Source organism: Anabrus simplex, chromosome 5, assembly GCF_040414725.1.
Source record: "Anabrus simplex isolate iqAnaSimp1 chromosome 5, ASM4041472v1, whole genome shotgun sequence".
NCBI classification, from domain to species: domain Eukaryota; kingdom Metazoa; phylum Arthropoda; class Insecta; order Orthoptera; family Tettigoniidae; genus Anabrus; species Anabrus simplex.
Window position 1 is genome coordinate 301,603,102 of NC_090269.1, and position 253,077 is coordinate 301,856,178.

Genomic DNA, 253,077 nt, shown 5'->3' on the forward strand with positions numbered 1-253,077 from the left:
TCCGTTTAACACCTCATGATTCCTGAGCAGCCAGATACTGTTGAATCACTCCAGCGGTGTCTTAGAGTTCCCCAGGATTTCCGTCTTGGTCGGTCCATGATGACAACTGGCTCTCGTAGATTTTGCTGATACTAAAATTTGATTTTAGAATTGGATCCTCACTCGTTGTATTCCAATAGTTTGCCTTACAATACTTAACTGGCGCAATGATGTACAATGTGGTTCAAACTCATTAAAGCTTCAAATCTCGACCCTATTATCATTTTAAAGTACTTCATTGAGTCGTCATAATTTCGAATACTCCAATACAATAATTTCAAAACAATCTTCCTCCGCCAGGTTCACTTCCGAAGCTTCCAGTTTGATGATTAATTTGCCTCGTGGTGCCTACCAGAACATTCCATAAGTTACTGCTTTCGGCGTAACGTCTTGCTGTAACAGTCCGTGGTTCGTAATGTTTCACCCAGTCGAATGTAATGCGATGAGATATTGTACTTGGCTGACCCGTTTATACGAAAATTAATACTAGCATACTCGAGCACTATAATGCCATGCAGTACTATCACATAGTCAATTAAATTCTCCAATACCATTCGGATTCCTCCGTCGCTCAGTTTCACACTAAAGACATTCTGTTATTCTTCCATCCAGAAGATTTCCGTCTGTGGAACGGCTCCATTCGTTTCATTGGTCGACAGCTATTCTGCGTCGTGATTCGTTGTTCCATATTTGGTGTAGATCTTTCTGGAATCCTCCTCTCCATCGTCATCCGGCACTCGCTCTATGGCGTAAGCCGTGTAACGTATCGATGTCCTTGACCACCTGACACAGTTTAGCTTGCCCGCAACGGAACGGCCTGGTAACCAGCTGATGCCTGTTCGTGCATATACCCGTGTTACATTACGAGAATTGAACCACCTCTCTAAATCCAATAAAATACCATTTAGACGGGTACAGAACATAGACAAATTACTTGTTGATTTTTCCATGAGTGACTGTAATTTAAGGGCGCCCATGTACGGGGATAAGGGGGGATGCGGCATCCCACTACCTCTCAGGGATAGGAAAAATCCAATATAGTCAGGTGTTCTTCTTTCAAGAAAATGATTAAAAAGTCGGTATTACGTAGAAGTGGTAGGGGATACCGTGGGTAGTTTTCTACCGTGGAATACCAGTCACCATTCATCTTCCAAAATATTAAAAATACTACATATCCCTAGGTCTAGCCCCCCTTACAAACTAAACTATGATCGCCCTTGCTGTAAAGCGAGTAAGACTATTTTACCAAGCGGGTGTACAGCAGCTGAAAACAAAGAGCAGGTATTTTATTGTTCCATCTATCGCAGTGAAGTAGGAAGTTTGCTATATTTGTCAAGTAATAATAGACCTTACATTGCGTTTGATATAAGTAAAGTTTGCCAAAATTGTCAAAAACCTACGATTAGAGATTGGAAAGAGGCGAAGCACGAATTGAGATATCTATGAGGTACTTTAAAAATTGTGAAGAGTCCGTACAAGTATTCTGTGATGTGAATTGGGGAGGAGATACTGAGTCAAGAAGATCAGTGAGTGGGTATGTAACCACAGTGGCAGGGGGAGCAGTGTCTTGGTACAGTATAGTAAGAAACAGAGTTGTATTACTAGATCTACTTTGGATGCTGAATACATGGCAATGGCAGAGGTATCTCGAGAAGTAACTTGGATGAAAGATTTGTTATCAGAGCTAGGACTGGAAAGGTTTACGGATACACCTTATAAAGTTTTTGCTGACAATTGCGCAGCAATTAAATTAAGCAAAAACGATAATCTGGGTAAAAGATAAAAACATATTGACATCATGTAGAGAACTAGTTGAAAAAGGGTTCATTGAGTTTGTATATATAACATCAGTGAGAAATGCTGCAGACATGTTCACAAAGAATTTATCAAGCAACAAGCTTAAGAATTTCTGTAGGCTTATAAGGATTGCAATGAATGGATAATTGATTGAAGAGTAGTCCTTTTTTTAGAAAAGGTGGGAGTGTTGGAATGCTGTGATTTTCTCATAAAAATAATATACATATATATCTTGTGTTAGTTGTAAGAAATTTACATTAAGGTTATGTGTTGGGAACACAGGTGTATTATTCATTGAAGAAATTAAGTCGATTTGCCAACCTAGTTTTATATTCTTGAACTGCTAGCTGCGTGTGATTTGTAGTTGTGGACAACAGTTCGCAATAAGAGATGTGTGTGATGAAGGTGGTGTTTTGTCGTAAAATTTGTTTATCTGAATTGGTGTTATGAGCTGAAAATGAAGAGATATAAACACGTTATTAATGTTTGACAGTACAGTGGAGTGTAACCCACTATTTCACATCGTAAGGTGTTTCCTGGTATTGGCTATAATTTTTTAATGTACCGTTATTTCTATTCTATTTCTATTTTTCGCTTTAATTTCTTGTCTCCACCTTGCCTCTTTAGGCTTAAGTAATATCACCATAAGTCATCTTCTTATCTGTTTACCTAAGAATCTGTGCTCCTAAATTTCTCCTCTGTTACTGCCTTCTTATGTCCGTAACTTATAACATCATAATTTATTGATAGAATCCGCTTGGTATTTTTATATATTGCACCTGTCCCCTGCCAGGCGATATATCTACAAGGTCGAAAACTGAGTTTTAAATATATTGGGCATAATAAATACATATAACTTAGCGGTATAAATCGTAGGATAAAATACGGGTGTCATCTAACTGAAAACGAATGAGAAATAGATTCAAAATTTGCAAATAAGATGGGTTTATTAGACTCCTGATGATGATGATGATGATGATGACGATGATGAGAAGATGGGTAAATAAGCAATGGAGAATAGGAATGAATAATTACAATGTTAAATAATTATTTCGTTGAGAATTGTTCGGAATTATTGAAGACATAACTGAGTATAACCTTAATTGTCTTTTTTTTTTGCTAGGGGCTTTACGTCGCACCGACACAGATAGGTCTTATGGCGACGATGGGATAGGAAAGGCCTAGGAGTTGGAAGGAAGCGGCCGTGTCCTTAATTAAGGTACAGCCCCAGCATTTGCCTGGTGTGAAAATGGGAAACCACGGAAAACCATTTCCAGGGCTGTCGATAGTGGGATTCGAACCTACTATCTCCCGGATGCAAGCTCACAGCCGCGCGCCTCTACGTGCACGGCCAACTCGTCCGGTTTAATTGTCTTTAGCATGTCCTCGCGTGTATGGGAAAATAAAGTATAATCTCACTCAAACTATTCTAAAATGTCTGTGAGAAGTTACACACAACTACAAACAAATCTGAGTGAATTGTAACTTAGATATAACCTATTAATCAATGGAATTAACTGCACTGTTCTAAATAAACCAACAAAGTCATAAATTCAATAGGTCCGGATTGAACCAACGACCATAAATATGCGACAACGATTGTACCGTTGGGCCAAAATCAAACATCAACCCTGAATGCGTTACAAATAACATGTAAAAGAAAAACACCTACACATACACACAAACAGCAGGTTCCAGTGGAAAACCCTGCCACATATGGGTCTTAGAGAGATCCGAACTCAGACACTTAGACGTTTACAGACGGGAGGAAATCCCTACTGGACATATTCAAGTAAATTAAACACAAATCAAGAGGAAGGAAACGGTCGTTATCTTCTGTCTTTAATTAGGTCAAGTGAGGGGACAATGAATCGCTTAATATTCCACAATGGAACAATTCTAAAAACCTGTTACTTGTCTCTAGTGTAAGTCAATTCTTTCGTCGTGTGGGTTACGAGAGCAAAAATATATATTTTTAAAATAACATAGGTCTTCCCCTAGGAAAGTCCGTTCACCCATACCCCCAGTACCGCAAATATGCGTGGCGAATACATATAACTTTTCACTGTCAAGGTGAGATCATCTAATCTCTTCAACTCTCAATTTCCAAGCGCTCAAATCAGTCGACACTGGACTTTCATTCACATCACACAATCAACACACTCATTTAAATGAGGTGACCCATATTTCATTTCTTATTTCTCAACTCAATACAGCTCTCGCATACCTCAACCCACGACAAGGCTTTCAACTTTCGCAGCAGGAGTCCTGACTTCAATCACTTCCATACGATATGGCAGCTCCTAAACCCAAAGAAACAAAAATCTGTATAGAAAATAACAAAATTATTATTGTTTACTATTATTATTATTATTATTATTATTATTATTATTATTATTATTATTATTATTATTATTATTATTATAGACTAAGCCTAACAACTAGGTCAATAACATACATAACGGTACACTCTCATCCTTTCTTTACAATTAATTCGTGATAACAATGTTCCCAATGTTATTTACCTGGACTAAAACAAAATGTGGTCACACAAAAATACAGATGAAAATGTGAACTTAGCTAAATTAAATGAGGGCGTTTTTCTGCACTACTCGTTCCATCAAACTGGCTATTCTACAATGAACTTACCAGGCATGCATAATACTATCTTTTGAGTACCAAAATCCTCTTACGTTATCATTCCTTTGAAAACAAATGGAACTGTCCATTTTACAGAAAAAACAAATTATACCAACGAAGCGTCAAATAAAATAATAATTTGAAATACAAACTTCCCACAAATACATACAATTCCCCATATGTACAAAAACTCCCCATATGTCCAAAATCAAAATGTCACTCAGACTTGTTATGGTACAATTCACTAGCACATTTACATTTAAAATTAAATGAAACCTATTGATTACTATTTACATTATTACTGTACTTTTAATGAATTTCCGGTACACTACGTGTAATAGTTAACAACAATACAACTATTCGGCATTCATTTCCTCGTGACGCATCCGTCAGCAACCTGGAAGCAAGGAAGAGGGAAGCACCGGGCACAAGACGTCAGCAGCGGAGACAAAGGAGTGAGCAGCATCAGCAGTCAGCTGTTGGTGAATGGAGGATCTTTGGTAAGTCAAAGTAGTACAGAAGAAATGAAACGAGAAAACATACACAAGCGGTACAGAGAGAGGGGATAATAGGGGTTGAAGTGGATGTGAGAGCCATAATTAGTCAGGGAAGTAATCCCGTGTCCCTTATGAAGGGGAATACAGAAAGGAGTACGGGGAGAACAGGGGATGAGTTAGGGAAGATCGCTAAGTCAGAAAGATTTATTGGGTGGGCTCGGAGAATGGGAAGGTGGGAGGGGACAAGAAGGACAAGGGAGATTATAGGGATGAGGAGGGCTCACAAGGGAGAATTACGAGAAGCAAGGCAGGCAGTGAAGAAACAAATCCTTACCTGAGAACAAAAGGGCTTTGTCCTACTTTAATGGATTGGACATAAGCGCTTTTGCTTCTCAGGTAGGGAAATAAGCATAGAGAGGGGGAGTAGAAGAGAAATAACTATATATGTCAATAGGGGATGATCATTGAGGGGTTAGTGGGAAAGTTGGGGAATAGAGAAATTGTGGAATTCGTTAAAAATTACGAGATAATTGCCTTAGAGGAGTCGTGGTGGGGGCATGTGGTAGAGATAGAATGGTATGGATACAGAATTGTAAATGTGATAAAAAATAGGGAAGATGGGAAGAAACCCAGGGAGAATACCAGTATTAATAAGAAACGATTGAGCCGAGAGTGTAGAAAGAATCCAGAGTGATGTTGACGGGGTTGTATTGTTGAAAATATAAATAGGGAGGGGGATTCTGAGGCAATTTGCTTGGCCCTCCTTTACAATTATCGTAAGGACTCAGTACATGCGAATAAATATTTTTGAGGAATTGCTTGAGGAAATAAATAAGATAATAGTGTTGTATGTATAAGATGGGATGCTTTTAATGGATGATTTTAATGCAAGAGTTAGCACGGAGAGCCGGACTATGAGAGAGTGGTCATGGAAGTTAGGGGTTGCCGAAGGAGGAGTAAGGATAAATGTTTAAATAGTCATGGGGAGAGGCTGTTGAAGTTGTGTACACTAGAAAATGTATATAATTTAAATGGGTAGATGGAAGTGGATTGTAACGGGGAATTGACATACATTACAACGAATGGGGAGAGTGTAGTTCATAAAGCAATCAGCTCGAAGATATCCTTAAGGTGACGTATACATTTTGAAGTGTTAGGGTGTGGGGTGACAGAGCATAAATTGAGAAGAGAGGTAGAGGAAAAGAATGGAGGAGGGAGAAAAGGGGGTGGGGTGTGGGATAAGGCTGAGGGGTGGAAATATGATTGGAATGAGATAACGAGAGAGAAATTGGGGCTGGAGCTTATGGAGAGGAAAGAAATATTAGGAGTGGGAATTGAAGGGGCGTTGGAACAAAAGGACACAGATGGAGCGTTAGAGATAATAGACCTTCAAGTGAGGAGCGTGGGGAGGAAAGGTAAGAGAAGTGGAGGTGTAAAAAGAAGAGAGTGACAGGGTGGTTTTACGAGGAGTGTAGCAGGAAAAGGGAGGCCGTATTGAGAACTTTAGCGAAGTTTAGGATGATAGGGAAATAGGGTAAGAGAGATGAATATTGTAAATTAGGAAGATAATAATAGGGTGTATTGTGTGGGAAAAGTGAGGGTAGGAGGAGGCAGGGGCAGAAATAATAAATGGATACTGTAGGAAAAATAGAATAGAGAAATCTAGGAGTCAATACGTAAGATAAAGACAGCAAGACTAATGGGGGAAAAAGTAAGAGCATAAGGGAGGAAGATATGGTGGAGTATTTTAGAAGGCTTTTAGGAGGGGAAGAAAACTGGTATAGAGAATTAGAAGTTGCAAATTCGATATTAGATGAGGAGATAACACGGCATGAAGTAATTAGGGTATTAAAAATGCAAGACGTAATGAAGCGCGTGGTGTGAATGGCATTACTAATAGTGTTTGGAGGGAAGTAGGAACCATGAAGCTATGTTGAATGGCATGGTAACATTTATTCCTTAACGCGATGTTAGATACAGCTAAATATCCGTGGAAATGGAGAAAGGGTGTATTAGCGCAATTTACACAATTGAAGAGTTAGAATCGATCCGAATAATAGATGCACTGTCTAAGGTGTATACAGGGATCTTGGCCTATAGGATAAATACATGGGCGGAGCAGTATGGGAGGATATCGGATTTCTATAACGGATTTAGGAGAGGGAGAAATACGGTCGATAATGTGTGGATACTAGACACGTCGGTTACAAAATATGTGAAGATTGCAGGGGCCAAATTATATGTTGCGGCGGTGGATTTGGAAAAAAGCTTTTGATACACTGAGCAGGAGGGCGTAATTTACGATATTAAGAGAGATAGGGTTATCGAAGAATATGAGGGGGCAATTTAAATAATTTACAAGAAGGTATGTGTGATGATCAAATTACAGAATGGAGTGTTGAGTAACTTTATTCAGTCGAAGATAGGTGTGAAAAAACGATGTAAACAATCCCCGATATTATTTATACTACTTATAAATACTATATTAGAGAACCATAGACGAGATAGATGGCAATGTCCATGGATAGGAAAGAAAGAAATGTCGGGTTTGCTATTCGCAAACGATTTATTGATCCTAGCACTGATGGGAAGGGGTTTGCAAAGAGGGTTAGATGAGATGGTAGATCATACCAGGAGATGCTATCTTAGAGTAAACGTGAGAAAGACACAGATAATGGTATCTAGGAAAAGGAGACATACTAAGGAATGGAAAGTGTGGAAAGGAAATCAAGAGCAAATTATACCAGTAGCAAAAATAGAGTATTTGGTAGTAACAATAAGTAAAAAGGGGTCGTGGAAAGAACAGTGTACGAGGGCTAAATTAAAAGGAACAGGGGCGCTTTCAGCAGTAAGAGTATTAGAAAATAAATTCCTAGATATAAAATACAAAATCCAGAAAATGGTGTTCAATCACTGGCCAAGAATAAAATGTTATTTGGGGTGGAGGTATGGAGATTGGAAGCGGAAAGGGTGGAATTAAGCTAAGTAGTGGCGAAGATCAGCAAGATTATGATGGGACTACCAAACTGCACGCTGAATACAGGGGCTAGATCAGTTTGCAAAGAGACTATGAAGGTAGAAATGTTAAAGAGGGTGATAAAGTATAGGATAAGACTGGAGGAAGGGAAAGGAGGTGAATTAATGCAGGTAGCTTATATTTTTCAGAAAAGAGTGGAGAATTAAGAATATTGGGTGAATAAATGTAAGAAAAGAATGCAAAATGGGGGAGTATGGGAGTGCTACGTGGGGGGAAAGGAAAGAATGGTTATGGAAAACCATAAAGGAGGAATATTAGATATAGAGAGGCAGAGTTTAATAATGGAATGTGGGAATAGACTATCTATATCAGTCTTAAACAAATTAATAGGAGTAACTAGTCCGAAAACAGATTTTGAGGAGAGAAGAGCAAAGAGAGGCTTGTATTGGTGGTTGTTAGGCCTACCGAAAATAGGGGGTGGGGTGGGATGGAAAATAATTATAATAATTATAATTATAATTAATAAAATGGAAGTGGATAAATTAGCTTAAGTTTATAAGATGACCTCATGGTTGTGTAGAGAGTGAGCGAAGGGACCGAATATTTCAAAAAAATAAACGTTGTGAGAGAAAAAATTATAAAAGAACTGAGTGAATAAAACAAGGATATAGGGGGGATGAAATTGTGAAAATATGGACATAAATAGTTTAGTTATCAACAATTAGAGAACTGATGTGTAATGTAAGGATATACGTGTGTAAGAAGTAGTAATAAGATAAAGATAATATGTGAAGAAGAAGAAGAAGAGAGAGAGAGAGACAGTGTGGAAATAACTATGAAAAGAACGAGTGAACGAAGTACGAGATATGAAGGATGGACTGTTTTCATGTGTGTAATGTAAAGTATTTGTATAATATATTGCTGAGAGGAAGGGTAGTGTACTAGTTAGGTAAAAGGTAAGGATTAGGTAAGTAGGAAGAAGGAAGGAGTATTAAGGAGAGGTGGATGGACGTAATTTGGATGGTATGTGCATACAGGATGGATAGAATGTTTAAGTATGTAATATATGTCGATGTTTTATATATATTGTTTCGTCTATGTTACGTATAAATTTAATTTTTTAATGTTAAAAGATATGTATTGGGGCGGTTGAGAGGGGCTAAGTATAAGAAGTGTCTGGAAATGTGCCTGAAATGTAAGTGAGAAAGGAACTGTTGACCGAGTAATTAGGAAGAAAGGAAGGAGCAAGATGGTGGAGTTGTATGACGTAGATCTGAAAGAGGGAGAGATAGGCCTGACCTATCTCAAGCTAAAGTGATGAATCAGAACGACTGCACATGTAGAGTAAAGTAGAGAGTAGTATTAGGTTAGAGGGAGTTAGTTGTCTATGAGACAGAGAAAGAAGAGCCGAATTATGGCATCCGTCTCGGCAGGAGAATGGAGGTGTGGCAGGCACATGTAGACCTGACAATCTGCTCACATGTGGGTTGTTACATAAAGGAATGGTGAGGAAGTTAGTTTAGCATTGACAGCTTAAGGGGTCTATGAGGACTCGATTTCCGGCCTCATGAGACATGGCTGGCCGTGGCATCCTCGGGAAGGGTGGTAGCAGTTCCTCATCAGGGTGTGATGTCACGACCTGACAGATTTCGTACAGAATTAGTACAGATTTAGTGTAGTTAAGTAGTTAGCTTAGTTAGGTGCTAAGAAAATGTAGAGGTAGCGTGTTGCATGAGGAGCTGGCTCTCCACCCACGTGTGAGCTGCTGTATAGTGGATTTAGTATGTAGAGGTAGCGTGTTGTATGTGGAGCTGGCTATCTGCCCAAGTGTGAGCTGCAACATGGTGGATTTGGTATGAAATTAGCTATATATAATGTACCGCGAGGTACAGTGGCCCCATTCATTCAAATGAAGCGCCTTGAAGAATGCCGTCTTCAATATAAAACTTGAAACAACTTGCGCAAGGAATTTGAACTTTTGTCAAGAGATGTCTTTGCTACAACTTATGTTATGCCCTCTAGTGTGGAGGGGGATTAGTAAAATCCCAGAGTAATTTTTTATGTTAAGGTTTACTACATTGAGTTGATTATTCCTTGTTTTTAGTATGTTGAAATTTACAACGCTTTGTCTCTTTCCGCCAACTTCAAATATTGACCAATAGGAAATTTTGTACATATCTTTTTCTACCAATAATGTTCATCTTGTACCTATTTAATTATCCAATGGAAATTGAGAGAATGTCGGGCCTTAGACTAGAGCTCTCTAGAACCTTCTTCTCGGGTATAAAAGCTGGCACATTTTTCGACCGGTTATCTTATTGATCGTCCAGTCTAATGAGTGTGTGTTAATAGAGAAGGCGGGGGCGTCTCGTCCATCACCGAGTATTCCATCAGATTAAGGTAATGGCAGCCATTTTATAACTATGTGACAGCCCGTAACAAGTGGTAGCAGAGCGTGGTTTAATGGGTCTGGATAAAGCCCCTTTTGACGGCTAAATATACTAAATAACGCTCCAAACTCTAAACATTTTTCTTGGTTTCTGGAAATCTCCAAAATCCATTAGATTTCCTATCAGGATATCGGGTTCTCGTGAAGTCCTTGCACCAGGGTACTTGCGCAAGGAGGAATTGATTTATGAACTAACTAGGAAAGTCCAATCTAGAAGCACAGTTGTGGCAGATATTTTCAACTTTAAGAATCTTTAGAATTTCCTATTTGTATCCCGGTATTTGGGGAGAAAGAAATTGATGAGGCTCTATCCACTATCACAGATAATACTACCGAGCTAGCTTCTGTAGTTAGTTTTTTTAAGTAAGCGATCCTGCTACTAATCAACTTAAAGGAGTTCAAGCTAGACTGTTTCATTTCTATAATAGGGCTAGGGACCTATTGTCTCTAAAATTGAAAGATAATCATGTTAAGGAAGCAAATATTCTATTGGAAATCCTGTCTGACATGTCGAATAAAGTTAGTCAATTGTTATCGGGGGCCGTTAGTGCTAAAATTGACCCTGTTCAAACAGTAAACTTAGCTGAGGAAGAGGACTCCAAAAGGCTATTTGGAGTAGGAAATCTGTGGATACTCAACAAACATCTGCTCCATCGGAAACAAGGTTTGATCATCTAAGACAACTTGTCATGTGTAACGCAGTGTTTGAACCTTCTTAACCGTCAATGTCGTCCCCCATTATGTCATCAGGTTTCATCAGCTGCCCCACCCCTTGGCCATGTTGCTCAAGGGCTTCTCCAAATTCGCCATTAATTCGACTAATGAGGTAATATCATTTCTATGATTTTTAGTCAAATTCCAAGACCATGCCTTAGTATTTGCTCTCTCTTACTCTCAAATACTTCAAATAATTTACCCCTATTTTGTAGGCGTCCTCTCGGACAAAATAGTAACAGAAATATCGGATAGATCTTCACTAGTACACTTCCATACCCATCTTCTGGCAATTTCAGTGTACAAAGGTTGGACGAAAACCTTGCCGGATTTATTCAAGATATAATTTTGTATACGAGGGTTTTCGCTCTTCATTTTCCTGGAGATCAAGTTGTCGAAATTACAGTAGAAGGAATCTCTCCGCCCTAGATGTCGTACCTATGTTTTGCATCTCGGGCCCAAACCTTCACGGAATTAAAGGCAATGGCAGTGTGAGCCGAAGGAGTAAGGTACGCTGACACCTTACGAAACGCCGAGGAGCCCCCCTCCGTCATCTAACACTTACCGGTCACCACCTCTCCGAACATTTCCTACACGCGTATATTTGTCCAACAGTTTGACTTGACAATATAGCATTTTGCTGGTGAAGACAACATCATTACGGATACGTCGAGTCGAAATCCCGAACCTAGCAAGACCGCTATACGTCAAATCCAACTTGAGGATGACGACCGTGGAACTTTGGAAAAATTAAAGACCCTTGGAGAAGAACAGGAAAGGTACAAGGAGACAGGCAAATTGACAAGATTTTTCAAACGGGATTCGTACCGGGTACAGCCGAATATGCTGAATTAAAGAAAGCGGAAAAGCATAACAATTTTATGGGATTTTGCATAAATTTGTTGATGACATCATACATGATACAGAATCGTAGTACCTCCCATCTTGCTTCAAGATTTGATATGGCTGGCCTACCGAACCATTGGCCACGCGAGAATAGAAAAGGTAGTGGCCACGTTGAAAGAAACATTCACTTGGCCCAACCTGAGAAAGACAATCCGCCGAGTCTAAATTACATGCGACGCGTGCCAGAGGGTATAGCACAATTCTTTCCTGCTGAAGCAAATGCCACGAACTTTGTTGCCAAAGAAGCCGAGAGAGTTATTCGCTTTAGATGTCTACGGTCCGTTGCCCCGTGCAAGACGTGGAATGCAACACATTCTAGTATGGGTCGATGTATTTTCGAAATACATTAAGGTCTCTCCCGTTCAGAAGGCAAATACCAGGGCAGTCATTAACCAAATTAAGACGGAAATCATTCTGAAGATGGGAAAACCGGAATGCGTCCTGAAAGACCATGTTTTACAATTAATTTCGGGGGCATTCAAATGTGACATCGAACTTTTATGGTTGAGGCACTGTCTGAGTTCGATCCGTCATCATGGACCATGAGAGAGATAGAGAAATTCTGTCGGATTTACTACTCCCGGCAACATTGGCGATGGGTGGATGTTCTTCCGATTATCAAAGAATGAGTCGATGGAACAGTCCATGAATCGATCGGCATGATTGCGAGTATGATCTATTTGGATATTTGGATGAAGTACCAAAGATTCCTTGGAACGATGCAATTCAATGCCCGCAAGACCCTCGCAAGTCCGCTGAACTCTGTATCCAGATGACTGTCGAATACCTGAAGGAGCAGGCAGAGAAAAGTCTGCGTAGACTCCGTGGGAAAAGATACCACTGTCCTTTGAGAGCTCGTTCTCGTAAATCGGCCAGCACCTCAGATCCCGCCAGCAATGTATAGCACAAGTTTGCGGAGTTATATATCGGGCGTTATAGAGTTGTTGAAAATCTAGAGAACAACTCGTATAAATTCCAGAGTATGGATGGAGTCACTGAAACAGTGTATACATCCAAAAAATAAAAGTTGTATCATCCACCAGGAAGTAGCAGGGTAGATATGGAACAACCAGACGGGAATGCCGAGGGAAGTATAGGATGACGAGGACGGAGACGATAATGACAACCAACAGGACGAGGAAGATGAAACTCCTGGGGATGCACAGGTCCAGGTGATTACGTCCGAAGAGCAAGGAGATCAGAGCGAACAGTGGTGCAAATAATGTCAGGAACTGTACCAGCGACGTGAAGCTTTAGGACAAATTTGTTTCCTTCTCGAACGAGAAAATTATATGTTGAAAATGGAATGTCAGAACCCAAGGACAGTTGAAATAGATAATTCCTAAATTAAATTATGGATCAAGAAATTCGGAACCCGTTCCAAATTTCTTGAAACCAACGTAGGGGAAGATGTGACCGTATCGGTACTACGAATATTTATTATGAAAGTAATACATGGGAAGAATACATCCGTCGAGCTTCCTTGTCCGTATGGGAGCTATGTTGCATCATATTGCGCAACATCCCCGACTGGCTGGCGCGGAACTCAAGCGTTTCGTAGCTGAAGGAACCCCAAAAGAGAGGAGCGCACGACGAGGAACGACAAGGAAGAAAAATATATCTATGTAACTCCGCCCCTAACACAAATGCCGGATCACAGTAGAGCCTACGTGGTGAGAAGGTGATTTTGGAAGCATATTGGGCAAACATCGCTTAAATTATACATAAAACACATGTCAAAGTAAAGTCGAGAATATTTCGTCCTTGACAAAATTATAAGGCAGATTAATCTAACATAATTTATGAAATTACGCCACCAATCAGTTGTGTAATCGACTGGAGCGTACCCACGCTAGCCGTGAACACTGTAGAAATATAGTCATAGGTGTACGTTACATTGGGCATTTTGTATCGTAAATGAGATTTGTAAAGACGAACTTACGAGTTCATGCTCTATAAACTTATTTTACTAACACATACAGTATACGAATATTCAAAATATTAGTGTTTTAATAGTTCTGTAACGTTTGTAATGGAAGCTATAAATCCGTATGTGACAATGACATGTTTTTCAATTGCGTTGGTGCAGAATGTGTTCAAAATGTGTACTGTTACGCGTCGCACATTGTTCATAACGCTTCAGAAGTTTCTTGAACATATTGATAAACAAAGGTTGCTGTAACGACTCTCCAGCGTTATGGCTTAGTTTAATCCTAATGCATCCATTTTAGTTGGAGGGGTAAGTTTCTGGTGCGATAAAAACGGACTAAATTCCGCATGTATGGGTTAATAACGCGATCTCTGGTCTACCGGGTCCAAAGTTTGTCGATCCTGTGCAGCATCCTCGACGAGATACGGGCCCAATATTCCATAACCTCATACAATGCACCAAATCGTAACTCGTGCACCGTGTAGTAGTTTCTGTTTAACATCAGGCCGTTTAAAATTTTTTAAACGTATTGTTTGCCGGGTTTTATTTTCTTACAATTTGTTTTACATCTCTCCGACACAGATAAGTCTTACGGAGATTTTGGGAGAGGAAAGGATCATAACTTCTGAACCATTCATATAAATGTCCTGACAAGGTTAATGTATTACTTATAAAATAGTGGAGGAGGTCAAACTATTTATTTCCATGACTTCGAGGATAATGTCAAAATATTTAATTTTAAGGAGTTTATTTACCGCGGACTATAATATAAAATCGCTTCTAGAGGACAAGGTTAGAAATAGGTATATATACCATCCCGGACTATTTTGTAGAGGTTTCTACGCTCTACAGTTCGTACGCTTCACTTGGGGCTATCGTTGACGGTTCAGGCAGCGTAAGCCAAGAAAGCAAGTGACTGAACGACATTTTGACTCTTTCTCCGTATTTACTGTATATCGGATGAGGGATACTGTATTATTTCATGAGCTTCGAAATATATGCAGAAATATAAGTTACCGGTATTCGAACATAATAATAATAATAATAAATAATAATAATAATAATAATAATAATAATAATAATAATAATAATAATAATAATAATAATAATATTTGTTTTACGTCCCACTAACTGCGTATTTGCGCACCTTCACCACCGGAGTGTTTTCCAACCAGTGTTCCATTACAGCTGTTTTATGACATTGTGGTTTCAACACTTTATCTTATTGAAGTCAAGATGAAAAAGATTAGCATAAAGAAGTTCAGCTTAGAAGAAGTATTTTATGTGGTGTTCTAGTCTTTTCCATACAACACAGCAAAACACTTACCTGTTTTAAGTAGAATATTTGTGATTAATGCTTATTTTTAAAATTGTAAATATTTTTAAACTTTTAAGGGATAATCGCACATGCTTCACAATAAAATCAGGATCCTGATTGTAATTTAGAGAAGATATAATTGGCTGATGATGCTTGTAATAAAAGCAAAACATGTCCCATTAAGAACCAATGTAAAAAAATTATATCCCAATAAGGATTTTATTGTATTGAATACGTGGCTATTTAATAAACAATTGTAATTTGAATAAGTATATTGAATTTCAATATGGACAAATATTATATTAATTACTTGTAATTCAGGAGCCAACCAGGCTAATGTAAAAACGTACAGATGTCTTAACCTCAAGTTTAGAATCAGTAAAGTTTCAAGAGACATTGGTTTCTTAATGGAATGCCTGAAGTATGGATTAATCCCAAAATTTTCAAAACACATATACAGGAAAAATATTCCATCCTCCAACTTAGAAGAAAAAGAAAGGTTAACGAAATGTGGTCCAAAAACGAAATTAAATTACACTATGGAAGGAAATCATCCTTAAATTTGCAGTTATATAGAGCGCACTTAGAAATCTCTCAAAATATCTCCCCATTAGAAAGGAAATCTTACACAAGATATGTTAATAATAAATTAACGGATGTTCTGAACAAGATACAAAAACACTGGATACTAACCTTGATTATTTGAAACAAAAAAATCACAAAACTAAAATAGGAATTTTAATAGACACACGCCTCAGTTAAGCAATATCCCCACTATAGTAAATTTATCAGTTACTAATTTCTCTGATGATGAACTGAACCTTTTCTATAGAGGATTGAAGTTCAATTGGCTTAACTCAAAATAAGTAGAAGATTTAATTACTACAGTTGCAGAAGTCGAATCTAATGTTGATAACCTTCTCTTAGAAAATCAGAATGATTCCAAATACGATAGAAAAAAGAAACTCCCTATTCTTGTTAATGGATTAAAAACCATTTCAGATTCTACCCGTTTAAAACAAATCTAGGAATTAAACACGAAAATAAATAATAACACCATTGTTACGAAGGCTGATAAGGGGGGAACGATTATTCTAAAAGGCAAGAACGACTGTGTTAAAACTGAGGATTTATTCACTGATAATTCTTACGTAATAGTAAATAAAAACCCCACAATAAAAATACAACGAAATATAAAGAACTTATTACGAAATTCAACATTTTTCTTACAAGAACAAGAGTGCCAAAAACTCGTTAATACGAATCCTACATTGCCGACAGCCAAGGCGCTGCCCAAATTTCACAATATGGAGATACCAATACGTCTAATATATAAATAGCAGAAATAGCCCTACTTTTAAATTTTCGAAATTCTTACATAGTTTCCTTAGTAAACATTTTAAGTTCATTAACGGAACTTATATAGAAAATTCTATTGAATTCCGTGGTAAATTGAATAAATTCAATCTACAACTTAATCATATAATATGTTCATATGCCATTACAAATATGCATTCTAATATTCCAGTATGTGAGATAATCAACATTATAATCTTCCTAAATATAGTAATCTAAGTTTGAAGTAGAGGGCCTCTCCAAGCTTTTACATTTCGTACTTACCTTACTTTCAACAAAAATGTACGATCAAATGGGTTTGGCAAGGGTAGATCCCATTTCTGGGATTCTAGCGAATATTTATATGGATAGTTTGGAATCTAACAAGATAGTGAATAAAGTTAATGGGCTTTGCGTATTGCTCCGGTATTTCGATGATACGTTCGCTATAGACATGAACAAAACAGTAGTGAGAACATTTTAGAATTTCTAAATAATCTAGATATTAATATCAAGTTTACAAAAGAAGACGAAATCGATAACAATTTAAATTTCCTGGATGTAAATATAACACGTGCCAATGGCAAGTTCGATTTTCAGATTTATTGGAAACCGACGTTTGCTCCACTGATGATAAACATGAGTCCCTACATCCACATTCACATAAACAGGTGAACTGCTATAGTTTTGGTCTACAGAGCATTAAAAATCCCGCTCTCGGTAAGTAATCGGAAAAAAGGACTTGATTACATAACGGAGTTAGCAAAGTTCAACAGTTATATGTTTGAAATGATCTATAAAATCATTAGTAAAGTTAAGTTAAAAATAGCAACACACCTACCCCGGTGAAACCTAAAAAACGAAGTTTTCTACTATCACTTACACAAATCCAGTTATCCATCAAATTATCAACCCAATTCGAAAACACGACGTCAACATTGCTTATAAGACACGCAATAGTAACCAGAACATATTATTTAATCATAACATTGTAAATTCAACTAATAACTGATATTGGGGCTCCGGTATCTGTAGACTCACTTGTTCGCAATGTAAGTTTTCGCACGTGGGACAAACTGGTCGTAGTTTCCAAACCAGGTATTTAGAACATTTCAATGCACAAGACATAATAAATACTCCACTATGAACTCCCACATGAAGGAGACTGGTCATAAATTTACTACAATAAAACAAGATTTAATGATCATGAAATGGATAGACAGGGCAAGCTAATGACAGAAATTTTATAGATCAATATTTCAACAATAATCAAAATTTGAATGATGTAAAGGAGATAAAAATTCCATTATATGAACAGATTCGAAAGTTACTTTCAACATTTAAGATTAAGGATAGGAACTTCACGAAAATATTTAATTCTAAACCTAAAAACACTGTTGCTATAACAGTGATAGCAACATGTCCCCCCAGTTTATGCCAACTCTCCTCCGCACAATAACAGCGGTCCTAAAGCCCCGCCCATCCCGCCTTTCCCGACCCCCCACAACAGTCACATTTTTAAAGTTTTAAGGGATAATCTCATATGCTTATCAACAGAATCAGGATGCTGATTCTAATTTAGAGATGATATAATTGGCTGATGTTGCTTGTAATACAAGCGAAACATTTCCCATTAAAAACTTATAAAGTTCATATACTAATAAGAATTTTATTCTATTGAATAGGTGGCTATTCAATAAACATTTATAATTTTAATAAGTATATTTAATTTCAATATGGACAAAAAATTATATTAATTACTTGTAAATATGTGGAAAGTTTTGAGGTGTCAGTGGAAGGATGCCTCGGAAAGACATTAGCAGACAAAAAGCTTCAGTGGAGTTTCTAAATGTAGGTTAGATCATAAAATTGAGATAAATTTGGAATTCACAAGGACCAATTGGGGCAAATACTCATTTATAGGAAAGAAATTAGAGATTGGAATAATTTATCAAAGGCCAATGTTGATAAATTCCAACTACTTTGAAATAGTTTGTGAAAAGACTAGGTAAACAACTGATAGGGAAACTGCCCCCTGGCAACAACCCTAAAAAAAGATCAAGGGTGATTGACTGAAATTATACTCTTAAAATATGTCTTTCTTTCCTTTGTCAATTAACCCATACATTTCCCCTTTTTGTCAAGATAAGTCTCTTTTGCTCTGCTTTGTTCCTTACATTTAATTGTTTTAAAGTAATTACGTTTTACCTGTTTATTGCCTCTTGACTAAGGGCGACTTTATTCGTTGATTTGCTTTATCTTTTGGTTGGCTTACAGATGCTAAGAGTCTCTACATATTAAATTACAAAGATTGATGCTTTTTAGAGCAGCAATAGCTGTCACTATAGTTTTTATTAATACACAGGAATGTATCAACTTTACAGCATTTTTCGGGACTGAAATTTGTGTTTATGAACTTCATCTCTGGTAAACAGCATTTTATTAAACAACGAGCCCTTTACTTTGTGTCTAAACTTTCATCGTGGATAACAGTACATCATATCTTCACCACTTTGTGGCTTTTGATACACTGCAATCACTGGTTTAGAGCCGCGACCCTTCTCGGTGACGGGATATAGGAAGATCACTAACTTTTCATGTAAGTTCAGCGTAGGTATCAAAGCCTTGTTACGAGAAGCACTCCTGACACAGAGCTTCAGGACACCATTCACATAAATCTGGAAATATTTAAAAGATACATTTAAAAATTGTACAGGTAACTTAAAAGAATAATGCTGTCATAATGCTTATGATATTTTCCAGCCATACTGCTACAAGTATAGAGAAGAGATTCACCAAATCTCTTGCACCTCATTTATACCTCTACTATCCCTACAATGGAAGGATGCTGAGGTAAACCTCCCTTCTAAAGAATTTTGCAATATGAATTTGCCTGATTTCAGCATAAATTTCTTTGTCTTGGTTCCTTGTTTTCTGAAGAATCTGAGGTGATGTTCCTACATTCTTGATTAAAAATGATCGATTATATTCAAAGCCTGTTCAAAAATAACCAAACTTTGCAAATAGTATAATTAGCTTTGCCTCTATTAATGCAAGGCTCTCGATGCTATTTCCCCTTATAGAGGCATTCCTAGTAGCAATTTGTGGGATTGCATGCAGTTCTGCCTGCAATTTCAGTGTGATCTCTTCGATTGAATGAAATTAGAATCTTTTTAGAGAGAATTTCAGCTTGGTTAGGTGAGTAGGGTGGATAAGGAAGCGCAGTTGTCTTTATGATCATCATAAAATTCACAAATCAACAGCGATGTGTGAGCTGATGAATCATCGTTACGGAGGCTCCATGAGCTGTTTCTCTGCAAATCTGGTCTTTTCTCCCTGACATTTTCTCTGAAACCCCTCAAGACTTCAAGATAATACCAGTGATTCACCGTTTGATCCTCATGTAGGAATTCATCACGCTCAACACTGTTGATGTCAAGAAATGACTGCCAACAATATTTTCACATTTGACCTGACCTACCATACTATTCTGTCATATCAAATCGCCATAACTTGCCTTACCATTCGGTACGTCCCTATAAACATTCTTTCCGGCTTTAAACAGAAGTTAATGTTGATATGCTACTTATCATATTCAAACATCTTAACAATCGCAACATGTACTGAACACAGTCGCAAACTACTACTTGTTGAACAGCAACTAATTGTTTCAGAAATGTATGGCAAATAGTTCAATCAATCAATCAATCAATCAATCAATCAATCAATCAATCAATCAATCAATCAATCAATCAATCAATCAATCAATCAATCAATCAATCAATCAATCAATCAATCAATCAATCAATCAATCAATCAATCAATCAATCAATCACTACTGATCTGCATTTAGGGAGGTTGCCCAGTTGGCAGATTCCATACCTCTTGATTTCCTAGCTTTTCTTAAATGATGGCAAAAAAATTGCAAATTTATTGAACATCTCCCTAACTCCACTTCCTAAAAACGAATATTTCCCCCAGTTTGTGCTCTTGAATTCGAACTTTATTCTTCATATTGTGATATTTATTTACTTAGGAAGGAAACAATACCACTTACCAGAAACCAGTAAGCTTCATTTTTCCATAGTATTTTCAAAGTTTGGTTATTTTTGAACAGGTCGCTGGCATAATATAAGGTCGCCTATTAGTCAGTTGACACTAGAATCCATTCATCATTCGTTTGGTTTAATGTAATAGCTACTTGACTAGAGCGGTAGCTATTTGAGGCTACGTTGTTGTTATTGAGCGGTTGCTATGAAAAGAACCATTACAAACTATCCACTTCATTGCCGTATCGATAATGTAATCTAATCAATATGAAAATATTTCCACCTAATCGATAATTTTCTATTTTTTGCCTTTGGCAATATATGAAGTCATTGAGAATAACAGGGCATGTTTCGATCACTTCGCGATCGTCATTAGCTGCGTACACAAAAGCTTAGATAAAACAGCATAAAGCCATCACATAGTTAAATCTTTGTTGACTTTAAAAACTAATGTTAGTAAAGGACGTATGGGTTGGAGGGGGGTGGTAGTGGGCGACGGGAAACATTCTTCTTTGTGAGAAGAGGTTTACCTACAACAATCCTAACTTTTACGTAATTAGAAATTTATTTAAGAAATACGACATCAAGGTAGCATTTTCAACAAACAATAACACTAGGCATATGTTTTTCAACCACAACACGGTTAATAAGAACAAAGAAGAATGTTTCCAGGATTCAGGAATTTATAAGTTGATTTGCAATCAGTGCAAGGCTACATATGTAGGGCAATATGGACGGAACTTTGCAATAAGGTACCAAGAACACGTCCATGCGGAAAAGTATAGTTGGTTTTCCGCAATGGGAATACATATGAAAGAGACGGGTCATAAATTTACAGATATCTAACAAGATCTTGTAATTATTAATGTAATAAATAAAGGTAGACTAATGAATAGTTAAAATATATTCACATTTTTCTGGATAAGTTAATTAATAAGGATAAGAACTTAAATGAGATGAATGAACAAAGAAATACCTTATACGAACATATATTGAGATACATGGATTCATTAGGCAGTAATCAAACACGCCCAGCAATATTGTAACAAGCAAGCACGAGGGCCCTACGTCACAGACAGAAGCCACCCCCTCGCGAGAAACAACAAATGACGATACGTCCTCGCTTCCCCTCACCACTTCCGAATCAAGCTAGCATACAAACCACATCACACCGCTATTAGTTAATGTCGCGAACAGTAGAATCAGACCCAAACCCTTAATTACGGGAAGTAAAGGAAGTGAATTGGACAGAGTTAACTTCAAAATCTCTCAATCAATTTCCATTATTCTAAATAATTTCCTTAGACAACATTTCTCCAGGCGATTTCAATTAATAGACGCATATTTCTTTTTTCCGGTTACAGATCGTACAACAAGTTATCCAACCTGATATGTTTATGAATATAGTTCTTAACCAACAGCGAATACATCCTTTCTACTTAGAAAAGGATAAACAAGAGGATCAGCCTTTTTAGTACAGTACAAAGTGACGAGGAAGAAACTAGAAGTCAAGTAAAGAAGAAGCATATTTCAGCAAAAAACATTTCTTCAGGATCACAACACCAATTTTTTAGATTTTTAAAAGAGTGATTTTTTAAGCCTTCGGGACCTAAAGTGATACCAAAGACATTTTTAACTCATAGATAGTAATTTAATTCATTTTAAAGCTTAACGTCCTTAACAACCGTCCCCCCCGCCGCACACTACCTCGCCCCCACCTCCAACCCATACGTCCTTTACTAACATTAGTTTTTAAAGTCAACAAATATTTAACTATGTGATTGCTTTATGCTGTTTTATCTAAGCTTTTGTGTACGCAGCTGATGATGACTGCAAAGCGATCGAAACATGTCCTGTTATTCTTAATGATTTTATAAATTGCCAATGGCAAAATAAAAGAAAGGTATCGATTAAGTGGAAATATTTTCTTATATTCATTATATTAAAAGAACTATCGTAGAGAGTTGTTCGCACTATTGATTAGTGAAGTGTACAATGAATAGGAAATTTTCATTTATTTTCATGTATTTGTACTGCAAACATAGTGGAAACATGATCATTATGACTGCGATATTAGAGAGTTAAATATGGAATGTTTTCCAAACACCATCTCAACAAGGTATTTACAAGCTGATTGCAGGTTTGAACAGATAGGCTCATTAGCAGATATTTGTCATTCAAGAAGACCTAAATCTCTGACTATAAGAGAAAATATGAAAGGTTTTGTGCAGTGTTCAATATACAATCTCCAGGAAGGCATAATGTGAGTACAGCATATCAAAAAACAAGCCTAAAGAGAATGCAGGAAAAGTTGAAATGAAGGCCATATGGGCCTACTTTAAGTTGAAGCTTAAATGAAGAGGACCCTGATAGGAGGATGCAATTCTGTGAGTTGTACGTAATACAACAAATTTGTTAACAAGTTTTACAAAAAAAACCATTCTATAACCTGATGAAGCTACTTTTCATTTAAATGGAATATTGAACAGGCAATATCTGTGTTTACTGGATTTCTGTGAATTATAATAAAATAAGTATACTTTAAATGGAATAGTACACCTATATTTTCCACCTCTCAGTACTGTACTTAACAAGATATAATTACATATAATAGTACATGTTTCTTCAATAAAACTAAAAATTTAAATCTCCAGCCCAACTATTCTATTCATTCTCACATCACAAATATGAATTCTACCATTCATATTAAAGAAACTGTTCATTTACTCAACACTAACCTAAATAAATAAAGTGAACTAGAAATAAATCATTTTTAAATTTACTTAATTTTGTCTAGAAAACAGTTCCATTTACAAACAAATTTGTTTATCAATGGGTTCACATGCTTCAAGTATTTTGACAGGCATTTTTTGGACAGTTTAGGAAACACCAAATCACTTAATAAACATAAAGATATAATTTGGACAAGATATGTTGACGACATTTTTGCTATAATAGATAACAAAGTCGCTAATGGTGACACTTTACTTCAATATTTAAATTCACTTTAGAATCTGAGACCAAGAGATCCCTCAGTTATCATGATCCCACAATTTCTAGGAACAATAATAATTTCATTTATGACATCTTCAGAAAACCAACTTCAACTTCAAATACATAAGACTGGACTCAAAACATCTAAGTATCCACAAAAATGTCTGTTTTTATACTCTGATGCATAGAGCTTTAAATATATCTTTATCAACTAAAAATTTTAAAAAGTACCGTAACGTTTGTAACATTTATAACAATAGCTACAATAAAAATTTTGTAAACAAAATATTAAAGTAAAACGGAAACCACCCCATAAATTAATTAGAGGTACAAAAGAAAAATTCTTACATTTACTTATGACAATAAAAATATTTTTCAAGTAACTAAGTTAATATCTTTAAAAAACTTAATTTCAAAATTGCTTTCTAAACTAATAAAACTCATTCTAAATTATTTTTCAATACCTACACCATCAATAATAATGATAAGTATTCTGATCTGGCTTTGACAAACTCAAATGAACGCATTGTAACTCTAGCTATAAAGATCAAACAGGAAGGAACATTCATATACATTACCATAAATGCAAAAACATGGAATATGTTTTCGGCCATGCACGAACATATGACAAGTTTCACTCACAGATTTACTTCTATCAATCAAGATTTTACAATCCCACATAAAATGCAAAACGGTACTTTAATGAACATTATATAAACATTCAGATTCTGTTGCATTAAAGAAATAATTCTAGCAGTAATCTAAATGAAATGAAAATCCTTTTTGAAGAACTATGCATTTAAGATATTTGAAACACGAAAAATAATTACCAGTGACTATATTACTTCATAAAATATGATCCCTCCTTCTCCTCCCCGCACTACTTAATAGCCTTAATCCAACAACACACAACACATACTGGTACTTGTTTAGCAGTCCTGCAGTTTGTATTAACATTCAACATTAAACAAGGCCATATGAAAGGCTTCTACTCTTTCTAAAGAGTACCAAATTAACATCTCTTTGGTATCTTTAATTTTATTATTTAATTATTAATCGTTATTCAAAGAATATTTAAATTCATTAGGTACGGTAATGATAAAGTACAGTTTTCTCAGAATCTTTATGTTTCCGTAACAACACTATAATTTATTACATTTACAGTTGAAGAAGGTCAAACAGACCGAAACATGTACTATTATACCAGTATGTGACTGTTTAGATGGTAATTGAAGAAAATGGAGTCACCAGATCGTATTTCATTTAATGGTACCTACAGTTAACTCTAAAGAATGCTAGAAAGTGATGGTGGAACAGGGAAACAGTCCAGTCTTTGGAAACCTGCAACCAATTTTGTAAAAGTTATTGTGGCAACAAGTCGAGGCACCACCTTACTACGGATTGGTTGTGAGAAACTTTTTGAACAACACTTTTGATGAACAGACTGGCAGACATGGTACCATTGAATAGTTACCTCATTTGCCCAGTCTTACCACTGCTTTAATATCATGTTTATTTTGTGAGAATTCACATTGTGGAAGATTTAATGGAACATACTGAAATGGAATTCCACAACCTAGTGTCCTTGAACATCTTGGATGAGATAGAATTCTGTATTAAAAAGATGTAATCTTTGTATAAAGAATGGAGGAAAGTATTTCAAAATGCCTTTAGGTTAACATCTGGATGTAATGAATAATAAATGCTTTGATTCGTACAGCTGCAGCTTTTTTAATGCATTTTGTCAACCAACTTTTGGGTCTCCTCGTACATTTCTTCAGCTAAAATTATTTGGCGAAAGACCAGTAAGAGTTGAGTTAAACTCATGCATCATTTCCAAAACAAGGTTCTTTATGTATAAAGAGATCTAATTTACAAAATAATATACTGGTACTATACCTATAATGTATAACATACAGTACCATATTCATTAATGTTTATACAACAAAAGAGAAATTTGTCCATTGTACTTTGTGGCTGTTTGTCCTTAATGAATTTCCCATTCTCTCAGTTTCAGTTTAATTCAAAGTCAGCAGAACTGAAATACTGAATATTGTATTTACAGCAAGATAAAGTGATCAATTACGTAATTTAAATCCAAAGTTCCTGCTGAAACAATCCCGTAAAAAAATTAAAATCCTCAAAAATTAGAATTGAGAATATATTTTTGAGCTATTGTTAGATGAAGAACAGTACAGATTCTGGAATTAATGATCAACAAATAACCTGGTGTATGCCATCTACATGATGTTGCAAAAATATTGGTAGACAAAAGAGGACACAGAGAAAGCTTATGCTAATGTTTGTTGAGGAAAGTTCTGAGAGTACCTTTCTAAGAGGAACATTGCTTCTAGTCAGCAAGGTCAAAATGTATTATGAGAACTGTTAGAGTCATGTAAAAATCAGAGATGGATACTTGGACTGATCTACAATAATGAAAGGGGCACAGCAAGGCAGCACACAATCCTTCATGCCAAAAATGTATAAAATAATGAAGCAGCCATGGTTCAAGTCCTGGCCAATGCATGTTGGTGTTTTGAAAGGAGAAGTCATGCCCTTTTGGATACGATTCCAAGTGAAACTTGAGGTTCCATGGTTGTGATCGTTATATCAACAATTGCATAAAAATGCAAGCTTGCCTTTTTAATTATCTTTTCGGTTTCATTCCATACCCTGAAGGGATATGGCAGCCCACTTAAAGTGTGACACCCTCTCTCTGGCCAGGAGATGTGTGACAGTGATTTGAGATGCAGTGAAGGGTGAGAAGGGACCAGCTCTGACCTATAAAAGGAACTGTCCTGGCATTTGCCTGAAAGTGAGAATGGACAGCTACAGAAAACCATTCTCAAGACCGAGCTCGATAGCTGAAGTCGCTTAAGTGCGGCCAGTATCCAGTAATCGGGAGATAGTGGGTTCGAGCCCCACTGTCGGCAGCCCTGAAGATGGTTTTCCGTGGTTTCCCATTTTCACACCAGGCAAATGCCGGGGCTATACCTTAATTAAGGCCACGGCCGCTTTCTTCCAATTCCTAGGCCTTTCCTATCCCATGGTCGCCATAAGACATATCTGTGTCGGTGCGACGTAAAGCAAATAGTCTTTATCAAGACAGCACGCGGTGAGGCCAGCCCACTCACCATCCAAATGCAGAGCTCGGCTTTCTCCCAAGCTGTACTGCTCAGTGAGTTTGCTTTTGAAGTAACAAAATTTTATGTCTTTGCAGATGGTTTAGTATTATGGGGAACACAGTAGTAGTAGTACTGAGCGAGTTGGCTGTGTGGTTAGAGGTGCGTGGCTGAGAGCTTGCATCCGGGAGATAGTGCGTTCGAATCCCACTGTCGGCAGCCCCGAAGATGGTTTTCCGTGGTCTTCCATTTTCACACCAGGCGAATGCTGGAGCTGTACCTTAATCAAGGCCACGGCCACTTCCTTCCAACTACTAGGCCTTTCCTATCCCATTGTTGCCATAAGACCTATCTGTGTCGGTGTGACATAAAACCACTAGTAGTAGTGGTAGTGGTGGTGGTGGTGGTGGTGATGGTGGTGGTGGTAGTAGTAGTAGTAGTAGTAGTAGTAGTAGTGTCCGACTCGTTGGCCTAATGATCAGCATACTGGCCTTCGGTTCAGAGGGTCCTGGGTGTGATTCCTGACGGGATTGGGGGTTTTAACCTTCATTGGTTAATTCCAATGGCCCGGGGGCTGGGTGTTTGTGCTGTCCCCAACATCCCTGCAACTCACACACCACACATAACACTATTCTCCACCACAACAACATGCAGTTACCTACACATGGCAGATGCCACCCACCCTCATCGGAGGGTTTGCCTTCCAAGGGCTGCATTCAGCTAGAAATAGCCATGCAAAATTATAGTAGTAGTAGTACTGGTAGTAGTGGTAGCAGTATTAGTAACTGTTGTTTCATTATCAAATGCATGAAATGAATACAATGAACATCTAAAATTCCAAAGAAAGTTAGTCATTTTTTGAATGTGTTGATTCTGCGATCAATTATATCTGTATTTAAATGGGCAAGAATGGGGACCTTATCATAATTACCGTACTTCAAAAGATCCAGGGTTGTCATTGCCAATTGAGTTTGATGTATTGGAGTGGTTTTGGACATTAGCAGAAATGACTGTAATTGCTACTGTAAACAAAAGCTGAATACTCAGGCATGGTTGTTGATATGTACATATTTTTATATACCGGTACAGTATTAAATTATTGTTGGTGGTCCTGTTGTTGTAATGTTAGACTCATAAGTTATGTATAGCAGCTTTTAGGAATGTATATAAAACATAGATTTCATACAAGCAGAATCTCTGGGAACTCCTAGTGGAATCACAAGGATTCAGAAAAATACACTTCATTCAAACCCATTCAGTGGCTTGTCTGAGAAAATTCTGAACAGTTTTAACAATATCACGTTTAAACCTTCTGTATGCAGTTAGTATGTTTGAAAATTTGCTATAACCACTTACAGGGTGGCATTTGACTGTATCTCTCTGCAGAAATCAGTTGTGATTGGTAGAAGCTAAACGTTCTTCTTGAGTTTCAAAAATGTTATGTACATACATACATATACAAACATACATATTCATTATAGACTGTTACACCTTTCAACATTCAGTCTGCAAGCATCTGTGAATGTACTAAATGCCTTCACAATCCTCTATTTGTAACTAGCTCTGTGGCCTTGTTTGGTTCCATACCTCTTGTCCTTAAATCACTAGAAACCAAGTCTAACTATCATCGTCTTGGTCTCCCTCTACTTCTCTTACCCACCATGACTGAGTCCATTATTCTTCTAGGCAGCCTATCCTCCTGCATTTGCCTCACATGACCTGACTAATGAAGCCAATTTACACATACAAACTCCTTCAGTAGAGTTTGTTCCTAACTTAGCATTCATCTCCTCATTCCTGGTACCCATGTGCCATTGTTCCTACCTGTCTGTACCAGCAATCATTCTCACTAATTTTAATTTCTACTTCTAACTTATGAATAAGATATCTTGAGTCCATCAACTTTCACCCCTGTAAAGCAAATTAGTCTGTAAATGTAAATACTCTGTAATCTGTTCTTGTACCTCTGCAACTCTGTGTTATGTATATATACTGTAAATACACTGTAATCAATTCCTGTACGTCTGCAACTTTTGTGTTATGTAATTGTAAATAATCTGAAATCTATTCTTGTACTTCAGCAACTGTTATGTAAATGAAAATACTCCATAATCCATTCTTGTACCTTTGCAACTTTCATGTTACGTAAATGTAAATACAGTCAGAAATAATTCTCTGTAAGCCTCATATTGATGATGTGCATATTTTATATGTTGTATGTGTTTATATGTTCAACCATTTACTAATTATCATATATACATAAACTATATTTTGATGTGTAAGTGCCCGCCAGTATGTAATGTCCTGTACAATTCCTATGTATGAGCCTGCAGGCTCGTTGGAATTAATTGAAATAAATGAATGAATGAATGTAAAGATAGTTTTGTCCAGGAGCTGACTTCTTTCTTACAGAATACTGCTCATTGCAACTGTAAGCTTACTGCATTAGTTTTTCAGCACCTTAATTCAATCTCACTTACCATACTACCATCCTGACATTCAGTTCTCTTAGGTTTCTTGACTACTGACATCACTTTGATCTTAGAAAGGATAATTTTCAAGTTCCAAGGTATTTGATTAAAGGCTTTCAGTACAGCCTGCCATTAAGACCAAGTCATCGGCATAGAATAAACTGCTTACCACATTTCTGCTTAACTGAATCCCTCCCTGCCACTGTATACCAGTAGATGATCCATGTAAACTATGAACAACAAAGGTGAATAATTACAGCCTTGTCTAATGCCTTGTTGGTAGTTACCAACTGATGAGCCCAAATTGGCACACTGGAGTGAAATGCTGGCAACAGGAATGAGTTAGCTGGAAAATTTATAATATTATTCCCTATGGGAATTGATTTTTGTAGCATCTGATGGCCTAGCAACCATCAGTTTTTGAAAAGGAGGCAAAGCCTCTCATAGTGCATTGGCACTGCCTACGCATTGGCCTCCATGGTATGCACTAGCCATGTTTCTTGGTAGTTACCAACTGGGGTGAAATGCTGGCAACAGGATTGAGCTAGCTGGAAAATTTATAATGTCCAAAAACGGACCAATTATAACCACTTAGTTGAGCATCTCGTATCTTTACTACCAAGTCTTCCCAGCCTAGAATTTGCAACTTTTTTGTAAGATTACTGTCCAGAAAGTTTTCTGTGCTGCTTGACCTAGCCTTTGCAGGTTATTACCAACATTTTCCAATAACTTCTTGGATTCAGCAATAATTTGTTTCACTTAGCTTCTCATCTGGTAGTATAACCAAGAAAGAGCAGCAACAGTTGCAAGTCTTTGATAATAAAGTTTATAGAAAAATATTTGGCCCATGGTTCCATCCTATCTCTCAAAGCTGGCAGAAAAGATCTAATTATGAGATTTACACACTCTCTCAACAACACATTATAATGGGTGTGATAGAATCCAACAGACTGTGCTGGGCTGGAGATGTACTGAGGATGCATGATAACAGAGCACCAGTAGATCTATACAAGGGATCTCTTAATGGGAAAAGACCTTCAGGAAGACCCTGAAGCCCCAGGAAGAAAGAGCTTACAGTCAGAACATACAAGCTGAAGATTGTGGTACATTAATGTAGAGTGAACACGTGATAGCATCAGCTGTTTGGTAGGCAATATGAACATGGAGAAAGGTTCCAATTTTGAACAAGGTATTGTTGACTGGTAGACGCTAGGAGATATGTCAGGAAGTGCGTCACTAGCGGTCAACTTTTGGTAACGCTATCACCACATGGAGAGAGACTTCATAAACTTGTGCGAGCATGCAACAGGGTTCATTCTTTAGGACACTCTACATGGCATTCATCGCTCATTGAGTGTTAATTGATTCTACAGGATTTATTCTTAGATTGTGAAGCTGTGTCGATATTTTCACCTAGTATGGCAATGTGACTTTATTTTTACCTTGTACAGTAACAGTACTTGGTAATTTCATTCCGCCGTGATGGTGTTGTTTTATTTATGTACAAATGAGGTTGAAAGTGGGACAGTGATCTAATATGTACAAAATTATCAATCTAAGGCTTGGCTGTCAGAAACTGTGTACATACTGTACATCTGTGAAATTGGGTGGTGATTCCTGTATAATATCTTGGAGTGATGCATGGATAGCAGACCAATCTTTTAAAATAGTTATTCGAAGCTGGGAGGATCCAGAACATCAGTTTGAAGAGGAAGTGTTTGTGTGTTAAGGGTTAGAGATGACATTAGTAAATAACGGTATCGAAGTATAAGGCAGGTTGTCGCACCTTGTCCTTACCAGGTAGTACCGGTAAGTGGAATATAAGTGAAATCATACAGCGTCTATTGAAATATTACCCAATGAGGTATGTAATGGAAATGTATAAATGTGTATAATAACTGATTGTACTTAATTTGTTGGTGAACTGAATAATACATTGTTTGTTAAATTTGGAGACATGAGTTGGGTTATGAAGCAGAACTGTTTGGTATCATTAGATGATGATAGTTGTTTTCTTTTTTTAAAAAATAAAGTCACATAGTTAACCTAATAGAAAATTTTTATTGGTGCAGTGAGAACCTAGCATGCTACCCATTTTCATTTTCAAGGATTAAATAGTGTCAGGAAGCAAATTTGGATCCTTGTCAGCAAACAAACATTTCCCTACGAGAAAGGGTTCTTTCATGTTCAACGTAGTTATTTATTTCTGTAAGTATTTTGCAGATGGCACCCAGTATCACCAATTTATTTTTTCATTTCTGTTATGATGATCACCTTTAAAGTTATAGATATTGCCCATTTTAGTGGCGAGTATTTTATGAGCCATTTAAGTGAATTAGTAACATATATATGTATATTACAAAATACACTGCTAAAATCGAGGAGCATGAGTACTGTCTAGGGTGCCCAAACATCCTCTTTTATCTGGACATGTCCTCCTTTTTAGAAAACTATCTGGGGTCCAGTTGGATTATTTAAAAAAACCAAAATGTCCTCCTTTTTTTAGTGAATCTGCTGATTTTAGTTTGTTTTCAAAAGTATTCTTTATTATGCGATGGCATCATCGTTATCGCATCGATATACAGAAATGTGATTATGGATATACAGTACATGCGATTATTCTATGCATGCCTTGTATTGAGGTAATAGATGCTATTTACCACTCAGTACACCGCAAGATTTTCTCTCAGCAATATCCTGTAAGAACACTGCTATGTTAATGTGTGCCAGCTGACAACATGACAAGCAACAGGAGATAACCAGGATTTGAAGGAAGTCTGCTTTAAATAGATAGAGCTGAAAAGTGATACTGATTACTGTGATGTTGAAAAATGTATTCTGTATTTCCAAGCTAGGTCTAAATTCTTTCAGGTTGATAATGTGAAATATTTTGATCAGTTCTGCAATTTTGATTGATGATTAATGCTTGTTGTTTAAAGGGGCCTAACATCTAGGTTATCGGCCCCTAATGGAAGAAAATGAGACGAAATGAAATGACAAATTAAAAACCCAAAATCCTCCACTGACCACAATTCAAAATGTGAGGATGAAGAATGAATGGATATGAATTTAAAACGATCAGTGGAACCGACCCACAGTGCCTGACATGCACAGAAGCTGGCATAAAACGATAGTATTACTGAACAAGGGACTGCTTCTATAGCACGATGATTGATTGATTGATTGATTGATTGATTGATTGATTGATTGATTGATTGATTGATTGATTGATTGATTGATTGATGCTTGTAGTCGAAAGGAGTCCAAAATCCAAGTCATCGGCCCCTCATAATGGTACTTACCACTAGAAAAGGAGAACCATGGTATTGGTCAGGTTACGGTACTAATAAAGAGTAGCATAGACTCGCGGTATTCCACACATTATGGTACTACTCACAGGTTATGAAATTCGCACATGTATTACAGACCTAGCGTGTTTTGCACATTGTGGCACCATTGACAGGCAACGCAAACCTATGGTGTTTATTACCTAAGTGTACTAACCACAGGGACTCATACTATCCTGTGGTGTTCCTCATATAGTGGGTACTAATCATACGCAAGCCAGAAGCATGGGTTCCGTCATCCCATGGTGTCGCTCATATAGTGCTACTAATCACAGGTACTGTAAAAGCCGTCACACACTCATTTGCTACTAATCACAAACCTATTTGGTACCTAACATAGTGGTACTACGCGCAAGGAAAAGTGACCCATGGTGTTCCCCACATGGTGGTACTAATCACAAGGAGTCTCATGGTTCTAACATAATCATCGTTTGGTTGCCCCTTTTAGTCACCTCTTACGACAGGCAGGGGATACCATGGGTGTATTCTTCGTCTGCGTCCCCCACCCACAGGGAGTATTCTGAAATTAAAAAAAAAAATTCCTGAGTGAGAGTATTAATGACCCTGAATTTAACAAGTTACCTTGTAGTCTGAAATGGGCTAAGTATTTCTATTCACATACATCAGTTGATTGTAATTCAGAGTTATTCAAGCTTGCAGAATATTTTTTTCTATAAGAGGGCACAATGCAAATGTAGAAATACTGATAATAGGGAGCGTAGTAGAATTTGTGAAAATCCTCTTTAATGGTTCAATATAATCTAAAGGAATTTTATGTGTACTGGTATCTTTTACATATGTTAGGCATACCAAAACTCCTGAAGACAACTGAATCATCAGAAAAGTACCAGCAAGGAGTGAAAATCAGTTTAATTGTTTACTGTATATGTAAATAGATAAATTTTGTTTTATATATGTGAAAATTAGAATTATGTCTAAATTCAGACTCTCAATGGAGGATTTTTGTGTCCTCTTTTTCCCAGCATTGTCCTCTTTAAATAGTTTTGTGCTATTTTTTATCTATTTGCATCCGGTCACCCTAGCATTGTCACCTGTCGTTTATCCACAGCAAACCTAATATCATCTTTTACCTGAAGTAACGCTATCGTCATGCTGTGGCTCTTTCTGAAGCCAGAGTGCAAAGGGTCTAAGAGTAAATGAATTATGAGATATCCAGCTATCTGCCTACAGAACAGGAGCATGCTTGTCATAGAGTCCTCACAAAAACCAATGTACTTTAAAGTTCACATTGTGCAATTGTTGTATAACATAAGTTATTAATTTCATCTCTGTGTTGATGATTTACAATTACAAAGAAGAATTGGAAAGATTGGTCCTCCCGATCAACACAAATCTATTTACAAATTATATGCATCATATTGTAGTTGAGGTAAGTCTACATTTTTCACGTCTCTGTAGCTTATATACTTAGCTTTACACTTTAACACTCACAGTGAGTAGCACAGATAAATGAGATTGTGCATAGAGATACCAGGAACAGAAATTTGTTCATGCTTGACAGCCTTATGAGTATTACTTGTCACTAAGTAGTCAATTAGAGTGTGAATTGAACTGTTGCATGTGTGTACGTGATTAGTTCCGTCATGTCCATTGAAGTGAACAGTCTACGGATTTGATCCAAGTCAATAGTCTGGGTCAGGGGCTTTATGTTAAAATCACCAAGGATTATGATGTGTTTGTAACCTGGTGTAAGTTTCGGAAGGGGTGGAGGAGCTACTGGTGATAGTGAAAGAGGGTTGTCATTGTCTTGAACCAAGCTCGGATAAATGGCATACAGGAATTCTCATCTGCTACAAGTACAGGCTCATTAGTCTTAGCCATTATCATGCATTACTGAATAAACACTTCAAGTGTGTCTGTATTTCTTACTTTAGGTAGTTTATAAACTACTACCATTAACACTTTTTGATGGTTGACAATTACCTCGAGAAACATATATTCAGTATGTGGGGGTGTCAGCAGGAGATTTATGGATTATTTTGCTCTTAATGTCATTTCTACAGTAAAATGACACACTGCCACCTTATTTACCCCCGTGGCCATTCCTGTGTAAAGTATATCCATCTATTTTTACAAGCGCAGAACTGATACTGTTAGTCAACCAGCTTTCGCTCAGACCAATTAAATGCATATTCGTATTAGCAATTATGGAATGGACTTTGTCAAAGTGCCTTAAAAGTGATGGATGGTTAATGTAGTAATAGTGCAGTGTTCTAGGAAATTGTGACAAAGTATACTTCAGTAGGATTCCTGTGGGCTCAGTCTGGGGTAGAGGAGCTACTGGTGATAGTAAAAGAGGGTTGTCATTGTCTTGGACCAAGCCCGGGTAAATGGCATACAGGAATTCATCATCCGCTATAAGTACAAGCTCATTAGTCTTAGCCATTATCATGCATTACTGAACAAACACTTACCAAGAGTTTTCCAGGAAGATTTGTTGGCTCAAGAGAGAGAGAGAGACACACACACACACACACACACACACACACACACACACACACACACACACACACACACACACACACACACACACACACACACACACACACACACACACACACACACACACACACACACACACACACACACACACACACACACACACACACACACACACACACACACACACACACACACACACACACACACACACACACACACACACACACACACACACACACACACACACACACACACACACACACACACACACATGGAAACTACTGAATATTATGAAACTTAAAACCTTAATTAACTATTACACCTGCTGAGATTAGAGCTGTTTAATTAACCTACTGTACTAATATATTGTTTTTTTCAATTATTTAGTGGCACTACTAGACATCCTTTGACTATCTATACTCACTTATGCCCTAGGATAGCTCTGTTTAGGATCTGGTTCCTGACACTGGTTAGTGATTCAGTTATTAGTAGGTTAGAGCCTTTCATAATTTTTTTCACTCTCCAAACCCCCTTATGATCTTGAAACCTAAGAAATTTGATGATGGTCGGTCATCTTCCCATCACTATGGCTTCAGCTGTTGTTCATTTCTCATCAAGCCTGTGGCAGTCATTGTCTCCTAATGAGATGTCCAGTTTAGCTTCTCTTTGACAAAATCCATAACATTTTTATATACAACTTCAATGGGTTCCTCGACAATGCCATGCAGTAGGAGACAGTTAAGATAGTTGTAGGCTACTGAGCCAAGTCACCAATCATTTCTTCATAACAGGTTGGAGTCTTGTCCATTGCCGATATCTTCATCCTTAGTTTGGTAATTTCAGTGGCATCTTGGACCTTGTAGGTTTCGAAGTCGGAAGCCAGTCTCAGTATTTCTTGACGTGGGTTGGCAGTGGTGGTGCCAGCACTGGTGGTCACTGCAGCTAGGAGAGCTTGAAAGTCACTCATTTGACTTTCAAATAGAGTTATTCTTTGATTCACTTCTTTAAGTGTCATGTTTTAACGATATTTTTTTTCAACTATAACAATACACAGATGGTTTCAGTAACAAAGTTCGTACACAGATGCGGTTGTTCTTGCCATTTTCACAGAATAAAACAGAGAGCACTTTACACTCACAATACACCAGCTGCCAATTTCCAACTAATGGACTGGTAGAATTTTGATGCAGCTTATATCCTCTAGCCTATTTCTTGGTTTATGGTATTGTCAGAAGAAACAAAGTTCCCTATGTAATTGAAGTTTAATATCCACTCCTTCATATTGCACTTGCTGGTGGACTGGTTCAGGATTTTGACTTATCACCAAACCAACTGTTTTATTTTGGTTGATTATCAGTCCCAGTCTTTCAAATTTTTCTTGCTAAAGATCTAGTTTAATTTGTACTTCTTTTCTTCTTTCTGTCACACTCTATACAGGAACATCATCAGCAAATACAAGCTCATTTGTTGTCTGATCCTTCCTTTTCATGCTTTTATAATCTCATCCGTGATAAAAATGAAGAGAACTTCCTTGTTGGAACCCCACCCTTAGTTTTAAAACAACATGACATGCCTCCTTCAATTTGCACACAGCTCTTTGTTTCTCAATTTGTTTAACTCCAGCTATAATCTCATCTGGCACTTCTTTATGCCTCAGACATTCCCATATGTGCTTATATAGTACATGATCATATGCCTTCTCAGTATCCAAGAGTACAATTATAACTGTTCTGTTCTTATTCCAATATTTTTCAAAGAGCATTCTTGTCAAAACAAAAAGAGGTGTAGGGTTTATCCTTCCAGTCTACATCCATGTTTTTCTTCCTCAAGTTTAGGTTCACTAAATGTTCTTATTTTTGTTTTCAGGATGGACTCCTGTATATTTATCCCATGAGATAGAAGGGTTATACCTCTGTAGTTATTACACTACTTTCAATCACCTTTCTTAAACAGATGCATGATTACACCTTGCCTCCATTCACTGGGGATTTCATTTTCTTCCCAAATTTTACTTTGTATACTGTACAACCATTGTATTCAATGTTCTCCAAGTGTTATGAACATGTCCACACTGAGCTCATCCAGTCCAGCAGACTTGTTTTTCATTTTACACATTGCGGTCTCCACTTCCAGCAAGGTCAAGCATTCTGCATTACCGGTACCGTATTGTTTATAGAGTTTGAAGAGTCATCTTATGGGTCATCATATGTATAACAGTTCCGTAAGTGATTGAAATATATATTGAACTCTTGTAATATTTCATTTTCAGTCCAAGTTACCTCTCCATTTGGAAGCTCTATTGTGTTGATAGCATTATTATTTCTTATGTTTTTAAAATTGCTATAAAGGATCTTCTTGTGTTTGTCTTGCCCTATTCTTGCAATATATTCTTTGCATTTTCATTTCTCAGTGTCAACAATTGTAAACAGACTAAATGAAGTTGTGCATGTGAATTGGTTTAGACAGTAGAGCCATGTGCTGCATATGGATAACATTAGGTGATCTACGAACCTACAATTCAAACAAGAGGAAGATTGCAGTAAGTAGAGTTACGTATAGGGTTGCTAATTGTAGGAAGTCAGGCTCCTTGGCGGAATGGCCAGTACAGTGACCTTTGGTTCAGAGAGGCCTGGGTTTAATTCTTGGCTAGGTCAGGGATATTTAATTTTAAATGGTTAATTCCCTTGGCTTGGAGACTGGGTGTTTGTGCTGTTCCCAACATCCCTGTAACTCATCCACCACACAGTCCGGTTCCATGGCTAAATGGTTAGCATCCTGGCCTTTGGTCCAGAGGGTCCCGGGTTCGATTCCTGGCCGGGTCAGAGATTTTAATCTTAGATGATTAATTCTCTTGGCTCGGGAACTGGGTGTTTGTGCTGTCCCCAACATCCCTGGAACTCACACATCACACATAACACTATCCTCCACCACAATAACATGCAGTTACCTACACATGGCAGATGCCACCCACCCTCATCAGAGTGTCTGCCTTACAAGGGCTGCACCCAGCTAGAAATAGCACACAAAATTATTATTATTATTATTATTATTATTATTATTATTATTATTATTATCCACCACACACAACATCCTCCTCCTCCACAATAACACACAGTTTCCCATATATGGCAGATGCTGCTCACCCTGTTTTACAAGGGTTGCACCAGGCTAGCAATAGCCACACAAAATTATTTAATTAATTCATGTTATTTGCTTTACGTCCCACTAACTACTTTTTAAGGTCTTTGGAGACGCCGAGGTGCCGGAATTTAGTCCTGCAGGAGTTCTTTTACGTGTCAGTAAATCTACCAACACGGGGCTGTCGTATTTGAGCACCTTCAAATACCACCGGACTGAGCCAGGATCGAACCTGCCAAGTAGGGGTTAGAAGGCCAGTGCCTTAACCATCTAAGCCACTCAGCCTGGCACATACACAAAATTATTAACCATCTGAAAATTTTAATTCTGATAGGTATGGCAATAATTCTAGTAACTGATTTGAAATGAGCTTGTTTATTACTGACTATTTCTTCATTAAATATATGAAGAGCACAAGCTACAAATTCTGATACTCCATTTGCCATTATAGCATAAATTATTCCAAGTGTTTAAAAGGTTCCCCTTTTTACACTTTCTTGTCTAATAATATATGATACTAATCCAAATCCTGGTAAAATTAAAAATATAAACCACTGACTGACCAAGAAATCAGAAAAGTTGTTGATATACAACTGGATTAACACCACCTGCTAGATCAAAGAAAATGTTTTAAGTTTTGGACTGTTAATAGTACCAGTATAGTAACAGGTCCAGCTAATACTGGCAGAGATATTAACAGAAATAAAGCTATAATAGCTACTGCTCAAACAAATATAGGAGTTTGATCAAGAGATTTTCCAGGGGCTCATATATAAATAATTGCAGCAATGAAATTTACAGCACCTAAAATGGAAGTATAAATGTAAACATAAAATTGCTAAGTTTACAAAAGCTCTAGGTGCATAATTCCTAAAGATAAGGAAGGATAAATTGTTCAACCAGTACCTCCTTGTGTTTCCACTAGACTACTTCTTGAACTTGATTTTGGAGAGTAATATATGTAGACAGAGTCTATATTAATATCACTAGATTTGCTGTTAATTTTCAAGAGAGCAGAAGATTCCATAGCTAGCTCCAAATATGGGCACATGAAGGTGCTTGGTTTGTTCACAGATGCTTGCAGTTAGACTTCTGAAAGTCTTTAACTCATTATTAGGAGGATACATATGCATACTCCCTATGGTACTGTCAACTAAAAATCATTTAATTACTAGGATTTTTATGATTAATGAACACATGATATTGTAACTTGAAAGGTCATAATATTTTGTATTCTAATATGTTCCTCTAAGGTTGGCAAACCTAATTGTTACCCTTCTCTTCTTCTTGTCATCAACTGAAGGTTTTTCTTGTTTTTAGTCATCTTACCAAATATTAACCTGGTAAAAAATTGGTGATGTCTCTTTATTATACTTTAAGCAAATCTAATCCTTTCAATTTATCTGCCCTTCAGTCAAACATATACCATATCTTAAATCAAGGGTCTTCAACCTTCTCTTACTCATGGGGCCACATTTGAACTGTAGAAATATTTTACATTTTATCTGCTTATTTATTTTCTCATTATTCCTGGTTAGAAAAACATCAGTACCTAGAGTAATACATGTTTAATTAATATATATTTGAAGACCTTTGTCTGGAGCATGGAAATATACAGAAGTGAAACATGGACAGTAACTGGCTCAAAAGGAAGAGAATAGAAGCTTTTGAAATGTGGTGTTACAGAAGAATTCTGAAGATGAAATGGGTAGATTGAATCATGAATGGAGGGATACTGAATCAGATTGGTGAGATGAGAATGATTTGGCTAAATTTGACCAGAAGGAAAGTTATAATGATAGGGCACATCTTAAGACACCCAGAACTTGTTCAGTTAGTTTTTTTAGGGAAGTAGGCAGTAAGAATGGTAGAGGTAGACCAAGATATGAATATGATAAATAGATTAGAGTACATGTAGGATGTAGTAGCTATGTAGAAATGAAAAAGGTTAGCACAAGAAAGGGTGGCATGGAGAGGTGCATCAAACTAGTCTATGAATTGATATCCCAGACAACATATCTCCTAATCTGAAAGACTTATTAATTTCTAACTGCATCAGTGTCCAGCTCACAACAACTTATTTCAACCAGTTAATCTAAAAATATAGATTTTCCACATTATTTCTTCAGGCGGGCTAAGATTAAGCAGTTCAAATTTTATATTTTGCTATATCATCCCTGAAAGATATATAGGTGCTTCCAAAGAGGGAAACCAATTGTGATTTGGCTAGAATTACTGTTGATAATACTATATTATAGTAAGGGTATATGTTCATTCTGTAGACTTTAGTCACATGAGAAGAAAAATTGGGCCAATGACCTAGATGTTAGGCCCCTTTAAACAACAAGCATCATCACATCATCAAGAAGAATAATTAGATATGACATTGATCATTAAGCCTACAAATGGTGTGTTATTTAATATATTTAAAACCACAATAAATGATCAATTTGGAGGCTCTATATGCAGCTGAAAGTTTGAACCTGATAAAAACAGGATTGGTCAAGAAGTTGGAACTAGTGGAGAGAAAGATTCTGAGGAAGATACTAGGACCCCAAAGAAGAGAGAATGGATGATACAGAAAGAAAGCAAACCAAGAATTATATCTCAAGATGAAAATATTTCAGATACCATCTGGAAGAGGAGAACCATGTTTTCAGACACATCTACAGAATGAACCCGGGAAGACTGACCAATCAGATAATAAGATATTTTGAAAACAAGTAAACTACAGTGCGCTGGTACCAAGAGGTGAAGAAGGACCTGGAAGAAATGGGAACACAACGAACAAAAATCAGCAATAGGGAAGCTTACATGTCGAGGATCAAGGCCACAAAGAGGTTTCAAGAAAAAGTTAGATCCTGAACCCAAGTGCCATGGACAGAGGAAGGAAGAGATTGCAGAGTGAAAGGATGAAGGAGTACTTGACGAGGATTAAAGCCCAGAAACAGATGAAGCTGAATCCGAATTAATGTGGTCCACAGTGGACCAAAACGAAAGAAAAAGAAGAAGAATAAATTATCTCAGCATTACTGCTCACTATTAAGCTGTCTTTCCAGAATCACATCACAGGTAAGTAAAGAAAAGGTCAAAAAGAATCCCTTCTGGCTTAATAATCAATAATGTTAAGTTTCACCAATTTCTTGAACTCGAGTGCTAGACAGGATAGCTGGTCAGTCAGGAACGTGCTTTGAATGGCCATTACTTCCAGAAGAAATCTATCAATGGTATAAATCAAGCTGGTAGTCATTGGACAGCTAGTAGAGTTCACCTATCTACAGGCTGATTCAAAATATTGTGCAGGAACTGTAGTTTAATCATGCATTCTGCCTTGTGTGGATATTACACAGACATAATGTTGTAGTGTACACTAACGATACAGTACTACACTGCAAACAAACCACTGGTTGCTGGTGCACAAATGACTGTCAGATGTACTTAGCCCATGTATCACACATCTTGGCATCTGGTATGAAAACACTCTCTCCATTTTCATCCAACCCAGTGTCCCATTACATTATATGATTACCTCTGCTAGAGTTTACTATGCTGATGTTATGCCTGTATTGAATGGGTGGGTGAGAGTTCAAATAGATTTTGTAAATAACATCCAGTGTTGAACTTCACAGTGTGCACCAATGACTGTCACTTCTGAATTGTTTAGGATTGTAGAGCATTTTGGATGCTTACAAGTCAAGGATCAAGCCCATAAAGAGGTTTCAAGAAAAAGTTAGATCCTGTACCCAAGCGCCATGGACAGAAGTAAGAAGGAGATTGCAGAGTGAAAGGATGAAGGAGTACTTGACGAGGATAAAAGGCTAGAAACAGATGAATCTGAATCCAAATTAATGTGGTCCACAGTCGACCAAAATGAAAGAAAACAAGAAGAAGAATAAATTATCTCAGCATTACTGCTCACTATGTCGTTCCTGGCATCCCCAGGCTTCTCCGGATGCAGGGTTCCTTCCTAGACGGTATGTTTCTGTTCTTAAGACGAACTTCGATACCTCCATGGGCTACATCAGTTTCTTTCTTTTTTTTTTTTTTGCTAGGGGCTTTACGTCGCACCGACACAGATAGGTCTTATGGCGACGATGGGATAGGAAAGGCCTAGGAGTTGGAAGGAAGCGGCCGTGGCCTTAATTAAGGTACAGCCCCAGCATTTGCCTGGTGTGAAAATGGGAAACCACGGAAAACCATCTTCAGGGCTGCCGATAGTGGGATTCGAACCTACTATCTCCCGGATGCAAGCTCACAGCCGCGCGCCTCTACGCGCACGGCCAACTCGCCCGGTACACCAGTTTCTGAGGAATCTTTTGATTCACTACATACATATCCTTGAAAATAGCAGAGGTAGTGATTATAGTTTTTAGAGAAAAGTTATGCAGTAAAACCCTCTCCTTGAAAATCAAACAGTAACCAAATTAAAATTCTTTTAAGTTAATACTGTATGTGCCAAAATTACAATTTCAGTTTTATATATCAATTATAATGAAGTACTTTCAATGTTCCAACATAGCCTGTCTGGTGACCATGATCGTTAAAGCATCAATTCTATATGGTCTGACACTGAGGTCAGCCAGTTCGAGTTGAGTTGGTCGAACAATTTTCACCATCGAAATGTTGGCTGGCAGGGTAGGAGAGCTGGTGGTATACAATTTTTAATCACCAGATTGTGTGGCAAAGGCCTGGATTCAATTCTAAACCTCTCTGCAGTGTTCATATGGAGTGAGAGCATATGATACTGCTGATGGGGGATTTGTCCATTAGATGGGGATGTTAAGCCTTGGGCAGACCCTTCAGTGCTATTCGACAGGAGAGTTTATGTACTGGCACGAGGCTTCATCCTCTCCCTTCCTACTATCATATATTATGACATCATTCATTTCATTTCATTAACTCCTCTGGTGAGGCTGACCTCAGGATAGGCATCCAGTTGTAAAAACTTGTTATGAAGATTCATTGTTGATAAACTTAACCATAATAGCTATTTTATTTGATCCTGTATTGACTTGTTTGAATCAATTAAAGAAACTATTATAGTTTTATTTTGAGTCCACCTTGTCAATACACCTTATTTATTATTATTAACTTTATTGGCCACATTGGACCACTTGAGTCTTCCATGCACACTTTTTCTTTGAAAGTTGTACTGTTTGATTCTTCTTATCTGTCCAGTACTTCTTCATTTGTTCTGATCGCAGTCTGAAATTCGTCTGAAATCTCTACAGGCCTTCTGTGCATCATTTCAGTTGAAAATTTGTGATTCTTAAGAAGGGTGGTAATTTTATTCTTGTTCTCTACATCTGTAATTTTGAGTCCAACTGTTTGGAGATCCTCTTGAATTTCTTTGACCCATTACCCTCCTGTCTTCTTTCCCAGATTTCTCATCACTAGTTGTCATAAAATACTGTTTTCTGGTAATCGTAAGATGTGAAAGAAATGAGAGATTATTTTTTTCTTCATCGTGCTGGTAACTGGGTCAATCTCTCGATAGACAGTTTCATTGGGGAGGATTCTCCAGACTCCTTCAACCTGGTACTTTTTATTTATGCAAGTTATGATAATTCTTCTTTCAGTTTTGAGGACCTGAGCAGTTCTTCTTTTGTTTTTAATTTGGAACAAGGTTTCGCAAGCATAAGTGGCTTCGGGCAAAGTTACAGTTTTGTAGTGTTGGATCTTAGTGTCTATTGACAAACATTTTTTGTTATAAGTTGACCAGGTAAGAAATTGTGCTTTTTTCATTTTGTTGGTTCTATTTATCCATGTTGCTTTCTCACTTAAGTTGTGCATAATGATTTCTCTAAAGTATTTATATTGTAGGACTATGTTAATTTTTTGATCATTTATGATGACTTTGTTTATCGTCAAGGGGTTTCATTGGCATGATCTCAGTTTTCTCGAAGGATATTTGTAATCCTATTTTTAATGCAATTTTCTGGAGACTGGTGATCTGAGCATGGACTTCTTCCATGTCAAGGACTAAAAGAGCTAAATCATCTGCAAACCCTATGCAGTTTGTCCTTATTGAAGATTTTGCTCCAATTTTGATTTTAGGTGGGTTTTCTTTTTGCCAAATTTTCATGATGTAACCTAGAGCCACACAGAAGAGCAATGGGGATAATCCATCACCTTGTCTGAGGCCTGTATTTATTGTAAAAGTATTTGACATTTCTCCCCTGAACTTTACCTTTGAAATTGTGTTGGTTAAAGTTAGTTCAATAATTTTTGTTAATTGGGGATTTTTAAAAGAGTAGGTCTGTGTATACTGGTACTATCATAAGCCTTTTTGAAATCTACGAATGAAATAAACAGCTGTTTATTTCTGTATTTGTAATATTCCAATATTAGTTTCAGGCTGAGAATTTGGTCTGGGCAACTTTTGTATGGGCAAAATCCTCCTTGGTATTCTCCAAGTTGTGGTTCCAGAATGCTTTTTATCCTATTGTAAGTTATGTGGGAGAAAATTTTGTAAGTGCAGTCCAAAAGGCTTATTCCTCTGTAATTGTCTGGATTAGTTTTTTTTCCTTTTCTGAATAATGGATGGATTACACCTGAGGTCCAGTGTTCTGGGATTTTCTCTGTAATCCATATTTTGACTAGATGCTGATGTAAATTTATGATTGCTGGTTTTCCTGAATTTTTCCGGATTTCTGCAAAGACTAGGTCTTCACCTTATAATGATAGAAAACTATTAATTTAACATACCGGTACATGGTTAGGGAAAATCATCCATTCCCTTCATCAGTGATGTCAGTTCACGGAATAAAACATATAACACTATCTTTTGTTTTTTCTTACAATTTAAAGAAGTATTGTATCCTAATTTCACCATATCAAGGAATAAAGCAACTAATGAAATATTATGAAAATTATTATTACATAAAATTTAATATTTTGTTGGATTGAATGAGAATACCTAAATAAATTTTTAAGATCTTCAAGTTTTTCTTCTTTTTCTCTTTTTTCTCTTCCTTAAATGATCAAACGCTAGTTTGTACAATGGGTTCTCTTTTGTACTTCTTTCATTTAAACTTGATTCAAGGTCATTTTTTTGTGCAAGATAAATTTCTAAACTTAGCAAAACAAGTGATATTGGATAAGAAGTTCCAAAATTTACTTGATAACAAAGTAAAACACTTTAAAGGTAATAAGAAGAAGATAAATAATCTGGTTGATAATGAACACAAGTTCTTTGAACCTGTTAGAAATCTAACTCAAGTTAAATTTGATGTTAATGAAATGATCATTTTAAGTTTGTTTGTCCACCCTTTGAATATTGCAATATTGACACAAAATCGGGAGGTTGTGCGTTCATATCCCAATGGTGTCCAGTTGGCCATTTTTGTTCTGTACTTAACATCTCTTCAACATGTACTCAATGTACGTAACATGACCTAATAGGTTGAAAGTCGGTTTTGATTATAATGTGGTTGTGAAAATTCAATATCGGTATTCATTGACTTGGTCCTCAACGGGTGACGCAGTATTGCCAGACCTGTAGCTTAGATCCTTTCCAACAAAACTAAGATGGCCTAGCCCACCATAGCTCAACTGATAGAGCAACCAACGCAAAATCGGGAGGTTGTGGGTTTGGATCCCACTGGTGTCCGGCTGGCCATTTTTGTTCTGTACTTAACATCTCTTCAACACACACCAAATGTATGTAACACGACCTAGGTTGAAAGTCGATTCCGATGAGAATTATAATAATGGAAAAGATTTGGTCAAGTTAATAGCTGAAACTGAAGTGGCCATAGCTAACCTACTAGTTGATGAACAAGATACTCTTAGATATGAAGTTAGTAGAACATTATTCAATATGATAGAACATACTGTAGAGAACCATAAGGAGTTGAATAAGAATATTAAATTATTGAAGAAGAAGAAAGATAATAATATTGTTGCGATGAAACTGATAAAGGTAATACTATTGTGCTGATAGAAAGACAAGATTATATTGAAAAGACTAAGAATTTTCTAACGAGCAATAATTTTGAATTGATATAAAAGATCCCATGTCATCTATACAGAAAAAACTTAAACAAATTCTCAATAACATCACTTTTTTTATTAGACTCCAAAGATACTAACTGTCTAGTGAACATGAGCCCTGAAATACCTACTTTAACACGTTGGGTGCCATGTGCCGCCATATGGCGTCACGGTTGTCTTCAAATTTGAGATGGTGCGACGCCATATGGCGGCACACTGTTCTTGAAATCAGAGTTGGCGTGACGCCATACGGCAGCACAGTTGAGTTTCAGGCGATGCACCATAGATAATCAGCTGTAACATCTATGTGCGTAAAATTGGTACTACATGAAGGGCGAACTTCAGGGTCTATTCCAGCTATGTATTTTTACTCTATGCCACCATGTGGCGCCACAGTATTCTTCCGAAGCCACTAACTGGCCAGTGATCATTGTCACAGGTGAAAGCGCGCCAGGCATTATTTATTCCTCGTTTACGTACGTATTATCACTCAGTTTATATAGTTGTGCAAAAATATAAAAAATGGCAGATATTGGTAATAATCTCACGAGGGAACACATACATGTGTTACACTCGGATTCGGTTGAAATTTGGTAGGAATATTCGTGGGAGGCAGTAGAATGCTAAGGTGAAAACTGCATGTACCCAGCGCAAGTTTAAACGCCAAAATTGAACAAATAAATTGTCATAAAATTAGAAGTGCCGCAGGAGTATCGGGGTGTGGCGGAGAGGTAGGGAGGAGCGAAGCAGCGGACCTGAACCAACCAGGCGGCGTCGAGCTGCGCTAGCAGCCAGGTAGCATATAGTTAGCGCGTTCCCCTTAACTTCCCGATCAGATGTGCAAAACGTAAATATGAAAATAGCACATGAAACAAGTGTACAAAGGACGATGTTTGAACAATGATGCCAATAAGGTTTGAAAAATTACAACGAGTAACAAGAACTTGGGCGTGCCAAGACGCATATTTTCATTGTTTAGAGTTATCAGAAAACTGTTCACAACAATATGTAATGTAATATAAGTACTTGTTTTGCATTTTACTAGGTTTTCATAAATATTGCGTTAATTTGAATTAGCAAATAAATATCCCGTATTTGAAATTCGTATTGCACATTCCATGACAAAAAATTCTGTGACTCCATATGGCGTCACGCTATATTTTATCTTTCCTAAAAATTGATGTGACACCATATAGCGTCACATATGACCATGGTATGGTGAGATAAAATTTACTTAGTACATCATATAAATACATCCCAAGATTATATAAACAGACTACAACGCGTACAATTGTGTTGGCACCAGCTGAATGCAATTCAAAAACATGCCTGGCACCAGTGGAATAGTGTGCTACAATCGGCTCGGCACTCAACGTGTTAAAGGCACTACCAAAAATTCATAAACAAGAAATTCCTATTAGACCAACAGTTTATTTTAGGAATAGTCCGGTATATAAGACGGCCAAATTTATACAAAGATTTTTAAAAGAACACGGTAAGTTTAATAGCCAGATGCACCTAATTAATACTACTGACTTTTGTAACAGAATCAAAATCATTGAGCTAACAGACTACTACATGATACATAGTTTGGATATCAAAGATATGTACTCCAACATTCCTATCGTAGATACTATAAAAATAATAAGAAAGAATTGAATGCAACACAGCAAATTAAGTAAGGTGGAAACTGAAGAATTTTTAACAATTTACTTTGGAAAATAACTACTGTATTTGTTTATGACAAAAAAAAATTTACAAACAGTCTAAAGGCCTAGCAATAGCTTCACTGGCTTAGGTATTTTAGCAAACATATTCATGGATTACATGGAATAAAATTGTGGATAAAATAGATGGATTTATTACATGGTTAAGATATGTCAATAATATATTTCTTATTATCGATGAACAAAAGTTTCAACTTGATGGTATATTAGAGTATTTAAATACTTTGGATAAACAAGTGCATTTTACGATGGAATCTGAAAATGATAGAACTTTAAATTATTTAGATTTAACAATTATTACTAGAAATTCTGGTCATTTTGATTTTCAAAATTTCAGAAAAGCTACTCAAACAGATACTATTATCAAAAACGACTCCAATCATGTAGGTCAACACAAAAAGGCAACGTTTTACAGTTTAATTAACAGAGCTATGAACATACCTATGTCTAGGAAGAATTATAATAGAGATAAATATAATCCACCAAATTGCTTGTAGCAACAGATACTCCAGAAAATTTATTAATAGAATGATAAAATGAAAATAACCAAAAACAACTTTCATTAAAGAGCGAAAGGAGAGAAAGAAATTAGCAGTTCTAACTTTTTGAAATAAGCACTCTTATCAACTGGCTAAAATTTTCAGGAAAAGGAACATCAATGTCGCATACAAAACTGATAATAATACTAATAAGATTATTTTTAAGTCAAATAAAATAGAGAATAAATGTATATTTAATAAATCAGGTATTTACAAATTGACATGCCAAACATATAGACAACGATACATAGGACAGTCAGGAAGAAGTTTGGCTATAAGGTACAAAGAACATGTTAATTCAGTCAAACATAAAAGATATTTGGCAATGGGAGAGTATATGGTTGAAAAAGATCATAAATTTACAGACATTTCTAATGACATGGAGTTAATACATTCGGCCAAAAAGGGATAATTCAAGGATGTTTTGAAAAGTTTAGAAATTTATTGTGCACACAAAAAAAATGACCTTGGATCAAGTTTAAATGAAAGAAGTACAGAAGAGACCCAATGTACAAACTAGCGTTTGATCATTTAAGGAAGTAAAATAAGAAAAAAGAAAAAAAAAAAGAAAAAAACTTGAAGATCATAAACATTTATTGAAGAATTCTCATTCAATTCAACAAAATATTAAATTTTATGTAATGATCATTTTTATAATATTTCATTAATTTCTTTATTCATTGATATGGTGAAATTAGGATACAATACTTCTTTAAATTGCAAGAAAAAACAAAAGATAGTGTTATATGTTTTATTCCTTGAACTGACATCACCGATGAAGGGAATGGATGATTTTACCGAAACATGTATGTTAAATTAATAATTTTCTATCATTATAAGGTGTACTGACAAGGTGGATTCAAAATAAAACTATAATAGTTTCTTTAATAGATGAAGATTCATCTCACTTCATACCGACCCCGTCAAGATATGGGACCAGGGTTAGACATTCATACCGGTATATAATTTCAATGTTCCTACTCTAAAATTCTTAACACTGATGTTTTTACGGCCTGTACTTGTAGACATGATACAGGGTTTTGGGCTTATGCCGTGTCAAGATGTTGGATGGCCTAGTCTGAAAGAGCCCTATGGCTCCTTAGGAAGTACCATCTATTGTTAGCCTAATCACACAAATCGCTACCTTCATGCAGATTCTCACTACCATCCAGCACAAAAACAGGGCATTCTCACAACACTCGCCATGAGAGCGACACAAATTTGTGAGCCATCAAATATCCAGGAGAAGATGGACACACTCAAATTCACATTCAAGAATAATGATTACAACAATGTACAGCCTTTCATCCCAGAGGGACAACTAATCAACTAATCAAACTAATCAAAGCTCACAGAAAGAAGAAGTGAAGGGACTGCCTACCTGCCTTATATTCACAACACCACAGACAGAATTGCTAAGGTCTTTTGCAAATATAATATAAAAACCGTGTTTAGCACTGTCACAAATATTGCTCATATTTTAGTTACAAGCAAGGACAAATTGTCCCCACTATTACACCCTGGGGTATACTAGGGTACTTGCAGCAAGGTATACATTGGCCAAACATGCCGGTCCATTGGGACTCGCATCAAGGAACACCAAAGAAATATCCGTCTCAATCAGCCAGACAAGTCAGCAATAGCTGAGCACGCCCTATTATTAAAGTCATGATGTCGTATTGCAAAATGTTCGAGCTCTTACCCACAATAAACATTACAGGTCAAGGATTATACAAGAAGCTGTGGTAATACATAAAAATCCTAACAATTTCAACAGGGACACTGGCTATCAATTAAGTGATATGTGGTTGTCAGCCATTTTGGATTTACATAGGTAGTTTTCTTCCCTGTCCTTTGTAGATAGTCATTTCGTTTCGGTGTTTTCCAAATTCATAGGTTCTCATCACCAGTTGGTTCATTCCAAGCTATGTGTTATGTGTTAATGTCATACTTTCATATGTGTGTAACATCTCATTTGGAGCTAATTTTGTCGTCAACTCTCGCTTGGAGCGCTGTTCCAGGATATAGCGAGCCACCTGGTGATAAACAAGTGTACCACTACAATTCTCCAATGGTAAAATATTCTTAAATTCAAACCCTCATTATTGTCGAAGACTTCCTTGTGGATAGTCAAGACTTTCTTCTGAAGATGCTGAGCTAAGTTCTCTGTGAAATGTAAATAGTTTCACCTTGTTTTCTTGACACGGCATAAGCCAAAAAGCCCATATCATGTCTCTAAAATTCATATACTGCATTCTGCTTTCACCAGTATTTGAGTACTGTTCTAAAAACTGATGTTCTCATGGATGGTATGACATTTGGTATTATATACAAAGAGCTCTGTGCTCATTCAAGACTCTGATCCCAAAACAAAGGAATATTGCTAGAAAATGCAAGAGTTCTCTTTTTGATTTTAAATTTCCATTAGGTAGTGACAAACAGCTCTTCTGAAGAGACTATTATCACACCACAACCTGTGGGTGTTGGTGGCAGAATAACACTCATGGTAACCCCTGCCTATCGAAGGGGCAACTAAAAGGGGTGCCAGGGGCTCTTAACTGCTGCGTATGTGAGGGACCGTATCTGAGTTAAGGCATTTAAGGTGGCACGCTGTAAATGTCATTTTGAATTTAGCACTAAATTTGTACGAATTCGTAGTTCGTTTCAAAAACCACAGATGGCATATAAATGAACAGACTATTATCACACCACAACCTGTAGGTGGTGGTGGTAGAATAACACTCATGGTAACCCCTGCCTACCGAAGAGGCAACTAAAAGGGGTCCCAGGAGCTCTTAACTTGGGAGCATGGGCTGGTGACCACAGGCTTCTTAGCTGCATCCTGGTATTGCTTCCACTTACTTATGCAAAGCTCCTCACTTTCATCTATCCTAGGGCCTCTCAAATGCCCAAAATCTCACACATGCAAATTGAGGCGCAGAGTTCTTGTGCACAGTGCATCGGTCCCATTCGGCTCAGCTCGGACCAATGCTTCGTCTCTGGGCTACTCGGCTCAACTCGGCTCGGATTTGGAGCACTACGGAGCAAGTGAGGAAGAGGGAGACAGGCAGAGCAAGCGAGACAGGCATGGGGAAAGAGAGGGACAGCGCTATTGCTCCAAATCAAGGAGTAGAGGTCTGCACTCTGGTCAACCAAGCGAAGTCGTCTTTTGCACCATGCACAGTGCAGTCTGAGAGGTCCTGATCTATCCTATCCAGTCTCAGTTGGTCAACTCTTGTTCTTTTATAACCCCGATGGTATTAGGTTTGCGAATCCAAGGAAATCTTTCATTTCCATGCCCTTCATGGCCCTTGTCTTTCTTTGGTCGATACCTTCATTTTTTGAAGTGTTTCCATTTTTTCCCCTCTCATTAGTGTTAACAACACATTCAGTCCTGGGGATACTTAAGGAGTTTAAAAGCTGTCTATGTGGGGGACCGTATCTGAGTTAAGGTATTTAAGGTGACATGATGTAAATGTCATTTTGAATTTAGTACTAAATGGGTATGAAGTCGTAGTTCGTTTTGAAAACCACAGATGGCATATAAATGAACAGTCCCACTCCCTGACTACCTGAACAGAGGGTACATTACAATGCCTCCTTCCTTTTTTTCCTTCGAGTAAACACAGACCTAAGCCAGTCGTGATGTTCTTGTGAGATATGTAGTGAAGTCAGTTATTGTTTTGCAATAAAATGATGAGTTACAAAGGCAGTAGTCGAAGTGAGGAAATTGAAGACATATATGGAACGGTGATTCTGGTGATGAACTCATCCCTGATTTCAGTGATAGCGATAGCAACTCTGATGGTGATACACCGGACTCTGGACAAAATGAAACTCAGCACATTCAAATAACCGATACGAATCTGTCTTATTGCCGGCCTGCAATCAATTTCACTGGCCGGGTAGGATTAAATGTTGAAATCAAAAATAGCAATGAAATGATGTCTTTTGTCAATTTATTTGTAAAAGGCGATTTCCTTGATATGCCATCAGACAAATCTTTACGCGGAACAAGTTATTAGTGCAGCACCACGTCTCTTCTATTTTTCAGACATGGAAATCGGTCGATGTAAATGAGATGAAAAAGTTTTAGGACTAATGTTTGTAATGGGAATAATTCAAAAGCCAGATTTGAAAATGTACTGGATAGAGGACATTATTTTTGGGTTGCAGATTTTTTCACAAACCATAGCATGAACCCATTTCAAAAATATTTTATTGTTCTTGTACTTTAGTGACATCAGTCATTATGAGGGGAACCCTGATGGGTTATACAAAATCAGGCAGATCCTCAAAAGGCTCAGCAACCAATTTTCAGTTTGATACACTCATCATCATCATCATCATTTCCCCTTATCCAGCTCCTGCTGGGTCGGGGCATTTATGTCACTTTTCCATCTTCCTCTTTCCCTCCACCATTTCTCTTCCACGATCTTGTCCCGGTCTAAATTTCATCTTCTTATGCTGCTCTTCACCGATTCAATCCACCTTGCTCTAGGTCATCCGCTTGCTCTCTTGCCCTCGCAGTTTGCCTCCATGTATCTGTCCTGGAATTCTATTCTCCTCCATCCTCTTTCCATGTCCAAACCACCTTAGTTTATTCTTTTCAATTATCTCATTTTGCTTTCCTATTCCAACTTTCTTCCTAACATGTTCACTTCTCACTCTGTCTTTCCTTGTCTTTCCTATCATACTTCTTAGGAATTTCATCTGACTGGCTTGAATTCTACTCTCTTGCCTGCTAGTCAAAGTCCAAGTCTCAGCTGCGTAAGTCAGTATGGGTACATAGTACATTTTGTACATTATCTCTTTGCTTTCCCTTGGTACTTCTTTGCTCCAAACAAGTTTTCTTATGCTTGGTAGAATGCATTACCCTACTGTACCCTCCTGCTAATCTCCATGTCCACCCTAGTATTTTGCATTAATTCACTTCCTAGGTATTTAAAACTGTCCACAATATCCAGACTCTGACTTCCAATTTTCACAGTGCCCTTTCCTTGCCTTTCCCCTCTAGACATCACCATAGTCTTGCTTTTCTCTGTGCTGATTTTCATGCCATACTTCTCAATTTTTTCATTCAGTACATCTAGTTGTTGTTGCACTTCTTTGCTGTTCTTTCCCCAGATCCACAATATCATCTGCAAATAGCAGTATCTTCATCTCTTCATCTCCATAGGCTTCCTTTGTTTCCTTTACAATTTCATCCATAACCATAATAAACAAAAGAGGTGACAGCACACTCCCCTGTCTTATTCTTAAACCATTCTGTCTTTCCAAACTGGGTCAGTACCCTGCTAACACAGTTATTGCACATCACTCACACCATTTCTAACATTTCTCTTCCAAGTCTCTTTTTAAACATGGTTTCCCAAACCTTCTCTCTGGGGACACTATCATATGCCTTTTCTATATCTATGGAAGTCATGACCAGATCCTTTCCATATTCCCAGTTCTTTCCCATCAGCTGTCTCATGTTAAATATTGGGTCCACTGTAGATCTTCTGATCCTGCAGCCATATTGTTCCTCTTGTAACTCTCTTCAATCTTTCTTCTCATTCTCCCTTCTAATATCCTTTCCAGCATTTTAACTACATGTAATATAAGTATGATTCCTTTATAGTTACCACAAACTTTCTTCTCCCCTTTCTTAAACACTGGTATTATTATCCCTTTTTTCCAGTCTTCTGGTACACATTTGTGTTTCCACATATACTTTAGTAGTCGGTACAACCATTGCATACCAACATATCCTCCAGCAGCCTTTATCATTTACATATTGATTTCATCCATCCCTGTTGCTTTTCCAATCTTCATCTTTTGTACTGCTAACTCCACCTCCAGCATTGTTATATCATCCTCTATTGTTGAGTCCTCACACTGTATTGTTTCTATCTTCCCTGTACAGTTGAAGGGTCAGGGGAAAAAAGCAGGAGAGTCAGTACTTATACAACTTGAGAAAAAGCAACTTTTGTGCTTGACTTCCCTATTTCTATCCCCTAACAGCAAAACGTTGAGTGCTAATTTCTCCTGACTTGCCTGCTTTTCTTCCATTTCCGAACTCTCAATAGATGCGCATGATCACTCTGAAGCAAACTGTAACAATATCTCAATTTTGATGAAAAAGTGACTTACTTGTTTTTTTCCCCCGACCCTTCAGTTGTTCACGTTCAATAGCTTATCAAAATACTTCTTCCATCTTCTCTTTATCTCTTCTGAGTGTGTTAACAATCATCTTCCTTTTTCACTAGATTTGTGATAACTCTTTCTGTCCTCTTACTTTTTGTAAGTCCATACAGCATCCTTTTATTGCCACTTACATTCACTTCCATTTTTTGGGTAAATTCTTCCCAGCTCTTCTTCTTTTCATCTCCTACTACCTTCTTACATCTTCGTTTGCTGTTGAGATACTTCCTTTTGCTTTCTTCTGTTTGAGCTTGATTCCATTCTTACCAGGCTGTCTTTTTCTTTCACCACTTTCCTCACTTCCTCATTCCACCATGGTGTCTCCTTTTCTTTCACTCTTGTAGATGTCCTGCCACAAGCACTCTCTGCTGCACTAACAAATGCCTTTCTAAAATTGGCCCATTCTGGATCAAAAAATTGTCCTTGATGAAGGAATGCTAGCTTGGAGGGGCCGCTTGCATTGGAGGGGCCACTTGCATTTCTGAGTTTACAATCCAGGAAAAATAACCAAGTAATAGATTTTGGTAAGGATGGTGTGTAAATCCCCTGCAGGGTACACATGTAAGTTGAAGATCTATGATGCAAGTGGCATGAACATCCGAGACACTATATTCGACTTATTAGATCCCTACCTTGGTCAGGGGTATACAGTGTACACAGACAACTTTTACAATAGTGTAGGCTTAGCCAAGAAACAGCATGAACAAGAAACAGCTGTATGTGGGACAATAAGGTAGAATAGGGGACTTTCTAAGGAATTCAGTGAAAGGAAGAACTTGAAAACAGGGGAAATGACTTTCAATAGGGACAAAGAAATACTGCTATGTTCATGGAAGGACAACAAAGTAATTAGCAAGGTTTCAATAGTACATTCTGCAGAAATGGCTGAAGTTCCGAGCATGTTTGGGAAAATAAAAATGAAACCTGTAAGCATGATTGATTATAATCAGTTTATGCACAGAGTGGATACAGCTTACTAGTATTTGACAATGTATCAATTCATGCAAAAAACAGTGAAGTGATTAAGAACACGATGAAACAGTGAAGTGGCCGGAAAAAAATATTTTTCTAGATTTTTCTGTGTAAATTTTTTATGCATTCAGGCTTTTCCAAAAATTCAATCCAAACTCAAAAATAACTTTTCTGACATTCATGCAGACAATGTGTAAAAACTTCTTACAAGACAGTGAATAAGAAGAACTATCATAAGCTGAAAATATTTCTATGTCATTCGTCCCATCTCAGTGTTCAGTAGGCTCATCAGCATGTACGTGTAGCCCACCAGTGCAGCCCCCTAAGCGAACTCCGGCTAATGATCCACCATTTTAACTTGAAGAGAAAAATAAAAGAGCATGTAATTCTTAAATTCCTATGCATGAAATCAGACAGTTTTCCAATAGACAGTGCAGAGTGTGCACAAAAAAGCAACATCCAGCATGAAACCAGGTCGTGGAAAGTGTAGTATGCCTCTCCATCCAGGAAAATGTCAAATCTGGTACCATAGCCTCAAGCACTACTAGTAATCATCCTCAAGGTACATTCGAAATTTCAATATTGTACCTATGATTGTTTTCTTACAGTAATATTTAATGTAAAATAGTGCACTATAGAGCTGAAGGGACTTAAAAAATGCTGGTCTGGAGGTTTAAAGCACCTGCTGAGAAGCTGGTAGTGAATATATTAATAGAGGGTGGTTGTCCAGTTTTACTTCCCCTTAAAACAATAATCACCACCACCACTATTATCTCACCAGTTATGAGAACAATATCGTGCCTATACTTAACTTTTCTGAGTATTAGCAGAAAAAATTGTTTATTAACCTGTACTGAGGTTAGCTCTTTTATTGTGTGAAGTATTTACATCTGCAAAAATCAAATGTGAAAAATTATTATTAGTAAAACAGAAGGCAGAACACTTTAACAATCTTAAAATGCATCAGACCAACAGTTTAATGTATAAATAAAAAAATATCTGGGATGTGACTCCCCATTACAAAATATTGCATGCATAGACCAAAATGTCAACCATCTCGAGAGAAATTAGCAACAGTCATTGACTTCTTATGCTCGATAATGTACTTCAGCTTGATAGAATAACTTGGCTCTGCAGTGTGGGCCATATTGCTTTAAACTTGTATTCGATTGATCATGGTTTTCCATTTTCACAGCATGTAAATCCCAAAGGCAGAATCTAAACTAAGGCCACAGAGCTTCCTTCCCAGTCCTAGCCTTTTCCATCCCACTATTACAAAAGAACCTGTATGTGTTAATGTGATGTTAAGTAGCTACCAAATAGAGGGGAATTAAGTTTGTTTGTAAATTTCTTATAGTATACTGAAACATATGTATAATGAAACCTTAGATCATAAATTTGATTAAATCATTTCTAAGGTCATCATGAATGTAGGAGTAAAAACTTCATTCGCAGGCTACAAAATGCAATTTTGCAGAACGCGGGTTGAAGACCCCTGTCGTAAATGAATTATTTATTTTCTTAAGTCAAAGCTTATTGAAGAGGCTTTTCTTATACCTCAAAACCAGTTATATTGTCGTTAGGGGGGGTCTGCCAGCTGATTAGAAGACTATCATGTCCCACACGACGTAAAATCTTGAAATCTGACGGACAAGCACATCTGCCGTCTTGTGGCGTGGAGGGTTGACCGGATTGTCGAGGACATGGTTGAGGTGAAGAAGACCCCTGATTACACTGACAGAAAACCTTCATTTTGGGTGTTAAGTCGTTTATACCACAGTAACTTTGCTGAGGCCCGCACCTGTTACATGGCTGAACATCACGGCCACGTCCAGAAGAGCTTGGTCCAGATGAACCTGGATCTCCAGGTAGTTGCTAGACAAAAATAAACATACCATTAAATACTATCTTTAATAACACTTCATTAAACTGGCTAACACTGTTTAAAGTAAACCTGAATACCCTCACTGAGGATGTTAAAATTTGAATATTGATTCTATCAGTTATTTTAATGAATATCACTCTTATTTAGTAATTTTTCTTAACAATTCATTTGAAATATTCTTATAAGTTGAATTAAATTTTATTTATATAATCTTAACACTCAAGCACTGAAATTATTATAATATACACCATTACTTGCATATACAACAGATGTAGCTAAACATCAATTTGACCTGAATGATTCATACTAGTATGTTTTTAAACAATGTACACTATTGGACATGAAAAATGTTACACACTCTTTCCTTACTTGAAATTTTACAAAACCATCACAAGCTGATACATCATATTACAAAATGGCAGAGAATTTTCCTTCATGCATAGAATATAACTTGTTTAGAATCTGTAAAGTACTCTTCAATGAGATAGAGCCTGCTTTCACAGATATACAGGTAGCAATGTAAGAGGCATTCCATCATACAGCTTCCAGATAGTGTCCTAGGCACATTGAATCATTCTTCCTGCAACTACATACTTAGATCATCCAATGTTTGTGCAGGTGATCGATGAAGGTAGAGACATCACCCCATTACATTCTAAATGTGTTTAATTGATAACAAATATGGTGATTGTGCAGGCCAAAGAATGATGTCCACACTACGAAGAGCCTATTGGATGATGCAAGCTGTATGGGCATGAGCATTATCTTACTGCATAATGTTTATTTTTTATTTTTATAGTGCACAAAATGAGTGCTCAGAACCTTACCAGTATTTCACTATGCTGGCTCTATGCCTTCAATATATATGAGAGGTGATCAGAACTCATAACTGATGTTACTCCAAACCATAACATTTGGTGTTTGGGATGTACGGTGTTGAAAATTAAGTCCAGGATTGTCATGTTATCTTCAGTGGCACCTAAGCCTAATACGACTATTCTTAAGACTGAAACAGGATTTGTCAGAGAAAGCAATATGTTGCCATTCCTGCATCCAGTTGATGATGAATAAGGCTCGGATAATTATGTGCTTAAATATTTTTTATTGAACAAACTAAGTTTTATTTATTTACATACTTGTTGCCAGTTTTAAAAATTAAATATGCACATACAGTATTCTGGTGTGTGTATTCATAAATACAGTACATATTTCCTATATTCAACAGTGTGTTCTACTTCTCACATCTCTCTTGTCTACATTTTCAATCCTTGGCAATTCTAGCAATTGGCCTCTCTTTTCCGTCAGTGCTCCCTTATCTCTGCATTGTATTTCAAGATAGGAATTTCCTGCTCATATAAGGACAGCAGGGAGCTGGAACTGTCAGAGTCTCATTAAGCCTCCTTTGCCCCTCCACTAGTCTGAACCTTAACTGCAAATTTTACCTAAAATTTTGGTGGTCTGGCAAATTTGTAAGACATAGACTGACAGTGTGGTGTTTTGTTTAAACAAATGAAGATGCATCCCAAAAGTATGAACAGTATTAGCCTACTTTGAAAGGTTCTGTGGGTGAATTTGAAGAACTTTTTAAAACTGACGGAACTGTATTATTTTGCAACATTTGTGAGAAATCCATAGCTGCCATCATGCATTCACAAGTTAGGCAATGTATTGTGACAGCAAAACATGAAATAGCACTGTTTTCAATAAGTTTGCTTTCCAAAGTGCAAGATGTGGGGCCTGGACTAGCAAACTGCCTGTTCTCACAAGATATTTATCAAGCATTTCTTGTGGCTAATGTAACAGTTAACAAACTGCAGCATCCAGTGCAAAATGAAATGTTAAAGAAGTATGTAATACTACTTCTCCCTGATGAGTCAACACTGTGTAAGTATTATTTACCAAAATTTAACTCTGAGACAGTACACAGAAGTCATGGTAAATTGGTGATTAAGCAGTATGGGTTACAATGGAAGAAACAATTACTGGCTGTTATGTAGCCAATGTCATAGTTGGTGCATTAAAATTCAATTCATCACCATAATTTTTACTGACAACATTTCATTTTGAGAAACCTAAGTCGTGCACTAGCTAAAGCTTTTAATGATGCTGTAGTGCTTCTGTGATCTGATGGCATCCGATATGATGAAGTATATCTATTAATTCCAGACGCTGCACCATACATGGTTAAAGCATGCCAAGGGTTAAAAGTTCTGCACAGCAAGATGTTTAGTGCCTGGTATGCATCATATTGCTGGAACAATAAGGAATATTTTTCCAAATGTGAACAGATAAATAGCATCAGTGAAGAAAATGTTCATTAAAGCATCCAGTCATGTGAATGTATTCAAGCAGTGTGCTGCCGATTTGCTGCTACCTGTGCAACCAATGTGCATCAGGTGGATTTGGTGTATTATTTTACGGCCAATTTTGAGCTTATAAGATCAATCTTCACAAAGCTAAACAAAGATTATGCTGTGTGCATTAGTGAGTCTTTAGAAGCTATGTGTGCACAAAGAGTTCAAGGAGACTCTAACTTTGTTTTCTTAAGTTTCATGATCACGAAACTTGAAAAGAAAGATGTACCACTTTTGTCAGCTTTGCAGACATTCTTGTAGTCTTAGAGAAGCTTAAGAATTCTCCTGGGGAATCCAGGAAAAAATTTTGGTTGAAATTAAAGAACACCTTATCAATGCATCTGGGGTACCATAGACTTCTGCAAATAAGTAGTGTCCTTAGTGGCAACAGAGATCTAGAGCCCAATGAAGAATTTTCACCATCAGACATCTGTATTTAAAATATGAACTGGTAACCTCATCCAATGTGTTGAGAAGCTTTCCTTGATACAAATCTATCTACTTTAATTGCTGCCTGTTGTGTATTGTAATGCTTAAAGCATAGAAAGAAACTTCGACCTGTGTAATGTATTTTTCTTTTGCATTTGGAATGACAAGGAGGGTATGCTTTCTTATGTTAAGCCATTCTTGAAATCAAAGAAGCGTGCATGTATATGTTAGACACAAGCAAAATGCTCCAGAATAAGCAGTTTCATGTAGTGGCATAAATAGTGTGTTTTTATTTTGCATTATTTTGTTATAGACATTGACAGTCAGCCGAGGGAATACTGGTACTTTTCCAAGTGTTAATGTTACCACTTGGAAATAGTGAAATCCTGTGCATTTTTGTGTGTACATGCTCTACGTGGTTTGTTCATGAAAATACTGTTGTAGTATTTTTTCTGTATAAATGTAAGTTGCTGATGAAAACCTAAGTAGAGAATGTTAGTGCATCTTAGCACTATTCATGGATAAAGGTATTGCTGTGTTTAATTTCCTAACAGTGCATTGTTTGTGTAGGCATGCCGAGGGCAAAATTTAGTTTACTTTTTATGCCATTCAAGCATACTGAGGTGGTATAGTAGAAGTATAAGACAAAACAATCAGTGTTATGATAGGTTCTGAAATGACTTTGTCTTCCACTATTTAGAATAAAACATGACAACAGCCCATAAATGCTTTTGTATTGTGTATCAACAGTAAGTACTGTAGAATTTGGAAATTGCAGCAAGTGCCGGCCTGTTATGCGGGAAGTATGTCTAGCAGAACATTTGTACTGTGGATTGGTTTATTCAAGCAGCTGGACATTTCAATTATATTTTAGAGTAACTGGGGAGTATAATTGCAGTACAAATCTAAAAACATATTTTGGAAACTTAATCACATATTTTCCACTTTTTAAGCACATAAGTAAATATTTTTAAAAAGTTAAGCACATAATTATCCGAGCCCTAATGATGAACCACATGAGCACCAGTGTCAAAAGCAAACCTTATAAAGGACACCATGCTTGTACTCCAGACTCATTCAAATAGCTACGGTACTTGTCGAGATCAGCAAATGCAGTGGAGATCAAACCAACTGCAGGATCTCTCTGGATGACATGTCACTGCTGCTGCTCTATGTACGCACTCTGTAGTGTATCTGTTGGGACCAATACCTGGTCTATGTGACAAATGACCTGTTCACATCCATGTCCGCACACACAACATCTCACATGGTAACTGTGTAGCCATTATGACAAACTTTGATGAGCTAATATCCGACTTCTTAAATTCTGACAATACAACCCCATTCAAATGGATCAAACTGGTGATATTGGACCAAGTATTATATTTTGCTATACTTACTTGAGATATAACATGTACAGTTCTGATTTTCCAGGCTTTTTTTGGGTCCTTATATGCAATGGATAATGATAACTACTGTCCTCTATACCATGGTGCAGTGATGCCTCTGTGGCTTCTTCTTTATTACATTTTACCACTGGTACTCTTATGTTCCAAATGAATGACTCCTTCTACAGGTAGAGCAATTTCCATATCTATCAGGATAGGTTAAGGTAGGGCCTGGACAAGACCAGTGATATGGGTACAAGCAAAGGAGGTCTGGAGGTGTAACTCCTCAGGTTAGAGCCACAAAGTGGCCTTAGGCCTCTAGTTTCCTGTGCAAACACCATTGGTCTGGACTGGTTAGGGTAGGGCACGGATAACAAGACCGATGGTCTGGACTGGTTTGGATAAGGTTAGGGTGATAAGAGTACATTCTCTATGGGCTAGTGGTGGAAAGCTGGATTACAACTGTTTACTCTGCCCGGGCTGGTAACAGATCATGGTATCATGATTGATGGGAATAACGTTGCATACCACTTTACGTTGGCCAATAGAAATGCAAGTACAGTAGCTACTTTAGCAATGGACAATGGTGAGTGCTGCTCTTCATTACCTTATAAAAGTAAATATACTTCTGGGCGTGGGTTATCCAATTCTTGGACATCAGAATGAACACATCTATCCTCTAAAAGAAATTCCAAATAAGATTTGCATAAATTCTGTATCCTAATAATGCTACAAGCATTAGCTTACATGGTGTATATTTTTACCTCTACCACTTCTAAAAATGACAAGAGAATATGAATCAGTGTGGAAAATATGAGAGAACAAATAAAAAAACCTTTTCCGCTGGGGCTTATAAGATAACAACAGTACACGTAAAAGTGTGAAAAACACTGAACAACAAGTATGAAAACATTTGGATGGGGGCCCACAAAAATATCAAAGTATTATTGCAGATCACACTGTTTCTAAAACAAATGTTAGTACAAGCCTTTTATTTTGGACCAGTGCGTTACGAAACATTATTTTCAAGTCACCCTCTTAGACAATGAATTGGAGGTTGCACTTTACTATGTATGACTGCAAGAGAATGAGTTTGGCTGCCATTTTGTATCCAACAAAACTTCAACCGACCAAGACTTGGACCAACCAAGACCAACTCCAGTGATTGAGTCGAAACTCCAAGGTGCGAGTTTCAACGTCTTTCTCTGTTGATTTCTCTTGAATGGGGAATCTGTGAAAACCTACACCTTTTTCCTGTGATGTTTTTGTAGTGTTTGCATTATTTCAACCATACGCAACACAGTAAATCATGCTTTCAGTTAGGTATCGTTTACAGTAGTTAAATATGCCGAACCAACAGTTGCGCTTAAAGACATGGATGCCAGTCCACTTTCTGACATATTTTAATTTTGTCTTCACTAGTAAGGAATTTCACAACCTTTTCCATATCTGTAACTAGGCTATCACAAAACATGGTCAACTTCACACAATTATGTTCCTAATTCAAGTGTAGGTTATCACATGACAAATATTCGCTACCCTCCACTCAACACACAGTAAATTTCTAACTTCTAATGGAATGCTAAATACAAGCATAAACAGGTTCACTTTGTTATTCAGCAATCTCACTGATAACTGGCAAGCAAACCTGAATATTCCTGAGGCTAATGGCTTGCTCCCCAAAGGTGCAACTTATCCTGTGAAGTTCAGGAATTCAAGGCCTTTTCCTGTGATCATGAAACTGTGGTGAAGGCTCTTACCTGAGCTGGAAATTACAGTACATTCCTCCTGCAAGGGATGACAAATAAGTCTTTCAAGGCTAGGAAAAATATGACCATGCTAAGCAGTAATAGCGAAAATTCATGATGCTTTAAGTGATGTAATTTTACATTGATTTAATATGATGAGATTCAGGACTTTGAATTTACAATGCGCTAAGCGTGAAATATGTTAATGAGGGATACACTAACAAGGTTTCACTGTATTTCAAATTACTTCATAATATAATGTATTTAGATGCACGCTTTGCAACTGAATCAGATTTCATTCCCCTCATATTTAGTGCGGGCACAGAACCTTTTCTTAACACAAATTTTCTATTCTGTCTCAGGAGTTCAGCTTTATATTTAATCGATAGTTCATAGTCCTGCTCTCTGAAATGTGTAGAGCATACAAAACTATGTTGAGTTGTGAGAAAGTGGCACAACTATTTTTTAATCTCTCTCAGTTGATTTCTCTTGATTGGGGAATGTGTAAAATCTTACAACATTTTCCTTTGATGTTTTCGAAGTGCTTGCATGGTTGCAACCATACACAACACAGCAAACCATGTTTTCAGATAGGCATTGTTTACAGCAATTAAATATGCCGAACCAACAGTTGCACTTGTCTGATTCTGCTACACTTACTAACAGTGCGCAGGAGGCGGCTCGCCAACAGTGAATGTCACTCTCTAAAACGCTGTGACCGTTTTGCGCTTATATCACCTGAACAATATATAATTAATACAATAGGGTATTCAGCATGCTGATTAAAGTTTAAACTTACATTCAAAGAGTTAATTTTTTTTTTTTGCTAGTTGCTTTACGTCGCACCGACACAGATAGGTCTTATGGCGACGATGGGACAGGAAAGGGCTAGGAGTGGGAAGGAAGCATCCGTGGCCTTAATTAAGGTACAGCCCCAGCATTTGCCTGGTGTGAAAATGGGAAACCACTGAAAACCATTTTCAGGGCTGCCAACAGTGGGGTTCGAACCTGCTATCTCCCAAATAATGGATACTGGCTGCACTTAAGCGACTACAGCTATCGAGCTCGGTGGATGTACATCACAGGGAATAATAATAATAATAATAATAATAATAATAATAATAATAATAATAATAATAATAATAATAATAATAATAATAATAATAATAATAATAATAATAATAATAATAATAGGGTCCTGGGAATCAACCCAGGAGGAGTCATTATGACTCTGGCAAATGGGAGTGAAATGCGTTGTTGCCAATCATCTGCAACATGAAGATATTGGATTCAGCAAGAGAATCCAACTAGCCTCTTTCACTCCTACTCCAGCACATAACCTGCGAGAGGTGCCCCTGCTAAGCCGACCAACCCAGTGGAAGGTTGGGTACCAATCCCAGCGGGAAGTTGGGTCGGCGAACAGATCAGTGCTGGGGGCTTCAAGGCTTACAACCTTGACAGTTAACAAATTGTTACCTGCGGGTAACCATCCTAAACTTTTTTCTTAACTCTCGTAACATGGAGAAAATGACCAACGGAAAAACTACCCCAGGTGGTGTAAAATCCACCCCCAGTTTTGATGGGGCAAGCAAGCCTTTGGATTCTGGGGAGCTTGCACCTTCATGTGAGACAAAGAAACGTTTTAAGTTCTTGGCGACCATCAACATCAACTCCCTCCTAGAGACAGGAAAACTAAAACATACACTAGATGTTTTAACTGAACACAACATCCTAATAACAGCTGTGCAAGAGACCAGATTCCTTGATCAAGAAGTGATAGAATCACAAGGTTATCGGATCTACAAAGGGCAACCCGGTGAAAGAGTGATGAAGAACATGCCTCACTTGGGGACAGGCTTCATAGTCAGCAGCAAAATGATCAACTCCATCATCTCCTTTTCATCTCCAAATGGAAGAACGTCCACTATAGCTTTTAAAACTCTCAACAAAGCATACACAGTTGTTAACTTCCATGCACCTACTAATGACACCAACAGGAAAGATATTGAAAATGTGGAAACCTTTTGGAGGGTACTTGAAGAGACAAGGGACCGGATCCCAAAGCACCACATAACTATTTTAATGCTAGACTTTAACGCCCAGATTGGCAAAGAGAGAAAATTCAAGAACATAGTCGGAGATTACCCAGCCCACAAGAGGACCAACAGGAATGGAGAAAGGCTGATTGACCTGTGCAGAAATTACAACTTAGTCCTCAAATCTACAGCTTTCAAACGCCTTCCTAGGAAAGCCATAACTTGGAGATGCCCTAACCTAATGCTTGGGGAATTCCAGCTGGACCATGTAGCCATCAGTAGAAGCAACAGCAAAGAAGTGCTGAATGTCAAAGTATTGAGAAGTGCAAACATTGATTCAGACCACTATCTTTCTTTGATCAAAACCAATTTCATCCCTCTTAAAAGAAGCAGAGAAAACCACTGCATCAAGTCGCGAATTCCAAGGTTCAATCCAGCCAAGCTGAAAGATAACAATAACTTCACCAAGACCCTGGCTAAAAACAAAGACAAAAAAGATTGGCCCCAACTACAGAAGGCACTAATAGATGCAGCGACAACCACCACCATCCCGGCGGTCAGAAGGAACAAACATCCATGGTGGACAACTACTTGTGACAAAGCAATAGAAGAGAGAAAGCAAGCATGGCTAAAATGGAACTGTAACAAAAGTCTGGATAACCATAAAAACTTCTTAGAAGTTAGGAAAACTGCTACTAAAATTATCAGGAACACCAAGAGGCAGTACAATAAAAATATCACTGAACAACCAGAGAGGGATTTTCAAAGAAACAACACTAGAGACTTCTACCAAACTTTTAAATCTCAAATAACACCCTACTCAGCCCCTACACTTCACCTTCGGGGAGCTGACGGAAAGCTGAAAATGAACAATGAAGAGTGCACCACAGTTCTAGCAGAGTATTTCAACAACCTTCTAAATTCAAGGGAACCCAAGGAGAAACTGCATTTCGAACCTCAGAATGCTACTAAGTCAGACTCTCTCCCACCAACAAAGGGGGAGATCCAGAAAGCCATTTCAGAATTGAAATGTAACAAAGCAGCGGGCGAGGATGGAATCATAGCAGAGCTCTGGAAATACGCTGATGAGGAGTCAATCCAAAGTATCCATGAAATCATATCAAACATCTGGGTGACAAAACTTTCAGAAGGCCTACGACTCAGTAGATAGAGAATCACTCTTCCAGGCACTTGCTGAACTGGGACTAGATAAGAAAACCTTGAATCTAGTGAAAGCAACTCTTACCAACACTACAGCCAGAATCAAATTCAGAGGGGAACTGTCCCAGAGCTTTGAGATCAAAACAGGTGTTAGACAAGGGGATGGCCTATCTCCAATCCTCTTTAACTGCCTACTTGAAAAAGTCATTCGTGAGTGGACAAAAATGCTAAAGGATGACTCTGGATTGAGAATAGGCTACAAGAAAGACAAGTTAACAGTCAACTGTTTAGCCTTCGCAGACGACCTTACACTCCTGGCATCCAGTGTGGAGGGAGCTATCCATCAACTATCCTCTCTCGACCACATAGCAGCTAAAGTAGGGCTGAAGATCGCCATCAACAAAACACAGTTTATCACCAACATCAAAGATGCACCCAAATCAATCCCACTGGGGGACAAAACAGTACAAAGGACTAACTCCTTCAAATACCTAGGAGAATGGATAACTCCAAACATGAATGAAGATCAGGCCATGAATAGCAGATGAATCAAATTGGAAAATGCCTACCACCTATGTAAGAGCATGTACAAATCCAAATCCCTCTCCCTTAACCTCAAAATCAGGCATTACACTACAGTAGTGAGACCGTCAGTACTATACGCCTCAGAATGCCTAAACATGGTAAGAAAAGGGCAACTTAGAAAACTGGAGCTGAAGGAAAGGAAGATCCTGAGAAAAATCATGGGCCCTATTAAAGAAGAAGGCAAGTACAGAATCAGGCACAACAACGAATTGTACCAACAATTGGAGAGCATTACAACATCTATGAGGAAGAGGAGATTGAACATCTACGGTCATGTCATGAGAATGGACAATCAGAGGCTCACCTCCAGAATCTTCCATACCACCTCTAGCGGGAATGCGACTAATGCCAAGTGGGCAAGACTCATCAGAAAAGACCTTCAAGAATTGGACATTGCTCCCAGTGAAATTTATGACAGGAATAAGTACAGAACATTGATCAGAACATCAAACTCTCTCCAGTCACTAACAGAAAAAACAGTACATCCGGGAGGAGGTGTGAAATGGACTCAGGAGCGAAAAGACATTCACAGTGCAAGGATGAAGGAGTACTGGTCAAAGAAGAAAGCTGCTAGAGATAAGAACCACGTGGTCCATAGCAGGCCCAAACGGAACTAAAAAAAATAAATAATAATAATAATTGTTACCGTGTTTTTGCGGCAGTTAGAGGTGTAAGAAGGTGCGGGTGTGAACGGGTCTCAAGCTACGAAATCAGAGTTCATGTAAAATTAACAAGGTTATATTTTCTTTTCAAAATAAAGAAATAACAAGCATGGCAGGTACAGAGTAGCAAGTCAACAAAAGGTGCAATTACAGTATTTTCAGTATTTGGGCTTCGAGCCCCGAATTCACACTTCTAGGGCAATTAGCCCAACTTTACTCCAAAATAAGTTTTACCAGAGGGGCAGAAAACCCCATTCATATTCAGGAGCACTTGCTCCAAATTACACAGAAAAAGCCTCCTCGAGGCATACAACACTCAATTTTCAAGAAAGAGCCACATGCTCTCAAACTTTAAGCCTCTCAAAGGCCACACCAAACTCCACCTTCAAGTTGTCCTCTCAGGACATAGACACAGGGGTAACATACCCAACCTACTGAGGTCTATTAAATGAAAAAGTGTAATTACATGACCTCTAAAATAACAATTTGAGAGGAGGCGATTTGCACTCCTAATGTATTTGTTTCAAAACCTAATTTGGCTCTAGGCCACTGATGCAAGGGCTAATCCCATACTACGGAGGTGACTTTAGAAAAGAACAATTTACAATACATTAAGGAAGAATCGGTTGTGAGAAATAAGTTCACCTCAAAGCAATATGAGTGGGAGCTCGAGAGGGTTAAGCACTCTCTATCCCAATATGTAGCTTTAAAAGAGAATAGACGCTAAGAGTATTTACATTTTAGGAAAGGTTACATGGTGGAAACTCTTCGGACCCGCCCCGAGAGTTAAACTGCTGAGCTAGCAAGAAAAGAAGATATTAAAAGGCCATTACCTTGTAGTTGACCGCTGCCGAAGAAAGAGGCGCTTCCCGCCCCCTGCTATGTACTTTACACACTAAAAGATGGAACAGAAGTGGCGCAGAGACCCAAAAATCAGCAGTTTATATACTCTCGCGGAAAGTTCGAGGCGTTTTAGGGAAGAAAACACCCGCCCACAATCACTTTATTGGTTAGGGATAAGCAGCGTATTCAAGCTGGGGGAAGATACATCAGATTGGTCAGAAATTAATTAAAGAAATTCGGGATTGGCTAAATACAAAACAAGGGGAAAGAGAGGGGTATACAGCCAACTTAAAAAATAACAGAAAGAAATTTAACAAGAAACAAACTTTTGAAATAAAAATTTCTCCAAAAAACAGTTCTTTCACATCGCACTAGGGTGCACCATTGTAGTTTTTCAGTAGTGTCCTCTAGAAGAGAAAGTTCACACTTCTTACTACCGGTAAAACAAAAATACATCAAAAGTGGCACAGTTCAAAAACTCCAAACTTTCCAAGTAGTGACATCTTCTGAGAAACTTGAAAATTAATACCCTCGATAAAGTTCAGACTTCCTCCAGCAGAGGAGTTTCAACTGGCGCACATTTTAAATTAGCGGCGTGGAGGTGTACCGCCCGGTACAGACCTCCCCCCCCAAAAGTTCCTCCAAGGGGTAACACAGAAGAACATAAACTTTTGTTTGAAAATAAGGTCCAAGTTTTGATGTTGATATGGAGATTAATTGCAGAAGTATTTATAAGATTTTCTTAATTTGGTTTGATTCAGTTTCAAAATTTTTGTTGTAACTGGTGAAGTAAAGTATGTTTGTAGAAGTTGAATTCAGAAGGAAAACTTTAGTTTTTAAAGTTGAGGAAAATTTTCAAAGTCCACCAAATATTGCTGTTGAATTCCCAAGAAAAGGTAGTAAAGTTGAACTGGAATGTCCATATAGCTGGATATGTACTTCAAATATTGATGATTTTAACGGCCAGACCAGCCACCACTGCTTGCGTTCAGAGGAGGCCGCCCGGGCCCCTCAAGTACCCTGAGATACCGCTCGCCCGCACTATGAGGGGAGCAGAGGTGTAGAAGCACGCCGCGCCCGCGGTGAACATATACAGGCTGCGGGCCCGTAGCAGGTCGTGCGCCGCACATCAGCCTTGGCCGGGAGGAGAGCTCCGGCTCGCCGTGCACATGTCGTCCTCACTGGGGTCGAGATGGCCCTTCCTCTATCCCAGTCGCTGCACGGCGCCGCGCGGCTGCGGGGGCACTGAAACATTAAAGCTAGGCGGCAGAATAGTTGGACCATCATCCTTTTTTTTTTTTAGGGCACAGGCTTGTGGAGAGGTTGAGGGGCCAGCGGCGTGCAGATATCCATGGCATTAAATAAGCCACTGTGTAGAGTGGAGCAGGAGACGGGAGCGTGGTAATGGCCGTGGCAAGGACAGGATGGCAGTTTAACGGTTCGGGGCAGATTTTACAAAAATGCATACATATAAAACAAAATATTATAGAAGGGGCAGAAAGCCTTAAAGTGAAACTCAAAAAAATATATAAGCTTCATATTCCTTTCAAGATAATATGAGGCAAGTTAGCACAGAAATTATACAGGTTTCACCTGCGACAGGTGAACCCTAAATATCCTCTCGGTGGCTGGATTACTTAATAACAACGTAACCGGCGTAAGGAAATCGAGAATGATACACGGCCCATGAAATCTGGGGGCAAGCTTGCCCGCGGGAACAAAATTCTTGACCATAACTTGGTCGCCTACCTTCAAACTGGTGGGTCTCCGTCCACGATCATACCTTTCCCTAACCTTTTCATGAGACACTTTAAGATTGGCTTTAGCCTTCTTCCAAAGATCTTTAATGTTGTCCGGATCTATTGTCTCAGGTAGGATGTCACTCAGAGACCAGAGGTTAGAGAGCGGCGTGTTGGGAACAAACTTGAACATCAAAGAAGCTGGAGTAAATTTATGTGATTCATGAACCGCCGAATTCAAAGCAAAAGCTAACCAATGCAGGGACGTGTCCCACCTGGAATGATCTTCATGATGATAGGCAATAAGCGCCGACCTGAGATTACGATTAATCCGTTCAGCCAGAGATGGTTGAGGGTAATAAGCCGAAGTCGTCACATGAGAGATGGACAAGTCAAAACAGAATTTACGAAAAAGGTTTGATGTAAACGCCTTAGCATTATCAGACACAATGAATTGGCACGGACCAAAAGAAGCAAAAATAGAATTTAAGCAAGTAATGGTGGACTGAGCGGTAGCCAGCTTAGTCAGAAATAACCAGGAAAATCTTGTAAAGCCATCTACGCATACAAAGATGAACTTGTTAGCATTTCCCTTCGACTGGGGGAAGGGTCCTACATAATCAATATACAGGCGTTCCATGGGGCGCGATGCATGATGAGAAGACAAAAGGCCTACCTTGGTGGACATGGTTGGTTTACTGAGCAAACAAGATTTACAAGCTTTTACTAGTTCACGGATTTCACCGTCCATACCTTTCCAGATGAACCTTTCCCGAATCTTTTCACAAGTTTTAAAGATTCCAAGATGCCCCCCTAATGGGGTCTCATGATAGTACTTGAAGATCATAGGCACAAGAACAGCTGGAACGACAACCTTCATCATCTTATCATGCCTCGAAGGGCAACATAGAACACCATTCCTCAGAACATAAGGGACAACATGTTCCCCAGAAGAAAGGGTTTCCATTATCGGAGCCAGCGTCGGATCTTCACGTTGGTATTTCTCGATATCCCTAAAGAGCATGGGAGCATCTGTTAAGATGGCATTAACATCAGATAGTATTGACTCGGGAGGTGATGAACTGTCGACCGGTTCATGGGTCTCGACGTCGTTGGAAAACATACGGCTGAGTCCATCAGCAACAACATTTTCGGTACCTCTGATATGCCTGACATCGAATTGGAAGGCAGAAATTCGGATGGCCCAACGGGCTATACGACCAGTACGTCGCGGCCTACCTAAGACCCAGCTTAAGGCTTGATTATCTGTCTCCAGTTCGAATTTGACATGTTCCAGATAGAGACGGAACTTTTCTAAGGCGAATAAGACTGCCAAACCTTCGAGCTCATAGATAGAATACTTGGCTTCTTGAGCCGATAGAGTTCTAGATGCATAGGCGATGGGTCGCCTCCCTAGTTCAGTCTCTTGAAGAAGGACTGCAGCTACTGTTGACGACGACGCGTCGGTTTGGACGATGAATTTCTTCGAGAAATCAGGCATAGCAAGTACAGGGGCATTACAGAGAGCTAATTTAAGATCTTCAAAAGCGGCTTGTTGAGAAGGTCCCCACTCAAATTTGATGCCTTTCCTACGAAGAAGGTTCAAGGGCGCCGCTCTATTAGCGAAGTTAGGAATGAACTTCCTGAAGAAATTCACCATGCCAATGAACCTGGCGATACCTTTGATGTCCTTGGGAGGTTTAAAATCACGGATGGCCTGTGTTCTAGAATGATCGACTGCAACACCATCAGGTGACACAATATGCCCTAGGAATGACATAGAGGGCTTAGCAAAGGCAACCTTGGACAACTTGACAGTTAACCCAGCCTTACGAAGGCGATTGAGAACTTCTTGCAGATGATCTAGATGTTCTTCAAAGGTCTCCAAAAATACGACGACATCATCCAAATAGTGATACAAGTACTCAAATTTGATGTCAGAGAAGACCCTATCTAGCAGCCTAGTGAGTATAGCTGCTCCCGTGGGGAACCCGAAAGGCACGCGGTTGTATTCGTATAAATTCCAGTCCGTGGCAAACGCTGTAAGATGTTTAGACTCTTCCGCAAGGGGAATTTGATTGTAGGCCTGATTCAGGTCCAAGATAGTAAAGAACTTGGCCTTACGAAACCATGAAAAACAAGAATGAAGGTCAGGAAGGGGCACAGATTGTAACACCACCTTCCGATTGAGAGCCCTATAATCAATGACAGGCCTGAAGCCCCCTTGGGGTTTCAGGACTAGAAAAATAGGTGATGAATACGCCGACTTAGAGGGCCTAATAATACCATCCTTCAACATCTGATCGATGATTTCTTTCAGAGCCTTCATTTTAGGCGGAGATAGCCTATAAGGTGGAAAACGGACAGGAATTGAATCCGTGACCTCAATTTTGTATTCAATAAGGTCAGTAACACCAAGAGTATCAGAGAACACCTCTGGAAATGACTGACACAACTTACAAATACTATCAGCCTGCTCCTCAGGTAGATGTCTAAGGTCTAACAACATCTCATCCTGGGTAGGCGAAATAGATGAACATGATACAGAATTACACTTTAACAAGGGAATTTTACAATTGGACGCAAATTTGAATGTGCACGACTTACTCTGAAGATCGAGCACAAGACCAGTGTGAGAAATGAAGTCCGCTCCCAGTATGATGGGGCAAGACAAGTGCTTAGCCACAAACAGTTTGGTTTTCCATGTAAATTTAAAAATACGAATTTTGACCTGTACAGAACCTAGAATTTCTAATGGAGATGAATTAGCCGAAACATATTGAACAGTAGATGAGCCATAGTCAGGTAATTTACAAACAGACTTCAATTTTGAATACCATTGGTCCGAAATAATTGAACAAACACTGCCTGAATCTAATAGAGCGGTTATAGGCTCGTTATTTAACTCAAGAAAAGGAACAGGTGCGGGGGTATCCGCCGCAATCCTAAGACACTCTTTGGGGCATTCAAAAGATGGATTTGCAAATTGAACGTTCCCTGAATTTATGACCTTTTTGCCAGGGGCTGAGCCTTGGGAAGCAGAATTAGTCGACTCAGCCGAAGCCGCTAGTCACATTTTATTATTGGCATTGGTGGGATTTGCAAAAGAAGTTGAGCAGGAGGGGGTGCTATTTGAGTTTGGGCAATTCTTGGCAATATGTGAGAAAGCCCCACATTTAAAACAGCCTTGTGATGAACCAGCTCCATTATTTGCCCTACTAGACTTGATCAGTGGACACTTATTGCGAAGATGGTCAGGCGACCCGCAAGCATAACATTTACGAGGTGTGACTGATCGGCGAGGTGGAGGCCGAGTATTACTAAAAGAAGGCGGGGGTTCTTTCGCGACACGCAAGGAATCGGCGTATCTCACTCCTTCCGCTGAGACGGCCAACGCTTCAAGTTCAGAGAAAGTTTGCGGGCACGCCGCGAAACACAAATATGACCTATAGGGTGGTGAAATTCCTTCTACAATAGCCTGTACAATCTGATCTTCAGGAAAATGAAGAGCAAACACCCTAGTATAGAATTTAATATCTTGGATGAAGTCTGCTAAGTTTTCATCCAAACGCTGTACACGATAATAGTACTTCTGAATAAGGGAGGACCTGGCCCTAGCCGGGATGAAGTTAGCTAGCAAGTGGGCGTGGAAATCCTCAATAGATGATTGCTCGGCAATGGCTCTTACTATTTTGTCAGAGAGAATACCAATTGCATAAGGATAGATGATTTGCAAAATTTGACACGGAGAAAGAGAAAAAACAAGGGCATGATCCTGAAATTCAACTAAAAACCTTAAGAAGGAAATAACTTCACTGGTGGTGTTGACAGAAAACTTCGAGATACCTCTGAGCAACATTGCCAATGGATGAGGCAAACTGCTGAACCCAGGTGACATAGTTGGTAAAGGTTTAAGTGGCAAAGAAGTTAATTCAGAACGTACATTATTCAATGAGTTACGGCGTTCAGACTCGTTGTCCAATGGGGCAGAGATAGTTTGAGCAGCAACGGTTATCCTATTGACTTCTCCCTTAGGAGGCTCTTCCTCGCTACCTGCATTCATCGGGGTGGGTTGATCAATTTTGGGAGGAACTTCCCCAGTCAACAATTGAGTGACCTTGCTAGATAATTCAGAAATACTTTCAAGCAACGTACTAGCTTCCTTCCTCTGAACGTGATTCAATTTCAGAGACAACAGATCGTTAACTCTATTTGAAAAATGATATAGCCTGGCTTGCACACGCTTAATTTGATTAGGAGAAGGATCATTTTCGTCAAAAAAACTAACTACCGATGCTAGCCCAGTAGTATTCTCGGTGATCGTGGAAAGAGAGTCGTCAATTTCTTTCTCTCCCAAATTGGGGATGGAAATGGGCAAATCAAGGGACTCTCTAAGCTTGTTTGTGTCTACCGCAACCGTGCCTCCAGATTGCACATTTCTGATAGTTAATTCATAGATTAACTCCTCCTTTCGCAAATAGTTAAGATGGAGAACATCGCAAGGGCCGGGCATGATGCCAGAACAATTTTGAAAAAATCAGAAAATTCCAGCAACTGAGAAAATTGTTAGAGTTCGGAACACAACAATGTTTAGCCGTCAAAAGGGGCTAAATTGAGACCCATTCAACCGCGCTCTGCTACCACTTGTTACCGTGTTTTTGCGGTAGTTAGAGGTGTAAGAAGGTGCGGGTGTGAACGGGTCTCAAGCTACGAAATCAGAGTTCATGTAAAATTAACAAGGTTATATTTTCTTTTCAAAATAAAGAAATAACAAGCATGGCAGTTACAGAGTAGCAAGTCAACAAAAGGTGCAATTACAGTATTTTCAGTATTTGGGTTTCGAGGCCTGAATTCACACTTCTAGGGCAATTAGCCCAACTTTACTCCAAAATAAGTTTTACCAGAGGGGCAGAAAACCCCATTCATATTCAGGAGCACTTGCTCCAAATTACACAGAAAAAGCCTCCTCGAGGCATACAACACTCAATTTTCAAGAAAGAGCCACATGCTCTCAAACTTTAAGCCTCTCAAAGGCCACACCAAACTCCACCTTCAAGTTGTCCTCTCAGGACATAGACACAGGGGTAACATACCCAACCTACTGAGGTCTATTAAATGAAAAAGTGTAATTACATGACCTCTAAAATAACAATTTGAGAGGAGGCGATCTGCACTCCTAATGTATTTGTTTCAAAACCTAATTTGGCTCTAGGCCACTGATGCAAGGGCTAATCCCATACTACGGAGGTGACTTTAGAAAAGAACAATTTACAATACATTAAGGAAGAATCGGTTGTGAGAAATAAGTTCACCTCAAAGCAATATGAGTGGGAGCTTGAGAGGGTTAAGCACTCTCTATCCCAATATGTAGCTTTAAAAGAGAATAGACGCTAAGAGTATTTACATTTTAGGAAAGGTTACATGGTGGAAACTCTTCGGACCCGCCCCGAGAGTTAAACTGCTGAGCTAGCAAGAAAAGAAGATATTAAAAGGCCATTACCTTGTAGTTGACCGCTGCCGAAGAAAGAGGCGCTTCCCGCCCCCTGCTATGTACTTTACACACTAAAAGATGGAACAGAAGTGGCGCAGAGACCCAAAAATCAGCAGTTTATATACTCTCGCGGAAAGTTCGAGGCGTTTTAGGGAAGAAAACACCCGCCCACAATCACTTTATTGGTTAGGGATAAGCAGCGTATTCAAGCTGGGGGAAGATACATCAGATTGGTCAGAAATTAATTAAAGAAATTCGGGATTGGCTAAATACAAAACAAGGGGAAAGAGAGGGGTATACAGCCAACTTAAACAATAACAGAAAGAAATTTAACAAGAAACAAACTTTTGAAATAAAAATTTCTCCAAAAAACAGTTCTTTCACATCGCACTAGGGTGCACCATTGTAGTTTTTCAGTAGTGTCCTCTAGAAGAGAAAGTTCACACTTCTTACTACCGGTAAAACAAAAATACATCAAAAGTGGCACAGTTCAAAAACTCCAAACTTTCCAAGTAGTGACATCTTCTGAGAAACTTGAAAATTAATACCCTCGATAAAGTTCAGACTTCCTCCAGCAGAGGAGTTTCAACTGGCGCACATTTTAAATTAGCGGCGTGGAGGTGTACCGCCCGGTACAATAATAATAATAATAATAATAATAATTCAAGCTACCGTGTGGGGATTTACCGGTTACCTCCATTGGGCGCGTCCCATTGGAATTGGGGAAGCTCGCTGGCTCTGCTGCCAGCAGAGTCAGAGGGTAGTAGGGAAATAAAATACCACCATGAAAAAAAAACTGGTCCCTTGCCAGGGTTACGGCAAAGACTGGTAAATGACCAGAAGCCAGAAAACATCTTGAGGCAACCTCTAGGGCTAACAACCCTAATTGTAAAAGGATGGGTACCCGTCCAAAGCAAAGTCAAGTCAAAAAGCATGATGGCACAACATTTCAAGAAACATACCCCAGGGGTAAATCTTCGGATAAATCCCTCGTCGTGAACACCATGGCGCATGAGTCTCGTTCGGATTCTGGGGGAGACTCGACATCATGCAAGAGACGAGTCGGAGCGTCTCGGTGTACCCCAAAGAGTCAAAAACTCAGGCCAAAATCTAAAACCTTTCTAGCAACTTTCAACATAAATTCACTTACACAAACAGGCAAGCTGAAAACCCTGACCAAAGCTCTTCACAAAAATCAGATATCCATAATGGCCCTACAGGAAACAAGGTACCCAGATGAAGAGATTTTTGAATCTGAAGGCTACCGATTTTTCAAGAGCAAAGCGCAAAGAGAAATCCTCAATGGAGCTATGATGCTTGGAACCACGTTTGCTGTTAGAAACAAGATCCTTAATTCGGTTGCAAATTTCGAACCTGTGAATGACAGATTGTCTATACTCACAATTAAATGCGCGAACAAAACCTACGCCCTAGTTAATGCACATGCTCCTACAAACGATAAGAACAAGTCTGATCCAGACGAAGTTGATAATTTCTGGGACCTACTGGATGAAAAATTAAACAAAATCCCCAAACACCATGTCAAGCTTCTTTTGGGCGACTTCAATGCCCAACTAGGTCGTGAACAGAAGTACAAGAGAGTTATAGGAAATTACCCTGCTCACAAAAGAACCAATCCCAACGGCAAAAGACTGGTGTCCATTTGCGAAAATCACAACCTGCAGGTCATGTCAACCCACTTTCGCCATCTACCCACAAAGCAAATGACTTGGCGTTCTCCCGTCCAAGCTCTCGGAGAGTTCCAAATTGATCATGTTGCAATCTCCAGGAGAAACAGCCCTGAGATTATGAATGTCAAGGTAAAGAAAGGCATCAATGTGGTCTCAGATCATTATATGTCTCTTATCAAATTCAAACCAATTCCCGCAAACACAAGGAAGACAACCAAACAGATCACACGCTTCGACAATGATAAACTTCGGCAAAGGGTCGAGGAGTTCCAGGAGAAGGCTAGACCAAATGACACTGACTTTAACAACGCCAAAAGTCTCCTTGTTGAGGCCGCCAAAGACGTTGCAGAAATCAAGAGAGGCAAAAAGCATGCCTGGTGGAATGGTACCTGCGAATCAGTCCTCCAAGAAAGACTCAATGCGTGGAAACAGTACTACTCTACAAAATCAGAAAATGATTGGGAAACCTACAAAACCCAACGTGCCCAAGCAGCTAGGGTGTTCAGAACTGAGAAACGTAAATACGAAAAATCTCTCATTGAAAAGATAGAACAAAACTTTAGGAAGAATGAAAGCAGAGAGTACTACAGAGCCTTCAAACACAAACTCACTGGCTATAAACCACCATCTCTATGCTTTGAGCGAAAAGACGGCACACTGGCGACATCAAATGAAGAAAATTGCAGCACTCTGGCAGATTACTTCAAGAATTTACTTAATTGCTCTAAACCGCAAAGCGCCATTGAGACCAAGGAACCCTTACTCAGGTACCCAGATTCCAGACCACCCGACAGAGATGAAATCAAGCGCCACATTGCCCGTCTCAAAAATAACAAAGCGCCGAGGGAAGACTCAGTAGTAGCAGAACTATGGAAATATGCCCCAGAGGAATCACTTGATATCTTGCAAAAGCAAATATAAGAAATTTGGAACAAGGAGACCCTACCCGAAGATTGGAAAATAGCTTTGATCCATCCATTACACAAAAAAGGCAGCATGAAGAACATCAACAACTACAGAGAAATATCTTTGCTACCCATGACTTACAAAATTCTGTCACTTGCCATCCTGGAGCGTTTGGAAGCACAAGTCGAACATGAAATAGGTGAATACCAAGGAGGGTTCAGAAAAGGTCGCTCAACAGCTGAACAGATCCAAAATCTCTAAACGATCATCAGATATTGTACACTAAGGTCCAAGCAGTATGTGTCTGTCTTTGTGGACTTTAAGAAAGCGTGCGACTCCATTGACCGGGAAGTCCTGCTAAACATCTTAAATGAATTTGGAGTTGATTTGAAACTGCTGGCATTAATTAGAGCCACCCTGACCGATACAAAATCCAAGGTGAAGTTCCACGGATGTCTCTCGCATTCCTTTGACATCAGAACAGGAGTCCGACAAGGTGATGGGCTATCCCCGATACTCTTCAACTGTGTTCTTGAAAAGATCATCAGAACCTGGCGGGTGAGATTACAGGAAACCAACTACAGTCCATTGAGAATAGGAACCAAATCCAAGGGGATCACAACAGACTGCTTAGCATTTGCCGATGATATTGCTGTTCTCTCAAACGACATAGAGACCGCTAGAACTCAAGTTGAAATTTTAAAGGAAATTGCCGAACAAACTGGTTTGCAGATATCGTTTGAGAAAACAGAAGTAATGACTAACATCAAAGAGGCTCCACCAAAACTCCATACAAACTACGGGGATAATACCCGAGTAGACAAATTCAAATACCTGGGTGAGATCATCATGAAAAATGGACTGGACAAAGAAGCACTTCAGGAGCGAGTACGCAAACTGAAAATAGCCTATCAAACATCCCGCACAATCTACAACAAAAAATGCCTTTCCCAAAACACCAAGATACGTCACTATGAAACAGTTCTGAAGCCAGTAGTTCTATATGCAGCCGAAACCCTGTCTCTAAATGCCAACAAAGGACTCCTTGAAGAACTGGAGAAAAGAGAACGCAAAATTGTGAGAGGAATCTTGGGATCAAAGTACAGAAATGGAATCCATCAAAAGAGATCCAACAAGGAAGTCTACAGCAAAATAGAGAAAATTACCGACACAATCAGAGAAAGACGGGCGTGATTTTACGGTCATCTGAAAAGAATGGACGGAAGAAAGTTAACTAAAGAAATCTTTCACTTTTTTGATTCAAACCCCCAAAAGCACAATTCCCTGGTTTAGAAATACCAAAGAAGACCTGCAAATGCTACATATCTCAGCTGAAGACGCCCTTAACAGAGATCTCTTCCACAAGAAAATATTGACGAACGGGCTAAACCGAGACGAGCAGCCGAAGAGAAGACATGGTGCCCCTTGGACAGAGGAGCGTAAGCAGGCCCACTCACAAAGAATGAGGGAAATTTGGGCTCTAAAGAAGGCCAAGTTCAGTGTCAAATACAACAAGACTTAACGAGGTCCTTGATGGCCCCAGCGAATTATATATATATATAATTCAAGCTTGATACTTGCATTATTTACCCATGGGTGAGAGAATATTGTTCTCAAGTCATATCAGTTTATCACACATGAGTCAACTATCACATATCTCCCCACCCGCTTGCCATGTGAGCTACTGCAACACTTGACGTACACTTCTCAGCCCATACAGTACCATGCAGATTAACACAGGTCCATTTACCCTCACATTCACAGTAGCACCTTCCCTTGCTAACTCACAGTGATCCTCAGTCCACAGAAATACACTGACACACAGTACTCTCAGGTAGTACAAAGTCTTCCGTTCTGCATGTCTTCAGTCCAGCTACACACTGAGCACTCTGGCACAACAACAGCTGCTCGTTCAGACCTCAGTGGGACACTAGCAACAGCCAACACCTCTATGAGAAATAAACTGACAGGAGGGTCCACATTTTCAATACAATATATCAAGTAAATAATACTACATCAGTCTTGGGACTAGTTTTAGCCACTTAGTGGCCACCTTCAGCCAAAATAAAGTTAAACAGATTATGTGATAACTAGAACATATGTATACAAGGCCATGCTGTAGGAATAATTATAACATTAAAATACATACAACAACATAAAACATACAACAATCATAATTTTTGTTTTATATGTATTTTAATGTTATAATTATTCTTGTTACATTGTCTTTGTCTTGTTTACATATGTTTTAGTTATCACATGATCTGTTTGATTTTATTTTTGCTGAAGATGGCCACTAAATGACTGAGAGCTGATTGTCTTGATCACTTATCTTCTCAGCTGTTTTTCAGTATGATGCCCATTGGTTTAGATGTTCCACTTTCATCTTGCATCTTGGCCACTGTCGTACTCAGTATCTGATGTAATTTAGTCCCTTCAGGACATGGTAAGTGTCTTTCCACGTCCTCTGGATCTTGAGAGATAAGCCTTTCTTCCTTATGGGGTTATGTAGGCATCCTAGGTTGTTCTCATGATTTCCAATGGTGTTAACTCGTTGGCCGTACCATGCCATCACGCGGTCGCTCTCTGTACTCGCACTCTTCCAGATGGTGGCACGTACATCCTTTGGTCTCCTTATCAGATCCAGGCAATACCTGTCAGTCGGGACAGTATGGTCCTCAGGTCACCTGAACCCTAAATCTACAAGAGGGCACAGCTCTTTTTCACCAGGCATTACGGCTCCAGTTTCCTTTGAACCCCACGGTGGTCACTCAGCAGGCAACTTTGTACTCGGCCTCCCTTCTGAAACATAACTTGCAGTCTTCTGGATAAGGTCTTCGGGACAGAGCGTCATCCTGCTAAACATGCTTTATATCGTAGAGAACCTCATCAACATTTCTCTGTCCATCTCCCATCTTCTTCTGGCCGTCCTCCATCTTCTTCTGATCATGTTCCGTCTTCTCCTGGTGGTCTTCTGACTTCTTCTGATCATCCTGCATCTTATTCTGGTTGTCTTCAGTCTTCTTTCAGCTGTCTTCCAGTGTCTTCTGGCTGTCTTCCATCTTCTGTCTCCTCCTGGTGGTCTTCTGACCTCACATCGCCATTCTCCATCTTATTTTGGTCATCTTCAGTCTTCTTTTGGCCGTCTTCCATCATCTTATGGCCATCTTCTGTCTCCATCTGGCTGCCTTCCATCTTCTTCTGGTCATCCTCCGTGTTGTCCTGGCCGTCTTCAGTTTTCTTCTGGTCATCTTCCGTCTTTTTCTGGCCATCCTCCATCTCCTTCTGACCATCTTTCATGTCTTTTATCCACCTCTCCTGGCTTTCAACTATCTACTTCCAGCTTTCTTCCGCCTTCATACAGCCTTCTTCCAACTTCCCCTCCATAATCATCTGGCCCTCATCCATTTTCTTCTGCATTATCTTCTGGTCTTATTTCATCTCCTTTCGATTTTCTTCTATCTTCTCCTCCATCTTCTTCATCATATCAAAGAGCACACTTAGCTGAGCCTCCATTTTCACGTGGCCTCTGGTCTCAACTGGCAAAGACTTAATAACAATTCCCCATTTCCCTCTCATTTCACTACCCCATTCAACCATCCACATTGTTTTTAATTTATTTTAAAAATTTTACGAAGTATTTAAGAAAAACAAAGTACCTGTTTAAGATGTTCTTAAAAAGATAAATAATTAGTTAATTCATCTAAGCAATGTAAAACAGCTGAAGATATTCTAAAAAGGAATAAAACATGTACTATTTATGATTAATTAATTTGCTTAAATGCATATATAAGTATCAAAAAGGTGGAAGATTTTTATTGTTATTAAGTCTTTGTAAATAGGATTTGATACGGGAAATGAAGCTGATTTCTTGGAATCTCAACTGGCAAGCCGTAATTAATGTAAGATGAAAATATAAAGATCGATATGTGAGTGTATTCACTATACACCGATGTTCTGGAATGTTCCCAGCGCCAGCTGAAACCTGCAGTATCTGGTCCACGATTCACCCTGATTAGAATGATTTATCACACCTGGGGTCTATTTCTAACTTCTATCACCAGTTTGTTACAAATAAAACTCCGACTGTTTTATTATTGTCAACACAGGTTACTTGGACCCAATTTTCAAGTTCTTTTCCACTTTTTTGTTTTATCAGTCAAATATTTAAAATGGGCTTCATAACTTTTATTTTATATAACTGTAGGTGTTATTTCAAAGCTCAAGAGTAATTTTAATTGTATGTATTGAACACAAGAAACAGGAATGTTTTTTGAAAACTGGTTCCAAATAGCACTCATGTTTGGGCTACTTGAACCCAATTCCTGTCTATCAACTCATACAGCAGTTGTGTGTAGATCATTGGATTTGAACATAGGGCTACAGGCTATGTAACACACAATGACTATTCCTGGGTTTCAATATCAATCAATACTGATCTGCATTTAGGGCAGTCGCCCAGGTGGCAGATTACCTATCTGTTGCTTTCCTAGCCTTTTCCAAAATGATTTCAAAGAAATTGGAAATTTATTGAACATCTCCCTTGGTAAGTTGTTCCAATCCCTAACTCCCCTTCCTATAAATGAATATTTGCCCCAGTTTGTCCTCTTGAACTCCAACTTTATCTTCATATCGTGATCTTTCCTACTTTTATAAACGCCATTCAAACCTATTCGTCTACTAATGTCATTCCACGCCATCTCTCCGCTGACAGCTCGGAACATACCACTTAGTCGAGCAGCTCTTCTTCTTTCTCTCAATTCTTCCCAACCCAAACATTGCAAAATTTTTGTAACGCTACTCTTTTGTCGGAAATCACCCAGAACAAATCGAGCTGCTTTTCTTTGGATTTTTTCCAGTTCTTGAATCAGGTAATCCTGGTGAGGGTCCCATACACTGGAACCGTACTCTAGTTAGGGTCTTACCAGAGACTTATATGCACTCTCCTTTACATCCTTACTACAACCCCTAAACACCCTCATAACCATGTGTAGAGATCGGTACCCTTTATTTACAATCCCATTTATGTGATTACCCCAGTGAAGATCTTTCCTTATATTAACACCTAGATACTTACAATGATCCCCAAAAGGAACTTTCACCCCATCAACGCAGTAATTAAAACTGAGAGGACTTTTCCTATTTGTGAAACTCACAACCTGACTTTTAGCCCCGTTTATCAACATACCATTGCCTGCTGTCCATCTCACAACATTTGATCCAGAGACAGTCCAGTAATTCACACAGTCACATGCAGTGAACACTAAACAGCAACAGTTCAACAGTATTCGACAGCAGGACGATAGTTTGGGCTCTTTGAAGCCATGTCATGTTTTCTCATCATAAAATCACTGAAAGTTGCACTGGGTCCAAGGAGGACTTAGGTTCTCTAATAATACCATTTGCATACACTAAAAACATACAACAAACATTTTAATAACCACCAGATAATAGGCACTAGACAACTTATTTTCGATTTGAACAATATATTTTTATAAAAAATTTGAATATCTCTGTGCTGTAGCTTCTGTTCTAATGTCACTAATTTATTTCAATAAACTCAAGAGCTTAATTTTTATTTGAATACTACACAGGTTGCAAAGTCTTACGACAGGAGTGAAAATACGGTTTGTTTTATGTCGCACCGACACAGATAGGTCTTATAACGACGATGGGATAGGAAAGGCCTAGGAGTGGGAAGGAAGTGTCTGCGGCCTTAATTAGGTACAGCCCCAGCATTTGCCTGGTGTGAAAATGGGAAACCACGGAAAACCATCTTCAGGGCTACCGACAGTGGGGCTCGAACCCACTATCTCCCAGATGCAAGCTCACAGCTGCACGCCCCTTATCGCATGGCCAACTTGCCTGGTAGAGTGAAAATAAACTTCTTCTAATTAACTGAGGGAGATTAATTTTCAACTTAATGTCACGCCATTTGTAAAGACTTCTCTTTCGGCCATCTCCAGGCTATTTTGGTAGGCTCCATACAATCTACAAAGGCACCATCATTACTTGTACTCAGTACATTGAACAAGAACAAAATCTCCTTATCCCACATTCTTCGATGAAAGTTTCTTTACCATTTTCTTTGCTGGAAAAAAACAGCAATGTTTTGTTTCAAACGACTTACAAATTCATCACCGCTAGTAGAAATGCTTAGGTCATTGTGTCCAGAAGATTGAAGGCTGAAACTATCATCATGCTTTCCCTTCTTTATCCTCTTGTCTTTTTAAGTGGATGAACTGATTTAGGAGTTGAAGCTTCTTGTGTCTGAAGGTTGCTTTCACAAATACTCTTTTCAGGGGGCATTTGCAATTTCTTGCAAGGAGTACTGGTAACAAATTTATTCCTCTTTTCCTCAAGCTGTGCCAGGAATGCTTCTCCAATCAAATTCAAGTTTGCAATTCTATCCTTGATTAGGTAATTGAATAATAATTTCCTGTTAATTGATTGGAAATATTCCCAACTTCCTGAACCCAGACTTTAAATTGTCGGATAAGTTTTGGGATAATTCCTGTAGCACTCTTTTCAGCAGTATTGGGAACTGATCTTTTGGCAATGTTGAAATCCTTTTCCCACCATCTGATTGTTTCCATTTGGTGAGAATATCCCTCCATTTCATTTTAAGAAGCCTGAAGTAGGCAATATCCAGGGACTGAGTTAAATGGGAGGAATTTGGTGGCAAACAGAGAAAGTTAATATTATTTTCCTCACACAATCTGACAACATTCACACTGAAATGAGAAGTCAAATTATCTCCAATGAGGACCTTCTTCCCCTCTTGCTTCTTAAGGATTCACAGGACATGAGAAATGAGCCCCTCTTCAAAATTTGCCAGATAAATCCAACCATGTTTACTCCTATTGTAACGAGCTCCAGTGGGTCCGTTTTCAGTCCATGTTGTCCAAAGATTCTTGGGCTTATAAATGACATAAGGAGGAAGTGAAGTTCCTGCTGCATTACCACAGAACATAACACTGGTGCTGGACTTCGTAGAGTTCAATATCCTTTCTGGATATTTACATACTCTGTGGCAAATAACCTTCTTTTTCCCAGGATCGCCACTCACATTGGTCTCGTCATAATTGTAAATGTTTCTTGGGGAATACCATCAAGTAAATCACTCACTTCATCAATGTATTCACTGATAACATTTTCATCCACCGCTGCACGAGCCCGTTTTATATTAGCAGCAAATCTTATCGTTAACTGGGGGTGCCTGTTCAAAATAATTTCACCCAATCACGCACTGGAAGACCGTCTTTGAGAGCTATTACAGTTCTACCATGCATAGCTAAGTAAGACTTCACAATAAATTTGAAATCAAGTTGAACAATGTAAAATCTGAAATCACACACTTTGTCAAGGTGGTTAGCAAAGGCTAGCTTGTCTTGTTCAGTAAACACTCAGGGATGACCTAGTTTCTGACTGAATTTGTTTTTCAAAATTCTCTTGATGGTTGATTGACTTATTTTAAAGACTTTTTCATCCTGCCTTTGCGACATTTGCCTTGATTGAATCACTGCTCAACATTTGCGTATTTTTGACTTTTTGGCAGTCTTTTATATTTGTACACCATAATGCTCAGACCTGTGAAGAAAAGAGAACAAAGTTGCATTTTAAAGTGAGTAAAACATAGAAACAGGCCAGTTATCACATTCTATAAGATAAATCGAATGTTGCAGGTTACTTGGACCCATGTCTAGATGTTCTCACGGTTATGTGTACTCACTCTATAAATCACTTCTACAAAAACCTTGCTACTTCTGAGAAAGATTCATACAGCATGCCATTACGCTATATGTAATTACTTAAGTGTTTACTTACCAATGTTCTGGCTTCCATGAAAATACAGTAGGCAGATAAAAGTTTGCAGTGGAAAAAATGGTGTCACATTAGTAAAAACACTGTATAAACAGTTTACTGTGTTGCTGCTTAGTGGATTACTGCAAAACTAGTTTGAACATGCACAATCCTGCATTGTGATGCCACCTAACAGAAAGAACAGCGAACTACTGGGATATTAGATTGTATAAGGGGCTTCAGAAGATGAATACATATTTTTCATGTGGATCCAGGGGTCCAAATACAGTAGAGTCTCGATTATCCAACCAAAATGGGACCTAGAGTACGTCAGATCACCAAAAATGTCAGATAATACAGAATAACTTTGAAAATGAACTGAAACAAATAAGAAGGCTACACTCTAGTACTAAAACAATGACATGTATATTAACACAGGTCCACTTATCCTCACATTCAAGACAGCAGCTTCCCTCGCTGACTTACAGAGATCATGAGGAAAGATGACTCCAGTCCTGTACTACAGATTAAGAACACTTGACTCCTGGAAAGATTCTCCTGTCCCACCCAGCTAGGAGCCGTTGTGTACAAGTGAGGAAAGAAAAACAACCTAGGACTATAGCATATCAAGTCTATTTATTGAATTATCATTTCACTTGTACAGTACATGCAGTATTGAACGAAAACATTCCAAATGTCTTACAAAAAGAAACTTGCCAACAATGCCTGCTTGCCTGCTGATCCATGTTTGCTTGCTGTGAGATCCCACCATCGAAAAAAAATCAAGACCTCCGTTGCGCTTCCTTCTGGCTGTTGCTCAACGTAAGTTAATGAAGTTTCAAATGCACTTAATCCTTTTCTCCGTTTGTTCTGCAATGCCTCATTCTTCTTCTTCATCATCCTCATTTTCATTAGCATTTACAAAATCAATAATATCAGGGTCAATTAGTTCAAACGGCTGATCTTGTGCACACCACTTACATCTTCATTCGTAGCATCCTCACAGCCAGGAATGCAATTCAGTAAGGGCACAATACTTTCCATGTCTTCTTGTACCACCTCCTCTCAATGTTCAACCTCACTCAACAATATGTTCCAAGACTTTGCTAATGTCGTTGTTTCAACTTCTTCCCAAGACTATGCTATCCAGTATGCCACATCTTTCCTGTTGATTCGTTTTAACTTTTCTATAATGTCGTTGCCATTGTCCATTTCTTCTATCACGGATGAAAGGAGTTTCTGCTGATATTTCCTCTTCAATGTTTCCAGCACACCTTGGTCCATTGGCTGGCATAATGACATCACGTTAGCAGGGAGGAACATGACTTTGATATCATCACTTCTAAGTTGCTCCTCATTTGGGTGTGATGGAGCATTGTCTAGTAGAAGAAGAGCATTTCTAGGGAGATTGTTCAAAGCTAGAAATTTTTCTACAAATGGAAATAAATGTGTAAAAAAATCAGTCTTTAAAGATGTCAGCAGACATCCAGGCAGCCTTCTGATTTATGTAATGGACTGGAAGAGCATTAACAGAAATGTTTTTAAATGCCCTAGGCTTCTTTGCTTTTACCAATCATTAGCAATTTTGCTTTTAAGTTCCCAGTAACATTACTACAGGCAAGAACAGTAACTCTTTCCTTAATACAATTGTAGCCAGGTGCAGACGTCTTGGCTTGGGCTGCAAGAGTTTTTTATGGCAGCATCTTTAAATTTAGCCCAGTCTCATCACAATTAAAAATCTGATCACCGGTTAATCCTTCAGCAAGAATTATTTCCTAAAATTCCTTTTTAAATTCCACAACCTCATTGGATTTAGCTGACAGTTTTTCTCCACAAATATTAAGCTGCCTAATGCCATACCATTTTTTCCACCGATCAAGCCCCCCAGCACTGGCAGTAAAATCAGGGTCCCCTTCATTAAACTCCTTCTGGAAATACATCACCATTTCTTGCAGAATGGGGCCAGGTATTGGCAGGCCCTTTTGCTGGTATTGAGTGAACCGAGAAAATAGTGCTTCACTTACTTTTTCATACTCACATTTTTTCACTGTTTTTCTAATTTTCAGTGCATCACTTGTTGCTCGGGTAGAACACCACTTTTCAATTTCTTCCCTGTTTCTTTTTCAGTCTCCCACTGTAACACGTCCAACACCATTATCTGAAGCCACTTTTTGAAGAGTTTCCCCTTTGTCCAGTTTCTTTAATGCACTCAACTTGCCTTTCATAGAAACAATCACTTTTTTCTGTTTACTCGCCAAACTCACAGAGGATGTGAAAACTATAACATCCGCACCCAACCAATACTACAATGAACAATGAATGAAGACTCGCTGCACCTGTCCTTGAGAAAAAATCTGGTTCTACCACCAGCGGTCAGGCCAATGCTTGTCCCACGGTCGCACCCTGAATTTAGTCTCCACCAAAAGTTCAAATTAAGTCTACCAGTGTCAGATAACACAGAAGGTCGGATAAGCAAAGGTCGGATGAGCAAGACTCTACTGTAACACCTTAATAGTCCAAGTAGCCCATCATTATGGTACTCTAATTTATTTCAGAATGACCCAATAAATGCACACACACACACATACACACACAATTCTAATCAAACATGAATGGCCGCACATGGGAGAAAAATGCTGTTTATTTACATGTCTCTCTTCCTTATGGCACAGCAGACAGTGTGGCCTGTTGCTATTACCTGAGGATGGATAATCCTTCCTTTCACTTTCACAAGTCCAGTCAACTCATACAGCAGCTGTCTGTAGAGTGCTGAATTTGAACACAAAGCTACAGGCTATACAACACACGAAGACTATTCCTTGGTTTGACTCCAGAGATGGTTCAGTAATTCACACAGTCACATGCAGAGAACACTAAACAGCAACATTCAACAGTATTCAACCAATACTCACAACAGCGAATATTAACACAGGTCCACTTATCCTCACATTCAAGACAGCAGCTTCCCTCACTGACTTACAGAGATCCTCAGTCCACAGAAATACACAAACACACATTACTCTCAGGTAGTGCACAGTCTTCCGTTCCACACATCTTCAGTCCAGCTACTCACTGAACACTCTGGCACAACAACAGCCCATCGTTCAGATCTTGGTAGGATACTAGCGAGAGCCAACACCTCTGTTGCCGTCAGCCCAGCCACCGAACCCAAACGCACCGAGTCCCACACTGACCCCAAGTCCAGCACCAACACTAACTCCACCACGGAGCCAACACTGGTGGACTGTTTGCAGCTAGCCTCCCTTTTTATAGTTCAGATGATGTAAACCAGAATATTTACAATGTGGCCAGAAACGAAATATTCTCATTGTACCCCCAAGAAACTCACAGGTAAGCCAGCTGATGAGAACAACACATGAAAATGCCCTCCAGGCCATCTGGGTGCTTCTCGGTCAGCTGACTCACTTCTAAGAAGTACCGAAAGGGGCTACCACAGGGCTGGCACACAACCTTTTTGGACTTCAGATATCTTTTGAGAAGACTAAATTCATGACCAATATTAGAGATTCACCCACAGTGATCAAATCTGTGTATGGGAAATTCAACAACGTTAATAAATTGAAATACGTAGGTGAAATAATTCATGTTAATGGACTTGATAAAGATGTGGTTTTGCAGTACTCCTAAGGAACAGGCATTTCAGAAACCAGATACCATCATCCAACATTGGCATTGTAGCCAATAAAATGCAAGAAATCTTGATTGGTAGAGTCAAGTGGTTAGAATTTCATTCAGCTCAGTGCAACAAATTACTGAAGGAAAACAATGAACTATTGAAATCTGATGCATTAACGAAAGAAGTGCAAACTGCAAAATTGGCTAGTGAGAAACTGTAAGAGAAAAATACTGCCTTGATTGAAAAAGTAAATGATTTAGAACAGAATTCCAAAAACTATAAAGTGGAAATAAAAGGTATACTGGTGAGCAGTGACGAAAACATATATGCCATCATAGTAAATGAATATAAATATGAATATAAATGAACGTTTAATAAAATACAAGCAGAATCTCTTTTGGCTAGCCTGTAATACAAAGAATATGCTAAAATATGAATATGCGTGGACAAGGAATGGCAAAATATTCATGAGGAAAGATGACTCCAGTCCTGTACTACAGATTAAGAACACTTGACTCCTGGAAAGATTCTCCTGTCCCACCCAGCTAGGAGCCGTTGTGTACAAGTGAGGAAAGAAAAACAACCTAGGACTATAGCATATCAAGGACTTGTAATTTCACCATGGACTGGACACAGAAAATAGACCCTCTTTCTCTAGAATGTATAACAGACCTAAATAACCAAGCTAATAATACAGGTGTGAATATTTTACATATGGACATAGGTGGAATCAGATCTAACTTTAATAAAGTACTCTATCTCCTGGATCAACTCACATTTCCTTTACAAGGTACAATATTAAAGTTAAAGATTAATTATATTCTATTGTTTCCACCTTTTCAATACAAAATGTTCTGTAATGCGCGTTACATTACAAGTTGTTTAAACAACTCGCATTACAGAACATTTTGTATTGAAGAGATGGAACCCATAGAATATAATTAATTTTAACGTAATTTCAGTTCAATACGGACCAATCAATATGAAATTTATATCCCATAAAGTTATAGTATTATCAGAAACTCAGTTAATCATTGATATACCATTTAATCCCTTGATGCCGACATCTATACATCATATAGACCTTCTTGTCTTCACATGCTGCCGACCTCCATGCATGGTATAGACCTCTGTAGGCCTAACTTCATTTTGCTCTAGCTTGTAAAGTTTTAAAGTAGTCAAGATGGAAATGGTATATCTTTGAATTTGAAGATTTTTTCTAACTTCTTACCATTTGAGAGCATGTAAGCTTAAATTTCTGCTGCATTCTAGCAGATGTATATTTCATTACAAAATGTTTCCTTATGTAGAATGATAGTATAAATCGCCATCCCTTCACTGATGTGAATATAGTGAATGTAAACTACATTCTTTTGAGTCTCTACTGTAAAGATTTGAAAATAATCTGAGCAAAACTGTTGTAACAGTGAATTTTTAAAGAGATCACTGCATTCTCATAGTGTTCACATCTGTATCACCTCCGTCCACTGGGTAAAGCAGCACTCAAATGTTCCCCGTCACTGAGCAGTTAATATAATACCAAATTGTTGTGAATATTTTTCCCCTTAGCCCGCCTGGTGGCCATGATTGTTAAGGAAGTTTAAATGGTCTGACACTAAGGTTAGCCGGTTCGAGTCCCATTGCTGAAAAAAATTTCACCAACAGAATGTTGGCTGGCAGGGTATTGGAGGTGGTGGTATACAATTTCTAATCACAAGATTGCATGCCAAAAGTCTGGATTAAATTCCAAAACCTCTCCACAGTGCTCATGTGGAGTGAGGGTACATGCTGCTGTTGACAGTGATTCATCCATCGGATGGGGATGTTAAGCTATAAGCAGACCTCTTGGTGCTATTCGACAGGAGTAAGCTATGTGCCAGTACCGGGTACCCTCTCCCTTCAAACGATCAGATATTTCATCATTCACTTCATGTCATCAACTCCTCTGATGAGGCTGACGTCAGAAAAGGCATCCGGTCATAAAAAACAGCCAAAACAGATTCATTTCACCTCATACCTGACCCTATAGAGGAACAGGACAAGGGTTGGACAAACATTGTGAATATTTAGCCCCTCCCATTAACTCTAACCATGATGGCCTAAAAATGTATGCCCATGCAGATGTTTCTTATGATATATCTACAATTCTCACATTTTTATCAGCAAATGCCAGAATGGTAACTGTTAAGAATAATAATGAAATGTATTCAATCCTATCAATTTTCAGATCTCCGTCCAGAGACACAAAAACTTTCTTGACCCATTTGAAAAATAAATAAATAAATAAATAAATAAATAAATAAATAAATAAATAAATAAATAAATAAATAAATAAATAAATAAATAAATAAATAAATAAATAAATAAATAAATAAACAATTGAAAACATCCCCCTACTAAACATACAATGATAATAGGTGACATCAATATAGATATCACATCTGAATATTAAAAATACCAGAGATTATAGAAATGTAATGAATAAGGAAAGATCCTATTCTTACGTAAACATTCCAACAAGGGTCATCTATCATTTGAAAACATGTATAGACCATATATTTATCAAATTCCCAAAACCACCATTCTCTTCAATGGTACTCAGAACTTGTATCAGTGTTCATGATCCAACATTTCTTTTAGGTAGTTTGACAAAGGATGAAAATCTTAACCTAAAATATACTCCTGTAACAATTGCCCAGAATGATAAACTGGCAAACAGCATACAAAAGGAAAACTGGGATGCAGTCATACAGAAATCAGATGTGAACATAGCCACAAACCAGTTTATACAAACTTTAACTCATTATATCCATGAAGCACAGTTATTAAACGAATCAAAACTCAACCAAAATTTAAGAAACTCACACCATGGATAACAAGGCAAATCCTCACATCCATACAAATAAGAGATAAGTTACATCAGTACCTCACAAAACAATGAACTGTCCACAATCAAACTCCTGATACAGACCTTATTAATAGATACAAGCATTACAAAAATTGGATTAACAAGTTAATTACAACAGCAAAAGTAATATATTATTCCAAAGTATTTGAAACTGTTAGCTTATACTTAAGTGACACATGGAAAGCTGTTAATGACATACCTAATAATAATAAAACAAAACTCCAAAGGAACTGTGAAAAATATAAAGATAGGAAACTCCTTCATAAGTGATTCAATCAGTATAGCAGATTCATTTGTAGATTATTTTATTAAAACTGGGGCAAAGTTAGCCAGTTCCTTAGAAATTATGGGTAACACACACCTTAACATTAATTAATTTCCCTCTAACATCAAATCTTGATTCCTGCAACCAGTATCAGAAAGTGAGATAAGTAAACTTATTTCAGATTTAAACAGTGGATCTGTATGTGGAGATGCTATCAGCTAGAACAATACAAGAAGTAAAGCCATTTATAATGAAACGTTTACTACATATTTTCAATCTGTCACTTATGAATGGAGTATTTCCAGACTGTTTTAAAATCACAACAGTAACTCCTATTCATAAATCAGAAAACAAGGATGATGTGCAAAATTACTGGCCAGTATATGTAACTTCTCACTTTTCAAAATTATTAAAGAAATGCATAAAAGCTAGACTATTAAATTTTTTAAAAGAAGATAATACCCTGTCACCAATTCAGTTCAGATTTAGGCCAGGAACAGGCATCGAAGATAAAATTTATGCTCTAACAGATGACTTGTACAAACCATTAGATGAAGGAAAGTGAACAATGACTATGTTTATGCACCTAATAAAAGTGTTTGATATGCTAGCTCATAATATACTATTAAAAACTAGAAAAAGTAGATATTCATGGAATAACACAGAGGGTCATAGCCAGATTCCTTACAAGTAGAATCCAGAGAGTTAAAATTGATGATAAACTAAGTAAACAGAAAATAATTCCAACAGGAGTACCACAAGCAACAGTCCTTGGACCAGTACTATTTCTGTTATACATTAGTGATCTGTGCAACTGGATGGACAAATACTTGCTTATGCTGATGAAACAGTCATCACAATCAGTGGTCCCTCATGGGATAAAACTTACAATAAAGGCAGCAGAGCAATAAACACAGTAAATGAATGGATGAAACAAAAATTTTTGACTATAAATCAAAATAAAACATGTTATGTTAAAAAACCAAACAAAACAAAACCTCATGGATCAACAGCCCCGAAGGGTCTTGGCTCACCAAGTGACCATTGCTCAGCCCGAAGGCCTACAGATTAAGTCGTGTGGTCAGCATGATGAATCCTCACGGCCGTTATTCTTAGCTTGCTAGACTGGGGCCACCATCTCACCGTCAGATAGCTCCTCAATGGTAATCATGTAGGCTGAGTGGACCTCAAACCAGCCCTCAGATCCAGGTAAAAATCCCTGACCTGGCCGGGAATCGATCCCGGGACCTCCGGCTAAGAGGTAGGCATGCTACCTCTACACTGCAGGGCCGGCCATGTTATGTTACATTCTCATATAACAGAACACTTCAACCTCCAGAACATTTACAAATCAAAATTCATAAAAATGCCTGCCCAGCAAGTGACTTTTCTTGTTTTGTACTGCAGAAAGCTACTCATGTTAAATATCTTAGTATATTTATTGATAGCCACCTGAAGTGGAACTATCACACCACTCATCTTGAAACCTGATTACAAAGCCTTACGTACATATTTTACAGAATTAGCAAACTGGTTTTCATTAAAATACTAACAAGTGTTTATTACGCACTTGTAAATTCCATATTACAGTACAGTATCATAGGATGGGGTGGTATGTTAGATAAATATAAAATTCATACACTGCAAACCAAAACACTTTTCTGCAATAGAGTTATGCAACTTAGCAAAGGTTTTAGATATACGTCTGATATATACTCGCCAATACTTGGTTCAAACACCACAAACGACGGCTGTATACGTGGACGAGACCTGGAGACACTGGAAGGTATCAAATAGACTTCATTATGATTAGGCAGAGATTCAGAAACCAGGTGTTGGATTGCAAAACTTTCCCAGGAGCAGACGTGGACTCTGACCACAACTTGTTGGTCATGAAATGCCATCTGAAGTTGAAGAAATTGAAGAAAGGAAAGAATGCAAAAAGATGGGATCTAGACAAGTTGAAAGAAAAGAGTGTGATGGATCGTTTCAAGGAACATGTTGCACAAGGACTAAATGAAAAGGCCAAAAGAAACACAGTAGAGGAAGAGTGGAGAGTCATGAAAAATGAAGTCAGTAGGGCTGCTGAAGAAATGTTAGGAAGGAAGAAAAGATCAACTAAGAATCAGTGGATAACTCAGGAGATACTAGACCTGATTGATGAACGACGAAAATACAAGAATGCTAGAAATGAAGAGGGCAGAAAAGAATACAGGCGATTAAAGAATCAAGTGGATAGAAAGTGCAAGGTAGCTAAGGAAGAATGGCTGAAGGAGAAGTGCAAGGATGTCGAAGGCTGTATGGTCCTGGGAAAGGTAGATGCTGCATACAGGAAAATCAAGGAAACCTTTGGAGAAAGGAAATCTAGGTGCATGAATATTAAGAGCTCAGATGGAAAGCCACTTCTAGGGAAAGAAGACAAAGCAGAAAGATGGCAGGAGCATATCCAACAGTTGTATCAAGGTAACGATGTAGATAATTTCGTTCTGGAACATGAAGAGGCTGTTGATGCTGATGAAATGGGAGACCCAATTTTGAGGTCAGAGTTTGACAGAGCTGTGAGTGACCTAAATAGGAACAAGGCACCTGGAATTGATGATATTCCCTCTGAATTACTGACTGCCTTAGGAGAAACCAGCATGGTAAGGTTATTTCATTTAGTGTGCAAGATGTATGAGACAGGAGAAGTCCCATCCGATTTTCGGCAGAATGTTGTTATACCTATTCCCAAGAAAGCCGGTGCTGACAGGTGTGAAAACTACCGCACTATTAGTTTAGTATCTCATGCCTGCAAAATTTTAACACGTATTATTTACAGAAGAATGGAAAAACAAGTTGAAGCTGAGTTGGGGGAAGATCAATTTGGCTTCAGAAGAAATGTAGGAACACGTGAAGCAATCCTGACTTTACGTCTGATCTTAGAGGATCGAATCAAGAAGGACAAGCCCACGTACATGGCATTCGTAGATCTAGAAAAGGCATTCGATAATGTTGATTGGACCAGGCTATTTATGATTCTGAAGATGATAGGGATCAGATACCGAGAACAAAGAATTATCTACAACCTGTATAAAAATCAGTCTGCAGTGATAAGAATCGAGGGCTTTGAAAAAGAAGCAGCAATCCAGAAAGGAGTGAGGCAAGGCTGCAGTTTGTCCCCTCTCCTTTTCAATGTTTACATAGAACAGGCGGTAAAGGAAATCAAAGAGAAATTTGGAAAGGGAATCACAGTCCAAGGAGAGGAAATCAAAACCTTGAGATTTGCCGATGATATTGTTATTTTATCTGAGACTGCAGAAGATCTCGAGAAGTTGCTGAATGGTATGGATGAAGTCTTAGGTAAGGAGTACAAGATGAAAATAAATAAGTCCAAAACAAAAGTAATGGAGTGCAGTCGAACGAAGGCAGGTGATATAGGAAATATTAGATTAGGAAACGAAGTCTTAAAGGAAGTAGATGAATATTGTTACTTGGGTAGTAAAATAACCAACGATGGCAGAAGTAAGGAGAACATAAAATGCAGACTAGCACAAGCAAGGAAGAGCTTTCTTAAGAAAAGAAATTTGCTCACTTCAAACATTGATATCGGAATTAGAAAGATGTTTTTGAAGACTTTTGTGTGGAGCGTGGCATTGTATGGAAGTGAAACATGGACGATAACTAGCTCAGAAAGAAAGAGAATAGAAGCTTTTGAAATGTGGTGTTATAGAAGAATGCTGAAGGTGAGATGGATAGATCGAATCACGAATGAAGAGATACTGAATCGAATTGGTGAGAGGAGATCGATTTGGCTAAATTTGACGAGAAGAAGAGATAGAATGATAGGACACATCTTAAGACACCCAGGACTTGTTCAGTTGGTTTTTGAAGGAAGTGTAGGTGGCAAGAACGGTAGGGGTAGACCAAGGTATGAATATGACAAACAGATTAGAGCAGATGTAGGATGCAATAGTTACGTAGAAATGAAAAGGTTAGCACAGGATAGGGTGGCATGGAGAGCTGCATCAAACCAGTCTATGGACTGATGACTCAAACAACAACAACATATACAAAAATAATGCAGTAGACTCTCGGCTATCTGGCCTAATATGGTGGAAGATCAAGCCAGATAATAAAAAAAGCCGGATAGGCTAAAGGTCTATAAATACTCTCTTCTGACCCCAGTCATACCTTTAGAACACCCATTTTTTATATCAAAACCAATTTTTATTAATATTTTCTGATTTCTTATGTAGTACATGCTAGTTATAATTGCTTGTTATGTATGCACGTACTGTACTGCAATTTTTAAAAATTATTACAGGGATCATAAAACGATCTGCATTATAAAGTACATATGAATAACACTTTTAAAATAAATAAAACATTAATAGAAAACATAGACCTAATTGTTACAAAAATTATTTAATAAATGTTTTATTGAACACAAATGTGCATGAACAAAATTCTTATGAACAATCGTCTGTACAGAATTTTGTTATGGATTCTATTCTCAGTTTACACTTAGGTACTGGATAGTGTTCACAAAGTTCGCCGCATCTTTTGCACCTGCAGTCCGGATTTGGCTCATGGAAACTCACTTTAATACACAGACGTTGGTGAAACCCATGGACTGAGAGTCTGGTCACAACATGTTTCAACTCATAGCCTCCCTAAATCCAGTTGCGGTTGATCATTGCATCACATTGGTAAAAGTCCCACCATATGCTGTCCCTTTTTTGTTGAAGCTCTTGTAGGAGTTCCTTATATGCTGGGGTGGCCAGGAGCAGTAGTTTCAAATGCAATGCTTCCTCAAAGAATAATTCCCTCGACAGTTGGTATACGAGGCATGATGGAGTGTATTTTGATAGGCAAAGCATTTTCTTTAAATAGAATGCTTTCACCTTCTCTATACTATGCAACTGCCTCTATATATATTTTCCAATCACAACAGTAACTCTTATTCATAAATCAGGAAACAAGGATGATGTGCAAAATTACTGGCCAGTATATGTAACTTCGCACTTTTCAAAATTATTAAAGAAATGCATAAAAGCTAGACTATTAAATTAAATGAAATAACTCGATGGCACATGAAAGTGACAGATGGCTCAAACATCTGATGTTGTTAGTGGATTTTATGGCAGTATTTAGTCGGTCTGTTACAAGTAAAGAGAACACGTTCCCCAGTGTTTGAGAAGTGACTCCTAGGTACTAAAAAATTTGTGACTGGCTTCAGTTGCTGGTCATTGATTAAGAATGTTCCCCATTTTCCTCCTTTTCTGAAGGTCAAAGAGACAGTCTTATTTTCATTTATTTAACCTCAGCTGGTTCTCTTTTGCCCATTTCATAACGTTATTAAAAGTAGTCTGCAAATCCAACTGAGAAGTTGACATCAGAACCATGTCATCCGCATACATGAGAATATTAACAACTGAATCTACTCTTTGTATAATGTCAGCTGTGGCGGCAGTGAAAAGCAATGGACGTAGGGGGTCACCCTGAAGGATACGATGGTTTGAAGTATTGGATATGACTTGGTGATGCCATCACTAATCTCTACTCAGTTGTCTGTAAGGAGATTCTTAATGATTGGAAGTAGATAACAACTAGGCCCAATGATCTTTTGCAACTTCTCTAATAGGATAACTCTATTAATCACATCAAAAGCCTTAGAATAATCAATAAAGATGGCATGAAGTTCTTCCTTTGGATTTGTCAGAGCTTCATTAATATACTGTTGTAGACAATCGATTGCTTGAATAGTTGACCTCCTTCTTCTGAAGCCAAACTGGGAGTCTGAGAGCTTGTTGTCTATTATATTGTGATGCGTTTACATACTAGCTGTGTCAGTGTCTTTAAGAGTGTGCATTCCAGAGTGATTCCTCTGTATGAATTAGGGTCTGCTGTATCACCTTTGCCCTTATACATCACTTTTATTGTGGACTTAGCCCAACAGTCTTGTATCCTACCCTATTGTAAACATTCATTCAATAACTGGCAAAGGGATTCCTTCAACACTGGGTATATCCCTTTCAGATGTTCATTATAAATGTTATCTGGACCACATGCTTTCCCAATTTTTTAGGCTTTTGACAGTTTCTTTTATTTCTTCAAGCGTAAATCAACATGAAATTTTATTGGGCGCGTGTCTCTCTCCTGAAGAATTGCATGAAGGTGCACTTCCCAAACCTCCATTGGTATGGTACGAGAAAACTTTGGCTGTTTAGGACGCAAAGCTTTGTAAGGGTCCTGAGTACCCTATTCAATGAAATATTTTTCTTCCTTTTCCAAAAATGTCTGATGGGCTTGTTTAGCTATGGCTTTTTATTCTCTTCTTAAATTAGCTCAGTACTTCAGCCGTTCCTTCATGCGCTGCAAGTTTGTTGCATGCAAGGCTTTCTAGCAGGCATCTGTAAACCATGGTTTTGCTTTTCTATTGTTAATTACTGTAGGAGGTATTGCCTTCTTAAGAATTTCCTCTAGTTTTAAAGCAGCCTGGTTAAGAGTCTCTTTGTGTAGTGTATCGATTATTGCTTTGTTGTCTGATTCCTCTAGTACTGTTAAGTCCAATGTTCTTCTCAACTTGAAAGGCTGTAACTTCTTACTGTGATTCATACCATTTATTATTTAAACATATTTGTTACACACATGTGAAAATGCAGGCCTTTCAGTATTTTTTTCCTACTTTTATTCCACTTCCACTACCTTGGGCAGCACACCACTTTTCAATTTCTGCTCAATTTTTCTTACAGTCTCCAACTGTACTTTTTCCTACCCCTAACTCCAAAGCAATAGTTTTGGCTATTACTCCAGAATCTAGTCAACAGTCACTACAACTTGTTTTGTTTATCATCCATTTCACAATCTTTAATTAAAACACAGCAGAGCACATAAAACAACAATTTACCAATGTTCACACTTTGGACATCTGATAAGCAACTGACAAAGCAAAGAACACAGATTTTCCAACAGAGTTGCTCTCTACGTATGTTCATTTTTATTTATGAGCACTGAAAGAGGGCTTCTATGTCTCGTCTGTTCAAGAAATGTTTCTGATAATGTATTCAATACATATGTATTAATACTATTGTACTGTACCTTATAATTGTGACTTCACACCAGAAGCACAAAATACGCATAAAACACTTTGAAAGACCACATAGGGTTCTAATAGGAGCACGCTTGCTAAAGCTTTGAAAGAGTATCTTACTCTATTCCAGTACTAAGTAGGCCAGACAGTACAAGCCGAGAGTCTACTGTATTACTGTACACTTTTAGAAACTATTCCAATTTTCACATTTCAGAACCAACAAGTGAAATACCATAATATAAGACTGCAAGTTGGATTTGGTTTGCCACTACCATACCAAAATACTTCAGGTGGATGGAGACATGTAAGTTATCTTGGACCTTGTATTTATAATACCTTACCCACTGGATTACAAATGCCAGAGACAAACCATGAATAAAGCAAATTTTGAATACCTGGCTCCTGCAGACAGATGTAACAAGAATAATAAATTTCCATCTAAAATGATTTTGTATCACTCGATATTATTCCTTAGAACATATCTAAAGAGCAATGCAAAGCTGACAGAGAGGATTAAACTCATTCATTTAAAAATAAATGTGTACCCAAAAAATATTGTTGTAAATAATATCTGTTAAATATTGTCAACACCAATTATTTACTACATATATATGTAAATGTGTACTATAAAATAAGTTTAAGTAGTTTGTTGCCATTGTATTATTAATTCATTCTCATTCAAGTCCACACACAAGCATTGCTTATGTGGGATTCACTGTTGCTTTATATTACATTATGTAAAAAGTGTTCCAATAGCTGTGAATAAAAATGAAGTTTACTTACAAGTTTGCCTGTCTACAAGGATTATCCCCTTGAAAGCTTTACCCATATGGTGTACACATTAAACAATTATAATAAAGAAATAATGAAGAAACATGTTAGAGACCTGTACCTGTGTTGAAGACAGTATAACTCAATAGAATGAAGTTACTTACTTGCAGGGGAGCCTCCAGCCTCTCTGGCCGCACTAGATAATCACATATTCTCCCACGATCAAAGTCATATTTTGGTGGTCCAGAAGGTACAGAACTTGCAACACTTTGAAGGATTTGATTAAACTTCTCGCCGTCAGTAGAATACAGTTTTAGTTCTTCCAGTAATGTCGCTATCATGTGATCCTTCATTCTACATTTTGAGTGCAGAGCTTCAATTGCATAGTGTAAGTCAGACAGGGTGCTGGATACAGGTTTCATAACACCAAACTTTGATTCTGAATCAGGGCAAGGACAGACACTGAGGTCTGGGCAGGGCCCTCCTCCTGCAATTGGGCGTAGCTCTTCTCCTCCAATTGGGCGCCTACCTGCTACTTGCATCACTAGGCTCTTCAGTTCCAAGTACTCCTCAGACTGAAAGAATAGAATTGAAATTAATAATAATTAATAATTAATAATTATTCATAAATTAGAAGTAACAGACATGAAAGTAGCAAGAATGATTGCTGGTACAAACAGGTGGGAACAATGGCAGGAGGGTTCTCAGAATGTGAAGATAAAGGCTAATTTATGAATGAACTCGATGAATGAAGCTGTGCGCATAAACCGGCTTCGGTGGTGGGGTCATGTGAGGCGAATGGAGGAGGATAGGTTACCTAGGAGAATAATGGAATCTGTTATGGAGGGTAAGAGAAGTAGAGGTAGACCAAGACGACAATGGTTAGACTCGGTTTCTAATGATTTAAAGACAAGAGGTATAGAACTAAATGAGGCCACAACACTAGTTGAACATCGAGGATTGTGGCGACGTTTAGTAAATTCACAGAGGCTTGCAGACTGAACGCTGAAAGGCATAACAGTCTATAATGATAATGTATGTATGTATGTATGTATGTATGTATGTATGTATGTATGTATGTATGTATGTAGTATGTAACCGAGCTCGATAGCTGCAGTCGCTTAAGTGCAGCCGTATCCAGTATTCGGGAGATAGTAGTTTCGAACCCCACTGTCGGCAGCCCTGAAGATGGTTTTCCGTGGTTTCCAATTTTCACACCAGGCAAATGCTGGGGCTGTACCTTAATTAAGGCCACGGCCGCTTCCTTCCCAGTCCTAGCCCTTTCCTGTCACATCGTAACCATAAGACATATCTGTGTTGGTGCGAAGTAAAGCAAATAGCAAAAATAGATAAAAAATGTATGTATGTATGTATGTATGTATGTATGTATGTATGTATGTATGTATGTATGTATGTATGTATGTATGTATGTATGTATGTATGTACTTTCATCACAAATTTTTCTATCTCTTGATTCCATACATCTACGTGTTTTTGCACTTCTGTTTCATACTCACCCCATATCACTATTCATCTGTAAACAACATGGCTTTTGTTGCCTGTCTTCCAAATCTCTGTTTAATGTTCTTATGAATTCCATCCATGACTATGATGAATAGTATGCGGGATAGTATACTTCCCTGTCGGAGACCAGTTTCAACTTTAAACCATTTTGTTTTTCCTATGCTAGTCTTCATACTACTAACACAATTTTTGTTCATAGCTTTTATCATCTGCACTGTCTGACTCACTGGCTGAACAGTCAGCGTACTGGCCTTCGGTTCAGAAGGTCCCGGGTTCGATTCCCGGCCGGGTTGGGGATTTTAACCTTAATTGGTTAATTCCATTGGCACGGGGGCTTGGTGTATGTGTTGTCTTCATCATCATTTCATCCTCATTATGACGCGCAGGTCGCCTACGGGAGTCAAATAGAAAGACCTGCACCTGGCGAGCCGAACCCGTCCTGGGATATCCCGGCACTAAAAGCCATACGACATTTCATTTCATTTCATTTGCACTTCCACACTGTCAACTCTGTTTTTTTCCTTAATGTGTCCCATGCCAACTGTCTGGACACTTTGTCATAAGCTTTCTCAATATCAATAAATGTCAGCACTATGTCTTTTCTATACTCCCATCTTTTCTCCATCATATGTCTTAATGTAAAGATCAGGTCAAATGTTGATCTGTCTTTCCTAAAACCATACTGTTCTTCTTCCATTTCTCCTTCTAGCTTCCTCCTCAGTCTTCCTTCCAATACTCTCTCAAATATCTTAGTTACATGGGCAATAAGGGAGATCCCTCTGTAGTTATTACATTCCTTTTTATCACCTGTTTTAAATATCAGAATAATTAAACTCTTTCCCCATTCTTCTGGGATCTCTTTCTTACTCCAGATCATTCAAGATAATCTATACAGCCACTGTAGCCCCATTGGTCCTGCTGCTTTTATCAGTTCCGTAGTTACCTCATCCACTCCTGCTGCTTTACCGCTCTTCATATTTTGTATGGCTTCCTCTATTTCTAACATCGATATCTCCTTTCTTCTTCTTCTTCTTCTTCTTCTTCTTCTTCTTCTTCTTCTTCTTCTTCTTCTTTCCCCATTGTTTCTTCTTGCTCCTTCTCATCTACCAGTTCACTGTATTTAATATTTAGCAATTCTGAGAAATATTCTTCCCATTTTTTTAGTATGTAATCCCTTCGCATCAATATCTGCCCTGTTTCAGCTTCTTACAAATTTTGTATCTTTCCTATATCATAAAACTAGCTGATGTAGCCGTGCTTCGCTATGGAATTCTACATTGTATACAGAATTGTAAGTTAGGTAGAGTACACGTTGTCAGCAAGACTGTATTACAGTGCATAGCTCTTAATGTTACCCTAGAAACGCGACAGATAAATCACCAAACGTCTTTTCTCATATGAAGACTGCCTTAGGGAATGTTCATTGTAATGGTAGGCTCACATGCCTTCCATCATTAACAATCAGGTTGGGAAGTTTTCATTATAATGGCAGACACTAACTCTCCATCTGCCTTTTTACATCCTCAGAAAGACTGTCTTAGTGGTTTTCCCAACTGAAATGAACATAGGTCATTACAATGACATCAGTAGGAATGGTGCAAGTAAAAGCAATGATTTCACATTAAATACTCGATCAAATGAAAAACCACGTTTTCGCACTTTTAATGAACAATACTACACTGCCGATCTAACAGTCCAAAGTTCCAGAGCTGGAATGACCAGGCCACAGACCGCCGTGATACGTGAACACTCTTAGTCATTTTTTTTGGGGCGGGGGGGGCGAATAGTGAAGATTCCCAGGGCAAAAACTATGCCCTATGCCCTTTTACTAATCTGTTTCCTAGGAGTACCCGATGAGTTGGAAAATCTCAATTCACTACATTGGTGGCGGAAAAATCTATCTGACTTGGAGGCAATTTTTTCCTCCAAGCTAGAGGAGAAACCGCCTCTTCACTGCTAATTTCTAATAAAATGAATGTAGAATTTAATAAAAGTGAAGAGGAGGAAGTTCTTTTTAAGAAAAGGCTCTTTTTCAGGGTTGAGTTTTGAGTTACGTAGTGAATTGTGGTGCTATAATTTGGAATATGCCTAAATTGTAATTCTAGACCAGGTCATACTACTACTAAGTGAACCTTTGCCTTAACAGTGCACACTGCTCATTCAAACCAGCACATCAGAGTAGGGATCGAATAGCTGGAATACTATGATGAACCAGTGAGTTAGGTACCAGCAGAACGGTATCAGAAAATGTATAAACTAGAGGAATGACATGCTAAAGAAGAGAGTTCTCTAACTACCCAGGTATTTCCCAGCAGTATTCAGTCAGGCTGTTATACTCGGTCCGCAGTAGTAATCCCGTCTATCCGAGTTGAGCGGCAGCATAAAAGACAAAGAACATCACCACAAACAATGATCAATGTAATGTTATTGTTGAGCAATGTCATGCGTTTTCAATATTGTAGGCCTTCACGTTTAGTTTTCTTCCGACTCTGAAATACCACTCTTATCATAGTCGGTATGGTGAAAATGAATAAAACATAAATGGTCAGAAATTGTATTCTCTGTAACTTTTGTTATGCAGTACTTTTCGATAGGACCAATAACATGGGCATTTTAAAATTAAATTTTAGATGCCTTCCCCTAAACTACAATTTCATACTGGGCGAATAAAATTCTTTATAACTTGGTCTAGTTTCTTATTCCCCAAATCTATACACCGACTTTCATTAAATTCTGCTAACCTATTTTCTCATGGCTCGGCGTTGATATGGACTTGGCAACAAAAATACAAATTCATTAATATCTGTGTTATCAAAGCCAGTATGGTAACAATGTATGCCATAAATGATCGGAAATTTAATTCTATATAACTTTAGTTATGTAGTATTTATCGACAGGACTACTAGGTAAGGGTTATTCTGCCCGAAGGCAGGTCCGAACCTCCGCAGAGGTGTTCCTGAGCCGGAGTTTACGTACGGTAGGGTGGGATAGGCCTACTAATAATATAAATATTTGAGAATTAAATTTTAGGCCTTCCCCTAAACTACCATTTCACTCAGCGTGAGTTAAGATGATTTATAGCCTAGATTGTAGCGGCTCATCCCCTGTCTTCACATACCGATTTTCATTAAATTCTCTTCAGCCGTTTTCTCGTGATGCGTGTACAGACAGACAGACAGACAGACAGACAGACAGACAGACAGACAGACAGACAGACAGACAGACAGACAGACAGACAGACAGACAGACAGACAGACAGACAGCTGAGCAATGTACAGACAAAACTCTTATTTTATATATATAGATATTCTTCTCCAAACCATACAAAACACCCTGGTGTTCCATCAAGAAGTCTCCTTTTCCTTTTTCCTCCTTGATAGTCTTCCACAGGTGAATACTGCACACTTTACAAAATCATTTCTGAAACATGTCCATTCCTCTCCTACACTGTTCTTGTCATTTTTGGAAATTTCTTTTTTTCAGATCCTCTTGAAACTTTTCCCTTATTTCTTTCTCTCTTAACTTCCATCCCTTTATTTTTCTTTCCCTTTTTCCTATTAACTGCATTATTTTACCAAGTCTTAATTTGGCTACCACCACTTCGAAATATGCTCTTGGCATTGCTGTCACATCTTCCAGTTGTCTAAGCTTCTCCTTCTTCACCAGAATAAGATCAATCATTGTATTTGTCTTTCTATCTCCCAACCATATTTAGTTATTTTTTGTGAGTTCTTTTTTCTAAACTACGTATTGCCAACAATTAATCCATTCCTTCTACAAAATTCTATTAACAAATCTCCTTCTTCATCTTAGTTTCCATAACTATAAGGGCCAATTATCTCTTCTTTTCCCTGTCTGTCTGTTCCAGCTCGTGCATTCATGTCTCCCATTATTAAAACCTCTTTGTCTTCAATACAACTTTCCAGTTCTTCTAGAAACTCCCCTAAACATTCATCTGCATTCCCCGATTGGGTTGCATAAACCTGTATAAAATTCTTGACTCTACTCTCAAGTCCAAGTCTAACTTTAATTATCCTGTCACTGATCTGGTCAATTTTGTCCACATTGTCTTTGTCTTCAATACAACTTTCCAGTTCTTCTAGAAACTCCTCTAAACATTCATCTGCATTCCCCGATTGGGTTGCATAAACCTGTATAAAATTTTGACTCTACTCTCAAGTCCAACTTTAATTATCCTGTCACTGATCTGGTCAATTTTGTCCTCATATTGCGCTAGGTCTTCTCTCGATATAACACCAACACCATTTGTTGGCATCTTTCCTCCACTCCAATATAATCCACACCCTTTCTTCAGTTCTTTTTGACCTTTCCCCTTCCATTTTATCTCACTTATTCCAATCATTGCTATGTCTTTCTTCTCCATACACTCTATCAGTTCTTCTACCTTGCCATTCAAAGTCATGACATACATGATACCGATTCTTCTGATGTCTGGTAGCCCACTTCTCACAGTTCCCCCAGAGCACCGGGAACTGCGCGTCACTTCAGGATTACATAAAATCAGCTTCATGGTCCGTATCGCACTTCAATAGATTCACAATGAAGTATTTATTTATTTTCCACCTAGTCGATACAATGATTGCCTAAGGCAATTTTTATTGGTCAAAAGTGGTACATGTTTCGTATATTAACAACATCTTCAGCCACATAACAATGTTTAGATGAAAAATATAAAATAGACAAAGTAATGCTTTAGAGGAAGTGTCCTTGAAATTAACATAAGATTGACAAGATTAAAACAAACAAATAACTCAAGAGAAAATATATAAATTATTTCTACAATAGAAAGCAGTCGTCAAGGAAACACTTGTACAATATTCCATAGAGAAATTGTCCTAATAAATATTCTTTTCTTAATAATCCATGAAAAAAGATCAATTTATAAATTAAAAATTATACAATTTATAAGTAATTATCGAAATGAAGAAATCCTGATATCACAGTGCGGCTCTTATTATTAATGTAGATGAAAATATAACTAATTCCTAGTTGTCAAATCTTATTAAGCCTGCTTTCCTTTGGAACAGTAACTCCTGTCATTCTTTCACAGTTTTGCGCCGGGTGTAATATTGATGATGCGTTCTTCCTTGTTCTTGCACCTGAGGAGGAGGAGGAGCGGGGGATATAGGTGTGTCAAGAACTTCCTTGCTGTCACCTATAGCTTCAACTGAGGAGGAATAAGTTGTAGGGCTATCTGTAGGTGGAGAAATTCCAATTCTTTTTTCTTGATCCTTCTCAAGCATTTTCAAATATACTAGAATTTGATAATATAATGGATTCTTATATTCTACAGCCTCATTAAGGTTATCATTTTTCTTTACAAGTTGGTCTAGATGAATGTACAGGTCTTCATATGTGTTCATTAAGCTGCCCTTTTTTAACTTTTTTATGATGGTCAGGTCTTGTTCTATGTTTGTAAATTTATGACCTGTGGCAGTCATGTGTGATCCCATTGCTGAGAATCTTCTATGTTTTTCAGCATTCACATGTTCCAAATATCTAACTTTAAAATTGCGGCCAGATTGTCCTATGTATGTGTTCTTACATTCAAAGCATGTGAGTTTATATATACCGGAATCAAAAAATTTTTATCTTTTTCCGAGAGATTTATTGTATCATGGTTGAAAATACTATGTTTCATGTTGTTATTGGTGGAAAATGCAATTTTGAAATTTTTTCTTTTAAATAAATTTGTTATTACATGAATGTTTGGATTATTATATGTGAACTTGATATATTTTTCAGTTTTACTAGGTTCGACTGCTAATTTAGATTGTTGCTTCTCCGAAAATTTATTAATTATTTTATCAATCATGTTATTGTTGAAACCATTCAAGAGGGCTTGTTGTCGGATAAACAACAGTTCTTTGACATAACCAACATGTATACAAACATTCCAATAGAAGACACTATCAGAATCATTAAGAAGAATTTAACGAAGAACAAATTAGTAAGCATACCAGAAATTGAAGATTTTATTAATGTTTTAAAATTCGTGTTAAATCAAAATTATTTTACGTTTAATAATAAAATTTACCAACAAAAAGGACTCTCAATGGGAGCCCCAGCATCAGGAATATTGGCTAATATATACTTAGACTATTTGGAACACACGAAAATTATTAATCAAATAGAGGGTTTGGATTTTTGGACACGTTATGTGGACGATGTTTACGCTATAATAGATAACAGACTCACCGATAGCAATAAAGTTTTAAATATATTGAATAATTTGGATTCCAATATAAAATTCACTTTAGAAGAAGAAGTTGAAAAATCACTGAATTTTCTGGACATAGTCACAACAAGAGAAGAAAAAGGATTTTCTTTCAAAATACACAGAAAATCCACTTTCACACTGACCACTATCAAGAACAACTCGTTACACCCTGAGGCACAGAAAAGATCAGCATATTATAGTTACATTAACAGAGCGTTTAGTATTCCTTTATCCAAATCTGAAAGGAATAAAGAACTGTTGTTTATCCGACAACAAGCCCTCTTGAATGGTTTCAACAATAACATGATTGATAAAATAATTAATAAATTTTCGGAGAAGCAACAATCTAAATTAGCAGTCGAACCTAGTAAAACTGAAAAATATATCAAGTTCACATATAATAATCCAAACATTCATGTAATAACAAATTTATTTAAAAGAAAAAATTTCAAAATTGCATTTTCCACCAATAACAACATGAAACATAGTATTTTCAACCATGATACAATAAATCTCTCGGAAAAAGATAAAAATTTTTTGATTCCGGTATATATAAACTCACATGCTTTGAATGTAAGAACACATACATAGGACAATCTGGCCGCAATTTTAAAGTTAGATATTTGGAACATGTGAATGCTGAAAAACATAGAAGATTCTCAGCAATGGGATCACACATGACTGCCACAGGTCATAAATTTACAAACATAGAACAAGACCTGACCATCATAAAAAAGTTAAAAAAGGGCAGCTTAATGAACACATATGAAGACCTGTACATTCATCTAGACCAACTTGTAAAGAAAAATGATAACCTTAATGAGGCTGTAGAATATAAGAATCCATTATATTATCAAATTCTAGTATATTTGAAAATGCTTGAGAAGGATCAAGAAAAAAGAATTGGAATTTCTCCACCTACAGATAGCCCTACAACTTATTCCTCCTCAGTTGAAGCTATAGGTGACAGCAAGGAAGTTCTTGACACACCTATATCCCCCGCTCCTCCTCCTCCTCAGGTGCAAGAACAAGGAAGAACGCATCATCAATATTACACCCGGCGCAAAACTGTGAAAGAATGACAGGAGTTACTGTTCCAAAGGAAAGCAGGCTTAATAAGATTTGACAACTAGGAATTAGTTATATTTTCATCTACATTAATAATAAGAGCCGCACTGTGATATCAGGATTTCTTCATTTCGATAATTACTTATAAACTGTATAATTTTTAATTTATAAATTGATCTTTTTTCATGGATTATTAAGAAAAGAATATTTATTAGGACAATTTCTCTATGGAATATTGTACAAGTGTTTCCTTGACGACTGCTTTCTATTGTAGAAATAATTTATATATTTTCTCTTGAGTTATTTGTTTGTTTTAATCTTGTCAATCTTATGTTAATTTCAAGGACACTTCCTCTAAAGCATTACTTTGTCTATTTTATATTTTTCATCTAAACATTGTTATGTGGCTGAAGATGTTGTTAATATACGAAACATGTACCACTTTTGACCAATAAAAATTGCCTTAGGCAATCATTGTATCGACTAGGTGGAAAATAAATAAATACTTCATTGTGAATCACTTCAGGATGACGCCCTAGAATTTTCCAAGGCCTCGATTCACTTGCACTCGTTTTATAGGCTGTTTGTACAATGGGTTTGCCACTCCCATAGGCATTTTATTTTCTTCTACCAAGTTCAGAGTAGGCCACCTCTAACATGGAGTCAGGCGCCTTTTGTAGCCGCTCCTCTGGAGTACAGATGCTACGGGTTTGCCCCTTCCACCATCTCCACTATACCAAAGTCCATCTTCTCTGCTGTAGATGCCATTGTGTTCTTCACCCATAACCCAGGGCAAGGGCCTTCCATATTTATGACCCCTGGAGAGAGGGTGTCCCAGTATTTTAAAGCCTCCAGGAATTGGGCTATCTGTTGGTCCGCAGATTGTACTGGGTATTTCAATCAGCCCTATGTACCGTCAGCACCCCCTATCTGCCACCTGTGGATGCGTTCTGTAGGGGTCAGGTTCCCCTGGTTACTTATTGGCAGTTAACCACACTGACAAAGGCTGAGGTTATTTGCAGAGTACTGTGAAGTGTATACTGGATCAGCATGCTACAGTGTCGATGGAGCATTGGACGAGGGATTGTAGTGCAGAAGAGTGATGAGGGATAGCAAAAGAAGGCTACTGTATGTGTGTGTCTGTGCGCATGATCTCTGTACCACGTACAGACTTGTGTGGCTGTAAACTGTCAGTATGTGGCAACTTTAGCGAAGTGTGAGATTTATTGTGAACTGCCCTAGGGCTAGAGTGACAGTTTAGGAGTGTGCATAGTATAGTTGTTTAGACTAATTGACTTCATGTGACTGAACACTAAGAACTGAGAGAGAGAGAGAGAGAGAGAGAGAGAGAGAGAGCTAACTAGTGTAATTGTGTGCTGTGTGTAAACTTAGCTTTTACTAGTAAAACGTGGTTACAGTTAGATTTTACAACAGATAAGAAAACTGACCATCAAGGGTGATCTAATTGTAAAGGTAGCAGAATATATCTATCTGCTCAAAGTTGTTTCTATCCAGAAAAAGATTCAAATGCTATGAGAATAAAACAATTAAAATAATTCAAAGTCTATTATAAAAATGTATAGTACTGTCAGAATGGTGATCTTAGAAGTAGGCCTATAAATAATGAAGGATGCTGAGGAAGTTCTTAATGACATCGATTACGATTTTTCTAACATTCTGTATGCACATTTTATTACACAGCCTCTGTTTCCTATTAGCAGTCCCCTTACTGAGCAGCACTCATGTGGGGTATTATATCTCTCACTAAAATAAGTGATGCATGGCTCGTAGACACTCCTTTTCTCCTCATCAGCCTCTCCAGCCTGGGCTCCATTGGCCTCAATCACATAATTGGATTGATAACCACTACTTTATGTGTCCAGCAGTGAATGTTGACAATATCAGCTTTCATAATAGGACCATTTGAAGTGAGGTAAGACACTTCTTCGAACACTTCCCATTTAGTTCTCTTAGAGTGCATGTAATAGCTAATCTTACTCTGTGATGATGCAATTATCAGATTAATTCTCCCTTGCAAAAATGACCCAGCACATGGCTAAATGCTTCACACTTACTACAGTCTTGATGACAGCAGGGGGTTGTGCTAGAACTTCTGCCAGTGACTACCCAAATGGCCAAGATGTTGTATGGAATTTTTAGTATGTTAATTCACTCAGAACATGAGAGTCCCCTTCTATTATCTAAACAGAAGTTGATTTTTGGGTGCTCTGTATATACAGAGACTCCTTTACCTCTAAGAGTATGTGTTTCCCAACTGCAGAAAGATCACTCAAATAGGGCCCATGTAATCTTCTTACCAGTCATATGGTCAGCTGCCACAGAGATGTCAAGCTTTTCTATTGCCAACTTCTTTTCAGCCTTCAGATCTCTGATGAATGAAGGTTAGGATCATTGACGCAAAGGAGCTCGCTGCAGATACTGAAATTTTGAATATTTACCTCCCATTTTGCTCTCATAATACCAAGATCATGAAACTTCTTTGGAACATAAATCATTCCATTTGGGCAATCATGTGGGAGCCTGATGATTTTCTAAACCCGCGGTTACTCACATGGTGAGAGCGGCCCTCACCTTCGTAGTATATTTCTTCTTGTTAGAATGTTACAAGACCTCTACCTCTGAAACTCCTTATACCTTTCTAACAGGTTGTTAGGAAGGGGATACGTCAGTCATTTCCATTATCTTTGAAAATCAAGACCCATTATTAGGCGCGACAGTGCATTTTGGCATTGTAATAAGTCAGGGTTTGTCTTACGCTTGTGTTTAATGTGAAATGTTTGTACTGTAACTGTTGTTAGTCAATTTATACAAGTTATAATGGCATCCACTGCTCAGATACATTCATATTTGGATGAAACGGAAGAGGAAGTGGACTCGAACAACGAAACTGATGGTAATGAAAGGGATGAGGTTTACGAAAATGATCATAATTCCAAAACAGAGTGTCTGCAAGTTTTGGGGAAGAAAAGGCACTTTTCTTCATTAAATTCTGTGAGATGAATGTGCATAGCTTGTTTTACAGCCAGATGCCCTTCCTGATGCCAACCTCAGTTGAGAAGCTATTTATGTGGTATGTGTCACAATTTTTAGCGCACAGCAGACACGCAATCTACATCTGGTTTGTGAAATTGCTTATTAATACACAGCTTGTAATGAAAGCCATGTACTGAAAGTCTGGCTATTACATGTCTTTGCTTCTGGTTCTCTCTGGTCCAGGACTTCTCCACATAGCAGGTGAGCTGTAGAATTCCAGCTGTATTTATTCTCTCTTCCTATTTTGGTTCCATAGTAGCTCTTGATATGGTCCTGTTGATGGTAGGTGGTGTTGGATCCTGATGTCCTCTATGAAGTAGGTTTCTTCCATCACCTTGTATAGAAGTCGTGAAGTGGCTGTCTTCCCTACTCCCATTGCTCTTTTCATGTACATCGCCTTCACCTTTTCAATTTTGATTAATTCACCTATTTTTAACTTTTCATGGATGATCTGTATGCTGTAGGTGATGATCAGGTCTATTGCACTTCTAAATAGTGCCATCAGCATGCTGATAGACAGATTCCTAATATTCTTTATGTAGTATATTGCCCTGATTGCTGCCGCTGTGCTTTCTTCTATGTGAAGACTGTATGATGATGCTGTTGTTTGCAGTGTAACCCCTAGGTATTTGAATTTGTTAACTCTCTCTAGTGGATTGCCTGAAAACACAATTTTGACAGTCGTTGCTGCTTTTCCACCCTTCCTAAAAGTCATCTGTACAGTTTTCTCTTGGTTTATAGTGACATCATTTTCCCTGGCCCAATTCTCCAGTTTGTTAATTGCTTCTTGTACTTCTGTCCTTATGGGAGACCCAATCACCATGTCATATAGTTGTATTTGAGTTCTCCTTAATAATTTTCATGATGTCTGTTGTATGTTAAGTAGTGTAGGACTGATAGGGTCCCCCTGCAATACACCATCCATTTGAGTAATCTGTTTCAATGTTTTCACGTTCTTATTTATGCATATGTAGTTATACTTTAAGAGATCTTCCGTTATCCTTGCAATTGGGTGGTCGTTTCTAGTCATTCCTTTATGTTTCTCGATAAGTTTCCTCCTGTTTATGAGGTCGAATGCTTTCCTGTAGTCCACAAATACCACATAATACTTCCCTGGGGTGCCTAAGGGAGTCCACTATTTGCTCTAATAGGTAGGAAATTGCTTGTAATGTACTCCTACCTTTCCTGAATCCAAACTGGCATTCAGGGATTTGATTGTCGACAATTTCCAGTAGTCTTTCATTTAGAACTTGTGTGAACATTTTGAATGTAGCACTTTCTTATACCACTCCCCTGTATGAGTCCAGGCTTGTTAGTACTTCCTTTCCCTTTATAGAGAATCTTCATTGTTGCTGTTCTCCAGCTTTCAGGTTTCTGTCGCAATTCAATGCATTTGTTCATTAAATTCACCCAGAGATCTTGCATAATATCCGCAGATTCCTTCAGGTGCTTGATGTAGATATTGCCTGGTCCTGCTGCCTTTTTATTTTTTCCCTCCTTTATCGCCAGCCTTACTTCCTCCTTCATTACCGGATCATATGTGTGAACCTGTTGTGTTATTGGATCATATGCCTGACGTTTCTATTGCTGGTTTAGAATTCTGCTGAAGTGGTTTTCCCATGCCTCTATTGGTACTTCTCCTAGAGAGCGTGGGTTCATCTTCCTTAGAGCTATGAAAGGGTCAGTCCTCGCGTCCTTTGCCTGTTTCCTTGTTTCCCTCTCTATATGGTCTGCTCTTTTCTGTTTTAGTAGCCATTTGTAACTCTTCTCCTCTCAGTGTAGAATGTTAGGTCTGCTTGCTGATTAGATGTTTTGGCTCTGATTAGTGCTCTTATTGTTTCCTTTCTCTTTCTGTAGCACTCTCTAGGTGCTAATGAAGATGAAATGAATGATGGTGAATGAAGTTGGCTAAAGAGGTGGAAGGAGTTGGCTGTGGCCTATGAATAGAAATTGTCCAGGCATTTGCCTAGAACCGTAAACAGAAAATCATTCTCAGGACAGCTAGTGGTGGGAATCGAACTTACACGCCTCCTGGCTCCATAGCCACTCTGCTCAGTCGTGTTCCTAAATAAATAAATATCTCAAACTGACATATTAAAAATACCTCCATCTTTATATGGACATATTATGGCCTTTAAACATAAAGATGAGCGCTGCGCTCACTAGCGAGTAATGACGCATATACGACGTAGCGAGTAATGCCGGGTTAACTGCATTCCTTAACAGCTTACCTACATCCTCCAGAAAGCTGTTTTGATCTTTGTCAGTGGTGCATGTTGTAAAAGGTACCAACTGATGAGCCCAGCCTAGCACATGGGGGCGAAACGCTGGCAACAAGAATGAGTTAGCTGGAAAATTTATAATGTTCAATAACGGACCATTTATATTGGTATTATAAATCTACTCATTCGGAACAAATATTTCAGATTCCCTATGGGAATCAACATTTATATCATCCCCATCGGGAAGTCGTAAAATTTAAGAAACGAGATTTCCAATTCCGGAGGAGCATAATGCCCTGAGGTTCACTCAGCCTACACCAAAAATGAGTACCAGGTTAATTGCTGGGGGCAAATATGGCTGGGCGTAAAGCTAACCATTCTACCCCATCATGTGCCGAGGTTAACAATGGTGGAAGCCTTTACCTTCCACTCCTCCAAGGGCCTTTATGGCCTGTACGGAGGTGACTTTGCTTTGCTTTGCAATCTCTGCTAGCTTTGGATTCTTGATTCAAGATTTCATACAATTTTGTGATGTCCTGTGTCTCTCTCAGTCATTTCATGACTAACTCCCATTCCAATATTTCTTAATTTTATTATGTATTCTTGCACTTCTTGTTCAACACTGTGATTTTCCCAGATTTGGGTCCCTGGATTGATCATTTGGTCACTAGAGCAGTCTATAATTTTCTTTTTAGGTTTCATTATTACCGTACCTGATCTACACTAGAGTCCCATTAATCCGAACCCCGTTAATCTGAAAGTCTGGTTAATCTGAAAGTCTGGTTAATCTGAACTGAAATATTCATTTTTAAAAAATATCCGTAATGAAATGAAAGAACATATTATAGAATTAAGATTTACTTGCATTTTATTAGTCATATTTTACAAGAATAACTTAATGGAAACATAATTACTCATCATAAACCATCAATCACTTGCCGTTTACCTTTACAAAGTGTGTTAGTTTCTTTTGCTTAGTGATTGGAACCTACTTGAAGATGCAGTGTTAAACCAGCGTCTCATAAACAACAGATCAGTAAACGCTAAAGAACGGACATTTCAAATTACAGTATGTACTGTACTGTATTGTAGAAACTATTTTCCTCAGACGGTTGAGACACTGACCTTCTGACCCCAACTTGGCATGTTCGATCCTAGCTCAGTCCGGTGGTATTTGAAGGTGCTCAAATATATCAGCCTCATGTAAGTAGATTTACTGGCACCTAAAAGAACTCCTGCGGGAGAAAATCCCGGCCCCTAGGCGTCACCGAAAACTGTAAAAAGTAATTAGCGGGATGTAAAAACGATAAGATTATTATTAGAAAATATTTTCCGGTTAATCCAAAAATTTCGTAATCCGAACAGACTCTGGTCCCAGTTAGTTCAGATTAACGAGACTCTACTGTACTTACATTCTACGCCAAATTCTCGTCCTGCTGCACAAATACCATTTTTCTCCATGGAAGCAATCACTTTGAGCTTAAAACCTGCAGTGTTACTACCGAAATTGTTTTGCAGCATTATCAATTATCTACCTCTCACTTCTACACAACACGATACTCACTTCAAGCTAGAATGGAAATATTGGACGAAATTTGTTACAGGTAAAGACAACCCCAATTATCCTGGATGTAAGACTACCAGGGATGTACAAATTCACATTTAACAGCAGATTATGACCTCAAAATTTGTAACTAAATACCAAATTCACATGTAACAGCAATGACTCAACATTTCTAACTAAAGAAACAAAGGGTGCTGAAATGATGCAAGAACTTGAGTTTTTAAACAAAAAGAAATCTGAAAAAGAGTCAGAAAATTAGGCATTGTAGACTGATATGTGGGTAATTAAGATATATTTTATGCCATTAAACAGGTAATTAAGAAACATTTTAACTAAAACTAAGAAAATATTTGGAGATAAAGTTAGTTATAAAGGAGCACTGTTTAAAATGAGTTTTATTTAATTAAAATTAGTTTTGATGAGCAACAATGCTAAAAAAATTAGCTAAGGCCAGTTTGAACTGGTTGTAATGTATTTAGAAATACATTTTTGGGACTTACCTTTCTCTTCATACGTTCCTGTAGACTCATAATTTGCCTCTTGAGGTCTGAGCTGGATTTTCCTAAGAGCGTGAGTTCTGGTGGTCTTTCAACAGGTTTCAGAAGAGCTAATTGACCTTCTGTAAATTGGAACATCATGTTATTAAGACTGGTTTATATGAAACAGAAGTGGCCTTCGGAATGTCATGACTTCATTCAGATTGTTCATGCAAATTGAATTTAAAATTTTTTTGGGCATTCATTTCAGTCATGAAATAAAAACTACCATAAATAAAAAATAAATACACTACCTGATCAAAAGTATCCGAACACCCCTATGTAATCTTTCTAAAAGAATGCTTTCTGAGAGTCCAACACAGTAGTCACAACAATTCACATCATCTGGATGTCTCTACAGAATATATAATACAAATAAAAATATTTTTTAATTAAAACAATTCATGTCAGCTTACCCATTTAAAATATTTTATTATTGTCCGCCTCCATAGCGTAATGGTTAGTGTTATTAGCTGCTGTCCTTGGGGACCCGGGTTCGATTCCTGGTACTGCCAGAAATTTAAGAATGGCGGGAGGGCTGGTATATGTTTGAAATGGTATGCACAGCTCACCTCCATCAGGGGTATGCCTGAAAAGGGCTGCATCACCTCAGGATGAGGACACAAGTTTTTTTACTATAGAAAACCCAGGATCCTGGTTATTTTGATCTTAGGTAGTAGGAACAACAGCTGAAGATGCCGAAAAAAAAAAGGTGAAACATGTCCTGCTTAAGACATAACAATAATGTAAAAGTATTTATGTAAATCAATATGAAAAACATAATGTACTGAAAGGGTGGACTCTCAAAAAAATTATTTTAGAAAGATATACGTTGTTCAATACGGACTCAATGATGAGATTTATATCTTGTAACACCCCTATGTAATGCGAAATTGAACCTGAGATGTCACGAGAGGTGGACCTGCTAGTATAAAAGCAGGCGGGGAGTATTGTGTTGTCAGTAGAGAAACAGAAAAAATAGAATGGGTTGGTCAGGAGAGCTCGGTGACTTTGAATGTGAACTAGTCACCTGAGAAACAAATCCATCAGCCCTTCTAAAGTTGCCCAAGTTGACTGTTGGTAATGTGATTGTGAAGTGGAAATGCTAAGGAACAACCGCAGCAAAACCAAGAGCAGGCAGACCTTATTTAATGCCGGACGGGGACTGTTGAGCATTGTGGTGTAAGGTTGTAAAAAATCGCAAGAAATAAATGGAAGGAATCACTCATGAGTTCCAAAGTGTTACCAGCAGTCCAGCTAGCACAAAGATTATGCATTGAGGGTTAAAAATAATGGGGTACAATAGTCGAGCTGTTGCTCATAGGCCAAACAGTTGTGCAGTCTATGCTAAGTGACGCTTGAGGTGGTGTAAAGAGAGACACTACTGGCCAGTGGATGACTGGAAATGAGTGATTTGGAGTGATGAATCATGCTATACCCTGTGACAATCCGATGGAAATGTTTGGGTTTGGCGAATGCCTGGAGAATGTTACCTGCAATCATGTGTATTGACAACAATGAAGTACGGAGGAGGTGGTATTATGGGATGGGGCTGTATTTTGTGGATAGGGTGTGGTCCCCTTATTGCGCTTAAAGCAGAAGGATATGAACACATTTTAAACCATTCTGTACTGCATACAGTAGACGACCAGTTCAGAGACGATGATTGTTTGTATCATCATGACAATGCATCCTGTCATAAAGCTGCATCTGTGAGGCAATGGGTTATGGACAATAACATTCCTGAAATGGACTGGCCTGCCCTGAGTCCAAGTCTGAACACTATGGAACAGCTTTGGGATGAGTTAAAACATTAAATGCACTCCAGTTCTCAGTCTCCAACAGCACTACCTTCTCTGGTGTTAGATCTTAGAGAACAATGGGCTGCCATTCCTCCACAGATATTCAGACATCTCATTGAAAGTGTCCTCAGCAGAGTTAAAGCTATCACAAAGGCAAAGGGTGAACCCACAGCATATTAATGTTCAATAATACGAACATGACATGGGTAAAGTCTAACTACAATTTTAGTTAGGTATCCAGGTATTTTTTATCAGGTAGTGTATGTGTTAAATAAGTAGCCAAACTGAAAATTGAAAATCCACAGCCTGTTTCCAGTTATTTGACTGGGTCATAAATGGAATGAATGAAGCTCTCCTCTACAGGTGAGGATAGGAAATGTGCCGGCTGCTGAAGCCTGTCACACTCCTCTGGGGCAATATTAATGACTGACAGATAAAATGAAATTATATTGGAGATTGTTGCTGGAATGAAAGATGACAGGGAAAATCGGAGTACCTTGAGAAAAACCTGTCCTGCTTCTGCTTTGTCCAGCACAAATCTCACATGGAGTGATTGGGATTTGAAGCACTGAACCCAGCGATGAGAGGCTCTCATGCTACTGCCTGAGTCACGGAGGTAAAAGTAGCCAAACTAATACTGTAAATTGAAGGATTCTATCTGCAACCAACAACAATTGGAATAATCTTTATCTACATAAAAACAAGGCTAACTACCCCTCCTCTTCACACACACACACACACACACACACACACACACACACACACACACACACACACACACACACACACACACACACACACACACACACACACACACACACACACACACACACGTGTGTGTGTTCAATTCAAATGAACTTTTTAATCCTTCTGTTGTGATCCTTGCATAATGATGTCCTGAATATTACTTTCCCTCTAATATTCTCTTTTAACTCTAGGTTTTGGAATCGCAAGCAATTTGTGTATGTTGATATGTTCCGAGCTGTCAGTGGAGAGATGGTGTGGAATGATATTAGTAGATGAATAAGCTTGAGTGGTGTCTTTAAAAGTAGGAAAGATCACAATCTGAAGATAAAGTTGTAATTCAAGAGGACAAATTGGGGCAAATATTCATTTATAGAAAGGGAAGTTAGGGACTGGAATAATTTACCAAGGGAGATGTTCAATAAATTTTCCTCTTTGCAATCATTTAAGAAAAGGCTATGAAAACAACAGATAGGGTGTCTGCCACCTGGGTGACTGTCCTAATTGCAGATCAGTAGTGACTGTTGTTGTTGTTGTTGCTGTACTTGCACTTTTTACCTTTGTGGGATACCTTCTGGACATCACTACACATACCTATTGTAAGTAAGTACTTATTGCCCCTAATGCTAATTCTTGGTTTCCTCGAGAGATGCATTAGAACTTCATACTCATATGTCCATGTCCTATTCTTTCTTAGAGGTTGGCTGGCAACACATTAGTTTGAATTACCTGTAAGAGGTACCTTCATCTTTCTTTTCCAATTTTATTTTATTTTAAAAATTTGCACACTGACATTAATTTTTAATACCATAATTATTTTCAACATCTCATCATCCTCCACAAGCTTTACTTGTGAGACATAGTAAGTGAAGTGTTTTTTTCCCCCTTGTAAAATTTTGTATGAAAATATATTTCTTTTATGAAAAACAGACATAAGCAGGGGCATCCTTACCCTCGACATGGTACATCTCAATGACCGGTAGGTGATTATAAGGCATTGTCAAATAAGCATTAGAGGATCAAAGGAGGATATGATATACAGCAGCAGCTCCCTACAGTAAAACGGTTAAAAATCTTGGCACAATTATGAATGAAACACTTCACTGGTCTGATCACACGAAAGAAATCCATAAAAATATTTTTGGAGCACTTCACCCTCTTAAAAAATGGCAGACAGATGTATTTCCATTTGAGCTAAAGGCCAAACCAATACAGACACTGGTTCTCCCTATTATTGATTATTGTGACACTGTTTTAGTTGACATGACATGAGAAGAAACACTTAAACTTCAATGAGCACTGAATTCCTGCCTGTGATTTATTTACAATATTGGGTATGATGTTCATATAACCCCATACTATCAGGCTCTCTCATGGCTGAAGCTTGATAAACTCCAGCAGCTACACATTTTAACCATGGTGTTAACTGAAGATCTTCCACTGTATATTTCTTCAAAATTCACCTTTTTATCATAATTTCACAAACTTAAATACATGTTTGAGATTCTTTCTTAATATTCCAGTGCACCACACAAATAAAATTAATACATCATTTGTGGTGACCGGTGCCAGATTATGGAATTCCCTGCCAGCTCAGGTCAGAGAAACTAGCTCTTTATTAAGATGTAAGATCACCTCGCGAGACTACCTGCTGAGGACAGCTGACTGAATGGTTGAAGTATGAATGTGTGCATGCCCCAGGATTAGTCAGTTTTAAGAGTTTTTAATAGTAATTAGTTTTAATATTAACATATTCACTCCCATATCTGACCAAGGTCATATCCGATCTTAGTCGGATTTGAATTTGCGTCACATTTTTCCGTTCATATCTACATCAGATGACACAGTATATCAGTTTACCAATAGATAGTGGACAGATGGAAATTTTACTACAGCTTGGGGTAATTTTTCGCATTGTGGCATGAGTGATCAAACTAAACATGTGCCAATCCCGAGGTCTCTGAAGTGCGCGGTTGGAATTCAAGTGGCCCTGAGTGATGAAATGAATGGCAAGTCAACAATCATACTATGTCATCTTTTGAAGGTGTGTACAAATTTTCAGATTTTTAAGGTTTATAGTATAGGAGTGATACAAAGTTAAATTTGTGTGTTTCATGTTAACTAGCGAGTCAGGGTGGCATCTAGAAATTGCCGAGCTACATGATTAAATACCCATAGAGGGAGGTGGGAGTGAATGTGTTAGGCAGCGTGCACACCGAGCACGCTTTGCATAGTGTGTTGCGTGTAGTGTGAAATGCTATGCATAGTGCAAGGCGTGCTTGCTGTTCACACCGAAAACTCTACGCCGTGCTCTCAGCTTAGTTTGGTGCGAGGCGTTTTAGGGTGGTCACAAACTAATGCTGTTATCCAAGTACACTAGAAACAGTTTACTGATGGATAACAGTTACTTAAAATTTAAAATAAAAAGAATCGAAAGTGGGTTCATGAATTTAATGAAGAACGAATTACGGTACTTTCAGAGAATTCCATCGTTTGCACAGAGATGCAAGACTTTATCGCGATAAATTTTATGATTACTTAAGAATGACAAAAAATACCTTTGACCTTCCAAACTCTGCAACTGAAATGTGGCGTCAAGTAGCAGAGAAGTATTGGGAGAAATTAAATTTTCCGAACTATCTAGGAGCATCATGCAGCAAATACGTGGAAATTAAATTTCCGGCTAAATCATGCTCTTTATATAATAATTATAAATAGTATTTTGCAATATTGTTACAATTAGCATACACAATTAATCATAGTAACAAAAGTGGAGTAAATGTGTGACAAATATAATTAATAAACATAAATATTTACTTCCAAGCCCACTACTAGCCTGCAGAGTGATATTCTTCATGTTACCACCCTCCATTGGCAAAATTATAAACCGATATGACAGAGTCTGGGAGATTCTATGCACTTTTTCACAAAGCGTCTGGCTACATGGCTAAATGGTTACCGTACTGGCCTTTGGTCACAGAGTCCCGGGCTTGATTCCCGGCAGAGTCGGGAATTGTAATCATAATTAGTAAATTGCATTGGCATGGGGGCTGGGTGTATGTGTGTATTTATAATCATTTCATCCTCATCATAATGCAGGTCATCTACGGGTGTCAATTCAAAAGACCTGCACCTAGCAAGCCGAACTTCTCCTCGGACACTTCCGACACTAAAATCCATACCCAATTTCATCCTGTCACAATGTTAAGCCCAGTAAAGTGTGACAGTAGAAGTAATATTACTGTATATGTTTACTGTAGGAATGTGATACAACTGTTGTAGATACTTAAGCCCACTTATTTTGCAAAACAGTTACATTTTTATAGTTTTTGTGTCTTGGGTTCCATATTTCTTCTCTTTGAAACACTGCATGAATAATTTCTTCTTCCATAGATTCAGAACTAGCTAGGTAACGCTAAGCAATTAACCAACACTGTGCATTGTCTGGAGCTTCGCTTAGCTGTAAGATAGGCATTCAGCGCAGCAGAGCGTGGGTGGTGTGAACACCTGGATTATGAACAAAGCACTAGTTATGCTTAGCGTGACGCTTAGCGTTGAGCAACACGCGACACACTATGCGAAGCGCGCTCGGTGTGCACGCGGCCTTAATGTAATGGTTATAGCGTCCAATGCTATGGGCTGGTGACGTCACCGTATCGGCCCACCTGCTTACTCTTCGACCACACCAATCATGAACAAGGCTTAAGTGCAAGACCGGCCCCCTCTGGCTTCTGTCCATGGTAGCGCGGCATAGGAATATGGAAATTATGAGGCGATTAACCTGGAGTCTTCACTCTCATGAGGTTCCTGGATACATCCAGCATCCGGACTGTTCTAGAAGGACTGGCATGGTACAGATATATAAGACAGGAGTGAATTGCCTGGGTTGGAGTTGGTGTAGTTTAGTGTTGAGTTCAGTCAGTGAGTGACTGCCAGTGCTGTGAAGTGCATCAACTGCCATGACTGTCGGACTAGGGTGCTACAGTATGGACTGACGGCGAAAGAGAGAACGTGTAGCCATGCAACGTGGGACCTTGTATGTGAATGTAAAACTGTGTAGTGTGCGGCTGCTTTAGAAATACAGTGTACACTGCCCTAAGGTGCAAATGGGTGTGACGTATGACTTTGTGACATAACTGTTTAGTTTGTAAGAGTAATCTGTAGTGTTCGAACAAGTGAGAAACTAAGAGAGAGAGAGAGAGAGCGCGCGAACTGGGTAAACATGTGTTATGAGCGAAAATTATGTGCTCGTGAGTCCTGTGTAGTTTTAGTGCTTAGTTAATAAATCGTAGTGTAGAAGTTACCAGTCTAGTGTTAATTTATCTTAGTACCCCGCCAACTCGGCACATTACTTAGTTAGTAATTAATTTGAATTCATTTTTAATTCTATTAATTTATGTAGTTTTAACTATTTTAAGTATCTTAGTATTTTATTTAAGATTTTAATTAGTATGTGGTTAAGAGCAAGAGAGGGCCTCGAGCCCCAACTTTGCCACTGTTCAAAAGGCACTACGTCATTAGTGAATCAAGGCTACTGAGAAATGATCTCCTCATAGACAACAATCAAATATTAATTTTAACCAGCTGTCACATTGCAGACAACTGGGCAATCTGTTGTCCAGGAATTATATACTCAAAGCCAGATGAGTTCTTTGTGGACAATTGGCATAGGAGCAGAAAGGCCAGGGGAAACCATCTGATTAACATCTCGTGAGCACAAAATACAGAGTCACAAAATCAATACTGTTATACTGCATGATCCAAGTAGCACTCAGAATCAATTTGGATCTGGACTGATCAGTGTGAAATGTGCAACCGGAAGTACAGAAGTGAATGATCAGGCCTTGCACAGCATATATTGTCATCGCTCAGGCAGAATTCACTAAGTCAGAAATCTTACTTCTGAGTTATAGCTGTTTTAATGTTTCAAACAACTCCTAAAATCAGTTTTGCATTATTAGTTAGTATTAACATGTTTTTTGGTGTTGGTGCTACTATTACTTTGACTTACTTCCATAATTTCACTATTTTTGCAAATTTGAAGTACAAAATTTAAAAGAAATCTAATATTTTTTGACTTAGTGACTTCTGCCAGGAAAGGAAGGAACCTCTTCGTAGGTTGTTATAAAGGTAAAAATAAAAATTACTGGCTCACAATAAATGTGTAGGTGCATGAAATTATTTTATTATTATTATTATTTCTTTGAACTATGATTCAAGTATGAAGTATGATTCAGAGAACGGAAAAGTGACATAATAAAAAAATTAAAACACTCATGTCAGTCAATCAGTAAACTTTTCTGACGATTATGTGTCATGTTTTACTCTTTATCATTAGCTTCACACTCACTTTCACTGGCCACACTTGGTAATGGATTTTGATCCCTCACTGCACCTGAATGGGGTAAGGAGCGGTACCATGCTTGAAATTCTGTTGGAATAACTCCTTTATTGCAGAGACTAATATGATCCTTGTACTTTTATTCTGATATAGGGAAAGTAGTTTTGTAAGCTTTCTGAAGGGTGGGCATCTTTTTTGGGTGACCTCGGCCAAAAGTATTTAACTCAGAGTATCTTCCAGAATGACCATATCAATATTTGAGAAAACCTGGTGCATCCTTTTCAAATCTAAAGCACTTTACTTTCAGGCAGTTTACATTATTTTCATCACTGTTCTTGGTTTTGTTACCCACACAAAGGGCACTAGCAAAGTTTTGCGATGTGAGTGAATGCTTTAGACTTTTTCAAAATAATTTCCACCACACTCAATACACTTCCATACGGCGAAACCAGTCACTGAACCAACTCTGCCACTTTTTTTCGGTTACATTTTTACACTCTTGATTCCATGCTGCCAAAAGCTCCTCGTCGGATGTAAAACGCTGGCTTTTCAGCTTCATCTTCACTTCTGGGAAGAGTGCAAAGTCACATGGGGCAAGGTCAGGACTGTATAGAGGGTGATCAAGCACAGTCAACCCGGATCTGGCAAGAAAATCCATTGTTACATTAGCACGATGTGCTGGAGCATTGTCGTGATGCAAGAGCCAATTGTTGAGCCGTGACCTTGGATGGAGCTGTTTGAGAGCCTGGATGACCTTAGGCAGACAAGTCTCACTGCACCACTTCGCAGTAACTGTCAACTCTTCTGTGTGTTTCTAGCACAACCCGAGTCAGTATGCCCCGTTTAGTGAAGAATACTGCAATCATCCTTTTCTTCAGTGACCTTGACTTTTGCACAGTCACAGGAGTACCTTCATCTTCAAACAGGCACAACTTGTTCTGGGATTTTGTTGGGACAAGCCAAGTTTTGTCACCTATAACGATGCTGTTGATGTTACGCAAAGTCCCATTTTCAAACTCCATTAGCATTTTTCGGCACCATGTCACTCGATGTGCCCTATGTTCCTCTGAAAGTGAATGGAGCACCAAAAGGGAACAAACCTTTCTAACATGGAGATGGTCATGTAGAATGAATAGCTGGTGCAGGGATGTGGAGGGTCTCTTCTACCTGCCAATATGTCAACTGCCTCTCTTGCTGCAACTTTATCCTCACAGCTTCTATATTTTCCTCAGTCACTGATTCAGACGGTCACCCAGAACAAGGCTCATCTTCAACCCCAAAATTTGGAACTCTTTGTATCAGCAGAAAATTGTTTTCCAATGTGGATAGTCTTTCCCCAGCACAAGCGTCATTTCCTCCAGGCACTGGTCAACAGTTAATCCATGAGCAAAATTGTAGGGGATAATTGTGCTATATTCACCTAAAAATATTAGCAGCCACTGGTGACAAAGGTGAACCCATTGCTGGAACACTTTGAGTCTACTGCATTAATAACAGCGCCAATGAAACCTAAGTGCTTCTATCATTATGTGGATGACACATGTTCAGTCTGGCCACATGGAAGGGAAACATTAAATGAATTTTTAGAGCACCTAAATTCCATTAACAGTAAGATCAAGTTCACAATGGAAGTAGAAAATGAAGGTAAATTACCTTTTCTTGATGTGTTAGTATACAAAAAGAATGATGGTACACTAGGCCATGCAATGTACAAGAAACCTACACATTCTGAAAGATCCCTTCATTAGTCTTCACATCACCACCCCTCCCAAAAAGCAGCTCTCCTTTGAACGTTATATACTAGGGTGAATAATGTTGCAGACGATGATAACCGCTCGAGTGCATTGAGAGAACTGACAACATCCATGAAGAAAAATGGCTATACACCAGGAGACATAACACGAGCTGAGAAGATCAAGGAGCCTAATTTGGATAGTACCAACCAGGACTACAGCAAAAAGAAAAAAGTATTCCTTCCTTACGTGGCAGGTATAACTGACAGAATAGGGCACATTCTTAAGAAGTAGAATATAGTTCCAGTTTTCACCGCAGACCAGAAGCTCAAATCCCTGTTTCGACCAGTCAAAGAAAAACCACATCTTGAAACACCGGGCGAATATGAAATTCCATGTGGTTGTGGTTGTTCATAAGTTGGCATGACAAAAAGGCTTGTTAGCACCAGGGTGAAAGAGCACATCAGATCAGTAAAGAATGTTGCTCTTTCATCCTCCACGGAAAACGCTATAAGCCAGTCTGCCATAGCAGAACATTTCTGCAGTACAGACCATGAAATCCTCTTTGACCAGGTGAAGGTCATCGCACCTGTAAAAGACTTCTATGCTTGTCTTGTGAGGGAAGCCATAGAGATAGAGCTGTGCCCAAATAACATCAACAGGGAAGACGGCTTCAAGTTATCAAATACATGGAGACCTGTACTGCAGAAATACAAGCATAACACCACCATGGCACAGCGGGACACACTCAAACTGTCGACAGAGGGCGGTGAATTGTGATGTGATTGTAAAATTTTCAATTTCTTTGAAATTATTTAAGAAAAGCCCAGGTAAACAACAGATAGGGAATCTGCCACCTGGGCGACTCCCCTAAATGCAGATCAGTAGTGATTGAAAATTGAGGTTACAATGTTTATACATCAATCATACTCCACTGCAAATGCTGGCAAAGTATTGTAAGTGTCAAATGAATCTAGAGGGTAAAAAAACGGAAAAAAGGAATTATCATAACCACCATCAGTAATATACAGAACACCAGGTTATCATAAGCATCAGTCATTACATCTTAAGCATCTGAGTTAGAATCTTGCAATTTGTGTACAGATTATCACATGTGACATGTTTCAATTCTGGAGGGAATGTGAGATGCATCGGTTTCATTGTTCGTAACTGTTATCGGTCATTGCTGTAGAGCAGATGTAAGATGGTGCTTGCCCGTCGTGTTGCTCCTCAAGCTGTTGAAAATTTTCAGAAATGTAATAGTTTAATGGAAAGTAGTGAGTGTATAGAATTTAAGGACGTGAAGAAGAAGGTGTCAAATACCAGCGGAAGTGTGGATCAGAGTAACAGTAGTGACATAGGCCAAAGTGAAAATCATTTGTGAATTGTTTGCATATGTGACACATGCATTGTGCATGCGAAAGTGGGAAAGTGTGTTAACTGTGTTAATTTATTATCTGAACTGTGCTCACGGGATGAAAGTATTCGAATGTTAAGGGAGGAGATTGAAAATATTAAACATAATAGACTTAGTTTAAAAGGTGTGACTGAAGTGCAAACTGATACATGGTCGGACGTAATTACGAGGAGTTGCAACAGTAGGCCTCAAACTAATCATGATTGGGGTGTAGGTCTAGGCATTGAACTAAGGAATAAGTTCCAGGTCCTTGAATCGATTATCTCTAGTGAAGAAGAATGTGTAAAGACTAATAACGTTCCAACCATTACAAGGAAACCTGAACTGGGGTTGAGGAAGAAAGATTGTGAGGTAGTTGTGTACGGGGATAGCCATGATCAGGGTATTGCTGTCCAACTTGGTGATATGCTACCGGGGACTGAAGCTGTAGGTTCTGTCAAGCCAGGTGCTCTGTTCAAAGAGGTTCTTAAGTCAGATATGGAAGAGATGGGAACACTTAGTGAGAATTACTACGTGGTTATTATGGCAGGGACAAATGATATTGCTAGAAATGAAGCATCACATGTGATTTCTGGGATGAAGAAAACACTTTATAAATTAAAGACTATCAATGTAATATTATGTAATATTCCACATCAACATGATTTAATTGAATGGTCTTGTGTAAATAAGTTAGTTAATGATACAAACAGGCAGCTACAGAAGACTGTCAAATGCTTTCAAAATACAGAAATAATTGATATGGGCAATATGGATTGAGTATACTTCACAAATCATGGCATGCATTTAACAGAAGAGGGAAAAACAGCTATGTAATATGATAAGGAAAAAAATAAGAGAGACCACAGGAACAACTATCATGAATAATGCCATACCATTCCTGTTTGATAAAGATGAGAAAGTGTAGAACATTTGCAGGTAATGAAAGTAAGAAGAGTTAAGGAAGTAGTTGAGGTGATTGCTACCACTAAAGAAGGACGTCCAGGAGAAGAAAATCAGCTGAAAGGGATTAATGTGATTCTACCTCAATCATCAGAGACAGCAATACCAGAAAGCACCGAGTACACATGGAAAACTTGTGAGGAAACCATTCAGCTCATCAGTAGGAGTTTCTTGGATGAACGAGGAGAGGAGTTACTGGAGAAGCTGAATGTTGGAGCACTATCAGGATGAAATGAAGGAAGACAAGCTAAATAACCAGAAATAAGAACGTCAAGTAGGACAAGGAATGACCAGTATTACTAGAGCGGGATTTTTTAAGGTAAAAGGTAACAATAGTAATAATCTAAATGGAGAGCTAAATTTGTTTCACCAGAATTATCAAACTTTAAGAAATAAAATTCTAAATATGGAGGTTCTGTTGGCAGATAACCTACAAGGGTATGATGTTTTATGTTTAACTGAGCATTGGTTGGTAGAAGATGAGATTTCAAACTTTGTATTAGAAGGTTATGCTTTTGCAAGTAAGTTTTGTAGAAGGAAAATGAAGTGTGGAGGTTGAAGAATACTTGAAAGTTAACTTATGGATCTTTTTCTTTCTTAAAATCGAGGTCGCCTATACGACATGTACTGAGTGTATTTCTGATGAATAATGGTCGATATCGAACAAGGAGATTAGCAGTCGACAAGATGAGTATCCAAACTTTACCTACGACTCCTTACCACAAACAGATGAGGAGGACTGATAAAAATATTCCTTTCTAATACAGTATTGTACTGTAGCCAGTGTAATTTACACTTTGCTTCTCTTATTGTAGTGTAGTAAGTCAACTTTCCTATTGTTTTCATTGACATTTCTTAACATGAAATAAATTTCATTTTGGATCCGTATTGATAATCATGTTTTACTAGCAAGATACCCATGCTTTGCTACGGTATTATACTGAAGTTTACAATTGAATGCTTAAGATTTTATATATAGCCCACCAAAATTCGCGATCTGACGGCAACGTTCCTCCCATTTCACAATGTTCCTTTCAGCAATCTATTTCGTACTTCCCGGGCCAGCTGCAGGTATTCCGCTCAGTCAGTTGGATCCCTAAATCTTTGCCATCTTTTCCTATAAGCATTTTTAATATGGATCAAACCCTTGAGGAGACCCGGCGTGGTGTTGTCTTGGATGCCTTGGTGGTACTGAACCCACGGCCGGACTGCATTCGTAGTCGTTACCCAGCCAGGACCCATTTCCAGCACAGTCCGCACATTTGGACTACAGTCCAGAACATTATTATTATTATTAGGGTGGGTGATATTGGTTGAATTTAGGTTATTATTATTATTGATGTTCTGGACCCTGCAGCAAGACGCAAGACTGCTACTTGGCGCTAAATTATATCTGCTACCATTGTCATTGCTGACAATGTGACCAGTACCATTGTCGCGTGTAGGCAAGTAGCGCGAGATTTCTGGCGAAACAAATGATATACTTCCGTGCATTACTGACTTTATTACAGAGGTGAACAATCGCACGGTCAATATCATTCCTATTTATTTCAAATGTGTTTAAATTCTTATTTTTATGCCAGGAGAATCTACTGTAATCTAACTTTAAGTTCTCCAAAGGAAAAGATGGTGCTTGAAAATGAACCCAGGAAAGATTAAAAATGATCGGTTTATGATCCGAATCAAGTAAATTATGAACAGTAAAATCAATTGGTCTCAACTCCTTTTTCACCCCACTGCCGTTAAGTTTATTCCCCCTCCCCCCCCCCCCCAAAAAAAGGCGTGTTTCTTTATGTTTAAAGGAGATTTCCATACTAATGATCATGTCTGTTACCTTCAGTTTGGAGATATAAGTATCCCCATAAAAACAATTCACTTTTCTTTTTACTTCCTTTCATACTCCCCCCCACCCCAGCCCCTCTTAAGTGAAATTTCCGGGAAAAAATACTTGTTTCTTTATTAGTAAAGGGTCTTCTTCTAAATACCAATTATCACAACTGTAACATTTTCATTTTTGAGATATATATCCTCATAAAAGGAATTCAACTCCTTTTCACCCCCGTCCCAAGATGATTTTCTCCCAAAAATGTGTTTTTCTTTGTTTTTAAAGGAGAACAAAATACTAATTTTCACATCTGTAAAAACTTTAGTTTTAATTAGATTAAAGTACCCTCATACAATTAATTTTTCAATTCTTTAACCCCCCCCTTTTCATTGGATTTTCCAAAATCAAAGGAATACATGTTCCTTTACTTTTAAAGCAGATTCCAAATACTGATTTTCACGTCTGCAACATCTTTTGTTTTGAGATCTTCATAGAAATAATTCAACTAATTTTTCAACTGACCCCCCCTCCCCCAACTTTAAGTGGATTTCCGAAAACAAAATACACGTACAATGGAACCTCGGATTGCGAGTAACTTGGTCTACGAGTGTTTTGCAAGACGAGCAAATATTTTGAATAAATTGTGACTTGATAAGCGAGTGAGGTTTCGCAATACAAGCGTCACGATTACGTACATTTTCACCTCCCCTGTGCCTTTGTTTTCCCCTCCCCCTGCCACTTTCTTTCCTGGGAAAGTGTTTGTAATCATTTCCCGTGCTGGACTTCAGTTGGCACGCCTCGCTCGCATAGTCAACACCGTACGAGTGTACATGTTTTGTTTCTGTCATCTGTGATATAACTGTTCTGCAATGATGGGCCCTGTGAATGAAAAGAAGGCTAAAAAGGAATTCGATCGGAAGAAGGAGATGTTCACAGTAGATGAATCTGTTCAATGACAATGCAATGTCACATTTTCATGAAATCCTCAAAAGGAGGCAAAAGCAACAGTCATTGGACAGGTTCCTCGTTAAAGTTGCACGAAAAGAAAACACTTCCAATGAGCCAACTGATAGCAGTGATTCCGTTAGTGAAATTCGTGCTACACAGTAACTCTTCTCGTGTCATCTCTCGTCACCCTCACACCAACAATGATTCTATTGTAAGGTAAAGTGCAGTTTAATTGTTTTACGTTATATTTTGTTTTAGAAATGTTATGCGAATAAATGTTTTTGTGTTGTGGATGAATCATCTGAGTTTCAATAGTTTCTTATGGGAAAATTTGCTTTGATATCGAGCGATTTGGATTACGAGCATGTTGCCGGAACAAATTATGCTCGCAATCCAAGGTTCCACTGTATTTCTTTATTTTTAAAGGAGATTCCAAAGATCAAATTTCACGTCTGTAACATCTTCAGTTTTTGAGATATCGGTATCCTAATAAAAAGAATTCAACCCCATTTTCAGTCATTTGTACCCCCAACCAAATGGTTTTTCCAAAAACAAAAAAATACATGTTTCTTATTTTTAATACAAAAATACATGTTTCTTTATTTTTTAATAGAGATAAAAATACCATTTTTCACTTCTGTAACATGTTAAGTTTTTGAGTTATACTGTAGATATGCTCATTTTAAAATTTCAACCCCTTCTTAGTTCCCCTTAAGTGGAGTTTCCAAAAACAAATCACCTATGTTTCATTACTTTTAGAGGAGATACCAAATACCAATTTTTATCTCTGTAATATTTTATGTTTCTGAGATATACTGTAGATATATTCTTTCTAAAAACTCACCCCACTTGTTACTCCTGTTTATCCCCCATTAACAGGATTTTCCAAAAACAAAAAAGTGTTTATTTTTAAAGGAGATTCCAAATACCGTCTGAGATATAAGTATCCTCATTAAAGGCATTCAACCTCTTTTCCACCCTTTTTCACCCTTCCTAGTGGGATTTTCCAAGAAACAAAAAAAGTACTTTTTTCTTTATTTTTAAAGGAGATTCTAAATACCAATTTTTACATCTGTAAACTTTTAAAGTTTTGAGATATAGATACACTCATTTTAAAATTTCACTCCACTTTTCACCCCCTTAATGATGGAATATCCAAAAACCCTCCTTTAGTAAGCACCTACATTGTAATATAAATGTATCATCAAAATTTTATTTCTTTATGTCCAGTAGTTTTCGCTCGGTGATGATGAATGAGTCAGTCAGAACATGTTTTTATATATATAGATAAAATGAAAAATTAGTATAATGGTTCCACCTAGTCACTATTGCAAAGTTGCAAAAGCATCTTATTACATAATATTTAATCTTATTTAATTAGATTTAATCTTATTTATAATCTTACAAGTACTGACTAGGTGGAACCATTATATTCATTTTTCAATTTACATTTCTTAATACAAACATTTAAGAAAATCTCTAATTATTCTCATGCCTTACTTTCCTTCAAACCAATCCCTCCAAAATATCGTAAGTACTACAAAAGCTATTGTAAGAGGACCATTTTGTTAAACAATGCACTTGATAACCACCAGCAAAAAATTGTAAGTGACATTCATAACTTTAAAGTAAGTTCCTTTTTGTTACGATTGAAATAATACGTAACGTAATATGGCAATAAGGTGAAAAATTCATTCCTGGATTAGAATAAAAATTGAAATTGCTTAAATTGTAAGTATTTGACTGCTAACCATTTTTATCACCTCCTGTTAAATTCAAATTTTGTACCTTATGATACTTTGTTTGCTGTGAGACTTAGTGTTTACAGAGCAATACATCTCCTGGTGTGGGCTAGAACAAATTTGTTACTTTCATTAAATTGTCTCAGTCTCATCCTTGACTTTGACAATATGAAAGTGATTGAGGTACTAGTAATGCCATTCCTTATGCAGCCAGTCCCTGCTATGAATGGTGTGAAAATGTTGCTCATATGGTCGATTGGTGCATGCATTTCAATGTACTTGGCAGACTGGCTCAGTGAGGAAAGCAACGGAAAACTACCTCACTCCTCATTTCTCTAGTATGCCTCATCAGTGACACCAAGGCCGTTTATGACAGCTGATGATTTAGCTGTTGAGGATCAAACCACCCTTCGGGCTGAATACTCAACAACATACATGGAATAATGTTTTAAAATTTTAGTTAAATATATAGAAAAGTTTTAATGTTATGAGCAATTGTTCACCTCTTTTGCCCAGTCTTCCTCACATGCTAAAACAATAGGGTGAACACTTGGGATAACAAGTCCAGAGATTAAGTAGAGGAAGGGTTAAATCTAAAGAAATTATGATCATACTAGAGGACTTCAGTGCGAAGGTTGGAACTACTATATTGGATAACCCCATGTATGATATGGTGGAACATTATGGCCTATAAGTGCACAACGAGTAAGACAGTTAACCGATACAATTTGCAACTGACTACAGACTTTCCATAGTGAATCTAATGAATACCATGTTCAAACACCACAAATGTTATCTTTATAAGTAGACCTCCCTGAATGGACAACAGAAGAACCAAATTACTTATATACTGCTGATTCAAGATCATGAACCTCCTTCTGTAACGTTAAAATGAAACCCATTGGTGACTGCAGATCTGATCAGTCTACTCTGGTCCTATCTGAAAATAAAAATGAGTAAGCCAGTGAACAAAATGCAATGAAAAAAGACACCAGCCCTCCGAGCCAATTGCTTTCCATAAAGCACTTTGTAAGAATGGACTACCTGACCTCTAAAGCAACTGTACAATATTGCATTCCAATTCCACTTTTAATTAAGATGCTTCAACCTTGCCTACTTTTAACGTTGCTAATAGTTGTCATCTTCATTCTAGGGATATTCAACTATGGCACAATCTTTCTCCGTATGTGTGCTTACAGTCAAATATTCCACCTGTCTCATAACCTCTTAACTAAGAATTATCAACAATACGTCATCACACCAACATAAGAAGAGCTCGTTCATTGAATTTTAGCAGAACTATTATGCGCCTTAAACAATTTTATCTTCATTTCAACAGAACTAAAAAGCAATTGAGCTCCAGCATCTTAAGAACATTCTTAGAATATTCTCATGCATAATAACTTGATGCATTCAGTAACCTGAAACGTATTTTAATGTGTATTTGTGACCATGTCTATTTTACTCATCTTACAAGTATTTTTGACTGATGCTGTCCAAAAAACAGGGATGAAACATGTCCCAACACTTATTGATTGCTAATTAAACAAGCAAAAATATTCAGTATTGTAAAGGTGGAACCTTTGACTGTACCTTTAAAAGTGAACTGTACAACAGCTTGGAAGAGAATAGATGAATAGATTACAGGAGCAGCAAGCAGGATCCCAAACCTGAACACCACTAAAGCGTCAACACTGGATGTCTGTCAACACTTTGGCAATGGTTGGGAAAATACTTACCATTTGGCACACAATCACAGACTCAGATCAACAGGAACAACTTACGAAAACAGCAAACAATGACATCAAGTACACATGTAGAAGAGAAAAGAGAGAAAAAATGAAGGAACTGTACACTGAGCTAGATGTAAATGTGACTGAAAATGTATAGATCTGTACAAGATGGTGAACAGCCTGAGAGTTTATACCGAAGACTCAGATTATCAAAGATAACCAAGCGATTATCATCATAGATGCAATAGGCATCACTAAAGTGTGGTGAGAATACTGCTTAAGGCTGTTTGATGATGACCCAGAGCATCTGCCAGGACATCAGACTCCAGTAGACCTCTATCCTGCAATACTTACAGTAGCCATACATCTACAGACTGCCTGCAGTTCAGAACTGCAGATCCAGACTCAAGTTAACCATGCATTATTCAGTCTGTGCTGACAGTTCTTGCCTGTCATTCTGATCTTCATGCCCAGGACTGCAGTCCAACTACCTGTTCATCACTCACACACAGTGGTGTGATTACTGATTACTGTGATTTGATTTCAACCTATATGCAGGGTTTATCCGTGATAATGTTACAAACTTTCAGCGATGATGGAGGATGGCAAATGGTTCAATTTGTTATAAGGGACTGAAGTCCGGAAACGTTCAAGTCAAAAGTTATTAATAATCATCCAAGTTGTTTAATGTCCGTCCATTCTTAACAGTTCATATAACACCGGGGATATTTGATATTTGATACAGGGGGGCACCATTTTGAACATTTGTTGTAAATGGAGCATCTTGAGAAACTTGTGCAGGTAAATGGACTTAAATGAGTATAATTTTGCTTATAATTTTGTTGCAATAATAAAAACAAAAAATGATAATAATAAAAATGTCTGTGTACAAAATAGTAGTGTAAAGCCACAAAGTTTGCAACATCATCATGGATACACCCTGTATTTACTTGCTATTAAAGGTTTTTCTTTTTAACAATTTACTTTACGTTGCAACGACACAGATAGGTCTTATGGCAATGATGGGTCATGAAAGGCCTAGGATTGGGAAGAAAGTGGCTATGGCCTTAATTAAGGTACATCCCCAGCATTTGGCTGGTGTGAAAATGTGAAATTATGGAAAACCATCTTCAGGGCTGCCGACAGTGGTTCAAACCCACTATCTCCCAGATGCAAGCTCACAGCTGCATGCTCCTAACCGCACAGTCAACTCACCCGGTGCTATTAAAATAAGATGGCAAGTGTTGTAATAATGAAAACCAATAATAATAGTAAAAACGACTGTGTACAAAAGGGTAGTGTAAAGCCACAAAATGTTCTCACACATGAAGATTTTGAAATGTATGCATGCTACTAGCAATGTTGAAAAAAAAAAAAAAAAGGCTGAGAATGGATGAAATGAGTTTAGAAAAATTATTAATAATATTTGAACAGTATTTACAGTGGTTTCCTTGTCTATGGTCTTACAATAAGTCACCAAATTTTCATATAGCTATAACTTTGATATCCTCTAGACATAATGTTCTACAAAGTGGGTAACTGTTGATTTAAATCAGTAAAACCACTAATAAATGCTTGATTGCTAGTAAAAATAATTGTAGTACAATAGTCAAGAACCTTAATAAATTTTCAGTCAGCTGAAAGTTTTGGACTGCAGATCTAGGAACATACACACAGTTTTATATCCCTTCTATTTAACTTCAGTTCTTGGATGTTGGCCAGCAGGGTAGGAGAAGTAGTAGTAGAGAATTTATAATCACTGGATTGTGTGCCGGAAGCCTGGATCCTATTCCAAACCTCTCTGCAGTGTTCATATGGAGTGAGGGCATATGATGCTGTTGACAGTGATTTGTCCATTGGATGGGGACATTAAGCCTCGAGCATACCCCTGGTGTTATCTGACAGTAATATGCTATGTGCTGACACCAGGTTTCACCCTCCCCTTACCTCATTATCATCATCCCACATCCAGACATACCATGGGCGTCAACTAGAAAGATCTGCAACAGTTATGGACTGCAGTTGGCTTGTAGGTGTACGACTACCTTTAGGGAAATGGTGGATCATGCAGTAAAAAACAAGCTATGGAATCAGAAAACACTAGGTCAAGATAGAATCATTGCCTAAATTCTAAGAAATATAGGCATACTGGGTGATGACCTCTTGCATAGGTTGTGGCAGGAGATATGGACATGTGGCAATTTGCTGGAGCAATGGTACTATTCTATCTGCATACCAATGTTCAAGAAAGGAAGGGCCAGTGTTTCCAAGTAGAGTAAGAAGTAAATGACCAGCAATCACATTGGCTGTTAAGCGGACAGCTAATGTCCCTAGACAGATAATATTACTAATTGTTTTGATACAGACCATAAATTGTTTAAAGATATCAACATTAAATACATTCACAATACTTACAAAAGTTTTTATTCTTAAAGCAAAGTTATAGGTAGCCTACATGTTTTGTCCCTCTTGGGAACATCCTCAGCCTAGCAAAGAACGATTTTAAACAGTAAAATTAGCATACCAAAAAAGGTAAATTTGATTTGCTGTTCTTGTGCTTTGTGGACTACATGAAAGCTTTCAAAAAAGTGCCCTGGTCACTGTTATTGTGTATGAATATGGCAAATTTCTTACTTCTTCTTTCTGTTCTTTCACCAAAGTAGTGAGAGGTTTATTATTATTGTTTTAATAATTCTGTCTACAAATTCTTTATTATAGCCATTGTTATATGCTACAGTCATCATCATCATCATCATCATCATCATCATCATCATCATCATCATTGTACAGTTCCAGTTTCCCGGGTACTGTTAATGAGCCTCTTCCACTTCTTCCTGTCCATATACAACTTGTCACAGAGAACATCATCCACTGTCCATCCTTTGGCAACTAGATCAACCTATACATCGGGTTTTAGGTCTTCCTGCAGGTCTTTTTCCTTTCACTTGTCTTTCCAAATTGATTCTGGCTGTTCTTGCAGGCTCCTTCCTCATCACATCCCCATACTACTGTACCCTGGATGTGCCGATTCTGTCTAATAGGGATGTTTTATTCCGGCTTCTTTCCTCACCTCCTCATTTCTTAACTTGTCCATCTTGGTCTTCTGGATGGTGGATCTAAGAAATTTCATCTCTGATGCTTGCAGTCTTGATGAATCTCTTTCTGTGAGGGTGCACGTTTCAATACCATAGGTCAATATTGATATGAAATAGCTGTTAAACATCATCACTTTGGCCGGTTTAGGAATCATGTCATCCCATAAAAGTGTTCTTACTTGTTGGTAGAATTCACATCCCTTTTTGCACTCTGTTTGTAATTTCCTTTCTGACCAAATTGTCACTCGAGATTACACTTCCGAGGTAAGGAAAACTATCCCCACACTCTAGCTGGTGGTCTCCTAGTTTTACACTTGCTGGACGGCTTTTTCTGTTGACTGCCATCACCACTGTCTTAGGGGCGGTTCTACCATATACTGGTAAAGTGGCTGGCAGCTGCCCAGAAGGTAAACTGCCTGGGGGTGTAAATCAGCTGGTACTTTGCCTTGCATGCAACCACCTCCGCGCAAGCGCTGGGTAGGTACCCGGAGCTAGACACTGATATACGGAGTTGCCTAGACTGATTTTCAGCGACTTCTCGCTTTCAGGTGTGGTGCTATCTATCGTCAGATGTATGAAGCTCATTTCGATTGCCTTATTTCCCTGTGCTTGCATATGCTGATAATCACCAAAAAGCCTAATAAGGGGAGTCTTAAGAGTTATGGACAATGATTTAAGTCAAGCTTTCATGATTTTAATCTATGAGCTTCAAAATCAATACCTAATTGGGATTAAAATCTCAAGATTACATTTTCTAACGCTAGTTATAACCTGTCATGTAAGGCAGCACTTTTGGAAAGTATTCTTGTTGTAGATTGGTCAAGTCGCTTGCTCTGTAATTGAAGGTACACAGGTTTTCATCATCTTTCTAATTTGCATTTAAAAATTTATTTTCATTCCCTGCCGTTGTTCTTAACTCTCTTTTACGCACTTCCATATACGTATATACACATACATCTTCCTTACGGGCTTATTGCCTTTGAGCGTTCTATCTGCAGGCTTCTGTGAATTGATTAAGTATCTCCATGATGCTCTATTTGCAACTAGCTCTATGACCTCATTTAGTTCCACATGCTTCCATTTATTGATAATGCATTTCATTCTAATGTTTAACTTTATGAAGATAAAGTTGGAAGGTACTGTTAAAGAACTAATTGGGGTAAATATCTATTCTTAGGAAGAGGAATTCGGGAATGGAATAGTTTCCAATTTCTTTGAAATCATTTACAAGAAGACTGTGTAAACAACTGATAGGGAATCTGCTACCTGGACGACAGTCCTATATGCTATATTAATCATGACATCACTTTCTATAAGTAGCGCACATATAAAGCATTTTCCTAGTAGACATAATATTCACGTTAGCCATTACGCTACGAAAAAGCTAGGGGTTATTGCGATACATACACTAAGTTATACCTAGTGTCTGAAAACTGAATAAAAGTAGAAAATTAAAGCCCATTTGAAATGATTTCCAAATAGGTTTTGATATTATATCCTTTTAGAGTTTCTTTGCGAAAGCTTGACGTATAAAATGTGTTCCCTACGCTACCGATGCGAGAGGCTGGAGTGACCATTGCAACTCAAGGGAAGCATTAATGTTCAAAATCCTGCAATACAATATAGATCACTGTTACAGTATCATGCTTTTTTTTTTTTTTTTCAGTATACTAAGCTAATTTAAGTTGTATGTCACCAGAAATCCAGCTAATAATGTTCAGCTCTCAAAACTTGCCTGGCAGGTAAAGTCTTATCGGGCCCTCGAAGTGGGTGATAAATTACACGTCGGGTAACTACGATTTATGCTGCTGATAGCGCTACCTGGGAGTGGTCAAATGGAAACATCCTTTTACGCAGAGGGCAAGTTACGCACTACTTTACCAGTAGGTGGTAGAACCGGCCGTTAGTCTTGCTGATGTTGAGGTTATATTCCCGGATATGGGATTTCCATACATTGAGTCTGGTCTGTACTTACTCTTCTGTTTCATTCCAAATCATGATACCATCAGCAAAGGCCACTGCATTCAGTTCACCTAACTTTTTCTAGATGTTCTTCATTATATTGTCCATAACAGTGATGAACAGTAGTGGAGACAGTGCAATTCCTTGCTGAACTCTTGGTCTCAAACCATGATGATCAACTTTCCCCAATATGTACACAGCTAGTATAGTCTTTGTACATCTGAATTATTTTCCTTACCAGTATTTCAGGCGCACTTCTTTTCCTCCGGCACTCCCAGATCTTATCTCTTATAACACTATTATAGGCCTTATCTATATCAAATACAGTAGAGACAATACCCGACACTTACGGATTTCGCCTTGCTAAAATGGGAGACAATTCGACGGTGGCGCTCCTAGTGACTTGACCTGAACAAATCGCGCTAAATTCAAATATCAATGGAAATGTATATACGGAAATGGATAAATAAATTACGTCTAGAAAGAAAGTGGTATTGAGATATTACTGTAACTTCGAAGTTCCTAAAGCAATTCTGGATAAATGAATGAAGAATTATTTAAAAGGTTATTATTCAAAGGCTGAAATTAGACACATAAACAAGATATGAAATGGGCTGCTGTGAAATGGCTTGATCTTTCATTTATGCATTACTTTTTTAGCTTTAGCACTCCTGCCTGAACTTTTACGGTTGGATTTGTCTTTTTTCTCATTTAAAAAACATTGTATGATCACATTAAGACACTTGTCAATAAAAATATCGGCACATTCCTTGCACACATGATGCAATGAATTAACATTTAAAAGCTGGACAATTTTCCTCTTAACATGAAGCCTACTAACAGAAAGAAAATCTATAAAATTCCTTCTTTAATCTGAGAAGAGGGATTAAAGAAAGAAAAGTATGAAAATGTTGTCGATAGTGATGCTTTGAGGAATATTTACGTACAATTAGAGTAAAAATGTAATATACCCTTGGCTGTATAGTCGAGGATTTTTAAAGTCGCTGGCCTGGAAATGATCTGAACAGATCTTATAATTCTTATATAAGCGTAACGTCCCTTCTTTCTTGTACACCTTATCCAAATCGCTTCTGTGACATTTCAAAACCCATAGATCACACCTACAACACATCGGAATTGAAGGTTAACTGCTGCACTGTACAATAAAATATGTGTATTACATTTTATGCCAGTTAAAATATGGGTCGAGCAGGTCAGAAGATTATGAAGTACTATAAAAATCTCTGTCACTGGAAGAATATATATGCAAACACAATATTACTTACATGTTCTTGTCACAAGGGAACCTGAAGAATGACCGCGCATTTTTCTCTACTTCGTAATTACTGCAGCCAAACACAGCTCATACCTTCCCCCTCATGTTGAGAGGAGATATCAAGCAATGACACACGCTACTATTTAATTATGTCATCTCACTGAAAACGTATAAATAACACCAAAAACTTCACACAAAAATACATGTGCTCTTATGAGAGAATAAGTACTGTTCAGGTCTATCCGCTAGAATGAGCTCCAATAGCTGTCCCTCGATATCTCGCTCAGTGTCGTGTATTGTCTCTACTGTATTTGTCTATATCCAGGAATACAATGACCAGGTTCTTGCCTTTCTCCCAATACTTTTCCATTAGCATGCGGGTGTTAAAAATTAGATCCATTGTTAATCTGTTACTTCTGAATCCATATTGCTCCTCCTCTAACTGTGGTTCAATGATGGTTCTCAATCTCCCTTCTATGATTTTCTCTAGAATTTTTAACCCACGAAACAGCAGTGTTATTCCTCTATAGTTGGTGGGTTTCCGTCTTTCTTAAACAGGGGAATTATAATGCCCTTGCTCCAATCTGCAGGTATTTTGTTGTCTGTCCATATGGCATTTAGTACTCTGTGCAGCAATTGTATACCCTGGATGCCTCCTGCCTTTAACATGCCCGCATTCACTTCATCTGCATCTGAAGATTTTCCTTTAGGCATAGATTTTAAGGCTGTCTCAATTTCTGTCCAGGTGATGGAAGGTTCCTCATTGTAGGCTTGGATTTCCAGTTCTGTATTTTGTTCTTGAACTGGTCTATTTAGCAGGTGGTCTAAATGGTTCTTCAGGACTTCTCTCATGTCACTTTCTGTCCTAACCAGGTTTCCATTTTCATTTTCAAGTGCCTTTATGGTATGTGATAACACTATACAGTAGTTTCTTATTGCCTCTGCTGTCTTCCTCCAGCTTCTGAGTGAATATATTTCATGCCTTGGTCTTTTCTTCTGTAACTGGTCTTTTAACGTCCAGTTTCTTGTTTTGGTATAACTGTTCAAGCTTTCTGATCTTTGCCTCATCTCTAGTAAGATCCAGTTTATTTTTTTCCTGATCCCTTTCTTTCTGCAAGAGATTTTTTTTCCTGATTGCTGCTCTCACTCTTTCATTCCACCAAGGTGTTTCCTTCTCCCTTGTTTTCCAAATTATCAAGAAACTGGTTCTTATCCTCTTGACAACATCCAGTTTGAGGTGCATACACCTGCACCAAAGTTAGTTTCCAATACCGTTCCTCATCTCTTTGTCATTTCCATGCCAATACAGTGAATACTGTTTTTGTAATTTCTTCATTCCTTTCCCTCTCCATTTGTTCTCATTCAGTCCCAGTATCATTAATTTCTTCCTTTCCATCAGGTTCACTAGTTCTTCACATTCTCCTGTGAGACTGAGTAAGTTGATGGTCCCAATCTGTGTTAGTATCCTCCAGGATTTTTGCATTTTTGCAAGACTCTGTCTATCATCAGGCCATAAACCATCATCCCTGACATGAGTCTGCTCATGCAGGTATCTTAATTTAGTTGAATAAATGCGTTCCGAGGCTCTTATGTGTTTTGAATGCAACTACAAATAAGCTGTTTTACTGGTTTGCTAGGCCTAATGTATTTGAGGATTTTCTTTCAGGGTTTACTCCCTTAGTATTTGAGGATCCCTCCTCACCCCACAAGGCAATGGGTTCCATCTGTACTATCCCCAGAGGAATGGGTTGCCTCTTCCGCCAGCCCCACCATACCGAATCATATTCTCCGCTTTTGCTGGCGTTGAGGTCTTCACTCGTTATCCTGAGCTGGGATCCTTTACCAGATGTTACACACCAAGTCAGTGTGCTCTGGGACTCACATAGGCAGGGGCACCACTTCCCTCTAAGAGGGTCCCTACCTGTTACCTGTATATGCTGTACAGTATATGGTATAAATTTCTCCTTTTTAGATCCAGAGCAGAAAAAGGAATATTAAATGCTCTGTAGATCATTCTAAAGAAACTGGCTCTTTTATGAGCTCCTGGATGTAAGGAATCATTTTTGATCATGGTAATGGTCTGTGTTGTTTTCCTAAAAATATTAAACGTCAGGTTTTTAATATTTCTAGTAACTTTCATGTCTAAAAAATTCAAACTGTTATCTACTCAGAATCAAGTGTGAACTTAATATATGGATCAAAAGAGTCAAGGTGATTTAAAAAGGCCTGACTGTTAGTTATTCTTTCATCTAATATTACAAAGGTGTCATCTACAAATCTAGACCAGTGGTATAACCCTTCAAGTTTATCAATAATTTTAGTTTATTTCCATGTGGTAAATGTAAATGTAATGTAGATGTAAGCACTAGACAAAAAACTAGCTACTTTAAAAGAAACTAAACAGAAATCAACCAAACCTCTCCAAAAAATGAACAGACATACTTCACTACTAGACAACACCCCTAAAACAAATCAAAAACTTGTTTCTCAGACAAAGAATTGGATCTTCTTAACAAGGGCATGATATTCAACTGGCTGGATCCCAACAAAGCAGATGACCTTATCACCACAGCTGCCAAAATTGAATCTAACATTAATAAACTCGCTACCGACAAACATAACGACGTTAGATTTGAAATTAAAAAGAAACTTCGCTCTTTAGTCAATGAATTGAAGAATAAGCCACAAACAGGTACTCAAAAAACAAATAATCAACTTAAAAAACAAGATTAGGAACAATGGTATAACCGTTATGAAACCTGATAAAGTATCCACCACTGTTTTATTAAACAAGCCCGACTACGTCAATAAAACAGAACTTTTCTTTTCCAATAATACTTACACTATAGTAAACAAAGACTCCACACCAAAAATTCAATGTGACTTAAAGGTTTTGTTGAAAAATTTATCCTTCCTTTTGCAAGAGCAAGAACATCAAAAACTTTCCAAAACTACCAACTGCAAGTTCATTATCCAAAATCCATAAAAAAAAATTCCAGTGCACCCTATTATAAACAGCAGAGACAGTCCCACATATAAAGTCTCAAGAGTTTTACACTATTTTCTTAACAAACACTTCAAATTCAACAATGAAGCATATGTAAAAAGTTCCATTTACTTCTGCAAATAATTTACACAATTTAAACTACAACCTAACCATATAATGGTCTCATATGACATGAACAATATGTACTCAAGCATCCCTATAAATGATACTATAAATATTATCAAAAAGAACCTTTTCAAACACAGCAATTTAAGCAAATTTGAAATAAATGACTTTATTAAATTACTGAGCTTTGTTTTGAACAACAACTACTTCACTTTCAACAACAAAATCTACTATCAAAAACGACTAGCAATGGGAGATCCTGTCCCGAGCATTCTAGCTAACAATTTTATGGATAATCTAGAAGCTAACAAAATTGTAAACAAAATCAATGGTCTCCACCTTTGGATAAGATTTGTAGATGACACATTTGCCATCATTGATAAACAGCATAACAACAGCAACAACATTTTAGAATTTCTTAATGGACTCGACAATAACATTACCTTCATAAAGGAAGATGAACCAACAACTCTTTAAATTTCCTTGATGTAACCATAAATAGAGCCAATAATAAATTCAAATTTCAAATCTATAGAAAACCCACTTTTGCCCCTCTGACTATAAGAAATGAATCTGTGCACCCACATTCTCACAAATTAGCAACCTTCTACACCTTAACCCATAGAGCGTTCAAAATTCCTCTTTCCAGTGACAACCGAAAAAAAGAACTACAATATATTAAAGAACTGGCTAAACTTAATGGCTACAAATCAAACACGGTTAATAAAATTATAAACAAAGTCAAATTAAAAACTGCTACTAACCTAACCCCTAAAAAAATTAAAAAAAAAAGCATTTTTGCTACTTTTACTTTCACAAATCCGGCTCTATATCAGATCACCAACTCAATCAAGAAACAGGACATCAATTTGCATTAAAAACCCATAATAGTAACAGAAATATATTCTTTAACTCCCATACAGTAAATTCAACACATGACCGATACTCCAATTCTGGAATTTATAGACTCAAATGTGCCCAATGTGAATTTTCTTGTCAACCGGACGCAGTTTTCATACAACATATTTAGAACATTACAACACATCCAAGCCCAACAAACACTCCGCTATGAGTATTCATATGAAAGAAACGGGGCATAACTTCACTACCATAGACCAGGACCTTTAAATCTTAAAGATCATTAGTAAAGGTAGTCTAATGACTGAATTTGAAAATACCTACATCTTTTTAGACCAACACTTCAATAAGAATAAAAATCTAAATGACATCGTAGAAACAAAGAGCCCGGTCATGGAACAAATTCCTAACATTGTCATCTCTTAACATAAACAGTAATTTTTTTTTTTAAATCTTCAACTATAAATCCAACACTAATACCCATATATCAACAGCAGCCATTGCCCCCTTGTTGAGCCACACCCCTTCCCCCACTTGCACCAGTAGCGATCTTAACGCCCCGCCAAACCCACTCCTTCCAACACACTCCTGGCCAACAATGACACATGCGCGTAGAGGCGCGCGGCTGTAAGCTTGCATCCGGGAGAGAGTAGGTTCGAATCCCACTATCGGCAGCCCTGAAAATGGTTTTCCGTGGTTTCCCATTTTCACACCAGGAAAATGCTGGGGCTGTACCTTAATTAAGGCCATGGCCGCTTCCTTCCAACTCCTGGTCCTTTCCTATCCCATCATCACCATAAGACCTATCTGTGTCGGTGCGACGTAAAGCCCATAGCAAAAAAAACAAAAAACAAAAAAACAAATGACACACCCCTACAATACCAGAAGCAGACATAAAGCAACTGTTCAGACCACCTCACACAAGCTACACAACCAGACTTCCTCCTAACGTCTAAAGGGTAAGTGTCAAGAATATTAAATCCACTAATAAACCATCCTAATATAGCACTCACACACCTTTTTGTTTTATTCCACAGATTTCAACACGCTCACTAGACGCACACTTACATCCAAAATCCAGTTTAAATCCTCTTCAGGCTTACACGGAATAACTTCAAAAGCTTCACAACATAAACAACATACAACTTGTTTATACGGAGATGAAATAATCCATTATTCAATGAAACTCAATCAAGCTCTCTACCAGCATTCTTGCCATCCAGCCGGCACTCCACTTTAATGGTGATTCTCATTCTTCAAGGAAGTGATGTTACTATAAAATATTTAAGCCATCCCAAAACCATATAAACTAAATGTGTGTGATCTCCCACTAATATAAAAAGAAATGTTTAAATATTATGATCCAATAGACTACAACTGCCATTCCAGCATCAGCATTATGTGTGTTGATATTTTGTATTATCCCCATATGACGTGGACATAAAAGTAGGACGTCCCTTTGAAGCTTTATGATGGGATCAGCAAGTTCATTTCCAAATTGTACCAGATGTTGTATATATTAGTGTAAATTGTGTAAAATAAATAGTTTTTAAGAATAGTTCTAATACAATTTAATCTCCTAATAGACTGCAAAAATGTACAGATGTTTTAAATCCCACTCGTATCATGCCGTTTTCATTACTGGGACATGAGAGTTGACAGTTAATATTATTTCCATTGGATGTGAACTTATGTTGGATGTCACATTTGAACTTTTAAATTAGAACAGCTTGTTCACTCCAATATGACCTAATGTTCTTGTACTCCAGTGCAAATTGTTATAGAAAATATTGTTTTAGAATAATCCTAGTAAGCATCCACTCAGAGCTCTGACTTGGAGTTAGAATTCATGGCTGACGATGCCTGCAATGACAGGCGAAACATGTACCACACTTAAACTTAATGTAATGACAATAAAAGACTTTACAAGTAATGAATAGGTGGTTTCAATAAATTAATTGCTTAACATTTAATAATTAAATTTCAATTTGGTCAAAATGAAAGTAATCACTTGTAATAAGACGCCCAATTCTGGGGCACCCATCGGAATATCCTTTTGTTGGTAGACTTTGTTGTTTAACATTAAATTATTATTATTTAAGACAAAGTCTAGGACGATTAAAAATTAATTTATTTCTTGAAGGCTCAAGTGGCTAAATTGGCCCAAATTCTCTTTAATAATGTCAATGGTTTCTTTTATTAGAATACTAGGATAATATTTTTAACATCAAATGAGTGTATTCTGCGATTGGAATTTAACTCTAAATTTTTAGTAGTGTTACAGAATTCGACAGAGTTCTTTATAGATTTCAAAACCTACAACCTATTTTCCAAACTTTGACTGGGTTAAGGATGTAATAAATGAAACATACATAGGCTATTATTACAATGGGGTTGCCACTCCCAAAGTGATTTATTAATGACTGATAAATGCTATGAAATGATAATGGAGTGTTGCTGGAATGAAAGGCGACAGGGAAAACCGGAGTACCCAGAGAAAAAAACTGTCCTGCCTCCACTTTGTCCAGCACAAATCTCACATGGAGTGACCAGTATTTGAACCATGGTATCCAGCGGTGAGAGGCCAATGTGCTGCCATATGAGCCATGAAGGCCCTTCTTTATAGATTTATTGTTGCCAAATTTGAAATGTGTTCAAAGAAATTTGTGAACATATTGAGACACTAGCTGGACTAGTAATTTATGATAGATCTGATGGGTATCACTGGATTATGTATTTTTGGCATTGCTCTAGCAGTAGGAAGTCTTGGCTTCATATTGAACCACCTTTTAGTCTACTGGTCATTCATTAGAAATATTCAACCTTTTGTGCTGCATTCCCGGGGTTATTTTCCAACAGGATAAGGCATGCCCCCATGCTGCTGTTGTAACCCAATGGTGCTCTACAGATTGTCGACATGTTGCCTTGGCCTGCTCGATCCCCTGATCTGTCCCCAGTTGAGCACGAATGGTACATCATTGGACGATAACTCCAGCGTAATACACAACCGGCATTAACCGTCCCTGTATTGACCAAGCAAGTGCAACATGCATGGAACTCCATCCCACAAGCTGACATCCAGCACCTGTATGACACAATGCCTGCACGTTTGCATGCCTGCATTCAATAGTCAGGATATTACACCGGTTATTAATAGACCAGCATGGCACATTTGTGATGGCTTTTCTCGCATGGATATTAACCTGTAGTCTTGTACCTTTAATCAATTAAATATGTTACCATGACAAATATATTGCCAAAATTTCCATATTCTACATTCCTTATTCCATGGTGTTTGGATATTTTTTCCTGCCAGTGTACTTCATTTCTAGTAGGAGTAAGTAGGAGTAGACCAGTGCCTGCTCTCATCGTATCAGATGGTGTTCACTGGCGCAACCTGTTTCCTTGCTATGATCTCAGCCTCCTAACTTGTACTTTACAATAGTACAAGCATGTCTTGTAAATACAATGTGATGTATTCTTTATATTTGCATTGTGTTTATGGTGTTGTTGGTATCATCGCAGCATGCGCTATAATACTGAGAGAAACTCTTTGGTGTGTGGTATCAGCTCTTGAGAAAGGACTGCAAATGTGTATTGCCGTTTGAACACGCAATAAAATAGAAACATTAAAGTGAGGGTCGTTAATTAAGGAGGTCCTTTGCAAATATCTTGCAATTCATTTGTATCAATTATTTTTGTGATAATTCCACTTTTAGTCAACCAACAATTGACTGAAAGCAGACAATCAGCCTAATGGCTTTACTACATAAAGATAATTTTATTGTTGCCTACAACATCTCCAAATGCAAAACTCCCATCAGTATTATAATATAAAACAGATGATAGCATTTTATGTTTCTGTGCCCAGTCATTACTAAAGAAGTCTAACTTTGACCTCAATCATTCACTTTTCTAAAAGGAGCTGTTCAATTTCCCTGTGTTATTTCCATTTTTCAATTCACATGTATGGTATTTCCCTATCCTGTCTTTAGTTTGTTTATAATAAACACATTGCAAAACCAGAAGATACATCACATATTTTATTTATGATAAATGCTTGTACATACTGTAGAGTAATGTAGAGTAGAATTGTGTGGTAGAGATCACAACAAGGAAAGAGCTTGTGCCAGCGAATACCATCTGATAAGGTAAGATATGAACTGGCTCACACCCTGCTAGAAATGCAAATTGAAGTACAGTATTACTGTATTAATGCAACAGGAAGTGATCAAATTACTGGGGAGGTATTAAAGACAATGGGGTGGTACGTAGTGTCTTATTTAAAATTTCTGTTTGACTAATCATAAATATTAGAATAACACCAAAGGAATGGAAGGAATCTATAGTAATCTGCCAATGTCATGTGTTACGCAAACACGCTATGTGAAGCGCTTAGACTGATTGTGATGGTTCGGTCAGCTTCCGCTTAGAACGCTAGCATTGCCACATCCTGGGGGCCATCTGGTGATGAATGAATGTACCATTTTCCACTTCTATTATAACGTTCAAATTAAAAAGTTTCATTGTTTAAGAAGCCTTTCTCAGGGACAGTTGCGATTTCTTCTGAGGACGCAGAGCACAGTTCCCTACAAAACGTTAAGAATTTCACCTTATTTTCTTGACACGGCATAGCCCAAAAGCCTATACAGTATCATGTCTTTAAGTATGGGCCGTGAAAGCATTAATGACAATATTATAGTAATAAAAATTTATAAAGGAAAGGGTGATAAAAGGAAACCTGTGAACTATAGGCCAGTCAGCCTCACCCGTGTAATTTGTAAAATACTGGTGAGTTTAATTGCAAAGTACGTTAGAGGGGTATGTAAAGATAAAAATTGGTTCATGAGAGCCTGTGTCGAGAAAGAAATTTTTTTGTGAGGCACAACTAGTGGGATTCCGTAGTCATAGACCTCTCCAAAGCATTTGACAGAGTGGAACATGGAACATTATTAAAGAAACTGGAGGGAATAGGATTGGACATATGGGTTATACATTAGATAAAAACATTTCTAAATCAAGAGTTCAGACAGTTAAAGTAGGAAATCAAGTATCACAGGAAGAGAAAGTTTGGAAGGGAATTCCACGGGGTAGTATAATTGGTCCATTACTTTTCTTAATACACGCAAACAATTTATGGGACAATGTAACATCAAAAATAAGATTGTATTCAGATTACATAATTGTATATAGGGAAATAAATAACATTGAGGATTGTTCAGAATTACAAAGGGACCTTGACAGTATCCAACAACAGGTTGAAGAGAAAAATATGAAAGTTAATGGAGGCAAATCAACTGTTACAACATTTACAAACAGGAGCATAAAAACTGAATTTAAATATACTTTGGATGAGGTAATTGTCGCAAAAGATGGCAAGTGCAAATACTTAGGTGTGAGATTTGAAAGTAATTTGCACTGGAAGGGTCATGTTGATGACATTGTAGGGAAAGCATACAGTTCGTTATATGTCTTGTAACCAACAAAAAAGTAAAAGAGAAAAGTTACTTAAGTATGGTTTGTCCATTCTTGGAATATGCAAACAGTGTTTGGGATCCTCACCAGGAATACCTAATAAAAGAAATAGATGGTGTGCAGAGGAAAGCATCAAGATTTGTAACAGGGGAATTCAGGAGAAAAAGTAGTGTATCAGAAATGCTAAAGAAACTTCGGTGGAGACCTTTAAGTAAGAGAAGGGAGAATAATTACATCGGCAGGGCTGATCACAAGTATAAAATTAGAAGGGATTTTAGCAGAAGCAATTGGGGTAAATTTTCATTCATTGGGAAGGGCGTGAAGGAATGGAACAGTTTACCATGGGAAGTGTTTGATCCTTTTCCAAAATCTGTACAGATATTCAAAAATGAATAAACAGCAACAAAGAAAAGAAATGAAATATTACAAGGCATAGGACTTGTAAATAAAGAATTTTTGTGAATAAATTAATTTCATCCCCTGATCCATGAAGATTGGACAGCTGAAGTAGAGGACTGCCTGAAGGGGTGAAGTACAGTGGGGACTTCAAGGGCCCTGGGACTGCTGCGGTAGCTGTGAAGGCCCTTCAGGAAATCTTAAAAGCAGTGGCAAATGGTGCTCTAGTTAAGATGCACAGATCATTATGCACGATAGGTACCAAAATGGGTTTAAAAAAAATTGCAGTGTAAATTTAATTCTTATAGCAGTTGTATAGTATTATTTGAAGTAATTCCACATACTGTATATAAGTTGATTTTATGTGTAAGTAAAGAAGATATTATGAGTAGAATTTTGTAAATAATATCAATTTATTAAAGATGAGCTGTGTGTTATAGAAAAATTATTAATGTAAATTGTATAATACAGTATTTTAGGAAAATCTCTTCTTCTCTTCTTAATTTAAAATTTAATGCTTGATAATAACGTATTTTTGTGTATCATTTGCCATCAAGATAGGCACCTCATTTGCAAATAAAGTGATTCTGATTTGTTATCTCAAAACATAGCTGGCCAATGTGTGAAATAATTACAAAGATTGCCATGATGATCACCAATATTTTATGAAGATAGCACAAGGAGAAGATGAATGAATTGTATGTCTGAAGTCATAATAATGAACAATTTTCAGCTAGTGTCAGAAATTACTGTAATATGTTGATACCTCCATTAATAATATTCCAACAGGAAAACTCAGTACAATGTTTTACAAACACCTTAATACCATTTAGGAATACATAAACAGCATATTGACATCTTCAATGGATTGAAAATCTATTTTGGTATAACATATTAGGAGAATAACCCTGTATATAACTGGAATCACAAATAAGCCTTTTTGCAAATGATATTATACTGTATATAGTAGTAAGTAATCACCAGAATAAACAATCAAAGACTGACAGACTTCAGAAAATTGAAAGGAGGATTGGAAGAACCTACATCAACAAAAAATATTAGAAAGATGGACAGTGGCAGATAATACTTTACAAAGTTGTGTACAAAGAGCTAGACCCATTACAGATACTGTGCGTAAGAGGAGACTGGGATTCTTTGGACATATCATGAGGATGCAGGATTCAAGATTTCTTAAACAATTAGTACAACAAAATCTTGTCTCAAAAAATACCACAACAGGATGTAAATGGATCTGAAGGAAATAGGCCTTACAACAGAAGACATCACAAATAAAATAAAATTAAAATACAAAACTCAAGAATACAAACCTCAGCTTTACCCTTACATAAAACAAACCAAGAACACGCATATTTTCAACTGAGGAAAGGGCATGGAGATCGGAGCATCTGAAGAAGTACTGGGAGGACCACAAAGCCTGAACAGTCCCTTCAAAGAGACCTGAACGATGGACTGACTAAAGTGGTCCTATGCAGTCATAAAAGAAGAAGAAGAAGAGATAGGAACATGAAAAGGAACACAAAATAGGAAACACAGTTCAAATAGATGTGTTTTTGTCATCAATTGCAGTTCTGTGTTTTCATATTTGCCCTATTTCTACTGCTTCCTCATTCCACTCTGACCTGGCATGGTGTTTATCCCATTATATGATACAATATGGAACTTCTTATATTGAACTGCTGTGTTCCTATAGTTTCCCACCTGTATTTATCTTTAACTTATAAGTTTTCCCTTTCCTTTGTTTATCCAGCTTTCTTCCCATATCAAGACTGAAGATCAGTGACATTGCTTCTCAATGAGTGTTGATGTCTACCCTTCCGATGAAGTTCGAAGGTAGAAATGAGCTTGTCAGGGGCTGATAAAAATGGATGTAGAGGAGCCAGGGTTTGAAGATGTGAGGATTATCCCTGTCCTTTCATGTTTTCATGTTTATCCTTGTTTTCTTTTTCTATTGTTCCCCCTTCCCACACAGACTTGTTATTGTGTTTAAAATATTATGTGTTCCTTTTCATATTCCTTTCTATATAAGATCTGATTTGAAACTTCCTTGTTTTTTTCCTTTCCATTACTTACATTAGAAGTATTAGAGAGTAGTTTCGGAAGGTGATGTATAATTGAAAGTGGAATTGTATATATGTGAAAAATGGGTAAGGACTGGCATAGAAGGAAAGATAATATAAACTGTGAAATGATGCTATGGATGAATACTGAAGGTGATAGGATGGACTGAATAATTTAAAAAAATACTGTACTTAACACATAACAAAAAGATCACAATCTGGTGACATTAATGACATTAACACAAGTGAATTGGAAGCATTTTCAAATACCTGGTAATTCCCATTTGAGAGGGAAGTATTGTTTGCAGGATAAGAATAAATGAGGAAAGTTGAGGATGAATATGTTAAACATTTTTGTTATTGGCTTTAGGTCACACCAACACAGATAGGTCTTATGGCAATGATGGGACAGGAAGGAGCTAGGAGGAGGAAGGAAGCAGCTGTGGCCTTAATTAAGGTACAGCCCCAGCATTTGCCTGGTGTGAAAATGGGAAACCACGGAAAACCATCTTCAGGGCTGCCGACAGTGGGGTTCGAACCCACTACCTCCTGAATACTGATATGTTAAACAGAGGTTAAAAATAATTACTTGGAAATGAAATGATTATAATAACATACTGTAGCCTGGAGGCTGTGACATATCTGTCTCTTTTCCCTTAATGATCCAAACAACACTCCACACACATTTACTCTCTCTCTCTCTCTCTCCCTCTCTTCCTCTCCCTCTCCCTGTACCTATTTCATTCTGTACAACTACCAGAGAAAAGTGATAACTTTAAAAATACCTTCAGGTGGAGCTGAGATTTTCTCCTTCAGTTGTATCGGTTCACCAGCAGGTAACTCTTCAACATGAGGAATATCTTCCTCAGGAGCTTCATCAGATTCCACAGGTTCTTCTACTACTTCATCCCTAGTAACCTCTTCAGTTATCACAGGTTCTTCCACTGCTTCTACCTCAATTAATTCTTCTTCTACTCTCTCAACTACAGTGACTTCTTCTGTTATCTGTGGCTCTTCAGCTTCAGTAACCTCTTCAGATATCTGAGGTTCTTCTGCTGCCTTGGCTTCAGCAACTTCCTGAGAATACTGAGACTCTTCTATAGTTTCACCTTCAGTAATCTCCTCAAATACTTCAGGCTCCTCCATTGTTTTATCCTCTGTGATGTCTGCAGATATTTGAACTTCTTCCTCCATCTCACCTTCAGTAATTTCTGCTGATATCTGAGGTTCTTCCGCTGCCTTACCTTCAGTAACCTCTTCAGATATCTGAGGTTCTTCTGCTGCCTTGACTTCAGCAACTTCCTCAGATACCTGAGGCTCTTCTATAGTTTCACCTTCAGTAATTTGCTCAGATATTTCAGGCTCCTCCATTGCTTCACCCTCAGTGATGTCTGCAGATATTTGAACTACTTCCTCCATCTCACCTTCAGTAACTTCTGCTGATATCTGCGGTTCTCCTGCTGCCTCACTTTCAGCAACTTCTTCAGATACCTTGGGTTCTTCTGCTGCCTCAACTTCAGTAACTTCTTCAGATACCTCAGGCTCTTCCACAACCTCTTCCCTAGTAACTTCTTCTGTAATCTGAGGCTCTTCTACTAATTCACCTTCAGTAACTTCTTCAAATACCTGGGGTTCTTCTGCTGCCTCACCTTCAGCAGCTTCTTCAGATACCTGAGGTTCTTCTGCTGCCTTACCTTCAGCAACTTCCTCAGATACCTGAGGCTCTCCTATAGTTTCACTTTCAGTAATTTCCTCGGATATTTCAGGCTCCTCCATTGTTTCACCCTCAGTAATGTCTGCAGATATTTGAACTTCTTCCTCCATCTCACCTTCAGTAACTTCTGCCGATATTTGTGGTTCTCCTGCTGCCTCACCTTCAATACCTTCTTTAGGTACCTGGGGTTCTTCTGCTGCCTCACCTTCAGTACCTTCTTTAGATACTTGGGGTTCTTCTGCTGCCTCACCTTCAGCAACTTCTTCAAATACCTGGGGTTCTTCTGCTGCCTCACCTTCAGTAACTTCTTCAGATACCTGGAGTTCTTCTGCTGCTTCACCTTCAGTAACTTCTTCAGATGCCTGAGGTTCCTCTGCAGTCTCACCTCCAGCACCTTCTTCTGATATCTGAGGTTTTTCTGCAGTCTCACCTTCATCAACTTCTTTCAATACCTGGGGTTCTTCTGCTGCCTCACCTTCAGCAGCTTCTTCAGATACCTGAGGTTCTTTTGCAGGCTCAAGTTCAGCAACTTCTTCAGATATCTGAGGTTCTTCTGCTGCCTCACCTTCAGTAATTTCTTCAGATACCTGAGGTTCTGCTGCCTCACCTTCAGTAATTTCTTCAGATGTTTGTGGTTCTTCTGCTGCCTCACCTTCAGCAACCTTTTCAGATGCCTGTAGTTCTCCTGCTGCCTCACCTTCAGCAACTTCTTCAGATACCTGAGGTTTTTCTGCTGCCTCACCTTCACCAACTTCTTCCAATACTTGGGGTTCTTCTGCTGCCTCACCTTCAGCAGCTTCTTCAGATACCTGAGGTTCTTCTGCAGTCATAAGTTCAGCAACTTCTTCAGATATCTGAGGTTCTTCTGCTGTCTCACCTTCAGTAATTTCTTCAGATACCTGAGGTTCTTCTGCTGCTTCACCTTCAGTAATTTCTTCAGATACCTGAGGTTCTTCTGCTGCTTCACCTTCAGTAATTTCTTCAGATACCTGAGGTTCTTCTGCTGCTTCACCTTCAGTAATTTCTTCAGATACCTGAGGTTCTTCTGCTGCTTCACCTTCAGTAATTTCTTCAGATACCCAAGGTTCTTCTGCTGCCTCACCTTCAGCAACTTCTTTGGATACCAGAGGTTCTTCTGCTGTTTCACCTTCAACTTTTCCTTCAATACCTTCTTCTTCCTCACCTACTTCAGATGGTCTTCCTTCAGGTTCTTCTAATGCCTCTTCCTCTCCTTTTGGAATTTCTTCTGCTACTCCTTCTGATGGTTGAGTGATGTCCTTATCAGCAACCTCTTCTTCTTCTTCAGGACCTTCTGTTACATCACCTTTCTCTGTAATTTCTTCTCCTTTAGGAATACTTTCACCCTCTCCTTCTGTAGGTGGCACTTCTTCCTTTTCCTCATAAATTATTGGTTCCGGAGGAACACCTTCAGTATCTTCAGGCTTTTTCTCAGGTTTTTCTGAAATAACTCCTCCATCTAATACTTCTTCTTCAACAGCAGTTATCACTTCACTCCCTACTTGGTATGCCACTTTATATCTTATAATAGAAAATTCAGCTGCAACAGGTGATGTGCTGCTAGTCACTTTCTCTATTCGATATCCTGGTGGTGCATTTGCTGAAATCTGTGAAACATCTTCTACTATAGATTTAGGAGCAGGTATTCCTGGTTTTTCTTCAAGTACAGCAGCCTCTTCTTGGTCTTCTGATTTCAGATCTAACATAAGTTGTTCAGTAACTTCTTCAGATACCTGAGGTTCTTCTGCTGCCTTGCCTTCAGCAACTTCTTCAGATACCTGGAGTTCTTCTGCTGCTTCACTTTCAGTAACTTCTTCAGATACCTGAGGTTCCTCTGCAGTTTCACCTTCACCACCTTCTTCAGATACCTGAGGTTCTTCTGCAGTCTCAAGTTCAGCAACTTCAGATATCTGAGGTTCTTCTGCTGCCTCACCTTCAGTGATTTCTTCAGACACCTGAGGTTGTTCTGCTGCCTCACCTTCAGTAATTTCTTCAGACGTTTGTGGTTCTTCTGCTGCTTCACCTTCAGCAACTTTTTCAAATGCCTGTGGTTCTCCTGCTACCTCACCTTCAGCTACTTCTTCAGATACCTGAGGTTCTTCTGCTGCCTCACCTTCAGTAATTTCTTCAGATACCTGAGGTTCTTCTGCTGCTTCACCTCCAGCAACTTCTTCTGAGACTTGAGGCTCTTGTGGTTCCTGCTCCTGTGGTGGTTCCTTGCTCTCATCAGCTGGTTTATCTGGTTTCCCAGGTCCAACTATACATAATGATGGGAATTCATCCATGAATAACTTTTCTTTTGAATCTAGCTGAACTGACTCTACTTCCTCATCAAAGGGTACCTCTAATGCACTATCTGTAAATATGAGCTCATGATATGGCTCATATTCGCAGGTTCCAACTTCTCCAAAATCAAAATCTTCTGCTGTAGTTCGACTATATTCACCTTCACTATATTGAAACGAATCATCTGAATACTGCTTAATATCAAAAGCACTAGCCTTTTTTTCAGGTTCAGCTTCCTTTGCTCCTGCTGGCTGTTCAGCCTCCTGTTTAGAAGGCTCTTTTTCTTCATAAACTACTGGTTCTGCAGGTAAAGTTTCAGCTTCATCTGGAACACTTTCTACTTGATCCGCTCCTTCACGTTCCTCTGGTTGCATCTCAAGTGTCTTTTGTTGAGCAGTAATTTCGTCCTGTGAATTAGATATTTGGATGAATCGTTTTGAAAATCCAAATAATACATTAGAACACAGTGTTCATACAAGACCAGAGTGCTTCTCAGGTTAGATATAGGTCATGATTATAGGAAATATTTTATACCACTAGTTCACTAACAGGGATACTGAAGGGAGCATCATGCCTCTTTTTTTTTTTTTTTTTTACATCTGAGATGTAAATAATCACTTAATTCTCCTTTCTTTTATCTGAATTTTTTGAACATATACAGTATTTATAGTAATATCAGTTTAATTTTACTTTTTTATGATTTGGAAAGAAGTGTTATGGCTTTCATCAATTTTTTTTACTTATACTAAGAAAACAAGACAAAAGAAACAAGACAAGAAAAAAGACATACAAGAATTCATGCATTATGACATAAGAAACATGAGTCAGATAAGATCTGCACCCTGATGTTATACATGATATATCATAATGTTGCTTATTATTTTCAACCAGTTAAAGTCAGCTATTTGAATATCAATGTCACTGAGGAAGGAGTAGATTCTACTAAGCTAAGCTTGTATCACCATCATCATGATCATGTTCATCAGCATTTGTCCTGCCAATTGGCAGGGTCCTCAGGTAATCTTTTATTACAAATGTTTTTCAAGTCAAGTTCATTAAACATTTCCTAATATCCGGAATCAAGCAAAAGTATGGTCTTAAAGCTTTGACAACCAATTTATCTGTATGGACCCGCTTTATCTAAGGTACCGTCAAACAGGGCGATTTCGGACACGGAGGTAGTTTCGGACAGTATGGTGGATTTGCCGTATTTAGTCGCATAGCGACGAGCCGGCGGTGCTTTGCACTTCTGCGCGTGTTTTAGTTTGACCTTGAGAATATGTTTCCCACATTCTGTTCTTTTCATTACGAATCGACTTCATACTTTGGAAAACTTCCCATGTGCAATGGCATTGTTGAAAGTTCATGCATTATCATTAAGTGGATTCTTTCGATTGTCGCGGCCGGAAGGAATGCATTATAACTATGGTTCTTAGTGAGATCAACTGACTGAAGTGTTTATAAACGATTGCTGTGGAATTTTGGTGTGATTTAGTGAAAAATAGTGTTTTACGCACATTTTACTGAAAATTGAAAGCAGTCTGGATGATTGATTTCGGACAATGCCTAAAAATTACCAGAGGCAGAAAGAAGCTGCTTCGAGGGGTAATTACGAACCAAAATTATTAGAAAAAGCTGTACGTGATATTAAAAATGGCAAGTTGTCTTATAGGAAAGCATTTGATTTCTATGGTATGCCTTTGTCCACCCTACAAAATAATGTGCGGAATGTACGTCCAAAAAATGGGAAGACAACCAATGCTAAATGAAGGAAATGCTCAAAGAAGTTCGTCACCCTCCGGCCATGCTCCAACCCAACACAACCTGCTACTTCCCGCCGCTGCCGAAAATAACATGTCCTTCCTGGGAAGTCGATTTTTGGCCGTGACTACCGTCGAGATGAAAGCAGTGCAGAAACAAGAGATGGCGCTGGCTGTAGCAGTGAAAATGAATGCGATGAAGTACACAATGAATGTAATGACGTTGTGGTGTTGCAAGAAGAGGCTTTCCTTGTTGCATATTATAAATACAAGTTGAGGAACAAAGAGCATACGTGCAGTATTGTGGCCTGGCCTGAAATATTTGTTCAAGGGATGTCAATATCAAATACTTGCGCCCATATAAAAACAGCAGAAAAGTATTTGGGTTCCCTAACATCCCTGCTGAGGATGCAATAGCTAAAGAACAAATTTCGAAAATACTTTCAGTCCAAGTTGAGAAGAGAGGAATGTTTATTTTCAAAGAAAACTTATTTTTGATTTATAGGCCGTGACAACTACGTGTTCATTGTATCAACCTTTTTTTTCTCTAAGATTTGTATCGTTTGTAAGAAAATTTATTAAGATTTCTCAGTGGGATCTCTGTACAGTTTATAACTATTAATATTTCAATTTAGACCGGAAAACTTTACATTTACCATCTCAGAAAAATAGATCGATCAGTAACACATTACATTTATCATTACAATGATTTTAACCAGCTAATCATATTTTGGACACCCTCAGAACACTTTAAATATCACGAAACTAAAGCAAAAAAGAACGAAGAATTAAAATAAACGACTATTTATGTCCGAAAACACCTAATACGGTTTTGAAACTTCGGACAACGGTTTAAAGTGCATGTGCGTCCGAAATCACCCCGAAGTATGGGGTGAATTCGGACACTACTTTTTGTTTTCTCAGGAAAACCTGCGTTGGCATATATTTTTCGTTTGTAGGGTAGTGCATTAATTGGATATATTCCTCATTATTAGGATGATAAACAATACAATTTAAGATTCCATTTGTGAGTTAAGATGAAAATAACCCCAAAACCGTCCGAAATCATCCCGTTTGACGGTAATTGAATACACTGTTAATGTATAAATAACCAATCACTTGAACAGCTATAATCTATTAGATCCTCTAGACAGGCCTCAGACCAGGACACATTACTACCACTGCTATGGTAAATGTTACTATTGACATACTTGAGGTGCTGGACAATAGACAAACAGCAATTCTTGTACTGCTGCACATAAGAAAAGCATTTGATACTGTAGACTTTGACATCTTACTGTCTAAACTCTATTCACTTCATTTTTCAGACAGTGCCTTATTGTGGATATATTCCTACCTTCATGACCAATGGCAGTGTATTTCTGATGGTCAGAGCACATCATCATGGCTTACTCTGAGCGAGTGCCATACCACTGGGCTCTTTCCTGCATCCACATCTATTGGCTCGTATGTCCATAGTACCATGGTTTTCACTGTGCAATCTTAAAATTAACCCTACTAAATCTCAAGCACTGGGCAAGGTGGCCATGCGGTTAGGGTCTTGCAGTTGTGAGTTTGATCTGGAAGATAGTGGGTTCTAACCCCACTGTCTGCAGCCCTGAATATGATTTTCCGTGGTTTCTCATTTTCACACCAGGCAAATGTTGGGGCTGTACCTTAATTAATGCTATAGGCTGCTTCCTTCCCACCCCTAGGCCTATCTGTATCAGTGCAACGTAAAGCAAATAGCAAAAAAATCTCAAGCAATATAATATTTCAAGCTCTTCTCAAAAGTTAACCAAGTGATACTTCATCACATCATTTGTGGTAGTAGAATACCACTTAAATCCACAGGGAATTGACTTGGCATTAACATGAATTTAAAAAAAACCTGGACTGCTCATGTTTCAGATAAAATAAAATGAGTATTTTCTTCTCTTCACTCTCCAAAATGCAAAAATATATTTTTCTGGAGAAAGTAAAATGAACAGTTTTCAAAATACATATGTATTTCCTCATTTTGATAATTGTGATATTGTGTACATGGACACAGAAGCTAGCTTATAAAATCAACTACAAGGACAGAGCACATGTGGATGATATATCTACAAAATGATGTACTTCGACCATGTATTGCCATCATTTATTCACCTATCTTGGCCACATCTAAACATGCACTGTACTTACCACACCCTAAATATCCTTCATAAAATACTGAATTATTCACAACCCACCTATCTGAGAAATTCCTTGAATTACTTCTCACACAATGGCAGAAATACTCAAGTATGTAACGCCACCCTTCTTGCATGCTGACCCACAGAACCACCACGTTCACCAACTCCTTCACAATTTTTGCATCACGTAAATGGAACAAATTTCTCAAAAATATTAAAGTACAAACACTTTCAAAAAAGCTGTTTAGGATATCTTATGTTGTAACTAAATTACTAAGCACCTAACAATTAAATTACCTTCTCCTTTATATTCTTCCAGTGTAAGTCGATGACTCTTGTTAAATTCATATAGGCCCATAATATTGATTTAAATAGTGTGTTTTGTCATACTTTTAGTTTAGTTAGTTATAAATAATTTAGTTAATAAATACTTATTTATTTAATTAATTACTTATATAAAAATCACAACAAACCCCATGGCACTACAGCCTTTATAGGCCTTGCCCTACCAAGCAAACACTGCTCAGCCCAAAGGCCTGCAGATTGTGAGGTGACACATGGTCAGTGCAATGAATCCGCTCAGGCTTTCTAGACAGGGGTTACCATCTCACCATCAGATAGCTCCTCAGTTATACGCTGAGTGGATCTGGAACCAGCCTTCAGATCCAGGTAAAAGTCCCTGGTCTGGCCAGGAATTGAACTCAGGACCTCCGGGTGAGTGGCAGGCATGCTATCCCTAGACCGCAGAGTGGCTATTTTACATTAACTTTTTCTTTATACAGTACCTAATATTTTAAACATATTGAGCAACTGAAGCACAATATTCATATTTTGTTTACATATAAAATGCTTTTAATAATATACTACAGGACCAGTGCTGTTCCACAGCATTCATTATAAATAGGTCCAATAACCTGTCTTAATATGAAAATGCTCCATGCTCTGCCCAGTTACTTTTTGGAATGTTTACTCTTAGGATTTGTATTACCTGTGAATTATGTGTGAAGTAAACTTTTGTGAATTTCTTTATTGTGACATTGACTGATATTTTACAAACCTTTAGAAAAATTTGTTTTAAGTCGCACCAACACAGATAAGTCTTATGGTGATGATGGCAACCCAGATTGTCTGGGAAGCAGTTGATCATTTCAGTTACTATATCTTTTTTTTTACAGGCTGCTTTATGTTGCACTAACACAGATAAGTCTTATGGCAATGATGTTACAGGAACGGGCTAGGAGTGGGTAGGAAGCGGCCATGGCCTTAATTAAGATACAGCCCAAGCATTTACCTGGTATAAAAATCACAGAAAACCATCTTCAGGGCTGCAGACACTGGAGTTTGAACCCACTATCTTCCGAATACAAGCTCACAGCTGGGTGCTCCTAACCGCACGGCCAGTATCAAACCCAAATCTGTGAATTCATTACTAATCTCAGTCATTTTTGACATTTCCTTTCTCGCCTCTTCTGATCCGCATGCTGATGGACGCTGAACTTTGACAAATGACATCCAGAGTGTCACATTTCATCCCACTGATGCTGAACTGCATAGATTTGACACTAATATTAGTCGTTTCCAATTATTTTTACATATCACTCCCTCCCCACACCACCCCTAGGAGTGTTAGGTGCATCTTTCTCAAACTGTATTTCTCTCTAGATAGTATTCGGTCATATGTGACCAAGATTGGTTGTAATTGCAGGTTTGCCTTTAGACGCCATCATTTCTAATCGTTTTGGTTCAAAATCTTTACATTAAGATTTTGCTCCTTAACTATGTGCAATCAGCTTAGATGTATTGCAGGCTAGGGTAAACCTTCACCTGCAATTATTAGAGTGATAATGATTTCAATGTATGATTAATCAAAGTTTACTGAACTTAGAGACCTAAAAATGCTTGATGATTCACCAACAGGTAATTCCAGAGAGAATAAAACAAAAATGAAGCAAATCTGTCCAGTAGAATGGACAGATGTACTGGACAAAGCTGTTTCTAGGAAATCTTTTTAGTATACAGATTCCAATTAATATAGTATGGTATATTAAATTAATTATCAAATATTTAGGATCATACTCAAATTTAATTTTAAATAACTTGCTGTAAACTGTACCAGTTTTTTATTATCATTATTAAAAAGAAAACCGAGTATTTGTACTCTGCATTAAAATATAGAAGGGAACTGTTTAAACAACATATGGAAGGAGCCTGGCCCTTTATTTCTCACATCTTTCTGGCACCAGGAAAACCTTTGTTACTGATGTTCTGGTCAGTATCAGAGAGTGTGGAAATGATGCTAGAAAGAACCCTTCTTGTGGTGTTCTGGTGAATGTGAGAGGGTGTGAGAATTTTCCACTCTCATCTAAGAAAATGTGATTACTGCTCTTTTACTTTTACTGAATTTTCGACACAGTGATTTCATCCTGTTTTGAATTGTTATAGAACCAAAATTTTGTAGACTAAGAGCTCTGCAACCTTGCCATGTGCACTTATTGTTCATTTCCAACTGTATCATTTGTTTTCATTTCTTTTCTTCTTAGGTTAACACAGTTTTTAGATTCAATTATGTTTTGTATTAACCCCTGTTTTCACTGAATTTTATTGCAGCAAGTTGTTTATTGCTCCATATCATGATGTAAATATTGTATATTTTTATTTCCATCATGCCTCTCTTTTGTTTTTCCGTTTGTTCCTTCATTATGTTTTTTGGCACATTTTAGCTTGTATTATGTAAATTACTTTTTCACTGAAAATGGCTGAAATGAGTCAAAATATGTTTGAATTTGATTACTCCATCTAATGATGTATTGAATTAGGAGGATATACTTAATTTTACCTTTGTAAAGTGATTGCTGCTTTGTCGAAATTCTGCACGTGACTGGTCATTTGGTTCCTTTGTTCTGGAAGAGGGACTAATAAAAGGTGGGATGGGGGATTATATCCTAAGACACTAAATTAGCGTTTGGCATTCTCATTTTGGTTCTCTGTCAGAGAGGATGTGTCCATTCCAAGCTCTCACTCCAACAGGAGTTTCAGCCTAGGTGATGAGACAAAATCAATTTTATTTTCGTTATCATGTCTTAAATGAACTAATTTCTCTTGCAGGAATTTTATGAGGCAGTCTCATATCTACAATAATTTAATTTAAAACAGCACTTTTCAGCATTTGGGAGCAGGTAATGTTACCATATAAATTGTAATATAAAAATCATCATCGTAATTTTTCTTTATTTGCCTGTTTCCAGTAGAATGGAGCTAACCCACTGCAATAAGGGAGTTGATTATATGGAAGTAATTGCACAGTCATGTTTTCAGAGTCCCCTTGATGCGATTTTAAATAAATAAATTTTGCTAAGTCATTTTCCTTTCATCAACCATCAATTTATTGTGATTTAAAATACCCTTTGGTGATAATTTTTTAAGCAAGATGGCAATTTGTATCAGTAGGGACATCCCTCGGGTTTTGAGGACAGGACTACCAATCCTCACGTGCTTGTGAGTATGGTTGTCAATTTGATTGGTTGCCTTCAGTGTTTTTAAAGGTAGTATCTTAATGTAATATTTATTGTTTTATAGTCCTGGACCTCAATGGCCACCTTATTTGTAAGGCAGGTGATGATTTCAGATTAATAACATAAATAATATCATCAGGTCATTTTGCAAGTGCCGACAAGAACTCAGTGGCAAAAGCCCACTTACAATGGTAATCAGAAGAATAAGGTCTATTTTTTATAAATACAAAATTATTCTGTGTCAGCCCTAGGAAGGACATTTGATGGGGAGAGGTCTGTACCAGGAGGTACACCCCAACAACGTGCATTTAAATCTAGCACCTAAAAGAACTCCTCTACTGGAGAAACTGTGAAATTGAAACTACTCCAACTTAGAAATTTACTCAGAAGATGTCACCACTAAAATATGATATTATTTTGTTGTTGTGAAGTTTCCTGAACTGACTGCACTTCTACTTGCTTTGTTTGCCATTCATCAAGAAGTTTGGACATTCTTCCACAGATGTCACTACTAAAAACTATGATCATGCACCCTGGTGCAAAGTAAAAGAACTTCTGATTTAAAGAAGTTTTGTATTCATAAGTTTTTTCCTAATTGATGTTCATTTATATTTGGGTTGGCAATATGTATCTTTTCTTTCCGCCAGTTTTGAATCCAACCAATCAATAATTTCTGCAATTAATTTTCCACCTATCACTGGCTTCTTTTCCGATTCTGAGTGTCACTTTTGAACTCAACCAATAAAATTCTGTGGGTGTGTCTTGATTATTCATGAATGATCTCGAACCTTCCCTGAGGGTTTATAAACTGCAGATTTTCATATCTCTTGGCCAATTGATCGTCATCTTACTGTGTGTGTGTGTCAAGCAGGAGGCAGGAGGCCTCTTCGTCATCTGGTAGAACTTCTACAAGGTAATGGCCACATAACATCTTTCTTTCTTTCTTTCTTGCTAGATCCGCAGTTTAACCTGACGGAAAGGTCCGAATCATCAACTATGTAACCTACTTTTCTGATTATGTTACTTCTGACGGCTGATGTAATAACTTCATAAAATCTTTAACTGTAAATCAGGGATAGAGAGTGATATACCCTCTTGAGCTCTCCTTCATCTTGGTTTGAGATGCCATGCTTTTGTTTCTGCAATGTATTAAAGTGATTTCCATGCGTGCTACCTCAGTAGTTTGGTTTAGCCCCTGTTTTGTTGGCCAAGCGCCTTATAGGTTTAAAATTTTTGGAGCTCATTCTTCGACTCCATTCAAATTGTACTCGGGCCGTTTATTTAACCTGTTCTTTTTCAATAAGGCCCTGTAGGTGTGTAATAAGATTTCCATTTGTAAATAGTGGCTTGTAAGGCTAGTGATTATTAGATTTTTATGTTATGTTACCTTGAGTAGGCTTCAAAAATGGAGAGCATGTTAGCTCTTTTTCAAATGTTGTAAAAGTGCCTCTGGGAGGCTTGATATTGTAATTTATGGAGCAAGTGCTCCATGTATTAGGGGAGTTCTGCCTATGTATGAAATTTGTGCTCTTTTGTAAATTTGAGCAAGGAGCTCAGGAAAAGTTAAGCGAGGGCTTGAAGCCCACGATCTGTGTATACCACCAATTTTGTCGTTCCTAGAGTTGTTTAATATTGCTACTTGTTCCTGTAAATTGTGAAATTTTGAACTTTGAAAATATAACCTTCAGTTTAAGTTTTAATTAATTTGGACATTGTAGTTAGACCCATTCATCCCGGCACCTTCTTTCACCTCGGCAATCCACGATAAACCCCAGAGCAAGTGGTAGCAGAGTGTGGTTGAATGGGTCTCAATTAAGCCCCTTTTGATGGCTAAACATTGAATATATACCGAACTCTAAGAATTTTCTCAGTCGCTGGGATTTTTTCCTTTTCTAAATTTGCAAATTGCTTTCATCATGTATGGCCCTCGCAAAATCCGCCATCCCGGCTATTTGCGCAAGGAGGAATTGATTTACGAATTGCTTATTAGAAATGTTCAAACTGGAGGCACGGTTGCGGCAGATACAACCAAAGTGAAGGAGTCCCTAGAATTGCCTATTAGTATCCCAACTTTGGGAGAGAAGGTTATTGATGAGGCTCTATCCACTATCATGGACAACACCACCGAGCTAGCTTCTGTAGTAAGTTTTTCTGAAGTGAGTGATCCATCTCCTAACCAACTTAAAAGAGTACAGGCAAGATTGTTTCACTTTTACAATAGAGTTAGGGACCTATTGTCTCTCAACTTAAAAGAAGATCATCCTAAGGGGGTGAGTAATTTAGTTGATCATCTATCAAAAATGTCCAATAAAGTTAGTCAAATGTTAACTGGGGAGCTGCTCCCAAAACCGACCAAGCCACTGTGGTAAACATCGTAAGCGAGGAGGATTCTTCCAAGGGCGAAGTAAGCAGAAAATCTGTAGCAGCGCAACAAACATTTGCCCCGTTAGGAAATGAGCCTGTTCGTCGTACATCCAATAAATCATTCTTTTTAAATAATGCTGTGTCTGAAGCTTCTTTACCCCCTAGGCCATTACCTACTATGTCACCCGGGTTCAGTACTTTGCCTCATCCTTTGGCTATGTTGCTTAGGGGAATTTCTAAGTTTTCTAATAGTTCTACTAATTAGTTATTTCATTTTTAAAACTCTTAGTTGAATTTCAAGATCACGCACTAGTGTTTTCCCTTTCTCACCCTCAAATTCTTCAAATAATTTACCCTTACTCCATCAGCGTCCTCTCTGATGAAATAGTCAAAGCAATAGCTGAGCAATCTTCTATAGGAGACTTCCACGCCCATATCTTAGCTAACTTCATTCCGGCTTGGGCAATGTCATCATTAATTCAAAAATACTATTTCAGAGTACAGCGACTGGATGAAAACCTGGCAGACTTCATCCAAGATATTAAGTTCTACACAAGGGTATTTGCTCTTCATTTCCCAGAAGATCAAATCATGCAGACTATTATGGAAGGCATCTCCCCACCCTATAGCTCATATCAGTGTTTAGCGTCACGTCCTCAAACTTTTACCGCCTTAGAGGCTATGGCGCTGGGCTGAGTGGCTCAGACGGTTGAGGCGCTGGCCTTCTGACCCCAACTTGGCAGGTTCGATCCTGGCTCAGTCCGCTGGTATTTGAAGGTGCTCAAATACGTCAGCCTCGTGTCGGTAGATTTACTGGCACGTAAAAGAACTCCTGCGGGACTAAATTCCGGCACCTCGGCGTCTCCGAAAACCGTAAAAGAGTAGTTAGTGGGACATAAAGCAAATAGCATTATTATTATTAGAGGCTATGGCGGTCTCAGTTGAAGGTGTTAGGTATGCCAACACCTTAAGAGTCGCTAAGGAGCCTCCTCCATCTTCTAATAGTTTTCGGCCTTCACCTCACCGAACTCTCACCACCCGTAAATACTACGCGTGCGGGTCAACGGAGCATCTCCGTAACAAGTGCCCAGTAATAAAATCTAGTGGGAGAAAGAATGGAGAAGGCTCATCACAAGGATGTTTTAAATGTGGCTCGTTTTCTCATATCGCCAAGAATTGCCCTAACGCCAATAGCACCCCTCCTGTTCAACTTCTAGTGCAACCTCTGCAAACTCTAATAATAGGAAATGACCAGTGTCATCAGCTGAGTTGGCGTGTTCATCTTCTCCAGGCTCAGCCCCTGTTAAACCCAGCGAAAGCTCAGGTACGGATTAGGGTTCTTCTAATTTATCATTCGAAGGTCCTAAAGAATGCCTTAGGATTGCAGCGGAGTCCCCTGCACTGTCACCTTTTCTCAAAATCAGTCGTTGTTAGACTCAGGGAGTGTTTGTTCCATCATTTCGGCTGAATGGTATTCAAAATTAAAGTCTGTCAGTAAATTTTCTGATTGTTGTTCGACTTCGGTCCAATACGTTTCGGCAAATTCCTCTCCATTAGAAAAACTAGGTTTCATCTTAGCCAAAATTCAGATTTCTAAATTTACTTCAAAAATTAAATTGTTTGTCGCTAAGCACTTGTCTTGCCCCATAATATTAGGAGCAGACTTCATGTCTCATACCGGTCTAGTGCTCGACATTCAGAGCAAGTTGTGCACTTTCAAATTTGCTAGTAACTGTAAAATTCCTTTGCTTAAGTGTAATACTGCATCATTTTCATCTGTTTCGCCTACCCAGGATGAGATGTTGTTAGACCTTAGACATCTGCCTGAGGAGCAGGCTGATAGTATTCGTAAGTTGTGTCAGTCGTTTCCTGATGTATTTTCTGATACTCTTGGTGTTACTGACCTTATTGAATATAAAATTGAGGTTACTGATTCGATCCCGGTTAGATTTCCACCTTATAGGCTATCTCCTCCTAAAATGAAGGCTCTTAAAGAGATCATCCACCAGATGTTAAAAGATGGTATTATTTGACCTTCCAAGTCAGTGTATTCATCGCCCATTTTTCTGGTTCCGAAAACCCAAGGTGGCTTCAGGCCTGTGATTGACTATAGTGCTTTAAATCAGAAGGTGGTGTTACAATCTGTGCCTCTTCCCTACCTTCACTCCTGTTTTTCATGGTTTTGGAAAGCTAAGTTCTTCACCATCTTAGACCTTAATCAGGTGTACAATCAGATCCCTCTAGCCAAAGAATCAAAATGACTAACAGCTTTTGCCATGGATTGGAACTTGTATGAGTACAACCGCGTGCCTTTCGTGCTCCGTACGGGGACAGCTGTGCTCACGAGACTGCTAGATAGGATCTTCTTGGATATCAAATTTAAATACTTGTACCATTATCTTGTGGTACAGGTTTGTGGGTTACTGTAGTCACGTCCTAGTTTGTGAACCATGGGCAAGGGCTGAGTGGCCTAGTAAGTGGTCCTGAGAGTCGGGATACCAGTTGCCATGGAATGGGAGTGGGCATCTCGGACATATTCTGAGTCATGGCCCTCCTTGTGTTCAGGCGGCTAGGACTATACAATTCACCGGTGGTCCATAACCCATTAGAGGAGAGATTCTCACTTGGACTATGTGCAGGTAGGGTAGCATCCTGCTTCATGAATTTACCGAGCTCTGAACATTTAAAGCAAGCCTCGGACCTATGGGAGTAACGGAGTCCCACTCCCATTTGACAGGCGAGGGACTCCTTGGAAACAACTAGGCGAACGAAATGGATTCGATGGGGAGCTATCAATATTAATGGGGCTTATGGAAGAAAGAAAGTAGAACTGGCTGAGTCATCAAAGAGGATGCATTTGGATGTGGAGCAAGTGATATTTGGGTAAGGGGAGATAACGAGGAAGAAATAGGAGATTATAAAGTGTACTTGACGGGTGTTAGAAAGAGAAGGGCAGAGTCTGGGGTAGGGCTCTTTATCAGGAATACCTTTGCACGCAACATAGTTTCTGTTAGGCACGTAAATGAGCAAATGATGTGGGTAGATTTGTCAGTTGGAGGAATTAACACTAGAATTGTGTCCGTGTATTTACCATGTGAGGGTGCAGATGAGAATGAAGTTGACAAGTTTTATGAAGCATTGAGTGACATCGTGGTCAGGGTCAACAGCAAGGATAGAATAGTACTAATGGGCGATTTCAATGCAAGAGTTGGGAATAGAACTGAAGGATACGAAAGGGTGATTCGTAAAGGTGGGGAAGATATGGAAGCTAATGGGAATGGGAAGCGATTGCTAGACTTCTGTGCTAGTATGGGTTTAGCTGTTACGAATACATTCTTCAAGCATAAGGCTATTCACCGCTACACATGGGAGGCTAGGGGTACTAGATCCATAATAGACTATATCTTAACAGACTTCGAATTCAGGAAATCTGTCAGACGAATAAGGGTAGAAAATCTCAAGGATGAGGAAATTAGACAGAAGTACATGGATAAGATTAGTGGGAAGTTTCAAACAGTAGACAGTAAGCAGGTTCAGGATATAGAAAGTGAATGGGTGGCATACAGGGATGCTGTAGTAGAAACAGCAAGGGAATGCCTAGGAACAACTGTGTGTAACGATGGGAAAAGGCGAACACCTTGGAATGATGAAGTGAGAACAGCTTGTAAACGTAAAAAGAAGGCTTATCAGAAATGGCTCCAAACAAGGGCCGAGGCAGACAGGGATTTGTACATAGTTGAAAGAAACAGAGCAAAACAAATAGTTGTTGAATCCAAAAAGAAGTCATGGGAAGATTTTGGTAACAACCTGGAAAGGCTAGGTCAAGCAGCAGGGAAACCTTTCTGGACAGTAATAAAGAATCTTAGGAAGGGAGGGAAAAAGGAAATGAACAGTGTTTTGAGTAATTTAGGTGAACTCATAATAGATCCCAGGGAATCACTGGAGAAGTGGAGGGAATATTTTGAACATCTTCTCAATGTAAAAAATAATCCTGGTGGTGTTGCGAACAGCCAAGCTCATGGGGAGGAGGAAAATGATGTTTTTGAAATTATGCTTGAGGAAGTGGAAAGGATGGTAAATAAACTCCATTGTCATAAAGCAACAGGAATAGATGAAATTAGACCTGAAATGGTGAAGTATAGTGGGAAGGCAGGGATGAAATGGCTTGACAGAGTAGTAAAATTAGCATGGAGTGTTGGTAAGGTACCTTCAGATTAGACAAAATCAGTAATTGCACCTATCTATAAGCAAGGGAACAGGAAGGATTGCAATAACTATCGAGGTATCTCATTGATTAGTATACCAGGTAAAGTATTCAGTGCCATCTTGGAAGGGAGGGTGCGATCAGTCGTTGAGAGGAAGTTGGATGAAACCCAGTGTGGTTTCAGACTACAGAGAGGCTGTCAGGATCAGATCTTCAGTACGCACCAGGTAATTGAAAAATGCTACGAGAGGAATAGGCAGTTGTGTTTATGTTTCATAGATCTAGAGAAAGCATATGACAGGGTACCGAGGAAAAAGATGTTCTCCATACTGGGGGACTATGGAATTAAAGGTAGATTATTAAAATCAATGAAAGGTATTTATGTTGACAATTGGGCTTCAGTGAGAATTGATGGTAGAATGAGTTCTTGGTTCAGGGTACTTACAGGGGTTAGACAAGGCTGTAATCTTTCACCTTTGCTGTTCGTAGTTTACATGGATCATCTGCTGAAATGTATAAAATGGCAGGGAGGGATTCAGTTAGGTGGAAATGTAATAAGCAGTCTGGCCTATGCTGACGACTTGGTCTTAATGGCAGATTGTGCAGAAAGCCTGCAGTCTAATATCGCGGAACTTGAAAAAATGTGCAATGAGTATGGTATGAAAATTACACTCTCGAAGACTAAATTGATGTCTGTAGGTAAGAAATTCAACAGAATTGAATGTCATATTGGTGATACAAAGCTAGAACAGGTCGATAATTCCAAGTATTTAGGTTGTGTGTTCTCCCAGTATGGTATAATAGTAAGTGAGATTGAATCAAGGTGTCGTAAAGCTAATGCAGTGAGCTCGCAGTTGCGATCAACAGTATTCTGTAAGAAGGAAGTCAGCTCCCAGACGAAACTATCTTTACATCGGTCTGTTTTCAGACCAACTTTGCTTTATGGGAGCAAAAGCTGGGTGGACTCAGGATATGTTATTCATAAGTTAGAAGTAACAGACATGAAAGTAGCAAGAATGACTGCTGGTACAAACAGGTGGGAATGAGGAGATAAAGGCTAATTTAGGAATGAACTCGATGGATGAAGCTGTACGCATAAACCGGCTTCGGTGGTGGGGTCATGTGAGGCGAATGGAGGAGGATAGGTTACCTAGGAGAATAATGGACTCTGCTATGGAGGGTAAGAGACGTAGAGGGAGAGCAAGACGACGATGGTTAGACTTGGTTTCTAATGATTTAAAATATAAGAGGTATAGAACTAAATGAGGCCACAACACTAATTGCAATTCGAGGATTGTGGTGACGTTTAGTAAATTCACAGAGGCTTGCAGACTGAACACCGAAAGGCACAACAGTCTATAATGATAATGTATGTATGTATGTATGTATGTATGTATGTATGTATGTATGTATGTATGTATGTATGTATGTATGTACCATTATCTTGATGATGTCGTCGTATTTTCTGAGCCCTTTGAAGAACACCTTGATCATCTAAAAGATGTCCTTAATCGCCTTCATAAGGCAGGGTTGACTGTGAAGTTATCTAAGGTAGCTTTTGCTAAGCCTTCTAGGGCACAATGTGTCGCCCGATGGCGTTTCGATCTATCATTCTAGGACACAGGCCATCCGTGATTTCAAATCAACTAAGGACGTCAAAGGTATTGCCAGGTTCATAGGCATGGTAAATTTCTTCAGGAAATTTATTCCTAACTTCGCTAACAGAGCGGCGCCCTTGAATTTACTTCATAGGAAAGGCATCAAATTTGAGTGGGGGCCGTCTCAACAAGCCGTTTCGAAGAACTGAAATTAGCTCTTTGCAATGCCACTGTCCCTGTTATGCCTGATTTCTCAAAGAAATTCATTATTCAAACCGACGCCTCGTTGGCGGCCGTGGCTGCTGTGCTTCTTCATGAAACTCAACTCGGAAGGCGACCCATCGCCTATGCATATAGGACACTATTGGCTCAAGAAGCCAAGTATTCCATCTATAAACTTGAGGGTTTGGCAGTCTTATTTGCATTAGAGAAGTTCCGCCTCTATCTGGAACATGTCAAGTTCGACCTGGAAACAGATTACCAAGCATTAATTTGGGTCTTAGCTAGGCCGTGTCGCACTGGTCGTATAGCTTGCTGGACCATCAGGATTTCGGCCTTCCAATTTGATGTTAGGCATACCACAGGATCTGAAAATGTTGTTGCGGATGGACTAAACCGCATGTTTGCTCATGATGTGGAGACCTCTGAACAGGAAGACAGGTCTTCTCTTCCCACGCCCATACCTTCGGGTGTAAATGCCATTCTAACTGATGCCCCCATGTTGTTTAGGGATATTGAAAAATATCAACGTGAAGATCCAGTGCTGGCCCTTATTATGGAAACCCTTTCTTCTGGGGAACATGTCGTCCCTTATGTGTTGAGGAATGGGGTTTTATGTTGCCTGTTGAGGCATGACCAAAAGAAGAAAATAGTGGTTTCAGCCGTGCTTGTACCTATGATCTTCAAGTACTATCATGAGACTCCATTAGGGGGGCATTTAGGCATCTTCAAAACTTGAGAAAAGATCCAAGAGATGTTTATTTGGAAAGGTATGGATGGTGAAATTTGAGAATTGGTAAAAGCTTGTAAATCTTGCTTGCTTAGTAAGCCCATCTTGTCCACTAAGATAGGTCTACTATCTTCTCATCAAGCGTTGCACTCCATGGAACACCTCTATATAGACTACATCGGACCCTTCCCCCAATCAAAGGGGAACGCCAACAAATTCATTCTCGTGTGTGTAGATGGTTTCACTAGGTTTTCCTGGTTATTTCCGACTAAGCTGGCTACCGCTCAGTCCACCATTTCTTGTTTAAACACCATCTTTGCTTCTTTTGGTCCATGTCAATATGTAGTTTCTGATAATGCTAAGGCATTTACATCTAACCTCTTCCGCAAATTCTGTTTTGATCTGTCTGTATCACATGTACTACATCGGCGTATTATCCTCAACCATCTCTGGCTGTGCGCGTCAGTCGTAATCTGAGATCGGCTCTCATTGCATATCATCACGATGATCATTCCAGGTGGGATACGTCCCTGCATTGGTCGGCCTTTGCTTTGAATTCAGCAGTTTATGAATCTCATAAGTTCACTCCAGCTTCTCTGATGTTTAAGTGCTTAACACGCCGCTCTTTAAGCTTTGGTCACTTAATGATATCTTACCAACACAATAGATCCCGATAATATTAGAGATCTATGGAAGAAGGCTAAGGCCAATCTTAAGGTGTCACATGCAAAGGTTAGGGAAGGATATGATCGTGGATGGAAGCCCACCAATTTAAAAGTCGGAGGTCAAGTCATGGTTAGGAATTTTGTTCCCGTTGGCAAGCTGCCCTCAGATTTCATGGGCCGTGCATCATATTGGATTTCCTGACTCCCGTTGCATTATTAGTGAGCAATCCAGCCACAGAGAAGATCTTTAGAGACCACCCCTCTCAGATTAAACCTGTATAATTAGTTTTTTTGATATTCATAGCTGCTAATATTTAGCAGGAGTTTGAAGGTTATATATATTTTTTAAACAATCTCTCGAGGCCTTCTGCCCCGACTATCTTATTATAGTATGTATATGATCTGTATGTACAATCTTCCCCTCTGGTTTTCCTGCTGTCAATTCCCTTGTGGCCATTACGAAGCCCCCGTCTGCCACATATCCACACCATGGGCAAACAAACTCCTCCTACGCCGCCCCCCCCTCAGCATCACCAATAAAGATCGCACTCTCAAAACTCCAACAACACTTTTCTGTTGCCGAGATCTTACTGTTTCAGTGCCCCCTCAGCCGTTTGCCACCGTACTGCACCCGAAGTGGGGTACGGGCCCACTCCACTCCCGTGAAGTCTCCTCGGGAACGGCGCGCGAGGGTCCATCTTTCGGCAGAGGCTGAAGTGCGGTGCCCCTACCGCCAACTCATCTGTGGACTGTGTATATACTTCTAATCTGCAGCATCCATCACCATGACTACCCCTCTCATAGTAGCGGGAGAGTTGTATCTGAGGGTACTTCAGGGGTCCGGGTGATCTCTACTGGATATCGGCAGTGGCGGCAGGACTTGCCGTCAAATTTATCAACATGTATTTCATATTCTGCTACAACAAAGACACTCTAAAGCTGGAGTTTAACAAGTTTCTACCTATCAACAAAACAAAACTTAGAAATTTTCTTTAACTGGAAATAATTTTTCAAAATTATTCTGTGTCACCCCTAGGAAAGACATTTGGTGGGGAGAGGTCTGTACCGGGAGGTACACCCCAACGCCGTGCATTTAAATCTAGCACCTAAAAGAACTTCTCTACTGGAGAAACCGTGAAATTGAAACTACTCCAACTTAGAAATTTACTCAGAAGATGTCACCACTAAAATATGATATTATTTTGTTGTTGTGAAGTTTCCTGAACTGACTGCATTTCTACTTGCTTTGTTTGCCATTCATCAAGAAGTTTGGACATTCTTCCACAGATGTCACTACAAAAAACTATGATCATGCACCCTGGTGCAAAGTAAAAGAACTTTAGATTTAAAGAAGTTTTGTATTCATAAGTTTTTTCTAATTGATGTTCATTTATATTTGGGTTGGCAATATTTATCTTTTCTTTCCGCCACTGCCGTTTCAATCCTATATACTCCCTGCTCTATGCTATGTGGTTAACATGCTTCTCAGCGTGAGCTCTTAGTGTCACGAACCTCCGCTAGGGGCGCCAGCTAACGCACCAAACTTATCTCCGTACCCACGTTATTGTGTTACAGTGCGTTTGCATCAAACATTTATGTGTGTGTCTCTGGTTGTAAAATGATTAATTGTTGTGTTCCTCTCTGTATATCAAAGCAGGAAATCCAAATTCTTCAGGTGTGAGGACTCCTGTTATCTCCCTAAGTAAAGGACTTTGGGAAAATTGGCCTGACACTTTATCAAGGCAAGGATCAACCAAGGGTAATCAATATTCCATCCAATTATTCTTGTGTTTGTAGCCTGAATTTTTGAGATGGAGATAGAAGATAAAACTAAAAGAAAAAAAAAAAAAACGGTATTGAAGCAAGAGAGAGTGCCTAGTCGGTCTTCAAAGTGTCCCCATTATCTTAAAACAAGAAAAATAGCTCCACGAAAGATCAGACAGTGACAAGATATTTCTTCGGAAGAAATCTGTAATGAAATAAGCTCTTCAACCACAGGAAATACATTGGATGACGAGTACGAAATTCATTTGAACAACGATGTATCAATCCAAGTCAATATTCCAACGAGTAAGAATTACAGCAGTGATGAGAAAATCAGACATTAGAGGCTCCAATCAAGAATTCTGAGACTGCGATAACAGCTGATGACTAACCATAATGAAGTTAAAAGACTACAGAGACAATTCAAAGAAAACCCAGAAACTGATCGTCTGAATAACATAAAGACATCAGCCAAATTTAAAGGAAAACTGACCGTTTTTTTAAATCAAATCCATAATTTTCCCAAGAAAAAATCCGGGCAGTCAGAACAAATCAAGCGGTACTATGTGGCGTGGGGAATAGTATCCCAAACGTTCACGAATATGGCAGGACTCCTCGTCTAGTGTCATCTCCGTCACAAAGTACTCTAGACTGGTAGCCTAAATGGAAAATATTGATAGTGTTTGTCTGGATTTCCCAATTAGTGAAGGAAAGACTTAGAGTTGAATGTAAAACTCTCAGACCAAGAGAGAGGAGTGTAACAATGATTGCCGATTAAATGGCTAGTTAGGAACGGCTCTTCTACAACCAAACCAGTGACAAGTTCGTTTGCGTGGTCAATGTTGAAGGTGTATGCGGTACAGATATTGTAAAATCTCCTGTTCTCGTGAATAAACTGTTGCGTTTCCTTGTAATCCGACTTTCAAAGTAGTTCTGTAGTCCTGCTGCTTATTTCCTCGTCAAAGGCTTTTAGTTCAGTAATGATTACTGTAATGCCTTTCGGCAAAACAATCCAGATTGTGTGCATTTCTATTCACTAGCAGACAAAATACTTACAATTGTTCAATGATGATTTCATCGAATACGTTAAAATAATTTGGTTGGAATCAAAACGTGAAAAACGTATCTGACTAATGAGACGGCAGATGCTGTCTCGCTAACTATGAAATCTATAGTGGAATGTGTGTCTTATCTGTTACAAAATTGGTTATTTTATGTTCTCACTAGATGATTTTCTGGAGACACAATAGAAGTTCTATTTAGTTCAGTGAGATTGGGTGGTGGTTTTAATTACATGACGAATGCACGCACCACATTGTGTGCTATAAAACATATTCTGAAAACTGGTCATGAACAAAGGGTCAGCAAAATAGTGATAGAAATATTTTTGCGTCCACTGCTGGTAAATAACAGTAAGAAGAGGACTGATTAGGTGCTCCGTTACTCGTGTCGAGAAAATTCTAAAATTTGTATGTACCATGCAGCATGGGATGATCCTAACATATCTACTGTAACTGGTAAGATTTTTCATATTTTACATTTCTATATCCTAAGCTAAGCTAAAATGTTTCTGTATGTGCATTATCTTCTCAATTGGTAACATGTTAAGGATTATTTTTTATTTTATATTGGTGTTACGGGCCAACTCCCATTTAACCAAAATGTGCTCTGGGTGCGATAACTGCTGCCATCTGCAATGTCGCTGTAAACGCAATTCTCGTGGCACAGAGCAGGCAGTATATAAAGATTGAGATGGTGGTGCTTTCTGCCAGTTTTGAATCCAACCAATTAATAATTTCTGTAATTAATTTTCCATCTATCACAGGCTTCTTCTCTGATTCTGAGAGTCACTTTTGAACTCAACCAATAAAATTCTGTGGGTGTGTCTTGATTATTCATGAATGATCTCGAACCTTCCCTGAGGGTTTATAAACTGCGGATTGTCATGTCTCTTGGCCAATTGATCATCATCTTACTGTGTGTGTGTGTCAAGTAGGAGGCTCTTCGTCACCTGCTAGAACTTCTACAAGGTAATGGCCACATAACATCTTTCTTTCTTGCTAGATCCGCAGTTTAACCCGAGGAAAAGGTCTGAATCATCAACTATGTAACCTACTTTTCTGAAAATGTAACTTCTGACGGCTAATGAAATAACTTCATAAAATCTTTAACTGTAAATCGGGGATAGAGAGTGATATACCCTCTCGAGCTCTCCTTCATCTTGGTTTGAGGTGCCACGCTTTTGTTTCTACAATGTATTAAAGTGATTTCCATGCGTGCTACCTCAGTAGTTTGGGAATAGCCCCTGTTTCGTCGGCCAAGCGCCTTATAGGTTTAAAATTTTTGGAGCTCAGTCTTCGACTCCATTCAAATTGTACTCGGGCCGTTTATTTAACCTGTTCTTAAGATTTCTTAAGATTTCTATTTGTAAATAGTGGCTTGTAAGGAAAGTAATTATAGATTTTTATGTTTTGTTGCCTTGAGTAAGCTTCGAAAATGGAGAGCACGTTAGCTCTTTTTCAAGTGTTGTAAAAGTGCCTCTGGGAGGGTTGATATTGTAATTTATGGAGCAAGTGCTCCATGTATTAGGGGAGTTCTGCCTATGTATGAAATTTGTGCTCTTTTGTAAATTTGAGCAAGGAGCTCAGGAAAAGTTAAGCGAGGGCTTGAAGCCCATGATCTGCTTATACCACCAATTTTGTCGTTCCTAGAGTTGTTTAATGTTGGCTACTTGTACCTGTAAATTGTGAAATTTTGAATTTTGATAATATAACCTTCAGCTTAAGTTTTAATTAATTTTGATGTTGTAGTTAGACCCATTCACCCCAGCACCTTCTTTCACCTCTGCGATCCATGATAAACCCTGGGACATAAACCATGTAGAATTATATTATTTAATACTATTCTTAATATCACCCTACTTGAATTTTACAGGAAAGTATTTGAACACTAAGGACACAGTGACATCACATCACAACACGACTAAGTGCTCAACATTTTATTCATATACACATCATCCTGCTGTGTGGAATTTAATTCTATGCCACCATGCCACCATGCCACCATCCATCAATTTTTAACATGTTACATTGTACTTGTCATAGTTTTAGATTTCTTAAAGGGGGTCCCCATTTTCACTAGGTCTTATTGTATACCTGAATTTACACTTAACTAGCTGAAGATGAGAAAGTGCATGTTCTCAAAAGATGTACTAGATATAATGTAATAGTGAAAGGTAAATATAAAAAATGTTAACACTTTGTATTGACTAGGCAGATCATTCATCTCTATATTAACTGTGATTAAGTCAATATGGACCTGATAATGGCCTTTATAGTCAAGAGATTATTAACAGTGAAATAGTGATTATGTAGAAAAATAGCTAAATGTTCAAGCTGTAAAATCATGTAAACCATTGTAGAAATATGTATAGGTGTAGGTCTATGTATTTAAATTGGAGACCTTATCAATCAATCAATACTGATCTGCATTTAGGGCAGTCGCCCAGGTGGCAGATTCCCTATCTGTTGCTTTCCTAGCCTTTTCTGTAATGATTTCAAAGAAATTGGAAATTTATTGAACATCTCCCTTGGTAAGTTATTCCAATCCCTAACTCCCCTTCCTATAAAGGAATATTTGCCCCAGTTTGTCCTCTTGAATTCCAACTTTATCTTCATATTGTGATCTTTCCTACTTTTATAGACGCCATTCAAACCTATTCGTCTACTATGTCAATCCACGCCATCTCTCCGCTGACAGCTCGGAACATACCACTTAGTCGAGCAGCTCTTCTTCTTTCTCTCAATTCTTCCCAACCCAAACATTGCAACATTTTAGTAACGCTACTCTTTTGTCGGAAATCACCCAGAACAAATCGAGCTGCTTTTCTTTGGATTTTTCCCAGTTCTTGAATCAGGTAATCCTGGTGAGGGTCCCATACACTGGAACCATACTCTAGTTGGGGTCTTACCAGAGACTTATATGCACTCTCCTTTACATCCTTACTACAACCCCTAAACACCCTCATAACCATGTGCAGAGATTGGTACCCTTTATTTACAATCCCATTTATGTGATTACCCCAGTGAAGATCTTTCCTTATATTAACACCTAGATACTTACAATGATCCCCAAAAGGAACTTTCACCCCATCAACGCAGTAATTAAAACTGAGAGGACTTTTCCTATTTGTGAAACTCACAACCTGACTTTTAGCCCCATTTATCAACATACCATTGCCTGCTGTCCATCTCACAATATTTTCAAGGTCACGTTGCAGTTGCTCACAATCTTGTAACTTATTTATCACTCTATAGAGAATAACATCATCCGCAAAAAGCCTTACCTCCGATTCCACTCCTTTACTCATATCATTTATATATATAAGAAAACATAAAGGTCCGATAACACTGCCCTGAGGAACTCCCCTCTCAACTATTACAGGGTCAGACAAAGCTTCACCTACTCTGACTCTCTGGGATCTATTTTCTAGAAATATAGCAACCCATTCAGTCACTCTTTTGTCTAGTCCAATTGCACTCATTTTTGCCAGTAGTCTCCCATGATCCACCCTATCAAATGCTTTAGACATGTCAATCGCGATACAGTTCATTTGACCTCCAGAATCCAAGATATCTGCTATATCTTGCTGGAATCCTACAAGTTGAGCTTCAGTGGAATAACCTTTCCTAAAACCGAATTGCCTTCTATCGAACCAGTTATTAATTTCACAAACATGTCTAATATAATCAGAAAGAATGCCTTCCCAAAGCTTACATACAATGCATGTCAAACTTACTGGCCTGTAATTTTCAGCTTTATGTCTATCACCCTTTCCTTTATACACAGGGGGTACTATAGCAACTCTCCATTCATCTGGTATAGCTACTTCGGCCAAACAATAATCAAATAAGTACTTCAGATATGGTACTATATCCCAACCCATTGTCTTTAGTATATCCCCAGAAATCTGATCAATTCCAGCCGCTTTTCTAGTTTTCAACTTTTGTATCTTATTGTAAATGTCATTGTTATCATATGTAAATTTTATTACTTCTTTGGCCTTAGTCTCTTCCTCTATCTCGACATTATCCTTGTAACCAACAATCTTTACATACTGCTGACTGAATACTTCTGCCTTTTGAAGATCTTCACGTACACACTCCCCTTGTTCATTAATTATTCCTGGAATGTCCTTCTTGGAACCTGTTTCTGCCTTAAAATACCTATACATACCCTTCCATTTTTCACTAAAATTTGTATGACTGCCAATAATGCTTGTCATCATGTTATCCTTAGCTGCCTTCTTTGCTAGATTCAATTTCCTAGTAAGTTCCTTCAATTTCTCCTTATTTCCACAGCCATTTCTAACTCTATTTCTTTCCAGTCTGCACCTCCTTCTTAGTCTCTTTATTTCTCTGTTATAATAAGGTGGGTCTTTACCATTCCTTACCACCCTTAAAGGTACAAACCTGTTTTCGCATTTCTCAACAATTTCTTTAAACCCATCCCAGAGTCTGTTTACATTTTTATTTTCCGTTTTCCACCGATCATAGTTACTTTTTAGAAACTGCCTCATACCTGCTTTATCAGCCATATGGTACTGCCTAACAGTCCTACTTTTAAGACCTTCCTTTCTATCACATTTATTTTTAACTACCACAAAAACAGCTTCATGATCACTAATACCATCTATTACTTCAGTTTCCCTATAGAGCTCATCTGGTTTTATCAGCACCACATCCAAAATATTTTTCCCCCTGGTTGGTTCCATCACTTTCTGAATCAGCTGTCCTTCCCATATTAACTTATTTGCCATTTGTTGGTCATGCTTCCTGTCGTTCGCATTTCCTTCCCAATTGACATCTGGCAAATTCAGATCTCCCGCTACAATCACATTTCTTTCCATGTCGTTTCCCACATAGCTGACTATCCTATCAAATAATTCCGAATCCGCATCAGTGCTACCCTTTCCCGATCTGTACACTCCAAATATATCAAGTTGCCTATTATCTTTAGAAATGAGCCTTACACATAGAATTTCATGTGTCTCATCTTTAACATTTTCGTAGCTTACAAATTCTTCTTTCACCAGAATGAAAACTCCCCCTCCCACCTTTCCTATCCTATCTCTACGATACACACTCCAGTGCCGTGAGAAAATTTCTGCATCCATTATATCATTTCTCAGCCATGATTCAACTCCTATTACAATATCTGGTAAATATATATCTATTAAATTACTTAATTCTATTCCTTTCTTTACAATACTTCTACAGTTCAACACTAACAATTTTATGTCATCCCTACTTGATTTCCAGTTCCCTGTTCCCTTATCACCGCTCCCTAGGCCATCCCGTTTCCCTGAATGTGCCTCCCTATTACCCTTCCAAACAAATTTCCTAACTTATACGTACCACTGCGGTTTAAATGAAGGCCATCCGAGTGCAGATCCCTATCTCCTACCCACCCATTAGGATCTAGAAATTTCACTCCCAGTTTCCCACATACCCACTCCATAGTCTCATTTAAATCCCCAATCACCCTCCAGTCAGTATCCCTCCTACACAGTATTCCACTAATAACAATCTCCGCTTTCTTAAACTTCACCCGTGCTGCATTTACCAGATCCCACACATCTCCAACTATGTTGGTACTTATATCAGCTTGCCTTACGTTGTTGGTACCAATGTGAAACACTACCACCTTCTCCTTCCCCTCCTCCCTCTCTTCTACTTTCCTCAACATCTGCCTCAACCTAATTCCTGGATAACATTCTACCCTGGTTCCCTTTCCTCCACACACTTTCCCCACGTGTCTAACGATGGAATCCCCCATGACCAGAGCCTCAACCCTACCCACCTCATTTGATCCCCTCCCCTCCTGGTCAGCCCTATCTTTCTTGATAGCTGCAGAAGCTACTTCCTCCTCCCTTTTCTCCTTCCCATAACCCTGTTCCACCTGTCTTTTCCTATCCTCTACTCTACATTTCCCTTTCCTACCTTTTCCCTTCCTCCTACTTCCACGCATCTCAGCAACAGTTCCCTGTCCCTCATCTTCCCTCTGTTGTTCTAACTGGAGTGACTCGTACCGATTTCGCACAGACACCTGTCCTGAATTCTGATCCTGAATAGAGCCCTTGGCCTGCAATCTCCTTCCCCTTATTTTTGGGATTACCTTCATATATAGTTAAGCTATGTACATTTTAACATCAATTTATGAAAACTATTAAGGAATTTATATGTTTAAAAAATGGTATTTTAAAAAACCTGATTGTTTTACTCAGCAATGCATCACCAAGTTACATGTGTGGCAGGGTTGTCCAGCATCTTTCATCCTGTTGTCCATCTGTTCATATTTCTTTAGTTGTTCTTGCATTCATATACTTTGTTAATTATCTTTTAAGTTTATAATATTATTACATGTTTCATTTTGGTAGCAGAGCATAGTTGGTGCACTTAAACTCTTGAACGAGATAGGTTTTTGTAGCCTTTAACAGAAAATCAGTTCTATAAAAATTACAGGTATTGTACTGGTCGTATATATGTACCTAACTAATCTTTGTTGGTATTTCAGGTTGTTTTAATTATGGCTAATGAGTTGTAGGTGAGTCGTTTGGCACAATTCAAATTTTTTTATATTTTGCTATGAAAGTATGAAAGTAACTTTTTCAGATACCTGAGGTTCTTCAACTGCTTCACCTCCAGCAACTTCTTCTGAGACTTGCGGCTCTTGTGGTTCCTGTTCCTGTGTTGGTTCCTTGCTCTCATCAGCTGGTGTATCTACTTTCCCAGGTCCAACTATACATAATGATGGGAATTCATTCATGAATAACTTTTCTTTTGAATCTAGCTGAACTGACTCTACTTCCTCATCAAAGGGTACCTCTAATGCACTATCTGTAAATATGAGCTCATGATATGGCTCATATTCACAGGTTCCGACTTCTCCAAAATCAAAATCTTCTGCTGTTATTCGACTATATTCACCTTCACTATATTGAAAAGAATCATCTGAATACTGCTTAATATCAAAAGCACTAGCCTTTTGTTCAGGTTCAGCTTCCTTTGCTCCTGCTGGCTGTTCAGCCTCCTGTTTAGAAGGCTCTTTTTCTTCATAAACTACTGGTTCTGCAGCTTCATCTGGAGCACTTTCTACTTGATCCCCTCCTTCACGTTCCTCTGGTTGCATTACAACTGTCTTTGGTCGAGCAGTAATTTTGTCCTGTGAATTAGATATTTGAATGAATCTTTTTGAAAATCCAAATAATAATCAAATAATACATTAGAACACAGTGTTGATACAAGACCAGGTTAGATATAGGTCAGGATTATAGGAAATATTTTATACCACTAGTTCACTAACATGGATATTGCAGGGAACATCATGCATTTTTTTTTTTTTTTTACATCTGAGATGTAAATAATCACTTAATTGTTCTCCTTTCTTTTATCTGAATTTTTTGAACATATACAGTATTTATACTAATGTCAGTTTAATTTTATTTTTATTATTTCGAAAAAAGTGTTATGGCTCTCATCAAAATTCTTTACCTATACTAAGAAAACAATACAGACAACATGCACAAGTGAAAAAAGTCATACAAGAATTCATGCATTATGGCATAAGAAACATGAGTCAGATAATAACTGTACCCTGATTCTATACATGATATATTATAATGTTGCTTATTGTTTTCAACAAGTTAAAGTGAGCTATTTGAATATCAATGCAACTGAGGAAGGAGTAGATTTCTACTAAAGTAAATTTTTATCCCCATCGTCATGTTCATGTTCATCAGCATTGTCCTGCCAATTGGCAGGGCACTCATGTAAACTTTCATTACAAATGTTTTTCAAGTCAAGTTCATACTATGGTCCTCTATACATCAATATGAGCATATTCTCAAGTTAGAAACACAATAAGGCACAAAATATCCAAAGCCAAAGAACCTGATAATATTGGAATTGAATGACAAATCTAATACTTTAGATAATACTGTAATAACTCTCACGATATAAAACCGTGTTGTCAAGGTAAATATAAAAAAAAATTAACACATTGTGTTGACTAGGCAGATCATCCATCTCTATATTTACTGTGATTAAGTCAATATGGACCCAATAATAGCCTTCGTAGTCAAGATTATTAATAGTGAAATGGTGATTATGTAGAAAAATAGCTAAATGTTCAAGCTGTAAAATCATGTAAACCATTGTAGAAATATGTATAGGTGTAGGTCTATGTATATTTAAAAAATTTGGAGACCTTATTTTTTGGATTACCTTCATATATAGTTAAGCTATGTATGTTTTAACATCAATTTTTGAAAAATTTAAGGAATTTTATGTTTAATAAATGGTATTTGAAGAAACCTGATTGTTTCACTCAGTAGTGTGTCACCAAGTTACATGTTTGACAGGGTTGTCCAGCATCTTTCATCCTGTTGTCCATCTATTCATATTACTTTAGTTGTCCTTGCATTCATGTAATTTGTTAATTATTTTTAAGTGTATAATATTAACGCATGATACATTTTGGTAGGACTTGATCTCTTGAATGAGATAGGTTCTTGTAGCCTTTAACAGAAAATCAGTTCTATAAAAATTACAGGTATGGTAATGATTATATGTATGTACCTCACTCAGGGCTGGATTAAGGGGTGGAGGGGTGGGGCTAAACGGGCTGCAGCCCCGGGCTTCGCATGCCAAGGGGCCCTGGGCCTTGGTCGAACTTAAAATTGTATAAGAAGGCCTGCTGCTCCACCTCCGTGCATGTATATGAATATTTACACTTGCAAAATATCGAACACGCACTCTTCCTTCCATCTTATCAGCTGTCCGCGTTAGTATTCCATCACTACTAGAATCAATTATCGTCCGGAGACACGAATCCTCACTACTTACGAACTGTAATTATTGTAAAGGTTATTGTTGATGAAAATATCAATCTGGCAGCTTGCAAATATGGGCAAAGGGGGAAAGGGGGAAGAGGTCGAGGAAGTGACCGGGAGGGGAAAGGGAGAGCATGGTGGAATGTGCATGCTATACTGTATATTTGCATCAGGAAGAGAACTTCCAGTTCACCTCTGATTATTAAACCATTCGTAAATTACAACTGTAATGTTCTTGTAAAATGGATAGAAAATATCCTAGTGGTGCCAAAAAATGTAAATTAAAAGAACAACATTTAAAAGAAATTGAAAAGTTGCCAAAAATATCAACATTTTTTGACAGGAAGTCTACAAGTGCATCGACGACTGAAGAGACTATTACTGGTGAATTGGAATCTTCCACATCTTCTACAGGTGAGTGAATAGTGTAATATCTAAGTCTGCTGTTTTGAGAGAGATTAGGTCTTTACGGAATTGGAAAGCATGAGCATTAGGAAGATGGTTTTAAAAACAATGAAAGGGAATCCTAATCTGTATTTTAAACTTCAGTCACATTGTATGGAATACTCAGAGTCGTAAATAATAAACTGCCGATCTCGTTAGTGTAGTGGTAGCAATAATGACTGCCAGCCCCGAAGACCCAGGTACCTTCCCCGGCACTGCCTGGGGGGGGGGCTTGTTTACGAAGAAGGGGTCCCACATTTTTTAACAGCCCAGGGCCCCCAAATACCTTAATCTGGCACCGAGTCCTCACTAATCTCTGTCGGTATTTCCCTTTTCATATTGTTCTGCATGATACAACAAGAGTTGATAGAATAACGATTTTTGAGATGTCTGTTATAACTATTCTGAACCAGAAGGTTGTTTTGATTATGGCTAATGAGTTGTAGGTGAGTTGTTTGGCACAATTCAAATTTTTATATATTTTGCTATGAAAGTATGAAAGTAACTTCTTCAGATACCTGAGGTTTTTCAACTGCTTCACCTCCAGCAACTTCTTCTGAGACTTGAGGCTTTTGTGGTTTCTGCTCCTGTGGTGGTTCCTTGCTCTCATGAGCTGGTTTATCTGGTTTCCCAGGTCCAACTATACATAATGATGGGAATTCATTCATGAATAACTTTTCTTTTGAATCTAGCTGAACTGACTCTACTTCCTCATCAAAGGGTACCTCTAATGCACTATCTGTAAATATGAGCTCATGATATGGCTCATATTCACAGGTTCCGACTTCTCCAAAATCAAAATCTTCTGCTGTTATTCGACTATATTCACTTTCACTATATTGAAAGGAATCATTTGGCACAATTCCAATTTTTTAAAATTTTGCTATGAAAGTATACTTTTCATTGATGGTGAGCCTTCTGCTAACCAAATTAACATTGTGTTTAAACTATGTTATCATATTACGTGTGTCACGTTCAAGTTCATTTTCTTTTTCTAAGTGGTAAAAATCTCTGTGTGTATCTGTTTCCTCTAATGTTTGAAAGAAAGTGCAATCACTTGTTGCTTTTCAAAGTGATGTCATGAACTGGATTTGGTGAAGTTCATGCTCTGCGTTCTCCCTCCCTCGTCCAGCTGTTTTACGTATCTGTTGAAGGAGTTAGAGTGCCGACTTACTTTGAGATTTGCACGCATTTATCTATCTTTAATTTTCTCACGTCACATTCTTCTTCTTCTTCTTCTTCTTCTTCTTCTTCTTCTTCTTCTCCTCCTCCTCCTCCTCCTCCTCCTCCTCCTCCTCCTTCTTCTTGTTATCTTCCAGACTACATATTTTAAGAGTGTGATAATTGTCATACTTGTGATCTATGTGTGGCTGTGACTTTAAACATGAAGTTCCCAAGTATTTTAGCAGTCATTCTAATAATTCTGCAGTGAATCATTTGTCATCCTTGGTAAGTCTTACAGTAGTGTTTTTGAGTGTTACTTCTTGACCATCAATCATGTGTTGTGGTAAATTATTCTATAATTTTTAAATCTTGTTTCTAATCATCAGACATGTAATGACATTTCAACATATGTTAAACTCAAGCGTAGTAATTAATGTCAGCCGTGTTTTTTTTTATTATCCTCGAGGTATTATGTATTATTTTGCTTATGGTGCCATTATGATGTTCAATGAAATTTTGTCAATGTGTCACATTTTGTTCAGTGATTCTAAATATCTGTTCATTAACCCTGTCAATTATTTATTGTTAAGGGTTGTGCTTTGATGACTTCATAGTGGTTTGTTATTTATAGGTAAGAAATGGTTTCATTTCATACAGCTCCAATATGTGTCAATCCCTTCTTTTGTTTCTGACCATGATAGTGTCATTCTATTATGTGAGTTGGTAGAGTGCTATTCGTTGTCCTTAGTGTTATTTCTGTCATCAACATTTTATTCGCAATTTACCCGCCTTGTATTGTGTGTTTTGTCATCCACTATAGCTTGGTTCAAATCTGCATGAGTATGGTATCACACAAAATGTTCCTGGTCAGTGTCTAAATTCCTTATTAGGGAGGAGTTTTTGGGATTGTCTAACCGACCGAAAATTTTCCTTGATCAGCTGTTGAGCCTTTCTATTGTGTGTTTATTAATTTCTCCATCTCATATATTTTATAACAGCCCAGGAATTCTCTATATTGTAGGAAGGGTGCCTATGATGATTGTGAATTAATGTGTAGCAAAGTATTTTTTTGGAATTGTACATTCTTTTCTCGGGGATAAATAGGGTGAGTCATGTTTACACCATCATACTATTAGACCAGGTAATGCTGAGACTCACAAGAGTAACTGTTGAATTGTAGATGTGAACTTACGCTTGTGAAGTTTACCTAAAGTCCAATGTTTATCTAATATGAGATTCCTTGTAGTCTTTTCTTCTTTATTAGATGGTCAGATGTAGGATCTAGGCACTCTGTGTCAATATGTGAATTTTGTATTGTGCTAGGAAGATTTTCTTTAAACTTTATCCCCTGTGGGTGGGGGACACAGATGAAGAATATAACCATGGTATCCCCTGCCTGTCATTAGAGGCAACTAAAAGGGGCAACGTAAGAGTGGAAAAAGATTGTGGCTTTGGTACCATGTGTTGTACCCCATGTAGATGGGAGGGGCTGAATACATCCATAGGAAATCCTTGCCTGTTGTAGTGTCATAGAAGGCCATTAAAAGGGTGCCCCCCCCTCTTTAAGGATTAGTTGTTGACCGATTCAAAATTCTTGATATGTGTGTGCTCACTGGGGATGGGTCTCTTACGTGAGTGACTACGCTCGAAAGAACAATGGTATCCCCAAAAATCGCGCCAGGTGTGAGAGCCAATACCCATGCAGTATCCGCCTGACAACGCAGGTCCCTGCACAGCTGAATGCTGAAACATGTTATTATTAAAGGCATTTACATCCATCTTCAGATGGGGATGTGAGTGTAGGTTAAGCAGCATCTTGCCATTTATAAACTAAAAAAGTCTATACTATGGCACTGTTACAGTGGAATTGTAACAGTAAAATGTAAACTCATATCCTCATCCAGAGGTGGTGAAGCTCTTTTCAGGCACACTCCCAATGGGGGTGAACTGCACGAGTTCTTATTCGACAGAGTAAGAAATCTTCATGGGAAAAATATGTGACATCTTAGATGTCACGTATACCGTCATCTCAAGTGTGGACTAAACTTCGACATATTTCTGGAATACAAGGAGCATCCTCAGTACTGGGAAATTCCATTGCAGGCAGAATTGTCGCTGACCAACCCATGATTGCTAGCCATCTAGTAAGTCATTTTGCAGATGTGTCTAGTACCGGGAATTACCATAATGATTTCCTTGCTGTGAAGTGGGAGTCAAAACGTCATAATCTCAGTTTGCCACTCAAGCTTCAGAGGACTACAACGTGCCCTTTATGGAATGGGAATTCTGTAGTGCCAGGGCGCTTTGCCAGGACCCGTCTCCCAGACCAGATAATGTCCATAACCAGATGTTGAAATACCTCAACGAGGATAGCCTCTTGTATCTCTTTGGAGTGTTCAACTGAATCTAGTTAGAGGGTGAGTTTCTATCAGAGTGGCGAGAGGGAATAGTACTGTACGATCTCGAATACCACCCGCACTGTTTTTTCAAAAATACCGCTTCCAATTTCAATTGTCCAAAATTGGGTGCATGTTTTATTTACGAGCGTAAAATTTTGGGAAATTTATATTTCCGAATGCGCATAAATCGGGCATCACCGCCGGTGCGGCTTGGCAACAATGCTCTCTCCGCTCTCAATATATGCTACTTCTGCGCTTGGCGTCAGTCTCACGCACATTCTTGGAGTATCAACATGAATTCCACAAAGCGTTTGCGATATTTTACTGCGAGTGAGAAACAAAGTAGTTCGGGAAGCCAAAATTATTGGAAATCGTGCCACCGGTAGGAAATACGACATTGATGAGCCGTGTTATTCGCGATTGAGAAAGAAGAAAAATTTGCTATTAACATGTAGTGGTGATTGTAGAGCTTTTTGTACACTGAGTGTACAGTTTCCAGAAATTTAAAAAATCTTAATAAATATGTGACAGAAAGGCAGGAATTCAGATATGGTGTGTCATCAGCTAAAGGAATTAGAGATTGCATAGGAACTTTCATCGGAAGGGTTTAAGGCAAGCCAAGGATGGGTTTGTAATTTTTATAAAAGAAATGGGTTGAGCGTACGAAGGCGTACCTAATTTCACACGTCTTCCTGGTGCCCACGATGAGAAGTTATTGTCGTTTCAGCGTCACATAATTCGGTTGTGGAAGGAAAATGCATACTTGCTTTCCCAAATTGGCAGTGCAGATCAGACGCCAGTCTACTTTGAAATGCCAGTGGACAGGACTATGAATGTTAAGGGTGCGAAAAGTGTTACCATTAGAACAGGTGGTAATGAAAAACAACCGTGTATGGTAATGTTATGTATTCTCACCGACAGAACTAAATTGCCGCCGTACATTGTTCTCAAGCAAAAGACGCTTCCTAGAAATCTACCCGCTGGTGTTATCGTCAGATCTCAGAACTCCGGCTGGATGGACAGTTCACTTGTAGAAGACTGGGTAAAGTGTATCTGGCAATGTTGCCCTGGTATGAAATGAAATGGCGTATGGCTTTTAGTGCCGGGAGTGTCCGAGGACATGTTCAGTTTGCCAGGTGCAGGTCTTTTGATTTGACACACGTAGGCGACCTGCGCGTCATGATGAGGATGAAATGATGATGAAGACGACACATACACCCAGCCCCCAAGCCGGCGAAAGTAACCAATTAAGGTTAAAATTCCCGACCCTGCCAGGAATTGAACCTGGGACCCCTGTGACCAAAGGCCAGCACGCTAACCATTTAGCCATGGAGCCGGACGTTGCCCTGGTGCATTACTGGGACAAAAGAGCTTGCTTGTTTTCGACAGTTACCTTGGCCACACAACAGAAGCTGTGAAGAAACATATCAAGGATGGGAAAGCCGACCTAGCGGTCATTCCGGGCAGGATGAAGTCTATGCTACAGCCACTGGATGTCTGTGTGAACCGTACATTTAAAGCATCCTTGAAACAGCTCTATACAGAATGGATGGCAGCCGATAATCACACACTGATGCCAACTGGTTGCATTCAGCACCCAGAAGTTCAGCTGCTGTGTTTGTGGATTTTGATGGCATGGAATCGTATCCCTGGGGACCTCATATGGAGGAGCTTTAGGAAATGTAGCATTTCTAATACTAAGGATGGCAGTGATGATGACATTTTGTGAGAAGGTGATGTTGATGAAAGTTCTGAAGTTGGTGCTGATGATGATGATGATGAATGAACTCATTGGATATCATTCTGGAAATGTTTGTTTAGGCACTTTTATTTGTATTTTCTAAACATTTGATGTGTGTTAGTAAAGATTGTAAATAATTTTGACTTCACTTTTTTTAAATTTTGTTGTTTCAAAATAAGGGTGTGGGTCTTATTCGGTGGTGGGTGGTATTCGAGATTATATGGTAATTCCTCTCCTCAAGCCCGACAAAAATCCTAAAGTATGCAGGAAGTTACAGACCTATTTGTCTTACTAACTGTCTGTGTAAACTATTTGAGAGGATGGTGAATTGCTGACTTGTGTGTTGTTTGTAGAAAAAGGGATTTTTGCCTTAATACCAATGTGGTTTTTGAGCACCTCGCTCTACCACTGACCACTTGGTATGCCTGAAAGTTTTACCCAGGATGCTTTTCTCTAAAAACAGCATTTCATAGCTGTTTTCATTCACTTAGAAAAAGCCTGTGATACCACATGGTGATATGGCATCCTGTCAATTCTCTACCAATGGAGATTCCGAGGTACTTGCCGGTTTTTATTGCAAATTTTTTGTCTCTCCGTCTATTCTGTGTCCAAGTAGGGAGGGCATATTCACAATATCATGTTCAGGAAAATGCAGTCCCAATTGGTTCTCAGTGTCACTCTATTTGTGACTGCCACAAACTGTATTGTCGCTGCTGCTAGTTCAGCAGTAATACCATCGTTACATGTAGAAGATCTTACTCTGCATCATAGCTTGAAAAATATGGCAGTCATAGAGTGACAATTGCAGCAAGTTATTAGGAGAGTGGAACAGTGGACCTTAGAATATTGTTTTCGTTTTTCAACCGCAAAGACCTCTGTTGTACACTTCTGCCGGAAGTGTACTCTTCACTCCCTTCCTGAGCTTTATTTAAGGGATATTGCTCTTCCTGTAGCTGACACTTACTGATTTCTTGGGCTCCTATTCGATAGTAAGTTAGCTTGGGAGCCACATGTGCACTAGTTAAAAGCCAAGTGCGCTAAGAAGCTGAATATTTTAAAGTTTCTTAGAGGCACTACTTACGGAAGTGGGGATTCAGGCCGCACTGTGCTCCTTTGATTTTATAGGACACATATTTTATCCAGGTTAGACTACGGCAGTGCAGCATATAGATCAGCAAGGCAAAGCAGCCTTGCAAAACTGAATAGCATCAATCACAGCAGAGTTAGGTTGGCAACGGGAGCATTCCGTATAAGCCCCTTTGTTAGCCTGCTTGCTGAATCTGATGTGCCACCTTTACACCTGAGGTGTCAACAAATACTTTTGTTCTATCCTGCAAATTTGCAACAGATGCCACTTCACAGAAGCTATCCCTGCGTATTCCAAAATGAAACCTTCGGCTGTATGGTGCTTATCTAGGAGCAACACAGCCGGTGTGTATACGCTTGGATGGCAGTCACAGATTGTTTGATGTACCTTCGGTTCCTTGTCAGACAACCAAGTAGGGTACCTCCATGGATAATATGACTACCTGAAATAATTCTAGATCTTCACAATGGCCTGAAAGAGAACACACAACCCTCCATTTACTGGAGGCTCTTACTGTCTGTTGTTGGCTGGTATTCAGATTCAGTAGTTGTTTACATGGATGGTTCTAGGGCAGTAGAGGAAGTAGGCTGTGTGTTAGTTGTTGACAAGAACAGGTTTCTTTTTCCTCTCCCGGAAACCTGTAGTGTGTACACAGCAGAGCTCTATCCTATCCGTGGAGCTCTGCAATATGCGCCGGCACTTTCTGCTGTGTGCCGACTCCTTCAGCTCGCTATAATCTATTAATATATGAGCCACTGAGAGCCAAAGTGGTATAAGTCAATTTTTCCCAATTCTGAGAACTGAAGGGTTTGCGCTTTGTTAAATGTAAATTCATGCTTTACAATAATTGATGATTCATTTGATGAAATGTGCAAATGAAATAATAACATTACGTTTATTAAAGACCTTTTAGTTATTTGTACCTTAAATTGCTTTCTATAGTCCCTTTCCTCTCAGCAGTTTACTCATACTGAAAGGTGAAGTGGTATAAATCAAGAGTTGTACCACTCTTCTTATAAATGTTTTGGTGAAGCTAAATACAAGAGAAGGAATATGCTGTTTTTAACCTTCAATATCATAATTTATTTGTAAAGTAAATTTAAATGAAACGTAATGTTGCAGTAAATGTGACATTGCACTTAAGGCTCCTGTTACGTATCTCTCTCTTAAGGATTGTGTTAAAATAATTGCACTGTTGTTGTTAAATGTTAGACTGCTACCTACTCAGTCTGGTCTAGTAGTTCAAAAGTATGTCCACCCATGGATTATAAATAAATTGTTTATCCAAATGTCAAAGTTTCTTAAAATGAACTTCTTATCATGTTGAAATTTAAACTGGCTTTATGATGGAGCATGTCAGTTTACTCGATTTTACTGTCTGGAGTACATCATCTTCCTCTGCTAAAGGGTTGACAGAGGTCCGTATTCTACAGACAGACTTGCAATTGTCAGTTTGATGAAGAAAGTATGGTGGACCAGAGGGATGTGTGGGAGAAGGGTCATCATGTCTCTCTTTTTCTTCTTTTTGCCTTGGTGACAGGTTGTCCAGCATTGTTGAGAGGGACGAGCTGAACACTACACAAGCAAGGACGACCACGAGCATGATGTGAAGTTGTAATATCCAAAGCTTTTAAAAGGATTGCTTGTATAAAAATGAGATGGACAGTATTTCTGGTAACAAAACTATCAAACATGAAGCCAGTTGAAATTTTGATTTTGCGTCGTCTTCTTTCTAAATGTTACACTTTCTCTAGATCCTTTGGTGAGACAACCTCATTAAGGGCCATTCTAAAAATGGTAAAGGGTTATTTTCTCCTTGCCTTTGAATGACATTACACCAATCATCAGGGGGGGATTTGAACAGTTCCTGATTTTGTCTCATTAACTCCGAAATCCAATTTTTTGGCAGATAGGAGTGCCCTGATAACATGGTCAACCACTTGGATTTCATTTCTTCAATCCTTTATGATTTTTATCCAAATCAGCAAATTTACCTTACAAAGACAATATCTGCTTTAATAAGATCCGGATATTACAATTCTGAAGAAATGAAACAATGTTAATACTTACCAGCACAGTTGCAGGGACCTTTTGATTTTAGAGCATAAATAAACATTTAAGACAACACAACAACATGACCACATGGCCTTGCCGCTTGACTTCTACCACTATTCCCACAAACGCACTCCACTCTGGAGTGAGAGAAAGAATGCATCTAGTGATCTCAAGCGCCTCCTATGGGATTTATCATTATATAACTTCTCCACAACAAATTTCCATGCACTGAGAGTGCACTGAATGGTATACCTCAAAAGCTAACATTTCCTGAATTATACTGAGTTGGCTCTCAGCGACTCATATGTTTTCCTCGGCACCTTCTTATGCAGTGGATTCAGGACCTGCTGGCCAGGTGTTGGGATGCTAGCACCAGAATAGCTGCCTCTGTGGATCAGTGGTTGTGTTGGTCTCTGGATCCAAAGATAGCCAGCTCAAACCTGGCAGAAGTAGTTAGATTTTTGAAGGGCAGAAAAGTCCATTCAACACTCCTCGTTGTAGGATGTTGGCATGTTAAAGATCTCTGGTGACACATTTGGTCTTTACCCGACAAAATTAATTAAATCTCACCCATACACGCCCAAGAGGGTTTTGATTTACTTGGTCTACCATCTAGTAGGCCTAGAGTAAAGAATGTTGAAATTGGTGAGTAGACAGCCAGATGGCGTCAAATTGAAATGTCTGCACATGGTAGCTGAGGCCATTGTACTGAGAGTGCCTTTCCCAATTTATTCATTTGCTTCTTCTTGATGATAAATTACCTCTGTGTTGTTTCTTTTGTCTTCAATGTTGATGATTTTGTGGATTTATTTGACGGATCATGTAAGTACACTGTGATCGTGGTGTATCATTCTGAGGTCTAATATCTTGCTGGTATGAAGGTTTCTTACTGCCTTTTTCTTATTTTATCAGTCAAATCTTGGATATGTGCACTTCTTTACTATTCTAGGAATATTTTCATTTTGAGATTTTATGGGGCTGTTCATTTTGTGAACACTATCTTTTCTGTTTTGTACCATACTCTATTTGTGAATATTCACTTCTTGTCTGTGGTTATGGCAAGCATAATGTAAGGTGTAACAGTTAATCAGTAATTAATGCTGTAATTAAGTACATGATGGTACAATATAAGCAGTGGCGGTGGGCTCTCAGGAGCACATGAGCACATTCACGCATTTATGGATAATTCAAAATTGTTTCCTTTCTTTTGACCTGATTTCATCAATCAATCAATCAATTTGACTTATATTGAAGCTCCGTTATGCTGACAGTAATTCATTTTGGCTGACAATGCAAGAAACACACTGGCGATTGTTAGAGTTTGTGATTTTTAGCATTTGCGATAAATGCGAAATATGCCGAAACTTTGTCAGTGTATGTGCCTTCATCTTATATGACCCGTACGGGTGGTTTTTAGCGGTTTCGAATTCGCCACGGGTGGCCCAGATTGGTTGCGCAGTAGAAGTTAGTTTTTCCTCGTCCTGCGCGTGACGTCATCACAGGAGCACCGCGACTGTGTAGCATACAACCGCACGTGTATCTCATTTCGTTGTTTATATATGTCTGTCTTACAAAGAAAGGATTTCCACATAATAACTATACGTAATTTTTTTCCGTATATTGCTGTTGGTTTATATAGTGGCCTGCTGTATTTTGCGTAGTATGTGTGTCGTAGTTCGTTTCTGTGAGATCTCTCTTAAGTTGCTGTGTTTCGTGCAGTGAGGTGCACTTATTTTCTTTTCGTTAGTTGCGTAAACAGTGTAATAGTAGCTGGAGTGAAATTTATGTGTTCATAGTACAGTATCGTTGCGATAGAAAACCGTGCCGTTAATGATTCACCGCAATCTACAGCGACACCTGATTGTTCAGCAGAGGGATTTCGGTACCTCGCCGGCTACATCGCCTACCGTGAAAGAAAATATGATAGGTCAATGTGAAGTCCCACTGGGGAAATGCTTTCCATTTCTTCTGGTACAGCCCCTGTGGGGAGGTCTACTCGTTCCATCGGAAGAATGGTAAACCAAATAAAGGAATTTGAGTTAATTTTCACGGACACTCACGGAGGTGATGAACTGTGACGCATACCTAATATTATACGCAAAGTGTATCAAATAATTAGCAGTAAATTCTCCACTGTACCACCAGAAATAGTAAAAATGTATGTTAAAACGAGAATATTTATACGCATAAGACAAATGAACATTCGGGCAAGAACTGAAAAATCCATAGCAGCTCATCGGTGAAAGGCACGACAGTGGATTTCATCTTCAAAAGCAACCACTTCATGACATCTAATCTCACATGTAGGACTGTGTTCTAATGAAGTGTTCTCCTGTTCTTCCTTATTGTTTAATTTTTCAAAAGTAGACTATATATACGGAGCCTCCGTGGCTCAGACGGCAGCGCGTCGGTCGGCTTCTCACCACTGGATACCGTGGTTCAAATCCCGGTCACTCCATGTGAGTTTTGTGCTGGTCAAAACGGACAGGTTTTTCTCCGAGTACTCCGGGTTTCCCTGTCATCTTTCATTCCAGCAACACTCTCCATTACCATTTCATAGCATTTATCAGTCATTAATAAATCACTTTGGGAGTGGCGACCCCATTGTAATAATAATATGGTTCATTCATTACATCCCTGACCCAGTCAAAGACTGGAAAACAGGTTGTAGGTTTTCCAGGACTACCTATGCATGGTTTCGAATATGAACTTACTTCTGCTGCTGTTATAATATGTGTTCTTTAAACTCGATACCTGCGGAAGTGAGTCTGTATATCGTATGTTAGCATACGGTAGTTCTGCTGTAAAGATTTAATATTACAAACATTTCATATCTCTAAATATTTATGTTTACAGATTTGAGAGCGCGTAACCTTCTTTAAACTAAATAGAGGAACTTGGAAATGTTAATAAATTTCAACCGTTGGTCAGTGTGCCGTCTCGTTACATTTACGCCTTATTCGTAATAGAAATAATGAAAAGTTACTATGCTGTACTCTTTTTTCAATCTTATAACAGCAATAATCTTTATGTCTGGTCTGCAATTAGTTCTGAAAAACTGTAATGTTTGCTGATATGAGATTCCTACTGATTTGCGCGCTCTGGGCTCGGCTGCTTTGCTCCTACTGTGACGTCATTTCGTTAACCAATAGCAGCTCGTCTCGCGTTGGGCCCAACCTTTAGTAGTGTTTAAGAACCTTGGAATTCGCGATAAAATGCGAAATTGGTTCAAAATGCAAAATTATACAATTTATGCGAAGTAGATGCGAAACTCTCAGTTTTATAAGAAATAAACATATATATTTGTAAAAAACGATGTATTTTTTCTTAAAAATAGGATATAAATGTTATTTATTTCAGGAGAAATAATTATTACGGTGCCCATTGCGATCGTAAAGCGGTAACATGCTTTGACGGACACTTCCATCTTGGTGCACGGAATATCTAAGTTATAAGTTCTTTGTTTTGCAGCTTAGCCGATTGATGTCAGATGATACCTGAAGCTATTTTCTCTGTGTAAATAGTAACTCTGAGCTGAAATACGGAAAATTAAAAGCACCTAATTTTGCCGCTCGTTGTAAACAAACACGGCGGCATCCAAGCGCGGCATGGATGAGTTTAATCGTAACTGGCTTGAAAATAGTGATGTTGAAAGTGGAAAAGATTATCTGGAGAGTGAAAATACTTCTTCTTCTTCTTCTTCTTCAAATGACAGTAATGAAAGTGATTCCGATTTCAGTTCCGAGATGATAGTGCCAATTGAAACTACGTGACAAAACCAGAATGCAACAAGAGCGAGTGAGAAGTCTAGTTTCCTCTTTTTTTTTTTTTTCTTTTTTTTTTTGCTAGTTGCTTTACGTCGCACCGACACAGATAGATTTTACGGCGACGATGGGACAGGAAAGGCCTAGGAATGGGAAGGAAGCGGCCGTGGCCTTAATTACGGTACAGTCCCAGCACTTGTGTGGTGTGAAAATGGGAAACCACGGAAAATCAACTTCAGGGCTGCCGACAGTGGGGTTCGAACCCACTATCTCCTGGATGCGAACTCACAGCTGCGCGCTCCTAACCGCATGGCCAACTCGCCCGTTGAGAAGTCTAGTAAAATGATACTTGGAATTATGATCCTGTTGACAATAAGCCTCTTTCTGTAACATGTAAACCAGTTTTTGAAATTCACTCTATAGTGAGGAGGAGGTTGGGTAATAATCCGAAAGAAGTGGACGTAGTGAATGAATTTCTAACCCCACAGTTCTGGGATCACATTACTAAGGAAACCAATGCCTATGCCTCTACATTTCTTGCTAATTTATCTGCTTCCCTTGAAACCAGTAATACTTACGAACAAAAACATTGGTTTCCTGTTACTATAGACGAGCTAAAAGCTCACTTAGCTTTGTGTATTCTTATGTAGCCTATGTGATCAATCAAATTTATGTTAAAGTGATGAAAAAATAAATAGTTTGTAAGGGAATATTTCCTTTCACAAGTTGTACCGGGCGGTACACCTCCACTCCGCTAATTTAAAATGTGCGCCTGTGGAAACTCCTCTGCTGGAGGAAGTCTGAACTTTATTTACCCTATTCATTTTCTAGTTTCTCAGAAGATGTCACCACCTGGAAATTTTTGAGTTTGTGAACTGTGTCATTTTCGATGTACTTTTGTTTTGCTTGAAGTAAGAAGTGTGAACTTTCTCTTCTAGAGGACACCACTGAAAAACTACAATAGTGCACCCTAGTGGGAAGAAAAATAACTGTTCTTTGGAGAAAATTTTATTTCAAAAGTTTGTTCTTTGTTAAATTTCTTTCTGTTATTGTTTAAGTTGGCTGTATACCCCTCTCTTTCCCCTTGTTTTGCATTTGACCAATCCCGAATTTCTGTTATTAATTTCTGACCAATCATTGGTATCTTCCCCCAACTTGAATATGTTTCTATACCCTAGCCAATAAAAAGTTTGTGGGAGGGTGTTTTCTTTCCCCTAACACCTAGAACCTTCCGCGAGAGGATATAAACAGCTGATTTTTGGGTCTCCGGGCCACTTCTGTTCCATCTTTCAGTGTATTAAGTACATAGCAGGAGGCGGGAAGCGCCTCTTTCTCCAGCAGCGGTCAACTATAAGGTAATGGCCGATTAATATATTCTTTCTTTGCTAGCTCAGCAGTTTAACTCTCGGGGCGGGTGCGAAGCGTTCCACCATGTAACCTTTTCCTAAAATGTAAATGTAACTACTCTTTTCATCTATTCTCTTGGAAAGCTACATTCTGGGATAGAGAGTGCTAACCCTCTCGAGCTCCCACTCATATTGTTTTGAGGTGAACTTATTTTTCTCAACCTATTCTTCGTTAATGTAAAACAAATTGTTCTCTTCTTAAGTCACCTCTTTAGTATGGGATTAGCCCTTGTATTAACGGCCTAGCGCCAAGTAGGTCTTAATCTAGTGTATTAGGAGTGCAAGTTCGCCTCCTCTCAAATTGTTATTTTAGAGGTCATTTAATTAACATTCTTTTCGTTTAATAGACCTCAGTAGATAGGGTATTTTACCCCTGTGTTTATGTCCGTTGAGGACAGCTTGAAGGTGGAGTTTGGTGTGGCCTGGGAGAGGCTTAAATTTGAGAGCGAGTGGCTCTTTTGAAAATGGTATGTTGTATGCCTCGAGGAGGCTTTTCAGTGTAATTTGGAGCAAGGGCTCCTAGGTATGAATGGGGTTTTTTGCCCCTCTGTTAAAACTTGTGTTTGGGGTAAAACGGGGCTGATTGCCCAAGCATTGTGAACTCGGGGCGCGAAGCCCAAATTCTGTAAATATTGTAACTACCTTATTTTGACTTGCTATTCTGTACCTGCCATGCTTGTTACTTATTTATTTTGAAAAGAAAATATAACCGTATTAAATTTTAAATTTACTTTACAGGCACTATAATTTCGTATCTTGAGATCCATTCACACCCGCACCTTCTTTCACCTCTACCTACCGCTAAAACACGGTAACAAGTGGTAGCAGAGCGTGGTCGAATGGGTCTCAATTTAGCCCCTTTTGACGGCTAAACATTGTTTGTTCCGAACTCTAACTATTTTCCCAGTTGCTGGAATTTTTTGAGTTTTTCAAAATTGTTCTGTCACCATGCCCGGCCCTCGCGATGTTCTCCATCTTAACTATTTGCGCAAGGAGGAGTTGATCTATGAATTAACTATCAGAAATGTGCAATCTGGAGGCACGGTTGCAGTAGACACTAACAAGCTTAGAGAGTCCCTTGATTTGCCCATTTCCATCCCCAATTTGGGAGAGAAAGAAATTGATGACTCTCTTTCCACGATCGTCGAGAATATTACTGGGCTAGCTTCTGTAGTTAGTTTTTTTGATGAAAATGATCCGTCTCCTAATCAAATTAAGCGTGTGCAAGGCAGGCTATATCATTTTTCGAATAGGGTTAACGATCTATTGTCTCTAAAACTGAATGACGTTCAGAGGAAGGAAGCTAGTACGCTCCTGGAAAATATTTCCGAATTATCTAGTAAGGTCACTCAATTGTTAACTGGAGAAGTTCCTCCCAAATCTGATCAACCCACCATAGTGAATGCAGGTAGTGAGGAAGCGCCTCCCAAGGGAGAAGTTAATAGGATAACCGTTGCTGCTCAAACTATCCCTGCCCCATTGGACAACGAATCTGAACGTCGTGCATCTTTGAGTAACATCCGTTCTGAATTAACTTCCTTGCCATTGAAACCTTTACCTACTATGTCACCCGGGTTTAGCAGCTTGCCTCATCCATTGGCAATGTTGCTCAGAGGTATCTCTAAGTTTTCCGTTAATACCACCAGTGATGTAATTTCTTTTTTAAGATTTCTAGTTGAATTTCAGGATCATGCCCTTGTGTTTTCTCTTTCTCCAGGTCAAATTTTGCAAATTATCTATCCGTATGCCATTGGTATTCTCTCAGATAAAATCGTAAGAGCCATTGCCGAGCAATCATCTATTGAGGATTTCCATGCCCATTTGCTAGCTAACTTCATCCCGGCTAGGGCCAGGTCCTCCCTTATTCAGAAGTACTATTACCGTGTACAACGCTTGGATGAAAACTTGGCTGATTTCATACAGGACATTAAGTTTTATACTAGGGTGTTTGCTCTTCATTTCCCTGAGGATCAGATTGTACAAGCTATTGTGGAAGGGATTTCACCACCCTACAGGTCATATTTGTGTTTCGCGGCGTGCCCGCAAACTTTCTCTGAACTTGAAGCGTTGGCCGTCTCAGCGGAAGGAGTTAGATACGCCGATTCTTTGCGTGTCGCGAAAGAACCCCCGCCTTCCTTTAGTAATACTCGGCCTCCACCTCGCCGACCAGTCAATCCCCGTAAATGTTATGCTTGCGGGTCGCCTGACCATCTGCGCAACAAGTGTCCACTGATCAAGTCAAGTGGGACAAGGAATGGAGCCGGGTCATCACAAGGCTGTTTTAAGTGTGGGGCCTTCTCACATATCGCCAAGAATTGCCCAAACTCAAATAGCACCCCCTCCTGCTCAACTTCTGGTGCAAATTCCACCTATGCCAATACTAAAAAGTGACTAGTGGCTTCGGCTGAGTCGACTAATCCATCTTCCCGAGACTCAGCCCCTAGTAAACAGGTTGTAAATGCAGAGAACGATCAGCCTTCAAATTCATCTTTTGAATGCCCTAAAGAATGTCTTAGGATTGCGGCGGATACCCCCGCACCTGTTCCTTTTCTTAAGATTGAGTTAAATAACGAGCCTATAACAGCTCTCTTAGATTCAGGCAGTGTTTGTTCGATTATTTCGGCTGAATGGTATTCTAAATTGAAAACGGTTTGTAAACTTCCTGACTATGTCTCTTCTCCTGTTCAATACGTATCGGCTAATTCATCTCCATTAGAAATTCTAGGTTCCTTACTGGTCAAAATTCGTATTTTTAAGTTTACATGGAAAGTTAAATTGTTTGTGGCCAAGCAATTGTCTTGCCCCATTATATTGGGAGCTGACTTTATTTCTCACACTGGTCTTGTGCTCGATCTCCAGTCTAGGTCGTGCACATTCAAATTTGCTTCTAATTGTAAAATCCCACTATTAAAGTGTAATTCTGTGTCATGTTCTCCTATTTCGCCTACCCAGGATGAGATGTTGTTAGACCTTAGACATCTACCTGAGGAGCAGGCTGATAGTATTCGCAAACTGTGTCTGTCGTTTCCCGAGGTGTTCTCTGATACTCTTGGTGTTACTGACCTTATTGAATACAAAATTGAGGTCACGGATTCGATTCCTGTCCGTTTTCCACCTTATAGGCTATCTCCACCTAAAATGAAGGCTCTGAAAGAAATTATCAATCAGATGTTGAAGGATGGTATTATTAGGCCCTCTAAGTCGGCGTATTCATCGCCTATTTTTCTAGTCCCGAAACCCCAAGGAGGCTTCAGGCCTGTCATTGATTACAGGGCTCTCAATCGGAAGGTGGTGTTGCAATCTGTGCCCCTTCCTGACCTACATTCTTGTTTTTCATGGTTTCGTAAGGCCAAGTTCTACACCATCTTGGACTTGAATCAGGCCTATAATCAAATTCCCCTTGCCGAAGAGTCTAAACACCTTACAGCGTTTGCCACGGACTGGAATTTATATGAATACAACCGCGTACCTTTCGGGCTCCCCACGGGGGCAGCTGTGCTCACTAGGCTACTAGATAGGGTCTTCTCCGACATCAAATTCGAGTACTTATATCACTACTTAGATGATGTCGTCGTATTTTCAGAGACTTTTGAAGAACATCTAGATCATCTGCGAGAAGTTCTCGATCGCCTTCGTAAGGCTGGGTTAACTGTTAAGTTGTCCAAGGTTGCCTTTGCTAAGCCCTCTATGTCATTCCTAGGGCATATTGTGTCACCCGATGGTGTAGCAGTCGATCATTCTAGAACACAGGCCATCCGTGATTTTAAACCTCCCAAGGACATTAAAGGTATCGCCAGGTTCATTGGTATGGTGAATTTCTTCAGGAAGTTTATTCCTAACTTCGCTAATAGAGCGGCGCCCTTGAACCTTCTTCGTAGGAAAGGCATCAAATTCGAGTGGGGACCTTCTCAACAAGCCGCTTTTGAAGACCTTAAATTAGCACTTTGTAATGCCCCTGTACTTGCTATGCCTGATTTCTCGAAGAAATTCATTGTCCAAACCGACGCATCGTCGTCGGCGGTAGCTGCAGTCCTTCTCCAAGAGACTGAACTAGGGAGGCGCCCCATCGCCTATGCATCTAGGACTCTCTCGGCTCAAGAAGCAAAGTACTCCATATATGAGCTTGAAGGTTTGGCAGTCTTATTCGCCTTAGAAAAGTTCCGTCTCTATCTGGAACACGTCAAATTCGACCTGGAGACAGATAATCAAGCCTTAAGCTGGGTCTTAGGTAGACCGCGTCGTACTGGTCGTATAGCCCGTTGGGCCATCCGTATTTCTGCCTTCCAATTTGATGTTAGACATATCAGAGGTATCGAAAATGTTGTTGCTGATGGACTCAGCCGTATGTTTTCTAACGACGTCGAGACCCACGAACCGGTCGACAGTTCATCACCTTCCGAGTCCATACTATCTGAGGTTAATGCCATCCTAACAGATGCTCCCATGCTTTTTAGGGATATCGAGAAATACCAACGTGAAGATCCGACGCTGGCTCCGATAATGGAAACCCTTTCTTCTGGGGAACATGTTGTCCCTTATGTTCTGAGGAATGGGGTTCTATGTTGCCCTTCGAGGCATGATAAGATGATGAAAGTTGTTGTTCCAGCTGTTCTTGTACCTATGATCTTCAAGTATTACCATGAGACCCCATTAGGAGGGCATCTTGGTATCTTTAAAACTCGTGAAAAAATTCGTGATATGTTCATCCGGAAAGGTATGGACGGTGAAATCCGTGAACTAGTAAAGGCTTGTAAATCCTGTTTGCTTAGTAAACCGACCATGTCCACCAAGGTAGGCCTCTTGTCTTCTCAGCAAGCGTCGCGCCCCATGGAACGCCTGTATATTGATTATGTAGGACCCTTCCCCCAGTCAAAGGGTAATGCCAACAAGTTCATCTTTGTGTGTGTAGATGGTTTTACCAGATTTTCTTGGTTATTTCCGACTAAGCTGGCTACCGCTCAGTCCACCATTACTTGCTTAAATTCTATTTTTGCTTCTTTTGGTCCGTGCCAATATATGGTATCTGATAATGCTAAGGCTTTTACATCTAATTTATTTCGTAAATTCTGTTTTGACTTGTCCATCTCTCATGTAACTACTTCGGCTTATTACCCTCAACCATCTCTGGCTGAACGGGTTAACCGTAATCTCAGGTCCGCACTTATTGCCTATCATCATGAAGATCCTTCCAGGTGGGACACGTCCCTGCATTGGATAGCTTTTGCTTTGAATTCGGCGGTTCATGAATCTCACAAGTTTACTCCAGCTTCTTTGATGTTCAAGTTTGTTCCCAACACGCCGCTCTCTAACCTCTGGTCTCTGAGTGACATTCTACCCGAGACAATAGATCCGGACAACATTAAAGATCTTTGGAAGAAGGCTAAAGCCAATCTTAAAGTGTCTCATGAAAAGGTTAGGGAAAGGTATGATCGTGGACGGAGACCCACCCCTTTGAAGGTAGGTGACCAGGTTATGGTCAAGAATTTTGTTCCCGCGGGCAAGCTTGCCCCCAGATTTCATGGGCCATGCATCATTCTCGATTTTCTTACTCCAGTTACATTGTTAGTAAGCAATCCAGCCACCGAGAGGATATCTAGGGTTCACCTGTCCCAGGTGAAACCGGTGTAAATTTGTTTCAACTTGCTTCATATAATTTGATAGGAATATGATGGTTATATTTTTTTTTGAGTTCCACTCTTAAGGCATTCTGCTCCTTCTATTTTATTTTATATGTAAGCATTTCTTGTAAACCTCCCCCGATTGTTAAACTGCCATCCTGTCCTTGTCACGGCCATTACCACGCTCCCGTCTCCTGCTCCACTACACACAGTGGCTGGCTTAGATGAAATGCCATGGATATCTGCACGCCGCTGGCCCCTCAATCTCTCTACATGCCTGTGCCCTCAAAAGAAAAACGATGGTCCAACACAATTCTGCCGCCTAGCTTTAATGTTTCAGTGCCCCCGCAGCCGCGCGGCGCTGTGCCGCGGCTGGGTTCGAGGACGGGCCCCCTCGGCCCCAGCGAGGACGACATGTGCACGGCGAGCTGGAGCTCTCCTCCCGGCCAAGGCTGATGTGCGGCGCACGACCTGCTACTTGCCCGCAGCCTGTGTATGTTCACCGCGGGTGCGGCGTGCTTCAACACCTCTGCTCCCCTCATAGTGCGAGCGAGCGGTATCTCAGGGTACTTGAGGGGTCCGAGCGGCTTCCTTTGGACGCAAGCTGTAACGGCCGGTCTGGCCATCCAACTTAGCCTACATCAACTACATAGACATTCCTGTTCAACCTTAATACCGTTTCACGGGAATTCAACAGCAATATTTGGTGGACATTGCAAAATTTTTCTTCACTTTTAAGTATTAAAAGTTTATCCTCAGAATTCAACTACTACAAACAGAAAGACTTTACTTCACTTGCAACAACAAAATTTTGAAACTGAAACAAACCAAATTAAGAAAATCTCATAAATGCTTCTGCAATCTATCTTCATATTCACATCATAACTTGGAACTTGTTTCAAACTGACTTCATGTGTCATCCCTCGAGGAACTTTTGGGGGGGGAGGTCTGTACCGGGCGGTACACCTCCACTCCGCTAATTTAAAATGTGCGCCTGTGGAAACTCCTCTGCTGGAGGAAGTCTGAACTTTATTTACCCTATTAATTTTCTAGTTTCTCAGAAGATGTCACCACCTGGAAATTTTTGAGTTTGTGAACTGTGTCATTTTCGACGTACTTTTGTTTTGCTTGAAGTAAGAAGTGTGAACTTTCTCTTCTAGAGGACACCACTGAAAAACTACAATAGTGCACCCTAGTGGGAAGAAAAATAACTGTTCTTTGGAGAAAATTTTATTTCAAAAGTTTGTTCTTTGTTAAATTTCTTTCTGTTATTGTTTAAGTTGGCTGTATACCCCTCTCTTTCCCCTTGTTTTGCATTTGACCAATCCCGAATTTCTGTTATTAATTTCTGACCAATCATTGGTATCTTCCCCCAACTTGAATATGTTTCTATACCCTAGCCAATAAAAAGTTTGTGGGAGGGTGTTTTCTTTCCCCTAACACCTAGAACCTTCCGCGAGAGGATATAAACAGCTGATTTTTGGGTCTCCGGGCCACTTCTGTTCCATCTTTCAGTGTATTAAGTACATAGCAGGAGGCGGGAAGCGCCTCTTTCTCCAGCAGCGGTCAACTATAAGGTAATGGCCGATTAATATATTCTTTCTTTGCTAGCTCAGCAGTTTAACTCTCGGGGCGGGTGCGAAGCGTTCCACCATGTAACCTTTTCCTAAAATGTAAATGTAACTACTCTTTTCATCTATTCTCTTGGAAAGCTACATTCTGGGATAGAGAGTGCTAACCCTCTCGAGCTCCCACTCATATTGTTTTGAGGTGAACTTATTTTTCTCAACCTATTCTTCGTTAATGTAAAACAAATTGTTCTCTTCTTAAGTCACCTCTTTAGTATGGGATTAGCCCTTGTATTAACGGCCTAGCGCCAAGTAGGTCTTAATCTAGTGTATTAGGAGTGCAAGTTCGCCTCCTCTCAAATTGTTATTTTAGAGGTCATTTAATTAACATTCTTTTCGTTTAATAGACCTCAGTAGATTGGGTATTTTACCCCTGTGTTTATGTCCGTTGAGGACAGCTTGAAGGTGGAGTTTGGTGTGGCCTGGGAGAGGCTTAAATTTGAGAGCGAGTGGCTCTTTTGAAAATGGTATGTTGTATGCCTCGAGGAGGCTTTTCAGTGTAATTTGGAGCAAGGGCTCCTAGGTATGAATGGGGTTTTTTGCCCCTCTGTTAAAACTTGTGTTTGGGGTAAAACGGGTCTGATTGCCCAAGCATTGTGAACTCGGGGCGCGAAGCCCAAATTCTGTAAATATTGTAACTACCTTATTTTGACTTGCTATTCTGTACCTGCCATGCTTGTTACTTATTTATTTTGAAAAGAAAATATAACCGTATTAAATTTTAAATTTACTTTACAGGCACTATAATTTCGTATCTTGAGATCCATTCACACCCGCACCTTCTTTCACCTCTACCTACCGCTAAAACACGGTAACACAAGTAATGGCAGGCCAAAGGGTTAAATCATTCAATGTGTGGAATTTCTTTCACTGGCTAAAGAGCACTGCAAAGACCAGTCAATCAAACAGCAAATACACTTTCAAGCACCATGTTCATTCTCTTTGTGTGTTGACCCTTGATCTTAGTCGGTTATTCTTGACATTGGTGTTGAGTAGTAGTTCTGTTTAAAAGTATGGTAGCGATTTATTTTATTGTCTGTTAGCCATGGGTAGAAGTGAAGTAACGATCAAACAGCATGCTGAAAGTCACAAATCGGGACATTTTTATGCAAGGATACAGATGGCCTATATTGATGTGCTGACTCTGCAATCAAAAACTTGAAGAAGAAAAAAATATTTTGCAGGCCTTCCTTTGCCTTGGCAACACCTCTGTGCATTTGGGCTTCTACGAACAGTGTCGATGTAGAGTTTTCTTAGCAAGTAAAACATAATTGTAACTGATAGGCGGTCTCAAATGAAGGAGGACACCTTTTAAACAATTGGCATGTTGTACTTAAATCATCATTGAAATTCCTCTGCCTTGTAGGTGTGTTGTACTGTGCTAAATAAATACGTTCAGAATAGTATTTTTCACTTTGAAATTGTGTTTGTAAATTTGAAAATAAGCATATTCCTGTGACTTCTTGCAGTCTTATGTTGATGTTTGTCTTATTTTCCATAGTGAATTCAAAACTGCATGACGAGCAATGTGTGATTAAGCAGTATGATTTTACTCCCAACTGTTGTGTGTGCAGTTTAGCAAATTATGTCTATTTTTAACCAATTTGCTACAAAACGCTAAATTTGAGAAGTTTAGATGCTACAAAACGCTAAATTTGAAAATCAAAATGCTAAATCTCTGATTTTTAAATGCTATAAACCACGAACTCTAGCGATTGTGCTACAAGCCTGAAGACCATACGCATGCGCATGCTTATGACGTCATGGTTTATGCACAGATAATTCCATGAGCAAGGAGCACGGGAAGGTATGTATGTGCCTTTTCGTCTAAACCACCCTAAAACCAGAGATAGTATTACAGTTAACAACAAGGGTCTGCCACCTCCCCTGTTACTGCTGGCCACAGCTCCCAGAAGTTAATATTGCATTACATCACCAGAAGATTTCGCCAGAAGGTGATTCAGAACAGGTGTTCGTAATCACAAGAAGAAGATTACTTTACATTATGGGTGGAGAATCGTTTCCAGTGAAATTAATTTCAGTACCGGTAAATGTGGTACGAATACACATTATTTTTATGCTTGTTGTCATACTTAGGTGAACTTCATGCTATGCAAAACCAAGAATAGTGTTTGCATCTTTTAATATTCGTTACAATAGCCTACAGCATTGTAGCAAAGTTGCTGTGAATTTTACTTTCACCAAGATGAGTATCTCGGCTAACAGTGGTCACGGCTTTAATGTGGCTTTTCAGATCTACATTCGGGAGGCGGTGGGGTTGGTCTCCTCCTCGTGTCCAATGTCCTGAGAATGGTTTTCCATGGTTTTCCATTTTCCTCTCTAAAGCAAATGATGAAATACATCAACAGTTCATTTTATAGACCATGGTTGCTCCTCTTGCACATTCTTCTCACCTTGAATTGCCACAGTAAATCTCCTAGAGGACGTCACCCTCTAGGAGGCCCACGATCAGTGTACGGAATGAAAACATTTTAGGAATAATAATAATAATAATAATAATAATAATGTTATTGTTCTTACGTCTCAATAACTACTTTTACTGTTTTCGGAGAAGCCGAGTTGTCAGAATTTAGTCCTGCAGGTTTTCTTTTACGTGCCAGTCAATCTACCAAATGAGGCTGACGTATCTGAGCATCTTCAAATATCACCGGACTGAGCCAGTATCGAACCTGCCAAGTTGGGGTAAGAAGGCCTGCACTTCAATCGTAGGAGCCAATCATCCCGGAGTGGTTATTTTAGTTTTATTGTATACTCACAGATTAATTTCGGAAAAATGCATTGTCAATTGTAGGAGTTGTACCATATTATGAGAGGAGAAGGAACCATACAAGGAACTTTTGGTAAAATTATTTAAGTTATTTTGTACTGATTTGCATTCTACTTTGGCACATTTGAGGCGTGAACAAAAATATTGCTGTGAACCCCGTAAAAATGTTGTGACGAGCCGCCACTGAATATAAGGGTGATGTGAAAAGCAACCACCTAATCTCAAAAGTTAGTAAGTTCCCCAATTTCAACATTTTATACAAAAGCAGCAAGGGCGTAACAAATGTGATAAGTGCCCGCCTGCCAAAATAAAAATTCGGGCCCCCTCAAATAAAATGAAAACCTATGAATAACTAATATACAGAAGGTAGATAATATGCAATATGCAATATATTGTCAAATTATATTTTAAAAAAAAAGGGAATTTCACTATTGTACAATTAATAAAAAATAATTTTAATATGTTTTATTTGGCTGTCTCTGTGGTTTAACAGCTAAGCTGCTGAACCATACACCACTTAGCTGTTCATAGTTAAAATTGGTTTCATTTCAGAGTAACTACAGAACTTTAATCTGTAACCAATACCAAAGTCTCAGTTATATTAATTTATTTGATTGCAACATAGGAAAATACTGTATATGATCATAATTAAATCCAAAACTGTTCAAATAAAGCTTGAAAAATATCAAACAGCACAATTGACAACCTTTGCACAAAGAGAGCTTGTTCAAAACAGATTTGACTGAGTGTTACTATGCCTACGTTACTTTAGAAACGCGACCGGGAAATCACCAAACATATTTTCTCACATGAAGACTGAGTTAGGGAATTTTCACTGTAATGGTAGACCCACTTGCATTCCATCAGTCACAATCAGGTTGGAGAGTTTTCATTATAATGGGAGACACTCACTCTCAACCTGCCTTTTTACATCCTCAGAAAGACTGTCTTAGTGGTTTTCCGAACTGAAATTAATATACATTACAATGACGTCAGTAGGAATGGTGCGATTAAAAAGCAATGCTTTCATTTAAAATACTCGATCAAATGAAACATCAGATAGTTTCTCACTTTTAACGAACAGGACTACACTGCCGATCTAACAGTCCAAAGTTCCAGTACTGGAATGACCAAGCCGCAGACAGCCGTGATTCGTGAATACTCTTCGTCTTTTTTCTGGCGGTGAGAGGGTCGAATAGTGGAGACTCCCAGGGCAAAAACTATGCCATTTTACTAATCTGTTTCCTAGGAGTACCCGATGAGTCGGAAAATATCAATTCACTACACTGGTGGCGGAAAAATTCCCCTCTTCACTGATAATTTGGAATAAAATGAATGCATAATTTAATAAAATTGAAGAGGAAGAAGCTTTTCTTAAGAGACAGCTCTTTTTACGGTTGGATTTTGAGTTATTTAGTGAATTGTGGTGCTATAATTTGGAATAGGGCTAAATTTTTATTCTAGACCAGGCCATACTACCAGTACCACTACTAAGTCAGCCTCTGCCTTAAGTATGTACACTGCTCATTTAAAACAGCGCGTCAGAATAGGGATCGAATAACTGGAATACTATGAAGAACCGGTGTGTTACGTACCAGCTGTATCAGAAAATATATGAAACAGAGGAATGACATGCTAAAGAAGAAAGTTTACTAACTCCCTGGTTATTTCCCGCCAATATTCAGTCAGGCTGTTATACTTGGTACGCAGCAGTAATCCCATCTGTCGGAGTTGAGAGGCAGCATAAGAGACAAATAATGTCACAACAAACAATGGTCAATGTAATGTTATTGTTGATCAACACTTTTGATATTGTAGTCCTTCACATTTAGTTTTCTTCCGACTCTGAAATACCACTCTTATCATAGTCGGTACCGTAAAACTGAATAAGACACAAAAGATCAGAAATTGTATTCTCTGTAACTTTTGTTATGTAGTACTTTTTCATAGGACCAAATACATAGGTATTTAAAAATTGAATTTCAGGTGCCTTCCCCTAAACCACAGTTTCGTCCAGGGTGAATAAAATTGTTTATATCTTAGACTGTAGCTACTTATTCCCAGACTCTATATACCAATTTTCATTAAAACCTGTTAACCCATTTGCACATGACTCGGCGTCGATATGGACTTGGCAACCAAAATACAAATTCATGAATATCTGTTATCATAGCCGGTACTGTAAAAATGTATAAGACATAAATGGTCCGAAATTTAATTCTATATAACTTTGGTTATGTAGTATGTATCGATACAGCCACTAATAATATAAATATTTGAGAATTAAATTTTAGGCCTTCCCCTAAACTACCATTTCATTCAGCATGAATAAAACGATTTGTAGCCTAGATTGTAGCGACTCATTCCCCGACTTAGTATACCACTTTTCAAGGAGATAGGACCACTAATAACGTAAATATTTAAGAATTACATTTTATGCCTTCCCCTAAACTACCCTTTCACTCAGCGTGAATAAAATTATTTACAGCCTAGATTATAGCAACTTATTCCCCGACTTCGCATACCAATTTTTATTAAGATAGGACCACTAATAACGTAAATACAGTTGAACCTGACATACGTATATCAAGAGGAAAAGAAAAAACTACTTGTAACTCAGAATTACTTAGAAATCAGACGCAATACATCACATATTTACTCAAAAACCAATGGGATAGACCTACATGTGTAAATCATTGCAAATAAGAAACACATTAAGACAGAAAATATTATTTTGAACTTAGTCTAGCCTTAAAGAAATCAGATAGTTTGGCTTGTTTCACTTTTCTTGCATTAAGAGTATAAACCTCCTTTTGCAAACTTAGTAATGAATTCAAAACATTTTCACTACAAATTTTCCTACACACATCGATTGCACTTAACACTTCACTCAGTTCTGGTGTTTCAAAATTTAGTTGTTATTTCCATCTCCAATGTCACTATCGCTTGTAGCTGGTCCATTACCGCCGCGTTGTTGGCATACATCAGCAATAATCTCTTCATCCGGTAGTTCTCCACATACAGCCAGATTGTCATCGAAATGTACAAAAGTATCGACTTCTATGCCTTCCAGTAGCGTTAGCTCATTGCCAGACAAAACTTCGTCCCCATAAACATCATTAGAGGCAGCCTCTTCTAGTAAGACAACAGCTTTGCGGAAACAGTTGCTGGTTGTGGAGGATGACTCCTGCTTCCAGGCAGCCGAAATAAAGTCATTTCCTGCATCACTCAGTGTTATCAAATGTTGAACCAGCATTTTTCTGTAATGCATTTTGAAATTTGCAATGATGCCTAAATCAAGCGGTTGTAGAACACTGGTACAGTTAGAAGGGAAAAATTCAACTCCGACATTCTCCAGAACAATTTGAGGTGGATGTGCTGTACATCGATCCATAAGAAGGATCTTCTAATGTTTCTTTTTCATTTTAATGTCCAGTTTTTTCAACCACTGTGCCATTGGATTCATATTCCATAGGCTTTGTTTTTGCACCCTTAAAACACCTCGGATTCTTTGATTTTCCTTTCACAAGTGGAGGAAGTTTGTCAGATCCATCTGCATTGGTGGCGAGAAGTACTATTACACGAATTATACTTTCTTCTTCCCTCCATGGCATGAGCCATTTTTTTCAGCTAATGTGTTATTAGGAAAGAGATTGTAGAATAGGCCCGTCTCATCACAGTTGTAGATGTTTGGAGGCTGATACTCGCTTACGATACCCAGCAGAACCTCTTCTTTCCAGTATTGCACAGTGACGTCGTCCGCAGATTTTGAGTCACCGCAAATTGTTCTCACTGTGATTCCTTGATGATCTTTAAATCCTTGCAACCATCCTGATGAAGCCTTGAAATCATCAGTGATACTCATCATTTTAGCTAAATCTATCGCCTATGCCTTCAGCATGTTGCCACTAATTGGTAGAGCTGCAGCCCGCTTTTGCTGGAACCATGTGAAAAGTGATTTCTCGAAATCTGCGTACCATCCTTCTTGCTGACGGCTGTGCTTTGCTGATTTTGAACCCAGTTTTAGGAACTCATCCAAAATAGTGTTTCTCTTACTGATGACTGTACATAGCGCGGTCTAAGCAATTTCCGTTTTTGTTTTGTGTGGATTAGCGCCCATTTCTCGTATAACTTTTCCTTTTTCTGTTCTCCGTGGCTAATCAAAAGCAACTGAATGACAAAACTACTGTTCAACAGTGAACACTAGATGCCGGCGCTGTGGACATATTACTTCACCGTTGTTCCCACGAAAGAAATTCTCATATTCAAACAAATTTACTGTATTTTCTTTGTTTCCGCACAAAAACCGCCCACTTTGTTTATAATGTATCTTAATCTTTGGCGGCGTGCCAAAAACGACGAAGGTAGAGGAGGAGCGAAGAGGACTTGCCTTTGTTAAGCCGCCAGTAAGTAAGGGTCAACAATGTCACTCGGCAAAACTCTGTGTGTTCTGTTTCAGCACCGAAACCTGATCGCTCTACTTCGCCTACGCCGGCAAAGAGGAAACTTCGTAAATACAGTAGTTTCTTTTTAAAAAAAAGCACGTTCTCTTTACAATTATGCAAAACTCAGTTATATTTCACTGACACTTAATACGTATAAAAGCGAATTATGTATAAACGGATTACGTATAATTAAGGTTTAATTAACATGCTTTTAAATTATATTTAGCCTGGACCTAAAGGAAATTACGTACAAATACGAATTACGTAGAACAGAGTTACATATAAAGCATTTTAGGCCTTCCCCTAAACTACCATTTCTATCAGTGTGAATAAAATTATTTATGGCTTAGATTGTAGCGACTTATTCTCCGACTTTGCATACTGATTTTCATTAAATTCTCTATAGCCGTTTTCTAGTGATGCATGTACAGACAGACAGACAGACAGAAATTATGGAAAAGAAAAAAGTGCATTTCCTTGTTACTGTGGACATGACCGATACAGAAATACCATTATTTTCAAATTCTGAGCAATATACAGACAAAACTCTTATTTTATATATATAGATTTTAATTTTGAATTGGAGTTTTGTAAAAAGAACTTTTGGCTATATTGAATGGAAGATTTTGAATTTTAATACTAATTATCAGCAAGCCAGCCAAGTGTGAATCTGTAAGTTCATTAAATACTCAGCTGTTTGAGTTGACAAGGATATTATGTGTAAATATCGAGAGGGATCCTTTGTATTCAGGGCTGCCTGGCCAAGGCGGTAATGGCGTGCTCGGTTCACCCACAAGGACATGGGTTTGATTCCCCATCAGGTAGTCGAAAAATTTAAGAAATGAGATTTCCACTTCTGGAGGTGCATATGGTCCTATACCAAAAAATGAGCACCAAGTTAAATTCTGGGGGGCAAAGGCAGCCAGGCATAGAGCTAACTACTCTACCCCATTAAGTGCTGAGGTTATGGATAGCGGAAGCCTTTACCTTCCACCCCTCCAAGGGAGATGACGTCTAGTGTATTGTCTATACCCCAGGGTTAGTTCATTATATTAGAATGTTAGTCATGTTTAGTTAGGGTTAGTTATGGTTAGTTATGATTGGTTCATTGTATTGAGCTATCTGTAAATGTGATTAGTTCACTGTACTCAGAAGTCAGTGAGTATTGTTAAATCATTGTTAAGTAGTGTTAATTAAAGGGGTATTGTTCAGTGTTAAACGCCTTCGATATAATTGCTTATGTTAAGGTACGTAGTTTATAGTTAAATCTAGGCGTAGGTAGATTGTTAGTTCTGTCAACTTCCTATATAAAGGGATTTCATTAAGGTAATTGATTCAGTACTGTATACATAATTAATTAATTAATTAATTAATTAATTAAATCTACATTTGTAAACTCTAACATTCTAGAAGATTTTATATGAAGTGAAACAACAATTTTAATGAATTAACTGTCAATATTTCTACATTAAATAACTTTTACGAAATAGAAGAAAATTTTAATTACATCGTCATTGTCATTTATTACGTACCATTTCTTCCATCTTCCTCTACGATACTTCCCAGGTATTAACAAAAACAGCACAATTGGGAAGAGAGCTGTTCCACTCCAAGCATTATCCCTCTCCTAGTTCTCTCCTTCTTTCTAGTTGTGATCACTATCTCACTCCTTTTGGCCTTAAATTTCATTGCATATTGTTCCATCTCCTGTTCCTATACCTCTAACTGTTCCTGGATAGCCTCTTCCTTTTCTCCCCAGACTAACAAGTCATCTGCAAACATCATCACTTCCATTTTTCCTTCCCCAATTTTCTTTGCCACTTTTGTCATTAGCTCATCCATTACTATAACGAAGAGCAAAGGTGACAGAGCATTTCCTTGTCTTAATCCACATTTTTGCTCAAACCAGTCTGTTCCCTCTCATACTACTTTCACACAACTGACATTCCTATAGTACATCTTCCTCACTCTTTCTACTGTCTGCTTCTCGACATATTTTTTTAAGGCTTCCCATACCTTGTTTCTGCACATACAATCATATGCTTTCTCAAAGTCTAAGAAGGACATCAATAGATATTTACCCCACTCATAATGATTCTCTTGTAGTTGCCTTACTGCAAAATACATTAAGTTGTTTTTCGATTTGTTGGACAAAATAGTTTTATTCAAGGACATGGAGGAGAATCCTGTCCATGAATTCACTGACCCTAAATGAATTAATTAATAGGCATTTATCACTGACATCACATCCTACATGAATAAACTTTTTCTTAAGTTGCAGGGAAACAAATATAATTATGACTCACTTTGTAGACATTTTTAATACTTTCAAGCACATGTTAGAGCTTTGGCAGCATCAGATGTTGAAAGTTGGGTTAGTCCATTTTCCCAAATTATCAATGGAGAAATCTAGTTTGAGTCAAGATCAACAGCAGACATTTGCAGGTACTCTTGTGAGTTGTGCAAGAACTTTTCATTCAACTTATAGCTCTGGATGATTTATCAATGCATCTCTAAGTCTCCCCCTTCTTCATAATAAATCCTTGTTCTCTTTAATATAGCATCACATATGGAAAATCCAATATTCACTCTTTCCAGAACTTTCCAAAAGATACAATCAAATGCCATCTTGTTAGTAGTTACAACTTATTAAACAGTTCAATTGCATCTCAAATGCTTAAAGATTCACCATAAAAGTTCATATCTTCCCAGACATCCTGTAACTGTTTGGTACATTAATATGAAACGCACAGTAACAGTACATGTGGTTAATCAGCTGTTCACTTATAAATCCAGTGACAGTGGGAATTGTAGACCAGAAAATAAGTGTCTGTTCACGAGCAAAACTTCTCTAATAATGAAGTTTGAATTTAAGAGTGTTTTGCCATTGGCCTGTTGTAAGTGGTACTCTCGTTTGTCACTAAATGGCTCAGTAATTAACAGCAGTTTTTACCCTGTTGGGATGTTGTAGGATAAAAATAGAGTACGACTAAGTAGTATTGTAGTGTAGTCATACATTAATTACGTTATTGACGTGTGATCTTTGAGTACTATCCCAGACAATATATTCCTCCATTCATTTGCAAATAAGTTATTTTATTTTTCCTTTCCTTTTCATTTTTTCCGTAAAGAATGGCTAAGGAGTGCAAGTGTAGAAACTGTGTGTGTGGCAAGGCATTGAGGGGTATGAGGGAGGAGTTGGAGAGTATTATTATTTATCGTGTCAGAAGTACAAAGTAAGAGAGACAAAAATTAAACCAAAAAATTTTAAACATTGGTTGACCAAAAATTGGCCACGACAAGCACATTTGGAGTTGCTCTCATTAGATCTTTAATGGTACAAGTGGCTGGAGAAGATGGACACAGTAGAAGATGTTCGTTAGTCTGCTTAGTACCACACTTGCAGTAAACTGTCTCCACAGGAAGGCCCCATTTCTGTAGGTTGGTCTTGCAGTTGGAGAGTATGAGGGAGATGATTAGGATTCTCACAGAAGACAGGAAGGAAGATAGGACTCCCTCAAACAATGTACAGGTTACAGTAAGTGTATAAGAGGGAGGAGAAGGAAAGGGGGCAGTTGTAGAAGACAGGTGGTTTAACGTTCTAAGGGGAAGGAGATTGCAGGCTAAGGGCTCTACTCGGGATCAGAATTCAGGACAGGTGTCTGTGCGAAATTGGTACAAGTCACTCCAGGTAGAACAACAGAGGGAAAATGAGGAACAGGGAACTGTTGCTGAGATGTGTGGAAGTAGGAGGAAGGGAAAAGGTAGGAAAGGGAAATGTAAAGTAGAGGATAGGAAAAGACAGGTGGAACAGGGTCATGGTAAGGAGAAAAGGGAGGAGGAAGTAGCTTCTGCAGCTATCAGGAAAGATAGGGCTGACCAGGAGAGGAGGGGATCAAATGAGGTGGGTAGAGGTAAGGCTCTGGTCATGGGGGATTCCATCGTTAGACATGTGGGGAAAGTGTGTGTGGAGGAAAGGGAACCAGGATAGAGTGTTATCCAGGAATTAGGTAGAGGCAGATGTTGTGGAAAGGTGAAGAGAGGGAGGAGGGGAAGGGGAAGGTGGTAGTGTTTCACGTTGGTACCAACAATGTAAGGCAAGGTGGTATAAGTACCAACATAGTTGGAGATGTGTGGGATCTGGTAAATGCAGCACGGGTAGAGTTTAAAGAAGTGGAGATTGTTATCAGTGGAATACTGTGTAGGAGGGATACTGACTGGAAGGTGATTGGGGATTTAGATGAGACTATGGAGTGGGTATGTGGAAAACTGGGAGTGAAATTTCTAGATCCTAATGGGTGGGTACAAGATAGGTATCTGCGCTCAGATGGCCTTCACTTAAACCGCAATGGTACGTATAAATAAGGAAATCTGTTTGGAAGGGTAATAGGGAGATACATTCAGGGAAATGGGGTGGCTTAGGGAGCAGTGATAAGGGAACAGGGAACTGGAAATCAAGTAGGGATGACATAAAAATGTTAGTGTTGAACTTTAGAAGTATTGTAAAGAAAGGAATAGAATTAAGTAATTTAATAGATATATATTTACCAGATATTGTAATAGGAGTTGAATCATGGCTGAGAAATGATATAATGGATGCAGAAATTTTTCCACAGAACTGGAGTGTGTATCGCAGAGATAGGATAGGAATGGTGGGAGGGGGAGTATTCATTCTGGTGAAAGAAGAATTTGTAAGCTACGAAAAAGTTAAAGATGAGAAACATGAAATTCTAGGTGTAAGGCTCATTTCTAAAACTAATAGGCAACTTGATGTCTTTGGAGTGTACAGATTGGGAAAGGGTGGCACTGACATGGATTCAGAATTATTTGATAAGATAATCAGCTATGTGGGAAACGACATGGAAAGAAATGTGATCTGAATTTACCAGATACCAAATGGGAAGGAAATGCGAACGACAGGAAGCATGACCAACAAATGGCTAAGTTAATATGGGAAGGATAGCTGACTCAGAAGTGAAGGAACCAACTAGAGTGAAAAATATCCTGGATGTGGTGCTGGTAAAACCAGATGAGCTCTGTAGAGAAACCGGTAATAGATGGTATTAGCGATCATGAAGCTGTTTTTGTCATAGTTAAAAATAAATATGATAGAAAGAACGATCTTAAAAGTAGGACTATTAGGCAGTACCAAATGGCTGATAAAGCAGGCATAAGGCAGTTTCTAAAAAGTAACTGTGATCGGTGGAAAACAGTAAATAAAACTGTAAACAGACTCTGGGATGGGTTTAAAGCAATTGTTGAGGAATGTGAAAACAGGTTTGTACCTTTAAAGTTGATAAGGAATGGTAAAGACCCACCTTATTATAATAGAGGAATAAAGAGACTAAAAAGGAGGTGCAGACTGGAAAGAAATAGAGTTGTTATTATTATTATTATTTTATTATTATTATTATTATTTTTTTTTTTTTTGCAAGTTGCTTTACGTTGTACCGACACAGATAGGTCTTATGGCGATGATGGGATAGAAGTGGGAAGGAAGCGGCCATGGCCTTAATTAAGGTAGAGCTCCAGCATTTGCCTTGGTGTGAAAATGGGAAACCACGGAAAACCATCTTCAGGGCTGCCGACAGTGGGGTTCAAACCCACTATCTCCCAAATAATGGATACGGGCCGCACTTAAGCGACTGCAACTATCGAGCTTGGTAGATATAGAGTTAGAAATGGCTGTGGAAGTAAAGAGAAATTGAAGGAACTTACTAGGAAATTGAATCTAGCAAAGAAGGCAGCTAAGGATAACATGATGGCAAGCATAATTGGCAGTCATACAAATTTTAGTGAAAAATGGAAGGGTAAGTATACATATTTTAAGGCAGAAACAGGTTCCAAGAAGGCCATTCCAGGAATAATTAATGAACAAGGGGAGTGTGTATGTGAGGATCTTCAAAAGGCAGAAGTATTCAGTCAGAAGTATGTAAAGATTGTTAGTTACAAGGATAATGTCCAGATAGAGGACGAGACTAATGCTAAAGAAGTATTAACCTTTACATATGATAACAATGACATTCACAATACTTTGTTCAAACATAACAAATGATGGCTGCATATGTGGACAAGACCTGGGAACACTGGAAGGTATCATATAGACTACATTATGATTAGGAAAAGATTCAGAAACCAGGTCCAGAGCAGATGTTGACTCTGATCACAACTTGGTGGTCATGAAATGCCATTTGAAGTTGAAGATGTTAGACTTATAGGTTTATATAGAGCCTATTCAGGAGAGGATGCATTAGGAGAAATCCATGAGAGGCTTCAGTTGGAACATAATTATATCGGCAGGGCTTACCACAAGTATACATTTAGAAGGGATTTTAGCAGAAGCGATTGGGGTAAATTTTCATTCATTGGGAAGGGCATGGAGGAGTGGAACAGTTTACCAGGGGTAGTGTTTGATACTTTTCCAAAATCTGTACAACTATTCAAGAAAAGAATAAACAGCAATAGAGAAAAGAAATGTTAGAGGACTTCGACCCGTGTAGGTTATTGTACACAAAGAATTTTTTTGAATGAAGTAATTCCATCCCCTGGTCTATGGAGATTGGAGAGCTGAAGTAAGGGACTGCCTGTAGGGGTGAATTCGAAGGCCTTGGGACTGCTACGGTAGCTGTGAAGGCCCTTCAGGAACTTTGAAAAGTGGTGGCAAAAGGGGCTCTGGTTAAGATGCAGCAGGTCATTATGCTTGTTGAGTTCCAAAATGGGTCTCTCTCTCTCGTTATCCTCAACCTGATGGTTGGTGGGTAGCATGACTGTTCTCACCCAACGACCTTCTATCCTGATCCAGCTGCTTGATCAGTTGATATGGATGTCGCCCTTTAATGCCATCGAGGAACCCTGCTCTTGGTCTTCCTCTTCTAGTCTTTCCTCTCAGTTTCCCTTCAAGCTCTGTGGTGCACCATGATGAATGCCGGAGTAAATGACCTATCCAACTACATCTTCTTTTCATGATCATTTTCTCTAGACTGATGGTTTCTTCAGCTCGGAGGACTTCTTCATTTGTTAGCCTGTGAGTCCAGAGTATTCATAACATTTGATGCCAGCACCACATTTCAAATGCATCTATTCTTTTCTTATCAACCTTTAACAGAGTCCAGGTTTCAGAGCCATAGGTTGCAATGCTCCAAATGAAGCTGTTAATGAAATGCTTTCTTACTTGTAGGGATATTGCCTTGGAGGTCAACAGACTTCTTTTTTATTTTTATTGAAAGCTTCTTTAGCCTGGGCTATTCGAGAACGGACTTCCTTTCCACACCTCCCATCAGATGCAATGATGCTTCCCAAATAACTGAACTGATTTTTTGGAGATGATTTTTCTCCTTCCAACCAAACATTAACACCCTGTTTATCCGGAGTTCATTTCATTATCTTGGTACATTTTGATCTTGTAGCAGTTCAATCAATCAATCAATCAATCAATCAATACTGATCTGCATTTAGGGCATTCGCCCAGGTGGCAGATTCCCTATCTGTTGCTTTCCTAGCCTTTTCCTAAATGATTTCAAATTGGAAATTTATTGAACATCTCCCTTGGTAAGTTATTCCAATCCCTAACTCCCCTTCCTATAAATGAATATTTGCCCCAGTTTGTCCTCTTGAATTCCAACTTTATCTTCATATTGTGATCTTTCCTACTTTTATAAACACCATTCAAACTTATTCGTCTACTAATGTCATTCCACGCCATCTCTCCGCTGACAGCTCGGAACATATGTATAGTATTATTGACGAAACCCCACATGTATATGAGTTGATTATCTTTGCAAGTGCAGAAGATATTATGAGTAGAATTTTGTAAACAATATAAATTTATTAAGGATGAGCTGTGTACAGAAAAACTGTTAGTGTAAATTGTATAATACTGTAATCTAGGAAAATGTCTTCTTCTCTTGTTAATTTAAAATTTTGTGCTTGATGATGTATTTTAGTGTACCATTTGCCACCGAGGTAGATACCTGATTTGCAAATAAAATGATTTTGATTTGAGTTGATATTGAAGAAAGGAAGGAATGCAAGGAGACAGGTTCTACATAAGTTAAATGAAAAGAGTGAAGAAACAGAATAAAAGAGCAGACAGTTGTGAAGAATGAGATAAAGAGGGCTGCTGAAGAAATTTTAGGGAAGAAGGCAGGATTAAGTAAGAATCAGTGAATAACTAAGGAGATACCACACCTGATTGAAGGATGGCAAAGGTACAAGAGTGCAAAAAATGAAGAGTGCAGAAACGAATACAGGCGATTAAGGAATGAAGTAGGGAGAAAGTGCAGGAGAGCTAAGGAAGAATAGCTGAAAGAGAAATGTAAGTATGTTGAAGATTGTGGGAAAAATAGATGCTGCACATAGGAAAATCAAGGAAATCTATTGAGAAAAGAAAACTAGTTGCATAAATATAAAGAGCTCAGATTGAAAACCACTTCCAGTGAAAGAAAACAAGGTAGGCAGATGGTGGGAAAGTATTCATTAATTGTATCAAGGGAAAGAAATAGATGAAAAAGTTCTGGAACAAGAGAAGTCAATTGATGTTAATGAAATGGGGTATCTAATTCTGATGTCAGAATTCAACAAAGTTTTGAGAGACCTAAACAGGAACAGGGCATCTGGAATTGATGACATACCCTCAGAATTACTGACTGCCAGGAGTAAACAGTATGTCAGATGTATAATACAGGAGAAGTGCTAGAATGTTGTTATACTGTAACTATTCCCAAGAAAGTAAGTGTTGACAATTGCGAATGCTATCACACCATTTGTTTAGTATCTGATGCTTGAAAAATGTTAACATATATTATTTACAGAAGAATGGAAAGGCAAGTTGAAGCTGAGTTGGGAGAAAATCAGCTCAGCTTCAGAAGAAATGTAGGAACATGTGAAGCAATTCTGACTTTATGTCTGATCTTAGAGGATCGAATTAAGAAGAATTAACACATCATTCAAACACTCACCAAGAAAATTGCTATCACATATTGCACAGCAAGTAGGTGTTTCAAAAACCTTAGTCCATGTGATTACTAAACTTTTACATTTATTATCTTTCTTTGGACACCGTCTCCCCATGAAGTCTGGCAGTCCAATTGATTATGATAACTTGTGAAACAGTGGCCCAAAATATTTCAGTTAAGGTTTGTCCATACCACTGGTGCAAATCATTAAGCAAGGAATTTCTCTGTCTCCCCACAGATTGTTGTCTTTTAACTTTCCCCTCTGATGAGTTGGAGAAGTTCATATCGGTTACCTCTCATTATGTGCCCGATGTGCCTGAGCTTTCACTCCTTGATAGTTTTTGGAAGCTATTTGAAGATATTTGAAGCATTCTTCTGTACAACTACATTTTAAAACATTCAGTCTGTCTCTCCAGCAAAGGGCTGAGTATCCAGCCTTCAAAATCATACAGAAGAGCAGGGAAAACATAGCATCACAACATATGAATTCGGAACTGAAAGCTGAGATCTCTACTGGGCCCTCATACTACTGAACATATTTTTGGCTTGCTCAATCATGGGTAAGATTTTATTCTTGGCATTGCAATGTTCATTCACAATAATCCCAAGATATATATTAAGGATGATGCTTGCTGAACAAAACTGTGTTGTTGACGTGCAGGTGTTTTTGAAAATATGATCAGCTTGGTATTGCCAATATTCATGAACAGACCAAATGCTGCCCTGATCCTTACAATGTTATTAATGATAATTTGAAGATCAGTAAGGCTACAGGCTAACACAACCATATCATCAGCAAAGCAGATGTTTTTTAATGACATTGCCATTGATCCTGATGCCTAGATTAAGGTGTTGATGTGTTTTAAGAGGAAGTACAATTGGGCAACCATCCTCAACAGCTTCTCTAAATGATACAGATTTTGATTCCCACAGGAACTTGAAATATTTGTCCTGAATGAGTAAATTCATAACTCCAACAGTTCATTATTGGAAATTATTTGTAATTTCTAATAACAGAACAATATTCTCTAAACACTACCCAAGGCAGTGCTGCCAACATCTGATGGGAAAAAGTAGTTAAAACTGGTTACCAAAATGGCCAGAAATGGCTAAATATATGGAGTAACTTGCAAATAGTCGGTATATGCATGGGTGTAAATCGTAAGAAAGTGTCGGGTTCCTCCTCGCTTTACCTTCCACTCCTCCAAGGGAGATGACGTCTCGTATATTGTCTATACCCCAGGGTTAGTTCACACACACACACACACACATGCACACACGCACACACACACGCAACAGATTTTTAAGTGTAGCAGCTGAGGCAGATAAGAATATAAATGTAAGTTGAGTCATAAGTAATGGAAACTTTTTTTCTCGTGAACAGGAACAGGAGACAACACGGAAAATCTAAGATATGCATTAGGAAATGTACGGTATGTACTTGCGTATCATGCCACTAGATGGTGTATGTAAACAACAGTGTGGGTCTAAGCATGCCTCCAAGTTCAGTGTGCGAGTTAGAGCGTCACAAAATGGAAGTCAACAAGCAGGAGCAACGATCATATATTAAAATAGCAGTTCTCCGCAGAAGAAATGTATGCCAATGCCATGCAGAGCTGCGGGAAGCACTAGGTGCGCATGCCATGCCCTATGGTATAGTGGCAAGGTGGGTGGAGACGTTCAAATGGAGTAGAGTATCAACTGTCGATTTGCCGCCCCCAGGCTGTCCAGTGTCCATGGACAAAGATGTTTAAGCTCACACAGCAGCCATCGTTTAGTGTTGCTTACAATGGTGGGGATGGGAGGTTCTTCCACATCTGCCTTATTTACCTGGTCTGAGCCCATGTGACTATGATCTAATCCACAAGTCAAGAAGCCATGGTATGAAAGGATTGGATGCAAGGCTTATGAACCTGGGGCATCGAAATGCAGAGGGGAACATTAGGCCTAAATTTCAGCCTCATTAATGTCAAACTACCTTTCACCATCTTTTTCCATGTGGGTCCGATAAGTGTTCCATAGCATAAATATTTGTTTCCCGTGCAATGTGGGAAATGGTGGGTCCATAACCTCCAAGACAACAGACAAATATCAACATTTATCTAAATATTTGTGTCTCAGTTTTCATGATACGCCTGGAGAACCTGCAAAGTGATGAATAATTGGTTTGTTATCTCTATTACTAACCCACACCCAGTCACTGTTTTGGTTTCACACATGGGGCTTTAGGTACGATTTCACGCTCACTCATATCAGATGAAATATCACTTTTAGTTCAAATCTCTTCTTCAATGTTACCATAATTGCTATCACTTCCTCTCAATCTAAGACACTTTCAATTAACTCATCAATAGCATTGGTGTCACTTGCTTATACTACACTCAGAGCTGTGGCTAGAAGAATGACTGACACCTGATGAAATGTTTATGCTTTCAGAGGCTACAATTGATGCACGTGTAATGGACTAGTATAACTTGGAAACAATTCTCTAAAGCCATGGGTAAATAGTAGAAATATTGAACTTGATTAGTAAGTGTTCTTCTTCTTCTTATATATATATATATAATTCGCCGGGGCCATCAAGGACCACGTTGAGTCTTGTTGCATATGACACTGAACTTGGCCTTCTTTAGAGCCCAAATTTCCCTCGTTCTTTGTGAGTGGGCCTGCTTACGCTCCTCTGTCCAAGGGGCACCGTGTCTACTCTTCGGTTGCTCGTCTCGGTTTAGCCCGTTCGTCAATATTTTCTTGCGGAAGAGATCTCTGTTAAGGGCGTCTTCAGCTGAGATATGTAGCATTTGCAGTTCTTCTTTGGTATTTCTAAACCAGGGAATTGTGGTTTTGGGGTTTGAATCAAAAAAGTGAAAGATTTCTTTAGTTAACTTTCTTCCGTCCATTCTTTTCAGATGACTGTAAAATCGTGCCCGTCTTTTTCTGATTGTGTCGGTAATTTTCTCTATTTTACTGTAGACTTCCTTGTTGGATCTCTTTTGATGGATTCCATTTTTGTACTTTGATCCCAAGATTCCTCTCACAATTTTGCGTTCTCTTTTCTCCAGTTCTTCAAGGAGTCCTTTGTTGGCATTTAGAGACAGGGTTTCGGTTGCATATAGAACTACTGGCTTCAGAACTGTTTCATAGTGGCGTATCTTGGTGTTTTGGGAAAGGCATTTTTTGTTGTAGATTGTGCGGGATGTTTGGTAGGCTATTTCCAGTTTGCGTACTCGCTCCTGAAGTGCTTCTTTGTCCAGTCCATTTTTCATGATGATCTCACCCAGGTATTTGAATTTAACTACTCGGGTGATGTCCCCGTATTTTGTATGGAGTTTTGATGGAGCCTCTTTGATATTAGTCATTACTTCTGTTTTCTCAAATGATATCTGCAAACCAGTCTGTTCAGCAATTTCCTTTAAAATTTCAACTTGAGCTCTAGCGGTTTCTATGTCGTTTGAGAGAACAGCAATATCATCGGCAAATGCTAAGCAGTCTGTTGCGATCCCCTTGGATTTGGTTCCTATTCTCAATGGACTGTAGTTGGTTTCCTGTAATCTCACCCGCCAGGTTCTGATGATCATTTCAAGAACACAGTTGAAGAGTATCGGGGATAGCCCATCACCTTGTCGGACTCCTGTTTTGATGTCAAAGGAATGCGAGAGACATCCGTGGAACTTCACCTTCGATTTTGTATCGGTCAGGGTGGCTCTAATTAATGTCAGCAGTTTCAAATCAACTCCAAATTCATTTAAGATGTTTAGCAGGACTTCCCGGTCAATGGAGTCGTACGCTTTCTTAAAGTCCACAAAGACAGACACATACTGCTTGGACCTTAGTGTACAATATCTGATGATTGTTTTGAGATTTTGGATCTGTTCAGCTGTTGAGCGACTTTTTCTGAACCCTCCTTGGTATTCACCTATTTGATGTTCGACTTGTGCTTCCAAACGCTCCAGGATGGCAAGTGATAGAATTTTGTAAGTCACGGGTAGCAAAGATATTCCTCTGTAGTTGTTGATATTTTTCATGCTGCCTTTTTTGTGTAGTGGATGGATCAAAGCTATTTTCCAATCTTCGGGTAGGGTCTCCTTGCTCCAAATTTCTTCTATTTGCTTTTGCAAGATATCAAGTAATTCCTCTGGGGCATATTTCCATAGTTCTGCTACTACTGAGTCTTCACCCGGCGCTTTGTTATTTTTGAGACGGGCAATGTGGCGCCTGATTTCATCTCTGTCGGGTGGTCTGGAATCTGGGTACCTGAGTAAGGGTTCCTTGGTCTCAATGGCACTTTGTGGTTTAGAACAATTAAGTAAATTCTTGAAGTAATCTGCCAGAATGCTGCAATTTTCTTCATTTGACGTCGCCAGTGTGCCGTCCTTTCGCTCAAAGCATAGAGATGGTGGTTTATAGCCAGTGAGTTTGCGTTTGAAGGCTCTGTAGTACTCTCTGCTTTCATTCTTCCTAAAGTTTTGTTCTATCTTTTCAATGAGAGATTTTTCGTATTTATGTTCCTCAGTTCTGAACACCCTAGCTGCTTGGGCACGTTGGGTTTTGTAGGTTACCCAATCATTTTCTGATTTCGTAGAGTAGTACTGTTTCCATGCATTGAGTCTTTCTTAGAGGACTAATTCGCAAGTACCATTCCACCAGGCATGCCTTTTGCTTCTCTTGATTTCTGCAACGTCTTTGGCAGCCTTAACAAGGAGACTTTTGGCGTTGTTAAAGTCACAGTCATTTGGTCTAGCCTTCTCCTGGAACTCCTCGACCCTTTGCCGAAGTTTATCGTTGTCGAAGCGTGTGATCTGTTTGGTTGTCTTCCTTGTGTTTGCAGGAATTGGTTTGAATTTGATAAGAGACATATAATGATCTGAGGCCACATTGATGCCTTTCTTTACCTTCACATTCATAATCTCAGGGCTGTTTCTCCTGGAGATTGCAACGTGATCAATTTGGAACTCTCCGAGAGCTTGGACGGGAGAACGCCAAGTCATTTGCTTTCTGGGTAGATGGCGAAAGTGGGTCGACATGACCTGCAAGTTGTGATTTTCGCAAATGGACACCAGTCTTTTGCCGTTGAGATTGGTTCTTTTGTGAGCAGGGTCATTTCCTATAACTTTCTTGTACTTCTGTTCATGACCTAGTTGGGCATTGAAGTCACCCAAAAGAAGCTTGACATGGTGTTTGGGGATTTTGTTTAATTTTTCATCCAGTAGGTCCCAGAAATTATCAACTTCATCTGGATCAGACTTATTCTTATCGTTTGTAGGAGCATGTGCGTTAACTAGGGCGTAGGTTTTGTTCGCGCATTTAATTGTGAGTATAGACAATCTGTCATTCACAGGTTCAAAATTTGCAACCGATTTAAGGATCTTGGTTCTAACAGCAAACGCGGTTCCAAGCATCACAGCTCCATTGAGGATTGCTCCATTGAGGATTCCTCTTTGCGCTTTGCTCTTGAAAACTTGGTAGCCTTCGGATTAAAAAATCTCTTCATCTGGGTACCTTGTTTCCTGTAGGGCCATTATGGATATCTGATTTTCGTGAAGAGCTTTGGTGAGGGTTTTCAGCTTGCCAGTTTGTGTAAGTGAATTTATGTTGAAAGTTGCTAGAAAGGTTTTAGATTTTGGCCTGAGTTTTTGACTCTTCGGGGTACACCGAGACGCTCCGACTTGTCTCTTGCATGATGTCGAGTCTCCCCCAGAATCCGAATGAGACTCGTGCACCGTGGCATTCACGACGAGGGATTTATCCGAAGATTTACCCCCTGGGGTATGTTTCTTGAAATGTTGTGCCATCATGCTTTTTGACTTGACTTTGCTTTGGACGGGTACCCATCCTTTTACAACTAGGGTTGTTAGCCCTAGAGGTTGCCTCAAGATGTTTTCTGGCTTCTGGTCATTTACCAGTCTTCGCCGTAACCCTGGCAAGGGACCAGTTTTTTTTTCACAGTGGTATTTTATTTCCCTACTACCCTCTGACTCTGCTGGCGGCAGAGCCAGCGAGCTTCCCCAATTCCAATGGGACGCACCCAATGGAGGTAACCGGTAAATCCCCACACAGGATTATTATTATTATTATTATTATTATTATTATTATTATTATTATTATTATTATTATTATTATTATTATTATGACTTGTGAGGTGTGGTTATGAAGTCGTTTACGTCTATTATTATTATTATTATTACAGTTATGTACGGACTTTATTTTGTATAAATGGTGGTCGTTTCATTTATTATTTGTGTCTTCTGTAATAAAACCTGTGAGGTTATGTCACGACACGTCTGCTGTATGTATATTAGTAAGAGTTTATTTAATGTAAGGATACATAATTAATAGTATATAATTTATTATTTCATGTAAGTATGATGTATAAATCCAATGTAATCTTGTGCAACACAGGGTAATAGTCCAGAACAACGTATCTTTGTCACTAAAGAGTTACAGAACATTCAATCCATTTGTAAATAGGTTATTGGACACTCTAGAAATCACGAGAAAACATGTTGTGGCATACCCTTCTAGAAGCTTGGCCAGGCAATGTAAGAAGGCTGTTGGGGGAAAACAAGGAATGTCCAACGAATGCATGTTTGAGAAATAATAAATTTAAGATTCACAAGTCTGCCATTTCTATTCTGTGTGGATTAGGTGCAGACTACAACATTTTCCCAAAAGCAATATTAGTATTCAATGCAGTAATACATGAAAAGTACTAGAGTGTATTACATAAAGGTGATACTGTTTAAAAAACTAACATAACATACAAATATGCTGGTTGAAAACAAGGAATGTCCAAAGTCAATAAGGATCACTGACATCACATGTTTAACGTTAGTTAATGTAATACTGCATAGAACTATTCCTTCGGAAGATTCCGTTTGGATTTTCCACTCTTTCCGGCAGCAGTCTTGTTGGATGGAGCCTGAGGTAGGTCAGGGTAGAACATCTTATTGGCTTCAACCAAGCAAAACCTGGACAGGAATTTAACATCTTTGTACTTTTCATCACTGATTGGGAGCAATTCAAAGTAAGATTGAAGAGGCAGTTCAAATTCATGGCAAATATGTAAAAAATGTGAGTTTCCTTCCGCAGATGTGCTTTTTGCTTGTGTGACTGTTCGGATGGGGTCTTTATACATTTCCCTGTTGTAGTTACTTCGATGCAGAATAAGTCGTGGGTGATCATCAGTGCTCATAATTCCCTTCATTTTTTGCATTGGAAACGGGCAAGCTCTTACATACTTATGTTTGAAGAATTCTGTCCATTGCTTCACATGTTGCTGTTGCACAGAGATTACAGTAAATGGTTGAGGTTTACAGCGAGCAGAGGTAATGTTTTCTTCCCAGTCCTTGGGAACTTCCATTCGCTTTCTTGTGTCGATAAGTCCCATGTCTTTGTCATATTCTAAGAAGGAGTGCCCACGCACTGGAAAAGTTACCTCCATTCATTTCAAAATTCTGACTACATTAACCATGTAATGTATGAAACGTACAAGTGTATCATTCTTGTTCTGGCCACCCGCCCCGTCACAAAAAATATGCAAGTGCTGTAAATTTCCCGGGAGAAAATGAACAATAAATTCAAACAGAAAAGAACAAACTTCATCAGAGCCATTTTTAGAGATATACTCTGGATAAGTGTAAAAGTAGGAATTACCATTTGACAATACGTGAATGTTAAAAGTGTACATTGACAACTGCCTACGATAGTAGACGTCATTAGTTGTAATGTTAGGTAGGGACATGTTTTTCCCATAGTCTAAGGTAATGGCTTCAAAATCCGTGGATGTTCGGGCTTTCTTACGTTCGTTTGTCTTTCTTCTGTAAAAACTTTCAGCCTTACGCAGATGAAGTTCCTTGTCTCTGTTAAGAACTGTAATTTCAGCTTCATTGCCTTCATGTTCAGCAACTTCAGCTTTGCTGTAAATTCATCACACTGGCTGCAAGTATCGCTACGGGGATATCCAAAACTGATGTTGAAATCTCTTCGGAATATGTCCTTGTATGTCTGGTAAGATACTTTCTCGCTTGGGTACTTCTCCATAAACATGTTGAACATTCTCTTAATGTTTAGTTCTTCAGAAAGGTACACTCTACTGTGGTTATCTTTTCTGCTGTAGTGACTCTGTCTGGCTTTAAAAGAGTTAATGTGGTTATGAATAATGTCACTGGTAGTCAGGCTTATTGTCCTATAGTTTACCCCACCATGCTTGTCTTTTGGTGAATGTCCAGTTTCCTTCAACGACTTTTGCAAATATTGCAATTTACCTCTACTTATACCGTGAACTGCTATAAAGAACTTACAGCAAATGGAGACTTCTTTCACATGTTCATTTCCTTTCACTTTTACCCGGTAACTGTAAGCACAGTCATGAAACTTTGCTTCTGCTTCTGGATTCCTAGACCGACGTCTCTGAACCACCTTAACAGATATTAGGCTGCACAAGTATGAATTTTGTTCATCATGTGACGTCATACTATTAAATTTTGTTAAAATATCTCTCCTGTCATCTTCTCCCACTGTATCCATACATTTAAGTCTCTTACAGTAACAAAATGTACCGTGTTCATGGGATCCCAAACGTATTTTCTTCATTACCTCGTACATTCTTCCTTGCTTCTTCCGTTTGTAGCTAGGCTTTGCGTCCCTTTCATCCGCAGATATTGATGATGTTGAAGTCATATGTATCACACGTTAAACCTTTTAAACCTCCGAACTAGATACTACTCGACACAGAACTAATCAAAATAAGAGACTGTAACTCACGAACACACATAACCTATTGTAACATTCACAGCATCTTAATGTTTACACTGCATGTTCAGTGCCAACACAGAAGTGTCAAGGAGATTCCCTGTTTTCTCGCAATCTGCCATGGACAGTCCTTGTTTTCTCCCAACGTGCTGATTTTAAAACCTCGATTAGCGCATGACCTCTCTCGTTTTCTCCCTGAACTAATTCACCACTGTGAAGTACACAACTAATGCCACCAGATGGCATCATAATCTTCAAGAGATCAATTTTGTGACATTCCTTGTTTCCTCCCGACACTCTTCGTATATAAAGAGGCAGTCTTGGGAGTTGGAGTTGAGTTGTTAGCGAGACTTGTAGTGGAAATCATTAGCCGAGTGGGTGAACTCATGACATGCTAATGTAGCAGATTTCTTCTTCTCTTCGTAGAAGTGTTTTGTTCAAAATGGTGGTTTATTAATGTTTGTGTATAATGTGTATATAATTTGTAATCAAAACAGTGCACACAATTGACAACATCGTGTGTGTGCGTCTTTGTAGTTACAACACAATTAGGCAACAAATAATGGTGCAAGTTCTTAGAAGGAGAGCTATAAACAAGCCACATTCCTGTTCTATTTATAGAAGTTCATAAAAGGGAAACCCTTGCAGAGGTGATCAAATATAAGTTAGTACATACGGCTCGGTATGGTGCATGAATGTCTCGTCATTTGAGTTTAAGGCCTGGCCAATGCTCGCGTAAATATCTCGTCAAATGAGTCGAGTGGGTTAAGTAGGGCAGGCAACAAAAGGACTGGACCACAGATTGGAAAGGTGTGCTATGGACTGATGAGACAAAAATAGAAAGATTAGGGTCAAATAATTGTCAATATATCTACTGTTGTCCAGGAGAAAGTATGCTAGAAGTCTGCCAAACATCAAATATGAATCATGGGGATGGTAGCATTGTAGTTTTGGGTTATTATGGTAAATATAAGGCCACAGACTTGGTGAGAGTGGAAGGTATCTTGAGGAAGGAGCAGTACCATTGCATTCTATCAAGCATTGCAGTACCAACTGAAACTCAAGTTATTGGAAGATGGATTGTTCTGCAACAGGATTCTGACCCAAAACACACATTTAAACTGTGCACAAAGTATGTAAGAAACAAATCATCAGGAGTTCTAGAAGTAATAATAATAATAATAATAATAATAATAATAATAATAATAATAATAATAATAATAATAATAATAATAATAATAATAATAATAATAATAATAATAATAATAATAATAATAATAATAATGTTATTTGCTTTACATCCCACTAACTACTTTTACGGTCTTTGGAGACTCCGAGGTGCCGGAAATTAGTCTCACAGGAGTTCTTTTACGTGCCAGTAAATCTACCGACATGAAGCTGTCATATTTGAGCACCTTCAAATACCACCAGACTGAGCCAGGATCAAACCTGCCAAGTTGGGATTAGAAGGCCAGCGCCTTAACCATCTGAGCCACTCAGCCCAGCAGTTCTAGAAGTAATGACCTGGTCTCTACCCTAGTTATCAACAATTTGTTGTGGAATGAACTCGACCATAAGGCAGAATAACCTTCCGTCAAAAGCTGTGGCGATCTCTGGCAATGCCTTTTGCAACCATGGAGATCTATAATCACAGAGATGGTGGAACTACACAACTAGGTAGACAAACTAAAAGAAAAAAAACTAAGTCAAATATAACGTGTATCAATTACTTTGTAGAGCAGTAATCAGAACAAATGGGAGACACATAGACAAGCATAGAGTTTGAATGGTATAGCTCTAAAATACATTGTTTTCCATTATTTGAAGCATAAATTGCTTTATAGTGCATCAACTTGTGTGTAACAGATGTTTTTGTTTGTACTTTGATTTATATGTTATTTGAAATATCACAATATCTGCCTAATAAATAACAGGAACTAGAGTTTTCTTGACAACATCGTGTGTGTGCGTCTTTGTGTGTTTAAACTTCTTGACACTAATGTATATACAGAATGAGTCACTAGCCCCTTAAAATGTTTTTTTTTTTTTTTTTTGCAACTGCAGTTTACAGACAATATAAATTGTTGGTACCTTTTTATGCAGAGGATTAGTACAATAGAATATTTGGGTTCAAACTCAACAATACACACAGAATCAATGGCATCAATTGTAATTCAATGATGTAAAGTACAAGGAGCATATTCTGAAACATCATTAGGGATTACCAAGGCATAGGAGCACAGAGGAGTGGTGACAGCGTGCGCAGTGCTCGCAATGGTGAGTGGACGTAGACGTCTCAAAAAAGCGATATGATTATGCCTATAATCTTTCAGCTTCATACATTACTTTATTTTACAAAGTGTCTAAAATGTTAATTACATTAAAAGACAGTACCAGTTTTGACCTGTTAAATAAGTCATCGTCAGCTGTTGATGAACCTGCTTATTAAATAGCAACAGTACAGAATAAAACATTACTAAGATTAAACATGAATGCCATTATTCTAATAAAATGCTTAATGTTAAGGTTGTGAGTTTCACAAATAGGAAATACGAAAATTCCTCTCAGTTTTAATTACTGCGTTGATGGGGTGAAAGTTCCCTTTGGGGATCATTGTAAATACCTACGTCTTAATATAAGGAAAGATCTTCATTGGGGTAATTACATAAATATGATTGTAAATAAAGGGTACAGATCTCTACATATGGTTATGAGGGTATTTAGGGTTTGTAGTAAGGATGTAAAGGAGAGGGCATATAAGTCTCTGGTAAGACCCCAACTAGAGTATGGTTTCAGTGTATGGGACTCTCACCAGGATTATTTGATTCAAGAACTGGAAGAAATCCAAAGAAAAGCAGCTCAATTTGTTCTGGGCGATTTCCAATAAAAGAGTAGCATTACAAAAATGTTGCAAAGTTTGGGCTCGGAAGACTTGGGAGAAAGGAGACGAGCTGCTTGACTATGCAGCGTCTTGGTAGTAGTGTTGGCTACTGAATGCATGATTCGAAGCAGTGTATCAATTCATTCAAGTGTCCGAGTGAATCGATTCACAGGAAAGGCGAGCTCACGGCACACGATTCAGGTTACTCCCAGCGGACAGTGCTGAGTGGCGCACTCACTGGACGTTGACGGGGAGCCGAGTTTCCGCTGCAGCGAGACAGTGTATCATGGCACATCGAAAGAATCGTGAACGAGCGCGGCTCAGTGAGACACATGATACACACGGCTCCTTATCGGCTCACTGAACACGCGGAGAGCCGAGCTTCCGCTGCAGCGAGACATACAGTGAATCATGGCACATCGAAAGAATCGTGAACGAGCGCGGCTCAGTGAGACACATGATACACACGGCTCCTTATCGGCTCACTGGACACGCCGAGAGCCGAGCTTCCGCTGCAGCGAAGCATACAGTGAATCATGGCACATCGAAAGAATCGTGAACGAGCGCGGCTCAGTGAGACACATGATACACACGGCTCCTTATCGGCTCACTGGACACGCCGAGAGCCGAGCTTCCGCTGCAGCGAGACATACAGTGAGCCATGCTAGACTGAAAGAATCGTATGCTATAATGGACTCTCGACCTCAGCTCATTTGAAAATAATACCCATTTGCATTCACTGTCCTCTTCTTACAGGGAGGTTTAAATAATAGATGGATTTATTTGCAGTGTTAAAAAGGTAGTCACAACATAATTCTGAAGTAGCTAGTAAGTAGGTAGGCTATTAGGTTATACTATTTATTAGTTTAATGAATCTTAGTATTATAACTTAGTTGACATTTGACAATTAAACTCGACTCTAGCCTGCCCTATGACTATGAGTCATGCTCATGAGTCATGACCACTCAAAAGTACCTGTTTTATATTGGGAAGAACGGCTCAGTATTCTCTCAGTTCATATGTCACATCATTGCACAAGACTTCAATCATATGTGGACAGACGCAATAACAGTATGTTGAATCAGAAAACCAGCGGGCTACTGTACATCTCGGGTAGCCTATACAAAATATGACGATTTAAAAAATCCTCAGCTGATAGAAAAATACTTTTTTAAAAAAGACTGAGCGAGTTGTCATGCGGTTAATATCGCGTGGCTATGCGCTTGCATTCGGGCGATGGTGGGTTCGAATCCCACCGTCGGCAGCCGTTAAGATGGTTTTTCTGTAGTTTCCCATTTTCGCACCAGGAAATGCTGGGACTGTACCTTAATTCAGGCCATGGCTGCTACCTTCCTAACCTTTCCCATCCTGCGTCGCCGGAAACCTTCGATGTATTAGAGTAACTAGCATTTTTTCTAAGAAAGGAGTTCATAGTATGAAGACCAGATGGCAGCTGCGAGCACTGAATGCTGTTGCTGCTGTCTTACCAGCACATACTACACAGATGCAGTAGGAGCGGTGACCAATGAGCCGTGAATCGGATCACTGTATCGATTCAGTAACGTGAACGGAATCAAATGAATAGATTCAGTAAAATGAATCGAATGTCCCATCACTACTTGGTAGGTGTGCTAGGTACCAACTAATGAGCCGAACCTAGCACACGAGGGTGAAACGCTGGCAAGCAGGAATGAGTTAGCTGGAAAATTTATAATGTCCAATAATGGACCATTTATATTGGTATTATAAATTTACTCATTCGGGACAAATATTTCAGATTCCGTATGGGAATCAACATCTATATCACAGGACATCAGTAGACAGATAAGTTTGAGTGGTGTCTTTAAAAGTAGGAAAGATCACAATATGAAGATAAAGTTGGAATTCAAGAGGACAAATTGGGGCAAATATTCATTTATAGGAAGGGGAGTTAGGGACTGGAATAACTTACCAAGGGAGATGTTGAATAAATTTCCAATTTCTTTGCAATCATTTATGAAAAGGCTAGGGAAACAACAGATAGGGAACCTGCCACCTGGGTGACTGCCCTAAATGCAGATCTGGTCGGTCGGTCAGTGGGTGGGTGGGTGGGTGAGTGGGTTGGTTGGTAGTTAGGTAGGTACAGTTTTGAAGTTAAAAGGCTTTGATTTCCTAGAGTCCCATGAATGCCACATATTCCAAAAATTATATTTGCTATAATGTTAAAAATAGGATACAATTCTTACAGTGTAAAGAGTCACTGACGTCCTGGTGTCAAGTTCGAATATCTTATGCTGTAATGCCAACATTATGTCCAACGGTTGTATAAGGTGGATTCAAAAGTGCATTGTTGGGCCGCAAATATGCGGGGAACATTAAGTTCAGTAGAATATGAGGTTCTGTACTCGTTTTACAGGTACCATGCTCATTCTCAGTCTATATCTTTGCTGATAAACATGCTAGTTTTTACTAGATTTCTTGCTGAGGCTTAAGTTGCTGTGTATGACATATTGAAATCAATGAAAGTAAGTGTGGGTGCTCCCCTCTTCATACTTGCATTCCACTCAGGTAAAGTAAAAAAATCTGAGAAAGAAGAAAAGGAAAGTAGGAATAAGAATAACTGATAGAGAGTGCCTGCTAAATGGGCTGTGAACTATTTTGTGTGTGTGTGTGTGTGTGTGCGTGCGTGCGTGCGTGTGTGTTACTTACGTGTGAGCTGGATATGTCCTCGAACATGGTTGGGAGCGTGCTGCACACTGTTGCGTGTACGTCGTGTGGCTGTTGTAGCATTAAGATTGAGAGGTAGTGGGGAAGGGGAAGCAGCTTGTGGAGGGGGTGGGGTGGGGTGGGGTGGAGTGGGTGTGTCTTTTGGGGTGTGTGCGGGTTTGTGTTTGCTGATTCTTTTTAGATATGTGTCTTTTAGAATGGGAATGGCTGTGTTGAAAAGAATGTTTTTTTTATCTGTGATTTCATTTAAGTTGAAGTTAGGATTAGCTACTGGACCACACTGATGTATTAATCTTCCATTATATTGAGCAATGGGCCTGTGTGGTTCATATTTAAAATTTCCATGTCATTCTCAATATTAGTGAACTTATGCTTGTGATCCTCGACATGTTGCCCTATGGATGAGAAATTATTATATTTAGTGGCATTGATATGTTCGTTGAAACGAATAGAAAAACATCTGGCGTTGCGCCCAATGTAGCTGGCTTCACAATCGTTGCATTTTATGCAGTATACTCCAAGAGTGGCTGTATTTGTTGTTTTCATTGACAGATTTAGTATTTGAAAAATTGAAGCATTTACGTGTGGTTCTGTAAGCTATTCTTAGATTGTGTCTTTTGAAAATATTGGTTATGGGGTGGATGTGGGTGTTGTTAACGTTAAAAAGTGCATAGTCTTTCTCAGGTTTGCTGTTTCTACATAATTTGGATTTCGGCTGATGTTTTTTTTTTTTTTTTTTTGTGAATAATTTTGTTTATCATGTTTCTATTGTATCCATTATGCTTCGCTATTTCGTGAATTAGGTTTTTTTTTTTTTTTTTTTAATTCTTCCTGAGATAGGGGTATGTTGAAAGCTCTGTATATCATACTGTACTATGCTGCATTTTTGTGTGTGTTAGGGTGACTGGAATCTATTTTTATTGTATTGGAGCTTTGTGTAGGTTTTCTATAGGTTTTGAATGTTAACTGGTCTTCAATTTTAGTGACAGATAAATCAAGATAATAAAGAGTTAAGTTTCCATCATAAACTGTATATGTGGATCTATTTTGTTTAGCTGTTCAAGTATGTTGTTTTCGTTTGTAAACCTGCAGTCTATAACAACAAAGATATCATCTAAAAATCTGCACCAGAATGATATATTGTTAATTTTGCTAATTTCTGAATGTTCTAAGTGGTCTATGTAGATCTCAGCTAATATTCCTGAAGCTGGTGAATCCACGGAAAGGCGTTGCTGTTTATAAACAGTATCGTGTAATCTAAAGTAATTATTGTTGGGGGCAAATTCAAGCAAATTAATGAAATCATCTATTTCAAGGATGCTTAGATTACTGTGATTTTTTAAATTTGATTCTATTAGTCTTATTGTTTTCTGTGTGGGTATGTTATGGTACGTGTTAATGATATCATATCATACTAGAATGTGGTGTTGCTTGATTTTCAGCTCTTTAGTGATGTTACAGAATTCTATTGAATTTTGTACTGATTTCTTGGTTAAGAATGTGTAGTGTTTTTTGAGAAATGTTTGTATGAAGCATGATAATTTGTAAGTCGGGCTTGATCTATAATTCATGATGGGCCTCATTGGTAATTTATCTTTGAGGATTTTAGGGTAGGCTTTCACAGTCAGCAGTTTAGGATTCATTATGGTAAGCTTCATGGTTCCTTGCTCGTTAAGGAGAAAATGGATGTATTTCAAAAATGTTTTAGAGATTTTTTTGGATACTGATAGTTGGATCTTTTAGTTTTATTTGAAAGGTAACATCCAGGAAACATTGTTTAGTTTTAGTCATGTATTCATTTTTGTCGATGATGACTGTGGTATTACCTTTGTCTACCTTTGTTATTAACAGATTGTTTTGCTTAATTTTGTCTTTGAGTTTCCTGAGTTGAATATTATCAGCTGTGCTTCTATTGTTGTCGTTGTTGCTAACCTTGTTTATGTATTGCAGTAATTTCTTCTTAACCTCTCGTCTGATCTCATCACGTAAATCACGGGGAACTTTATTTAGAGCAGTTTCAGCAATGATGGTTTTGAGGTTATGAAAGGTTGATGTGTTTTTCCAATTGTGTTTAGGTCCTTTGCTCAATATATATTCGTCTCTGTTTCATCGAAGTTCGTGTCTGTTAAATTCATGATGGGTGGGTGAAACAAACATTCTTTTCAACACAGCCATCTCCATTCTAAAAGACACATATCTAAAAAGAATCAGCAAACACAAACCCGCACACACCCCAAAAGACACACCCCACTCCACCCCACCCCCTCCACAAGCTGCTTCCCTTTCCCCACTACCTCTCAATCTTAATGCTACAACAGCCACACGACGTACACGCAACAGTGGGCAGCACGCTCCTGACCATGCTCGAGGACATATCCAGCTCACACATAAGTAACACACACACAATAGTTCACAACCCATTTAGCAAGCACTCTCTATCAGTTATTCTACTTCCTACCTTCCTTTTCTTCTTTCTCAGACTTTTTGACTTTAGAGTGGAATGCAAGTATGAAGCACTCACACTTAATTTCATTGATTTCAATATGTCATACACAGCAACTTATGCCTCAACAAGAAATCTAGTAAAAACTAGCATGTTTATCAGCAATGATATAAACTGAGAATGAGCATAGTACCTGTAAAATAAGTACAGAACCTCATATTCTACTGAACTCAACATTCCCCGCATATTTGTGGCTCACCTTATACAACCATTGGACATAATGTTGGTATTAGAGCATAAGATATTTGAACTTGACACCAGGATTGCTATTTATGAGTCTCATGTCCGTATTGACTGATTACATGTATATGGATAAGAAAGAAATTCCACCTCTCAATATTGTTTATTGTAACGTAGACTTACATCAGTGCCGGTTTCGACTCTATTTGGTCATCATCAGCTGACAAATCATAATATTACATCTATTAGGCACTGGTTTGTGTTACTTATCTAAAAATATGTCGTCATCCATTAGCACATCCAGATGTCTAATGGGGATATGAGTTGGATGTTATCATCATTTCGTTCGTGGTTACGTGAGATTAAAATTGTTTTTGAGATTAAAATATGGTAGTAAAAAACTTAACCTAAGCTTAAAACTAATTGTATGTGCACATTAAACACATTAAAAACACTGAAAACATGTATATAAAACACTTGGTGAATTTAAAAGTTCATGTCTTGCGTATTCCTTCTTCAGACTTCCTCGTTAGGGTCTTGTGCGCCTATGTTTATGTTGATTGATTTTGAGCATACATGAAGACATCTTTTAGTCAAATAGAATATTCTCAAGAACCTACACCACTGTTACGAGCTCAAAATCAATCAACATAAACAAAGGAGCACAAGACCCTAACGAGGAAGTCGGAAGAAGGAATACGCAAGACATGAACTTTTAAATTCACCAAGTGTTTTATATACATGTTTTCAGTGTTTTTAATGTGTTTAATGTGCATGTATAATTAGTTTTAAGCTTAGGTTAAGTTTTTTACTACCATATTTTAATCTCACGTAACATGAACGAAATGACGATAACATCCAACTCATATACCCATTAGACATCCGGATGTGCTAATGGATGACGACATATTTTTAGATAAGTAACACAAACCAGTGCCTAATAGATGTAATATTATAATTTGTTAGATGATGATGACCAAATAGACTCAAAACAGGTACTGATGTAAGTCTACATTTACAATAAACAGAACTGACAGGTGGAATTTCTTTCTTATCCATATATGTTGACACCAGGATGTCAGTGACTCTTTACACTCTAAGAATTGTATCCTATTTTCAACATTATAGCAGATAGGCCTATAGTTTTTGGAATATGTGGCATTCATGGGACTCTAGGAAATCAAAGCCTTTTAACTTCAAAACTGTACCATATGTATATATCTTAACATTAAGCATTTTATTAGAATAATGGCATTCATGTTTAACCTTAGTAATGTTTTATTCTGACAGTCGCTGTTGAATAAGCAGGTTCATCAACAGGTCAAAACCGGTACTGTCTTTTAATGTAATTAAAATTTTAGACACTTTGTAAAATAAAGTATTGATTAGGTGGAAAACTCTCATCCTTCATACTTATGACTATGCCTGTAGAAACTAAATGGAACTGAGCTCACCAGCTATATACATGCTGAAAAAAAATTAAAATAAATAAGTAAATAAATAAAACAACAACAATTATGGTACTAAATGAAACTGAACTCACTGATCTCCCTGAGCTGTGATGCAAGCTTCACATCCTGTAATGAGATTTTGAAACACACTTTGGAGTCCATGGACACTGATGGAATGCAGTGTTCCTAATTTTGATTTTTAATTCTTCTGCAGTTCGAGGATTATTCCTGTAAACTTTTCCTATGAGATTTCTGCATAGATAAAAGTAGCAGGTGCTTAAATCAGGTGAATGAGGGGGCCATAAGCCTTTACTGATAATCTGATCATCATCAAACACTTTCTGCAACCATCGCAAAGAGCTACACGCCACATGAGCCATTGCACAGTCCTGCTGGAAATAGCCATACCTTTTTTTTTCTTCAATAAGTTCAGTAAAAAATGGTTTGAGAAAGTTGTGAATATAATGGTCAGAAGTAATTTTGTCCTGAAAAAATATTGGACTGATAATTCGTCAGGCACTAATAGCACATCATACACCCACTTTCACGTTGTGCAGAGTTTTCGGCTGTAAAATGTGCAGGTTCTTTGTATCCCAGATTCTATTCTATGAACCCATGTTTTGTCACTCATAAAAAGAAAGTTCAGACACTATTCATTAGCCAGTTGCAAAATCTTATTCTTACAATGAAACCTGTAGGCTGTATCTTATAGACTGAATGAGTCCGGTAAGATTGTAAATGTAATAATTACATGCTGATGAATGTGAAATAGGTACCCGTTTCCTGAGTTACTCTTGTCGACTGACTTTCAGTCTTGCCTGTATATCTACTAACCTATCATGTGTGTGTGCTGTTCTCCTTCACTGTTTTTTCTTATTACCTACAGAACAAGTACTACACCACTTTTGAACAAGTTGATGCACGTAACGTTTTGATTGTGCCATAGAACTGGAAAACTGTCTATGGAATTTTGGAAGGCATCCTTTAACTGGTTTCTTTTTCTTGTGCAGAGAATACTAGTTAAAAAATATCCTCTGCTCTGTAGTGTATTTAACCATCGCGATAATAATCTTACAACACACCTGTAAAAATCTAATCGTTACTAGTGAATTGAGCAACAGAGCTAAACATCCTTCCACCCGAGCTGTCAACACTTCTTATCATGTCAGGCTTGCCACAAGCAATACAGTGTTTCCTTGCTGGTGGTGGTGGTAGTGTTGGTGGTTTTAAGAGGAAGTACATTTAGGTAATCATCCTCTATGAACAAACTAAATGGAGACAAAAATTAATGAACTGAATAAATCTATTCAACAGAGGAATTTGAAAATACATTTGAAAATAAAACGAAAATTATATTATTAAGCCAAAAAGATCACAAAAGCATCAAAAGGGAATGTAAAGTTCCCTGAGTAACAGACCACTTGAAATTTATATACCTTGATGAATCTACTCTCACACATAAAACGAACAGTGAGATCAGTAGTTTTGCATCATCGCCTAGTATGAGTCCATGTGTCTCCTGCAGCCGAGGTTCTATCTTAGGCCAGAGAGTTCGGCGCAGGGTGTGGGCATGGTAAAGTTGGCACCACACTGGGGAGGTCCTCTCTCTTCAAGAGGTAAAAGTGTGTAAATCTTCCATGACCTATCCTCAGCCTACACAAAGCTATGGCCTCTCACCATGGAGGCTGCATGGAGGACCACCACATGGTGGTTGTCTTCTTAATTGCTCTCAGCTTGTTGGGAATTCAGATAGCTAGCCACTCGCATTCCCAGGATGCCAACATGGATCGATGTAGCTGAGAATAAATATCCTTAACTGGTATAATCACTGGTCTAGGTGGTAAAAGTACCGCTTCTTTTGCTGCTTCATCTGCAAGTTTGTATCGCACAATTCTAACATGGCTTGAGAGCCATGCAAAAGTGGTTCTTGTATCAGCATACATTATGGCTAGAATGTCATGAATCTGCTGTACTAGTGGGTGTTGTGGGAAGCAGGTGCCAAGACATGAACAATGATACAAATTATAAGAAATATTAGCCTCTTGAGCCCCAGAAGCTCTGTGTGACTTCCTGATATACGAGGCATGTATTTTTATAGACACTTGTAGTTCGTGCACGCGTTGCAATGAGCACGTGCATCATGTGCCAGCATGCCTTGGGAACAACGGTGCTCAGTTGCAGCTCTGTTGTTACCCTGTGTGGTTCTGTTCTGTGCTTGCTCGAATGTTGAAGATTATCGACTCACTGCCCCGTGTGAAGTTCTGTCAGTGATACGGTTTTGTTGGCAAGGAACCTGTCTGCTGCAGACATTCACCGACAGAAGGCAAAATGCGTAAGTGGGTACGAGACTTCAAAGATGGCAAAGATGGCTCCAGTCGCTCATCTCTGATCACAGATGATTTGGTGGCTTCAGATGAAGCGAAGATTTGTGAAGACAGACGCTTCACAATAACAGCTCTCTCAAATGCCATTCCTGATGTGTCTAGGTCAGTGCTTTATAAAATTGTTTCTGAAAACCTAAACTTTAGGAAACTGTGCTCCTTGTGGGTCTCTAAACTCCTCACGGAGGACCACAAAAAACAAAAGATTTGAGTGTTTCGATGATGTTTTTGAGTCGTTATGCCGAAGAAGGTGACAACATGTTGAGTCAGATGGTAACGGGAGACAAAACATGGGTTTCGCATATCACGGCCGATTACATAAAATCAGCTTCATGGTCCGTATCGCACTTTAACAGATTCACAACTAAGTATTTATTATTTTCCACCTTGTAGATACATTAGATGCTTAAGGCAACTTATTATTGGTTAAAAGTGGTACATGTTTTGTATATTATTAACATCTTCAGCCACATAACACTGTTCAGATGAAAAATGCATATATTGACAAAGTGTCAATGCTTTGAGAGAAAGTGTTCTTAAAATTAGCATAAGAAGATTAAATGACAACATTTAAAAAAAAAAAAGTTGTCATTTAATCTTCTCTCATTAAACACCTGTTCCATGAATACATTAATAAGCTATTTTACCACTGCATGACTTCCAGCTATTTCTTGTGGGGTAGAAATTTTTACGAACAGACGGACGGAGTGGCTATGGGAAGTCCACATTCATCCGTAGTGGCTAATATTTTTATGGAGCAATTTGAGGAAGAGGCTATTGCTTCGGCGCCCATCAAACCTATGATATGGTGGAGGTATCTTGATGAAACATTTGTGGTCTGGACAGAAGGTCCTGAGAAACTTCTGTTTCTAAACCACCTAAATCAGCAACATCCTTCAATTAAAATTACTATTGAGATGGAGTCAGATGGATGCCTTCTTTCTTGGATGTTCTAGTAAGAAAGAAACCGGACGGCTCCTTAGGACATAATACCAAAATAGTTGGTCCATTCTTGGATATTATAAATTTTCCAGCTAACTCATTCCTCGTTGCCAGCATTTTGCCCCAGTGTCTCATCGTGCATTGGCACTGCCAGTGGCTCCAAGTAGCCTACGCAGTGGCCTCCACGGTATGCACTAGCCATGCGTCTTGGTGAGCGTGCTATTTACCAACTGATGAGCCCGACTTAGCACCCTGGGGTGAAACGCTGGCAACCAGGAATGAGTTAGCTGGAAAACTGATAATGTCCAATAATGGAGCAACTATATTGGTATTATAAATTTACTCATTCGAAACAAATATTTCAGGTTCCCTGTGGGAATCAACATCTTTATCATCCTTTGGACATACCATCTATCGTAAGCCTACTGACACAAATCTCTATCTTCATGCAGATTCTCACCACCATCCAGCACAAAAACAAGGCATTCTGACGGCCCTCACCAAGAGGGTGAGACGAATTTGTGAGCCATCAAATATCCAGGTGGAGATGGACACACTCAAAGTCACGTAAGGGTAATGGTTACAGCGATTTTCAGATTCATAGAGCCCTGCATCCCAGTAAGATGGCCAAGCAAACCTCACAGAAGGAAGAAGTGAAGGGAACTGCCTACTTGCCTTACAGTCACAACACCACAAGAATCCATTCATTATGTTATAAGAAGTCACATGGTTTTGCCTACATTTAATTTCTGTATCAGAAATATTGGACCTCAAGCAAGACAGACACCCTCTACGCCAATGTTCAACACTCAGTTTTCTACCTGAAGATGCACTTGACATATAGAACTCAATACAAGCATCTAGACTTTGTATTCAGACTGGCATCTTATACTTTGCAGTTTTAGAGTATTCACTGAAAAAGGGGCAATATTTTAATCATCATTGTAGAAAATCATTGTGATACTATTCTTACAGTCTAATTGCAACATATGTAAACTTGAAATTTTATTTGTCATTGATCAGTACAACATAACTTTATCTATCAACATTTCATCCACTCCACCATTTCATATGTATATTACCACATCACATACATAGTTCACTCTTTTAATTTTTATTTCCACAATGTGATTTTGTTTTAGGACATTGGCAAATCAAAAGTGTATCTTATTTAGGCTGATGATGACTCACATAGGGTCGAAACTAGTCCCTTGTTAACATATTGTAATGTATTTATAGACATTGCAATTATTGTACAGTATTGAGTAGGTGGAATAAACTTTGTAAAATTATATGCAATCTTAATTCAATACGGAACCAATAATGAAATTCGTAACCTTGGAGCACAGATCAAATTGCCAAGGTCTTTCTCAAACACAATATAAAAACCGTGTTTGGCACCATCACTAAGAATGCTTACAGTCCGGGTAAAACCAAGGACAAATTGTCTTCACTTTTAGATCCAGGGGTATAGGGTATACAAAATTCTCTACACTTGCGGTAAGGTATACATTGGCGAAACTTGCCGGTCCATTGGTACTCATATCAAGGAACATGAACGCAATATTCGTCTCAACCAGTCAGGCAAATCAGCAATAGCTGAGCACGTTCTATCGTCAGGTCATGATGTCATGTTCAAAGATGCTTGAGCTTTTACCCATACTAGACACTACAGGTCCAGGATTATATGGGAAGCTGTGGAAATACATCGAAATCCTAACAATTTCAACAGGGACACTGGCTATCAATTAAGTAATACCTGGTTACCAGCCATTAAGAATTTACGTAGGTAGTTGCCTTCCCTGCCCCTTCACAATTGTTATTTCATTTCGGTGTTTTCCAAATTTGTACGTTCCTCATTGCCAGATGTTTCATTCCAGGCTTGTGTCAAAGTCATACTTTCATAAGTGCGTACACCTGTTATGTTATGTGACCCTCGCAGACTGATTCTGATGGTTCCATCAGTTTCTGCTTCGAACGCTAGCAATGTACCACATCCAGGGAGCCATCTGGTGATGAATGAACTTACCATTTCCACTTCTATTATAACGTCTAAATTCAAACCTCATTGTTTGAGAAGCCTTTCTTGTGGACAGTTGAGATTTTCTTCTGATGACGCAGAGTAAAGTTCTCTGCAAAACGTAAAGAATTTCACCTTATTTTCTTGACAAGGCATAAGCCCAAAAGCCTATATCACATCTATAAGTGCGGGCTGTGAAAGAATCAATCAATCAATCAATCAATCAATCAATCAATCAATCAATCAATCAATCAATCAATCAATCAATCAATCAATCAATCAATCAATCCTGATCTGTATTTAGGCAGTTGCCCAGGTGGCAGATTCCATATCTTTTGTTTTTCTAGCCTTTTCTTAAATGATTTCAAAGAAATGGAAATGTATTGAACATCTCCCTTGGTAATTTATTCCAATCCCTAACTTCCCTTCCTACAAATGAATATTTGCCCCAATTTGTCCTCTTGAATTTCAACTTATCTTCACATTGTGATCTTTCCTACTTTTAAAGACACCACTGAAACTTATTCGTCTACTAATGTCATTTCACTCCATCTCTCCGCTGACAGCTCGGAACAATCGGGACAAATATTTCAGGTTCCCAATGGGAATCAACATCTATAACAGACTACTTAGTCGAGCAGCACGTCTTCTTTCTCTCAAGTCTTCCCACCCCAAACCCTGCAACATTTTTCCAACGCTACTCTTTGTTGGAAATCACCCAGAACAAATCGAGCTGCTTTTCTTTGGATTTTTTTCCAGGTCTTGAATCAAGTAATCCTGGTGGGGTCTAGTTGGGGTCTTACCAGAGACTTATATGCCCTCTCCTTTACATCCTTACTACAACCCATAAATACACTTATAACCATGTGCAGAGATCTGTACCCTTTATTTACAATTCTATTTTTTGATTACCCCAAAGATCTTTCCTTATATTAACACATAGGTACATACAGTGACCCCCATGAGGAACTTTCACTTCATCAATGCAGTAATTAAAACTTAGAGGACATTTCCTATTTGTGAAACTCACAATCTGTCTTTCAACCCCACATATCACCATACCATTGCCTGCTGTCTATCTCACAACATTATTAAAGTCATTTTGCAGTTGCTCACAATCTTGTAAATTATTTAATACTCTGTACAGAATAACATCATCTGCAAAAAGCCTTATCTCTCAGAAACAAATGAGTGCCTCTCAGGGTGGGAATTTTAACAACAGATAAAATTTTTACTTTGATAAAAATTATTTTATTACATTTCTTCTGTTGATGGATCCTTTTCTCAACCTTGTTCTTTCTTTACACACAGTAATTATATGCTTTAACCCATCATTGCTCGTGCTGTTAAAAAATCTAACAATTGTCTATTTCTTGTAATAACTCAAACCTTTCAATAATATACTTCCGATATGTCAGTGATACATAAAGCTCCAGTGTGTAACAGAAGGTTATATATCTGTCAAAATTGGGATTTCTTCATAGTAATGTGATGTGTGAAATAAAATCTAATGTGTAAGCGATTGCGCTACACTATTCTACTTGCAACACCTGGTGTCTGAGTACTAATTATACTCATTCTCCTTTCAATCATGTATAGTTTTCATTCTTAGACCTGAATGTTAATAATAATAAGTGGTCTTCTATGGCTAAGGTGGTTGGATGTCATTTCAATTACGCCCCGTGGGTGGGGGCGGTAGAATAACACCCACGGTATCCCCTGCCTGTCATAAGAGGCAACTAAAAGGGGCCCCAGGGGCTCTGAACTTTAGAGCGTGGGTTGGCGACCACGGGGCCCTTAGCTGAGTCCTGGCATTGCTTCCACTTACTTATGCCAGGCTCCTCACTTTCATCTATCCTATCCGACCTCCCTTGGTCAACTCTTGTTCTTTTCAGACCCCGATGCTATTAGGTTTGCGAGGGCTAGGGAGTCTTTCATTTTCACGCCCTTCATGGCCCTTGCCTTCCTTTGGCCGATATCTTCATTTTTCGAAATATCGGACCCCTTCCATCTTTTCTCTCTGATTAGTGTTATATAGAGGATGGTTGCCTAGTTGTACTTCCTCTTAAAACGTTAATCACCACCACCACCACGTCATTTCAATATGGAGCCCAATGTTAAAATCGGAAATGTGAAATTCTTGCTGGACAGAGTGGAGGCAGATCAGGTTTTCTTGCAAAACCCCAATTTCCCCTGCCACGTTAATTTCAACATAGCTTCATAATCATTTATTTCACCCCAGAGATGTGTGATAGTCGTTGCCAGATGGCACATTGTCAAACTTTGCAATAGCCTGACTCTGTATTACGCAGAAAATTAGGTAGTAGTAGTATTGCATGTACTGGATGTACGGGTACCTAAAATGGTCAAGAACTTGTTTTGTTTTCTACGATGTACGACGACGATGCCATTGATCCTGACTTTTGTCACGCATGTAAGCCTGAGGGATTTATGTTTTATAATCTTACGTAATGAGGTGCAGACACTGTGGATTGCTTGAAATTTTAGTATTTAATTTCAAGAATAATAATGGCTTGTCTCTTTCTATCTTCTTCAGCGTTATGAATATCAGAGCAATAAATGCACAGATCATTTACATGGCAAATGCAAATACTTGTTTCAAAGGAAATTTCTTGAACAACTCAGTTATTAATGCTTGTCAAAACCACATCTGATCAGAGGCATATCCATTCTAACCGATCTCCTTATCTCGAGGAGCAAATAAGTAATGTTGCTCCTACCCACAAATGAACCTGCAGAAGAAGCAAAATGTATTTACTGTCCCAGAAGAAAGAATACCATAGTATCACTCAAAATCACTATAACATCAACTTCAGGCCCATATAAAGAGCACAAAGAAGGAGCTATTTATGCTTGCTGAGAGTGTGACTTTCATGAAACACACAAATATATTTTTTTTAAACATGCAAACCCTGCTGGGGAAACGGGACGAGGTTGACCCAGAACTAGGTGACTAAATGTAGTTGAGGGAGACTGGAAAGTCTGGTACAAGATTTGAATAGCTGGTGGAAAATAGTAAAAGCAGCAAAGGTTCAGCAAGTTACGTGGAATTGGTTCAAGCTCTTCGTGATGGCATGTCTGGACAGGTTCTTCATGGTAACTCATATCAGTAGAGCCTGGATTTCCATGTACTATCAAATCTTGAAATATGCGTGCATTCATGCATTATCATATAGCAACACATGCACAATAATATGGAAAATATGCACTATCAAAATTCATTTCAATATTTTTTTTATATTTTTTTTGCTAGGGGCTTTACGTCGCACCGCATTTCAATATGGTTACATTTTCAGTTCCTCTTGAAACACTGTACAACAACTAATTTTTCCAAATTGCCTTGACTTAAGCTCATCCGTTTATCTGTCAGTACATTCTTAAACACAGAAAAAATTATCTATGTCACAAGTGACAGGTGCATACTTAAATGAAGACATTTGGGACAATGTGAGGTCAAGTTGTACATCTTTTGCATTTTCACCACACAAAATGTCTTTTATAAGCTTCACGAAATCAAAATCAGGATTTGACAGATCACTTTGCTCAGCTCCATGAGAACTCCATTGGCTGGATGGACTGGTGGATTTCCTATTGCTGGCAGAAAGATGTCAAATCTCCAATATGCAGATGACACTGTATTGATTGCCGTGGATGAGGCAGAAATGACAGAGCTTTTAGACCATGTTAAAACTGAGAGTATCAGTTTGGGTTTGCAGATCAACATGCAAAAGACAAAAATTATGGTAGTTGATAGGTCTGGCAAGCTCAGTGCCTTCAGCAAAATGGAAATTGTTTCAGAAATGTTGTATCTGGGTGCCATTATAACTAACAACAACAGCTGTGAAACAGAGATCAGGAGGATTGCCATGGCCAAGAATATCATGTCTCAGTTATCTCATATCTGGAAGGATCGCTCCATTTCGGTAAAGCTAAAGATGAGACTAGTACAGACACTGGTATTATCTATCTTCCTCTATGGTGCTGAAACGTGGACTTTACGAGCTTCAGATTTGAATAAGATCAACTCATTCAAGATGTGGTGCTGGAGAAGAATGCTTCGCATTCCTTGGACAGCAATTTGAACTAACGAATCCATCCTCAAGGAGCTGAACATCAGTACCAGGTTATCGGCAAAATGTCAACAGAGGATTCTCCAATTCTTTGGTCATATTTTGAATCGTGGAGAAGGAAGCCTTGAAAAGCACATAATCTTGGGAAACGTGCCTGGAAAGAGGGAGCGTGGGCGAGCACCTATACGCTGGACAGATGGCATAAAACATGCAACAAAGACATCGTTCATACAATCTACCTGTACAGCAGAAGACCATGAAGGATGGAAACAGGTACAAATGGGTGATCTTCAGAGATTATGATCCTCAGGATTGAGGGACCAATATAGACAGACAGACAGATAAGTGATATTATGCCTAATCAGTGGCATTAAGTTCATTGATGGTAAACTGAATTATAGGATCTGTACTGTATGTACTAACTTTGGTTGTTAGGTAGGATGTCATGAAAATACATTCTATTTCTCTCCATATCTCAATAATAGACATGTAATGTGGAAAAATGGTCCCAAATTTTGTAAATAAACATTAATAAAAGATGCTATCATGTAAGCAAATTATCACAAAATAATTTATTCTATTGTACCACCTTCTCAATACATGCCACATGCTACGTAGGTGAAATTTACATAATACTACGTACACTTCTTAGGAACATGTTTCGCCCCTTGTTAAGGGCATCATCAGCCTGTGGGTAACCTTAAGTTCAAAAGTCAGAATCATTAACCAATCATACAAGGAATACACTGAAAATATGTTACACTTTAAAAACATCTTAAGTTAACATCCTACAATTATAACGTAGAAAAATGCCTATTACTAACCAATCATACAAGGAATACACTGAAAATAATATGTTACACTTTGAAACATCTTAAGTTAACATGCTACAGTTATAATATAGAAAAATGTTTATTACAAACTAAGAGTATTGAGAATAAATAGTGTCTGAATTCATGGGAAATAAATTTAAAAGAATGTAAATGAAAACTAAAAGAATTTTTTTTAAAAACGAAGACCATGACTTTGCAGGTCTTGGAGTAGTAACAGTCGTGATAAAGATTGTAATCCTCTTTGGGTATAATAATCCCAAGAATTCTGTATCTGCACT

General features: G+C 38.5%; 1 protein-coding gene across 6 annotated transcripts; it reads right to left on the minus strand.

The window, feature by feature from the left end:
* Nucleotides 1–18,919: 18,919 nt before the first annotated feature.
* Nucleotides 18,920–196,218, minus strand: LOC136874506 (uro-adherence factor A). 6 transcript variants are annotated; one of them, XR_011018274.1, is made up of 8 exons: nucleotides 195,476–196,218; nucleotides 184,356–184,901; nucleotides 154,453–158,092; nucleotides 117,153–117,271; nucleotides 101,144–101,554; nucleotides 94,853–94,915; nucleotides 57,407–57,480; nucleotides 19,233–19,280 (listed from the first exon to the last, which is right to left on the minus strand). XR_011018274.1 is itself a non-coding variant. In XM_068227632.1 (7 exons), the coding sequence occupies exons 2-7, from the start codon at nucleotides 184,866–184,868 to the stop codon at nucleotides 19,080–19,082; spliced, it is 5,202 nt and encodes a 1,733-aa protein (XP_068083733.1). In that variant the 5' UTR covers nucleotides 184,869–184,901; nucleotides 195,476–196,218; the 3' UTR covers nucleotides 18,920–19,079. The 6 variants fall into 6 exon arrangements, 5 of the variants coding, with proteins under 5 accessions (XP_068083733.1, XP_068083734.1, XP_068083735.1 ...); XM_068227632.1 differs by lacking the exon at nucleotides 94,853–94,915 and having other exon boundaries at nucleotides 18,920–19,280; nucleotides 57,163–57,480; XM_068227634.1 differs by lacking the exon at nucleotides 94,853–94,915 and having other exon boundaries at nucleotides 19,102–19,280; nucleotides 57,381–57,480.
* Nucleotides 196,219–253,077: the final 56,859 nt, after the last annotated feature.

What these genes read in the sequence shown, in the direction of transcription:
- LOC136874506 (XM_068227632.1), bottom strand. Translation starts at nt 184,868, where the DNA reads ATGCAACCAGAGGAACGTGAAGGAGGGGATCAAGTAGAAAGTGCTCCA. An exon ending in AATCTCAGCTCCACCTGAAG is followed by an intron (nt 117,272 to 154,452) that starts GTATTTTTAAAG and finishes TCCAATTTACAG; the next exon opens with AAGGTCAATTAGCTCTTCTG. An exon ending in ACAATATAACTGGTTTTGAG is followed by an intron (nt 19,281 to 57,162) that starts GTATAAGAAAAG and finishes AAATATTTCCAG; the next exon opens with ATTTATGTGAATGGTGTCCT.